This window comes from Urocampus carinirostris, chromosome 1 (genome assembly GCF_059441175.1).
Source record: "Urocampus carinirostris isolate Australia breed hairy pipefish chromosome 1, RoL_Ucar_1.0, whole genome shotgun sequence".
Lineage (NCBI taxonomy): Eukaryota > Metazoa > Chordata > Actinopteri > Syngnathiformes > Syngnathidae > Urocampus > Urocampus carinirostris.
Window position 1 is genome coordinate 41,348,459 of NC_142349.1, and position 235,302 is coordinate 41,583,760.

General features: G+C 39.5%; 10 protein-coding genes and 2 pseudogenes across 24 annotated transcripts; 8 read left to right on the forward strand and 4 right to left on the reverse strand.

The window, feature by feature from the left end:
- Positions 1 to 1,682: 1,682 nt before the first annotated feature.
- On the reverse strand, positions 1,683 to 8,076 carry bri3 (brain protein I3). Its single transcript, XM_088339246.1, has 3 exons — positions 7,564 to 8,076; positions 4,858 to 4,960; positions 1,683 to 3,276 (listed from the first exon to the last, which is right to left on the reverse strand). Exons 1-3 carry the CDS (start codon positions 7,733 to 7,735, stop codon positions 3,144 to 3,146), a joined length of 408 nt encoding a protein of 135 aa, XP_088195372.1. The 5' UTR covers positions 7,736 to 8,076; the 3' UTR covers positions 1,683 to 3,143.
- A 6,549-nt stretch (positions 8,077 to 14,625) lies between these two features.
- On the forward strand, positions 14,626 to 39,540 carry tecpr1b (tectonin beta-propeller repeat containing 1b). 5 transcript variants are annotated; one of them, XM_088339266.1, is made up of 25 exons: positions 14,626 to 14,729; positions 17,265 to 17,497; positions 19,399 to 19,581; positions 19,689 to 19,811; positions 19,876 to 19,998; positions 20,484 to 20,658; positions 20,772 to 20,872; positions 20,943 to 21,044; positions 22,281 to 22,408; positions 22,768 to 23,375; positions 24,879 to 24,985; positions 25,068 to 25,223; positions 25,366 to 25,515; positions 25,658 to 25,815; positions 25,952 to 26,079; positions 28,664 to 28,757; positions 28,835 to 28,931; positions 30,410 to 30,489; positions 32,788 to 32,844; positions 32,934 to 33,108; positions 33,356 to 33,491; positions 34,343 to 34,435; positions 34,525 to 34,631; positions 34,736 to 34,855; positions 38,393 to 39,540. In XM_088339266.1, the coding sequence occupies exons 2-25, from the start codon at positions 17,273 to 17,275 to the stop codon at positions 38,540 to 38,542; spliced, it is 3,576 nt and encodes a 1,191-aa protein (XP_088195392.1). In that variant the 5' UTR covers positions 14,626 to 14,729; positions 17,265 to 17,272; the 3' UTR covers positions 38,543 to 39,540. The 5 variants fall into 5 exon arrangements, with proteins under 5 accessions (XP_088195392.1, XP_088195384.1, XP_088195399.1 ...); XM_088339258.1 differs by lacking the exon at positions 14,626 to 14,729 and adding an exon at positions 15,117 to 15,308; XM_088339273.1 differs by lacking the exon at positions 14,626 to 14,729 and adding an exon at positions 15,117 to 15,308 and having other exon boundaries at positions 22,798 to 23,375.
- Positions 29,417 to 29,506, reverse strand: LOC148374666 (U2 spliceosomal RNA; annotated as a pseudogene).
- Positions 39,541 to 42,234: 2,694 nt separating the features above from the next.
- lmtk2 (lemur tail kinase 2) lies at positions 42,235 to 80,547 on the reverse strand. Its single transcript, XM_088339297.1, has 14 exons — positions 80,051 to 80,547; positions 69,345 to 69,466; positions 69,004 to 69,157; positions 68,845 to 68,921; positions 68,647 to 68,765; positions 68,111 to 68,198; positions 60,151 to 60,281; positions 57,926 to 58,010; positions 57,137 to 57,258; positions 54,153 to 54,302; positions 50,836 to 53,704; positions 49,299 to 49,431; positions 49,016 to 49,240; positions 42,235 to 47,462 (listed from the first exon to the last, which is right to left on the reverse strand). The coding sequence occupies exons 1-14, from the start codon at positions 80,148 to 80,150 to the stop codon at positions 47,434 to 47,436; spliced, it is 4,404 nt and encodes a 1,467-aa protein (XP_088195423.1). The 5' UTR covers positions 80,151 to 80,547; the 3' UTR covers positions 42,235 to 47,433.
- Positions 80,548 to 80,663: 116 nt separating this feature from the next.
- LOC148374668 (parvalbumin beta-like) lies at positions 80,664 to 90,679 on the forward strand. Of its 6 annotated transcripts, XM_088339329.1 has the most exons (10): positions 80,664 to 81,051; positions 83,007 to 83,074; positions 83,926 to 84,028; positions 84,423 to 84,470; positions 85,198 to 85,329; positions 85,555 to 85,650; positions 88,048 to 88,112; positions 88,647 to 88,779; positions 89,487 to 89,596; positions 90,410 to 90,679. In XM_088339329.1, the coding sequence occupies exons 6-10, from the start codon at positions 85,613 to 85,615 to the stop codon at positions 90,433 to 90,435; spliced, it is 372 nt and encodes a 123-aa protein (XP_088195455.1). In that variant the 5' UTR covers positions 80,664 to 81,051; positions 83,007 to 83,074; positions 83,926 to 84,028; positions 84,423 to 84,470; positions 85,198 to 85,329; positions 85,555 to 85,612; the 3' UTR covers positions 90,436 to 90,679. The 6 variants fall into 6 exon arrangements, with proteins under 6 accessions (XP_088195455.1, XP_088195442.1, XP_088195433.1 ...); XM_088339316.1 differs by lacking the exon at positions 84,423 to 84,470; XM_088339307.1 differs by lacking the exons at positions 83,007 to 83,074; positions 84,423 to 84,470.
- A 792-nt stretch (positions 90,680 to 91,471) lies between these two features.
- LOC148374669 (parvalbumin beta-like) lies at positions 91,472 to 94,635 on the forward strand. Its single transcript, XM_088355277.1, has 5 exons — positions 91,472 to 91,650; positions 92,165 to 92,234; positions 92,332 to 92,464; positions 94,066 to 94,175; positions 94,257 to 94,635. The coding sequence occupies exons 2-5, from the start codon at positions 92,174 to 92,176 to the stop codon at positions 94,280 to 94,282; spliced, it is 330 nt and encodes a 109-aa protein (XP_088211403.1). The 5' UTR covers positions 91,472 to 91,650; positions 92,165 to 92,173; the 3' UTR covers positions 94,283 to 94,635.
- Positions 94,636 to 100,641: 6,006 nt separating this feature from the next.
- Positions 100,642 to 102,589, forward strand: pvalb8 (parvalbumin 8). 2 transcript variants are annotated; one of them, XM_088355279.1, is made up of 5 exons: positions 100,642 to 100,825; positions 101,004 to 101,073; positions 101,872 to 102,004; positions 102,113 to 102,222; positions 102,467 to 102,589. In XM_088355279.1, the coding sequence occupies exons 2-5, from the start codon at positions 101,013 to 101,015 to the stop codon at positions 102,490 to 102,492; spliced, it is 330 nt and encodes a 109-aa protein (XP_088211405.1). In that variant the 5' UTR covers positions 100,642 to 100,825; positions 101,004 to 101,012; the 3' UTR covers positions 102,493 to 102,589. The 2 variants fall into 2 exon arrangements, with proteins under 2 accessions (XP_088211405.1, XP_088211404.1); XM_088355278.1 differs by having other exon boundaries at positions 100,755 to 100,825; positions 100,986 to 101,073.
- A 5,406-nt stretch (positions 102,590 to 107,995) lies between these two features.
- Positions 107,996 to 117,775, forward strand: aimp2 (aminoacyl tRNA synthetase complex interacting multifunctional protein 2). 2 transcript variants are annotated; one of them, XM_088339382.1, is made up of 4 exons: positions 107,996 to 108,082; positions 112,619 to 112,837; positions 114,219 to 114,453; positions 115,741 to 117,775. In XM_088339382.1, exons 1-4 carry the CDS (start codon positions 108,041 to 108,043, stop codon positions 116,127 to 116,129), a joined length of 885 nt encoding a protein of 294 aa, XP_088195508.1. In that variant the 5' UTR covers positions 107,996 to 108,040; the 3' UTR covers positions 116,130 to 117,775. The 2 variants fall into 2 exon arrangements, with proteins under 2 accessions (XP_088195508.1, XP_088195499.1); XM_088339373.1 differs by lacking the exon at positions 107,996 to 108,082 and adding an exon at positions 110,114 to 110,384.
- Positions 117,776 to 119,528: 1,753 nt separating this feature from the next.
- On the reverse strand, positions 119,529 to 129,691 carry zbedx (zinc finger BED-type containing X). Of its 2 annotated transcripts, none has more exons than XM_088339361.1 (2): positions 129,586 to 129,691; positions 119,529 to 122,782 (listed from the first exon to the last, which is right to left on the reverse strand). In XM_088339361.1, exon 2 carries the CDS (start codon positions 122,657 to 122,659, stop codon positions 121,076 to 121,078), a length of 1,584 nt encoding a protein of 527 aa, XP_088195487.1. In that variant the 5' UTR covers positions 122,660 to 122,782; positions 129,586 to 129,691; the 3' UTR covers positions 119,529 to 121,075. The 2 variants fall into 2 exon arrangements, with proteins under 2 accessions (XP_088195487.1, XP_088195480.1); XM_088339354.1 differs by lacking the exon at positions 129,586 to 129,691 and adding an exon at positions 124,605 to 124,965.
- Positions 129,692 to 129,829: 138 nt separating this feature from the next.
- cacng4b (calcium voltage-gated channel auxiliary subunit gamma 4b) lies at positions 129,830 to 164,653 on the forward strand. 3 transcript variants are annotated; one of them, XM_088339403.1, is made up of 5 exons: positions 129,830 to 130,207; positions 130,833 to 131,009; positions 156,867 to 156,950; positions 157,741 to 157,881; positions 160,051 to 164,653. In XM_088339403.1, exons 1-5 carry the CDS (start codon positions 130,183 to 130,185, stop codon positions 160,569 to 160,571), a joined length of 948 nt encoding a protein of 315 aa, XP_088195529.1. In that variant the 5' UTR covers positions 129,830 to 130,182; the 3' UTR covers positions 160,572 to 164,653. The 3 variants fall into 3 exon arrangements, with proteins under 3 accessions (XP_088195529.1, XP_088195517.1, XP_088195522.1); XM_088339391.1 differs by lacking the exon at positions 129,830 to 130,207 and having other exon boundaries at positions 130,577 to 131,009; XM_088339396.1 differs by lacking the exon at positions 129,830 to 130,207 and having other exon boundaries at positions 130,577 to 131,009; positions 157,741 to 157,875; positions 160,045 to 164,653.
- Positions 164,654 to 176,025: 11,372 nt separating this feature from the next.
- Positions 176,026 to 188,587, forward strand: cacng1b (calcium voltage-gated channel auxiliary subunit gamma 1b). Its single transcript, XM_088355281.1, has 4 exons — positions 176,026 to 176,352; positions 182,723 to 182,797; positions 185,357 to 185,494; positions 187,402 to 188,587. Exons 1-4 carry the CDS (start codon positions 176,112 to 176,114, stop codon positions 187,632 to 187,634), a joined length of 687 nt encoding a protein of 228 aa, XP_088211407.1. The 5' UTR covers positions 176,026 to 176,111; the 3' UTR covers positions 187,635 to 188,587.
- Positions 188,588 to 222,363: 33,776 nt separating this feature from the next.
- Positions 222,364 to 222,524, forward strand: LOC148374675 (U2 spliceosomal RNA; annotated as a pseudogene).
- Positions 222,525 to 235,302: the final 12,778 nt, after the last annotated feature.

The window sequence follows — 235,302 nt, forward strand, 5'->3', positions numbered from 1 at the left end:
TTTAGATGATCTTGTTCAGGACCGGCCTGAGCCTTCATGGGGCCCTAAGTAAAATTAGATTTGGGACCCCAATTAATTGTTAGTAGGCATACCAACTAGAATTCATTGGATGTTCTACTCCAAGGGTGGGTAACTATTTGGAGTCAGGGGCCGCATGTGACATGTTGTACTTAAAATAGATTAGTTTTATCATATTGGTTTTGAAACGACCTCAACTAGAGCAAAATAGTACATTGGGCCCGTTTTAAGCATTTCATTTGTTTTTTAGTTTTCAAGTATTACTGTAGTTTTGTTTTTTTTTTTTATATTTCTGAAGTCGGATTTTTATTGAAGTTCTGTTCTTTTTTTTGTTGTGTTTTTTAAATGTATTTTACTTTTCCCTAAATCAAGACTTGTATTGGGTAAATAGATTTTTTTAAATAGATTTGCACTTTGATGTATTTCAAACCAATTATATTTTTCAGCAAAAAAAACTACCGGCTTCTTTTAATATTCATGTCATGGGGATTTTTATCCAAAATAAAAGAATAAATTGCCTGTTGAAAATTGATTATTACTGACTGAACCATGGGAGAAAACATTGCTTAATTTATGTAATATATTTGTTAGGTTATCAGTTGGTTTTATTAAATTCATTAGACTATATGACTCATTGTAAGGCGGCACGGTGGATGGATGGTTAGCGCGCAGTCCCACATTGCAGAGGTTCAGGGTACAAGTCCAGGTACCACAGCCTCCCCCATGTAGTTTGCATGTTCTTCCTGTGCCTGTATGAGTTTCCTACGGGCACTCCGGTTTCCTCTCACATTCAAAAACCATGCTTGTCAGGTAAATTGTCTGGTCCAAATTGTCCCTAGGTGTGAATGATCAAATGAGTTGTCTGTCCCTGTGTGCCCTGCGACTGGCTGGCAATCAGTTCAGGGTGTCCCCTACCCGAAGATAGCTGGAATGGGCTCCAACACCCCAGCAACCCTACTGAGGATAAGCGGTGCAAATGATGGATTACTTAAAACATTTTTAACATTTGATCCATCCAGCCCGCAGCTTGTGGTCCGGAATTTTTTTTTTTTTAAATTTGGACCCCTTTCCGTCTGACTTTGACCCAATTTAAATAAGCACTATCAAATAAACAGGCTTTTTTTAAAATACTAAATGGTTGAGAAATTTGCATTCGTTCAACATAATGAGCTTCACCTAGAGGGATCCAACATAATTGTCTTCCATCTTTTTACTACAGGTACCCAAAAGACTTGCGAAAGGCTGAGCTAAAGTCTGAGAATAAAAATGTTTAGGGTTGGTTACCAAGTCTCATTCGTCTGTACTCTACTGTGTGTTTAATACTTGTTTTCGGTTGAATTAAAAAAAAACACGTTTTCGGTTGCTTTATACGACACAACGACATCTAGTAGTCATAAAATAGACAATGTACCTACAATTAAAAAAATAAAAGGCATACCTGACGTCTTCACAATTTACCACAAAGTATTCCTCCATAAAGTGCACCAACTTATAACATGCTCATCTATTGAGTCTATATTTACAGATTTGATTCCTTGTCGTTTACAAGAAGGTTTTGTTAAGGTATGTAGATACGTTAATGTGGGTGTTCGCCTGTGTGATTTAAGTGAAAACACTGTGCATGAGGAATAACAGCATTTTAGAAACAAAAATTGAGACAAAAGGCATGTTTGGCTGATTTTATTTTTTAGGAAAATGCACAATATGTTTGAAAAATATCAGCGACACAATTTTCGCTAACAGTTTGTTTCATACGGAAATCGTATGCTTCTAACATAATATGACCAGATGCTAATAGCTTGGAAAAAAAGGGAATTTTCTCAGAAATGCATAATGTGTGCCGTTTTTGTATACCTAGCAAAAAACAGTTCGGCTATATTAGCTTTTATGGAAAAAAACAGACGGAAATAAAGTAAATGTATTCCATTAACAATCGGTCCACAAACTGATACCATGTAATATAATAATCTAGTATAGCAGGATACAAAAAAGTAGTATGATCAAAGACGAGTCGTGTATGCATTAATTTTTTTTGTAAAATTATAAGCGGTGTTTGCCAAGACTTCTGTTTTCTCTAAAATGACACCTTTACCAGTCGGAAGACACGGTTTTGATTGTCCTGCTGAAACGAGAGGGGCCACAGAGACGAATCCAGCTTTATGATCTTTCAATTCTTCCTGTTCTCTCAACACGAAAACGCACCCATTTTTCAAACAAGGAAGGAGGTGAAGCTACCTGAGGTTAGCGTTCCTGGCCCTAAAGTAAACGCAGGAGGGAAAAAGGAAACCTAACAACAACGAAAAGCGAGCAGAATTATCAACTGTGCAAATATGGCCCCAAAATAATACATAAAGATACATTAAAGAAAAAAACCCCGCTCCCTATTCTTTTTAAGTCTTTCTTGTTTGTCCTTTCAAAAACCATGACTCCTGTGTGTGAACAAAAACTAAAAGTGTTGCCTTTTGTTTATGATTTATTAAGAAAATACTATATTTAAACTGAGATCATCTGGATTTACATTTTAGCGTGTTTTATGTCAGTCACAGCAGTGTGGGAAAAGAACTAAAAGAAAGGCATAAAAATAAAATATTTTCTTTTTCATAATATACTGCAATACCTACAAAAAGTTTGGGATTTGGGGTTGAAATTTCAGGTAAGACCTTAAATGCAAATGCATACATACTGGGGTGTACCGGTGTGACACTAGTCACAACGAGAAAGGCAAAATAATGTGGAAGCAAAGGGGCTGCATTTACACCATCGGGTAGACAAGAGCTATGTGCAAGTTTGGTTCTTTTAGAGTGCCTCATTGTCAGTCCAAGGAAGCACAGATTACACTTTAATTTGTGTTCCAACATATATCCCATTGGGCCCAATTCCTGTAAAAAGAAAATGAGTAAAATGATTGCTTACAGCCCGAGTCCTCGGCAATTACTTATTTTGTGTGAAGAAAATGTACCAGAACACATTTCCACTTCCTTTAGATCAACTACAGGATGCAGAAAGTAGAATGAATTTCACTTGGTAAAGTTACATTGCATTTTAAGTAGCCCTTGAAAATTCAACCAAGAATTACCCCAAACTTTTTGCACAGCTTCTCTCCGTCTTCAACGCTTTTGTTTCCTTTATCCAAAGGTGGCACCACAATTGGGGCATCGCCTCTGTCGCAAAGCAAAGCAGAAGAGAATTCCCAGTGGGAAAAAAAAGATTGCGCACAGGATCCCCAAGCAGGTAAAGTCGTCCTCGAGAACGCCAACTCTAAAGGTGGGGAGGAAAGAGAAATTACTCACTAAAAGAGCTGGGCTCACAGTTAGTATTCCGGTTTTTATTTTGTATTCTTTTTTTATTTAAACAACTATTTATAATCTTTAGTGATTAGTTCATTCCTAGTTTACTTTTTGCTGTTGTTTGGTGACCTTGAGTGTCATAAAAAGTGCTTTTTAGTTCAAACGAGCAAACTGCTTGATAATTATTATAATTGAGGAAAGGGCTGGAAATCCATCTTAGACTGTAATTGTGTTGACGATTAACATTGGACTCTGAATTTAAGACAAAAATTGATGAATTAGGAATTGTTGCAAATACATTTTAATTATACAGGGTTTGTCCGGGTGCTTGAAATTCTTGTAAATATTTAAATTTTGGTTGAAGTGTTTGTAAATTATTGAAATTGTTGCCATGTTTCTGGGTAGTCTGACGTTTCAGGGAGCTATTTTAGTTTTTATGTACCTTTATCAGAATTGCTACCAAGCCTAATTTTATTTCCTTTTGTTGTGTAAGGAATTGGCACCACGAACCCCTGTTAGCGGGTCAAATTTGACCTGCGGTCTAACTCAGTCCTGACCTCCAAAGAAAAGAGAATCACTCAATAGAGTTAATACAACATCCTAACATACATTATATGCATCCATAACCATGTATTCCCATTATAAATAGATTTCATGGTCAATGAATAATATTCTTTGTTTCTTTTAGCATTATAAAAACTCATGCAATTCCTGAGCTTTTACAGCTAATGAATATCGGCTCTATATAAAAGTTATCAGCCTTCTCTTAATCCTAATATGCCCCGAAAAACCCATAATCCTTAGTTAATACAATTTCTTCCAACTAGTGGGGACGCCATAGACTTGTACTGTATTTTCGGCACTATAAAGTGTACCCCCCCAAAAAAACTGTCTTTTGTCACATATTTTTTCAATATTTAAAGCGCATGAAATTGAGACTACAGTAATTAATACCATGTTTATTTGTGTATAACTGATGGGCTTTTTATACACAATAAGTGTTGCAGATCAAATTCACAAAATAAATTGTTTGACAACAGGAATAGGACCCGGGTCGCGGCTGTGAGGTCACCGACACTTTACCACTAGACCACCGGAGGTACAGATTATAATGTACAAAAAAAAATGTACTATGCAAATCAATGTGTCTAGCACCGCGAGTAGAATTAGTGTGATAAAATATGCTCGACTGCCTTTTCGTATGTTATGTGAACCACTGATGGTCTAGTAGGAAATAGACAGCACCTTCACCACCACGAGACACATTGGAATCCCATCGCATACAGTCTATTGCAATTTGGGTCACCTCTGATTAGAAATTGATCAATCGTCGTTCAGATATGGATATGGTAGTATACCATAAATCCTCGTGTTGTAATGCAGACACCTATAAATACTGTTTGCATTTCCAGATATATCCAATGTATTTTGCGGTACATAAAGCACATTTTCAAATTTCTGGACAATTTGGGATTTTTAGGGGTGCCTTATAGTCAGGAAAATATTGTAATTTCATTTTGTATGTGAAACAATATGATTTGCGTGTTTGTACCTGCAGGCCGGGCAGCCTCCTACCACCACAACGGAAGGCTGGATGACAGTGTAGGTTCCAGCATAGGGCTGATGGGAGACGGCACCTGCCAACTGTCCTGGGGCTGTTTGAAAGAAATTTGCACATGATTTCTCAATTAACTTCTTTTAGGTGATAAAAAAACAAAATCAGAAAGTAAACCACAGCAGTTTATCAAGGTCCACATGTGAAAATGCTCTTTTGTCGTTCTTAATGCAACGTATGCAATTGTAGCATATAAAATATCCCTACAAATGTAGGAACAATAACAAATAAAAAATATGTGAACTTGAATATAAATTAGTGACTTTCAAACTGAGTAGACATTGGTCCTGAGATTTGTTTATGTGAACTTTGATACAATGATGGTATTTAAGAGAACTGTTAAACAGCACACGGGGTGGGAGGTGGTTAACAATTGAGCGGCTCTTTATCACCATACATTCTATAATAAATACTATTGCACAGCATTAAATTCTTTGTTTTGACCTTGTTGGATGGCTTTTATAGATGAACACGGCAATTGGAATGTAGGTAAGTGCCATGTGGTGTTGCTGAGATTCATGTGTTACTTGACCCAACAGGACTACACTGGATGCCTTGGGAAATTTCATTGTTATTCTCAATTATTAGTTATAAATATAGTAAAATCCAAAATATTGTAATATGATTGACCAAAATAAATAACCTGTATCACCTCCAGATCCACGGTGAGCACAAACAATGAACATGTTACACTGTCGATTTAGGCGACATGATCATTTAAGCTTTAAAATAGAAACAATTTTGAATTAGTATCTTAATATTAGTGTGCCTCCAGATTTTTTCGACTAAAAAAGTGGGCCTCGGCTCGAAAAAGGTTAAGAAACACTGAACTACAGAAACACAAAAGGCGCATGGACGAGTCAGAAAAATTGCGACTGACTCTCATCTCCTCCATGTACACTTTGTGTAACTGCGCGGCCGTGAACGAGACGCACAATGCGGGGGTACGTCGACTAGTAATGGGAGTTCCGGTTCTTTTCGGAGAACCGGCTTTTTCGGCTGCGCTCCCTCAAAAGAGCCACCCTTACGCCTCCCGAACGGCTCTTCGGATTTTTTTTAATCATATACAGTGGGACCTCGGTTTTCGAACTTCTCTCAGTTCGAACAAATCGGAGTCCGACCAAAAATTTCGAGAAATTCTTGCTTCGCTGTTCGGTCAAACAATCGGAGTTCGAACGCCGGTAATGCGTGAGTGGGTACGCTAGGGTGCGATGCTGAGCGGTGTACGGGTGTAGATCGCTCTTTTCGTGACCAACTGTTTATTTTAATAAAGGTGTACGAAGTGGTTTAGCCCCTAATAATGTCTCCGAAGAAAGTCAGTGCAAGCAGCAAACTTGCTACAGGTGAAAAAAGAAAAGTAGTGCATACAACTATTGCATTTAAGAGGGAAATAATAGCAAAATATGAAGGAGGTGTGCGAGTGTCTGATCTCGCTAGGGAATACAGCATGGCTAAATCTACGATCAGTACGATAGTACGATGACTTTATTGACACTGTCATGAGTCACTTTAGAAAAGTGCTAAAAACAAGGCAGAAGCAAGTGTCATTAGATCGGTATTTTAAGAGAAAAGAACATCCTTCCAAACAATAATTTTCCTTCCTCCTCCATCCCTCTCCCCACCGTCTACCTGCGCCTTCTGCTGACCACCACAAAGGTAAGAAATTCTATTCATAATTCTTTTCTTTATCCTTGTTTTTATTTTTACACGTTCATGTTAGCGTAATCTTTCGCACGTACGATTAGCCTGGGTTAGCTTTGTTTACGTTGAACATTCAAGGTAAACATTCATGTTGGAACAAAGCCCAACTTTCAGGGTGTTGGAACGGGGCTCCTTTCCAATGAACCGCTCACCACTTGTTGTAGAGACCCGGGTGCTAAATGACTTGTAAACGACCTGATTTTTTTATTTTTACATGTTCATGTTAGCGTAATTTTTCGTACGGAAGATTACGATAACGCGAACGTACTATTAGCCTGGGTTAGCTTTATGTTAACGTTAAACATTCAAGGTAAACATTCAGTGTGTTGGAACAGATTAAAACGATTTACAATATTTTTACTTTGGAAAAATGATTTCGGTGATCAAACAAATCTGTTTTCGAACAGGGTTCTGGAACCGATTATAGTCGAGAACCAGGGTTCCACTGTACAACAAATAATAATGAAACATGCACCAAACAAATTATTATCCAACTAGCGTATAACGTCTTAATATACGGCAAACCTTAACCTAAAGTAAACTAAGCAAACAAGACAGATGATGGCACTCATATCCGGTAACAAGTGCTTTTAAAAAAAGAGAAAAGGGAAAGAGGGAGAGTGGGAAAGATGAAATAGCCTAAGGGGGCAGCGAGAAAAAGAGAGGGAGGGAAAGACACTAAGAGAAAGAAACAAAGTGAAAGAGAAAGATAATAAGAAAATGAGAGAGGAAGAGAGCGAGAAAGATACCGAGAGAAAATGAGAAAGTGAGATAGACTGAGAAAAAAAGAGGTTGAAGGTGCAAGGGGCTGAAAAAAGAGATAGAGCGAAAGAGGAAGGGAGAGAAATAGAAGGATAACGAGGGTGATTAGATCGTTCACTTCCAAGAGCCGGCTCTTAGAGCCATTTGACTCGCGAACGATCATAAATAAGGTCTACCCACCATGGCCGCCGTGCGGATAGTGGTAGGGCGGCGGGGCTACAACGGGGATGGCCCCGTAGCCGTGCTGTGGCTGCTGCTGTTGAGGAAGAGGTCCATATTCGTAAGCCCCGGGTACAGTGTTGTAGGCAGGAGGGTTGTCCTGAACAAGGCGTTTGCTGTTTGTGTCCGCCATCGTCGGCCAAAGTTGATCCCTTGGCCACGTAACTTTATGCGTAGGACACCGAAGTGCGTCCGGCCTGTTTGCCTCCCTGCTTCCCCCAAATGAACACCGATTCACCAAAAAACACGCTGCGTCAAAAACGAAAGTTGGTCGCTCTCCATGCGGCAACTTTGTTCCTCGCGACGCAACAAACGGCAGTTACAACATCGACACAGCAATGGTCAGAGTTAACTCAGTTCCATTGTCGCTCCTCCAGCGCCAAGATCAACAATCAAGTGTCACCAAAATGGATTTGAACTCTGCTCAACTCAGCCTACTTCGACTTCCCCTCTTTTGATTGTCACAAGAGATGAATCATGTGACGCCCGTGCAGGCGCCGAGCTTCTTAAAGAGATAGTACAATCATTTCAAAATAACATTTTAAAAAAATCTCACTGTCTATCCAAAATGTTTACAAATTGACATACCTGTCAACCTGTACGTTTATTATGTATTTTAAGACGTGTACGACGTACAAGAAAATCTGTGAAAACGCAAATTTGTCAATTATGGGTACCATCCGGTATACACCGACTATCACGAAACGGCAAATCAAGTCAAGCCAGTTCGCCGCGGTAGCCTCTATATCGGTATCGTTTTTTTGTTTTTTGTTTTTTTTTTCCGTTGCAAACGAAGCTAGGGGTTTGATGCTACTGTGCGCATGCGTCTGCCGCCTGGGGATTTCCCATCATGCATCAATCTGTGCTAGTTGTGTAGTGAAAGGAAGTCCGTCTCTTTATAGAGAACCGGCCTTTTCGGCTCAACTCATTAAAGAGAGACGGCTCTCAAACGGCTCACTTGCTTTGATGCATTATATTACGAATCATTATTGTTGTATAAAGAAGTTAAGAAAAAATGAAGTTTAAAAGGAGAAAAAGAAAAAAGACAGGTTTGTGGTTATCCCTTTAATCAGTATATTACCAACAATGATTTAATGCAGAAAATGAATCCAATTGAATAAGAAAATGTATTATTCTATTTATTTATATTTGCATGTATTTTTTCCTTCTACAGTGAATGTCCAAGCTACTTCATTTTTTAACTCTTTTTTATAATAAACCTCATTCATGTCGAGCAACTCAGTATCTCACAACAAAATGTTAATTAACCATATATATGATATAACGAAACACATGTATAATATAAACTAAAGGTAAAAAAGCACATTTTTTCTTCCAGTTTTTACTCGGCTTTCTCACAGAAGCAGAAAAAGAAGCCAACCAGATTTTTTTTAAAGGAATACAAAATAAGGAAGAAGAATTTACTAAAAAGGAAGGTGTGAATGAAAAGAAAAGTAGGGGGAAACAAAGTAAAAAAGGAACATGTACAAAAAGAAAAAAGGAAAGAAAAAAAATCAAAAATATTCAAGAGAAAAAAGTGAAAACAAAAAAAATGTGATTTTCTTTTTTTCATTTTTATTTTCCCTTTTTTCTTGAATTACACTTTTTGTCTTATTTCTTTTTTATTTTTCTATTTTTTCGTTTTAGTCCTTTTTTGTCAAGCAGGACGGAAGGAAAACTGAGATCACTTGCACTCGTTTCTTGTTTTTTATTGGAAGGAAGGAATGACAAGGCGTGATTCTTCGATCCGTTGTTTGACAGGCGGAATCGTCGTGTTGTTGGTCGGGGCTGGAGAAGAAGGGCGTCGTCGTGTTCGAAAATGTGATCAGGAATCAGACTGGCAGCGCAGGTCGTAGGCAAATTCGGAAACGGGTCGGCAACGGAGATCAAGTAGAAAAACAGGAGGCAGGCAAAGAGTCGGCGGTACAGGCTTTCTGAGCAGATGGCAACCGGTAGCATAGTACTATCAGACAGATTGTTTTCGGAAGCTGAGGATTTAAATGGACAGGGTGCGCCAATCAGCTGTCCTGGCTGTTGGCGCCAAATCCTGAACACAGGTGTTCCAGATCCGGGTGATTGTGACATTTTTTGTATTTGTTCTTTCTTTTTTTCCTTATTTCTGTTCTTTTCAAAAGTAATACACTGTGTTTTGGTCACTCTGAGTCTTTGTATTTTGTCTTCTTCCAATGTGCTTTGGGCACTCGTTTTCGGTGGCACGACAGAATACAGCGACATCTAGTAGGAAAATAACACACAAAAGTTTCATTTGAGATCTGCATGCAGGCAGGGAAACTTTAATAGTAAGTCGAGGGTCTCAAACTATCACCCTGGGGACCACAATTGCCCCCCTGGTCACAAGTTTGAGACCCCTGACTTGAATGAACAAATGAAACATCTGTTAATGGAAAAAACATGTTTTTGACTATGTTCTAACTTCCAGCTTTTTTTATTTTAGTAAAAAAAATTGACAATATCTATGTATTATTTGTGATTGCAACATCCTTTGCTGTCTGGTCATCCTGAAAGGGGATGCGGTCCCTTCTCAAGGTTTCTTCATTTTCCTCATGTTGAGGTTTTTTGAGTTTTTCCTTGCCCTCGTGTTGGTTCCAGATCAGGAGATGATGTAATAATAGTCTGAAAAATAGTCTGTGTAATAACCTGTGCAGCCCTTTGAGACTCTTTGTGATTAAGGGCTATACAAATAAAAATGACTTGACTTGACTAAGGTGGAGTGGTGGCAAAATGAAGCCCCATAAAGCAGTGAAGCCCTGCAGGGATATGTTTCACACACACGTAGGGGCTTTGTGACGTCAGTCAGTCAATCGGATTAGCTTTCTTCTCAGCTGTTTTATTAAGTTTTTTCTTGGGCATACTTCCACCAGTCTCTTGACTTTGTCCTGAGTTGACCTGTTTTGTTGACATTCCTATATGCTGTTCACTGTTTTTCAATAATCTTTTTCAATAAAGCTATTCTCTTGTTATACTGTTACCTTCTCATCTCATCTCATTTACTGCACTGCTTATCCTAAGTTGGGTCGCGGGGGTGCTGGAGCCCATCCCAGCAATCATCGGGCAGTGGGCAGGGGACACCCTGAACTGGTTGCCAGACAATCGCAGGGCACACAGGGACAGACAACTCGCTCATTCACACCTAGGGACAATTTGACCGGCCAATTCACCTGAAATGCATGTCTTTGGAATGTGGGAGGAAACCGGAGTGCCCGGAGGAAACCCACGCAAGCACGGGGAGAACATACAAACTCCACACAGGTAGTCCGGTAGCTGGATTTGAACCCACTCAGGAGGTTCCCAAGACCATAGAACTGTGCCGCACACGCGCTAACCACTGCAACAAAAACAATCTGAAGAGGCTTTTGGGAGCCGAAAGTGCTGGCTCTTTTTAGTGAACCTGTCAAAAGAGCCGCTTCTTGAAAAAGACACGGAATAACCATCACTATTTGCTATTCTGAGTAAGAGGAGCCATTTGGTGAAGGCATTTAAACTGCAAAATTCTGTAAAGACGTAGCACAACACACATCTCCGGGCACACTCAAGTGACAGGCAAAATATGAAAGACGAGTGAAATGAATCATAACAATCCTTCTTTTAACACATTTGTTTTTTTCGGGTCCAACCGGCACCTTATTGCCCTTCATTGTACTTGACTCATAGCATTTGCCCTCTTTTGTGTCGATTTTAGCGCTAGAGAAAATAATAGTGGTGGTGGCCCAAACTAACATCCAGTTTGGGAGGGCGGAATTCCCTGAGATAGTAAAACTTAACTCATCTATTGCACTGAATGTTTCCAAATAGCTGACGAGAAAAATAATACTTGAGTAAGTTTAGAGTTTGGTGCAAGTCAAAGCCGTAAGGGTCCCCTTTTCCAGTCCAGGAGTTTACTACCCAAATGCAGCCCACTTATATAAAGATTCTGCTCTAGATGAATGATGAACATATTTAACTTTGACCATGGGCGTAATCATCCCGTTTTTGCCACCCCTATACTTAAGCCAAGAACCCCCAAAATTATAGCAGGATAGGCATACAGTAATGAAGAATGCTAGCTAAAATATTTTAAAAAGTTAAACAAAACAAAAATGTGAACACTGCAGCAGTGTAAATACAATACTCCACCGCCTTGTAATGGTTCAGTCCATTTCATTCATAGCACCCCTCTCACTCCTCTTTCGCTTGGCTAGTGTAAATGGCGCCATAGCGGCGGAGTCTCTGGTGTATTGCCGTGAGAGTATCTTATAAGACTAAGAGTGCCATAATTGAAGTTGAAAAGAGGAACATTTAGTTCATAAAAACAGTATTAAAAGAAGCATCCAACTGATAAAAAATGGCCTTTAAAAATAAAAGCATTTGGCAAAATATTTTAATAAAAATGTTATCATAATGATGGACCCAAGCACCGCTGCTACCCTATTGAGGATAAGCGGTGCAGATAATGGGTTTCTTCCGACATTTCAAAAACATGCATGTCAACTTAATTGGCCGGTCCAAAACTGTCCCTCGGTGTGAATGAGCGAGCGAGTTGTCTGTCTCTGTGTGCCCTGCGACTGGCTGGCAACCAGTTCAGGGTGTCCCCTGTCCACTGCCCGAAGATAGCTGGGATGGGCTTCAGCACCCCCGCGACCCTACTGAGGCTCAGCGGTGCAGATAATGGATGGTTGGCTGGATGGGTGCAAGGATGCTATCATAACTGAATTATATAACTTTAAGTGAAATGAAAAAAATGTTTTTAACCAGCAAGACACTCTGGGTGTTCAGCACCCCCAAAACTCTCCACCTAAAATCGCCCCTGATTTTAAACTTTACATGATGAGGGCAAGGACAAATTCAAAAACCTCAGTCAGAGGAGAATGAGAAAACTTTTTGAAGGGGACAAACATACAGTGTAATGTTTTTATCCGATGTTTTTGTGGAAAACCCGATTTCACTTAGACCCCAAATCTTTGGACCCCGAGTTAATTGAGTTCGAGACCCCTGGTTTACATAAGAATTTCCTTTTCGGTGTACAAGAGCATGAAGGCCTCCAAAAGATCCAGAGACAGTGAGCTACTTAGCCCAGTTTTTGCACATTTCAAAACAGAGAAGCTCTGCTCACATGCATCTCGAGTACAGGAAAGGTTCAACAGGAACTTATATGACAGCCTAACAACGTGCTAGGCATCTGTGAGGACCTTATATTGTGAGAGGACCTGCTTTTTTTCTTCTTTTTTATTTCCTTTATCATCTATTGCAGGGGTCAGCAAACATTTTGGTGTGGAGTGCCACTTTTTTACATTTTCTTGTAAACCAGTGTGCCAGTGTATTTTTTTCAGTGTGTTTTATATCCAACAGAGCTGTAATTTCACACCAGTCCAAATATCCAACATGGATATTCATTGAAATCGTATAACTTCCTAATTTATCTTCCACTATTCTTGTGAATCAATCGACTAAAAATAGAATGTGAAAAACAAGTGGAATGGCCTGTAGCCATCCATGACTTCAACTTTTTACCACAAGAATTAACCAGAATCAACCATTCTTCATCAACAATGAACTACAATAAAAAAACGTGAATATGGACAGCTACCATACAAATCATCAATGATATCTTGTTGCAAAAAATGTCAAAACTTGAAATAAAAGCAACAAAGCAGAAGGCACGTGCGCACACACACACACACACGTGTGCACACACGCATACGCGCACGCTTCTTAAAAATATTCACCATCAGTAAATGGTTTTCCGTGCTTTGCCATGCAGTGAGCAATGTGATAGCTTGCCTTAGTGGTGACGTTTGGAGCTTTGACAAATGTTTTCAGGGTCTGTGTTTGTTTGCCGTACCTGAACACGGCGCGTTTTAATGTCTCCGCCTTGTTCATGTTTCGTCTCGTGATGACGCTTAACACTTGACGTGCGGGGGTACAATGCTCTCGAGGCATAATGAATAAACAGCACGGTCATTTTTTTGCACAAAGCCCCATTTGTCTGTCCTTGCTGGCTGGAAAGAACAAGATGTTTTCGGTAGAAGAGCTGTCATGATTCGTTCATTTATTGCGCGCGTGTGTTTCGTTTGCTGGGTTAAAACATGGAGCTCTCCTTTGAGAGGCGCCGCTCAAACACACATCACACAAGAAGCAGAGCTACCGTAAACACGGCGCACAACGGAAAATGTCTAAATTTCAGGTAAAAATGCGCATTTAAAAAAAAAAATCATCATTACTTTGCCGTGCGCTCACGTGCCACTGCTTAACCCCTCGTGTGCCACTGCTGGCACGCGTGTCATAGATTACCGACTCCTGCCGACCCCTTTATTTTTTTATCCCCAAGCTTTTTTTCCTTTTTTTAAGTATTTTCATTCTTATTTTCTCCTTTTTTCCCCTTCCATTAAACTATTTTTTTCTTTCTTTATTATCGTTCCTTTTTTTCTCTTTGTTCCTTTATTTTATATTTTTCTTCTGTGGTTTCATTTTACATTGTTGTCTTTTTTCTTGTGAGATGAGTGAAATCAATGATAATAAAACTTCTTTGAACATGTTTTCTTTCTTTTCCTGGCTTTTTCGGGTCCAACTAGCACCTTTCTGCCACTTCATCGTACGTGACTCATGTTGTCCGAGCTGTTTTGTGTTCATTTTAATGCTTCAGGAAAGAGTGATGGTGGCCAAACCAACTCAAATTCGGGAAGGGGTAATTCCCCTGATGGTAAAACTCACCTCATCTGTTGCGCTGAATATGGACAAATAGCTGACTGGCGAGTTAATGCACAAGGGTTAGATAGTGCAAGTGACGGATACATATTCACATAAACTTTTTTTCTCATTTAGCCAGCCCAACATTGAACTTGTCATGAGCCAGCCTTTTGAGGAATTAAGGAGGGTCCACAGCGTTACTTTATTGCTTTTATTTCAAACTAAAATCAAACCTATCAATTTAGTTCCTGAATCAGTCACGTGGTACACTCACATCACGGGGATTCAAACGTCATCAAAACACACCTCAACCCGCTGTCCATGAACCACTCATCTGAAATCCTCGGCACATGCTTCACGGATTCAAACCGAGGAGTGCTTGGGTTGAATTTGTGGGTGCTTGTGCACCCCCCAAAACGGGCTGGTTACGCCCATTTTTACAGGTAGGGATTCCCCTCCGCCCAGCTTTTGATAACATTTTTCTTTTAATTGTTTTACTTTGCAAATTAATGTCTGTATTATTATTTAATTGGCTAATAGCCTTTACTTTTTAATAATGTTCACATGAGGTTAAGTTGCTCTTAGATAAAAAACATGTTACTGTTTTTAATAATAATGGAAACATAAGAGAAGTCATGCTGTTATATGAAGAGAAGAACGAACCCTTAATCTTAAATAATTAAGAACACCTATTCGCATAAATTATTAAAACACTGAACGTCTATCAAGGTGCATTTTATATCACGCGCTTCCGGGTTCGACCAATGGAAAAAACAACAAACCGCACCCCCTTTCGGGTGTTTTGACCAATCAGAGCGTAGACTTCTCCATTTCCTGAGTTGTAAGCCGCATACCGCTATCCTCCAATTCAAAACATCTTTGTGGGAAAATGTTGTCGTGACTCACCTGGGACTCCGAATGAGTCGCTTAATGGATTTCCAGAGCCACATGCTGACTTAGTGAGTGCCGTGGCTTTAAACGGAAGTGGGGGAAACGTCAAGGGGCTAAAAGCTAGTGGATATGTAAGTATCTCATGGAGTACTTTGCGGGAAACCGGTGCACAGTTCTATTGGTAATGTGGCTCCATCTTGGGCAATGTTTCACAGGGATGCCATGACACCTTGTTACATATTGGCTTGACTACTTCGTGTCAAATACCAACATTTGAGTATTCTTCCTATCTACAACTACCCCTACACAGCAATTCGATATATTTCACCGGGAAATTATATTATATATGCTTTAAATAGAAACTCAAACAAATTCAACTGCAGCAAACATATATTTTAAATATCCCATTGGACCCAGGTATTTGCGTAGAGGATTAGTACCATTCTATTGGATAAGGTTCCGGTCTGTTTTTTCAAAGTAAAATGTAACAAGCGGGTGTTTTAAAATAAAACCAATGAGCAGGTCTGTGTAAGGAATTCCAAAATCCTTCAAAAGGTTGTTATTTTTCCTGACATTGCGCAATCTAGCGGTTGAAAACCCTTAATTATGTAAAAGAAAATGGGAAAAAATGGTTTGGATACTAAGCAAAAATACATAAACTATCATATAAAAATAAATTTCAGTACAGTCATTTTCATCATGTAGGAAAGTTTAGTTCTTTGACAAGATGAGGCTCATCTAGAGGGTGCTGACATGTGTGTCAGTCATATTGGTTATATGGAAACCATACAAAAACCACCAAAAACTCGTCTTTTCCCCCTTTTTTAAATGGCTTTTACTCTTTCACCCAGAATTTTTTTCTTATATTTTGTTATTTTTCCCTCCGCTTTTCTTTTTCCCTTTCTCAGTTTCTCTTTTCCCCTTTTTACGTTTCCTGCTTTTTTCTTTCTTTTTTTTTGCTCCTTTTCCTGTATTTCTTTTCTATTTTTTTCCCCCTGTCTTTGCAAAAATAGTTAGAAAATAGTGCGTTTTGGTCATTTTGAGTCTCCAGAATTTTTGATCTTACTCGATTTTTCTTGCACTACACAATACAGTGGAATCTAGTCGTCAAGTATTACACACTGTCCCTTTAACACTGTTTACTATAATGGTGTGTGGTCTCCTTGACACAATCTTGTTCTCATATTTCTTTTACGCTTTTTTAAAATACTCTACATGAGGTTGTGTTATGTTTGGCCATGATATTTTGTGAACTGCTCACAGCAAGGTACAAACATTCTTTTCTCTTCCAGACATGTCAACCTCAGCTCCACTTATTAATGACTGCAATTCCCCCCATTAAGCAATAATTAACTTAAGAAACACAACTGGCACCTATTTACTCACAGTAAGACAGACTATGTAGAATAAAAGAAATTTATGATTTGTTTAGAGTTTATTTTATTTAGCAAATAAACACAAGCAATTATTTCAGCAACCTTTTAAGGTCTTGACCCGCTTGCAGAAAATTTTGTGGTGCTTGTGGTTTTCTACAACGTGTGCGTTACAATTGGCCATTGGACCGAGTCGGTGCACGTATAGGTGTCGCTCATTGGTGCTGGTAAGAGCTGGTAAAAGGGGGATTTTTTTTTTAGGCCTGTAATGACATGAGACCCTATGTTTCTTCATATGGTATTTATATCACTGGGAAAGGTAGAGTTCAGTGCTCCCACTGCCCTGACCTGGGTTCAAATTCTGTGAAAACCAAAATCGCATACTTTAATTTTTTCTTTTAGGTGATGTAAGTGCGTCACAATGCTCTGTGGTATTGTTCAGGGGGCCATATCCAACCCACGTGTCGTCGTTTGAGGGACACGGATTCAAAACTTCTTTTTGGGAGCCCATGCGCAACCGGATGCATATAAGTGTAGCTTGTCGAATCTGGCTATCAAAATAAAAGCACCTCAGTATCGCGACACATTCATACGAAGTTGGCGCCTTACTAAGAAAAGTAAAACCTTTACTGTCATCTGTTTGCTCATCATAAATGATGAAATGATTAACATAACCACTGTCATAATTGATGTTTATCCCTCTGTTTCGTTTAGAGAGCGCCATGTCACTCACCCTGCTGTGGGCGGTGGATGTGTACGGGAGAGTGTACAGCGTCTCCACCGCCGGCCAGCAATGGGTACGCGCCGATGACACACTCCTGGAGCTCAAGCGGGTTAGCGCCGGGATCGGCCGCTGCTGGGGCATCGGATGTGACCACCACGTGTACCTTAACATAATTCCTCATGAGGCACCCATTCGCTACAAAGAGGAGACCTATGAAAACCAGGTTGGGATAAGCTGACTGACTGACTGATGTTGAAGGTTTCTCTTTATTCATCTCCAAGATGTGAAAGTAACCTTAGAGCAAGAGCTGTCGTTGTCTTTTGTGTGCAATGTGTTTTCCCCACATAAAGTCTTTTTTTTTTTTTTTTTCATATATAAGGTGCACCAGACTATAAGACACATACAATTAAAAAACTACATTAAGGGCCAGGGTGGCATAGAGATATATAAAAGTGCCTTTTTTGTGTATTGATCGATGAATTGGAATACATCAATGTTCACAATTCCATAAAATTGGATGCACCACGAATCATTTGTGAATTGCGGTGGATGCTACCTATTACACCACTAGGGAAACAGACTACACATAAAAAGGCATTTGGTTTTACCTCATCATCACACTATTTTTAGTCACTGTAGCAAATTGTTGATGTTATTATTGGGCCAGGGTTCTGCCAAAATGTCTTAGTCAAGTCATGTTTAATCGTTAAGCCCTTAATCAAAAAGTGTCTCAAAGGGCTGCAAGATGGAAGGAAGCAAGAGAGAACTAAAGAAAGACGGGACAGGATGAAGAGAGAAAAAGGACAGGACTAAAAGTGATTGGCATTTGGCCTGTATTTGAAACAGTTTTTCTCTTACTTATAAGATGTCTTATTTTGGGCTGAAAGCAGCAATTTTATTTTCTATATAATCAAGTAAAACCAGCAACGCTAAAACTCAGAATTATTGTAAACAAAACTTTTCTTGATGATATGAAATGAAGGTTTTGTAACTGTCTAGCAACCAGTTTATGGTGCCCCAGCCCACTGCCCAAAGACAGCTGGGATAGGCTCCAGTATCCCCGTGAACCTACAGAGGATAATCCTGTCAGATAATGAATGAATGGATACATGGGTAAAACGAGGGTTGTCATGCATACATACACGCACTACATGTTTACCGTAGTCGACAAACACCATGCTTGAAGGCTACCACAGAAAAACATGCCAGGCTTAAAAGCTATGTCAGAAAACAGGGTTTTGAAGCAGTGAAAGAGTTAAATATGACTAAGTAAAAACAAACTGTAAGTACTCACTCTTTTAAAGACACAAATTGCTATGCGTGCACACTGGGCATTGGTAGGAGGTCTCAAGTGGTAGGAAGGAATTTCATAACACCGGGCCACGAGAATATTGTCAGACATTAAACCGCTCCATGATACTATTGTATCGCCGATTCGTTAAGTCTTTATGAAGCACACAAAATTATGAAGTTAATTAAGAAAAATTAATTGTGGGAAGTAATTCAGTCGTGCTGAACTAATTGAAGAATTAGGCATTGTGGGAGGTAATTCAGTTGTCCTGAAAGACATGAATTAACTCATTTAGATATAAATAATAAAGATATAAATAAAATATTTTAATTCATGTTCATATTGTTCAGTTTACTCATTTAACAGTCTTAAACCATGCAATGCTTACGGAAGTTTGAGCTGAGAAAAAGTGAAACCAAATGTTACATTGATTATTATTCACTTTCTATTTTCTCATCTTTCTTAACATATCTGGTACCATTACAAAAAATAATTTGATGATAAGATGAGGCCTTTTCATGTGTCGTCTCTTTCCCAAGTGGGTAATTGGATAGGATCGAGGGCTCTCCTCATTGCGGTTCGGGTTAGATTCCTGTAGCATCTTCTGTTATGCAATTGTCAACAACCATCCATGTCCCTGGTGCTTAGTGTATGGTGCTCTTACCATTGCTATAAATTCCCGTTCCCACGATTGTTATGCGATTGTGGTCATAAATAAATTATCGACTTATTAATAATTGCACAAATACGTTAGTGCCCCTGATTATAAAGTACCTGTGGCCACTATACTTTGTATCAATTAAAAAAACAAATCTCACGATGTCTGATTCCAGAGGTGGAATCCTGTCGACGGCTTCACTGACACACTTCTGCCGACAGACAGATGGCCATGGAGTGATGTTACCGGAATGAATCCTCAACCACTCCACAGCTTTCAGTTGCCATCCCGCAGCTGGGAGTGGGAGGGTGACTGGTGCGTGGACCACAGCTGTGGGAGCGAGCCTAACCAGACTGGGGTGAGAACACACGTTTCTCTTTCCATTATGACTCTTTTGGTTATCCAATTGATGAAAAACAAACCAATGAGTAAGTGGGCAAGTAATTATGTTTTAATTACTGATAGGGTTGGGAATATGCGGTGGACTTCCCAGCCAACTTCTCCCCTGACAAAAAATGGAACTCATGCGTACGTCGCAGGCGCTGGATTCGCTACAGAAGATATACTGCACAAGGCACCTGGGCAAAGGTTTACACTCTATTTCACCCTCCCCAGTCGCATACTACAATTTGACAGTAAATACTGCCTGCAGATTCCCTTGGATCATCCCAGGAAGCCCCCTCTTCCTATTTGTGACATTAGCTGTGGCGGATGGGAGATGAGTGATGACTCTGGGAGGTATCCTTACCTTTGGGCTGTGTCCCAACAAGGACAGGTCAGAAAGTTTACAAAATTCTCTGATTTGTCAGCAATTAACACGCTTAATCTTTCTTATTTTGTTTTAATTGAGGTTATTTTGCAAAAAGGGAATTGATTCAGCTGGAAAAATACTGTTTTTTTAATCAATTAGAATTATTGTATGACATTGTACAATCCATCGAAATTTTAATTAATGTTCATAAATGTACAGTTTACTCTTTTAACAGTCTTAAACCTTATTTGTTCAATATTGTTCAACATAAAGTAAATACAATGCGTCAAAGTTATGGTATTATAAAATAAATATTCTTTTTTTAGTTCTATAATAAACATTTCGGCTACCTATAAATTGTTTACTCCTTCAGACAGGGACCTAAGTGTACAAATGCATTCAGTTAGCGTTTACGTCATTCAGTCACAAGGGGGCAGCATGGCTTCAAATAAGGGACTTAAGTAGTAGGGTTGTTGGTGTCATGTTCTGAAAGTAATGTTTTATTTCAGGTTTGGTTTCGGGAGGGCATCCACCCTCGGGTCCCGGAGGGCATCAACTGGGAAGAGATTGAGGTTCCTAAGGAAGTGGCCCAGTTATCATTGGGCCCAAGAGATCTGCTCTGGGCAGTTCTGTGGGATGGGAACCTGCTGGTCCGCACAGGCCTCAGTCTGGACAGTCCCACCGGTTGATAGCCTCTTATGCTATATAGTTCTTGTTGAACGTATTGATTAAGACGTTTATGTCCATCTTGTGGATTTCCATGGTCAGTAGAATATTTAATTTTGGTCCTCAACCAGGTACGTCGTGGCTAGAGGTGGAGTCACCTGCAAAGGAGGTGGAAACCCTCCATGTATCTGTGGGGGTTAGTGTGGTGTGGGTGATCACGAAAGACTACAAGGTGAGTCGCATAAATGTTGTAAGTGCAATGTGATAAAGCCACTTAATGGTGGATGCAAATACATTTGCAGGTGTGGTTTAGACGCGGAGTCAATTCCCATAATCCGTGTGGCTCGGGATGGATTAGCATTGTCGGCGAGATGATGATGCTTGACGTGGGGCTTAATGACCAGGTAACGCTTATAATACATCCTCAGTGCTGTTGAATCGGCATTCACTGGATTCAAGGGCACACATGTCAAATTGTTTAATATTCCCCAAAGAGAATTATGAACATTTGGAAATACAGATACATTTTTATTTTAGTACTATTTTTAGGTTGGCTGCTCACATATGAATGATATAAATATCTAACATTTTTTTGGAGAGGCTTGGTAATCTCAGGTTATTGACAATCACATTTGAAATAAAGTAACTTGTTTGTATTAATGTAATTTTATGTGAAGTCAACTACTCCAAACCAGAAGTGTAGAAGTAGGTATCCCTGAATTGGTATGAAAAATACTTGATAAAAAAAAAGACTGCTCCACACTATCCAATGAAACTGGCTTAAACATTTCCTTGTATTCTTTGCCAGTTAGAAGTAGATTGGCTTGTTACCAAGAGGGCCTTACCCCGAGGACTTAGCTACTGTTGAAAAGCCATATCAAGCTCTGCCTCCTTCAGTCTAATGACACCCTACCTCAGAAACATATGCACGCACACCACCACCAAACACCCGCACAAGTCTGGTGTTTCTAGGGCTGTCCTGTAACATGAGCACAGGCAGCCTCTCAACTCCAGAAGCTCCATTCCAGCCTTGTATATTTATCTATCATCCGGACTATATTCCCACCGGTCAGACATATGTGACGATCTCCAATTAGTAACTCGCCAGCAAATCCCATATTTCTGGCATGAGTTTAACTCTGAAGCTTGTGTGAGCCCCTTGCCTGTATATTATAGTTCGTCCTTATAAAGTTGCAGATGCTTCTTGTATCTGTCTTGTTTTTCTCATGTACTTAAAGTATTTCATTTTGTTGTCTTAAGACACAAGCAAATAGGTTTTGCGTTTCCGGGACAATAGAAGATTAGATTCTGCTGCTTCGTTGTTGGTAGTGCATTACTCAATTCTACTGCCAGAGGGCGTAAGAGACCCCACGAAAGCAGAGCACAGGAAAGCAGATGTGCATCAATTTTGTTGGTATTTATTGGGGATGCTTTGACACGATACCTAGCCAACGACACTCGCGGAGGTCTGAAGTACCACTGTTGTAAATTTTCACAAAATTCGGTTCAGATGTTTCTAAACTAATAAGTCACATATGAACATGCACCAAACTGGGATTCATAAAGTAGTTTAGCTATTTTAAAATAAATATAATAGATAGATTTAGACTTTGAAGTTTTGAAAACTCCTTTGGTATTAGGTCTGGGCTGTCGGGGAGGACCGTGGCTTGTATTACCGAATTGGCGTTACTTCGTTTGAACCAAGTGGGAACGGCTGGATCCCTGTGTCAGCTGAATGGGGCAAAAGTAAAGAAAGTGTCCCAGCCAGGTCGGTATAGATATTTGACAGTGTATCTGAAAAATTAAATAATGTATGTTTTTTGTAAACTCTCTCTCGCAATGTAACCATTCCATTCCATTCCATTTTTTAGGGGCTAAGACTTCTGTGTTGCAAAGAGTAGCTTTTTTCACTGGCGAATAGGATGATAAGTTTGGGCTCCGCTTTGAGCAAAATGTGGTTTTCAAGTGGGGTTTTTTTTTTGTGTTTAAAAAAACAAAAAGATCTACTTCACAATTGGCACCGATTATAGATCCATCTTAACAGATTATTATTTTTATTTTTTTCAATTTAAAAAAATCCTTATATGTGTATGTTGTTTTATTGTGGTTGCTCTCTCTAACTTTTAGGTGGGATATGAATGTATTTTGTCATCAAAGGAATGGGTGCGAGTTAAGTAGCAAGCTGGCCGAAATCTCCCAATGCTCTGTGGTGAGCTACACTGACTCTGATTCAGAGTTAGGCCCAGTGGAGCCATCAAACAGCACAATTGACCCCCCGGTCCTGGAGACGTCAGCCCCTTCCGTAGTCTCCTTAGGTGCAGCCGCTGTCGTCCCTTCAAAGACTCAAGATGCTCCCACGGCTTGTAAAACACTCATCCCTGCAAGTGACAGCTTCATCAACAGTTTAGTTTCAGACCGCGATAAAACCTCTACAAATCAACAGTCCAGCGTACTTCTTGAGGAGGAGGAGCAGTTATCTGCAGCACAGATCCTCACGAGCCCGTATGCCTCAGGACCAGGTGCACCTTGGAGCAACGTCGACCTGGAAGGCATGGAGGCAGGTCGAAATGTTGAAGCTGAAGGGTCTCATTTGGACAATGACAGTGCCACTTATGGTCTTGGTCTGGATGATGCACATGCGGTTGGGCAGGAAGACGGTCCTGTGTGGGCCTGGATCTCAGGTGGTGGCTGTAAAGTAGACACCACTTCTCAAGTCAGCTGGCTCAGTGCTACAGGTAATAGGACATCTTTGTTGGAACTGTCAATGTATACGTTTTTCTCTCATAAGTTTATTATTGACAATATAGTATGTATCGGCTATTCTTGTTCTAATTTCATGGCAGAGACCACTGCAAGCAGAAGTGAACTCAAACAACAATGTTATGTTGTCAGGCCACATCAGCCTGAAAATCAGCATTTTATGTTTTGTGAAATATTAGTTGAGAATCATTATCCGCCTGCTTTGATCCATCTGTGCGAGCGGGCATTTTGAGAGTTTTTTGTTCAGGCTTCAGCTAATAATAACCTGCTTCAGAAATCGAGTATCACACTCAAAACTGCTGCTCCCTAAGAATGATTGAAAAAGTTTTCTGGAGTAGTGATAACCTATAAGACACGATATTGGTTGCAAATCTTTCGCCCGGCATACGAGAGAAAACACCGTGCACCCTCGTAACCTAAAACTAGGCACCAGTTATGCAACTCCTGTGGTGCGTGGCAATGCTCTAATGCTATTTTATTATCATCTTTATCTGTATTTTTATTGTCAATTACTATTTGAATGTGTTTTAGTGATAAGAAAGAAGTGTTTTATAAGTTTAACTTCCAAAGTCTGGGAACAGATTAATTGGTTTTCAGTTATTATAGTAACAGGAACATTTGCTCAATATACGATCAACTTTACATATGAGCATGATCTGGGAACAAATTGATCTTGTATGTTGAGGTATCTCCGTAAAGGTATATATATATATATATATATATATATACAGCCACAGCCTTATCCTCCGAGTGGGAGGTGGCTAGAGTCATTTCTGACTCTTTTTGGGAGATTGATTCATAGGAGAGGATTCCCAGCCCCCTTGCTCAACCCAACTGAGGTGTTGGGAGTTATTAGGTGACCAAACCCCCCAATTCCAACCCCTAATGCTGAACGCCAAGCAGGGAGGCAACGGGTACCAATGTTTAAGTCTTAGGTATGACTCGACCGAGGCTTGAACCACAACCTCCCAGTCTCGGAGCGGGCGCCATACCCCCAAGGCCACCGATTACCGTAAAGGTAATCCAATTATATAGTACTTCCTTTTTGATCCATTTGTTCTAATTGATTATGGTTATTGTTAAGGAAAGTACGAGAGATAGTTATGAATTAGCTCAACTTTGTCTGTTTAATGATTTGAGTTGTGTCCAAATATCTAGAATATTGTCATGTATAAGCCACACATTGGAGAAACAAGTCTGGGGATTTTTTTTTGGTCAGATGGCATTTGTATACCTTATTATAGTTCTGATTAGTAATCTTAATCAAAATTAACAACTAAACAGGGTAAAACATTTTTTCTTTAAAAAAAATGCCCTGCCATAACCAGTGCATGCAAGTTTATACCGTAACATAAACACAACTAAAAAAAGTATGTGTATGAACCATTTTATCACAATCTCGCACACTCCATCTGCCCACTTTGCAGCTGTTTCTGTAGCTTGTGCTCATATACTGTACTTCCGTTTGTGTTGGTTAGGCCCAATGGTCAGCTCTTTGTCACTGACCCCAGTTCAGTCTTCAGCCTGGAGCGAGCAGCAGCAACATAAAGAGGAGATCAGACAGAAACCTCTTGAAAGAAGCAATGTATGACATGTATTAGTATTTTTTTTTCTGCATCTGCATGCATGCACACCTTTATGTGACTATGCGTGTTTGCCTTCGATAGTCCATCTGGGTACGAAAAGGCCCGCTACGTTGGTGGAGAGACTGGAAGCCGCAGCGCTGGGCCGACGTTTCTGTGGCTCTTGAACAGTCCACCAAGCCAGACGGGAAGACGGACAGCATCTTTTTTGTGTACTACATGCAATATGATGAGAAAAAGGTAGTTGGTTTTATTTAAAGAAAAATCAATCATAGTTAGTGCATCACCTGCCACAAAAGTGACTTTTAACAATGAGTTATTGGGTCCAAATTTTATTCCTACACTTGAGTTCACACGAAGGCCCCTTTGCGCAATCTTGCAGTACCTTCAAGTCTTTATCAAGGAAATAACAGCACTGGTTCCGTTGGTGCGGGACTGCCCTTATGCTTTTGCTGTTTATACGGGGCAGAGGACCAGACTGAGGAGTCCCTTGGTCCTGGCAGCCCAAACGGAAAATGACATGAATGACTGGGTGAGTGTTTAAAGTACAAACTTAACCTTGCTTTGTGGGAGCAACGGATTGCCACAAGCAACATGGTGGCTATGGAATATCACTCACTTAATTCAATTCAACACAGTTCCTTGTAAATCCATGTCTTCTCTCTCTTTTCCAGCTGAGCTTGTTGTCAGACGTTTGCTGCGAGTGCCGTGCAATCGCAGCATTGCCGTCCAAACAGGCACTGTGGTCCACGACGTCTAAAGGGGACATTTTTGTACACGAGCCATCCGTTTCACTGGAGGCGGGTGCACACACGTTGTCGTGCGACCTCATGTGAGACTGATACCGTCACAGTCTTTTTATTCTGCTTTGGTTGATCCTAACTAACTACTTACAAGTTTCTCTTTTTTTTTCTTCTTGTTGCGCCTAGTGAACTAACTGTCTCTGCTTCCATTGTGCGGCATTGCAGGTTTTGGCGGCAGGTCCCCGGCCACCTGCGCTTCGTAGAGGCTAGTAGTCTTGGGCTGGTGTGGGGCATCGGGTGGGATGGCACGGCCTGGGTGTACAGCGGTTATGCCGGGGTGCAGGCCAACTTGGGTAAAAATGCAAGCCAATTTGTTCAGACCATATATTTTGGATATCAAATAGAATATTTGTCACACCACTAGACCATTGGTTATATAGATGCCATATGGAAAGGCATTTCAGTTTCTCATTGTCACACTATTTTCACGGTACCAGAGACAAATGTTAGAGGATTGAGAAGACAAAGTCTCACTGAAACATGTAAATAAATGCATAAAAACCACTACAAGTGAAACAACTCTTTGGTGTCTCTAAATATGAATCCAACTTTGAAGGACATTAGGTAAATATATTGTAAATTTTACGTTTACGTAGTTTGTTTCCCACACTTTAAAAGAAGAGTCTTTGATGAGCCACCAGGTTCTAATTTATAATATGTTTAAATATATTTAAATACGAAGTTGATTAAAATAACTTTTAAATTTTATCACAGATGCCATAGTGTAATCACTTGAATGCTTTTTTTGTCGTCTAACTTGCTTATGGTTAATTTGTTGACTGGTAAATATGTGTGTGTTTTTTTTTCCCCTATCCATTAATTTGTGCCAAGCAGAGAAGGGAGGGGGTTTTTATGAGTGATTGCAAACGTCGTGTTGTGTACGTATCTGTCAGTCAAGTCTATATTATAGTTATTATATATTTATATAATATATAATATATTATATTCTATTAGTTATACGAAGCAACTTTAAAACCAAGCAACACGGAAGCTGTAAAAAACAAACGATACAACAATATGTAAAGTACAAAATATATACTTTTCATTGCAACAACAAATGCAGTGTAAAATACAAGAATAAACATTTAGCTTTTTATACTCATAAAAAATATAAAGTAAAATGTAGGATCACAGACAACAAATATATATAAATTAAAATATTTGCAGAACTACAATAAATCAATTGTAAAATGCAAAAACAATTTTAGCCTTTTACACCGGACAAATGTAAAGTCAAAAAACAAAACAGAATCCCTGGAAAAAAATTGCAAAACAATAAATACCTCAAAATATTAATTTTGCAGTGCTATAACCTTTAAAATATAAAAGAAAATTATTTTCAGTACAATTTTATTCAATCTAGGTACAGAACTTCTAAAAATATATATATAAATTGTAAAAAAACAAAAAGAAAATACCAGCAGTGTTTACTGAAGATTAGCATTTAGAAAGTGTCTCAGCTTTGAGGGACATATTTGGCTTCTTTTGCCACTGATAGACAATGCATTGTATTTAAGAGCCATTAATAACATTAAAATTATTCCAAATTTGCCTCCTTCTCTTGCGGGGACTTTTTTTTTTTTTTTTTTTAATGTAAAGTACTTTATTTTTTCCTAGACCCCCTGAGACCAGGGGTCTCCAACTCCATTTATTTTTGGGGCCTAGGGTTCTGTTGGAACTGCGCCGAATCACATTTTCCATGAGAAAAGCTCTGATTGAAAACATTCCACTGCTCTCAAATATTCTTTTATAAAATTTGCTACTCAAATTGAGGTCTAAAAACATCAATAATTCATATGAAAAGATAAATGAATCCTTAACTTGCAAGGGCTGTACTTGCATTAAAATTACTATGTGTATTACTTGACCACTAGATGTCGCTGTATTGTGTCGTGCAAGGAAGAATACAAACAAAGGAGACCAAAATGTAGAATTTTACCTTCCATTTTCTTAGCCTTTTTGACTTTTTTTTGGGTACCTGGAGCAGCACGATGGCAGACATTTAGCGCATGCTATCTAAAGTAAAGGAATATTTCTCAACCAACAAGTATATTTATGAAGTGCACCTTTATGTCATAGTTGTTCTAGTTTTGATTATTTTTTTAATTTAAAAAAAAAAAAGATTTTCTTTTTTTAATTTCTAATTTTTCTACCACTAGGAGGCGTTTAATAATACCATTGTCCCTTAAAGTTTCATGTTAGGCGAGGGCCTCAAACCATCAGACTCTGGCATTGCTGGCGTGTGGGATAAAAACAAGCTCCAACATGGCAAGTTTGAGACCCTTGCTCTAGTCTGTTCACCCACCGGGGTCTCATACTGGTTTACGTTGTCATTAAATTATTTGAATTATTGCTGGACGTATTAAGCAAGGATCGTCGCTTACAATGCTTAGTTTAAGCTGAGAAAAGGTGAAACAAAATTTCTTATCAATAATAAAGGGTGCACGCTATACACAAGTGTGAGTTGTACACAATTAAACACTGTAACTGTAGATAAAAAAAGTTTGGGCTCCTTCAGCTTTTAAGTTTCCCGTCCGAGTAATTTAATGTACAAATGGAATTAACCTTTTTTTATGTCGTTGTTGTCATGTGAAAAAAAAACCCTCAATCTCCAAAATGGAGCAATAGTTTTCTAAATCAGTCAGGAATAAATGTAGCAGCTGTCAGTATTGGACGCAATTTGTTTTTGTACGAATTATTTTTCTATATGTCCATTATTTGTGTTTTTACCCCCGAAACATTATGCCTGTTAATTCTAAAAAATCTGCCCTTGAGTGAAACGTTCAAACTAGATATGGCATTAACTACCAACAATTGCGAAAATGACATGCATTGACTATTGATCATTTAAAATGTTTTTCCTTGTTTTGGTGGTAGGCGAGGCCTGTGACACGGTGCGTCAGACCGACGTCAGGAGTGTACACGTGTACGAGAATCAAAGATGGAACCCAATGACTGGCTACACGGACAAGTAGGATCACCATGAACGCAACAAGGAAGTGACATTTTAAACGTAATGGCTTTTTTTTTTTTTTACATTTGTGGCAGAGGGCTCCCCACTGACCGCCCTATGTGGAGTGACGAGAGCGGACTGAGGGAATGTACTAAAGGCAACACGCAGCCACCTTCACCTCAGTGGGCGTGGGTAAGTAAGAGAAGAAAATTCCATATAGTGTAGTACGTTTACCCCCCTCACCATTAACAGACACTCAAACTACTGTATTTTCCTCACTATAAGGCCAACTGGATTATAAGGCACACCCCACAATAATAGTCTTTGGTCGCATGTTTTTCATATATAAGCCGCACTGACCTGTAAGGCGCATGGAATATAAACTACCGCATTTATTCATGGGAAAATTTTGGGCATTTTATACACTTACGGTATATATGAGTGCAACAACTGATCAAAATCGGAGAACATTGCACGCAACGGAAATCAAACCCAGGTCACAGCAGGGGTTTTGGGGTTTTTAAGGGTTATTGATCTATCTTCGTTATTCATTATCCATTATCCGTTATCGGTCAGTTCATTATATGCTACAAAGCCTAGGAGCCGGGACACTTACTCTCAGCCAAAAGGCTAAGCTAAGGTCCTAGCCCTAAAGCCTTGTTGCGATCATTGCGAATGCACCGTTCCCGGAGGTACTGCAATACCGGGCCGATGCGTGGAGTGGACAGAGCAAGCTCTTATTCCATCTCCGGAATGCAAAAATCAAAAGGCCAAGCTAAGTTGCGGTCTAATCATTACAGCGTTTATTTCCTTGACACAGCAGTGAGAGTTCTAAAATTTACCCACCAGCGATATGGATGACCTATGAAAATGCATTCGATTTTATCTCATTATTACACTATTTTTACTCACGGTGCCAGAGACCTAATGTTAGAGTTGGGAGGGAACAGAAAGTGTGAAAGATTTGAATGAGTGCAAAAAAAAAAATCACGGTTGAAACATTTTATCGGTGCATCTGTTAATGAATCGAACCTTGCGGTTTTTTTTTTATAAATTTTACGACTACTTCTGTTTCTGCAGAAGCAGTCGTTTCAGCCACTGTGGGCAAAATTAGAGTAATAATGAGATAAAATCTGATGCATTTTCCTATGTGTAACAATGGTGATCTAGTGGTTAGGTTTCGGTTAGAGGTAAGATCTTAGCCCTGAAAATCAAGTCGGGCCTAAAATGTCTCATTATGTTCGGGCTCAGGCCAGGGTTTTTCTCCCGCTGACTTTACAAAAAGAAAATTATCCTCATTGTTCTTGGTTTCTTTTTCTTTGTGGAGGATCGGCACGATGAACCTTGCGCAGATGAGCGTGCGGCTGAGCCCCGTCGGACCCATAGTCTGAAAGATACAGTAGTTCATGGGTTTGCCCGTTGCCATTGAGCTTCACTGTCTACTTTAGCATGAACACTTTATTTTGTTGAAATAATCCAAGTTTATCTTTGTGGTACTGCTATATTTTTCACACATTTAGAGACCATTTATTGAGCCAGTTGAATTCCACCTAGCAACACTCATTTTTTTAAAGGGCTTAGTGGCTTGTGATTATGAACTTGTCTTTTCTGCTGCTTTGAACTTCTTGATGACCCGGCAACCTTTTGAGAGCTGCAACACTGTGTTCCAGGTTTCTGAGTGGGCTGTGGACCATAGTGTTCCTGGTGGGACGGACAAGGAAGGGTGGCAGTATGCTGCAGACTTTCCAGTGTATGTAAAAAAAAAAAGTGTTCCATCAAACCTAGGATGATGCTCCCATTAGTTATTAATTTAGCTGGATTGCTTACAGCTAAATCACGTATTAATTAATAAATATTGGCGGTAAAAACTTTATTTATTAAAGAGAATATAGTATTGATTTTGAATAATAAGCATAATTTAAACATGTGTTGCTCACAGGTATTTATTGGCAATGACAGAGGGAGCTCCCTTGATTTTCCACCATTTTGCTGCTCTGGGTACCCCCCGAAAAAACAAAAAAAAACTTGTGAAACGCTGGGCAAAAAATGAGAAAAGATTGTGCAGTTTGTTCACCCAGAGTCTTATTAGTTTGCATTCCTATGAAATGATAATAATGCCAGAGCCTGTTTCCCGTATAAATATACCACTTAACATTTGTCTCCATCCCATAGTTACTTAAGAGTGTTAAGGCTCATTTTGACAATTGTTATTTTTGTCATAAATTATAGTTTCAAGGTGTAAGCAAGGTTCTTTTGTAATGATGTCACAACATTTTGCAAACGAGTATCCTGCCGTAATTACCTTCAATGTAGACGGCACAGGGCAAGAGACAGAAGGGAGTGCTTCTGTTATGTGCATAGCTCCCCCCATCCCTACCGCTCACCCAATCAAAATTGCTCTGGGTGCTCTGCTGGCAGTTTGGGATGTTCAGTTTTTTAATGCGGATTTTCATCATGACGTGTCTCAACAGTGAACAAGGATTATTTAATGGGCTTCCATATAAAGGATTTCTTAATCTTTTTTTTTTTTAGTCTGACACCTCGAATCCTAAACTGCAGTTAGAAATGCACCCGAATTTGGAATGACATGGAGAAAATTTGTTTGGTATCCATTTTGTCTGAGCCATATCTTCTCATGAAAAGAGCCATAAATGGCTCGCAAGCCATTAGTTTCAGACCTCTTCACTAGAGTGTAGTGACTACACAATACAGCGACATCTTGTGGTCAAATATTACAGTGTGCCTTTAAGAAAAGTAATCTGATGAAGACATTCAGCCTCTATATCGACCTAATGGAGCTGAAAGGCAGAAGCGTGTGAGTCAGCATTCACTGTGTAATGTAAATTGGCACTATTTACATGGTTGGATTGGACACCCCAGAAACTTTTTAAAACCAAAGAATGTATAAAAAGGAGCTGTTTGATCGTGATATCAGTTTTTTTTTTGTTTTTTTTAAAGACCAATAATGGACTATTATCATCTGGTACTCGTTCCATGATAGATAGATAGATAGATAGATACTTTATTCATCCCCGGAGGGAAATTCACATTTCCAGCAGCATCCCTGAGCTGAGAACAATACAATAATAAAGCAAAAATAATACAATATACAAATACCCCGTGTGACGTGCAAATGCCCACTGTAGCGTGTTATATAGAATATCTAAATAGTGCTACACAGTATACATATTGCAATAAAATTCGGTAATATGCAATGTAGGTGGTGTGGTTTAATGTGGGCTTTTACGCTGCCGGGTAGAGTTAAAGAGCCTCATGGCATGGGGAAGAAAAGATCTCTTCAGTCTGTCCGTAGTACAAGACAGTGACAGCAGTCTGTTGCTGAAACTGCTCTTCTGTCTGGAGATAATGCTGTGTAGTGGATGCGATGGATTTTCCATGATTGACCTCAGCTTTTCCAGTGCCCGTCTCTCAGCTACTGTTGTTAGGCTGTCCAGCTCTTTGCCCACAACAGAGCTCGCATGAGTATATATTTTTAAAAAACTGTCATTTTCTTAATGTTTTTACTTTACTTTAAACATTGTTCCTTAAATCAATTCATTTTCCGATCTACTTATTCTCACTAGAGGTGCTGGAGTGTTGAAGCCCATCTCAGTTTACATTAGGCAGTAGGCAGGGGACTGACTGGCAGCCAATCACAGGGCACACCTAGAGCTGCAGCCAATCACACATGTATCCATACCTTGGGAAAATTTGGAGTCACCAATAAACCCGTACTGCATGCTGTTGGAATGTGGGAGGAAACTAGACGAACTGCGGAGAACATAAACTCCATACAGGGAGGCTGGGTGCTGAAATTGAACCTGTGACATCTGAACTGTTCTGTTCCTCAAATATTAAATTGAATAATTAGCCATTCCTTATTACTCAAACTTGTTTATCTTGATTGTGAAATGGCCACTACCAGGAAACTGAACTGATACTCTTATCAGACCCAATCAGTTGTGAAATCAATCATAAAAGCTGTTATTAGCCCTGATACCAGGTGTCGCTACAAGTCACTGGAAATAACATGTTTTGTTTTTTGTAGAACGTTCCATGGCCATAAAACATTGAAAGATTTTGTCAGGCGAAGACGTTGGACAAGGTAACTCTCCAGCTTCCCACCTGCACACCAATACACATCGGTACTTTTTCAAATGACATATTGTGATGATTTGAGTGTTGTGTGCCTAGGAAGTGCAAGATCTCACTGATAGGTCCGTGGACGCCGGTTCCTCCCATCCTCCTGAGTGACATCTCCCTGATGCCGTGCTTGGCCCAGAGCAGTATGGAGGAGGTCCCCCTCTGGGCCCTGAGCGATAAGGGTGATGTGCTGTGCCGGCTTGGGGTCACGCCACAAAACCCGGCGGTAAGGCGAGTCCAGTTTACTTCTCATGGGTTTCTGTGCTTCTCTCGGAGTTAGGAGAGAAAGACCTGCCTAAATTTTTTTTGAGTAGCTAATTTAGGTTTATATTTCTCTACAGGTTAATTTTAGCTCATAAAGTCACTTAATGTGCTGTGGTTACTAGGCACCAAGATGGAATCATAACAAAATCCATTACTGCTTTGCTATTTTCCCTCTTTTGAATCAATTGAAGCCTTCTGCCTTTTTCCAGGGAAACTCATGGCTTCATGTGGGCACAGACCAGCCTTTCAAGTCCATCTCTATTGGCGGAGCCAATCAGGTGTGGGCCATCGCCAAGAACGGAGCAGTCTTCTACAGAGGCTCTGTGTCCCCACAAAGCCCTGCAGGTAAGACCCAACAATGAGTCATGTTGATTCCAACCAGTTTGAAGAAATATGTAATTGCAACAACACTCACTGTATATTGAAACATTGGAAGGAAAATAAGAATCGAATTTTCGATGCTTCGGAGTATTACCGTATACACTAGCATATAAGCCTACAATGTATACAAGCGGACCCCATAAAACTGCTTTAAAGTAGCCACATATTAAAAGTAATACCCCAAATATTAATGAAACGTTTACTTAAAAAAATGATTGTTATTTTAAAGTGTAATTGATAAATACTAATATACTGGTAATGAAGATAAAGATATAACTATTTTAAACCACGTATTGTACCTTAAAGCCTTTAAACCCGGCAAACCCTTGAAAGCCACACCTCCTGCAAGGTTTGAGTTTTTTTGCTTAATTTCTGGAGATTCCAAATACCAGGATTGTTAGAAATCACCTTCACAGCATGTTCATGAGCTGCCAATTTTTATCAACTCAGTTGAAAAAACTTACAAAAATATAGAAGAGAATTGGGTATACCCACCCCTGTCATAAGCAGTTTTTTCAGTGGCAGACACTCGTACATCATTTTCGTATTTCACAATCATTTCCTTTTTGGACTCTGTTGTTGTTTTCCACTCTTCCTTATCACTTTCTTTAAATCCATTATTATGAGCAAAAAAAGCAAAAAAACACTAAACTGCAATAAAATGTGGTCTTAAACACAAAACAAGCATATAAGCCTACCCCCTAATTTTATTCATTATTTTTACACGTTTTAATGTTGTATGGTACTTCAAATGAATACCATCTAAACCGGCAAAGGGAAAAAGTAGGGCTAATTTTTCGCAAATACCCCCACAGGAGAGTGTTGGTACCATATCCCCTCTCCCACACGACAGACGTTGAGACAATTGTCCGTCGGTCGAACATCCGTATTTGCAGTGGACGAAAACGGTGAGAGCAAGCCCACCCGTGTTTGAATTTCAAGGCTAGTCGAAAATGTAAATGCTATAAACAAATCCCTCTCCCTGGTGGCTGTTCAGGTAACCTGTGGTACCGGCAAGGCCTGACCCCGAGCTACCCTCAAGGCTCCGCTTGGGAACTTATCTCCAACAATGTCACTAAAGTCTCGGTGGGACCTTTGGACCAGGCCAGTACCGCCTCACCAGGCTGATAGTTTTGACTTCATGCCATGTAGAGTACATACACAGCACCTCCTGAGCAGAATGTTTTAATGGTTTTGTATGGATTTAGGTGTGGATAGTAGCAGAAGCAATGGCGGGCTTCCCCGCCGAGGCTCCAGGGGCCGTTTGTCACAGGCTGGGAGTGGGACCCATGCAGCCTAAAGGTCAAATGTGGGACTATGGCATTGGGGTGAGTCATTGCATCAGTTAACTTTATGAAAACGGTTCGGCTCGCCTTGTGTATGCGTTACACAATTTAGTAGTAGCTTAACTCCTAAAGTTAACGAGTCAAGATTAGCATCCGAGCTCCACTTTAATCCAAAACAGAGTAAAATTGAATCATACAATGAAAATATAGTGAGTCTGACACCACTCCACAAACCTTCGACATAATTTGAAAAGCACTTACCGTAAATGCCATAATACAGGCCGTACTTTTTCCACATTTTAAACACAATCAGATGTGGCTTATTCATTAAGATAATAAAATAAAATTGTGAGACGGATGGTCGCATTTGTGTCTGGCAATTTGAGACGGGCACAAGTCCGGCGGCGTGCCATATCCAGGCAGCGCCTAACAGCTGGCTTTAAACAGGTGTGGACCAGGGAATCCGACTGTAATGAAACCAAACCATCATGAGGGCCCACGGCGAGTGACGATGCGATGCAATTTCTGCCCAATGCTCTGAATCTCAAAGTGAAGAAATTCAATGAAGCGCGAGTGAACGTCAGGAGTAACTATGTACAGAAAAGCAACACATTGTGCTGCAATTAAGAAGCTCGTTTGCTGGCTGTGTCCGCAGCTGTCAAACTTAATCAACTAGTGCAATATTAAATAAATTGGCATTAATATATATGCAGGCAGGAGTGTGACAAAAACATTCTCAAAAGAAAACTCCAAGTACTCTACCAACTCAAACTTAGAAGCTTGTACAATCACAGCAGCCTTAACACATGTCGGATCATGGGACTAGTCTTAAGCTCTGCCGACCCTTGCGCACATGACTATGTGATAGAGAAGAGACCAAGTATTGCTATATGTCCACACTAGTTACTAAGGAGGGGTACAGCATAATTTTCGGGCTGATAGTTATCTGACTGATGACCTCCTAATATAACACAGTTTTCAGTCCAATAAGGAAAATTAGACCTCTACTGCCACACTGAAATATTCCTAGCAGTCAACGCTACTTGTCGTATGTAGTAGTAGCAATACTGGATCTCTCTCTATCACTTTATTATTTGTGCAAGGGAGAGGAGGTGTCATGTCGCATGGCTCAGTTGGTTTGGTGCCAATTTATTTCCCGGTAATATTGACTGTTGCGCTAATTAAGATTGAAAGCTGTGGACACGATCCGCAAATGAATGTTCTAATCGTGGCACAATGTGTTACTTTTCTGTACCAGACATTTCCCAGCTGATTTTTGTAAAATCTAATAAATGAATGTGGAAGAGTTTTTTTTTTACTGCTGCAGTTTAAAATCTGGTGTAATTTGTATGAAAACAAAGTTTCTCCTTTGAATTTGCGCATGCGGCTTTTTCTCTGTAGTTAGTAATATACAGTAGCAATTTAAATGAAATACATAAAGAATATCGATCAACATAAGGATATCTTTGGAATTTCAAAAAGAAAGCCACCTTTTCCCAATACAGTATAGCTATTTTTACGAACACCCTTAAACACGAGAATTTTGGTCTACCAGTTTTGTTTTTTTTAATTTTGTTTTTTTTTTGGGTACAAAAATCTTGCATGCTGTCAGAAAAATCCTGTTCACAAGCAGTACCAAAACCTACCACTATAAATGGCTTGAGACCACTCCTAACTGCTTACCTCCAGCATCAGCTCATCCAATTTTAAGTGTAAACATTTACATATCATCAACAGCCTCTCGATCTCAAACCTGTCGCCCTCGACCAATTGCTTCCCTTATTAATGATTGCAAATTCTTCTGGTTAAGTGATAATAAAACAATTGTTAGCGCATGTGCGGCACAGTCCTGAGGTTTTGAGATCGAACCTTCCTGTGTGGAGTTTGCATGTTCTCCCGTGCACATTCCAAAAACAATACACGTCAGGTTAATTGCCCGGTCCGAATTTTTCATCGGTGTGTACGGGCGAGTGAGTTGTCTGTCTCTGTGTGCCCTGCGACTGGCTGGCAACCAGTTCAAGGTGTCCCCTGCCCACTGCCCGAAGACAGCTTGGATGGGCTCCAGCACCCCCCGAGACCCTACTGAGGATAAGTGGTGCAGATAATGGATAGATGGATGGAAAACTTACAAACACAACGGGGCACCTATTTAATCACGTAAAGACTATGAAGAATATCGCTACAATGTAGGAAATGCACTAAGCCAGGGGTCGGGAACCTATGGCTCGCGAGCCATATATGGCTCTTTCTATGAGTACCTGTAGCTCGGAGACAAATTTGATTGCATGCAAATTTTCTCCATCTCGTCCAAAACGTAAGATATTAATCCTGTTCAGATACACACAAAGGCAAACCAAGACTGACATTGAAGCAGTGCTTGGCAGAATATATAGGGCACGTTTTTCACTACAATTTACAGTCAAGGTGTCACACGAAAAAAAAAAGAAAAGAAAAAAAACTCGTTCTGGCTGTACACCGCTAAAGAATCCTTTATATAAAAGTTCACTATATAATCTGTGTTCAGTGTTCAGATACCTTATGACGAATCCACAGAACACACTGTAAATACGCCAAAACACTGGAAGAGAACTTAAAGTTTTGTGATTGGGTGAGTGGGAGGGATGGGTGGAGCTATGCAAAAAGTGCAAGCACTCCCTCCCATCTCTCGCCCTACGCCGTCTGCGCCACAGATAAGCACATCAGACTCCCTGTTTGCAGAATGTTGTGACATTTTTACAAAATAACTGCTTACATCTGGTTTTGAAACCAATATGTATGAAAAAAAAGGGTCAAAATGAGTTTAACCGATCTTGAGTAATTGCAAGAAAGACAAGTTTAAAGTGGTATGTTTGTTGATTTTGGGACACGGGCTCTGGCATTATTCTCTTTTCATAATTTTTATCAAATCATCAAAAATAAATGTGCTGAAGACTAAGCTTTTGTCTGAGGCGTGGGTTTAGCAATTTAGTAAATTTTTCTCATAATATATGGTGTGGCTCTTTCCCAAAATAAAATGAATATATTTTGCTTTTATGGCTCTTTGAGTCAAAAAGGTTCCCGACCCCTGCACTAAGCAATCATGATTAGAGCCAAAATGAGATCAATCTTAAAAATGAATTCCCTAGTGAAAATTGCTATATGGCATTCACAATGTGAGATAATCCAAAAACGGATAAATTACAGGGGGAAACGTTGACAGGTTTGCCAAATCCGTGACACTTCCTTGCAACCCCACCCCCCTTAACCCGCAGCACGCGCACTTATCGTTATGCCACTTATAATCATCTGGCATTTTATTTTTTGAAGCATCTTATTACTAATTTTTTTGTTTAATTACTATTTGAAAGTGTTATTGATGATCAGGAAGATGTGTTCATACTTAATTAGGGTTCACTTTTCTGCTTTTGGGAGGATGGGAGCAGGACAATTAGTTGTATTGCATATTGTTCACATCAGGAAATTAGCTTGTTACAAAAGTAATTTGAGCTACAAGCACAATCCTGGAACAAATTAAGCTTGTACTTTTGTTTAGATTAGCCCTGCTTGCTAACTGCTTTATTAACCGATTTTCTACTCTAGGGAGGATGGGAGCACATCAGTGTCCGGGCCAACTCTGTGGAGGCTCCCCGTACGCAATACCTGCTTCCAACTGGAGCGCTATCGTCCTCGCCGCAGAGCCCGCTCCCCCTGCGGAGCAACAGTGCTGCTGCAGGTGTGGAAACGCGCTAACTTACCTTGCTCTCATTACACCCCATTCTATCGTTTGTGCCTGGATCCACCTTGGGAACGTTAGCGCCGCAATCAATGATGCACAATTTTCGAAATTATAACTATCGTTCTCCGCAGACTGTGTTGGGAGTTACTCACTGGCCAATAGTGAGTCTGTCTTTTTGTAGCGATGGGTGTATTTCACAAATCATCTTGGAACATGAGCAATACATTAAGTATACTGTGATGCATTGTGCTGGTGTGATCACCAGCTTATGGCCTGTGGCATGCTGTAATACATGTTTGAATAAGACAGCAGTAGTACTTTGTGTTACAGTGTTTTGCCGCATTACCATAATGATGATGAAATTGGCGGACAATTTACTACCAGGTTCTTTTCAAGGATAATGCTAGTAAGACTAAGGAGTATTGAATAATCAAGTATCATAAAAGCTGCCTGTTAAAAAATGTTTTTCTATGACTAGGAAAGGGTTTTTCATTTCTAATAATGCATTATTACGGATTCTAACGAGGGGGTGGTGAAGTGAGTGATTCCAAATACGGCTTCAGTGGTATTGTTTAAACAATTCCATTGCAAAAAAGGGAAGCATGAGAAATACTGTGCATGTTTGTATCATTATTCTAATGGCTTGACTGAAATTGCAAACTATCCAATTAACATTGGTCATTTGGAGGGCTACAAGTACCATACCATTCCACATACATTTGACTGTTTATTGGTCCACGTCTTGTCGTTTGTTATTTATATTTTTTCTGTTTTATACGTGTTAGTCTGATGTGTTGTTTGAGGCCTGTATGCAACACCTTTTGGTGTTTTCTTTCCCCCCAAAAATGTAATATTAAGAAACTGCACATACAGAGAAATATGAGATATCTTCCGGGATTCTGCAATAACAATTATTTCTGATACAAAAACTATAAGGGGGTCTGATGAGTGCATTGTAAACTTGGTTTATGAGGATGTAGTATTGAATGAAATAAAAGGACTGTGAACAAAATGGCTGTTGTCTAGTTTACCATGAAATGAATTTCTGTGCTAACTGTAAAAATACTGGTTTGGACTAGACACCTCTAAACAATTTAAACTGGACTTTGTAGAAAGATTTCTACAAGATTTGTAGTGTTACATAGATTTTCTCTATGTAAAATGTACTCATGTTTTTTGTATTAAATTTTATTTCAGTTATGCAAACTTTGGTTTCCCACTATTAGAGGGGAAAAGGAAGCATTGTGTTGTGGCAGCAATGATGGGTTTTCACTACTAAGATTAAGATCCAATGTGGAAATTGTACCTTAACCTATGGATTACGGAAAGTATTTTCTGGACTATAAGGCACACCAGGTTATAAACAGAGGGTTCTCACACCGTTTTCAGGGCCAAATTGAAGCCCTGGTCAAAGAAAAATCCTCCAATGTCTCCAGTGCCTTTTAAAAGAAGAAATTCAGTGTTAATAATTTGCAAATCCACACAAATATATTTGATCTCTCCCCATATTAGGTGTTGAGTAAAAATTATATGTAACTTACATTTTCAGTTGCAGTAAGTTCTTCCCTTTACAATTTACCACCGAGAAACATTTTTTTTTTTTACATAGCCAATATCAGATGTGCATAAATGATATGTAATCCTTGCCGAAATACACATTTCATAGTGCCCTGTTTAGGTGTAGCCTGCGCCCGTCCTCCACGGCGCGACGCGTCATAGGTCAATACAAAAAATGTCAGCTGCCATTAATCACAAGGGAAAAAGGAATGCGATGGCAAAAACAGGACACCAAAGAACAATGTCGACGTCTTTATTCGAGTTGTTGAAAAACATGGCCAATATTTCAAGCATTAACATGCACTTTGGCTAAAGTTCAAGCACCTCAAGCACAATATTGAAGTTCAAAGATTTCAAACACCTGTACAAACCTTGGAAATAGTTTCATACATAAAGCGTACATGACTGCAAGGTGTTTCTGAGTATGTCAATAAAAGTCTCGAGGTCATTTCTATCATAAGTAATAGGTTTTTAAATAAATGCAAACCAAATGCTTACTCAGGCCGCAAAAGAAGTGTTGATTTTGTATGTGTGTATGTGGTGAGTTGGTTCGGGTGTAAAACTGCATTCACCCAACTGTTAAAATAACACAGTCAATGCCAAACATGAAGATTTCCCCCCATTGTTTGTGAATAAACGTGTTTGGAAAATATTCCTTGTCATCCAAGATTATAATATGTAGGGTAGGTTACTGATCAGGTTAAAAATATGGCATCATACTAAAAAACAAACACGCATGAAAGTGGGTCCGGACCTAAAAGGTGAGAAAGGTGTGGCAGAAATACTGCATTTGTGTATATGGCGCTCTAACTTCTGGTTAAAAATCAGTATTAAAATGTTGGCTTTTTCTCAGCTCAAACTATGCTTTGAATGTGACAATACATGCAGCCGTGATTCAAATCATTTATTGACAACTACGAACACAATACTAACCTAAAACTTACAGTATTTTTTTATGTCCTTCAAAGTATGATTCATTATCAGATACACCAAAGATTGCTTCCTACGTCACGCTTTTTTCTGGACGACTTTGTTTTCTCTTAACATTCGTCTCTGTACTGTGATTAAAAAGTGTGATAAAATCGAATGCGTGTAACACACCAATACAGTTCTCCTGCCCATGCAAACTACACTGATTTTAATTCGAAGGCACCACCTTAAATGCTTGATTCACTCTGGGAAGTCTCACGATACCCCTGTCCCAACTCAAAACATTTTCTCCTCTGATCTATACGATTTACTTAGGCCTTTTTATTATTTGAATTAACCTCAAAACTGTGAATTTCTTTAAAAGATGAGAGATTTTCATGCCTGAACAAAGTTAAAATATTGTAGTTGACATTCTTATACTGATCCAGTCCATCTCAGAACAGAAAGTTTCAAGCCTCAGAGCCAAACTTAAGTTCGACATACATTCTAATGCTGCAATCCAGGGAAGGGAGGAGTCAGATTTTTCCCCACTTGTATGGTACCCGAACAGACTTTAAAGCGTTACAAGCAAATGCAAACAGCAAAGATGGCTGATCGCAAAAAAAGTTGTTCTTTATTTTGCTCATTGAAAGACTTTTTGACCTCCGGCAAACGTGCCCTCTCGCAATTGAGGAAAAACGGCGGCTGAGGTCAATAGCGCCCACTGTAATTGTGTAAATCATCTTTACCAGGGCAGCACGGTGGCGCAGTGGTTAGCGCGTGTGCGGCAGTTCTGAGGTCATGAGGTCGAACCTCCTGTGCCGAGTTTGGATGTTCTCCCTGTGCTTGCGTAGGTTACCCCCGGTTAATTGAGCGGTCGAAAATTGTCTCTGGGTGTTATTGAGTGAGTTGTCTGTCTCTGTGTGCCCTGCGACTGGCTGGCATCCAGTTCAAGGTGTCCCCTGCCCGAAGACAGCCGGGATGGGCTCTAGCACCCTTGCGACCCTACTGAGGATAAGAGGTGCAGATAATGGATACCGTTCATGTATGTTTGTCCATGGGCATCAGATTCAAGCCACTCTATGGAGTGGGTACATCTAACTAGGACCTCTCTCCCCGAGGGTCATTTGAATATTTTCCTGGACGGGGGTTGGAGAACTCCCCCTTTTTGGAATGCAGCATAACCCTCACATGTACAATATAGGTAAGAGAGGGACAAAAAGAACTTGAGGGAGTCAAATGAGCATGCCAAAGAGCCACATTATTTGCATTTATTTTTTATAATAAACAAGTGTAATTACAAACATCTCATTCAATGACATGAATGGCTTGATCAATGTGAAGTAAAAATATCACCACTTTTCAAATGGACACATTAAATAGCGAAATTCCATCATAATCATCATCATCATGATTGGCTTTAATCGGACAGCAGCTATGATATGTTCACGTACAACCTCGTCCCCAAAATCTATAGACACTTTTTGACAAATCGGTAGTTTTACATGTCAGTTACATTTTGTCAAATGTGCAATAAGGAGCAAACGCCGCCGACGGCACTCGTCCAGTCAAAGTCCTTGAATAAACCTCCAAGTTTGGACAAAGAGGCGCACGATTGGGCTTTCTACAAAAAGGAAAGGAGTGATGTCGTCTAGACTAAATAAGAGTGCGCTTTTCAAAGTTTTAATTCACATGCATACTCTTAAAATGATCTCTCAGATAGGGCTGCAACAACGAATCGATAAAATGGATATTAAAAGCCTTGGCAACGCATCACTCAGCACGTTAATTGATTGCAAATAAGAGTTTTGGAATTTTGTTGAGATGTTGTAGTTGGGCTGTTGAGGGGTTATGCTTGTAGTGGCACTTTGGTCCTGAAGAGGGCGCTTCCAGATCATAGTTTGATGCACGAGGTTCTCTTTTTACCCGAAAGAGTTGCCTCCCTTTACACGTTATAGAAAATTTATCTTCCCATAGTTGCAGGTGAATAACATACATTAGTATGTATTTTATATTTTTGTTAAAGTTAGAGTGGGTAATATTTGACCACTAAGTATATGGTATTGTGGAACCTAAAATTAGTGCACAAGGTAGAATACAAACTATGGAAATTCAAAGTGACCCAAAAACAATATTTTCCCTCACTTTTTTACCTAGCTTTAGCAAAGAAAGAAACACGTAAAGAGGAGAAAAAACAAAATATAAAAAAAAGGAAATAAATAAAAATCCAAAAGAATCAAAAGTACAAGAAAATAAAGCAGAAAACAGAAAGTGTGGAAAAAGGTGAAACGAAGTAAAACAAAAAGTAAAGAGAAACACAGAAAAACCTATTATTTAAAATGAGCAAAAATTATCCTACAGTGTACCTTTTTTCACTATGTTTACATGTATATGTTTGTATACAAGTTTTGAGGGTAGCCTTGGCAGCAAGATGACAGCCAATCATGTCAGCTCCCTTAAGGTGAAGACCATCTTTTGTCAGATAAATGCAAATTTTTCAACCACCAAGGATTTTCAAAATGCTTGTTTGTCTGTCTCTGTGTGCCCTGCGACTGGCTGGGAACCAGTTCAGGGTGTCCCCTGCCCACTGCCCGAAGATAGCTGGGATGGGCTCAAGCTCCCCAGTGACCCTACTGAGGATAAGCGGTGCAGATAATGGATGGATGTCCCTATAAGTCTAAAACCTTAATATTTAAACAGAGGGGGAAATTGAAAATGAGTCGGTAAATCGAATATTGAAATAATCGTTAGTTGCAGCTCTACTCTCACAATGGCAACAAGAGGCAGACACACACACACACTCACTTAAGACAGACTGATATACACAGATACGCTTATGTTTGAGGTTCTTTGGGTATAAAAATAAACGACGCACAATTTCAAATTGCAAAAGGAGAAAAAAACAAAATCAAGCAAAAGCCGTCAATGGAAATCATCACAACACGAATTCAATGATATCTAAAGAAAACGAAGGCAGGAAAAAGACTAGAGTTGCGTGGATTTCTCAACATCAATTTCTACCTTACCCAGTCACACAAAGTAGTGTAGTCATTGCACATTGTTCTTTTCTACATTTTTCCTTTTGTTTTTTTAAAAACAGATCAAACATCTCTATCGGTTCATTTTAAAAATATTTTTTCTTGCGCGGTGAACCCGAGTGAGCAGCCTTTTTTCCCCCCACGAGTCTTGAGGGACAAATATAAAACTAGTGTTTGTCACCAAACGACTCAAGCCAACTCCCGTTTGTCACAATTCATTATTGTTTCTGTCATCAACTGCAAAAATATCGAGGAAAGAAAAGTGGGAGGTGGATACTGAAGGCGTGATGTGAGTGCTTGGCCTCAGAAGCCAGGTACAGTGCCTAGCCAAAGTATTGGCATTAGTATTGATATGCGGCCATTTTCAAGTTTGTTGACAAAGATTTGTGCACATTCATATGATTTGTTCCGTAACTGCAGTTTATTTTGTGATTTCTGAGTTTCTACTTTTGAAATCTAAATATGTTTTTGCAGGGCAGCACAGCGGCGTAGTGGTTAGCGCGTGTGCGGCACAGTTCTGAGGTCATAAGATCGAACCTTCCTGTGTGGAGTTTGCATGTTCTCCCCGTACTTGCGTGGGTTTCCTCCGGGCACTCCGGTTTTCTCCCACATTCCAAAAACATTTGAGTTCAGGTTAATTGAGCGGTCGAAATTGTCTCTAGGTGTGATTGAATGAGTGAGTTGTCTGTCTCCGTGTGCCCCGCGACTGGCTGGCAACCAGTTCAGGGTGTTCCCTGCCCACTGCCCGAAGATAGCTGGGTTGGGCTCCAGCACCCCCGCGACCCTACTGGGGATAAGCGGTGCAGATAATGGATGGATGGATGTTTTTACTGTTTTTTGTTTCCATGCACTCTAGCATGGTACGCAGCCCATATTTTCCCCCAAAATATTTGCTTCAAGAAGTGCGAAACATAAATACCCCCCAAAAAAATGTAAAAGGAGGTTGTACAAAGTATTAACTCAAAGCGGGCCAATATTTTTGTTAGCACAATATAAAACCTTGGATGAATTTGGTTCCTTTTCACGATGGTGTCTCACATGTTGTTGAATCTTGGGAAATATTTGAGTTTATTTATAAGTTTGAAACCTGAAATATGGCAATATATCCAAGGGGGCCAATACTTTTGCAAGGTACTGTAAGCACTCATTTTGTGGTACAGGCACACCATCGACCCTCAGCGTACGGGTACCTTCTAAAACCTCATTTAGATTATGCCAGTACACAACCTTAATCCAGTCGTCCGCAACCTTTTCTGTACCACGGACCAGTTTTATGTCAGACTTTGATAATAATAGTATAAGTAACAATGACAATAAGCCTAAATCAAATGTGTCATCACTAGACCACAAGGGATTTAGATTCGATAGGAAAAGGCTTTAGATCAGGGGTCTCCAACCTTTTTAAAGCTTAGAGCTATGTTTTGTAACTCATTAGTACAAAGGGGACGCAATTCGATATGCATTTCTAAAAGAGAAAGAAAAATGCATTTATACGTGAATAAATACAGAATAAGCAGAAAATAATGAGTTTTTTTTCTCTGTGCGGCCCGGTACCAAACCCCCAACGATCGGGTATTGGTTGGTCCGAGGCCAGGGGTTGCCAACCACTGCTTTAATGTGCTGCACTTGTAACGTAAGGCCTATGCTTCATACTAGTGGACCAAACCTTATTAGCAGCACCAATTGCCCACAAGTACCTTCACCTCATTAGTGGCAAATACTTCTAGTGTCAAAACCTCTCCAGCCATTTAGCTCAACAATTGCCAGTAAGAATGGATTTTTGGCCATCAATGGCAGTGTGAACATATTATTGCACTGGTCGCATGCCAATAGTAATTTGCCTGGAGTTCATCGTGTGCGTCAAAGTCTACTTCGTTGCATAAGGCAAGAGCAGGAGAAAAAATATCACTCGTGCACTCAAGTTTAAGTTGTGAAATAATGTCTCAGCGTACTAATAAATGAAATTGAAGCAATCATTCAAGGACATACTCTAGATTCGTCAACTTGAGCAGGTTTGCCCCACGAGTATTTAGTACAAGCACTTTGTCCTCACTCACAAGGCATTACAGAAAACAAGCAGAATCACGTGCTCACAAGTTTTTTTGCAGGGTTCGTGCACCCTTTCCCATGGTCAAATTCTGACACTTATCAAGGACATCCAAAGCAAAGTTTCCAAGTTCTCCACATTAGTATTTAAATAAATAATCCGATGTGATTCAGTTATTTTGAAGCGCCGCAAATACAACTGCGACTTACATATGCGATCTTAAATCTTGCGTGTGCAAGACATTTGATCTCAGATAAATCATGAATATATTTTTTGGGGGACAAATTTCTCCACAAGTAGGTGTTGGGTAAAATGATGGTAAAATATAGCTTACATTTTCAGTTGCAGGAAGTTCTTCCATTTATAACACAGGGAAATGTTACATTATTTTGTTTTTGCATGGCACAAAATGTCCATAATTAGAACGTAATCCTTGCACTAATACTGATTTCATGGTGCCCTTTTTGGATGTAGCCTGCACCCCTTGGGTGCGGGCCAAAGGGGGCTAGGAAACTTCATAAGACAATGCCACACAAACTAATACCAGTTGTCCTAAATCACTAGGGAAGAAATGTATTGGCAAAGCCAAGATACTGGAAAGCAGTCATTTTTTAGCCTTGTTGAGAAACATAGCAACAATTTCACAATTTTCCAAGCACTTTACACACAATTTCAAGCACTTGTCAATCTGTGAAAACACAATAAAATTCCAGCATTTTTAAGAACTTCAAGCACCCATACGAACCCTGTTTCTAGAACTTTGCTATGCAGAACTGCTTCAGTGGAATGACTGTTCTACTGGCAGCATTTTTCATGACTGTCTGTGTGTATCTTCCTTTTAATAGGGCTCATGGTTCCTCTAACAAGGGACCTAAATTCATCAAGTGCTGTGAATCGTCTCAAATCAGGACTAACTATATTTGCATGTGGACGTGAAAGGGTCTTAAAGGCTGATTGGCAACAACACACTAAGTTTGAGGTACAAGAGGACAATGTGATACTACTAGTAAGACACTAGTTATTTCATAGTATAAAGGCTACAGAAGAGTTCTTCTCCAAAGATATTGTGAACAAAACAATTAAAAAAAAAAAATTAAATAACCAGGTCCAGAGAGATCTGGAGTAAATATTCCTATTTGGACGTAGTGACCAAATCCTTCAGATTGGTTTAAAAAGCAGGAAGCAGCCAACAACTTGACACTAGAATGGATAATCACATCTGTTGAGAGCTTGGGAATCAAAGTAAACCTTCAGGTAGGTTCCTGCCTTGACCACCGCCATCGAGACCTGATCTCCCAAATGTGCAACGGTTTGATTATTTGATGACACTGCTGGCAGTGAAGTGATCTGAAAACTAGTCTTTTTCTCCATCCTCGCTGCTACCTAAAAACAAACACCAAAAATACAATATGTCAATGAAACAGGCATGGATATGGGTCGTTGGTTAAAAAAGTGAGAATGGTGTTGAGGATTAGTGTTCTGCACTGCACGACCCAACAAAATATTGAGGTCTTTCAACTCGCACTGTGTTTCAGTGGTTAGCAGGAGGCACCACACACACAAACACCTTGGGGGTAGTATTGTGCGAAACCAAGATATGGGATATAGTCAGGATGTTTATTATCTTGGCTGAATTTAACCCCATGTTGGTTGCATGAAAGCAGATTAAATCAAGTGAGGCTCAGTTATTGTGGTGATTTATTTACTACAGCTAACTTACTCCTGACAAAACTAATAAACAGGCTACGATCATTCCCAGAGATACATCTTTCACATCTCCTGTCTAAAGTGTGAAATATATATTTGGTTTATATAAATTTCTATGAACTTTCTTAATATGTTGCATTATTTTATTCATCCTGCATTAAATTTGTACATTTAGGCTACATTGTCATTAGACTGTTGACTGTGTAATTGCAACAGTTCTATGAATAGCCATTCACGTAATACATTTATTGCAATTAAGAATGCTGAGGTTGAGCTTGTGATAATTAGATACCGTAACTATGGTGCGTGTGCCTCAGCGCTCGCTGTCGGATGTATGAATTCATATTATTGCACTATACCAAAATCTTCTAGTCTAGTCAAATGACCTTCAAAGGTTTGATTCATCCGTATATGGTTTGATATTGTAAAAAGTGATCAAATGACTTGCAAAGATGGTATCAATTCCAATTTTGACAAGGGCGTTGTATAGGGTCCAATTCACATTCATCTGTCCCCTTGTAAAATAGAAGTTTGTTATTTATTAACGATCAATCAAAAAAAAACAAAAAAAAAAACTGAATTGGCAAACGTAAAACAAAATGCACAGGTCAGACTAGTTCAAGAAGCGCTTAGAACATTTAGCCTGGATTTCTTTATTCCATGTTCTTGATAGATCACACTGGGGAACTCTCTCAGGTTGATAATGAATTGTCACGTAGATCCAAGAAATAAAAAATACAAACTCATCAAATAAATCAAAAAGAGTGTGTTAGCGTTTTCTATGTAGGGATTCCATGAACTGTTATCATTGACCTTAGCGATTACCATCCTTCTAGTTAGTTTATGATGTCATCTATGTATCATGATGTATGGGCTGCAGTTGAACATTTTCCAACCTGAATGGCTAAAAACGCAAAAACTACGTTTGATTCTTCCACAGGCAGGGATCATCGTTTTTAATGCAACAGTTGTTCAGCTCGACAGGCAACTACTCTCGTCAACATGAACTATAATGAAATTAATTCAAACACATAACGCCCAATTCACTCTCTGTGAATACTCACAAACCCCCCACTCTAAAAATGTTCTTCTTGGAGCTACACAATTCACCTTGTTCACCCCTTTTGACTTCAGAACAGTAAATTTCTCCAGAAAGTAATTTTCATGCCTGATGAAGGAATGCAAAAGAGACGATGCATACTCTGGTTTGCTAAAACCTCCAAACTGACCTTGTTCAATGTCCGAGTCAGTGAGGTGCGTCAAAGAAAAGCTGGCAATGCTGGCTGGTGAGATGGAAAAGCGGGAGTAGTTGGAGGAACTTCCCCAGCTTGGTGGCACCGCAACAGCCGGGGACGAGATGCGGGACGCTGTCGTGCCCTTTAAAGCATTTTTGTGTGTTTTGGCAGGGAAGGCGGGGGCCAAGGGAAAGTCGTCATCCCACTCAAAACCACCTCCTGGCGATGCGAAATGGACAATAAGAGTGTGAAGAGACACACACGAGAAATTATTTACCTTCGTCGTCTGTGGAGCTTTCGGAATTGGTGAAGCGGTTCATGTAGCTAGAATTTGGTGTCGGGCTGTTCAATGGTGGGGTGTGCATATTGGAGCTTGAGGAGTGGTCACCCAACTCTTTGGTGGGAGTTTCCTGAATCACAACAAACGTTCAAATTAAGAGTTCAAGCACCCCAACCAGCCCTGTAAATAGTGTGTAAACTTTTGACTGCCTAATTTTTCCTCTATAGAGACTAAAACCTAAGTACCGAAAACCCTACAGCCTCACGCACACCTGGCGCCAACCGCGTGCGACGTCACTGGCAATAGTTATCTTTATCTTTTGGCCTCAGATGTGCGGGGGCACTTTTTGGAGGTGAAAAATGGTGTGTATCAATCTGTTTAATAATTTCGGCGCTCAGTCACCAAATTCCTCAAGCATGCGGGGGACAGAGGAAAATGGCCAGCAGCCTTTTTCAACAACGCATGAAAACACTATATTTGAACTTTTCCACCCAAAAATCAAGTCCAATGTCTGGTCGAAGGAGTTTCTCTTAATCCACGAGGAACGTCGATCGTCGAATGGGATTTGGTCTGTTACCATGTGAACCACGAATGAAGAACATTGGCGCTATCACCCACAATTATAGGGATCAAATTTTACGTGACGCAGCATTCTTTTAAGTTTACTTTTGCTGCAGTAGTGTGCTCATCTGTTAAAATCGATATGACTCTGTGCTAGTTGCAATTTCGAATGATCACATGATCCGAAAATGTGATCGTTTCAGTTGTGCACGGGCACGGCGCTCTTGGCATTCTGCAGCCAAACGCTACACATATTTCCCTATGCAGTTAGCACCAAGTGTGCACTGAACTTAATAGAACATATGAAAGGTTGGTCGTAACATTTCTCAGAATTCACTGTGTGAATATAACTTTTTATATTCCTAAATATAAAAACAATCTTACACACACACACACACACACACACACACACACACACACACACACACACACACACACACACACACACACACACACACACACACACACACACACACACACACACACACACGAAGTAACGTTTCAATAATCAGTCTAATTGCATCTTTTGTACGTTTATCAGTCTTGTACCCTTTTATTTTGAAGTCGCATTTCCGGTGTATTTTTCTGTTTCCTGTGTGAAAGAAGTTAACTAGACACACGAGGGCGGGCAGTGGTGCCGGGGCACTCGCCCGAGGTGGTTGCCCCGATGGGCCACCGGACAGTGCTATTACATTTATTTACCTTAATGCTTGTTTTTATTTGAGTAATTCTGCCAACATATAGTTTATATAAGTTTTAACTTTATCAACATCTGACATTTTTGGGCAGGGCTATGAGTGGGCCATTGATTGTAAATGCATTTTGCCATTTACAATTAAATCCAGCAAAGTAGGGTGGGGAATATAGTTGAAGTTTGCAATATAGGGGTTAATTTAGAGTGAATGAAGGCTCAGGATGTTAAACCTCTACTTTCCTTGTATGTAAGCTGGCAGGTGATGAGCTAAAAGGTTACCTGATCAAAGAGGTAAACTGTGACATCGTCAAAGAAGGACACAGCTCTCCTGGTGGTGGTGGCTGAAGGGGCTAGATCCACAGACTTGAGGGGCGCATGTTTCAACAAGCTCCTCAGATTCTTTGCATTGCTGTCGTCTGAGATGATGAGTGGCACAGGATGCGGTCCTTCATCCTCGCTGTCCGAGGAGCTGTGCAGCTGGTAGGTGTTAATATCCTCGTCAGAGTCGTCGCTGTTCTCGTTCTCCTCATCGGCGTCCATACCATCCTCCAGCCCATCTCTCTGGCCAAGGTACCGCCCCTCTACGTCAGGCTCTTTTATCTTATGGGCTTCTCCGGTGTAGATCCTGGTTAGCTTAGCATGAAGGGCGTCCTTATTTGATGAAAGTGGAAAAGTTGAAGACGTCTGATCTGACTCAGGAGACTGGGGTCGCTTGTTAACAAAATCTCCGCTGTGATTCAGCCAGCTTAAAGGTTCTGGTGCTTTATCATTGGCAGCCAAATCCATTGCTGTGGATGGTCCTGCTCCTCCTTTGACATCCCCCTGCGCTACCAGTGCAACAGGACCTACTTCCTGTGGTATTGAATACTCCATAAGACTTCCCGTTAGACTTTCCTGTACTTGGACCTGAGCTTCAGTGGAGTCCTGCAGCAACTTTACTTCAGCAGAACCTTTTTTGTTTTCTTCAGATTTCTTTTCCGGCTCAGATTCATTGTCAGAGAAATAGGCAGAGTCTCTATAATTAACGGTCATAACTGGTTCCTCGACAGAAACAAATCCGTTGTAGTCGACGGGATGAGCATCTGGCGAACTTTCAACTTCAGAGATGATAATTTCTGGAGGAATCAGATTGGATTGAGCTTCAGTCTCTATAATATTGTTTTTTTGCTGCACTTCAATCTCGTCATTTTTGACAGGAGAGAGGTCTTCCGCATTGGGCTGAGTGTTCCACTCAGGAGATTCCAGATTTTCAGTCTCGTACCCACTGTCAGCTATCTTACATGGAGGCTGGAGCTTGTACTCCTCTCCCAGCCTGTGAATGTCCAGAGAGTCTAAAGAGACTGGCGTCTCAGCGGATTGATCTACTGTCGGAAGGGTGGTGGATATGCTTTCTTCTAGCAAGCTGTCCTGGCTAATCTGGTCCAATGAAGGACCAGAGAGCAAAAGTGATGATTTCCTGAAAGCTTCTCCATTGGTATCTGTAAATAATTCTTCGTTGTCAGACGGATTTGAATAAATTTCTAAATCCGCATCCTCATTAAATTCACTCACCAGATCAGCGCTTGTCAAATCGTCCACATGTCTACAGTCTGAAACAGAGGCTTGGACATGCCTTTTTTCTGATGTCTGGCTTTCTATGAGTGGATAAGCACTATTGCTTGAGGTTTCAACGTTGACGTCAAGACTGGAAAGCTCAGCATCAGTGCATGACGCTTCTGTTGAGGCATCGTTTGAGAGCAAAGAAGTCTGATTGTCAGACTGACTAGTGAGAATGTCAATCACCTCTGAGGTAGAATGAAAATCCGAGTCTATGCCTCTATCAAACACTTGGAGCGGAGAGAGCTCCTTGGCGGAAGAACGGTTACTTGCTAGCAGTTGCTTGCTTATATCATCTTCTGAGAAAATGGTAATGGAAGGCACCAGTGTTTGATTTTGTACTCTAAATGGATTATGTTCCCCAACATTGGAGCTCGGCGAATTATTTATTGGAGATGTGCTATTCCATGCAGTTTTCAAATATGTATTTGTTGTGTTTAAGCTGCCATTGGGGTCCAGGTTGTCCCAAGAAGTCATTTTGAAAGTGTCCTCTGGTTCATGGACAACGCCTGGTAAAAGAAAATTCTGCTGAGAATTTGAAAATCGCACATCTTCTTTTATCAAGTGATGTTCCTTAAGAAATATAAAATTCTGTGCCAGTTTTTCAGTGTTCAGAAGCTTCTCTTTATCGGCACTGGCTTCCTCTAGAGTTTGATGAGCTGCTTCTGAACATCGGCCTAAAAAAGAATCCCGGGAATTCATGTATTGTTCATCCAAAGTGGTATCAACACAAAATGGGTTTCTATTTTGTTCTGATAGCTCCACAAAATTGTGTCTCCAAGAGACTGACTCCTCTGGTTTAGACTCCCCCTCTGTGAATATATTCGTGTGGTATGGACTATCGTTTTCAAGAGATGACCAGATATGACTATCTGGTAAATAAGAGTCCTTGGAGTCAATACTATGGTGAAAAAAGTCAGCTTCTGTACTGGATTCATCCAAGCGAACTTCTTGAAGGCCAACAAATTCCTGCTGGCTCGAATTGAAACTTTTCCTTTTGACGCCGTTTTGTCCAGTTGGACTTTCTTCTGCTTGATCCTCAATTTGAATGTAATAGCCTCCCCCATCAGCTGACTTGTTTGAATCCAACACTGGTAGAATCCCAGGTATTCCAGTTGGAGTGCTCCCATCACTACCGACTGTCGGGAAATGAGCCTGAATGTCTTCAGTGGAAACGGGAAAGAACATGCTGTGGTAGTTTACAGTCGCGTCCATGCCTGGGTGAGGATGGGTGCCGTCATAGTGATCATGCATGGCAGCTTCCCAAACGTATTCAAAACTTAGACCTTTACTTGTTTCAGTGACTGTCAGCAACTCATCAACATCCTGCTGTAGGGAATCGTCAGTAAAATGCTCAAGGATAGGGAATGAGGAGTTATTAACAGTGGTTTGTCGCATAGAAATGCTGGGCTTGAGGGCGTCCCAGCGCTGCTCAAAGTCTTCTTCAATGTTCCTTTGACCTTGCATACGCAGGTAGATGAGCAAACGGTGAACCTCCTCAGCTGTGGCACGCCTGTCAGGAGAGAGCCAGCAAAACTGCAGGACCTCATACCTACAGGTAAAATTAAAGACAAAACATACAATTAACCAGTGTTTGTGACGAGTTACGTTCAAGAAAGTACCAGTGACAGTCAAGATCCTTGAAGTAGAAACCTTTGTAATAAAAGTAGTCTATACTGTATGTTTTTTTTTACCAATAGCGACTGTTTAGCGGCTTAACAGTCAAACTTTAGCCAATCAGAACGCAGAACATAACACATGATAAAAATCTGCGAAGTAGCAACAGTATACAGCAAAGGATTTATGTAAATAGTCTTTAGAAGAAAGCAAGAGTTAAATAATGACGGGAAATATCACAAAAGCAAAGCTATCCTTAAATTCCTTATCTGAGTTACATTGCATTTTAGTTTAACTGGATTCGAAATTACAAACTTTACCCAAATTGTATTACCTATTTTTTGTCAGGATATAATATTGAGTGGTTAAAAAATAAATCTCACCATCTGTCAGAATAAGGAAGATCAAGTTGTGGCTTGGAGAGTTTGACTTGTTGGTCTTTGATCACATGATTAAGAACCTCCCGGTCAGACAGATGCGGATAGGGTTGACCCGCATTTGCAAAAAGTTCCCATAAAGTGACACCCAATGACCTAAAAATAATAACATTTGAAAATGATTTGTACAGTAGTGGGGTAAATAACAGTCATGATTTAAAAAAAGTAATTAGCATTTGCCGTTTTCTGGTGGTGAAAAAAATGAGGTAATCATTTTAAACTAGATCAACAAATACGTGCTGTCAAGCTTCTTCCAGCTAAGGGCCCGGTCACACAGCCTTTTGCGTCTGTATCGCGGGTAAAATTTTGCGATTTTTTTTTTGCCCGTGGTTGCCCGCGGTAGAAAATGCGCAAAATTGGCCAACCCGCTGTTCATCCGTGGTATGCCCGCAAAACAGACGCCAGCAACTGTTCCGCTTCCTCATCGCGTCAGTTCCGTGGATCACGGGTATAAAAGCTGCCGAGCCGGGCTGTAGCCGCTCAAGACACAGTCCCGTGAAGATAAAGATTTCAAGCTATGGCACTGAAGAAGAAGCCAATATGTTATTATTGTAATAGTTTTTCATTTTTATTTTATTATCTTGTTATGAAATGAAAAGAAATGTCAAGAAATAAAAATGGATTAAGACGAGGTCACTACGGTGACGGGGATCCATGTTCACCCCTTGACGTCTCGAGCACAACTGACGTGTGCTTGGCAAATCGCGCTGAATATACGCGGAGAAAGGCGTTTGACCGTCACACGCGTAACGCACGCTAATTCACGTGATAACGCCGCGATACAGGCGCAGAACAAACGTGCTATGACTGTGCTCCATCCGCGATTACCCGCTAAAATTCCGTGTCCTACCCGCGTGTAACCACGTCCTGGCCGCGGCCGTAGCACGTCGTTCCGCGTCATATCCGCGTGTGTACCACGTGTGCCGCCCGCGGTTACCCGTGGTCTAAAGTTTTGAACAGCGCAAAACTTTTTCGTGCGGCCAACCGCGTGTGAATTTCTTGCCGCGTGTAAAGCACGGCTGTATCTCGTCTGTATCGCGATCTCAAAGCGTCCAACAGCGTCTGCTTCACGGGCAGAAATTACTGGTCGTGATTCAGCCGCGATACAGACGCAAACGGCTGTGTGACCGGGCCCTAAGGCCTTTCGAAAAAGAGAAGCCCTTTCTCACACGTGAGCATTTTGAGATTGTGATTCATGCCTTCATCACATCTCGGCTGGACTACTCCAATGCATTGTATTATGGAATCAGTCATCTTCCATTTCACACCTACAGCAGGTCCAAAATGCTGCTGCACGACTTAACTGACACATGTAAGTAAGGAGGAGAACAATACACCTGTTCTGTCTTAACTGGCTGCATATGCGTTTCAGGATTGATTTTGAAATTATTTTATTCATTTTGAAATGTTTAAATGGCCTGGGCCATCATTAACTCAGTGAGGTGCTTCACTGTCATGCTCAGTGCATCGGGTCAGCCGATCAGCTGCTCCTGGAGGGACCGAGGTTTAATAGTAAGTTTGGAGAGGGTAGAGCCTTTTCTGTTGCTGCTCCCAAACTGTGGAACAGTTTATCCTTGCACATCTGAGAAGCTCCCTCACTGTCCATCTTTAAAACTAGTCTTAAAACCCATTTTGCTTCCTTGGCTTTTGACCCAGCATGAGACTTTGTTCCTGTTTTATTAATTTAATATTTTTATACTTTTAAAATACTTTTTATGTGTTTTCATTATTTTATGGTAATTTTAAGTGTTTTTGCAACTGTGCTTAATTTGTATACAGCACTTTAGCAGTGGCTGTTTAAAAAGGGCTTTATAAATAAAGTTGAGTTCTGTAAAATTAACCTAAAATCCCAATCTAAGATGTACCCGGAGGAAATTAGTTGCTGTTGTTGAACCGTTTAAAGAATCTGGAGCGTTTTGGTCTATATTAAAGGGAACACTCTGAATTTTTGTCCCCAACTGAAATAATCACTGCAAGTATTAGTAAAATTGAGTGATCTTAATCGGACCACACAGAAACATAAGATTTTATACTCTCCTCATTTTTTTTAAATGCCAATGCATCCAAGATGAGTGTAGCATGGGCATTTTGGCTGGAAAACAGCTGGAACAAACGCATGAAGCCTTACCTGGTCCAAGGTTAAAGTTCATCACAATCTGAAAAACTAAACCTTAACATTTTACACCTTTTTCTAAGGGTAAGTCCAGGCGTTTCCAAAAGTGGCAATTTGAAGACTCTAAAAGGTCTAGAGCAGGGGTGGCGAACAAGTATGACACAAAAAGCCAACATTTTTAACTGTGAGAGTCAAAGAGCCACACCACGCACTGACCGGCATTAGACGTAACCTACGCAGATGATTGGCAGTCAGTTATGTGTCCGGAGCAGCATAAAAACAACAAATCTGCCAAATTAATTTCAAAATATTATTTATTATTTGTTATTAACTCTGATGGACTCAAGTGTTTTAAGAGGGGAAAAATACTAAACATGAAACAAGGCAAAGAGCCACAGTATATAGAAAATATGATGAGGTAAAGAGTCGCATTCATATTGACCAAGAGCCGCGTGTTCGCCACCCGTTGGTCTAGAGACCAGTGACACCCTACACACGTTATTGCTTCTCAACAATCTGAAAACCAGCCAGCGGGGCTGTCGGAACACAACTGTAAAGGATGTCAATAGTATTAAGCCTTGGATGCATAAGTGGTACCAGAAATAACCTCATGGGTTGTTATTCTTCAAAATCTTTAAATCTAAGACAAGATGTAATATTGGGTGATATCGGGTATTCCTAATTAAACATGTTTATCACAAAATGTCATTAGTATAACAGAAATAAGAGTTAACAGGTCCAGATATTTAACTTACTTATCAGATTAACCAATTTGATTGCACCACTGTCATTTCAATAGATAATATTCTATACGCACCAAACATTGCTCGACTTTGTATGCTCCAAAGTAATCACGCCTCCATGGCGCTCGGCCACCAATTCAGGAGCCAACCAGCGGAGGGGTGCAAATACATCGTCCTCTGTGATGATATAATCTTCCTACGATGACAAAAAACAACAACAAAAGATCAGAGTACGATATAACAAACTCTGATGACAATGGGGGGCAGAACAAGCTTGCCTAATATAAATGTATTAGTTTGAGCCTAATACGGTGATTTATGCTGACGCAGCCGGGTAAAAGCGCTCACTTTGATTTAAAAAGCTCTCCCAAAATAGCACCAGTTGGCGACATTATCTTATTGAGTATTACATTCAAAGGGAAAGATCAGCAGAATTTATGAAACACTCGAGACAGGGGGGCTTTAGCACTCAGTTAGCGCAGGTTGTCACGTAGTCAAAGAATTATACAATTAATCGCTAATCAAAATATTGTGTCTCTGCCTTGTTTATCTTCTCTTAAGCAGCTATTCAACAGGTTATTTTGTTTTTTTTGCTGTCGTCCATATAAGACAACTTGTCAGAATTGCAAGTTTGACCTGACATTTTGATTGGCTGTTAATCAGGAAATATTATTGTTGAGTGCTGTTTGTAAAGTGGTATGCATTTCTTGCTTGCAACATAATGACACTCAAAGGCTTGTGTTACAGCTGCTGTATTATTTAACACAAGGTCACAGAATACCCAAAGGCCTACATTTACACAAGGCAACACCTAGAACTTTTAAGTTGTGCCAAATTAATAGAAACGTGACATTCCTCCTTACTTTATAAGTGTAGGGCCCAATTCCATAATCTCCAACTTTCACAGTAAGATCTGCCGTCAGGTAGCAGTTCCTCAGAGCCAAATCACTGCAAAAAAAAAAAAAAAAAAAAAAAAAAAAATTAGACCCAACAATATTTCTAAAAACATGACAATCTAGAGAGCGTGGAAAAACACAAATGGGATATAATTGCTTTATCATTATAAACACACCTTTTTTAAAGTAATTTGTCAAGATGAAACAAAAAACGATTTTAGCAATTACTAACTTGACTGTCAAAGCACCTTTTTAGTTTAGTTTGCACATTTTCTTTTATTCTCACAAAGATAAAGCAGGACCACAAATGGTTTTAAGGTTCAGATAGCTTCGGCTATTCTTCGCCCTGCAACAAGACATGCAGAGTTTCTATTCCTGACTCACACATACAGTAGCAGGATATTATTTCTTGAAGGAAATACAGCCTGTACAAACTGTTTGTGTTGTTGCCAGGTGATGGCACACAGCACTTAGTGGCTCTAAGTGTTAATGAAATTAACATGTGTTGTATAGCCAATTCCCAAACACTGACGTCAGTCCTTTAGTGGTTCATGATTTTGTGCGTGCAAAACAAAAATAACGCAATCGTCCAATGACAAACCTGTGCCGACTCAAGCATTTTTAAGCTCCTGTCAAAACTTGTGAAACCACTGGACGATAAAAGGTTATTTATTTAAACTATATTCTCCATGCTCATCTCCTGTTGGCTGTGGGCCCTGACTGGGAAACGCAGCAGGAAACAGGCATAACAAGTTAACCCTACAAGGCAAGCTTGACATATGGATCACTCGCATGCATCACTTATCACTTTTAAGTGAAATTTAACATGAAAGAGAATATCAAATAATATATACGATATCCAATTAAACTTAAAAACAACTTGAATACGAGTCGCGCAGCTTTGTTAAGTCTTATTAACGACACAAGGCCATGCGGCGAATGTAAACTATATCAAGATTGCCGAACCAAGTGTCTCACTTGTAGGGTTCCTTCAAGAAATATCTTGACGTTGTAACATGGGTTTAAAAGACATCTTCCAAAATGGGGCTATTCTCTTACACACAAAGAGCAGAATCATCATGTGCTGTGCGGAGCAGACAGCTGACACTGTGGCAATGCATTGGAGCAGTGTAATCGGAACCCTTGGAGCTTATTCGGAGCATTCAAATAGAGCCGATGAGCTGGATGTCGTGTTAGCCTGAGCCGTACGTTGCAGGCAACCCAAACCCTAACCCACTGCTTAAGAGCAGCTAGGCATCCAATGTTCGCTGTGATCAAACAACGACATGATATGCTGCCTCTGCGCAGACCTTTTTTTGGAATACATTGCTAATCCTCAAAACAGATCGACATGCAGCATTATAACAGCTTATTATCAAACAACTGTTCCTCCACAAACACAAATTAGTTACTAAATGGCAAATGTATATTGTAAAGCACAAGAACATAGTGAGGCAAAATTGCTATTGTGTGATGTATAATTTCAAATATTTTATAAAAACTACACTTCCTTAATAAAGCCTACGAGAGATTTCATCATTTTAAAACGGACTTTAAAAAGAACACCATTGTCCTAATAATAAATGCATTTTGTTTATTGACATTTATTGGATTTTTTATTTTGGTAGGAAATAAATGGCTTTGAAAAAATGTTGCACAAAAATGGACACACCAAGATTGTGGCTTGTAGGTAAGATACGGTGTAGAACTTTTGTTACATTAGTCTAATGTCCATTAACTAAGTAGTTTCGAGTTTATCAAAATCTTGAAAGGTCACCCAACATGAGGGTTGAAAATATCAAATATTTTTAGAATTAAAATGGTCCTACAATAAAAAAATGTCTCTTGCTTTTACATTCCCTCTGATTACCTCCCTATTTTTAAACTGGTCTTGACAGTGGGCAGGTGGGCAAAAGGGAGGTATAAAATTAGTTAAGGTTTTTTTCCTCCTTTTTGGCCTAAATCATATTAAATAAAATACAGGCAGTATTAATTTTATGTAATCAAAAGATTTCAGGGAAATATAGAAATACAACTTTAGTAAAGCATCACTAGAGGCTATGTTAAAATGTCAGCCTCCCTCTGTGTCAATGCTAAAAATGAAGGGCATCAAATTGCATTGAAATGAATGGCTTCTGCCAAAAGCAAAAAAAAAGTCAGGTTACTATGCCACTGCAGTTTTGGAGTGCTACCTGTGCAGGAAGTTATATTTGTGAAGGTGAGTGAGACCAGCGGCGATTTCGCAGGCCATCCTCTGCAGCTGCAATATCTCAGCGTTTCTGAACGTCCAGTCTTGGTGAGACAGATAGCCACGCAAATCCCCCTGCACAGACACAACATGCAAAATCTTGTTTAAATAAAAGCCAACATTGTTTTGCCTAAACAATTTCTACTTAAAGCTGATTGCTTATTAAATGTCGTAAATCGGGTTTTACAGCTTTCCCCCCAATATTTAAAAGTGATCACGAAGTACCAATATTGTGTATTGGTGCAAATACAAGCTTCTTTTAGGAAGTCAATAATTTTAACAGTGACTGATATCAGTTTCATATTCCCTCTGAGAGCGGTTTTGCAAATTAATACTAAGATCAAATAAGAATAATAAGCTACAAAGATAAACATTCCAGTCGTAATGTCATAAAATTTTAAGCAAAGATATTGTGTTGTGACAAATAGGTATTTATTTAACTTATGAGTTGGAAGGGAGAGATTTACCAGTAAGTATTAATAAACTTGTATCTGGTTTCTTATTTATGACTGTCACAAGTTTTGGATAAAGGCCATAAAAATCATGGTATTTTGAATCACCTATTTTAGTATTTTCTGAAAAATACTGAAGGGTCAAAATATTCAAAGCATCTGTGATATGACTTTATCTGTTTACACAAAACAATTTTTTTTTAACTTACTTAAGTTACAAAAGGTCATAAGGATGGGTTTACTAGCGTTTCCCCTTCGAATGAGCCGTAAGCAACGGGTCATTTAAAGCATGTAAATATTTGGAATGCAAAACTTCAGGACGACCTACTTGTAGATACGTTTAAATCATATTACAAAAATAAACGTTGTAAATGGTGTACATGCCATGTCATTTTGAAATTCATTTAAATAGTTGGGTATCAAAATAATTATTATTTATGTGACTGTCAGTGTGTCATTTTCAAAGCACGTATAAAATCTTTCACCAAACAAAGTAATTTAAAAGATTTTGAAATTGTACGATTAAAACATAACTAAACTGTGAATCCCAATTTTTTAACGATTTCTACGAAAATGTTGTCTTAAATTTGTGAATGAAAATAACTACATTGTAACAAATTTTAAAGTTGCATTGGGTAATGTAAAAAAAAAAGGAAGACGATGCTGTACTTAAAGTTTTAAATAGACAGTAATACAATTTTGGAAAATGTATTTTACAATACTCGGTTAATTCACAAGACTTTCGGTAAACAAAACATTTGCTTGAACATTTTTTTTTAAAAATGCTGAATGAACAGGGTAAAGAAAATGCTGCTATTAAAATATATTTTAATATACTGACGCTAGGGGCGGCAGTAGCTCAGGAGGTCGAGCGCTCGTCTTGGGATCAAGATCAAGGGATCCCAGTTCGAATCCCGGCTTGTCCGTGTTACATGTCGAAGTGTCCTTGGGTAAGACACTGAACCCCTAGTACCCCCAATAAGCAGGTTAGCGTCTTACATGGCTGCAATACAAGGCCGCTATTGGGAAATGTGGAGCACATTGTAAAGCGCTTTGGGAAGTCATTGACTTGAAAAGCGCTATATAAATGCAGATCATTTCATTTTCATTTCTTTTTATATATTTGTAACTTTCATAGGTTATGTTCAGTTAAATTCAATGGAAAAAAGGTAGGACCTGCTAAATGCAAAAATTGCCACATGAGGGCAGTATTTATCCCATTCCTACATGGCGATTTTATCCCGTTAACTCTAGTGAAACAATTTTAGTGGGGATCTAAATGTTGTAAGAGCTCAGGTTTAAAAAATAATAAACCAGACTTCAGACAATAAATACTTATGAGATAAAAGGTCCGTCTTATGTTGTATTTGACATATTAGCGCAGCTACATTGCAGTGTTTTCCAAGTTTATCTGAAGCACTCCGTGTGAGATTGAAAGATTACTCTGGTCTTTGTGGTTGGACTGGTTCCTGGGAGACTAAATGTGCAATGACAGCTTCCGAACCAAGGCGGTTTGGGAATGTCAGTGACACCTGTGATGATCATTCAGAGAAGAAGCAGGGTGTATATAATCAACATCTTTTTTTCTCAAGTAATACATAAAATTGCATTGCAAAAAAGTACTCCAATTTCAAAAGTACGACTGTGCAGTGAAGGAGATTATTACGCAGAAGAAAACTCCTTAAGGAATGAGTTAAGAACACACCAATGTTCATTCGGCAGTCACGAGGTTACTCAAGTTGCAAATGTCACTCTTCATCCCACTAATGAGAGCGCACTCTGCATTGGGGCAGGCATGTACACTGCTACGTGGGGCTTCCCTCTCCATTTTCCTCATAACGCATGCAGGAAGCATCGGAGAATGAGAAATCAGTGAAGGTAGTGTAGCATCAGACATTCAAATATGTATGTAAACATGTCCCGTAGCAAACTTAAAGGCAATAATTACTCAGGTTCTCAGATATCCCATGCTTGCCTTTTCCAACATGTGTGTAAATCCCATATAAATATACAGTGGAACCTCGGTTTTCGAACGCCTCACTGTTCGAACAAATCGGAGTCCGACCAAAAATTTAGAGAAATTCTTGCTTCGCTGTTCGGTCAAAAAAATCGAAGTTCGAAAGCTGGTAATGCGTGAGTGCCTACGCTAGGGTGCGATGCTGAGCGGCGTACGGGTGTGGATTGCTCTTTTCGTGACCAACTGTTATCGCGTGCGGACGTGCTTCGTTTTGCTTTGGCTTTTAATATAGGTGTATGAAGTGTTTTAGCCCCTGATTATGCCTCTGAAGAAAGACAGTGCAAGCAGCAAAGTTGCTACAGGTGAAAAAAGAAAAGTAGTGCGTACAACTATTGCATTTAAGAAAGAAATAAGAGCAAAATATGAAGGAGGTATGCGAGTGTCCGATCTTGCTAGGGAATACCCCACTGTCCACCTGCGCCTTCTGCTGACCACCACAAAGGTAGGAAATCCTATTCATAATTATTTTCTTTATACTTCTTTTTTTATTTTTACACGTTTATGTTAGCGTAATCTTTCGTACGGAAGATTACGATAACGCGAACGTACGATTAGCCTGGGTTAGCTTTGTTTACGTTGAACATTCAAGGTAAACATTCAGGGTGTTGGAACGGCTGGGAAAAATGATTTCGGTGATCAAACAAATCGGTTTTCGAACAGGGTTCTGGAACCGATTATGGTCGAGAACCGAGGTTCCACTGTACCTTATATTCTGCACTATAAGGTGCACCGATAAAAAAGTTTTTGTGAATTGTTTTTTTACATAAAAGGCACACCCGACTATAAGGTGCATGGAATCAGAACTACAGTGAGGGCTAGAGTTACACAAAAAATAAAAAAGTTATCAATAAGATATCAATGATCCAAATTGCATAACATTAGATGCAAAGGGAATCAAACCCTGATCGCGGAAAGGAGCACACCGGAACGACTAGGGATACAGACGACACATGAAAAGGCATTCGTTTTATCTCATCATCACAGTATTTGTAGTCAAGGTACCCAATTGTTGATGTAATTATTGGGCCGGGCCGCAAGAATTTTGTCAAGACATTGGACTGGTCCGAGGAAAAGAAATGGTTGCGGCCCACTGCAACATAGTATTTTATTGATGCCTCGCACATTCTTCACAAAGCACAGAGGATTCTGAGCTGAATGATAAAGGTATTGTGGGAAGTAGCGCGTTTTTTTCTGAACTGAATGAAAAGAAAAGCATTTTATGAAATAATTTACGGGTTCCTACAGCTTAAGTCAAGTTTAATCAAGACCTTTGTAGACTTTTTAATGCCCTTGAAATCTAATTCAAGAGAAGTCGACAAAAAAAAACCCACAAATGAAAAAAACAAAAAAAAAAAAAACAAAAAAAAAACAAACAAAAAAAAAAAAAAAATATATATATATATATATATATATATATAAATATATATATATATATATATAAATATATATATATATACTGGACTGTCTCAGAAAATTAGAATATTGTGATAAAGTTCTTTATTTTCTGTAATGCAATTAAAAAAACAAAAATGTCATACATTCTGGATTCATTACACATCAACTGAACTATTTCAAGCCTTTTATTATTTGAATATTGCTGATTTTGGCTTACAGCTGAAAAAAACTCAAAAATCCTATCTCAAAATATTAGAATACTTCCTCAGACCAAGTAAAAAAATAATTTTATAACAGCAAAACTAAATCAAACATTTGAAAATGTCCATTGATGCACTCAGTACTTGGTTGGGAATCCTTTTGCACGGATTACTGCATCAATCCGGCGTGGCATGGAGGCAATCAGCCTGTGGCATTGCTGAGGTGTTATTGATGCCCAGGATGCTTCGATAGCGGCCTTCAGCTCATTTGCATTTGTAGGTCTGGTGTCTTTCATCTTCTTCTTAACTATACCCCACAAATTCTCGATGGGGTTCAGGTCAGGGGAATTAGCAGGCCAATCAAGGACAGTGATGCCATGGTCAGCGCACCAGTTACTGGTGGTTTTGGCACTGTGGGCAGGTGCCAGATCATGCTGGAAAATGAAATCCTCATCTCCATAGAGCTTTTCAGCAGATGGAAGCATGTAGTGCTCTAAAATCTCTTGGTACACAGTTGCATTTACTCTGGACTTGATGAAACACGGTGGACCAACACCAGCAGCTGACATGGCTCCCCAAACCATTGCTGACTGTGGGAACTTCACACTGGATTTCAAGCAACTTGGATTTTGCTCCTCTCCAGCCTTTCTCCAGACTCTGGCGCCTTGACTTCCAAATGAAATTCAAAACTTGCTTTCGTCTAAAAAGAGGACTTTGGACACTCTGCAACTGTCCAGTGCTTCTTCTCCATAGCCCAAGTCAGACGCTTCTTCCGTTGTCTTGAGTTCAGAAGTGGCTTGACCATGGGAATACGGCTATTGTTGCCCATTTCCCGGACACGTCTGTGAACTGTGGCTTTTGATACCTGGACTCCAGCTTCAGCCCACTGTCTTTGAAGCTCCCCCAAATTCTGGAAGCGGCTCTTCTTCACAATTTTGTTAAGGCTGCGGTCATCTCTCTTGGTTGTGCAGCGTTTCCGGCCACATTTTTCCCTTCCAACAGACTTTTTGTGGATATGCTTTGAAACTGCACTCTGTGAACAGCCTGCTCTTTGAGAAATTTCTTTTTGTGTCTTACCCTCCTGATGGAGGGTATCAATGATGGTCCTCTGGACAGCAGTCAGATCAGCAGTCTTCCCCATACTTGTGATTTAGTTTACTGAACCAAGCTGAGTGTTTTTAAGGCTCAGGAAACCTCGCAAGGTGTTTCGAGTTAATTAGATGATTCAGGTGATTAGTTGAATAGCCTACTTGTATACTTTTTCATGATATTCTAATATTTTGAGATAGGATTTTTGAGTTTTCTTAAGCTGTAAGCCAAATTCAGCAATATTAAATTAATAAAAGGCTTGAAATAGTTCAGTTGATGTGTAATGAATCCAGAATGTATGACATTTTTGTTTTTTTAATTGCATTACAGAAAATAAAGAACTTTATCACAATATTCTAATTTTCTGAGACAGTCCAGTATATCGGGCCCTGTAAACAATACCTGGCACAGCTTTTAGCCATGACAAAAAACATTCTTGGACAGCCGCTTCTCATTAAATTAACTCTTTCCCATGGCCCAAAGTGTCTCTGTCCGAAGGTGAATGTGTATTGTGGGTGGACCGAAATTAAGAAATGTGTGTGCTCTGAAAGACCCGACAAAAATCACATTACAGTTTTGATTGTTTTGTTATTGTGGTCACACAATGTTGCCACGAAAGTAAAAGGGGAATTACTCAAAGAGAATTGATAAATATTACAAAAAAATTTTGTTCAAAAAAATATAAATTCTACTAATGTGTTCACATTTTTAAGACTCTCAAAATTGGATTTAAGACATTTCAATGTCAATTATGGCCTTATTTTTAGAATAATGAATTCAAAGTCTTTGGAAGGATCTGCAGGAACCCTGCAATTTGGTCGTCCTTAAAGACATAAATGAATGCATAGCCACACGTATACAAAAGTTTGTCACAATGTTCAGATTGAGCTGAGAAAAAGTGAAAAAATGTTCTACCCATTTATTCATTTTCCGTTTTCTTATATCGCTTGCATATCTGGTACCATGGCTAAAAACAGTGTGATAATGAGATAACATCTGATGCCTTTTGTTATATCGTCTGTATACCTAGTGGTATATTGGATAGGATCCGACGGTTCCCCCACAGTGATTCGTGTTCAATTACTCTTGCATCCAATGTTATGCAATTGTGAACCACAGTCCATGTCACTTGCCACCATTGATAGGCATTTGTGGTAGTTTAAGTTTATCAAGATATCAATAATTGCAACAAAATGGTAACACATTTCCAATTTTGTCCGCACATAGGGTGCATCGGATTGTAAGGCGCACATTTGGATTTCTACCAAATTTGAGGGTTTTCTAGCATTTTGCAGTGTTTTGCCTATTGACTTTGTTCTTCCAACAAGAAAATTGTGTCATTCTTTCTGAGAACAGATGTAATTGCAGCATATATGCATTGATATACATACGTCACCTTGTTTAATTAATTAAGTTGCCCAATTTTGCAGCAATTAATGTTAGCGTCACAAGGAAAGCAACCCCCTCTCTCCCCCAAAATATTTTTCTTTCTTAGCGATTAACAAGACCTAATTTTTGCATTTGGTGAATTCATAAAAAACACAAGAATTAATCTTAAAGATTCAGGTTAGTTCCTAAAATATCAGGGGAATGTGTTAATGTACCCTATGCAGTCCTTTGAGATATTTTGTGATTAATGGATATACAAATAAATGCGACTTGACTTGACAAAGACACTGTGTAACATTTGACCACTAGATGTTGCTGCATTATATAGTAAAACAGAAATGAGTGCTGCAAAGCACAAGGTAAATTGAAAACTATGGAGACTAAGTTTCCAAACCGCACGCACCATTTCTTTTGTCAAATTTGATCCCAATCTGAACAACTACACAGGTTTCTAAGGGAAGGTTTAGGCGTTTCCAAAAACGGCTATTTGGAGACGACCAATTTACAACACTATTACCTTTACAAATGTCTAACTTTGGGCCACATTTTTAGACGTTGTGAAAACATTGTAAATACAGTATTTGAATTCTCTTTCCAGAAGTCAATCAATGATTGTGCACACTTGCGTGTAATAATGGTGCATACAAATGAATAACAGATTGCGCATGATATTTTGGGCTCTGATTTGAATACATTCCAGGAAACTTGCATAAAATTATGTATCAATTTTCATAGGCTAACCAATGCTTCGATTAGCATTCGCTTTGGTTAGTACTGGCTGAAGATACATGGAACTAAGGAGGCGATCTCCCTTATTAAAAAAAAAAACCCACAAGCCCTTATAGGCGGGCTGTGTTGTATGAAAAAAGGCCTGCTCTTGGCTAAGAGTGGTGTCAATCGAAAGCTCAGAGGCAGCCAGATATACCGAAAGTTATCTGACGAGTCTGTTTATGCTTTAAGGCGGATTTGTTTTTTTAATAATCTATCTGCATTATCTTCAGTTTGGAGTAAATATTTTGCATGGTTAGATTCACCAAGATCTTGTGGCTGTGAGGAGCCCATGGTTGCATACTCTTATTGAATTTGATGGCTACAAGACAATGTCTGTGATGAGTTAAGTCGGCTTTAAAGCTTTCAGGTATTTTGTTTCAGAATGATTATGTTGTTTCTGTGACGAGTTTATTTTAACATGGTCATAATATCTTGAATAAGAAGACTTTAAGCTTTCCAATTGGGTTCAGTTACTGGTGACATTGTTCAGACATGTATTTGTTTATCGGAGTCCGGCGGTCCATTTAAATGGTGTTGCTTTAAAAGGAAATCATTAAAAATGGTAAAGAAGAGGAAAATATATTAACTCACCATTTCACAGTACTCAAAAACAACCAGGAAGGGAATTGCTTCGACACACTGTCCAAGGCACTGGAGGATGTTTGGGTGTTGCAATACTCTGAAAAATTATAGGAAAAAGGGGACAGACAGAAAAAATATTTTATCTGTAGCTTAATATTTTGTGTATCTATGTGTTCATTGATTAAATATCTACAGTATGTGAACTAGACATTGAGAGAAATGCTGTATATATATAAAAAAAAAATTGGACTATAGCCATAATTAGGTTGTCTGTCTATATATGTTGCTCCACTATTTGTATTTGAATAATGGAATGCCTAATTATTTTGTTCACAGAGCTAGTCCATCATTTCCTTTGAAAAAGTCCCCATCTTTCATTGAACTGTTACTTGTTGCAAGAATATTGGTCACAAAACTCGTGCCACAAATTTTAAGCATCTCAATAACTATAAATCCTGCAAGTTGGATGACCTGTACCTCAAAACAGCAAAAAAAATGGAAATGATAAAATAGGTAATTGAAGAAAACAATTAAAATACACAAACCTATAAGGGTCCCCCTGCTGCAGGAAATCGTTCTGCTCCTTGGCATTTGCATTGGCCTTCAGTTCCTTCACTATTACTCTGGTGCACCCAGGATCTGTGTAAATTTCACTCAGGATCACCTGTTTTAAGCCAGTTGACAAACCCCATAAGAATAACAATATTTTTAGATTTGCATTACAATAAAGATGCAAATCTTACCTGACCAAACCATCCATTGCCAATCTCCTGAATGTAACTAAGATTATGCCGCGCAACCTGGAGGCTTAAGGATCCCTCTGATATTGCAATGAAGAATGACAAAAGATTTGTCATTGCGGACTTAATAAAATGAACAACATGTTAACAAACTTCTCCTACCTGCAATACGTGCTGGTGGCTGAAGATGCAAAGGTCCAGGCAAGGCAACAGGGGAGACAGAAAGGGTATAAACCTCAGCTGGTGACTGCATAGATGGCGTGTCCTCAGCTGGCGGTGTGAAGTCAATATCATCGTCAAAGTGGTCTTCAAATTCCTGCATTAACAAACATCCACTGTAAACCATCCAGAATTACAGCCATAAAGAGGACTACATAAATAACGCATAATTTCAAAAAGACATTAAACTGTCAGGTATGAGCAATGTTTGACTGCAATCTAATTCCAAGTTATGCAGTGACATTTTTGGGTCATTCACACAACTGGCCAACTAGGTGTCTCACCTTGAAGTTGATTTCCCTTTCCTTGCAGCAGGTCACACAGTTCACTAACAGAAACACCAGGACTACCAGCGCTATCAGTGAAGAGTAAATGGGCACATTCAAAAGATCTGCTGTGCCACTTTCTGCAATGGACAAAAAGCAAATATGAGCAAAGCCTTCACAACTTCCACTCGCTCTTCTGTTTTAATGCAATAAACTGACTAAACATGTTTTCCTCAACACACTTGGATTCCAAGCAAAATTTAATGTGGAATGTGAAGTATAATAAAAGGAAAGTATAGAATGTTAAAAATGAAACAGGAAATGATTTAGAATAATCGCATATAAAATTCCGACATGTTAGAGAAAAAAACCTCAACATCGACCATTTCAACAGTACGTGCTGTGGAACATGTATGCTGAGGAAGCTGATTGGTCATCAGAGAAAAGGATGTTGGCTATACAAAAATTTTCGTTTTTGCGCACCCTTCCTCCGAGTGTGAGTGTCCTTTTTTAATTCATTCAAAGCCTGGCCGATAAAACGCTAACACTAATAATTTGTGATATAATTTTTTGCCACGATAAATAATAAAACCTTCAATAGAAGTTGATTATTTGAACATTTGTTACCACTTGACCACGGGAGAAAATGGGGGTGGGGGGCTAATACGATGAAAACACAAGTTCTAGACCAACATTCAGGAGATGAAGAAAGTGACAAGGACCAGCCAATCATTTCGCAGTAATAGCGGGATGGCGGCTTACAGAGTGAAAGAGAAACTGGACTACAAGACTGTCAAAAAAGCGATAGAAAGAGTCAAAGGATAACACCCAGCATACCCACTAAAAACGCACTGAATGAGTTAAAGACAGTTGTTTGGAGGTATTTTGCTACTTGCGAATTTGATGAACAAAAACTGCAGCGACATGCACTGAAAACTTTTCCGACAACATGTGCCAACCAAGACGAAAAACACGACAAAAGTATTCTACCATTTAAAACAGTATTGCCTGCTAAAATACGCTAAAGGAAAAACAATTCCGTCCCAAACGAGTGCTTGCGGACTTTTAACAAGCACCGGGCCAGTGACTAGCTAGCAAGGATCTACCAACGTATACCTTCAACCAGCTCCCCTCTGAGAAGGTATTCACTAGTTTAATGTTCCTCGTATTTATGAAATGCCGTGTAATAGTTCGTCACCATGCATCCTTGTGCTGACATTAAAGAATGGGTGAAGCGGCATCGGACTTTGTCAACTTTCACTCAGGAGGCATAAATTACACTTAAAATGTGAAAGGAAAAAAGGTCACAATTATCGCGAAAATTATCGATATCAACATACAAGAAATATTGTACTGTGACAAAAAAATTTGTCATATCGCTCAGGCATAATTCCTTCATTTGCTTATTTTACATGGAAACCAAAGTAGTGACTTTATTGATTGTGCATTGTCATTGTTAATTGGATGTTGTCTTTATATGGTGGCAGTTTTGTGGTTTACCAATTAAATTTATTGTGCCACAGTAGAATTACAAATTCAGAAGCAGATTCTTATTTTCTATACATTTTTTTTTGAATGTATAACCAACCACTAAATAGAGAGCATGAGCAAAGTGTTGGAATCTGACAACAAATGCAGTAGCTCCCTTGCATGAAAGTTACTCTAAAATAGCATTGCTGAACAAAACACCAATTGAATAGAGAACCTTGATTATGGCACACTCTGGTACCATGATGGACTGGAAGTTTACAATCGGGCATTACAACTTAAAACTTAAGCCTTGATAGTTAAGAGTTTGACACCTCGTTGTTTATGTTCAACTATTTAATCTGATCATGGTTAATATTTGGCTTACGTCTCCAAGATATTTTTTCCATTTAGATTTATCTTTATAAAAATACTTTCAGGAAAATTCAATTAAATAATAGAATACAAAATGAAATAAATTTGAACAAGTGTCGATATTTCACTTGTTAGTCCAAAAATCTAAAACCTATTTTTGTATCGCTGTCCTTTTCCAAAGGCATGCCGTGTCCTGTCAGCATGTCTATCTTGGCTGACCGTTTAAATATCACTGGACATGTTTTCTCTTTCTCACTCTTGATGTGATGAGTCTATAGCACAAATAATATTGCCTCAATCATTGTTGCGTCATATGTTCTTTTTGTCACTGTGTAGGATTTAGTTTTTACAGCAGTGTCAAATCAGTTCCAAAGGAGCAGAAGCACTGCGATTTTGAGCTCCTGCAATGAACAACTGTGTTTGTACTTTTGTCAATGTTGTACAAGTGTTATTAGACCAACATTGTAAGGACTATAAAAAGTAAAACTTGTTTCTCATCCTATAGTGTATGTTTGAAGGATATCTACTGAATCCCGAGTATTTGTGGAATTAAATAAATTTGTTGTCTTAAGTAAAGTTCCAACCATATAAAACATTTTTAAAATACTAATTGTTACAAACAACCAAAATAAAGCATGGGTTTAATAGTTTTGAGTTCAATATCCAAACACAGCCTTTTACTGTAAGCAGCTTAGGATCCACAACCCTACCAAAAGCATTTAACATTTCATTTCCATGTAATTGGATCACGAGATTGGATCAATCTTTAGGAGAAACAGAAATGGCGGTTTTGCAAAATCAGGAAAACTACACAATTGTCCTTATATGCTGATGAACTTTTGCTATATATTTCAAAAACCTTGCTTCCTTAAATTTTGAAGATATTAGATCGTTTCAAAGCAATATCTATATATAGAGTAAACTTGCATGAAAGTGAATAACTCCCCATTAACTTTGCTGCAGAGGGTGCTTCTCCTGCCATGTAGATAGTCTTTAAGAAAAAGTCTAAACTGATACCTTGGCATAGCTGTTCCAAGGTCCCCCGCAGAAGTGATTATGTCTGAACCTTCAACCATTACTAGAACAATACAAATCTGCCATTACTAGACTCAACAAATTTCATCTGTCCTTAGCAGGCAGAGCTAATCTTATAAAGATGATGGAACTACCCTGGCTCCATTATTTAAACTTGTCCATTTTCAGACAAAAGTTGTTTTTATCAAATTAAAAGTTAATTATTGCATTTTTGTGGTGTAATAAACAAACACAAGTTCTAGACCAACATTCAGGAGACGAACAAAGTGACAAGGACCAGCCAATCATTTCACGGGAATAGCGGGATGGCGGCTTACAGAGAGAAAGCGAAACTGGACTACAAGACTGTCAAAAAAGCGATAGAAAGAGTCAAAGGATAACACCCAGCATACCCACTAAAAGCGCACTGAATGAGTTAAAGACAGGAAAGGCCACTATATTCAGTTGTTTGGAGGTATTTTGCTACTTGCGAATTTGATAAACAAAAACTGCATTATTTGATGTACTATAATAGCCATATGTAATGTATTTTTATTGTGAATGAAACCCTGGTTGCACTGAATCCCGCGGTGTAAACAAATCAGGTTTTTTTTCATTTAACATCGGACTTCCCTGCCTATACTGTTTGCAAAGTAAGACGCACTTTAAACTTATTGTTTTTTTGGCTTTGGGATCCAACTACAGAGGAATACCTATACTTTGTGATGTGTTACTGAATAGGTGTTTGACAAATCTAGATTGTTTTTATTATTACCATTATTACTAAAAATAGTAATAATAACTCCTGAATAAAAAGTCAGAATAACCCCAAAATCACTGTGCTGACATATTTATTACACAGAAGGTTACCCTAGAAGTCACAAGTCTATATCTCAAACAGGGTCAATTTAAGCAGGGGAGTCAGATTTTGGCAGGTAACATCCCTGCCAAAACCACCCCCCCCCCCTCCCCTGCTAACTCCGGAATAAAAAGTCCTATTGTGTGTGTGTTTCAAGTTTTGATAGTTTCTGAAATAAGACTTTATTGATGAATGGTATGGTAGCTGTCCATATTGTAGTTCATTGATGATAAAGAATGGTTGAAGTCATGGATGTCTACAGGCCTTTCCGCATGTTGCTTACATTCATTTTTTTTATTTGTTGATGATCAAGAATAGTGGAAGATAAAATTGGTCAGTTATACGATTTCAATGTATATATCCATGTTGTATATTTGGACTGGTGTAAAATTACAGCTCTGTTGGATAAAAAAAAAAAATATTGTGCGAGTCATTAATCTTGGTGTGGCACACTGATTTACAAGGAAATTTAAAAGTGGCAGTCCACAACAAAAAGGTTGATGACCCCTGCTCTATATGTTCTTATCTCAATAGAAAACACCAAACAATCACAAGCTTCATGATGAGAAAGAGACATGTACGCCACAGCAAGCAGCTGTCATCACTGAGATCCTCATCGACCTGCTCACATTCGTGCATTGCTATGCATAGTTTTCAATGAAGGAAGTGTGAGTGAGTTAGTGAGCAAAGGTGATAGTGGTTACTTTTTGCATGTTCATGTTGAAAATCATCTTCCTGGAGTTTTCTTGTTCCAAAATCTTATGTCCCTTAAAATAATAAAAATGCCTTTTATTTGCATTTTAAAAAACGCTATCTTATACATTTGCAGGTGTATACCATTGATTTGTATATATTTTTGTTTGACAAACACTCGGGATGTTAATGTTGATACATGTCACTGGGTTTTTAGATTTTCAATGATTTGTTGTTCCAAAATGTCATGTCCCTTAAACAACATGTCCTTTTTTTTGCACTTTATTTAAAAAAAAAAGTAACATTTGCAGGTGTATAGCATACAATTGTATGTATTTCTTCTGTTATTTGACAAACACTGGCTTTTTTATTGTTTAATAATTTAGAATATTCTGTTGTGTGCACCATTTTCTTATTTGTCTATAAAATTTAAATATTAGAATTAGGAAGAAGAAATTAATAATGTGTTTTTTTTTTTAACGGATTTGTTGATTAATCTAAAAAAATAAATAACCATTGTATAATTGATTATCATAAAAATCATTAGTTGTAGGCATAAACGGTGTATTTGGAAAAGTCAGCCAATCTACATGTGTCCCTTATTGCTATGCAACTACCGGAGGAATGGAACTGCGCGTGTATGACGCGTTTGAAATGCCACTGTCCTTTTGTGAAAAGCCAGAGAGTAACTTATCTGCTCCTTCTTGCTTTTTTCGTTGTAAAATTGCATTTCTTCTTATAATTTTGCCCATGTTGTTTTCACAATAAATGGAAGAAAAACTAAACACATACTTGGCTGTGGTCTGTATATAGTTTAACAAAGTTTAACATCGACCTAGTCTGAGATCCTGATCACTATAAAGCAGCTTTTGTTTCCTTAAATGCAACCAGTTGTGCTGTCTGCAGCTGAAAAGCACCCTCACAACATGGTGCTCCAGTCATCATGTGTCACTGTAGGGATTTTATTAGGCCGTTAATGAATTTCTTCCATTTGAGGTCTGTGGTGTTAGCAACCTTAAGTGCTGAAAATATTCTTTAGCAACCATGGCCAGATCTGTGCTTTCCAAAATTCTGTCTTTTAATAATTAGGCAATTCCTTTGACTTCATGACTGTCATTTGCTCTGGTATGCAATGTGAGCTATATGATCTTATTTGGACAGGTGTGTGTCTTTCCTTACCAAGCCCTTTCAGTTTAATTAGATAAAGCTGAACTCCAATAAAAGATATCAAGGAGGAACGGAAAAAAATGGACGGGATGTGAAATAAATAAGTAGCTGCAAAGAGTCGGAATACTTATGACCATTGTTCTTTTTTTAATAAATTTGCACATGTCAATGTTTTTTTTCCATCAAGATTGAGTAAGAGCGTACAAAAGTGAGAAATAAGGTTGTTGTTTTTTTTTTTATCACGGCAAGTTGCTGCAATGACATAGTAAGTGAAACACGACAAGGGATCTGAACACTTTGCCCACTTTAACTTCTCTCAACCTGTTCTGTTTAAAGCATTGAATGCAACCCGGAGACTGACAATGTCACACAAAATCTAATTGTTTCATTTGACAGGTCAGGTTGTGTACAATGTTAAAGATAGACAAATATTCTATAAAAAATGTATTGATAGACCAGGTATCATGAAGGGAAGACAAGGCCAATGTTCAACCTGACTAGCAGACTAGAAGTGTCACTGTCACCTGATTGAAACATGAGATAAGACATTGAACTATCATCCTTGTATAAAAGAGAACAATAGAAAACAAGGCACCTTAACGCCTTGATATGTTGTCTAGGTAAGTCAATGTGGGTGATGTTTTCATATTTCAGCATTTATGATGCTGAAAAATGTATTTAGCGAATTATCACCTAGGACAATAGCAACAACAGCTATATCAACAAATCATTTTAGATGAATCTAGAATAGTTTTGTGCATTGTAACACCTGTTTTACGAAACAATTTTAAGACTGGGCAAAATACATTTTGGAATGTATTTTTTAGAAATATTCAGTACAGCATATAATAAAAATTGTCCAATGTTAGCAATAAATCAGTAAAGTTACCGTGTGGGTGACTAAGGTTTTATAAAATGCTTCAAAGGCGGTGCTGCCGCGAGCGGCAGCCTTTCCGGCAGCTCCAGGTTATCGTGATTTAATGTTTTTATTGACTGCGTCTATCTTCGGTGTTTTTCGTCCAGTTTAACAACTACACTTTGGATTACTAGCTATCCTATCGCTATGGGTTTTAACGCACAAAGATGCGTTTATTCGAGGAAATAACTCCTTGCCCTGAAGAATTCTCGTTTTATGAAAACATGGCGCACGTCTAGCATCCCGGACGCTAACGTGGAGCCACCCGGACCGGAGCTATCCGGCTTCAGCGCTGTTAGGCAGAGACAAGAAAGCCTGCGGGAAGCGGAGAGGAGGTGGACTCACTAACACGAGGTGGTGTATCCCTGGGCACAAAGATTTCCATCTGCCGCAAGGACGTCGAACTTTTGGACTAGCGTGTGACGTCACTCCGCTGTGACTAAACTACAACGAATCACCCCGAGGGCATCCTGTTAATCTGTTAATAAACAACAAAGGAGACTGCTGGAAGAGGGAATTTGCCTACGGGGATGAATAAAGTATCTATCCATCTATCTAGTGAAATGTATAGATAAGCATAAATTATTTAATGAGAGTCAATATGGTTTTAGGGCCAACAGATCAACAACAATGTCAGTTATTGATGCGGTAGAAGAAATTACCAATAGCATAGAAAAGAACCGATAAGCAGCTGGGATGTTTATTCATTTTTAAAAAAGCATTTGATCCTATTAATCATAAGTAACTTAAAAAAAACTGGAACGATATGGCAAGGGGGGAGTGGCCTTAGGGTGGACTGAAATTTGACTGGGAGGCAACATTATGTAAAAATGGAAGTGTTGACTTCTGGATACTTGGACATTTGTTGTGGAGTAGCACAGGGTTCTGCCCTGGGTCCAAAACTTTTCAATTTATATGTTAACGATATATTGAATGTAATTATTAAAATTAGTCATATTTGCAGATGACACTGACATGTTCTAGTCCAACGATAATGATATTGATTTAGTAACAACTATCGATAGTGAATTAATTACCCAAAGAACATGTATATGAATAAGTTATCTTTAAATTCAAATAAAACTAAAGTGATATTCTTCAGTAATCACACGGCAAATCTAGACCTGGCAGTGAAAATGGATGGCATTGCCATTAACATTGTATCCGAAATTAAATTTTTGGAGTTACAATAGACAGTAAATTAAATTGGAAAACCCACATCAGACACATACAAAGTAAGGTATCAAAAAGTATTTCAATTATTAATAAAGCCAAATTCTTTTTAAATTATAATGCGCTGTATTATATTGTTCTTTAAGTTTTTCCATACATAACATACTGTGCAGAGGTTTGGGGCAATAATTACAAAAGTTCACTCAATCCCCTTTTTGTACTCAAAAAACAAGCTATAAGAATTATACACCAGGCAGGACATGTGGTTTTTTTTCGATTTGTTTTTTTGTTTGTCGTTTTTTTGTTTTGTTTTGTCATGTTCGAAATAAAAGTTTCATTCATTCATTCAATGTCATAAAATACATCTAAAATTCATATCAACATTTTAAATGCACAGTCCTATGACTGAGCAATCACTCCTGGTAATAATTGACCAAAGATTATAAACTTGGAATGTGTGTCGCGGTAACACATTGGCAGCTTCATTATGAAATATTCACTGCTGCATTTAGTTACGTATTATGTATGTAAAAAGACAAAGCATAATATCAATCGATGTATTTTATTAGGTTAAAAAAATTAGAAGGAAACACTGTGGTTTGGTCATACACATAAGTGAGTTGTGTATGTAAACAAGGGATTGAATGTCATGAGAAATGTATGGCTGTGACTTTTTTGTACATGAAGTGAGCTATGCTACTGTAGTCTAAAGCAGTGTTTCTCAACCTTTTTTGAGCCGAGGCACACTTTTTTTCGTCAAATAAAAAACCTTGAGGTACACTGTCGAAAATGTTAAGATATCAAATCAATTTTTTTTCATTTAAAACCTTAAATAATCATGTCGCCTGAATTGACAGTCTATCATTTTTATCATTGTTTGTGGTCACAGTGGATCTGGAGGTAATACAGGATATTTATTTTTGTTAATAATTTTACAGTAATTTAGGATTTCACTATACCAATCACTTTTACAAGTTTTACTACATATTTTCTTCTATCTGCCAATACAATGACATTATTTTGCTACATTAACTTTTCTGTTTGTTTGTTTTTTTAAATAAGAAATTATCAATCGAAATGAGTAAAATTAAAAGCAATACGTTTATACTGATTAATTATATTATTTCTATTGAAGTACAGTCTTGAACAGCTTCATCAAACAAAATAAGTTATTAATAATATTTTTCTGTCTACCTCATAATTAATATATAAAAAGGGAAAAAGAATAGCAAACTGCTGCCGGGTAGATGAATGCTAAAAGGTTTTTGGCTGACCACTGGAATAAAGGAAAATATACTGAACAATGGCATACTTTTTTTATGGAAAGATAATATTGGGAAATTTCCCGCGGCACACTAGACAAGGTCTCCCGGCGCACTAGTGTGCCCTGGCGCACTGGTTGAAAAACACTGGTCTAAAGTACTGGATGTGACAATGAAAAAGAAAAGAAACAGGATACAATATTGGATAAAAACCTTGTTTCACAAAATTGTGAAAAAACTGCCTAAATGTTACAAGGCATGACACTATGTCACTGGTTACACGCGTACAACCAGGCAGGACAGGATTTGGTTGCATCCAGTATTGGATACGCCAAGTGTATTTTACGGTTGTAGAGTTGATATAAATAATATTGATTTATATGTCATGACGCATTTATCATACTGTATTCTGTTAGTCAATTGTTCAAGAGAATCTGTGGCTCCAATGCATGCATATTTATTTCCAAAACTAAAGATACAAAAGTTGTGAAGATTGTAATCCAAACATGTTTGAGCTTATAGGTATCTCACGGCTCACGAACCCCTTAATCGTCAAAGTTGTTGGGGCGCCACTTCCTGTGGTGTGTCATGGTCAACTAGAGCCTGGCGGTGCCCATTCCTTTTCAGGCTGTTTTTTGGTGAGGAGTTTGTTCCCCCACATAAAACTGGTTACCAATAGCAAGAGATACCTCCTGATCAGACTCGGATATATGGTTGGTTGGATCCCTAAACCACTGGGGTTTTAGGGGCACGATTTCCAGTGGTGTGTCTTGGGCAAGTACAGCCAGGTGGTGCCCATCCCTTCCAGGCCAAACATGACAATTGATTAGTTGGAAATAACAAGTGTTCATTGCATGGGTGAGCACTTATTATTCTCAAGGCCATAGAACATATGGCTTGCAAACCAGGCATTTTACTTTGGGATTAAATTCTCTCTTTAGGTGCAACACCTTATTTGTATCACTAGTGGCAGGAGCACTGTAGCACTTATCTACCTTTAAGGCTGGTAAAAAGAAATGTCATTCAATTGGTTTCCCGTGTCTCTTTGCATCAGAATACAGATGTGAGTGTGACGTGTGCCTTTTATTATTTTCTTGATATGTTTGCAAGTTTATGGTGTACGGTAGTTATGAAAAAATATCCAATGACTGATGATGCGCATAAGAAATTTTAAGACAAATAGAAGTTGAAGATTCACATCTATAAAACGGATGACTAAAAATGGAGGACTAATAATAACCACTCAAGTCCCAAAGTTAGAACTGTGACCACGTCTCATAGCTGAAGGTATATTCATCCATATCCTTCTCATTTGCATTATTTTGTTACACTTCGTTATGAAAGAACTACTATCACACCTTGTTTTGAAACCATTACCCACAACAAAAATGAGAGTCAAAAATGACCAATAACAATCTTGAGTAACTGTGGGAGGGGGACAAATTATAAGAGGGATAATTGATTATATGGGACGCCGGTTCTCACGTTATTATTTCATATATTTTCAAAATGCAACACAAATCTCACACGCGCAGTCAGATAAAAGGCACGAAGGATACTTTTTTTGTTTGGAGATCAAGTTTGGCAGCTCTATTAAATTTTGTTTTGAGATAGCGTGCCTCTCACTGAAAAACTAAATATTTGACTTTCATGGCTCTTTCAGTCAAAGGTTCGCAACCCTTGTCATATAACCTAGACTGGATTTGACGTGCCCCAAAGCCTGAAATATTACTGAACAGTCCAGATAACAGGAAATAGCAGTGACTTCTACCTTTTTCCAATTCCCCAAAGGCCTTACCTCTTCTGTGGTCGTACTCAAGAGGAGCTCCTTCAGCCGGCCAGCATGCCCATAGCAGGAAGGCGTTGAGCAGCATAACATAACAGTGGCAGCCCTTCATTCTTCCAGCTTAGTTTCGATACAAACCGCTAGATGGTCGGAAAAGGTCCTTGACATAAATTGAGACCCAGATATAACAAAATGTCCCGTTTCAGTCATTGGTTAACAAAAGGACGTTGTTGTAGGTGGCACACGCAAGCATTCTGTCGCTCTTTAGCCACTTTGCCTCGGCTAGCATGTCAATGGTAACAGTCTTAGCTAACGAAGACAAGCGCGGCTATAAAATCCCCTTTGTCTGTGTCCTTTCGGACAAAATGTGCAAACAGGCTCGTCGTTTTATCATATTTAATGAATACGGCTTGGCGTTATTCGAGTGAACGCTGAGCGGTAGGCTTAAATCAAACCTGACTATCATGAAACTCATCCCTTCGGAGCGCCATATTTCTTTTTGACGTCACACATCACGAAATGGGCGAATACCGTTGCGTGATTGACGCGTCGTAACAGCCAATCATAGTCAAGTCAAGTCATGTTTATTTGTATGTCCTTCATCACAAGGAGTCTCAAAGGGCTGCACAGACCACAGATTATTGCAAACAGACTATTATGACATGTTAAAAAAAGCCGTCCCGTAACTTTGAAATTCGCTAACGCATCGGCCCGGTATTGCAGTACCTCCGGGAACGGTGCATTCGCAATGATCGCAGTAAGGCTTTGAGGCTGGGACCTTAGCTTGGCCTTTTGGCTGAGAGAAAGAGTCCCGGCTCCTAGGTTTTGCAGCGTATTATGAACTGACCGATAACGGATAATGGATAATGAATAAAGAAGACAGTACAATAACCCTTAACCCCCCCCCCCCCCACACACCCTCCCTGATCTAAAACTTAAATGAGGGCAAGGAAAAACTCAAAAACTTCAACGTGAGGAAAATGAAGAAACCTTGAGAAGGGACTGCACATGAGGTAATCCCCCTTCTAGGATGACAGTTGACCTATATGTGAAAAAAAATGCCCCCAAAAGTTGACTCAGTATTTTGGTTTTGCATTCCATTCCCCCAGGCCAGAACAATATTGAATATCAACAATATAATTTACAGGCAGTCCAGTAGGTTACCCTACATGTGAAAACTCCCTCCCCAAAAGATGAATTCACATTTTATGTTTTGCTGAATCAGCAGCTTTCCCTGAAAGATATTCTACTTTCTCAGGCCAGAACAAATTTGGTCAGGATTACAGTATTTTCCAAACAATCAGGTTTGTCACTCTAGAGGTAAATGACTTTGCAAAAAGTGAAATGCCACCCAAAAATGGTTTGCATCTAAACACTGGCTATGCATTAATGGTGCAGAGCCATTTTTGTTTGTCATAGAATCATAATATATTTGATGAAGGCTGAGGCAATTGAATAAGAGCCTCACCAGAAGTGGAAAATTTAAATGCAGGCACTAAAAATGTACTTTGGTACAAGTAAAAATAATATATATAAAATAATATATATGAGGGCAGCATGGCGGCGCAGTGGTTAGCGCTTGTGTGGCACAGTTCATGTCATGGGAACCTGTCGTGGGTTCAAATCCAGCTCCAGACTTCCTGTGCGGAGTTTGTATGTTCTCCCCGTGCTTGCGTGGGTTTCCTCCGGGCACTCCGGTTTCCTCCCACGTTCCAAAAACATGCATTTCAGGTGAATTGGTCGGTCCAAATTGTCCATAGGTGTGAATGAGCGAATGAGTTGTCTGTCCGTGTGTGCCCTGCGATTGGCTGGCAACCAGTTCAGGGTGTCCCCTGCCCACTGCCCGGAGATGGCTGGGATGGGCTCCAGCCCCCCGCGACCCTAATGAGGATAAGCGGTACGGCTAATGAGATGAGATGAGATAATATATATGAAAATAATTACTAATTAATTTCCTGTGCTCTAGTTAAGAAAATACATAAAAAATGATGTTCATTGTTCTCCGTGTTAAAAAAAGGGATATAAACAACTGTAACATTAGATGTATAAGCATTTCACACGTGTCTTTTGTGGAAACATATTATTGAGCCTGACATAATAATAAATAATAAATTAGATGTTCTTCAATGCAGCCTACAGCAGGGTCAAAGTCAGACGGATGGAAGGGCCAAATAAAAAAATAAGCTACAAGATGAGGGCTTAACACATCGAATGTTTAAATTTTTTTAAATGACACATATAGTCTGGTGAACCTGAAGAAACCTACTGTAAGGCTCACAAATATATTCCAGATTGATCAGATAAATAAACATTTTTTTGAGTCAGTCATTTTACATTTTCAACAGTCACCAAAGACAAATTGCCTTCATATAAAAATCCCCCTTACATAACGATTGAATGAAAGGAGACAGTATTATTCAGTATACATCAATATCCTATATTAAAGCAAATGTTGGTTAAAATCAATTTAAGAAAAAAATAATAGCGATTCTCTCTTATTCACTAAACTACAAAATAATATGCAAGGAGAAGTAACACACTGTGAAAACAAATGTACAAAGATTCCTGGTTGTCATGATGACTGATTTGGATCACCTGTGCCCGCTCGTTTGGCGCCAGCCGCTGCGGGCTACCTGATTGGTTCCCTGTCCTTTTTAAGCCTAGTCTTTTCACTCGGCTGTTGTCAGTCCATCAGCGAACCTCTGCTTCTACAAGGCAAGCATATCGACGCTGACTCCCGTCGGTCCCGCTTTTTGCACCCGTTTTCCACCCGTCCGTTCCTGATCTCCCCGTTTGTCTGAATGTTTGATTAAATGTATAACCCTGCCCTATTTTACAAGCTGGCTTCTGGATTTTGGGCATTTACAATGGCACCCCAAACTCAAAATACATTTATTAGACACAGATCATTAGTTAGTAGTATAGTTATGCTATGAGATCATCAGGACTGGTCCAAATTATTCTCCAGGGCACTGTTCATTGGAACAGGTGGAGAGGAAGACAGAAAAAGAACTCGACCGACAACGTTCAGGAATGGTAAGGTGCCAACTTGGCCATGACCTTAACTTAGGCCAGTGACCGTCAGCGGTGGGGAAAGCTGACCCGAGTTGCGTTCTCAGTGGTGCCCCAACAACCTATGCAGTTAATAGAATAGAATAGGCCTTTATTGTCATTGTCACAACATGGGATATATTATAACAACGAAATTGGACGACTCCAGTTCCACATTTTACAGTGAGGATAATGAAACAAAGAGATAAAGGAACAAAGAACATGTTTTAACTGTCTTTGTTGTCTTTGTTGTAAATAGGCTCTGCTTCCTCCGGAGGGGGGGGTGATGAGGGGGGTGAGGGACAAACAGAAATGGTGGATCGAACTGGATGTTTGATCTTACAGTGCACACAGTCCAGTAATAGATCCGTGAACTGTGAAATTTCCCCACATTGTAATACATTTTCCGTAGTGTTCCTCTCAATCAAGATGATTTAGTGACCAAATTATGAAATACACAATTAAATAAAAAAATGAACTTTAAATGACTCACTTCAATGTTTTTCTTATTAAGCACGGCAACATAAACCACCATCACCCTTGTGCGATTGAAACTAGGAAAACACACTTGAAGTTTCTTGAGGCTTCATAAGTGCAACAATATGCTGATTCTTTATTTCAAATATATCATCAACAGAAATGTGAACAACTGTACTGTCAATTATTTATCCCTGCTTTAATCATTGTTATAACTAATCATGTGCTCTGATTAACTGATGAAGGAGGTAGAGCAGGATGATGAGGAGGATCAGGAGGAGTAAGATACCTGCTGTGGTGATTTTGGGAAACACTACATTGGTTTGATGACAGATGCGTCTGTTGCTCTTTACTCAAAGCATCACGGACAAGCAACCGAGTGTTGGTGGCTTTGAGGCATAAGGATCCAAACGGATATACAGAGTGACAAATCAAAAGCAAAAGAAGCTTTGCCACAGTACGGTAAGTGCCTTGTTTATTTTTTTTAATTTATAACAGTGTGGCATAATGAACATGCAGCACACCAGAATTATGAGCAATTAAATGGCCAAGTGTGATCAATAAAATGGAATTTGTTCAATGGTCATACATACCTAAGGCCACAGTAGTTTTACAGAAGAAAAACCACAACATTACAATAAAACGGATTTTTGCAGTGAGTAATAAAGAAATGTAAATTCTATTAAGTAAAATTGATCAGACAAATAATTCATTGATGCTTTAAATAAATATGACAAACACTGTATTTGATAGAATATTTTTAAGTAATATAATGGATCAAATTGGCTCCACTTAATCTTGCGTGCACGTGCGTGACTTCCTCGGTCAACAAAAAACGAGATCATGGCTTTGGCAGGGATGCTGAGAGATGAGGTCGTGCATGCTGCAGTGCAAGAGTGTCAAGGTGAGTCAAGCCATGGGATACAAAAACTCACACACTTTTCAGGATTGTAGCATTCATACATTTAATTTAAAAGATGAACAGACACAAATGTAAACTAAACTGTATTTATACATATATACTGTACATAAAAACTTTGGGTTCATGATGATGTATGTATTGTAATATTGCATTCTACATCTGGTTGAGTACACCTATTTTGATCATTTATCATTATTATTATTATTTTGATAATGATTATTTATCACCGGGTATCACGGTTGTATTACAGCTTGGTTGCTGTGATAAAAATCTGTGTGTCGGAGGTCAAAAGTGATGCTTCAGGCAAACTATCTAACTTTGGCAATTTAGCTGGAGGCAATCTTAGACATTTAAACATCTTGCTAGCCCTACATTGTTTTTACTCTAAATTGTGAAAATGTTTGTAATTATAGATTAGGAGCACAATAGGAGTACTGTTCAATTGATTTATAATTTAATTAAACTAAGGTATTTTCTTAATGTTTTAATTTCTATATTGCTCCCTAACCTAATCATAGTGTCTTGATCTGTGAAGTACTTTTAATATCTACATTTTTTTTTTTAAATGTGCAAAGTCATTTGTTGTGTTTCCTTGGTATCAATACACAACTTTTATGGTATTGGACAATATAAACTTATTGTTGGCAGGATAGAGGAATGTAGTCATTTCCTTCTCTAGTCAAATCATCTTTATTTCTTTTTTAACCAGCTCCGGGGACTTTTAACCACAAAACATTCTTCTCTCAAGTGGGATTTGCCAAATTATCTGAAGCAATTTGGAAAAGGTGTTCACAGTCCTGGACCAAGATAGGAGTGGATTCATTGAAGAAGAGGAACCAAAGTATGTGTGTGCATGTTTCACGTGTAGGTGCGAGTGGCTTAAAGGTTTAAAACAGCTTGGAGGGAGCCTCATTTAAAGGCTACAGACAGAAGTCATTTATAGATTGCTATAACTACTAATTAATGTGCAAGCGCTGACTTAAGGCATTAACCTCAACCTACATCAGAAAATTACAAATGGCAACAATACCAATTAAATCAATACATCATTTGGTTTTTCCTTCAGACTATTCCTTCAGAATTTCTCTCCAGAAGCAAGGGAGCTGACATTGGCTGAAACTAAGATGTTGATTGCAGCAGGTCACAGAGATGGCGATCGAAGGTATGTGATGATAAAACTTTGACAAAACAGTTGAAAAATGTTTTATTTTTGTCCAGAATTCCACAGTTTCCATGAACTGTTTTCCAAATGTGATTAAAATCGGCCATTACTTACCGCCTATAAATTTCTATACAACACTAGTCAGTGCAAATCCATGAGAGTTTTCAAATGCGGAATGCATGTCCTGATTTTTTAACTGTAGTGAAACACTACCATAAACAATAAGACATTCAATTCACAATTATATAACAATCTAATCCCCGTACCGGTCATCAGTATATGAACGTTATAAATCAATGTGGAGCGGGTGCTAGAGGGAACTATCCACTATCTAGTGCTGAAATACAAAACACAGTAAATGTCGTTTTTGTTGCTATGGTTTATTTGCACAAACATATAGGTTGAGGACTGTTCCTTAGTGCTCTTTTTTCTTTCCAAATTTTGTGATCTCCTGAAATAAATACGACTTCCTTCACGGACCACGACTGTATTTTCCCTGTGATCAATAAAAGTCCCAAAGTTTCAGTTTTTTTTAATTTAGGCAAAGAGCAGAATGCCCAGATACTCTTGAACCTTATGCCTACACCTGGTGCTCTCCTGTGGACTCTACGACAATCAATAAATATATGATTTAAAACAATTGCATTCTTCTTTAATTACTTCAGAATAGACATTAAATAAAAGACCTAAAAACAAATCAGCCTACAGACTTTATTTATCCCTGGAAAGTAATGTTGTGGTTTTTTTTTTCCCCCAACTCATTTGTTATGTTTGGGGGTGGATGATGGACCCAAGTGGGGGAGGCAGGGGTGCTCAAACAATGGATTGCAGTGAATAACAAAACTAGGACCAAAGTAACAACTAAAGGAAGATGCACAAAGCAAATGGCATGTCCAAACAAAAATCAAACCTGACAAAGTCCAAATCTGAAATATTGACTCCAACTAGAAATGTAAAACGCAGGGAACAGAGTAACAGACATAACCAGAAACAAAAAAATGGTGTGGAGGTGGGAATGATACTGAGGATGACACAAGATCTCAAAAAGACCCGACAATGTTTGCTGGTCAAAAATTTTCCATTAAAGAGTTCAGGCCTATTGGGCACAAGGGTCTGATAATTGGACACACCTTTGCCCACTTCAAACACTGGTTGGGGCCCTCTGGTGGCAGGAGGTTTGTCATACACCATTACCATATTTACTGTTTGTTTGATTCATTAGAAGTATAGAAATAAAAAGTGTAATCTGAAATTGTTTTCAGATGTAACATGAGGTTTGTTTTGGGAAGATGGACCATTGCACATCGAGCCCCACCAACACACCCCTTTGCTAAATGCATGACAATTCAGTTTCCGACAAACAATGTTGTATGTTCAGTAAAAGTAAATATTACCTATTAAAAAGACAGGCGACTTTTACATGTATATGAACATCACTGAATAACACAAAGTTGACTTGGGCCTTTCGCCCATTCACTCGTTCCGTAGCCCGATATAAAAGTGTCAATAAGCATGCATCTGTAATATGAAGATGGAAGTCATTATCACCGCGATCAACACATCCTGAGGGCTGTCATTTCCAACACAGAGAGGCATGCTGATTGGTTACAAGCAGGAAGGCACTGCGCACGCACATTTCTTTGATTGCACGTTGCGCTTATGATGCATGAATAATATCTTATACTTTGGCTAAAATCATTAATGTTTGCACTTTGTCCGAAGAAGTCAGCAGGCGTTGCTGACCTTCCTCGGGCCATCCGCGTTTGCTTATGCTAGTGCGCCCATGCAAGCATCCCTCACTTAATGCCCTAAAATAGACTGGACTAGTAGACACATTTTTTCAAGGACCATCATATCTTGGCACCTGATACCCACTTAGACCACAAAGTCCTGTAATTGGTGTTGCTGGAAGATATATAAGGAAGATGCAATGCACTGTTCAAAATACGACTTGGGTATTCTCACTCGCCTTGACGCAGCCAAAGGTGAGTACACACTGTCACAAAAATCTCCCAAAACAGAGACCCTAGTTACAGGCACTTTATCTTTCCTGCATGGAATGGATTTGGGAGGTGAATACCAACTAGCTCGGATCACACAACTTCAGGGGACATGTGGATGATGCAAATGGATAGTTTTATCCACTGAATTGCTTTGCACTATTTTGTCTTTTGGGCACTGGCGAGATGGAGCCTTTTGGAAAAGTCTACTTGATAATCATGTCATGCTCACTATTTGTTGCATTTACACTGAAAATTGCAATTTATTTTTGGGTAATTTGAGTTTTATGAGTCAACAAGAAAATACAGCAATCTGTTCACTTCAATCACCTATTACGTTTTTTAAAAATGGGATTTTGACATTTCATGATTGTTTTCTCTATTTCTTGTATATAAGAAAAATGGCCTTTGCTGGTGTTCTCAACGAAGGAGAAGTGAAAGCAGCTCTGGATGGCTGTGCAGGTAATCTCTTTTTGTCTATTAAGATTTTGTGTGGGAGGCTATCCTACAAATGTGTTGCTCTTGTTAGTATTTCAAAGATGAATGTTTATTGCTGCATCTTTTCTAATTGGAATCAGATGCTGTTTCATAATGTGATTCCCCATCCGGACAAGATTGGACATGGCACTCCAGGATAAATATGTAATAAAGACTTAAAAGAGAAACGCTAAAATTAATGTCTAAATAAATTGGCAGTCTGTCTGTCTTTCTCTCTGTCCGTCCCTCATCGGTCTGTCTGTTCATTTGTCCGTCTAACTGTCCGTCCCACCCTCAGACAAATGTAGCCAAAAAACAAAACCCACTTAATGAACAAATCACTTAAAAAATGGGTATGGCCGGTTGAAGCCAAAGGCTTGTAATAGCTTAACTTTCTTTAACCGGTGCATTACTCTTTCTAAATAGTTTTCTTTTCTTTCATGAATTTATCTCATCATTTCACATATTTGTTATATTAACCAGCTTGGATTGTTTTTCACTTCACTGCTTACTTTTCAGCTGCCGACTCATTCGACTTTAAGGCTTTTTTTAAGGCGTGCGGTCTGGCCGACAAGTCTGAGGATGAAGTCAAGAGAGCCTTTAAGATCATCGATCAGGACAACAGCGGCTTTATTGAGGAAGATGAGCTAAAGTAAGATTTCCAAAAGCAAGCAAAGCATACACAAATATGGCATTAAATCTTAAGGCTGGTTAACAAGAAAAAATGTACTATACCCATTTTCTAAGCTTTCCAGGAACTAGGTGAGTAATGATCATAGCACACATAGGGAACACATAGTAAATGTAAGGGTGCTCTTGCTTTGTATTCTGACTATTATGACGTGACATAGGTCCCTGAACTTGTAGTTATTTTAGTCTTGATGTATTTTTTAGTAATTGTAACTACATTAAATATTAAGCCCTTGAATAGAGAATATTACATCACACTAACCATTGGTTTTGTTTGAATTTTTTACATAATTCATAACTGACAGTTAGTAATAAAAGAGCTCATAAAGACAGTTACAAAAGTATCTAAGATTCCATTAGTCCAGAAAGACTACTATAAGGGTTGCCTTCATCCAATCAGAGATGGCAAAACGTTTTTGATTAAAGCACCACCTATGTGAATACATATGATATTTTCTCCATTCATATCGTGGTTTATGGATCCCTTAACCGCAAGGGTCATCTGGGCAAACCTTTCAGTGGTGCGTCTTAGGCAAGCACAGCCTGGCAGCATCAACCAACACCCCATCTCCAGACTGTCCCATTCATATACTTTACTTTAAAACCTTTACAGAACATGAGTTAATCTATTCCAGGAAACACAACCTGCATTATTTTTGTGGATTGTAGGCTGTTTCTGCAAAACTTCTCTGCATCCGCCAGAGTGCTCACCGACAAGGAGACAAAAGCATTCCTTGCCGCAGGTGACACAGATGATGATGGCAAAATCGGAATTGAGGGTAATGTCACTTAAAATTTTGAAAAACACTTTAACAAAAATGAATTTGGTGTGAAACCCTGATTTTGAATGAAATACCAAGGTGAAACAATATTTATAAAACTATATATATATATATATATATATATATATATATATATATATATATATATATATATATATATATATATATATATAGTGTCTGAAACAACGCCTGGGGCGTGCATCTATTACATCGGGCGTACAACTTACAAAAACGTCTCTGCCTGGGTGGCCGACAACAAGTTGTTGGGAATCAAGCCAAAACCTCAGCCCCAAAAGAAATATTCAAAAGAAGCTGACAAAATTTATGACGCCACAAAACGTAAACATACATTAAGAGCATCGTGGGAAGAGAAGTTGACATGGCTTGTATCAGACGACGCAACTCAAACATTGCATGAATGAAGATTAGTAAATACTTATACATACTGATGGCAGATGGAAAACAGCGATGTCATATACATGCAATGAATGTTCTAAGTAGATTTATAATAAACTCAATATTATTCTGTTATATATTCTGATTATGTCTGTCCCTGTGTGCCCGGCGATTGGCTGGCAACCAGTTCTGGGTGTCCCCTGCCCACTGCCCGATGATTGCTGGGATGGGCTCCAGCACCCCCGCGACCCTACTGAGGATAAGCGGTGCAGCTAATGAGATGAGATATTCTGATTGTCAATCCTTAATACTTTGAAACAATGGGGTTTTTTTTTGCGATTAGTCGTCTTTTTGTGTTTATATATATAGTTTACCTTGGTATTGTCCTTAATGTCCGCTTGCGTTTGTCTCCAGAGTTTACCGCACTCGTCAAGACATAAATCCTGCCAACTGGCCATACTGACGAGGATCCTTTTGATTTCCTGGATATCTATGCAGGATAATCATCAACCTGAGGAACATTTTTATGGCTTAATTATGAGTCGCCCTTGGACAATTTTTCAACATTGGAGCACATCTTTGCACTGCTGCGGAAGATTGCTTTGAAACAAGTTGGACACCAGCTGCACTTTTTCGGCAGAGAGAAAACAAATTAGGAATAAATACTCGTAGTATAAAAATCTGTCTTGTGGCGTGTTTATGTGTGGACCGGTAGACAGTCAACACATGCAGACAGAGATGATGTCACCGGAATGGGCTCGGGAATTTGGCAAGGGGAGAACTCTGGCTGCACCTGCCAGACTTAATGAATTCAGGAGGTTACAGAGTAAGTGACCTTGCCAACACTTGTTTTTTGTTAATTGTGTTGTGTCAGCTAGATTTGGTTTGGCCACTTTAGAGATTTTCATTGGGGCTACTCAGTCATTTAAGCACTTCATTTAAAAAAAGAAAGTATTTTTAGGTCTTGCTGTGAGCTCTGCCGTTGAACATCGCCCACAAATAATCTTGGATTACATAGCCCCTGTCAAATTCAGGCTCTCTCAGGGCCTTGTTAGCGTAAGAAATAACAGCTGGTAAATGAGACTCCCAACATTGTAGAAGAGTGAAAAGTAAAAGAAAAATCAATGCCGTCAGCCCCAAAACTGTTGCGATAGATGGTCAATGGGTTTCTGTTCGTCTGTAACTTTGCATTTTCCCTCTCAACTGCAAATTGATCATCATTTACAAATTACCACTGGATTGTGTCTTACAAAATTGAAGCCCCACAGTTTGAACAAGGCTCTATAAAGCCAGAACCACCCTCCATGTTCAGGCATCAAACTATTCTTAGCATTGAATGGGTGGAGTTGGGGGGGGGGTTGATCTCAGACGTCTTCAAACGCACCTTTTAAGCGTCTTCATTTGTGAAACTTTAAAAATAGAGTGTTCCCTGGCTACGGGGCAAAACGTAACCACCCCCCTTCCTCCTCAACCCAAGCGTTCTTGCCCCACTCCCAACCCGTTTCAGCGGTGTCAATTATCTGATGGCTCGGATTGCGATGGGGGGTAGCCCTATAAAAGGTCAGCGGTGACCCGTGGGTAAATCACTGCAGTCGACTACACGACTCCTCTCCAGCATCATCTGTACCATCCTAAAAAAAGACCCCCATAAAGAGGTGAGTTCGAATCAAGATATTATATGTTGTAGGACGAAACAAAGAATGTATAAACTTTTTTTTTGAAAATCCTGTTACATTTGGGATAAAAATTGGGTGTCAATCGCTTAAAACAATTCACTATTGGATCAGTCAGTGATGGTGTTGATCCATGTATGACCTCTAATTTAAGGTGTGAACGAAAATCAATTTGGAAATAGGATCAAAATTTGGATACATTCATTTTAATTTGGGTTTGTAAGAAGTCCAGTTTCTTCTGAGTGGGAAAAATCACAGTAGGCCAGATCAATTGACAGACGCCCGCACCTTCAACTGCATTCAACTAATTCCCCAAAAGGTTGTCTATCCAACCATACTGTTCTGGTCGTCTTTCACTATATGATGGTGTCACTCTTGATCAAAGTATTATTTAGTTTTACACAAGCTGTTAAATTATATGATATTCACTACTGATGAGTCACTGTGGCTTGTCTGAATTTCATGTCCCTAATGATACATTTTGATCTGAAAACAGCATATCACAATGGCCTTGCACGGTATACTGAATGATGCTGAGGTCGTTGCAGCCCTGGACGGATGCAAAGGTGACAACAAAAACTCATCTTTACACAAACGCGGATACAACTTTTTGTGTTAAAAGGCTCACGTGCTAATAATAACAAAGTATATCTTGAAATTAAGATGCCGGATCATTCGACCACAAGAAGTTCTTCAAAGCCTGTGGCCTGGCCGGCAAGTCCTTGGAGGACTTGAAGGCAGCTTTCGCCATCATTGACCAGGACAAGAGTGGTTTCATTGAAGAGGATGAGCTCAAGTAAGACAAATAGCGCAATTTAAGGTGTGCATTTCAACGCAGTCAATGAAGAAATGTTTAATATTCATGACATTTTAATGAAAGTTTCAGCTATTCAGTCAGCGCACAGATGTTTGACAATGATTCAGTGTATTTTAAATAACCCAGTGAGATAAGGTTGCTTATTAAAAAGTTGGGGGTTTGGCTGTTATGACACCATGGATGTTACTCAATTTAATTGGCTAGACAACACAATTCAATTTTAATGCTAATTTACAGGCATTATAAAGCCATTATTTAAATAACATACAATTAATTTATTTTGAAATAATGCATATTTCCAAAGAATATACACCCTTTAAAATTGTTGTGTTTGAAATTGGGCAGAACAATACATTTTGGTTAACTGACCCAATATTGCATCGTTTTGTGTTTGGTCTGTATAGTATAAAAAAACGTTAAAAAAAAAAAAAGGCAATTCAGGTCAAGTTTAATAGTATACCCCTACGCACAAAATGTCTCCAAGGACTGCACAGGTTACAACTACACCATCCCCTGATCTTAAACCATCCCCGGGCCAAGGAAAAACTCAAAATCTCAACATGAGGAAAATAAAAAACTTAAGAAGGCGGCTGACCAGGATGACCAACGTGTAATAGATTTTGCATTGGGTTACGATACACAAAACATAGTGAACATCGATAAGAAAAACATAGGTAATATGTAAAAATGTGTCCAGAAATTGCATGTCAGCAAAGACGCCTAGAGCCTGTATTATTCTCTCCAAAAAGTCCATGACAGCGACAACACTTCGACCTATAAAATTGTCCAAAGATTTGGGACTGCAACGACGCAGCTTCCTTTCTCTGCCGGCTGGTCGATGCAGAGGTTGACATGCTTCAGGTCCAGGCGCTGCTCCGCTGACTCATCCTTTCAATGAAGATGACATGAAACTAATCATTAATACACCCCATAAATTGTTAACATAGTGAATTACTATTTTAGCTGTAAATGCTCCCATAACTTCAGTATTGTAGTGGTACAATATGTTTGTTAATTGCATTTGAGGGCTGAGAGATTAAAAAAAAAAATCTTTGTTCTTTGTTTTTGTTCTTTGTTTTTGTGTACGTGTTTGTCTTGCTGTCGGTCACCCTTCTCGAGGCATATGACCAGGGTAGATATTTAGATGGATAGAAATTTCTAAGAAACTGAAGATCTCTTACAACGATGTGTACCACCCCCTTCAGAGAACATCATAAACGTGATTTAACCAGAGTAGAAAGAGAAGTGGCAAGAGTACATTAGAGTCTTCAGTTTGAGAAATAAACACTTTACAGGTCCTCAAATAGCAACTTGATCAAACAAAAACACCAGTGTCAACATCTAGAGTGAAAAGGCAACTTGGAGGTGCTGGCTTTCGAGAGAGTGGCAAAGCGAAAGACTGGCCAACAAAAGGAAGAGTTTAATATGGGCAAAAGAACACAGACATTGGACAACCTATTTGATAAATAAAAGTGTGACTTTCTCTCGAAAAAAAATAATATTGTCTGGGTGACCCCAACCTTTGAATGGTTGTGTACTGTACAGTCTGCTGTGATGAGTGACAATGCGCGCTTCTGCAGGCTGTTCCTGCAGAACTTCAAGCAAGGTGCACGTACACTGAACGACGCTGAGACCAAGGCCTTCCTCAAGGCTGGTGACACCGACGGTGACGGCAAAATTGGCGTTGATGGTATGAAATGCATTCTGCGCATGCTCTCACACATCAATGTTGACTTACTTTTCGTGAAACACCCCCCCCCTGTTCCCACAGAGTTCACCACCCTGGTTAAGGCGTAAAGTGTCACGTGACCAACTGCACCTGCTCTCATGGAGCAATAACACCCACTTCCCCTCTTTTCATCTGAATACAAATCATTTTTATACATTTGCTCAAGAGACGTTTCCTCCTATGCAACACACACTGTCCAACAAAATGATGATTGTGATTGTCGTTTGGTCTTGCTCATGTCTTAAATATGAATTTTGCTTTTTGTAAAATCCATGCACTTTCCAGGAACAAAGGCTAGGAAAGAAGGAATATTCCTTTGCTACACTCGCTCGGTCTTATCGGAGGTAGATCATGTGTCTTGTCAAAAATGTGACAATCTGACTGAAGAAGCACCGAATAAACTTGAGGACAGGAAAACTGATTTACTTGACCTTTCCATCACGCCACGTGAAGAACAAATTCAAATTTCTTTACAATTGCCTATCAGGTGGCGGTATACATATCCATCTGACAATGCCCTCCACTTTGAGGCATCTTGCCCTCCAGGCAGTTTTTATTCTTTTTGTAAAACTAGAGTATTCCACCTCCAGTGAAATTTCAGCCAAAAATCCATAGCCCGGGGGTCAGCAACAGGCGACTCTGAAGCTGCATGTGGCTTTTTGCCACTTCCTCATGGCTCCCCGGCCCTTTTTCAAAAATGTTTAATAATATAGTTTCTGTAGAGGGAACAACATGACACAAACATTTTTGAAATTTTCCAATTAATATAGATATATAAAGTATATACAATATATACAGTATATACTTACAAGGCTTATATAAAGCTTTCAATTTTTTTGCGGTTCCAAACATTTTTTTTCTGGGTCAAATGTGGCTTTTTCAACATTTTGGTTTGCTGTCCAGTGCTAAGTACATTTATTGAGGAATATTCAATAATAAATAAAGAAATAAATTGAGTAATCAATACACTCTGGAAAAACAAAAACAAATTGCGTAACAATGGACCAAATGAGCTAATGTGTTGTGCTGTTCCAAAAAAATGTACCCATTTTTTTTAGGTTTTTGAAAACAATACTATTTAGATTGAAAAAAATTACCGTCTTCTTGGTGGTTTGTTTAAACCAAAATGTTCCTGATAAGAGGGGTGGGGGTGTTAGTATGCACAACATGGCCCAATTTGGGTGTTTGTTTTAAACAAATAATCCCATATTTTGGGTTTGGGACAAAATGGCTCAATTATCTGTTTACATTTCAAACCAAATGACCTGTTTTGCGCTTGGGGGATTGGTTTGTTTTTTTGCATTAAATTGCCCATTTTCTCTTGATGGATTACCCCAAATGGTGGAGGGGTCCTTTCCCTAATTACTATTATTTTTTACACAACTGTTTCTACAGTATAACCTTTTTAATATAAGATAAATTTTATGAAACAATTCACTACAAATATTGGCACTATAATTAAAAAAAAAAAAACGATATCACTATGTAATTACTAGTATACAATTTTTCATTGATATGAGATACAAGGCTATGAAGAATTTTCAGATTTTTTTTTGTATGATTACATTAATTCTATTAATAATGACTAAATCTGCTTTTAAAGTCTTAACATTAATAGTTAAAATTCTGTCTGGTTTGAGAGTATGAACAGAACACGTGCCACGGATGTGGCCTAATATACAAGATGCTGGGACAACTGTAAATAAATAAATGATTGTTGGTAACAAAATAGCATGTAAAGGTATCTCCTTGGCACATGACATCATGCAGCCCCCGCAACGCAATGGGTCGAGTCCAACTGTCGATCCGGTGTCCCTCTGCCAACCTTCTCCATTGATTGAGTTTCTCCCTCAACTTCAACAGGAATAAATTAATGCTGTCAATTATAGAAACTTGCCAAGAAAGCTTTGACAGAAGGAAAACTTGGATGGATGAAAGTAACAAGTTTAATGCAGTAATATATTGTGTTCCCTCGTAAAATGAAGTTAAAATAAATTCAAGAGTAAACGTCTCATTTTAGCTTGGGGAGCACATGGTAGAAAAAAACAACAAATTCATGGGGCCCTTACTCTTAATTTAGCTGGAGGGTCCGGGGTCTTTTCAGAGGCTTACAATTGAATTATGTAAGATTTGATTTCAAAATAATTATTGTAAATATTTTCCCCCCAATCTTTTTTTCTTTTACTAAGGGCCCGGTCTCACAGCCGTTTGCGTCTGTATCGCGGGTAAAATTTTGCGTTTTTATTTTTTTTGCCCGTGGTTTCCCGCGATGGAAGATGCGCAAAATTGGCCAACCCGCTGTTCATCGGTGGTATGCCCGCAAAACAGACGCCGGCGACTGTTCCGCTTCCTCATCGCGTCATTTCCGCGTCATTTTCTCGTGTGGACCACGGGTATAAAAGCTCCCGAGCCGGTGTTGTAGAATACAATCGCACTTTATTGTTTAAATAAACGCGTTATATAGACTAGGATCTCCCAATTGTTATAATTAGCTCGCTTTATTGTTTTAATAAGCGTTTTATATAGAATACGATCGCTTTTGTTGGAAGCGCAGCAGAATGCGCGTTCACGCGAGGGGGGAGGGTTTTATATACGGTGTGCATTACCGTTCGATTACGTTCACAACAAAAACAAAGACAGAATGGTTTAAGTTGCATTACATTCCCAACAAATGCAAGACGAAGTGGATTTGGTTATATGTTCGCAATTACATTCCCTAAAAGTGAGATAAAAGTGAGATAAAACGAGGTAAAAGTGGTTGTAGTAGCGAAGGGATGCAAATCTCGGCAGGGATGCATTTCTGGGCATAACACCGGGCTGTAGAAATCATAACCGCTCAAGACACAGTCCCGTAGAAGCCAATATGTTATTATTGTAATAGTTTTTCATTTTTATTTTATTATCTTGTTATGAAATGAAAACAAATGTCAAGAAATAAAAATGGATTAAGACGAGGTCACTACGGTGACGGAGATCCATGTCCACCCCTTGACGTCTCAAACACAACTGACGTGTGGTCGGCAAATCGCGTTGTATATACGCGGAGAAAGGCGTTTGACCGTCACACGCGTAACACGCTAATTTCACGTAATAACACCGCGATACAGGCGCAGAACATGCTATTACCATGCTCCACCCACGATTACCCGCTGAAATTTCCCGTCATACCCATGTGTAACCACGCCCTGGCCGCGGCCAGGCCACGTCGTTCCGCGTCATTTCCGCGTCATTACCTCGTGTGCCGCCCGCGGTTAACACGTGCTCAAAGTTTTGAGCCGCTCAAAACTTTTTCGCGCGTGTGAACTTCCGACCGCGAGTAAAGCACTGCTGTATCTCGTCTATATGGCGGTCTCAAAGCGTCCAACAACGCCCAACAGCATCTGCTTCACGGCCAGATATTTATGGCCGTGATTCAGCCTCGATACGCCCGTGAAAGGCTGTTTACCCGTGCTCTAAAGTATTGAGCAGCGGAAAACTTTTTCGCGCTGCCAACCGCGCGTGACTTTCCGACCGCGTGTTGAGCACTGCTGTATCTTGTCTGTATGGCGATCTCAAAGCGTCCAATAGCGTCCGCCTCACAGGAAGAAATTTCTGGCCGTGAATCAGCCGCAAACGGCTGTGTGACCGGGCCCTTAGATTGAATCTTTATCAACTGTGAAAAATAAATTAAAAAATATTGAAAATGACAATTTAATTTATTTCTGGAAAGTGACAAAATAGTATACTAATTATTTTTTTACATGATTGATTTAATGTTATAAAACTCTTTTAGAATTTTTTTTAAAGTAAATGTTTTGCTGAATATGGGAAATTTGCTTGATTTTATATTTACAGTATTACAGAAAGGAGCTAAGGCCTCTCTAATCGCAACTTTTAGACTTAAGTAAAATAACAACAGAATGGGATTCCTCAAAGTTCTCTGGTTGTTTAATTTTTAATTATAGTCAGCAAATACAGCTACAGTAGGAGTGGCACCTGACTTGGACAATATCTAGTGCATACTTTTAAAGTGAAAGGTCATTGTGGATAATTTTTCTATTGTGCTTCTCTTAGCATTCTCTCACGCGCCACATAAGATGATTCTGACACACGTGTTCTAGATAATCAACATGGAGCGCCAAATGCAGGCAGAAAGTATGAAATAAATAAATAAATATATATATATATATATATATATATATATATATATATATGGGCAGCACGGGGGCGCAGTGGTTAGCGCTTGTGCGGCACAGTTCATGTCATGGGAACCTGTCGTGGGTTCAAATCCAGCTCCAGACTTCCTGTGCGGAGTTTGTACGTTCTCCCCGTGCTTGCGTGGGTTTCCTCCGGGCACTCCGGTTTCCTCCCGCATTCCAAAAACATGCATTTTTAGGTGAATTGGCCGGTCCAAATTGTCCCTAGGTGTGAATGAGCGAATGAGTTGTCTGTCCCTGTGTCCCCTGCGATTGGCTGGCAACCAGTTCAGGGTGTCCCCTGCCCACTGCCTGGAGATGGCTGGGATGGGCTCCAGCCCCCCCGCGACCCTAATGAGGATAAGCGGTACGGCTGATGAGATGAGATGAGATATATATATATATATATATATATATATATATATATATATATATATATATATATATATATATATATATATAATAATAATAATAATAATAATTTCCTTGTATTGTCATTCTGTGTAACAATGTACACAGAACGAAATGTCGATTGCACCTGACCCGTTGAAGCGAGCCGATGCAGCCGCAGCCAACAGAGGGCGCCGCCGACCACTTTTTAAGTCTTAGGAATGACTCGGCCGGGGCGCGAACCACCGACCTCCCAGTCTCAAAGCGGGCGCCTTACCATCTAGGCTACTGACGGGTGTTTTGCCATAAGGAGGCCATAAATCAGTGGCCTCCAATCTTTCTCAAGGTGAGAGCTACTTTTGTTTCAAATTAGCGCAAGGGGTACCCAATTTGTCGAGCATTTCTAAAATAACAACTTTTCATGTTATTACTATGTTTTTACTTTGTTATTAGCAGGTTTACTATTGGAAGTAGGGTAATATAGACTGTCAACCACTAGAAAAATCATTTTACAAGATAATAACAATTAGATAGCTCCGGTGAGCTATTTTCAGAACAGGTCCACGGGCACCACAGCTGTCCTTAGGGGGCATCCAGGTTGGAGATCCCTGCTCTAGATAATACATACTGTCCCTTTAAAAATGAACATCTTAATAACTTGACAACTTGATGTAACTAATAATAATAAAGACTGAATGTAGAGTTCAGTAAAGTTACCCAGTTAAAGCTAATTGCCAACAGTTAAAACCCTTTTGTCTCCTTCCTGAAGAGCAGAGAGTGGTGTCATGTGAAGTTAAGCTGGGGGGAGTCGGAAATGGAGGTGGGAAGGAGCAGGAGCAATGAGGAAACATTGCTCTTTTTTGCCCTTTGCTCATTCATCAAGAATGAACATTGTCCGGGAAAATAATAAAAAACGAATATTCATAGTGATTACTAATTTGCCTCAATGACAATATGAGTTGACTACTACTACTCTGTTCTAAAGACAGCAAAAAGTTGATGGGAGATTGCAAATTACTAAGAAGAATTCAAACAGACAAAGCGTGGATGCATGCATTTATTCATATACATACATACATTCATACATATACATCTCTCTCTCTCTCTTTCTCTCTCTCTCTCTCTACCCCCCCCCTCTCTCTCTCTCTCTCTCTCTCTCTCTCTCTCTCTCTATATATATATATATATATATATATATATATATATATATATCATACCTGTCAACCTCCACGTCTCGTTGCCCGTACAAACTGTCGTATTTTCCCGGACAAAATCCGAAATGATCGTACACCTTTTTATTTTATTTTTTTCGGAATGATGCGTGATGGGAAATCCCCTGGCGGCAGACGCATGCGATTGACAAATTTGCGTTTTTCAGTACAAATTTCCTTGTACGTCGTACTCGTCTTAAAATGCATAAAAAACGTTTGCAAAACCGTACTAGTTGACAGGTATGGTATGATATATATATATATATATATATATATATATATATATTTATATATATATATATAAAACCCTAGAAATATTTGGTTTGATTACCTAAATATTTATTTGTGCGCATTAATTAGCATAAATTGGACATTTTTATGTAATCTGGTGCTGAGGCTGCTGCCAGTAAACAGATAGGTCCAATAACTGATAGGTGGGGGTAAGTTTATTTAGGTCCAGCAGAAAGGACAGCAAAAAAGAAGTGTGCTCCTCATGTTCTGTACTTGCCACTGAAACATTAAAGGAGAGTGCATTTGTGGCTGACAATCAGGTGGGAGTGGGAGATGCTTTTGAAGGTGAATTTGCTCTTGGCATGTTCACGGGTCCCATCATTTTGGCTGGTGGGTATTTATAAATAGTAAAGGTTAATTAGGTAGCTGGGAAACTGGATCGGGGCGGCCAGTAAGAATTCGATCTGCGGACAGGTAACTCAAGTTAAGCCTATTGTCAGAGCAGCCGGACCTATATAAGCCACCTTGACGGAAGGCAGTCACCACACAGTCCAACCTTCTCTGTCTGCTGCATCACCAACTGTCCCACCAGCATCATCCCCTGGTAAGTTAGGCATTATAGAAGTACAAGTATGCTTTTATGACATGTGATAGTTTGCATAAAATTTTGTAGATCGAGTCAAGAGGGAAATATGCTAAGTTTTATGACTGTATACATTTTTGCCTCCCAGTGAAATATGACAACCATTCAATAATGACTCAAGGCTTGCATGCACCTGCAGGTTTCGAACATGTCTCTGTCATCTATCCTTTCTGCTGATGCTATCGCCACGGCAATAAAGGAATGCCAAGGTATCAGCTAACACTTCATCATTGCTGTCTTTTGCAATTGTGTGAATCCATGTTGCTGAGTGTTTGTTTAGTTTTGTCACCTGATCAAAACACACTGACTAACAGCTAGAGCTAACTTTGTGACACAATTTGAAAAATACAATTTAGCATGATAATGTATATTACAATCAGTGTAGCACCTCTTGGTGTTAAAGCAATTTAGCCATCACAAAAAGCATATAAAACTTGATGCCCATTCGTAGTCTGCCTGAAAACACAATTCCCCATGAAAGAGTGTAAATACACTCTGGATTCAGGTCATATATGTATGCCAACGAATGTGGCATCAGGTTAAAACAAAAAAAGTAACACAACTAAATGAGACCGAGGGACTGTTGGATAATCACGAAGGTTCATTGATCCTTGGAAGATTATGAAGTGATGAAACAAACACATAGATTTGAAGGAAAGAAAAGCCAAAAAAGAAAATCAGAGCAGATTTACAGGAAAGGGAAAAAAGTGCCATTGCTGTCAAACTTTGATTCATATACAACAAGATAGAAACCAAGCCATTTTGTAATTGAATCAAAAAAAACTTTTGGAAGATAATGACACACAAAATAATACAAATAATGCTCTGCAACTCATTCAACATTGTTCATCGACACCAAGGTCAAAGTAATATTCTGAACCCGAACGTGAGAATCTGCACTCAGGCAGATAATACAAATATTAACCAAATATTGAACACAATCATTAACACTATCATCCTAACCTAATAGGAAATATTGCAAACATTGTTTTACTTCCTGGCCACAGCACCTGAGTCCTTCTGTCCCAAGAAGTTCTTCCAAGTGTGCGGCCTCACCAAGAAGAGTCCCCAGGATGTAAAGAAGGTGTTTAGCATCCTGGACAACGATGGCAGCGGCTACATTGAGGAAGAGGAGCTTAAGTGAGTCTGACATAAACCGGATGGCGATAAAATCCAATGGATTGCAGACATCACGCACTTCTGGATCAGATTCACATTTAATCCCTGAGCATCGTTTTCCTTTTGAAGGTTTTTCCTTCAGAGATTTTGTCCCGCTGCCCGGGCTTTGACAGATACAGAGACAAAGGCCTTCCTGAACGCTGCTGATGACGACAGCGATGGCCGTATTGGAGTCGAAGGTACGATCAAAACATAGTTCGGGGCTCGGGCATACAAACGGAAATGGTATTTACTGAAAATGAATGCTGTAAAAGTCAATGCTCCTATTTCGAATTGACATGTTTTGTTGACAAAAAACAATCAAACCAAAGACACTACATTGACCAAAATTTTGTAATACATATTTTTTACTTGTCTCTTGTTGAAAGAATGCGAATGAATTGCATTGAATCATTTCATTATCCTTCTTCTGCTTCTCTACAGAGTTCCAAGCTATAGTCCTGTCCTGAAAATATTGACCCATTTGTCAGCATCCCCCTCATTGTACACACTGTCAGAAACTCCCTTATTCAACCATCTGGTCCACATTATCATCACACATTTTCTTCTTTTTGTTGTAACAATTTACTGCCCAATGAATTGTAAAACTCATCAGACAAACCCGTCAAAATAAAAATGATAAAACCCACGCATCTTGGCTTTATTTATGTTATTTCCAGTAATTTTCTTTCTTAGTGTATATTGTGTAACATTTGACCACTGGATGGCACTGGATGGTCGAATGCAAACAAATACCAGTGCCAAATGAGCACGGCGTAGCAGCAAGATGACAGACAAATATGGCGGCAACTGCTTGGCATGAATTCCCCTATATAAAAGACATACAAAATTCTTGACCTATGAATATTTATAAAATATAACATTGGTGCGATAGTCTATTTATGTTTGCCTATAATTCATATCAATGTTTTACTGAATGAAGGTTTTTTGAACCAGTAAGAGGCACTAAATATTACACACTGTCCCTTTAAACAAGACACTGAATACAGTATTATTTGGAAGTATGTGGCTCATTAACTGTGAACCGAGGAGGTCACCTTGATGACCACTGTCCTCACTTGGGCGAGATCAAATGTCACCAGACCTCAGCATTGTGAAATAAACCTGACTCAACTTGCTGCGCAAAAAACAACACCAATGCAAAAAGATAAATTAAGGTTGTATGTCAAGAGCAGAAATCAGAATTTTTTGGCACAGTTGCAAAAGGAGGAAACAATAATGGGAAAACAGGAATAATGCGGAAGGGGGAAAATAGCACTTGATATTACCTATGTTAAACATATGTTAATAAAAATAACATGCACTGAATAGTATTGGTGTAAACCTGCAGTGCTTCATCATCTTGAGCCAATGAGGTTCTCAAATGGATCAACACTATCATTGACTGATCCAAGATTGGTCCTAATGCCATAACAGCTATTATGGCAAATCCTTGGTTATTATCACTTGACTTAGGTACAAAACATATTTTTTTTCTTAACAGGCGCACCCATACCTACGAACAATTGAAGACACCAATCAACCTGACGTTCATGTTTTTGTAATGTGGAAAGAAACCGGAGTGCCTGTGGAAAACCCATGCTTGCATGGGAAGAACATGCAAACTCCACCCAGAGAGGCTGGTATCTGTAATCGAACCCCGGATCTCTGACATGTGGGGCAAACGTGCTAAACAGTCATCGACCAGTGCAAAATTTAACGATTACGTTTTTTTCTCCTTTGAGGATTTTCTACATAAGGCACCTATAGAGCAAAGGTGACCTGACTGAAAGGATACCAAACACAATTATTTTCAACCACAATTGACCTCAATGCCTGCAGTCCATCCGTCCATTCATTATCTGCACCGCTTATCCTCAGTAGGGTCGTGGGGGTACTGAAGCCCATCCCAGCTATCTTTGGGCAGTGGGCAGGGGACACCCTGAACTGGTTGCCAGCCAGTTGCAGGGTACACAGGGACAGACAATTCGCTGGCTCGTTCACTCCTAGGGACAATTTGGACCGGCCAATTAACATGACATGCATGTTTTTGGAATGTGGGAGGAAACCGGTGTGCCTGGAGGAAACCCACGCAAGCACGGGGAGAACATGCAAACCCCACACAGGAGGTTCGATCTCAGACCTCAGAACTGTGCCACACACGCGCTAACCACTGCTCCGCCGTGCTGCCTGCCTGCAGTCTAATGTGTAAAATTACAGAAGCTGTGTCCTCTTTTATATTTTGTTGGGATTTTGATTTTATGTTTTTTTCACAATACAATAATTGTAACATGACTGGTGAGCAAATGGAGAGACAAATCTTCTTATTTAATAAATTTAAGACTAAGGTTAATTCAGTTTTTAGTGGAATGCCAAAGGGTCCCTGTATTTATTTTACTCCATTGCTTTTCTCAATTTGTTCATATTATCTTCTCTTATATTCAAGCAAGCACAGGTCTAAACTTGTGTAGAGGATTTAGAAATCAATTCAAGAAAAGCAAAAATTGACAAACTGCGCTGTGACGTTAATCTGGTCTTTCATGTTGCAAAAGGTCATGGGTGGAAGAACATCTATGTTGCTATATGGAGATCCAAATATATAATTTAAATGATGCAGGTTAGGCAAGCTGAGTGGAACCCAGGATGGAAATCTGAGCTAATGGACCAACACTGAACAATAGTCATGTGACAAGTACCAACAGTAAAGCTGACCTGTGACAGGAATCAGATGGTCCAAGCCAGGGAAGAGCAGACCTTTGCTTCACAAGATCAAATGTGAAAATAGTCAGGGTCACGTTGACATTTTTCATCTTGCTATTTATTAAACATTTTATAACCAACCCATAAAAATATTACACGGGTCAGTCAAAAAACAAATAATATTGTGAGAAGGAAACTATGTGCCATAAGAGTAGGCCGAACAGCATTGCAGAACTATAAACCTGGCAACTTTCAAAATCATACACTTATTTGTTTGATTATTTACTATAAAAGTTTTTTTTTCAGGACTCATACATCAAGACTAATATTGCCAAACTATACATAACTTAATATTAAAAATAAATAGTTAAATAGACACCTACGATTGGATAATATTTAAAAAATATTTTTTTGCTAGGTACTCTAATTGCATTTTCGTTTTGTACTTGCTGTCACCACCACCAGAAGTATTCCACATGCGTAAGACTGAGCAATTGTGAAAATGCTGGATGAGGGTGATGACCTGATAATCTTCTTGGGTTATCAATTATGGATGTCCTTACCACATTGTCTTCACAAAGACAAAAGTCATATCAAGAAAGGTGTGTCAGGCTCATATTACCCATTAAAGCTGTTTGAAAGATTAATGTGAGTCTACAAGTGCTAACAAACAAAGGAAAGAAGGAAGGAAGCAAGGGGTTCACACAATTTGTTCTTTGACATTAAAATGACCAAATTCAGAATGTGTTACCATTTGAAGGATGTCTGCTTCCATGCTGTACGAAGGATGTCTGCTTCCATGCTGTACCGTGACTGTTTGTGTCTCAGTGGTGCAACGATAAGAGCCAATTATTAGTCTGCAATATCTGTCTCAAAAAAGTATTTCCTTCCTTCTTTTAAGATGACAAACAGATGACACTCAACTGTATGTGCCACTGGAGACAACTGGACATTTAAGTTGTAGAAATCTGGAGGCTTGCCTTACTGAGATTCAAAGATGGATGTCACTTAATTTTTTACGCCTTAACCCACGTGCTGCACTATGGAAACACTGAACTATCATACAAATGTTGATTTATATAATTATTTAAAGGTCCAGGAGTCAATTTCTTTTACATAGCAGAATCCATACCTTGTAGTCCCCACCTTGTGTGTCTGGCATCTTGCTGCTACGCAGTTCTCATTTGGCACTGGTTCATGTCCGTATGTGACAACACAGTGCCATCTAGAGGTCAAATATTACACAATCTACCTTTAAGATGACCGAAACACCATTATGCATTTTCCTCTCATCTGCAAATTTCACCCCAGAGCCCTTCACAGTATAGTGAATCCTTTGCAGGCTTATCGTTTCTTGTCATCCAATCCGTCCTGAAAGATTGAAGAAACCATATGAGTTCGGCTGATTGGCTTTAGGGGCCTCGCACAAGAGGGGCATTTATAATGCACAAGGCCACAGCCCAACAGCCCAGACACCCGCTACTATGACTCCTTAACATCAATTCACAGTGTATGACTCAATTCTTCATGAATAAATAGTATGTGTGTGTACAGGCAGACAAGGCCAATTTATTTTGTTTATTATGTTTTTATCTGTGTTTTGAATTAATTGGCACAATTATGTGAAAACAAGACAAGATTAATTTTGCAGTGCAGGTGAACTCATTAGTCTGTCTACTTTGCTGTGGGTACTGTATGTCACATGTGACAATGCGCACACAAGGACTATACATTTATGCTCAATTCAAGTAGCACTTTTCTGCTTTCCAGTCTTTTGAGACATTTGTGTAATTAAGTGCTATATTGATAAATGTGACTTGACTTTTACCAGACAACCTTTTAAATTTGCAACATTATCATTCATATAAGGGCAGCACGGCGGCGCAGTGGTTAGCGCTTGTGCGGCACAGTTCATGTCATGGGAACCTGTCGTGGGTTCAAATCCAGCTCCAGACTTCCTGTGCGGAGTTTGTATGTTCTCCCCGTGCTTGCGTGGGTTTCCTCCGGGCACTCCGGTTTCCTCCCACGTTCCAAAAACATGCATTTCAGGTGAATTGGCCGGTCCAAATTGTCCCTAGGTGTGAATGAGCGAGTGAGTTGTCTGTCCCCGTGTGCCCTGCGATTGGCTGGCAACCAGTTCAGGGTGTCCCCTGCCCACTGCCCGGAGATGGCTGGTATGGGCTCCAGCCCCCCCCCGCGACCCTAATGAGGATAAGCGGTACGGCTGATGAGATGAGATGAGATCATTCATATACATTATCGAATAGTTTTGCTCATTTCATTTGCTTTCAAAATTAGCAAAATTATCTCCGAAAACAGGTTAAAACTACTGTTAAAAAATTTTGATTTTAAAGCAGTGTTTCTAGTAAGTTGGGAATCGGGAACCAAAGGTCGATAAATTTGAGACGTGGATATTTTTTTCTAAATTTGGGTTGCAGTTTGTCACTAGGGCAGAACGGTAGGTCCTCAAATAGAACTAAATTGTCTTTATTGTCATTGAATTCAACATTGTGAAGGCCTTGGGGAAGAAGCTGTCTCTGAGCCTGTTTCTCCTTGATTTTAGGGACCTGTATCACATACCGGAGGGCAACAAGTCAAAGAGTTGGTGGCCGGGCTGAGAAGTGTTTTTTACAATATTGATGGCTTTACTACGGGATCGCAGGCTGGCAATGTCCTCTAGTTTGGGTGGAAGGGCTGCAGATGTTTTTTTTGCTGTGTTGATTACTCTATGTAGGTTTTTATTGTTTTCTCCACAATTTTCAGGGCTTTTTTTGCATCCACAATTGTACATACTTGCCCAATTGCGCTAAATATCAAGTGAAAAATGTTGACAATATCTGTTGAAGAGGGATTAACAATTCATAACAAGACAAGCCATGAAAGTAAACGAGTGGCTGCAGTGTGACCTGTTTTATTTGTCAATGACCGTTCACCTTTTAAGAACATTACCCAAAAAACACAACAAACCAAGTATGTGTCGCCTTTACCCACGCCGCCTTGTGTGTTCCACTGTGTGAACTAACTAGAAAAACCCATATCCCTTGTACCTGCATCATTTAAAGCCGCTTCTCCTCACTGTCAGGTTTCAGCAGTGCTCGAGTTTCTAGTGCGAGCATTGGGGGCCCGTGGGTGGCTGTAGCTGAGGTGTAAATCGGTGACGGGGGCCACCACAAGGGTTCATGTCAGTGAAGACAGTGGGGCCAAGTGGAGGCCTCTTGAATTGTTTTCAGGTGCAGGATTGGGTTGCTGTGTCTGATTAGGTCAAAAGACCGCTCGTGATTGAAATATTAGCCTCAGAGAGACTTGCTCTCCAATTGTATGGATGCCTTGTTGATCGACAAGACATCACTCACTATCCAGGTTGAGGAAATTGAGAACTGGCTGGACTATGATTGAAAGCATCTGACTTAAATTTACATGCCTAAGATTTGTTCCTTGGAACTGTAGCAATAACTGATTGTCTTAATAGGGTAACATGTCACTCATTCATTAGGGAAAGACATTTTCTAGTCTGTCAGTCTGACTGTCTGTCTAATCTATGATTTTCTTCCGCTACATTCCATGCTTGGTTGTTTATAAAAATAAAAGCTGGCGCAATGAGAAGTTCCTTAAAAGGTTTATTGACAGAATGTTATCGGCCCGAATGAAACACATACAATGGCCTAATGCAGTTAAAAAATGCAAAGAGGAAAATAGCTTACAATCATTCTTATACCAACACGACAGGTCATAAGCTCAAAGGAGTCCTAAAAATTCAGGAAAACAAAACTTAAGGTAACGCAATCGTGGACAACAACCCTTTGTCTGAAACAGTTCTAGAAAGCCTGATATGATACAGTTGCCACTTCTAAATAGGGGTGGGGAAATTATTCAAAATGTTGATATTATTGATACTACCCAATCTTGGATCGGATCAATACCATTGTCCTGTTATCAATACTTCGCTTCTCCACCAGTTTCCTCAAAGCAACGCTTCTCTGTGCAAGTAGTTCAGCCCTTCTCTCTTCCCCAGTGCCCTCTGCAACTTTCTGTGTTTTTGCCCAAGTGATTAAGGCACACTTTATGCCCCTCTTCTTACCTGGCCACTGGCTAGCCAGCTGCATCTTGCCTGACAGCCAGAAGATACGGTGACAATGTGTGTGAGAGCAGCAAGGTCAATCAGATCCACCCGTGCCAGAAGAGAAAGATGACAGAGGCAAACAGGAAGCGCCCCATGGCGTGGACTTTTTTCCAACAACTGAAAATAAAATGGCAGGTGTAATTTGTACGGTAAAGCTGTCCGCCACTATGACAACACCACAAATTTACATGTCTACCTGCATGTTTTTGCCGTACAAAGTAAGTTTATTATGCATTTTAAGACGTGTACGATGTACGAGAAAATCTGTACGGAAAAACGCAAATTTGTCAATTAAAGGTACCATCCGGTATACACCGAAGATCACAAAACGGCAAATCAATCAAGTCAAATAAGTTCTCCGCGGTAGCCTCTTTCTTGGTATAGTTTTTTTTGTTGCAAACGAAGCGAGCGGTTTGATGCTCCTGTGCGCATGCGTCTGCCGCCTGGGGATTTCCCATCATGCATCATTCCGATCAGGGGTTGATTGAGTAAATTTGAAATACATGTGGTCTTAAAAAACATTGGATTTCATGTGGTAGTTGAATAGTGAAAGGAAGTCCGTCTCTTTTTAGAGAATCTGCTTTTTCGGCTCAACTCATTAAAGAGAGCTGGCTCTCAAACGGCTTACTTGCTTTGATGCATTATATTACGATTTATTATGTTCTATAAAGAAGTTAAAAAAAAGGATGTATAAAAGGAGAAAATGAAAAAAGACAGGTTTGTGGTTATCTCTTTTATCAGTATATTACCAACAATAATTTAATGCAGAAAATGAATTAAAAATTTGAATAGGAAAATGTATTATTCTACTTGATTATATTTGCATGGATTTTTTCCATCTACAGTGAACGTTCAAGCTACTTAATTTTTGATTTTTTTTATAATAAACCTCATTCATGTCGAGCAACTCAGTATCTCACAACAAAATGTTAAGTAACAACATATATGATATAACGAAACACATGTACAATATACCATGTTAAACTACATATACAAACACGTTTGGAAAAAATATGGTGTAAGATTATTTTGTATTTTGTAAGGGAAAATACGACAGTTTGTAAGGGCATGGAGCCCTGGAACTTGACAGGTATGCATTTGTGATATAAATATTTTTGTATAAAGTTGAATTTTGCATTTTAGTTGTTTAAAAATGAAACATTGTAATGTGCATCGTCAAAAAACAAATAAAATAAACAACAGCGTATAAATATTCAAATCGTTGAGCTTCAAAATAAAATATTTCTGTTAGACTGAAATGATGTCACGTAGCGATCTCTTCCGGTTTGTGGGCTTTCGCCTGCTGCGCTGTCTGTCATCCTCGCGTTGAATCTTTTGATCATCTCCGTCCCGAATCGCCAATTTTCTGCAAATTGGTCCCTTTTTGAGTAGCTGAGCGAAATACTTGTGCCCTCCAGTATGTACCAGGTAAAGCCGATGTGTGGGGGTGACAGCAAGGTTGATTTGCCCACTTGCATGTACAAGCTAGCAAATATCCATGCACAACCGGCGAACAGCTGCAACCACGACTACACGCTGCAGGTAAAAGACAATTCACTAAAGAGACTATTTTCGGCTGCACTCTGCTTTCATATACTTACTTTATACGGCAGTAATAAATAAACCGTGCCTGACTTCACTGAGCTAGTTAGCCCAGTTATGACAGATAGTTTTTAGTCTGATGATGCAACCTCACAATTGCTTCTTCAGGCTCTGAGGGTGTCATGAAACTTCTTGAAGCGGAGAGCTTCTTTTTGTTGCTGATTGGTGCGAAGTGCTACTATTTCGATATGTGGGTGGATGGATACCTTAACCACTAGGTTCGTAGGGCCACCAATTTCTGTCGTATGTCTTGGACAAGTAAAGCCTCCCTCTCAAGTCAAGTCATGTTTATTTGGATAGCCCTTAATCTCAAAGAGTCTCAAAGGACTGCACAGACCACAGATTATTGCAAACTCCAGACTATTATAACACCATCCCCTGACCTAAAACCTACATGAGGGCAAGGAAAAATTCCAAAACCTCAACATGAGGAAAATGAAGATTCCTTGAAGGGACTGCACATGAGGTAATCCTCCTTCCAGGATGACCAGGCTGCAATGGATGTTGCAATGATAAATAATACACATATATTGTCAACATAAAATATAGGTTTTTTCAATGCTATAGAATAGAAGTGTGTTTTAAGCTTAGATATAAACATTTTCACTGAGGTTGTTGATCAAACCTCAGGGGGAAGAGCATTCCAAAGCACCGGGGCCCGAATAGACCTATCAAACCTGCGGATTTCTTAGCTTTTGGAATTACTCTCCAGGCTAACTATCTTAAACATCAGTTTATGTATTAACATGTTGTAATTCTAAGAACTTAGGTGAACCACTAAAAAACATCATGTCAGTTAATCAAATGTACTAGAAAATCATAATAATCCATCTCTGGTAAGCTATTTTCAGTGGGCTACTTGGGTGCCCGTGGGGACCACATTGGAGACCCCTACTCTAAAATGCAATTCTGATATAGGTATTCTTGTGTTGTTTCAATACGCGGATATTTCGTCAAAAGGTGTTCCATCCTTTTTTATGGGTCCAAAAGTGCTTTACTACAGTCCTCCGTACGTATAAGATTTTCATTGTGTGTTCAGCGACCGGCTTCATATCTCATTCAACAATTGATGAATTGAAATCTCTTATATCTTGTACTGACCATAACATCCTTAAAGCAGCTTTTAATACAAATAATTAATACCGTACTTTGGATGATAAAAACAAATGCAAACCGTTAATCTCGTTTTATATATCAATATTACAGCATTTTGCAGAGGTTGGTAACCTTTTTGACTCAAAGAGGCATTAAACCAATTTTTGGCGGGGAGAGCAACACCATATAATTCAAGACAAATTTCAACATAACCACCAACCCTGCTCTTTTGACAAAAGTTAATTCTTCAGCACATTTGATTTCACCGTTTGAGGTTTGATGATTTGATAACATCAATGAAATAGTAATAATGCCAGAGCAACAAATATACCACTTAAGATGAGTCTCTCGCCCGCAGTTCCTTAAGATGGTTTAGGCTCATTTTGACCTTCATTTTAGTTGTGAATGAAAAAGTGTGAGCAGAGTTCTTCTGTAAAAATGTCACAGAATACTGCAGACGATAAGCATACGTATGAAGCTAGGATAGTGCACTACGTGTGATGGGGTCAACCCACGCCATCACCCAATGAAATTGCTCTGGGCTCTTGGCTGGTGATTGCAGGTGTTTAAAGTTTTTAATGTGGGTTTTCATCAAAAAGTGTCTCAACAGTGAACATGGCTTGTTTAATTAGCTTCCATATAAAGGATTCCTTAGAGACTGGACCGAACTGACATATGTGTCGCTTTGCATTACATTACCATAGCTTTTGTTTGATCTCCAATCCAGATGTACTCATGAAAATAGCCATATCTGGCTCGCGAGCCATACGTTCCCAAACCCTGGGGTAGTGTAAAGCCTTGCATCGACTTAGAGCGAAAAAGCCATATATTTTTCTTAGGTTCGTCAGCTTCCAATGTTTGAGGTCTTGATGGGTTGTTAAAGCTGTGAATTTTTTGGGTTTGAACATGCTTTTTTGTGTTTATGCTTGCTTTGGCTTTCCCAGAGTGCTCTCTTTCTCCCAGTTCTAAGAGACATTTGTACCCTTTAGTTATTTAACCAATAATTGGTCTCTTACAAATCAAGGGTGTATCACGCTAACCCCAAAGTTTGATTGCGAAAAATGATTCTCTGTGTGCAGAATGGTGAAGTGGATCCAGCCATCAGAGCCCTGGAAATCCGTCAGGACGAAATCATGCGCAAACTGTATGAACTGAAGGCGGCGGTGGAGGGCCTGTCCAAGACTGTGACAACTCCTGACGCTGACATCGACCAGACGGTTAGCAGCAGCCTCTCCTCACAAAGCATCAGCTCCAATGCCTTCCGAGGTGCCGCAGACCTGGACACGCTACTGGGAAAGGTAAGACACAGCTTGGGACCAGTGTGAAAGATTTTGTGTACACTCACCAACTGCTTCCAACATCTTTGTAATTTACCTAGTCTTTTTTTGGTTGGCTGTATTAATTAATGAATTAAGTATAATATTTACCAAACTATAAGGCACACCTAAAAAACCCAAATTCGCAAGAAATTTAAAGGTGCGCCCTATAATACGGTGCACCTTACATACCGCAAAATACGGTGGAAATTATTTGAAATGCGTACAGTATTTAAACTTGTGCGTACGACACCATGGTTTTATGGTGTATTTCAAGTTGAGTCATGTTTGTATTTGTATAGCCCTTAATCACAAAGAGTCTCAAAGGGCTGCATAGACCACAGATTATTGCAAACCACAGACTATTATGACACGAGACTATTATGACACCATCACCTGATCCAAAACCCACATGAGGGCAAATAGTACACAGATACACCGATATTTGCACAACGATTGATCAATCGAATACGATTGCCGACCGAAAACGCAAAACACTGTATGCATTGGGAATTGAACCTGGGTTGTGGTGGTCAGGGGACCAGTACATCAGCACTAGACCACCAGTGATACAAATGACATACGAAGAAGCATCCGGTTTTATCTCATTATCCTACCATTTTCTCTCAAGGTGCCAGGAACGAATATTTAAGAACGGAGAAAACAAAGTCTTGAGAGATGTAAATATACACAGTCCGATTCATCATCAGATACACTACAGAGTTGTTCCCCTTGTCGTGCTTTTTTTTTTTTTTGCATTTGTTTAGATTTATCAGGAATTTAGCTTTCTCTAACATGCATTTCTGGTCCTGTCAGTAAAAATATTGTGATGAATTGGATGAATTCCAATACCTTTTCGTATGTAATCTGTATCACTAGCTGTCCAGTGGTCATGCTTCTGTTGTGTACAATGTTTTGCGGTTATGGTCAGTGGCATTTTCGACAGATCAAATATTGCACGAATATAAAAGGTGTATAAAATACGCAACGCTTCATGTCAGTTATACAACAATTAAAACGGTAGCTCCCTTATAGTACAGTGTGTCTTAATATGTAAAATGTATTACAAAATATTATTTTTGGGGGGTGCACCTTAAAATTCTGTGCTCCTTATGGTGCAGAAAATACAGTATTTCTTTTCATATTCATTATTTGGATTTTATACATGGTGTATTGTTAAAAGCACGAAGCATTTAAGATGACAATGTAATGCACATACGGTATATATTACTACAAAATGTGTTGTTTAATTTAGTTCAGTGTGTTTAAATATACAGTATCTTAAGTATGAGGGTAACTTATGATGGTGTAGGTCTGGATAAATGTGTGTTAACATCTCTGCCTTATAAATGGCCTTCCAAAGGACCTGGGTGCTCTCCGTGACATCGTCATCAACGCCAACCCGGCGCAACCTCCCCTCACTCTTCTGGTTCTTCACAATCTGCTGTGCCAGCGCTATCGCGTGCTCTCCACTGTCCACGTTCACTCTTCGATCAGCAGCGTGCCATCTTGGTTCCTTTCTTGCCTCGGTCCGCGCCATCCCGACAGCTATGCGCGACATCTCTTCCAGCTAGGTTTCACCCTAATATGGAAAGACGGTAAGGCATTTTTTCTTTTGATTTGGTAAAGCCTCAGCTTGATGCTCCAAACTGTTTTTTTGTCCACAATGCCATTGATGAAATCACCTTGTGCTTGTCTTAGACTTTTGTTCACTTATTTTCAGTGCTGAATTAATAGTAAAAGATGACAAACTATCCATCCAACCATTATCTGCAGCGCTTATCCTCAGTAGGGTTGCGGGGGTGCTGGAGCCCATACCAGCCATCTTCGGGCAGGGGACACTCTGAATCGGTTGCCAGCCAGTCGCAGGGCACACATAGACAGGCAACTCACTCGCTCATTCACACCTAGGGACAATTTAGACCGGCCAATTAATCTTATATGCATGTTTTTGGAATGTGGGAGGAAAACGGAGTGCCCGGAGGAAACCCACGCAAGCACGGGGAGAACATGCAAACTCCATACAGGGGGTTCGATCTCATGACCTCAGAACTGTGTTGTACACGCGCTAACCACTGCGCCCCTGTGCTGCCAGATGACAAACTAGTAAGGAGCAAAGTTGGCGAGATATTGAGAGTTTAAAAGAGTTTTTTTTCAGCAATAGTACAGAAATCCTTCGTTTTTTGCAGTAAATTAGGGAATTTCGGCTCCTACGCGTAGTCCTGTCGATCCACCAGCACAGCTACTGTATATGGATTAAACTGCATCGTTATCAGACCTCGTCAAATGTTATCACGCTTCTAAGGAGCCTGCAAAGGATTGCACTTGGCTGTGTCTGAGAAGGAACACACTGAACACAAACCAGATTTGGGCTCTCGAGGACCAGGACCTCCCCGCCCCATATGTAGCACTTATATAATGGAGCCAAATCGCAGCGGCACCTCTAAACGTCTCAAAATGGAAGTGGCAAGATCTTAAGCCAAATCCCAACCCAAATTGAGGCCTGAAATGTCAATCATTACCTTCAGCTCGGGCCAGGCTTCTTTCTAGCTGTCTTTTTGTTATCCACCCTTCATTGTTCTTTTTCTTTCTGCCTCTCTCGCTTGATGTGTATGTGTGATTTGTCATAAATCACCCCTCCTCCTCCTGAGTTTTCACCTATAAAATATGAGCTTTTGGGTTTGCTTCGTTCTTGGTAAATGGTAGGGCGGGGTTAAGCCTCAACATCCATGGGCCTGGGTCTAGCTGGATTTTTTTAGATCTGATCTTATCTCCAAAATGGAATCAAGCTGAGGATTGTGTCATGGCTTGTTTTATTTGGACTTTTTGAAAAGAAAGTATTTGTTTCAAAGTGTCCAACAGCCACATGCCTTTTGGCTCCACAGTTCCCAAACTACAGATGAAGTTCAGCGTAAAGAACATGTGCCCCGTCGAAGGTGAGGCTAATGTGGCCCGCTTCCTCTTCAAGCTGCTCGCGCCGTACCCGTCCGAGGCCGCTGCCGCCACCCTAGTGGACAGCTGGGTGGACACGGCCTTCTTCCAGCTGGCGGAAGGCAGCGGCAAGGAGCGAGCAAACGTCCTGCGCTCCCTCAACTCGGCACTGGGCCGCGGGGCCTGGCTGGCTGGGCGTGACCTCTCCCTCGCCGATGTGGCGTGCTACTGCTGCTTACTGCTTGCCGGTCCCGCTTCCCCTGTGCCCCCCAATGTTCAGCGTTGGCTGGATTCATGCAATAACCTAGGCATATTTGGTTCCGCTAAGCTCCTGTTGCAGTGACCTACAAAGGAGAAAAAAGTGCAAGGAAAAAATAGCCACCCTTGTCAGCAACGACTTCTCCTGTTTACCTCTTTCAAAAAGACGTTGGTCTCTTTCCGCCATGCTGCTTTTGTATAACACATTCTATAATAAGGGAGGAAGCACGAGAGGACTTTGAAGACAAGGATGTGTGAACACCTTTGACCTACTTTGTGCCTATTAAATAAACGCCACTAGGGGAAAAATGTGTGGTCATGTGGTACTACTAGTCAAGTATGGCGACAGACCAATTTTCAGGGCTTATTTTTGTCAAGTCATGTTCATTTGTATAGCCCTTAATCACAAAAAGTCTCAAAAGACTGCACAGATCAGATTATTGCAAGCCACAGACCATTATTTCACCATTCCTTGATCTAAAACGTACATGAGGGCAAGGAAAAATTTAAAAATCTCAACATGAGGAAAATGAAGATACCTTGAAGGGACTGCACATGTGGTAATTCCCCTTCCAGGATGACCAGGCTGCAATGGATGTTGCAATAACAAATAATACACATATATTGTCAACATAAAATATAGGTTATTCATATGCTATAGCAGTGTTTTTCAACCCTTTTTGAACCGAGGTACACTTTTACTTAACAAAAATAAAGCACATGATTCTTTCATTTTTTACGGTGCAATCTGAAACCGCTTTGTTAAACAAATTATTAAAGGTATTACTCTACCTCATAAGCGGATACTTAGTATAAAAATGATATAAAAATCTACTGCCACCTACTGATATGGATGACTATTACAGTTCCTTGTCTGAAGATAGCAAAAATACTGAATAATGGCCTGATTTTTTTGGAAGGATAAAATTGGGCAAATTCCAGCAGCATACTAGACAAGGTCTCATGGCACACTAGTGTGCCCCGGCACAGTGGTTGAAAGACACTGCTATAGAATAGAAGTGTGTTTTAAGCTTAGATTTAAACATTTTCACTAAGGTTGTAGATCGAATCTCCGGGGGAAGAGCATTCCCTTTGAAGCATGTCAGTCTCCGAAATCTGACCATAAAGTGGTCTTGAAATTGGCTGAACTTAAGGAACTTTGTAATTCTAACTAAACAGTAAGAATGAGTCTGGATGTTCCCTGCACTTTTTGTTTGAATTTGGACAAAGCAAATCTAAGCTTATGTACAGTTCCAAATTTTGCCCTTATCCCTTGTATTACAAAACTAGTCCTTCAAATATTAGCAACCAACTAATTTATGTAGCAACATTTTTTTCTCAATGTTAAAGCAAGCCCCAAAATAGCTTACAAGGGTATAATTGTATCACGTTTTTTTGCTACTTTTTAAGTTGTGCATTGTTATGCATCCTTGGATGCCCCGAAGCGTACAGCAGGTTTTGAGGACCTCTGGCCCGCAGGCCAGATACAGCTATGAGTACAAATAAAATGGAACAAAAAAGAGCTTCACGGTTAGTGCTGTCCCTCCCTAAAAAAAATGACGTAATGTTGTACAAGTAGCCTCGACCTCAGAGCCCCATGTGCCCCAATTGGGGGGAAAAAAAAACTAAGAAAAATATTTTAACAGTCTTATTATACACTTCTCCTGTGTACAAAATACAAAACATCCAGTGCTGAAGCAGAAAAAATAAAATTAAAAAAATCACAATGCATATAGCCGGCAGCGGCGCACACCAAGAACTATATTTAACTGTTTTCCAAATGCAATTACTTAATGTGTAGGTATGTGAGGAGCCTTAATTAGCTCACGTGAAGCCGGCTCAATACTGACTGCTTATAGCCAATGTTCCCTCTAATTTTCCACGGGTCTGAGCAAGTGTGGCAACTAAGTCATTATCAAACATGTTCAAAACTTGACATCACGTTACATTTTGCTGAGTTTCCGGCAATGCAAAAAAAAAATTCACTTTTGAATGAATTGAATAATGTATTATTGCCATGGTTGTACGGCCTACAAACGTCATTTGTTTTTACAACAATTCTTTCACAAGATTTCCATGTCTTATTTTTTTCCTGGTATCTTTTGCCGCATAAATACTAACATTTTTTGGGGGGCTTATTTAGTCGGTTGCACGATACACAACTGTATTTAATCACATTTTTTAGTGGAAGTACAATGTTGGCAACAAGATTGACTTGGTAAAATTGAAAATAATTTGAATGCAACACAAACTTTTCTTCTTTTTCCCTGTTTTTTTCTATAATTTTTTAAATTCCTTTAAAAAAATCTCATTGTGTTTATTTTTTCTTGATTGATTGATTTTTTTCTTAGCTGTTACTTTTTTCTTTTTGTTCTCTATTTTTCCCCCTTTGTTTCTTTCTTTTCTTTTTTCTCAGCTTTTCACTACTTTTTCATTTTGGTATTTTTTTATTTCTTCTATTCCCCCTTCCTTTAAGTCATTTTGTGCATAATTTTACATAATATGTGGTCATATAGGGATGAAAGAAGCAAAAACAACCCGAAGAGCCGAAAGAGACGGTTCCTTTTAGTGAGCCGAGCCGAAGAAGCCGGTTCACAAAAAACTACTGACTTTATTCAACTTCGTTCTACTTCGACCTTGACTTCAAAACACCGCATTTAGAACACAACGTCAGGGGAACCCGTGTATTTTTACCTTCATGCACTGTAACTTTGACTTAATTCGCTTCTGAATTAGCAATTTCGAGCCCTGATTTTTGTGAGCTGGCTAGATTTTCTTGTGCACGGAGAAGTATTCAGAATAAACAACATTTTAAGTTAACATGCACGTGTGTCCAGGGTTGGGTAGGGTTACTTTAACTTGATTACTTTCAATTACTTTTGGATTACTCCAATACCAAATGTGCTAATAAAAGACAAAATAAACTACTGCCCGAAGATGGCTGGGATGGGCTCCAGCCCCCCCGCGACCCTAATGAGGATAAGCGGTACAGCTAATGAGATGAGATGAATAAAATTATGACTCACATGTGGTAAGCTTTCCCTCCTGGCTTTGATCCCCGGCAAAACTAACATAAAATGCGACAAACAAAATGAAAATAAATCCAAACGGCTTGCCAACATCACTTTTGCCGTTCCATATATCCCAAGCCTGCACAAAATTTAGTAATTTTATTCATATTTAGTGTCTTTTGTCTTGTATTAGCATATTTGGTATTGGCGTAATCCAAAAGTAATTGAAAGTAATCAAGTTAAAGTAACCCTACCCAACCCTGCGTGTGTCATTCAGTGTCGATTACAATCGAGTTTCTAGGCAACGAGCCGAATGCTCACTTTGATGGGCGTTGAACACAAAAGGCAGGTGGTAACAGGAACTTCAGTTGTCTTCTCTCAAAGAATTCAAAATGGTTCTTGGAGTCAATGTTAAAGCAACATCTTTGGCCTTAAATACAAACCTCCAGTAAGTAAAAAAAAAAAGACAAAGGTCTTGTATTGTGCAATATTTTATAAAACACAGAACATTTAACAGCTGAAAATAACAAAAGCAGTATTGACTCATCTCAGGGTTTTTTTTTTATCATAAGGCTGATTGTCATTTGAGTATTTTACACGTGAAGAGTATATTAAAAAAGACATCAGGCTTTACATTGTATTCCTCCAAATAATATGGGTTTCTTGGTTATGTAGTATAGACAAGTTAGATAACTATCAGTTGACATGATTGAGCATCATGTATTTTGCTTTCACTTGGTGTAGGGAATCTTGTGTTTTACTGCAATTTCCTTTTCATAACTGTTCAGTTTCAATAGTTTTAACCACAATTTCACACACCACACAAATGTTCCTTAAGGATAACTAATTATAAAACCATTTTGACATACTGCATGTTGATCAAATCAGATTTACATTCTCGGGGTTTGTATTTTCTTAATCACAGACAAATATCAGTGCAACACTTACCCAGGAATCAACTATTGATCCTGTTTTAAAATCAACTCCCAAGAGACTATGCTTAACCTAAAAAGGACCCAATCCTCGCAATTTAAGCAGTGCAATAATTCATCATGAAAGCAAGCTTATGTCTTTGTGTTGCAACAGTATCCCACATTTTTTAGAAGTCTAGGAATGCAACAGGACACAGCTGTGATTTACGACACTTGCTGTGACATAAAGGTAAGTGTAAAATTAGTGCGTGGAAAGGAATTTTGGGGGCTTTAAATTTTAAAATATTAAGGGCACATTGGACCCAACGACGAACTGTTGTCAACTTTGCACGGACGGAAACTTCAGTGGTATAGTCACAAGACCACCAGGACTGACCAAGATAATTCTCCATAAGGGGGCAAAGATAGAGGAAGACTGAAAAAGAACTGGGCCCAAAACATTAAGGAATGGACTGGTTCCAATTTTGCCATGACCCAAGAACAGGTCAGGGACTGTCAAGAGTTGAGAAGGCTGTCCAGAGTTGCTTCCTCATTGGTGCCTGGATGACTCACGGGGTAATGCGATTCTGCGGCAACTACAACTTAATGTTTCTATTTGCGACAATATCAGATGGAATTGCAAAGGAAACAAGAATGATTTTCCAGGAAAATGTACAATTTGTGTTTTTCAGGACACCTTGGCATTTTTTCTTGATTTCCAGATGTTTTCCTTAACCAGAAAATTGGTCAATCTTTTTTCCCAGGTATTTCAGCACAGGGGTGAGAATCGTGATCCATGATCAACAAATTGACTTTAGTTACCAGGCCTTAAAAACAAGTTTTTTGGGGGTAAATTTGAATGAATGCTTTACTGTATTCTTCAAAGACAGATGGAAAACCATTTTCACATTCTAGTTAATATTCAAAACACAAATGCAATAAAAATAAACTATCAATTGATGAATTTAAAATTTGAAAAATGTGAAATGATTGAAGGCCTCTCACCCAACTACAATGAAGAGAGAACAAACAGACCCTATAAAAAGAAGCGCGGTGTATTGTGAACTTGCGAGAAAGGTTCATTCTTCCCACGGACAAAGCAAATGTGTTTAGCTGTTGAACACAGAGCAGATGTTGGCGTTGTATCTCAGTAGCTGAATGCGTTCAAAGTAGTCGTCACTCAGGAAGTTTCTTTGCGAGGTGGCCAAGTTTCCTTTCTGGCTGAAGAGCCTCTGAATGGGCAGGGTGGATGGCAAGGTGGTATTGTACTTGAGGAACAACTGCTTGATCCTTGGGAATTCTTGCAAACACTCCAGGCTCTTTCCAGTTCCTTCTATATACTTGCGAATCTCCTCAGTGACCCCACGCTCCTGGATGTGAGATGTAAGCTTGGGCGAGCTGTAACTGAAAAAATCGTCTTCGGATTTGATGGTCGTGTCTTGGGTCGCGTTGACCTCGGTCACATCACAGTGATCCACCTGGGAGGCCTCGGTGGCCAGCAAAGAACACATTTCCTCCCGCTCTGAGGCCGCCAGCCACCACAGGCGAAACTGAGGCGTGGTAGCTGTGGCTAACTTGGCCTCGTCGCTGGTAAACAAACAGCGGAAGCGCACTTCGATGGCGCTCACCATGGCAACAATGACGTCGCTGAAGTACTTGCTGGAATCCTTGTGTTCCTTCAGCTTGTTCTTTAGGCTCAGGACAGTAGGGATGACCAGGCCCAGGTAGCATTTCTGCTCTGCTTGGAAAAGGTCCAGCGCAAAGGCAAGAGGGTGAAACACTGTGATGTAATCTTTGAGAAAGTCCATCTCCTCAGGCTGCAGCCGGGTCACGTCCAGGCGGGCCGAGAGCTCAGTCAGTTCCCGTTCCGTGAGAGAGACAATTTTCTGCAAGGCGCAGTACTCCACGTTCCAGCGAATGATGGTGGGGACGAAGAGCGGCATCTTCCTGATATCCTCAGCTACTTCCATGCCAACCAGAATGTGGTGGCATTTGGTCCAAATGGCATAGACCTTAGACATTGTGCTGTAATAAAGCTGGCACATGGGTCCTTGTGACACAGCCCGCCAAAAGTCCTCCGAGATTATCTGTTCCAAGGTGTACGACGCGCAGCGTTGGATGGTGGGCAAGAACAGAAGCATGTCCTGCTCCGGCTCGCCCTCTAGCACGGCGCAGACATTTTCAAAAACCCCAGAGTCGTCGTTGCAATCTGTTGGGTCTAGCGAAAATTCTTTAAACATGTTGACGAAGGGGCTGGCGTTGTCTGTGACGGTGGTCTGAACTTTGCTTTCGATGCCGTATGACACGTGGATGTCATGAATCCTGGCGGCCACTGAATCGTACGTGAGCCGGCCCTGGATCCTGGTGAAGCCGAGAGCCGCAGACTTGCGCTCCAGTGAGCTGCAATCAATCCAGTGGCACGTCATGCCAAAGAAGCTGCTGTTGGCGATGGTCCACAGGTCGGCTGTGGTGCACACATACTGAATGCCAGCCAACTTGGCTATCAATTCTTCGCGCATCTTCGAGAAACTGAGGTCCACTTTGGAAAATAAAGTGACCCTGTCCATGGGATGGAGACCCCCAGTCAGGCCTACAATCAGTTTCTTGAAGCCGGGTTGCTCCAGCACATTAAACGGCAGACAGTCCTCTACGATGTAGTTGAAAATTAGGCTGTCAATCTTCTCTTGGGTCATGCATTTGGAGAGGATGTCCTCTTTAATCTTTTTGAGCTGACGGTGGCCACTTTCCTCACCATTGTACTCCTTCTTCCTCCCTCGCTTTTGGTCAGGCTTGGCATCGCAACCCACATGTGCTCTCTGAAAGACAGATTTTCAGATGTGGGATATGTGGCATTATAGCAGAAAACAATCAAGAAAATTAGTGAGTGTCACTGAGTATTTGGGCAGTCAGTATAAAGACACAGACAGAACTGGCCGCTTAATAACTGAATTACAATCCCAAAAATCTAGTCATCATAAATACTGTCGAGTAATTCCATTTCAACTCACTGGGTGGATGAAACAAAGGTAATTTCAATTTTGATAAAAGAAGACTTCCCTTCACCACCAATTCACATTTTATGAATCAACACAGTTAAATTGTCTTTATTGTCATTGATATCAACGTTGTGAAACATTGCATGTAACAAGATTAGACATGGTAATCATGTTACAAATATTTAAAAGAGATAGTATGCTATCAGAATGAAAAGTGAAAAATATTAACAACGTAATGCTTAGACTGGCCTAAGTTATAATAAATAGTGTAATAACACAGGAGCAAGCAAAAATCTCAAAACAAGTCACAGTGTACCGTATATATTTTTCACAGTTTTGAGCAATTAAATTTAGTAGCCCCAAATAACAAAACGAGTCGCAAGATTTAACTTTAACTGGATTACTTTCAATTACTTTTGGATTACTCCAATACCAAATATGCTAATAAAAGACAAAAGAAACTAAATATGAATAAAATTACTATGAAATGATCTGCATTTATATAGCGCTTTTCAAGTCAATGACTTCCCAAAGCGCTTTACATTGTGCTTCACATTTCCCAATAGCGGCCGTGATCTGTGCAGCCATGTAAGGCTATGGATCCTGCTTATTGGGGGTTCAGTGTCTTACCCAAGGACACTTCGACATGTAACACGGACAAGCCGGGATTCGAACTGGGATCCCTTAATCCTAAAACGATCGCTCTAACCTCCTGAGCTACTGCCGCCCAAATTTTGCTAAATTTTGTGCAGGCTTGGGGAGTAACAGAATAAATGGAACAGCAAAAATGATGTTGGCAAGCTGTTTGGATTTATTTTCACTTTGTTTCTGTCGCATTTTATGTAAGTTTTGCCGGAGATTAAAGCCAGGAGAGAAAGCTTACCACGTGTTGGGAGTCATAATTTTATTCATATTTAGTTTCTTTTGTCTTTTATTAGCATATTTGGTATTGGAGTAGTCCAAAAGTAATTGAATGTAAACAAGTTAAAGTAACCCTACCCAACCCTGATTATTGTTTGCAATATTTACATTAAAAGGGGCAAAGAAAAACAAGATATTAAAATACATTTACTTTTAAAATCATCGGGAAAAAAATAATTTTATGAAGTATGATTGAATGAAAATACGTTTTAAAGCATACTCATAAGTCCAATATTTTTTTAATGACAACATGACGTTAATGAATACAAATACTTGACTATCTCAGATTGTTTCTGACGAAAAGAGAACCAGGGCAGATTGAGAGCCAACTAGCTACAAATTCAACGAGATCGTGAAAGGAAAAGCCCAATTGCCAAAATAAAACAAAGTTATGTAGCTAGCACTGCTGATGGTGCAACAGAGAATATTACTTTTTGCATGGAAGTACGCAAATCCCGTTGAATAACAACATTTTGCATGAACATATCGGACTGTCAAGAAAAAAAATATAAAATAAAATGTCAAAATTAATACATGTCTGAAGTGTATGTTTGCTCGCTAATGTGACGCCAATGGAGAAGGCTTCGTTGATCTTGTCCGTCCACTCAGATCACGAAGAGTTAGTGAGCATGCAACAACAATGGCGTCCTAATGAAATTATTTTAATCATCAACGACTGAAAACAATGGTTTCAAAAAATCACGACGGAATCGCGACTTACATCCAAATGCTTCTTCAGATTTGATGTGGATGTCTTGGACGTGGACAGCAGGTTTACCTTCGGTAGGCATAGATTACATTGCACGATGATATTTTTCCCTTGTTCTGCCTTGTACGTGAAATGGTGGCGATAACGCCACGAATGTATGGCGGATTTGATCTCCCCACAGCCTTCACTACTAACGATGGGCACCAGGTCCATTTGGGGAGCCTCGAGTGAACCCAAATACTACTTAAAATACGCTATTTAAGTCGTAATCCGATTTAGTAATCGTGATTACACGTAAAAGTAACGACTGTCGGAGAAGAAATACTCATAAAGGTACAAAAAAGGGGTGGGTTCGTTGCAACGGAAGCAGATAGGCGTGGAGGACGGGATTACGTCCAATGGCTGCTGAGTGTGGTGTTGCGCATGCAGCGCGCCGTTGTGAACCTTCAAATGCGCATGCGCACTGATTTGGTCTCTGCTGACAACATTGCGCTAGCGCCATCCTTAGGAAAGGCTAATACATCGCAACCTCAACCTTAACGTTTTATGCTATCCAAAATGGAGGCACAAGAGTGTCACGATTCAATTAATACAATTAATATTCAATTAAAAAAAGGCCTAGAACGAACATCCATTTTGTAAAAACTGTAGAAATCCTCCAGCTTAATATAATAATTGAATTGCACAGAATAAGTTTTAGTTTCATCAAATTATAATTCGATTTGATTGCAATGGTTCTATTTAAAAATACATTTTTGAACAAGTGTGTTTTTGTTTCAAAACGTCCCTTTCCAATGACATTATTGTGAAAAGTGGCCTGTTATAAAAAATAAAATAAAGTAAAACTTCAACTATGATCAAAATGTTTAGTAAAAATATTTTGCTGACGTTTTATTTTTTAAATAAATTATTATTATTAGTTACATTTTTAGAACACCCGTCAAAAAGGTTCAAAAAACGAATTGTGTTGTTGAAAACAAGCCCAATGCTAAGTTCTCTTTATGATGTGTTTTTAAAAACACTTTCAATTTAGGCCATTACTTTTAAACTTATATTTTCTCTTTATGCATTAAAATAATATCCAAAATTTATGTCACAATGTGCAAAATAATCCAAATATCGGGGTTTTTAAAACATTTCATCATAATTGGATCTTACATACAGTTTTCAAATGTTAGAACAACCTAACGGTACTTTTTATAATAATTTAATTCGATGTAATTGTCATGGATGTATTTTAAAATACTGTTTACTAACAAACTACGTTTTAAATTCAAAACGTCCCTTTTAAATCTCTTTGTGATGCAAAGTCTGCTGTACTAGAATGTAAGAATGATTTTTAATTGAATTGTGATAACGTTTTGAATAAAATATTTCACTAAAGGTATTCCATTCAAAATGTAGTTTTGATTAACTGAATGTTCGTTTCATGAATTCTATTTTGGCACTCTCGGGCTTCCATAATTTAAAATGTTTTTTTTTGTTCTTCGTGCACTCATTTCGAACAAAACTGTTTTTGTTTGTTTGTTTGTTTGTTTTCCTTAAGCCTAATTGTATTTGATAGCATATGCTATTTTGCTCTATGTTTGACTCTCCGTTTGATTTCAATATTGTGACAGTATTTTAACTCACTTGCCTTACATTCAATATCAACATAATGTTGTGTATTTGTATAACCTAATTCTATTACGTACACAGCGCAACAATAGTTGTCTTAAAGAGATAGTGTGCTAATAAAATCGAGCTGTTTTTTGTGTGTGAGGAAATAATAATTGTACAAAAGCCAAAAAGTATGAAAATAAACACTATAGTCATGATGGTAGGAGAAAATGATAATTACCCCACACGAATCAGATAGTACTGGTTTCCATGGTTACCAGTAGCAGGATAAGCCTACTGATCTCATTCAGATACAGCATCCTTATCATCTGGTCGCCGTTGTTTTTCAGTGTAAAGCGTTATCCCACGCTTTAGATATAAGCTGCACCTGGTCATTGATAGCCAGTGGCATGTGACATTACTAAAACTTACCCTAACCCTAATCATTGGGGATAAAGTATTAGTTTCAGGAGCGAGCAGCAGCAAATCAACTGCAGGAGAGAGAGTGGGAAAGGTGAGATGGCACAACATTCATTTGGACAGGTAACTTAAAATTAGTTTTATCTGGTTATATCAGTATCAGAAATATTTTATTAACACTCCACTTATTGAAACATGAATATTTTGTTTGTACATGATTCAATTGTTTGTTTGTTTGTAAATGATTCAAATTGAATCTTTTCTTCCGGCGCCGTCACGAATGGCAGCCACTCCAGCAGCTCCCGTGTTATTTTCGATTGTTCTCGATTGTTCTCAGCTCAGGGATGCTGCTGGAAATGTGAATTTCCCTTCGGGGATGAACAAAGTATCTATCTATCTATCTATCTATCTATCTAAAGTATTTTGTTGATTGTTTTGAGTATCACATCGTACAATATGTATTGCATCACTTGTGGCTTTCTTATGTTTGTTAAAAAAAAACAACTTTGTGGCGATGGCGTTACGTTCTTTGCTTTCGTACAGATTAAAGGCTCAAAACCTCTTTAAAAATATAGTATTTAAACACAAAAATAGACATATGTTAACTTAATGATGTATATAACAACTGTATGGGTGTTTCCACAAATGTTCCATTTTTGATAGATGGAAGTCAACATATACAGGCTTTGGCGACATCCAATGGACATATTTGAAACTGTAGTTCATTGTTTGAATAAAATGATCTGCATTTATATAGCGCTTTCAAGTCAATGAAGACTTCCCAAAGCGCTTTACAATGTGCTTCACATTTACCCATTCACACACACCCACACACCAATAGCGGCCGTGCAGCCATGCAAGGCGCTACCCTGCTTATTGGGGGCATTAGGGGTTCAGTGTCTTACCCAAGAACACTTCGACATGTAACACGGAGGAGCCGGGATTCGAACCTGCGATCTCTTGATCCCAAGACAAGCGCTCTACCTCTGTTCTTTTTTTTTCTCTTATGCTTCTCTTAGCATCGTATTGAGCCTGTGGGCCGTAGCCTGACGCACCCTGCTCAAAATGGAGGAAGGTAGGCAATCAAAATGAACTTTTGTAATTAATCGCCAGCTCGGTTTAGAAATACCTCCCCCAAGCATCATGCTCCTTATCAATGGACAATTCCGAAGGGACCTTTTGGTGATTTGGGTATTCACAGTGATTTCTTGCAGCAGCTGCTACAAGGCTTGCCATAAGGACAAGAAACGCATAATCATTTCTGCTTAAAACCATTTGACACCATTTGATAACCGTGTACTTTAATTTGAAAACAATGTGTTAATATGATGGTCTCAAAGGTCTGAAACATTAAACGTATGCTTTATTGCATTTTTGGTTGGTAGAGGGCTAAAAATGAACAGCAGAATTTCCTATCATGGTATAGGACGAACAATGGAGTTTTATGTGTCAGCATGAAATATTCGTTTTTTTCAGGGTAAGTTTTATACTGTTGTTTGAAGACACAGAAACAGACGCAAGTGCTGTTTAAATTAAATGGAATTTCACATGTTTTAAAGGGATATCATGTATTATTGAGCACCTCCTTGTGGTAAAAAACACCGTAATTTATTAAAAAGAACAATATTGATTTGAAAAATAAGCAAAATAAATGAACTATTATATAAATTAGCATTTTTTTTAATTCTCGTAGGTTTTAAAATTTGTATTTATTTTACATAACACGAGGATCACCTACAGGGAACTGACATGATTGTCCGTCATCTTGCTGTTACGGGAGCCCCCGAAAACCGAAATCCTGGCAAAAAAATGAGGAGCCACTTTATGTGTTTTGGTCCTTATGAGTCTTCGTAGTTTGTATTCTTCCTTGTACTTTGTTGCAATAATTATTGGTTGCTCGGCACAATACAGTGACATCTAGTGTTCCAATATTACAGTGTTCTTTTCCACAATCACATTCTAACCTTGTGATATTTTAGTTAAATGATGATGCAGAATAAAACCTTTGCTGCGGAGCTTTAATCTTTAATCTGGTTTGAACCAAAAGGGTGCAGCAACACGTTAAACAGGCAGTGCTCATAGCGAAATATTAATACTTTTGCATGGAACAATTAATACTAGAGCTGTACAGATGTGATGAGTAACGAGTTATCTTCATGAACCCCCGTTGTGGCCAAAGGGGGCAGCATCTCCATATATTCGATGATGTAATGACTGAATGTTTTTCCATGCTAAACAGGTGTCATTTATCCTCATTTAAGGAGCTTTACGGAATTTAGAACTTTGTTACTCTCTGCCGCCATCTCCTGGCTTGCGTCATCATTGCAGCCTTAGCCAGCTCGTTCATGATGCGTTTAGAAATACGTACATTTCTTAGGCACACCTGCATAAACTCATCTTTTTTTATCTTCCTTGGCGTTTGAGTCCGCATTTGGTCTGTACTAGAAGCAGGTCTTTTCTTACTTTCACCATTTTCCTGCTATAGACAAAAAGAAATGAGAAGAAAAACCTGCAGGTAAGAACATGACTTCACCCTCCAGCATTACTCCCGACACCTATTCTCTGCTGCCATCTCCTGGCTTGTATCATCATCGCCGCCTTAGCCAGCTTGTTCATGACGTATGTGCAAGTACGTACATTTGTTAGACACGCTTGAATAAACTCTTCTTTTCTATCTTTCTTGGGGTTCGGGTCAGCGTTTGGACTGCATTTGATGCAGGTCTTTTCTCACGTTCACCATTTTCATGCTCAATAATAAACAGGAATTTAAAAAAAAAACCCTGCGGGGACGAGCATCACATCCCTCTTCAGCATTACCCCCAGCCCCCATTCGTCCAAACCCTGATCAGCTCTGCTAAAAGTAAGATAAAGATAGGCACATTGGAAAATAAAACATAAGTGAATTCGGATGGGCATTCATTGTTAACACATACTTGATAGAGAATTTTTTTAACTTTCATCTTTTTAAGGATACCTTAAACGATGCACCGCCCCGTCAACATTTTTTGGCGGATAGGGTCAGGATCTGGTACACTATCTTCCTCCTTAAGGTGCCAACCGGGTCTGGAACTGGAGACACCTGTTCCCAATCTCCACAGACCTGACAGTGATTACCCCGACCCTTTTGTAATGATTGTTTGACACGGGGCCGGGTAATGGCTATTTTCATGCCACGTTTATCCTGCCTTTTGTTATGATGTAAGTTTTTTTTTGTTTATGTTTTTGACATGTTTCTGGGTGTTTTAAGACCTTGGTTTTTTTTGTTGTTGTTCCTGGCTCTGTAATAAATACTATCCTTTTTTGAGTATACCTGCCGCTGTTCCGACTTCCCTGCGTTTGGGTCCACGCCTGCATGGATAACTCTTACAAACACAAAGCGGCACCTATATACTCAAAGCAAGACACATTGTAGAATACCACGACAATATTAGCACTCGACCAGAACGTTGTCGAGTGCCACAAGTGACCGAGAGGATCCAGATTCAAGGCAAATGGGCAAGGCGAGTTTGGTCTGACAGCAACAAAAAATTCCACGGCGCACACAACTTTCGATGATCCAAAAATATAAAAGATGGGAAAAACATATAAGTTTAAAGGTATGAATAATACACACTGTCTCTTTGAAGTCTCTAATCGCAAGACTCCAGAGTCCCAAGTGAGCAACTGTTTTATGTAGTTTTTCCTGTAAACCCCAGTAATCCAAGACGGTATAAATTGACGGAGAACATTTATTTTAAAATACAGTATTTCAAACTGATTCTAACCAAGTTTTCTAGCAATATTTCCCCAAACGAGACAAACAATTTGTAACTACCGGTACCTGTACCACCTTCGACAATCACAGATTGCTTCCCCTGGTTGCTCCCTTCCATTGGTTCATTTTTGATGAGGGTGGGGTCTCATTTGAAAGATATTGATATGCGCAACACTGGAGTCGTCATGTGGGTACTGTTAGATAAATGAGGTATAGGGGAGGAAAGGAGGCAGTTTTTACGTAGGGCTGCTTTGAGGAAGTCTGACGCTTCAGAGGCAAAGAAGTTAGCCGGCGTCGGCCTCAACAAGTAGGCGCACGGGGCTCGCGCATCAACGCGCTCCGGTGCGCGCACAACGTCCAGACCGTTTCGTGTACCGTATACAAAACCGTACTGTGTTTTTAACGTCTAGCATGAGGAAGCATGTCTTGGTTTGAGCGCGGAGTTCAGACGCTCTTGGCCACTGCAGGGGCTTTTGCCGCTTTCAGCCTGATGACCATCGCCATTGGAACGGACTACTGGCTCTACTCGCGTGCGTACATCTGTAACGGAACCAACGCCACCGCCGATGAGTCTCAGCCGCCGCCCAGGAGCAGAAAAGGGGACCTAACGCATTCGGGGCTATGGAGGATTTGCTGTATCGAAGGTGAGTCTGAAGCACGCTGATACTTTTTTCCCCATGGTGGGCATGTTCCACGTTGCGCTTTACGCACGCAACACGGTTTTGTTGCGCTTTTGGGGTGCTGTAGCACAAGTGGAATAAGTGGTCGTCTCGCTTCGAACCTTCTGGGTTCGATTGTTAACTTCAAGAAAATTTAAAGTGTCTTTGAGCACACATTAGGAGTGGAAAAGCATCAAGAGTGTGGCGCACGATTTCCTCTGGTACTTTAGATTTTTGGGAGATCTTTTATTCAGAGCTTCAGTGGTTTGTCAGGGGTGGACCGCATAACACTGCTTTTGCTCATTTGTCACAGTTAAAAAAATATATGAAGAACTGACACGGGTGCACATAACTAATGATTAGAGCTTTGAACAAGAAATAACAACAATTGTATGGGTCCCCAAACCTTCCTGTGTGGAGTTTGCATGTTTTCCCCATGCTTGCATGGGTTTCCTCCGGGCACTCCCGCTTCCTCCCACATGTCAGTTTAATTGGCCGATCCAAATTGTCCCTAGGTGTAAATGAGCGAGTGAGTTGTCTCTCTCTGTGTGCCCTGCGACTGGCTGGCAACCAGTTCAGGGTGTCCCCAGCCCACTGCCCGTAGATAGCTGGGATGGGCTCCAGCACCCCGCGACCCTACTGAGGATAAGCGGTGCAGATAATGGATGGATGGAATAGTTCCCAGATTACCGAACAACAATATTGATTTTAAGTGGCCTGGACCTTACCCACGGGGTTTCTGTATAATAAAGAAAGTGCGTGCTGAAATGAGGCTGTTGAACCCACTCTTGTTGTCTCCAATCGCTGATCTGATTTTATGTACAATAATCAATAAAGAACATTATCCACAGACAAATCAAATATCCAAACAAAGTGGCCATAAACAAAATATCAAAAATCCCTTTGTAGAATTTGACAAGTGTTAATATATTACTGGTATTGAATAAAATAACCAAAAGTTCACACTCATCCACTATTACGCTTTTAACTCTCAACTCTATAGTAACACATGTGAATAAAAGGACATACTCTGTATCAAAGTACAAATGATAATCATGTGTCGTTCAAAGACACACATTAATGATGTGAAACAGAACTGGCTACTTAGTAAACTATTTTTATTAAATCCCTCCAATACTCAGAAAACAATTCTTATTGTCAAGGATAAAAGTAAACAATTTGCATTCGACTGTTTAACACACCACATATTAAACGGACACTATTCCAACCGTTAACCGCCAGCCGGTGTGAATTGATTTTCTATCATGTGGACCCTGAGCTAAAATGTGTTTGACATCTTTGTTATAGAGCTTTCTCCTCATACAGTCTCAAGTATAACAGTACTTTTGTCTGAGATACTCAGTTATTTGAGCTATTAGAACAATAACCCTTAAAAACCCCAAACCCCCATTTGAGCTATTTCCACCCATGTTGTGTTTTTGCTTTAATTGACTCAGATGCCACTCAGACAGACTACAAAGTGCCAAACTGTCACAGCAATTTATCTGTTATTTTTACACTCACCCAGCAAAAGCTTCCTATCACTACTTGTAGGTCATGGTTTGTTCTCTTGTAAAAAAATGACTCATAACACAGAATAGTTTGTCATATAACAATAAACGGTATTTAAATTGGTTTGTTATATACAGTTGTATGCCAAATGTTTCCCACCACTCATTTTGGCATTCTTGGTGTTTTATAAATGAGAAAATACAAGACATTAATTTCTATGGTAAGAATTTTAGAAAGGACAATATACAAAATTAATGAACTGCACCTCTTTTTATGTGCCTACTGTAAAATTCTTAATATTATTTAAAGGGACAGTGTGTGATATTTGGTGCCTCCAAGTGGGACAAAATCCTTTCATCCAGTAAAAATAAAAACATTTATTTGAATACTGGGCAAAAATACATGAACTATCATACCAATGTTAATTTTTATAAAAAAGCACAGGTCAAGAAATTTGAATCCCTTCTTGGATCGGCGTCATGTTTTTCCGGCATCCTGCTGCCACGCTGTGCCTTGTTTCACTGGCCCTCACTCCTACCAGACAACACAGTGCCATTTAGTGGGCAAATATTACACAATTCGACCTTTGAGGTATACAGTAAGAAATTCTGTGACATCCATTGACTGATCATAGACTACAACCATTTTAAAGTACACACATTATATATACAAGACTGACTTTACAAGCCACCAAGTATTATAAATTATTATTTGGAATGAGCGCGTAAGCAGCTCAATAGGCAAGAGATGGTGTGAGTGGCAAGTAAAGAATGATCTTGATTTAAAAAAAAGGGGTGAGCGCATACCTGTCAACCCCGAGTGACTAAAAATCATACAGGACAAGCTAAATATTTTTGAGTTTTCCCTACAGAAATATTGTAAAACAGCAATGCGAGTGCTGAAAAGATCCTTCACTTTTCCCATCAGTGCTCACAGGCATGTGCATCATTTAAGTTCCGTTATATATGTCAAATACTCTTAGCAGGACTGCAAGACACTGGTATTTGTGATTTTGATGACTTGATTATGCCTTTGTACGCGTTGCTCCATTTCTAAAGATACTTTGTTATTCTAAATGTAGAACAACATGTCTGTTTTTAGCTATTGACTGCAATAGTAGATCTAGGAATCACGGAGACAAAGCAAAACACTCGTGACATTTCGGAAGCAATGGCTAAAGGAAATGACGTTGGTCCATCCATCTTCTGGAAGCCTTATCCTCACTAGGATCACAGGGTTGCTTAAGCCCATCCCAGCCCTCTTTGGGCAGTGGGCAGGAGAAATCCCAAACTAATTGCCCCACTCTCACAAGACACACGGAGACAAAAAAATCGCATGCTCATTCACACTTAGGGAAATTCTGGACCTGACAATCACACCTGGCATGCATGTTTCCCGGATGTAGAAGGAAACCTAAACAGCTAGTAGGAGAAACTGATAAGAGCTATCACAAGCAAAGCAAATGAACGCCTGAATTGGTGAAAGCGGTGCTCTTGGTGTCGTGTGTGACATGACTTGCAACATCTGTTGTAGTTTGAAGAAGGTGCTGAAACACATCATAACTGTGGGTTTATCCATCAATAATGAAAAAAAAAGAAAAAAAGGATATTGATGTATAGGAGTGTGTTTCTTGTTGCAACATTATTACATTTACCAGTGGATTAACTTGTAGATAGCGTAAATCTGTCTACACTTTTCCTTCAAAGGGAGACTGTATAATATTAGAACATTAGATGTTGCTGTATTGTGTAGTAAAACTGATAACGACTGCTTCAACGCACAAGAAATATTTTGAACTACAGAGCATCAAAATGACCAAACTGCGCCGTTTTTATTTTTATTTTTTCATTTTTTTGCCCAGCCTTTTTCAAGGTTTTTGTTTTTGGCGGACAATCATATCATTTCCCTCAAGGTGAGGCTCATTTTATGTAAAATAAATACAAATTTCTTAACCCACGAGTATTTAGGGAAAAAAAAATGCCACTTATATGATATTTCTTGTATGTTTGCTTTTTATTCAAATCAATATTGTGTCATGGATCAGACAGACGAGGACCACAATTATGTTGCATGAAGAAAGTTTATTTAGGAATGGGGAAACAGAAGAGAGGGTCTCGGAGTGAAGACAAAATCTTGAAGTGGAGATTTGGGACTACCTTTAAGGATGGAACGAAGAGGAAACCCAGCAGCAAGGTTGGTGTGGCAGGTCTTGGAATAGGTAAAACGCGAGTCTGTAAGACCAGGGCAGAAGAGAAGGCAAAAGTGTCAAACAGGTCCAGGTTCAGAGAGAGAGAAGAACAGACAAACAGGTTCCGGGTGTAGGCTTTTCAAAAGATCTGACAAAGGTAAGCTGTAAGACAGGCCTTTTAATTCAGAGCTTGATTGGTAAGGAATTCAGAACAGCTTTTGGTAAAGGAGAACAGACAGGTGGAACAGATCAGGGTGCAGTGACAGAGCAGGGAGGTGATAGGTGCTGGTCTCTGGTAGAGAGAGCTCATAAAATATTGTTTTATTCACAAATGAAGGTTATTTTTTTAGCACTAAGAAGAGGTAAAAAATCCTCATAAAAAATATATTTGTTTACAGCACTTTAGCTGTATCTGCGTCTTGTATTACCTATCGTTTTATTCTATTGATGTTCACTATGATGTGTGTACTGTTTCCCAATGCAAAAAATATTGCACTTTGGTCATCCTGGAAGGGGAGATTACCACTTGTGAGGACCCTTCTAAAGGATTTTTATTTTCCTCGTGCTGAGGTTTTGAGTTTTTCCTTGCCCGCATGTTGGTTTAAGATCAGGGGATGGTGTAATTGTAACCTGTGCAGTCCTTTGAGACATTTTGTAATAAAGGGCTATACAAATAATTTTGACTTGACTTGAAGTCAAAATATAAAACCACATATTGCATTAACTCTCCTTGACACATAAGACTGCATGGTACTAGCAATGAGATTAAACAGCAATAAGGAAGACTGCCCTTCGTTGTTAATACACAATGTACATTCAAAGAGAGAAGGAAATTCACTGTATCATTGAACACGAGTCTAGCATTCATTTTTCTTTCAAATGGATGTACAGGGACACACATTAAAAATGCATTTCCGTAATGGTAGACTGCTTAGCAATACATCTTATTTGAAATTATTGAAATGAAACAACGTCATTGCATTTAGGTATATACCAACATCTGGATTTTGCAGAGTTAACAGCAGGTAAGTGTTCATGGTGACCCAAAGCCCCAAGTGCCCCTCGTCCCCATTTCACCCTTTCGATAACTAGCCATCAGTGCACTCTTCCTCCCTCAGTGAACCATGAATAATTATCATAGGATACAATCCACTTGAGTACTTTACAGGTTAAACTTGAACGGAAATTCAGGGCTCATTCTCAATTCAATCCAAAATTTAGCTCTGTCCTGGCTTACATGGCAAATGTAGTGCTGAGAAAACCTAAATAAGAAAAAAAGTTAAAACATGAATCTTAAGGAATCATAGTGCTTCCTGCTGTGATTGTTACCAAGCTGTTAAACAGCCTTGTGTAAAAGTTGGTGTGAGCAATTGCAGCCAAAACATTCACAATAACAAAAGAATAGGAGGGGGTTGGGGGAAAAGACTAAAGTGGCGTGTCCATTGACTGAGAGAAAAGTGCTCAGTGCTCGTCGACGTTCATTCACGTCTTCTGTGATGCTGTTGCTTGGCAACATCCCCGGAATCGCTATGGAAACATCCCCGTGGATTTAAAAATAGATGACTCTGAGAAATGCCATATCCGGACATAAAGTAAGAAAATAAACATTCAAATGTGATATGTTGTTTATAATTCACAAGTTCACTCATACTTGTGTCTTTGGGTGGTTGAGTTGGATGAGAAATAAGAAGCGTGGTGAGGTTGCCGTCTCTTTTTTAAGCACAGACAGACGCTCATTCATTAACACGCGTCTCTTGTTTCACTCTATCCTTTATCCTGGCCCGTCACTGATTTAAAAATTTTTTTTTATCCCCATTAAAGAGGTCGATTGGATGGATTCACTCCCGTCATTATCATGACATTTTTTGACACAATGCCACATTTCAGGCTTCAAACGTATAGATAAAAAAAATAATTTCCAGGATGAACGACATGTGAGACACAATCGTGAAAAGAAACAAAATTCATTTAAAATTTTATATTGTGCCAACTCATAAATAAAGTAAACAAAAATGCAAAGATATTGAGTAAATACTTTGAATAACCTCCTTTTGCTACGATCAAAGCCAAAGTCTTTTGGTGTATGTCGCTTTAAGTTTTGCACATCTTCAAACTGAAATATTTGCCCATTTTTCTTACAGGACAGCTCAAGTCCCTTAAGGTTTGATGGTAATCATTTGGCCACAGAATTTTCCATAGGATTGAAGTCTGGAGTTTGGCTAGGTTATTCTAACACTTTTGTATTGTTATATTTTAACCATTCCATTGTAGAATTAGTTTTATGTTTAGGGTCGTTGTCCTGTTGGAAAGTCAACCTGCGTCCCATTCTCAGATCTCCAACAATTTTCTGCCAGTATTTGGCCCCATCCATCCTCCCGTCTACTCCAACGATCTTTCCAGTCCTTGCCCGAAGAAAAGCAAACCCAGAGCATGATGCTGCCACCACCATGTTCCACAGTGGGGTTGGTGTTTAAAGGGTGATGTGCATTGTTACTCTTACGCCAAACGTAATTCAAAAAGTTCCATTTGGGTGTTTTTTGATTAGAGCACCTTGTTCCACATTTTATTTCCACATTCAATTTGGCTTCTTGCAAAAGCCAAACAAGCCTTTTTTATGGTATTCTTTCAGAGAGGGCTTTCTTCTTGCTACTCTTCCATTAAGGGCAGATGAATGCAGAGTACGACTAATAGTTGTCTTATGCACAGATTGTACCACCTCAGCTATGTATGCCTGCAGGTGACTAAATTTGATCATTTATAATTAGCTTTCTCCTTGTTTGGGTCGGAGGTTTAAAGGGGCCGCCAGGTCTTGGTAGGTTTGTAGTGGTTTTATATTTTCTTCACGCTCTATTACTGGCACGTAATGACACACAGGTGCACTCTGCTTGTCAGTAATTCAGGTCGACATTGGATCATCCAGAAGTAATCGGAGAACTTATGGAGTCAGTTGGTGAGCAGAGAGAACACAGGGCTAATATTTTTCCCAACGTCTACGTTTTGCATTTTTTTTTTTGTAAATATAATATAAAACGTGTAAATAATTTGGTTCCACTCTCATTTGTTGTTGATTCTTGGAAATATTTTATTTCTTAGCTTCAAGTTTAGAGCCTGAAATGTCGCACTTAAGACAAATAATTATTTCTGGGGCAATACTTTCACTAGGCACTGTCGATACACATTAAACCAAATTCATTAACTCTTGGTTTGTATGTTGAATCAGAGAAGTACTGTAATACTAAACAAGTAGAACATGCTTTTTTTTGCTCATAAAAAATGGGTTTAAATCTCTTTCTCTCTTTCTCTCTCTCTCTCTCTGTATGTATATATATATATATATATATATATATATATATACACAGGACTGTCTCAGAAAATTAGAATATTGTGATAAAGTTCTTTATTTTCTGTAATGCAATTAAAAAAACAAAAATGTCATACATTCTGGATTCATTACACATCAACTGAACTATTTCAAGCCTTTCATTATTTTAATATTGCTGAATTTGGCTTACAGCTTAAGAAAACTCAAAAATCCTATCTCAAAATATTAGAATATCATGAAAAAGTATACAAGTAGGCTATTCAACTAATCACCTGAATCATCTAATTAACTCGAAACACCTTGCGAGGGTTTCCCGAACCTTAAAAACACTCAGCTTGGTTCAGTAAACTAAATCACAAGTATGGGGAAGACTGCTGATCTTACTGCTGTCCAGAGGACCATCATTGATACCCTCCATCAGGAGGGTAAGACACAAAAAGAAATTTCTCAAAGAGCAGGCTGTTCACAGAGTGCAGTTTCAAAGCATATCCACAAAAAGTCTGTTGGAAGGGAAAAATGTGGCCGGAAACGCTGCACAACCAAGAAAGATGACCGCAGCCTTAACAAAATTGTGAATAATAATAATAATAATAATAATAATTTCCTTTGTATTGTCATTCTTTGTAACAATGTACACAGAACGAAATGTCGATACACCTGACCCGTTGTAGCGAGTCGGTGCAGCCGCAGCCAGAGGGCGCCGCCATTATACCAATTAGGTATGCCATTATACCAATTAGGTATGTCTCGGTCGAGGCAGAGCCGCTTCCAGAATTTGGGGGAGCTTCAAAGACAGTGGGCTGAAGCTGGAGTCCAGGTATCAAAAGCCACAGTTCACAGACGTGTCCGGGATATGGGCTACAATAGCCGTATTCCCATGGTCAAGCCACTTCTGAACTCAAGACAACGGAAGAAGCGTCTGACTTGGGCTATGGAGAAGAAGCACTGGACAGTTGCAGAGTGGTCCAAAGTCCTCTTTTCAGACGAAAGCAAGTTTTGCATTTCATTTGGAAGTCAAGGCGCCAGAGTCTGGAGAAAGGCTGGAGAGGAGCAAAATCCAAGTTGCTTGAAATCCAGTGTGAAGTTCCCACAGTCAGCAATGGTTTGGGGAGCCATGTCAGCTTCTGGTGTTGGTCCACTGTGTTTCATCAAGTCCAGAGTAAATGCAACTGTGTACCAAGAGATTTTAGAGCACTACATGCTTCCATCTGCTGAAAAGCTCTATGGAGATGAGGATTTCATTTTCCAGCATGATCTGGCACCTGCCCACAGTGCCAAAACCACCAGTAACTGGTGCACTGACCATGGCATCACTGTCCTTGATTGGCCTGCTAATTCCCCTGACCTGAACCCCATCGAGAATTTGTGGGGTATAGTTAAGAAGAAGATGAAAGACACCAGACCTGCAAATGCAAAGTAGCTGAAAGCCGCTATCGAAGCATCCTGGGCATCAATAACACCTCAGCAATGCCACAGGCTGATTGCCTCCATGCCACGCCAGATTGATGCAGTAATCCGTGCAAAAGGATTCCCAACCAAGTACTGAGTGCATCAATGGACATTTTCAAATGTTTGATTTAGTTTTGCTGTTATAAAATTATTTTTTTACTTGGTCTGAGGAAGTATTCTAATATTTTGAGATAGGATTTTCGAGTTTTTTTCAGCTGTAAGCCAAAATCAGCAATATTCAAATAATAAAAGGCTTGAAATAGTTCAGTTGATGTGTAATGAATCCAGAATGTATGACATTTTTGTTTTTTTAATTGCATTACAGAAAATAAAGAACTTTATCACAATATTCTAATTTTCTGAGACAGTCCTGTATATATATATCTCATCTCATCAGCTACACCGCTTATCCTCAGTAGGGTCGCGGGGGTGCTGGAGCCCATCCCAGCAATCATCGGGCAGTTGGCAGGGGACACCCTGAATTGGTTGCCAGCCAATCGCAGGGCACACGGGGACAGACAACTCACTCGCTCATTCACACCTAAGGACAATTTGGACCGGCCAATCTACCTGAAATGCATGTTTTTAGAATGTGGGAGGAAACCGGAGTGCCCGGAGGAAACCCACGCAAGCACGGGGAGAACATACAAACTCCGCACAGGAAATCTGGAGCTGGATTTGAACCCACGCAGGAGGTTCCCAAGACATGAACTGTGCCGCACATGCGCTAACCACCGCGCTGCCGTGCTGCCCCCGCGACCCTAATGAGGATAAGCGGTACGGCTGATGAGATGAGATGATGAGATGAGATATATATAGAAATTTTTATTTTTTTTGCATAGTGTAATCCCACCTAGTAGTCGCCGCTTGCCGTTTGGCTGGTGTCCTGCTGCGCTCTGTGGCCGCGGGTTTTGTTTGGATTAGAAAATACAGATCCATCAAGTGGTCAAATATTACACACTGGGGTTTTAAAGAAGAAGCTATGAGAAATTACATACATTTCTGCTTAAAATGACAAGAAGTAAATGAAAAAAAGTTGATGAAGAATGACACTTGAGATTAAAAGTTTCGTGACAAGGTTTTATTTGACACTGAAAACCAATGCTGGCCCGTTAATGCATCGGTCTCTTTTCCATTCAATACTATGCATCAAAGCTTGAAGGTGGTGGATCTGTGGTGATGGTGACTAATGAGTAAGGAGAAGGCAAGCAAGTAACATGCTTAATATGTCTAAATAAGCAAACATGCACTCATGTGAGCACATGCATACACATCTTTACGGTCAACATTATTAACACACATATTATTGATAATGCTGCCAGTCTGTGTGCATTTGTGTTTGTCTCCCCTGCAGGGGAGAACACCATTGTACACAGTATATTTCTTATGCAAATGTGATCTTTTTTTTCCCACATTATTTTTTCCGGACATGTTGCAACATGTCACATAGTTAGCAAATCACTCCAAAAAAAGGATGATGGACTGATACCCTTAAACAGTGGTTCTTAACTGGTCAGACTTGAAGACCCACCATTTCACCCTAATGACAAGCTTCCACCCAAGTTAAAAAAAATCCCCTTCTTAAATGAAATAGTTGTGCAGTTTAAAGCTAAGATGATATGATATATTCGCCTGAAAAAACACACACCTTTTAGTGCCGTAAATACTCACATATAAGCCTAAACGCACATAAGACGACTCCCTTAATGTCACGGTTGCCATGGCGCCCAGTTGGTCCCAGCCGGGTGACGCAGGATTCTGTCGCGGTTGCCACGGCACACAATTGGCCCCGCCCATGGACACTGGCTGAGACGCATTGACTGATTGCTCCTTGGCAGTACTTAAACGCGCCCCTTTGAGCCGTTAGTTGTCTGAGCGTCTGTCATACTTCTGTGATACTTCTGTGATGCTTCTGCAAGACTCCTGTTAAACTCTGTATGAAATACCTAGTTCTGTGAATTTGCCTGCGTTTGATCCTGTTTTATTTTCGGCCTGATGTGTTTGATTTTGAACATTCTTTTGTTTGGATTTCTATCCACTTCAGCGACCATCGATCCCCGGATCGAGTGTGCGCGTCCTCCTCCTCTCCCCAATAAATTATGAGTATGTTACGCTATTGGGTTCTTTTTCCTGTTTCCTGCCCTGGCCCGTGACATTTAAACTGCTTTAAAATAGTCGTATACTAAAATAAGCATTTTGTCTTTAATTTCTCGAATTCTTCCTCCATTTTCTTCTTATCGTTATTAAGTCTCTCATAATCTATCTCTATTACTTTCGACTTCCAGCTTCTTCTTGATTTCTTTAAGGATTTCTCAATTTTGTCCTCCATCTTTCTGAACATATTATTTATTCCTTTGTCAAGTCTTTCCATTTTTGGAATATTCCATTCCCGAGTCTTTCCAGGACTGATTTGTTCCAGTTAATGTCGTCAGCTTTCCTTTCTTTAGACATTTAAATACAGATGATGAATTTGGCCATGAAAAAGGTGTACAAACCCTTAACAAACCACGTCCCTAACAACCTCGCCCAAGTAGAATATATTTGTTGTGAACACAAATAAAGATGAGAATAATGTGCGAAATAATGAAAACATCGGTCTCTTTAAGTAGAATTTTATTGGTATCGGTAGGAAAGAACTGTAAACTTCTGCCAAACCAACCAGTAATGCAGATGTTGTTGCTGATTCTTGGAACAACAAAATGCATGATGAATGGATTAGACTATTTTATAGTCATTCTCTTTGGACATATGGAGTGCTCGTATCGGTCTCACCTTTCCAGCTGCTGACTTCCTGTGACATTTAGCGAACAGTGACACTAAAGATAAGCTTGTTTGCTCTATGAAGTGCAGTGGGTTACTTAAAAGCGTCTCACTGCTTATTAATTCATGCTAAGGCCAAATAGGTCCCCACTTTCTTTTCAGAACATGGCAGTCAGGTCGACCCTCATGCTTGCGACCGCGAGTAAATAAATGAGGATTAAGGGATTGAATTATCAATCAATTAGCAGTTTACGATAAACATCCCACGCCGTGTCAGGTTGCGAGAAAGGCGCATGTGTTTGTACTGAGAAAAGCGGTGGTAAGTACACATTTGCAAGGTTTGTGGAAGCGTAGGCAGTGCTGTCCACACCATCGTGTCATTCACGCATAAGTAGAAAGTCAAGTGTGGGCGCTAGTTAGTAAGCGGACTCCTCAGAGTCACATTTTCTTCCCTTAGTGTTTAATTAGTGTACACTATTTGCATACAGTGAGCTGAATGCATTTAATACCACAAAATACAGATACGGCCCTCTATAACAGCAGTTCTCGACTAGTCTGACTTGATGACCTACCATTCAACCCTAATGACAATCTGCGATCCAAATCAAGAAAATAATTCCATTTTCCAATATAAATCCAATTAAATAATTGCAGCTTTTAAAGTAGAGATAGCAGAATATTTTTTTTTTTTTAAATACAATGGCCATCAAAATCCAAATTACTTCAACTACTGTATATACTCACACATACCCCCCTAAAACGAGCCACATGCTAAGAAAGGTTTGGACCCAAAATGTTAAAAAAAACATGTACATGAACAACGATAATCACCTAATTGTGTCAGTAATAAAAATCAAAATACCAGTATAAAAGCTAGAAATATATAAATTTGAAACCATTTACTGTACCTTCAAGCAGTGCTTCAATGTCAGACACTTGTACAATATCTTTGTATTTAGCAATTATTTCCTTTTTAGATTTGATTTTTATGGTCACTATTTTCCCCTTTTCCTTCTTCTTTTTGCTAACTTTCTTGTGACCCATTATAGTGGGAACAAACAGGAAATAAAACAAACAAAATCACAATAAAATGAGATGTGTTCCCTCTCAAATACAATTGGGATGGTGCCGATTGTCATTGTTGCCCTGGCGCCCAATTGGCCGCGCCCGTGTGTGTCACGGTTGCCGTGGTGCCCAATTGGCCCCGCCCGTGTGGTGCAAGCTGCGGCTCGTTGAGAGATTGACTTTCTATTTATATAAAGCTAAGCGCTCTCGTGCTTCAGTTTCAGCCCGTCAAACGAACTTCTGCCCCACAAGACGTGGGTTCTGACTTGGTCCTGTTTTCCTGTGATATCTCAAGTCCGGTATTGTTCACGTTTATTGTTGTCCTGTTTAATTTCAGGTTCCAGTTTAGTTTCCGTCTGTTTTTGTCCTGTTTATTATTTTCTCCAGTTTTTGTTCCCGTCTAGTTTCTCCTGTTAATTTTCGATATCCTGATCAGTTATCTATCCTGTCTGTCACTTCCTGTCCGGTATCGACCACATCTCTCCGATTACAACTCGGCAATTGGAATCTGTCTCGTCGGTCTCTGACTTCCGGTCTTTCCACGCCAGAACGGCTACCTAACGTGCATTTCCCGTAAGTTAAAGGCTTGTGTGAGAACGTCACGTGATTGGGCCCTGTATCTGTTCTGGTTCTGACACCGACTGACTGTTGCAGGAAGATGTCCAGCTGCGAATCACCAGCTACTGTGTAATTGACACATGTTTTGTTTTCTTCTTCTTAGCATTATTCTGCCAGCGCAAAGGCCTACGACCGATTGAAAACAGGTCCGGGACCCACTTTTGTGTTCTGACCCACCAGTTGAGAAAAATATGAATGCAAAAATTGATATTGATATTAGATATGAAAGAAAAAACGATATAATGGGCTGGGTGCGAGTACCGGTATGAAGTATTGGTATCGGTTAAGATACCACCTTTTTAAAGATATCGCTACTCATTCTAGTTCCCGGTACCCAGTGACGTGCAGGTAAGTACGTGTCTGGTGAAGGTTCAGATTTAAAAACAAATGAACCTCCATCTTATTCATCAATTGAGTGACAGAACAAGAAAACAAGATATAAACATTAGCATATATTTTTTTTTCATTATCTTACCCCAAGTTATAAATTAAGTATTTGCACTGCTCCTTTTGAATAAAAATATCAATAGATAGGTAAATCCATGCAACGAGAATGACCTGCATGGATGGCTTGACTTGCAATTATCTTGCTAATACTATCAGTAATTAGCTAATTAACTAATTAACAAGTTTCGGAGCTAAAGTGTTTGCTAAATAGGGTTTAGAGGTACTGGGCGGGCCGATTATTGGCCCTGATAATTGGGAATTTGACGGATATCGATATTGGCGTTTTTATTTATTTGCCTAGCTGATTATTTAGGCTCCGATACAGCCGAGCCTTTCACTCCCTGTCTCCCTCTCTCCTGCCTTCTGTCTCACACCCTACCCACCCCACACCTTCTGATCGGAAGAGCGACCAAGGCTGGGGCCACTAAGGCGGAAAGAATAACGTTAAAGCGAAGTAAACAGTGGCAGCTCTGCTAACTCCCGAGTCTAGGCATGCGTGTGAATCAGGAAGACTGATAATATTGAGATTTTAAAAGGTACTTGGTAGAAAAGCTTTTGTTTAATTAAGAGATAGCGTAAAAAGTGTAGTTAAGTTAATTGTAGTGTAGGGAAGCCCGTTCAGGTTGAGACTGAATTATTAGCTCTTATCATAACATTAATTGGTCAATTAAGCGTGAGTGAAAGAGGGCATAAAAAGCATGCTAAAGTGAAAGGCTGAATGATTAGCTATTACCATATCGTTAGTACGTCAATTTGGCTCTAAAACAGGAGTGACGACACTTCAATTTGTGATCTCCGTTAAAATTTCGATGCACATTTTGTTTTAAATCAATTCAAGTCATGTTGATTGAATTGACCTTTTTAATTTTTATTGTAAAAAAAAATCAGGGAGCTATTTAAAGTTCGCATGTACCTTTATACGAGTTTTTGCCCAGCCCATTTTGTCAGGAGACCAGAACAGACCAGGAAACCCCAGAGCATTCGTTTCAGTTATTTATTTAGGGAAGCGATCAGGGCTTGCGGGAGACGAGATGGCTGTCAGCCGTCAACAGCGGGAAAGAAGGCTTTGGATCGGGTGGCCAATCGGAGGGCGGAAGTCAAGCAGGTCGAGTTTACCGGGGCTGGAGAGAAGATCAAATGAATATGGGCTCCAAATATCTGTTATCAGACACCTCTTACTACTAATAATTGGTATCGGTATCATCACTCAAAAACCCATATTGGTTGATCCTTAATCAGAATCTTTGAACTCATGATCGCCATGTGCATCTGAAGACCAGTAATACGTTACATACTAAATGTGTTATTAATATAATATAATGTGAAAATTCAGTGATTTTGAAAATGAGAATCCAGAAAGTTAAATGTCAAATACATTTACCAATGAATTAATATAACCAGTTTATATATTTTTAATTGTTTATTTTACATAATGACAGTTGAGGCACTGCCTCATACCCTTCCCCCCGACTGCACGTCATTGCCGACCACTATAAGCTGCTTGCTAGCCAATTAACAATCACAAACACTAAAATAGAGGGACGATGAATGCCATTAATCAAATACAATATTCAGGAAACCAATTATGTTGGATTTTAAAGGTATATCTGTCAAAAAAAAATATATATATATATATTTTGAAGAGTGAAGGAAGTATTCTCTACCAAGGGTATCAGTATCTGCTATAAGTATCATAAATACTTAATAATTAAGTCTTAATATCAGTTTGAAAAGATGAATATTTATAATAAAATTGTTATGTCACAGTTGCCCATTGCCCTCACTTGGGCCTTCCCGTTTGGCGCCAGCTGCGGCTCGTTGCCTGATTGGCCTCCCTCCTGTTTAAACTTGGTGCTCTTCTTGTCAGTCCGTTAACGAACCTCTGCACTTGCAAGGCGTGTATTTTGACTCTGTCCGGTATCCTGCTCATGTATCCAGTATCTAGTATCGATCCCGCCAGTCTCGCTCTGTCCGGTATCTTGCTCCAATCTCCAGTATCTAGTATCGATCCCGCCAGTCTCGCTCTGTCCGGTATCTTGCTCCAATCTCCAGTATCTGGTATCGATCCCGTCAGTCTCGTCCTGTCCGGTATTTTGCTCCAGTCTCCAGTTTCTGGTATCGATCTCGCCTGTCTCGTCCTGTCCGGTGTCGTGCTACAGTCTCCAGTATCCGGTATCAATCCCGTCGGTCTCGTCCTGTCCGGTATCTTGCTCCAGTGTTCAGTATCCGTTATCGATCCCGTTTGTCCCGTCCTGTCCGGTATCTTGCTCGAGTACCGATCCCGTCTGTTTCGTCCTGTCCGGTATCTACTCTTGTGTCCTGTATCGATCCCATCTGTCCTGTCCGGTTTCGATCTTGTCTGCCTCTGACTTTTCTGTCTCACTTCTTCCGCCCAGCGATCGCCGCATCACTGGCGTTTGTGTTCACGCGCATGACTGCCCCATTCCCGTAAAATAAAGCTTGTGTGAAAACGTTACGCGTCTGGGTCCTCCGTCTGTTTGCGTTCTGACATATTCTTTATTGATTAATATTCTTATTTTATCGTAGCATTATTTTGCAATCTTAATTATTTTAAGCCAGGGGTCTCAAACTCGTAGCCAGAAGGCCAATTGCTGCCTTCGGGATGATAGTTTGAGAGCCCCACCTTAATATGAAAGTTCAAGAGACTATGTGCACATTTTGACTACCAGATGTCACTGTATTTTGTCGTGCAACAGAAAACAAGTGCTGAAAACCACAAATAAAAATACCAACCAATTTTCCTTCAAAATGTTTTGCCCTGTCTTTTGAGGATTTTGCTTTTTCAGTTCCCTGTAGCAGAGAGATGGCAGACAATTATGTCATTTTCTTCAAGGTGAGGCTCAAATAAATAGTAATAACAACCCATTTTTATCCATTTAAAGTAAATCAATAGCGTTACTATTTTTTTGATAAATGACATTTTTAACCACAAGGAGGCACTAAATAATACATAATATCCCTTTAAGTGCAGCCATATTCGATCATGGATTTATTACTAATTGAATTATAAAATTGAATTGATATTGATCATTAATGTTTCTTTATAGGTTTTTTGTGTTGAGAATAAAAACTCTACACCAATAAAAAGTATTTGAAAATCGTGGAACATTTTTGTCAGAACCTTTTTGTGGAAAACTGTACTTGGCCCAACCTCACCTGGAACCTAGCTCAAGTGGCCCCCAAGAAAATTGAGTTTAAGAACCTTGTTCTAATTCTTTCAATTAGATTGGAATTACAACGAAGAATCAGACTCTTAGTTGAACAAGAAAATACTGATCACTTATGTTTTGGGCACATTTCTTCTCATGACATGGAACATATGGATTAATAGACACTAATAGATTTCTATTGTTCTCCTGCCTTTAGAGTAATAAATGACAGCATTATGTCCCGGAAATTACATCTGCTTTGGATTCATGAGCCTGATGACGGTGCTTAATCTGCTTACAGCTTTATAAACTCTCCTCATTCCACAAGCTGTAAAACCAAGCCACAGCATCCCTTGCCAGTCCTCACACCAGCCTCACAGCAGCTTGTTTTCTGCTCTCGTTTGCTGTAAACGTGTTAGATGGGGCCCGAGGCGTCAGTGCAACAATATCACCCAGCGAAAGCTAAGATTGCCAGGCGCACACACGCGATTTACACAAGGGAATGTGATGGGAAGACAAGCAAGTGAGAGCACATGTTTATTATTGACGCCAACAATCGTGTCCCCCAGTGTGGAGATAAAGTCGATTTCTGTGTAGGTTTTCCACTTGACTTGTGAACTTGCATGTACCAATTTATCCACCCAGTTTCAAGTCTATCCAGCGCTAAGGTCCAACTCACAGATGCAGTAAACCACAAAACCACTAGGACCTGTGGTGGAGTGAATGAACATGTAAATAAGATCCAAGTTCATACAAATTTCCACCCTGTATTCATTAAGTTTCTCTCTGCTAATAGAACCAGCAGTCAGTACGAACCTGTAAAGGAAACACAATCAAACAAAATGTTTTAACAACTCATCTGTTGGTCAAAAGATCTGACATTTGCACCCGGAATTTAGCATGGGCACATAAGAGATTTTGACAAAACGTCTCAATGCCACATTATTAAAACTTCCTTCACATGCAAGTGTACTGTAGGAGAAGATAAACGAGTTACTTGAAACAATTACCTTCAAAGAAACCACTTTGCCGCTCATTAGTCAACACTTTAAAGGAGGACATGCACAGTTGAATTGAATTGAGTTGCCTTTGTTGTCATCAATATCAATGTAGTAAACATGGTAGGCAACGAGATTAGACAGGGCACTCCAGGGTAAACATGTAATAAATGCTCTAAAGAGAGAAAAAAGATAAAACTATCAGGATAAAAGGCAACAAAAATATTAGTGGTTAGAGACTGGTCTAATTTATAACAATAGTGCAATGTCTTTGAATAGAGTAGAAGAGTGCATCGTATCGTAACAATGGTGCAATGGTAAGAGGTGCAATGACATTTAGCAGCAACAAAACACAAGATAAGTTGCAAGTTATGTTTTTACTGTTTTGTGCGCTCGCTTAGGGTGCTGATGGCCCTGGTGAAGAAGCTGTCTTTTAGCCTGTTTGTCCTTGTTTTAAGGTACCTGTATCCCCTGCTAGAGGGCAACAGATCAAAGAGGTGGTGGCTGGGGTGGAAAGAGTTTTTACAATGTTAATGGTTTTGCTACAATTTCGCAAGCTAGCTATGTCCTCCAGATGTTTCATAGAGCATCTGATGATCTTCTGGGATTTGTTAAAAACTCTCTGAATGTTCTTCTGCCTGATTCCGTGCTCCCAGAATGACTCATGCCAGAAAGTGGTTTATATAGTATAGCCCTTAATCACAAAGAGTCTCAAAGGTCTGCACAGACCACAGATTATTGCAAACCACAGACTATTATGACACCATCCCAAATAATACACAGATATTGTCAACATAAAATATAGGTTATTCATATGCTATAGAATAGGAGTCTGTTTTAAGCTTGGATTTAAACATTTACACCGAGGTTGCAGATCGAATCTCAGGGGAAGGAGCATTCCACAGCACCGGGGCCCGAATGGAGAACGCTCTCGAACCTGCGGATCTCTTCTTGGCTCTTGGGATCACTAGTCGACAAGCATTTTCAGAGCAAAGGGCTCCGTACTGGAACATAGGGGGAAATTAAATCAGAAAGATATAAGGGAGCAAGTTCATGCATGATTTTATATACTACCAACAGAACCTTAAAATCTCCAACAAAACCTTAAAATCACATCTTAAGTATTCGCTTTTAACTAGTGTGCCGGTGCACACTAGTGTGCCGTGAGACTTAGTCTAGTTTGCAAAAAAGCTTGCCATTGTTCAGTATCTTTGCTTTCTTCCAGTGATCACCTTGAGTAACTGTAACATTCATCTATATCAGTAGGTGGCAGCAGATTACTAATCCTTTTTTATTTTTACATACTAACTATCTGCTCATGAGGTAGTACAGGGAAATGTATTCAATAACCTTTTTGTATAGTGCTTCTTAACATTGTTTAAAATGAATTTTCTTTCGACAATTTTCCATACCATTTTTTTGATGAAAAAATATCACATAGACAAAGATAAGACCTTCTGGAGTAAATTTCTGTGGTCGGACGAAACAAAAATCATGCTTTTTGGCCACGATGCCCAGCAATATGTTTGGAGGAGAAAAGGTGAGGCGTTTAACCCCAAGTTCTCCATGCCTACCATCGAGCACGGTGGTGGTAGTTTTCATTCTGTGGGGTTGTTTGGCTGCCAATGGAACTGGTGCTTTACAGAGAGTAAATGGGATAATGAAAAAGGAGAATTACCCTCAAATTCTTTAAGAAAACCTAAAGTAATAAGCCAGAAGATTGGGTCTTGGGCACAGTTGGGTGTTCCAACAGAACAATGACCCCAAACACACATCAAAAGTGTTAACCGAATGGCTAAATCAGGCTAAAAATAAGGTTTTAGAATGACCTTCGCAAAGTCCTGACTTAAACCCCTTAGAGAACTTGTGGACAATGCTGAAGAAACAAGTCCATGTCAGAAATCCATCAAATTTACCTGAACTGCACCAATTCTGCCGAGAGGAGTGGTCAAAGATTTAGCCAGAAGCTTGCCAGAAGCTTGTGGATGGCTACCAAAAGTGCTTAGTTGAGTTGAAAATGGCCAAGGGACATGTTACCAAATATTAGCACTGCTGTATGTATATTCATAAAAGAACCAAACCTCATGAATGTTTTTTGTGACAAAGAGAAATCCGTTCCAATCTCTCTTTAAGAGAAAAATCAGAGTTGTAGAAAAAACTGGGATCTCAAAAGAGCCATGACCTTATGTTCTTCACAAGAGTATGTAAACTTTTGACCACAACGGTATATAGGAATCTTCACATTTTTCAATCCATGACATTTGGCCTGCTTGTGACCGCTTTGCACATCGCTGAATATTTTGGGTTCTATAACTCTACGAATTTGGAATAAAACATAGATTATATTTAAATTAGGTTTGAGTTTATCTATCTTAATCTATCTAAACTACTTTATAAATCATGATTTGTGTAAGTGTGTGCGGGTTTGAATGTGGCCTATTGGCTCCCAAATGGCTAAACCGATATTTGTAAAAAATTTTATTGTTGTACTTTCTGCCTCTGCCAGTATATTTAGCTCGGTTTCATGTCAAGGCACCCCCAATGATTAAAAATACAATTTATAAACATCTGCTTTAGTGTGGTCTACTTTTGTAGGGTCTTAGGTACTGTAGTTCCCAACCACTGACCACGCCAAGCAGCCAAATCTAATCTTCTATCAGCCTGCCATTGCCAAGCCATTTTGTTTGTTTGGCATTAAACACAAATTATTTCAATGATAGCTTGAACTTATCGGTTGATTTGTACTGCTTTGCATTCAACACTATCATGAATGGACTCCATTGACACCAATTTTATGCATATTTTACCCTTCCACCTTGGAAAATGAAGGCGGCTGACATTCTCAGCTTGGACTCAGCTGCATTTTCACAATAGCACACAAATACACAAAATCCTACTCGACAAGTGCTAGTCAAGCAAAATACGAATAGAAAGAAAACTCCCCCTTTGCAAAGACTGCATCATATTTGACTTGAAAAAAAAAGGCCATGTATATTTATCCGTACTCCACTGATTCTCTGAAAAGATAGTTCACCATAAGGACAAATGTTTCTGTCACCAGCGTTCTGTTGCTATTGGCAACACAGCTGCTTCTAACACATACTGGATGTTCACGTAGAGGACGAATTTGTCATATCAACGCTTCGCGTACAATAATCAGAAATAAAAATAAAATATGTTTGATGCATTCTTCTGGACACTTATAGGAGCTTTATAAATACTAACAATCCATTGCCATGCAACAGAAAGTAGAGGAAAAAAATCTTTAATACAACATTTCCATTTGGCTGGCTTATCCATCCATCCATCCATCCATTATCTGCACCGCTTATCCTCAGTGGGATTGCGGGGGTGCTGGAGCCCATCCCAGCTATCTTCGGGCGGTGGGCAGGGGACACCCTGAACTGGTTGCCAGCCAGTCGCAGGGCACACAGGGACAGACAACTCACCTGCACCTCACCTCAACTCACACCTAAGGACAATTTTGACCAGCCATTTAACCTACCTAACATGCATGTTTATGGAATGTGTGAGGAAACCGGAGTGCCCGGATGAAACCCACGCAAGCACGGGGAGAACATGCAAATTCCAAACAGGAGGTTCGATCTCATGACCTCAGGACTGTGCCACACACTGCGTCGCCGTGCCGCCTTGGCTGGTTTATATATGACTTTAATTACAATCTCTGTAATATTTAACCACAGTATGTCGCTGTTTTGTGTAATGCAATGAAAAACAAGTGCTACAAAGCACAAGAAAGATCACCAACTTTGGAGAGTCAAAGAGAGCATTAAGCACTAATTTTCTTTTTTTGCACAGCTTTTTACAAGGGTTTTGGTGTGTACCTTTAAAAGCAAGATGGAGGGCAGTCATGTCAGCTCCCTCCAATCATGTTATGTAAAATAAGTCCGAATTTCTCGACCTACGAGTATTTATTAAAATACACGTTTATACGATAGCTCATGTACTTCTATTTACTGTTCAACTCAATATTGCTTTTTTGATAAAGGAAGTTGTTTTTTATTTTACTAGGAGCAAATACTGTGAATAATACACAATGTCCCTTTATCATCTGTCTTTTTTTTTTTACTTGTTCAATGTTTACCACCAGCTTATTAAGTGAATGAGTGATTATTAAGAACTTTTCCGACAAATTCCAGAAAAATTATGCTTCTAACTTCTTTTTGGGAACCATTCGGGAAAGCATTTTACTTTTTCTGCAACTATGATCAGCACATGTAGATGAGGGAGGTGGGGGAAATACCCACTTGCCCGCTACAACGAATAAATAAAGGACAATTTCAACTGCATCAGAGACTTATACAAATGTACACCATTTATGTAGTAGAGTAACAAGAGTCTATTAGTATCTATCATAAATGCCCAGGAGGACAAATTTCCATTTGTTGCTTGTCAGAATCTATTGGCCTCAATTGTCACTACATAAGAGCCCAATACAAATATTGACCTCTAAAGAGGGGAACCCACTTTATGAGGTAATACTTTAATGTTGGCTTATTTAAATACTGTATTATGGTCTGGTTTCTCTCCATGTTTCTAACTCCCTCTTTCATGCAAGTGTCAGTTTCGATTTAGCAGATACCTTTTCTCACATCTTATCTCAAAATAGACCTCAGGCCTGTTTTCCATCTGTGGCTAGACACAGAAACTTGTGCTCCATTTCTGGTATGACACTAATTAATTTGGATGTCCCCCATTAAGCAGCAGACCTATTTATTTGTCCCTGAAATATTTTACCAGTGACATTGTTGCTAAGCACTACACCTTGCCTGGCATGGATGCACTTTGTGTTTGATATAAAAATCCAAGCAGATCTTTCATACATGTAAATGCTACATGGGACAGCAAATAAATGACTTACTATGTTGGCACAATAAATTAGAGCTGGCTTTATTTTTATCTATTTGACGTGTGCAAACTCGTTTTGCTTAGGCTGCATCTGTGCCTGTTTTCATGCAATTTAAAACAATAGATACTGTCTTCAATACACCAAGAGGTCAATTATCAGTGTTAATATGAAGTCATTGTTTTTCTAGGCATCCTTCCATGCATTTAGTTATGCATTTACATAATATTCGTTTCTTATTACATGGTTTCGCATTATCCATTCATCATTTTTAAAGTCATGTTACTAACAAAATACAAAAATTGCAGTTCCCCTACCCCCTTTACACCCGTAGAGAGCCATTTACTGATCCATAGACTGTGGCCGTACATGGACTTTGGGGTCTCATTAGCCGGGGTTGATGTTGATGTTTTGTTAGCGCTTGTGCACCACACCCAGCAATGAAAATATGTGAAGATTGGTCCCTCAGTTGTTCTAATGAAACCAGGTTAAAGGTGTTAATGCATGGGCATTGACCTAATTGTTGAAAGAATGACTTTGAAAGCACATTGCATGTCAGTGCATGTGTGTGCAAGCACGATGGTTATTTGTCATACGTAGCTGCTCCCTCACTGCTGGAATGGAATATTAACGGAAGAGAATGGGTCTTAAAATATAAATAAAATGCTGATCTAACGATTTTTATTACTGATTCTGGTACCAGCTTATTTCAATATCTCAGCAATGGCCAATATTGATGCTGGCAGCCCTCTTGTGGATATAGTAATCCCTTACTTTATGACTGTTTACTTATCACGATTCCGCTACTCTGCGGATTTTCATTATGCATTGTGTTCTGCATTCTGACAATGATGTTTTAAGTTGTAAAACAGCTTGACGAACCTATATCATGTTAAGTCAAGTCATGTTTATTTGTATAGCCCTTAATAACAAGAACTCTCAAAGGGTCTTACAGACTACAGACTATTAGTACACCCCCTGATCTAAAACCTACTCAGGGCAAAGAAAAACGTAAAAACCCCAGCATGTAAGCACAAATCTTTTTCATTTTCAAGTTTCTCAAACAAAAAACTCTGGAGCCACAAAAGAACCAAAAAAAGCAGACAAAGCTGATTTCAATTGCCTACACAGTTAGACTTCTCGACCTGCTAAACTTGCTCTGTAGCAACATGCAGGTCTTAGCAGGTCTTAATTTCCCTAATGGCTGCCTGCCGCTTTTTCACAAATATCTGATAATGGAAAAATATATGGTTTCTGTAGGACAAAACAGGACTCATTCTTTATTTTACATTGAACATAGACAGATGCAGTATGTTTCCTTTCTTATAAGGCTTTTAATTTTTTGCGGCTCCAGACATATTTTTATTTGGTTATCGATCAGAAGGTAACTGTATTTTTTCATAATGTCCACATGATGGCTTCAAAGTATCAAGTAAAATGGATCATAATCAAAACATTTATGCAATAAAACGCCACGATAATTTTAAAATTGTTATATGACAGAACATTTTTACAAAGTTTTTTGCAACGTTTTTTTTCTGAAAAAAATGGGTTTTAAATGGGTTTTGACATTTTTGGAATGCAACCCCCGTTTAAAATGAGAGATTACTGTATTTAACTAGAAATTGCATGAACAATACATTTCCAAATAAAATACTATACTAAGGACAATAGAAGGTTGAGTTTTAAAGGTATAAACCTGTTGAAAAAAATGATTTTTTTTGCATCCAAATGGACTTTTATATGCTAGTTTTCTCTGTAACCGGTATTGATAAATATTAGATAAATGATGATTGATATGGGCCTGAAAAAATGTGATATTGAACATCCATATTCATGACTTGAAAATTTTAAGTTTTCTTTCTTTTTTACTCAAATGATTATCATTTGTTGAATGCTTGGCAACACTTGCTTGCTGTTTCCAAATACTTTTAAAGTTTATTTGCAAATGCTATCAATAATTTTTTTAGAGCAGGTAGAAATCGGAATAAGTTATCTAAGTTAACCATAACACACCTTTAATCAAGTGCTGAGGGTATTTGCATGTACACGGGATCATGTAGATTCATTCCAGCACCTACATTAACCCTACTAACCTCTTCCTCTTCTTATTTGTGTGTTTTCCCTCACACTCTTGCTGATTCAACGTTTATTCCTTTGCAAAATTGCAACTCATATTTATGTTCCTTTACCTGAAACACAGCAACACGTCATTGTGAACTAGGAAAAAAAAAACACTGCTTGTATTCGACAGAGGGGCTGTGACCTTAAATCCGCTTTTTAAAGTCAATTAATCTTTTGACATGTTTTTATTGCGGGCATGTCAAACGGAAACGGCTCATTTAATGATTTATTCTGGCCCGCCATGAATTTCTAAAATGTAAAAAAACAAAAAAAACAAAAAAAAAACAGTCTCTATATCTTTTCTATCAAAACCATTGATTCTTTTTTAAAGTAAGGGCCAGTAAAGGATTTACTCTCAGCTTTAGCAGGTCCAGCCTAGTAGTTTGATTTCAAGTAGTCTCATATGCTTTGCCCATGCAATGCTAAAACGTTTATTTTGTATTTCCTTTTTATTCATTTCAAACCAATATGCCAATACAATACAGGCAAAATGATATATTTTTTTATAGATCACCTTTGACTTTGTATAACGTGTTGAGTTGGTTCAATTGTAAAACTGCATTCACTCAAATTTTTACATGAACCAGTTCAGGCATTCAATGTCAAACATGAAACACTTTATTTTCCCATTGTTTGTACATAAATGTGTTATGCTTAGAAAAGATCCCTTGTCATCTATGATTACAATATGTAGGGTAGGCTACTAAAGTAGGCGGAATAATAAAGCACAATCTTAAACAACTACGGTAAGCTGAAATTTGACATGTGGTGAGGGGTCTTGGGGTGGCGAAAATCTCGAATTTGCTTTTATTGATCCAGCCTGCCTGAGAACAGAAAGTCTGGATCCAGCGCCAAGCTGAGTTTGAAGTCTCTGTTTCGTTGGTTCTGAAGAAATGTGTTCATTAATTTGTCTCACTGTTAAATTATATATCAGCATACAGCACAGCTCCTCAATTATTTTCTGTCATGCTCCCCTAAAACATCCGTCTCCTCATCCAGGTTAATTATTTTTTTCATGGGGTCACTTGAGGGGTCTGCCCCACTTGGTATTTACACTTCATACGGAATGCTGATACTGGTGTAGGCGTTAAACCTAAACAAAACACTGACAATGAGAGAACCACTTATCCCTAGTGTAGTCGAGGTGCCATTACACCTGATTCTTTGAAAAGTTATTGAAAATAACTTCTGAGGTCGATTGCGCCCATGCCTAAGCCCCCCTTGACAGAGCCTCACGCCACCCTAGGGGGCCCCAGGGAGAACCACTGGCCTTATATTCGTATCGCTCAACTAAAGTGCCTGAGTTATTTTTTCTCTTCCAGGGATAAATCAAGGCAGCTGTTACAGAATCAACCATTTTCCCGACGATAACGACTACGACACGGACAGCTCGGAATACTTGTTGCGTAAGTTCGCCTGGCATCCGCTGACCCATGACAGAAATGTGTATTAGTGCTAAGATTATGTTTTAATTGACATTTATGAAGGCCCATGCAAAAAGTTAAGGTAGCGTTTCACAGTGGTGAATTGCAAATTGAAGGAACTTCCTGCAACTGAAAATGTAGGCTACATATTGCTCATTTTAGTCCTAGATGGGGAGAGATTTCTCTCAAAATAAATATATTCACGAATTACTTGAGATGTAAAAGTCATATGTCTTAATAAATGCACATGCAAGATTAAAAAACGCACATGTAAACTGCAGATATATTTGTTGCTCTGCAAATTATAGGATTCACACCGAATATTTTTCTTGTAATAGTACTGGAGAAATCAAAAAATGGCTATAAAGGTCATCAGCAAGTGCTTGAATATGGCCATGAAAAAGGTGTACAAACCATGAAACTGGCAAATTTTATCAATTAATTGTTTATCTGTGATGAAAATCATGAGCAACTCACAAGTTTCAAAAGCATTAGGTACACAAAGTAAAAGCTGCTTGATAAATGAATTAATCCATTCCGTGAACAATGGATGATGTTGTGATTCAATTCTCCAATTGTTTTACATGCGAGAACTCATAAATGCCAAGTAATAATGGTTAAGATATGAGATGCCTCAAAGAGCCTTCTTATTAGACAGTCAATAATTCAAATATCCTCCCAAAATGACATCCATCAAAATTTTGTGCAAAATGTATTTGGCTTGAATTGCAGGAGGCTGAATGGTTGAGTGAGTCATTTCTTTGTATGACAGGTATTGTGCGAGCCTCAAGTGTATTCCCCATCCTCAGCACGGTGCTGCTAATGCTGGGCGGCTTCTGCGTTGGAGCGGGCCGAGTCTACAGCAAGACCAACAACATTCTCCTCAGCGCGGGGATTCTCTTTGTGGCTGCAGGTGAGAAGTTCACACGACAGGAGCATGCCTGCATTCGCCGATCTAAAAGAATGCCGTATGTGGATTTGGTTAAAACAGTGTAGAGCTAAGATCGTGCCAAAAAAAAATCCAGTCCCAACCTGAACCAATCTGCGAGTATTGTAGCCTGAACCAGCCTAACCCCGACAAATTAAATTGATTTGAGGGGCCAAGCCCGAATAAAACCAGAATATTCATATTTCACTTTTTTCATATGTGAGGTGGAGAAGGGCTTCTATCTTGCTAAATTAAAAAAAAAATTCAGACCTCATTGTACTCAACTTAATTTTCTTTGAGGAAGATCCGTGCGATGGATTCCGCCCCCCATTTGTAGAATGCATCTCGCGCGCTTCGGCCAAAAATGAAACAAACTAAGAACAAAGACGGAAGTGCACCAAGCGTGGATTTTTTTTTTTTTTAAGTCAGCGAGAGAAAAGCCCAGCCCGGACCAGAACTAATGATTGACATTTTAGGCGCGACCTGAATCTCGGGTTAGGATCAGGTCGGGTTTGGGCTCAGGCTTAAGATCTTACTCCTAAAACAATACCAGTTGGTCTATGTTGATGAATAATGCTGGGATAAAAATACATTTTCCATTCTTACTCCAATGGATAGTGCATTCACAAAACTTTGAACAGCTTATATCAATTCAAATGTTTTATTTTTTACTTTTCTTGTACTTTACAAAGGACTTAACTTGTTCCACCTATAGACAATTTAGTATATTTATTACTTATTTCGTTTACCAGTCTATACATCGCTCTAACAATGATATATTATAATCATGTCCCTGAAGATTGACAAACACTGATTTTTAAAAATAAATATTTGTATATTAATTGGATGAAAGTGAACCAAATCGAATTAATCCATTTAAATCAGTGCAAATTGAAATCTTATCAATTAAAATCAGGAAGTTAGTCTGGATTCCCAAACTCAAGTCTTATTGTTGACCGTGTGGGCGCATTACTCAAAACAGTAATTAGTTACAGTTACTCGCTACTTCATTCAAAATGTAACTCAGTTCGTTTTTCTCCAGGCATGGTGTCTTGCAAACATAATTTTACAAATAGAAAGACCAAAATTTGAAACACTTTTTTTCTGTAAACTCTGTTTTTGTGTTTGACCCATCGATTGATTAGTTTGTTGTTCCTGAACAAGCCACGCCCCCATCCTCACGCGTTCCCTACTGTTCACAACAGTTGACACAGAACCAAATATGCGCATACAAGCTGACTCCCTGATTTGACTAATTTATTGAATAGTTGTAAGTTTGTCTGAGATACAAGTATATACAGTTGGGAGAATATCTGCATGAGGAGAAATTCAATGGTCTTGTACTCTGTTCTCTGGACAGTGCCACCATAACTGTGTTCACTTTTACTTTGTAGGTAGCTAAAAACATGCCAACCCTTCCAATCACGTTGCTAATGGATCGAGCGTTGTATGTAACTATATGTTTGATGCCAAATTATTCAACAATTGAAAAACATTTCAATTAGTCACCTGCATTTAATGAGTAACACAGTAATGTTCCATGCAGTAACAAAAGAGGAGTTATTAAATTTTATTGATAACGCGTTACAAGTCTCGTTACTGAGAAGTTATTTCAGGAAAGCCTTTCTCTGTAACGAGTTAGTCTCAACACTGTCGATGACACAAATACTCAATAAATACTCAATAAACACCTTGTGGGATAGTTTTATATTAAGTTTTTAAAGTACCAGGAAAAATTGCGAGGCATGCAATGTTAAAAGCAAAAATTGTTGATTTTTGTTACTTCAACCGTTCTTCCATTAGACAAACCTTAATGCTAATGATGAGTTGTGGAGTAAACGTATTTGATCCTTGTGTTCTATCACTAAAACCACATTCAAATTGTAATTAAACATAAAAAATGCAGTAATAAAATGAATGGGTGATATAAGCGAGTTCATAATGCGTGTGTACGCTGCGAAGGAAGGTGGAGGAAGAGTCAACCTATACATTTCCGCTGTCTTTGAAATGTCTTTTTGATAATTTCACATTGTGTACGCCGTACGACACTTTTTATATAAAAACAAAATATATAAAAGACCTCAACATGCCCATTTTGACTCTAATCCGGATTGTCTCAGTTACTGGTATCTAACATTATGCTTCAACCATCAGGCCTGAGCAATATCATCGGCATCATTGTTTACATTTCGAGCAACGCCGGAGACCCGAACGACAAACGGGACGACGACAAGAAGTACACGTATTCCTACGGCTGGTCCTTCTATTTCGGGGCCCTGTCCTTTATTGTGGCCGAAACGGTGGCCGTCCTGGCCATCAACATCTATATCGAGAAGAACAAAGAAGTGCGTTGGAGGGCGCGGCGTGAATTCATACGCTCGCTGTCGTCCTCGTCACCGTACTCTCGCATCCCCAGCTTCCGCTACCGCCGGCGGACGTCTCAGGCCAGTTCGCACTCCACCGAGGCGTCTCGGGAGAACTCGCCCTCGGCGGGTCTGAAGGGGCCCGGCGGGGTGTCCCCCGGCGAGCTGTCCATGTACGCTCTGACGCGGGACAGCGTGACAGACAACGCATACAGCCCCGAGCACGAGGGAGCCGCAGACTTCCTGCAGGTTCATAACTGCTTTCCAAATGATTTAACGGACGGCGTCAACCGAAGGACCACGCCCGTGTGAGACGCTCGGCGGGGGACAGCGGTGAAATGAGGACAAGCGGCGAAATGCCTGCTAGAGTTTGCAGTTCTCAAAGCATTTCCTCAGCAAGGGGACATAGACTCTCACTTGGATTCAAAAAAGGTTGAAGAGGCTTCAAACTGTATTTATGTAAATTGTAATGATGAAAAAAAAAGAAACAAAAGTACAGTGGTACCTCATCCATCCATTCATTATCTGCACCGCTTATCCTCAGTAGGGTCGCGGAGGTGCTGGAGCCCATCCCAGCTATATTTGGACAGTGGGTAGGGAACACCCTGAACTGGTTCCCAGCCAGTCGCAGGGCACATAGAGACAGACAACTCACTTGCTCATTCTTACCTAGAGACAATTTGGACCGGCCAATTAACCTGACATGCATGTTTTTGGAAAGTGGGAGGAAACCAGAGTGCCCGGAGGAAACCCACGCAAGCACGGGGAGAACATGAGGACTACACATAGGAAGGAATCCCATGACCTCAGAACTGTGCCGCACACGTGCTAACCACTGCCCTCCAGTGCTGCCTTAAGTGGTACCTCTTCTTACGAATTTAATTTGTTCAAGGATCCTGCTCGTAGGTAGAGTATCGAGGGAATTTTCCCGATGCAAAATAATTAAATACTGATCTGTCCATTCCCGTCAGGAAGCATACGAGTGATCCAGAAATATATAACTATAAAACACATTTTCCTGAACACTAAAACCACATTCAAATTGTAATTAAACATAAAAAATGCAGTAATAAAATAAATGGGTGATATAGGCCTTGTGTTTGTAAGGTTTATTATCACTTAATAAGGAGAATTTTCAATCATTAATAAGTCAATTAGAGTCATGTTTTTTTTGTACAGGTCTTAATCACAAGGAGTCCCAAAGGGCTGCAGAGACCAGACTATTGCAAACTACAGACTATTAATACACCACCCCCTGATCTAAAACCTACATGAGGTCAAGGAAAAGCTCAAAAACCTCAGCATTAGGAAAATGAAGAAATAAGGGAAGGAATTGGCTGAGGTTGACATGTATGCCATGATGATATGTAAAAACTTACCGTACACTTAAATTTGAAGTTATTCGTTCATTCATTCATTATCTGCACCGCTTATCCTCAGTAGCATCGCGGGGGTGCTGGAGCCCATCCCAGCTATCATCGGGCAGTGGGCAAGGGACACCCTGAACTGGTTGCCAGCTAGTCACAGGGCAATTTGAAGTTACTTTAACTTTAAACATACACACCAAAAAAGTTACATGACTTTTTTTGTTTTCAATATTTTACTTGTAATAGTTTGCACGCGCAAACTGGATGAGCTGATGCTGGCAGATGGCAGTCACAAGCGGTGAGCTGTCTCAAACAGTCTCCAGTGGTAGGATTTTCTGTTAATAAAAAAGACAAAAACTCTTGTCCCAAAAGTGTTCAGAGGTGCTCGTATATAGAGGTACCACTGTATTAATTCAACTTCTGTACTTAATAGTCAAAACATACAGACTGAACTATCCTCATTTAAGAAAGTGAATGTATCTTGAATACTTGCACAAATGAAAATGTTCTTCTTTCTGTTAGTGCCAGAATTTTTTTGCTGACTAGCGCTGATTTGAACTTTATTGATAAACACAGTTCTAAGCCATACTAGTGAAAATTCCGGAGTACAAGCTGCTACTTTTTTGCTACATTTGAAACACTGCGGTTTTAAAAAAGGTTCTTATTTTTTTCATGGCGGCACTGTGGAAAACATCGAGATGCTCTTTTAGAGGAGAAGTTAGTCAATATTGTTCATATGATACATAACAGGAGCATAATGGGAGGTTTAACAGTACTTTATTGACTATTTACAACATATTCATGACTTTTACATCCTAAAATCAAATCCTCAATTTATACACCTGAATTGTACAGCAGCTTAAGTTATCCATCCAATAACTACACTTCTCTTTAAGTATCATCGGCATTAATGTCGCTGAAGTTTCTATTGAACCTCGGGATGCAATTTGGTCCGATACCGCTGACTCCACCAATGACAACACAGAAAGACGATTTGCGCTTCTGTAACTTATATCTAATGTTATTCTCAGTATGGTGGCCCTAAGACTGCTGTCTTGAAATATAGGCTTCACATTCAACACGACGCAGCCCTCGTTCGTGTTTTTTCTTCAGCGCAGTAGTAAATATGTGATTGTCTTTGTAATCGTCATCTTGAATGGTGTCAAAGCCAAAGTCAGATTGTTGCCTGCTGGGCTTAAAAAGAAAGGAATGGACATGTGTTAGTTCATTTAAGTCTGTAACTTTAAATCCAATGCAGCTCGTACAAAAGTCAGAATTGAGTTTTGTTCTAATATTTGAACTTGCGGCGTTTTATGAAGTGTTCTCTGTGGTCACACATTTACTGTCGTTGGAACAGGTCACACACTATGCTTCTGTCCTTTGACCATTGAACTGGCTTACTTTGTCCCAGTTAAACAATTCTACCCACCAGTAGAAAAACTAACCTCTCTTGAACAACAACAGCATCTTTTTTATGTTGTTTTTTACACTGCTTGTGACACTTTTGCCAAACGCACTATTGAACATTACTGATAAACTACTGTTGTGCTTCTACAACCAGGTAATTAATGTCAGGACCAGAACAGAGACAGGACCCACTTGCGTTACGTTTCTCTCAGTTTTATTGGAATAAAGGAAAGGGTTGCACCCACGATCCGGTGATCGCTCGGCACGGGACAAAAAAAGGACAAAAAAGGTCGAAAGCCGGGACGGGAGAGTAGACGTGATCAGGATAAAAAACGGGTGGAAGCTGGGGGATAGCCTGGGGCAAAAAACAGGTTGGAGTCAGGGTTGAAAAAAAGCTTGCCTCGTGTAAACTGAGGTTCGCAGACGGACTAAGAACAGGTGACAGAAAGGAGTGTGTTTGAAAAGGACAGGGAGCCAATCAGAGTCTGAGGCAGTTAGCGCCAAAGGTGCATCACATCTGTAATCATGACAATTAAGGACTCTATCCACTATTAGTGTAGACCAGTGTCTGTTGTGAAACAACAATTACTACTACATAGTACTTCTACTCCTTACTTACCTACCGTCAGACATAAAATCTGCAAAAGTAGTCCTACTAGTGTGCAGAAATTGCGTTTGGTAATAAAAAGACACAATTGTTTTACCAATGCTAAACTGTTCAACTAGTGATTGTACATAGTAACTTATTCCATTAAATATGGGAGAAGATTACCCAAGGGCTTTCCAGGAAGTTTTTTTTAAGTGCACTTATAAAGGGTTAATACATTTTCATTATTCTTGTGCATTTAAGGGCATTTTTGCAAAGTACCTTCCTTAAATATTCTTATAATTATTTTTTTGATAAATTCCTGGTATTCTGTTGAATTTAAGGAGAAAACACCCTCAGCCATTTATACAATGAAATACATATAAAATGGACGCATCTGTATCACTCTATAGAGCCTGTTGTGAAATTATCTAAAATCAATTCACATGTTTTTTAAAAATATATACAATAATGTGAGGATATGAATTATATATATTGTGTTTTTAAGATTTATGTATGTGTGTAAAAAATGTTTCAAAAAAAGGCATTGATTTCATAATGTGATAAAAAACATACATTTTGTGTCCGATGGAGATTTAAATTGACTTATTTCATGATCTTTTGTCAGAAAGAGCCATGTGTAGCCTAGATGGTAGGGCGCCCGCTCCGAGACTGGGAGGTCGCTGGTTCAAGCCTCGGCCGAGTCATATCTAAGACTTACAACATTGGTACTTATTGCTCCCTGCTTGGCACTCAGCATTAAGGGTTGGAATTGAGGGGGTTTGGTCACCTAATGACTAAAATGGCTGCGCCCTGTTTGGCTGCGGCTGCATCGGCTCGCTACAGTTTAACTGTACGGGTCAGGTGTATCGACATTTCGTTCTGTGTGCATTGTTACAAAGAATGACAATAAAAGTAAATTCTATTCTTCTTCTTCTATATCCTTATCAATACACAATGTGGGATGAATGTACAGTTATGGATTAGAATTTTAATGACATTTCCACAATAAATGTAAATATGGTGGGAAAATATTCTAAAACTGTCAAGCCAGCGTTTTTTTCCCCCGGAATAAATATATGGATGGATAGATAGATAGATAGATAGGTGGATAGATAGGTGGATAGACAGATAGATAGGTGGATGGACAGATAAAAAGATATATAGATGTATAAATATACTGGACTGTCTCAGAAAATTAGAATATTGTGATAAAGTTCTTTATTTTCTGTAATGCAATTAAAAGAACAAAAATGTCATACATTCTGGATTCATTACACATCAACTGAACTATTTCAAGCCTTTTATTATTTTAATATTGCTGAATTTGGCTTACAGCTTAAGAAAACTCAAAAATCCTATCTCAAAATATTAGAATATCATGAAAAAGTATACAAGTAGGCGATTCAACTAATCACCTGAATCATCTAATTAACTCGAAACACCTTGCGAGGGTTTCCTGAGCCTTAAAAACACTCAGCTTGGTTCAGTAAACTAAATCACAAGTATGGGGAAGACTGCTGATCTGACTGCTGTCCAGAGGACCATCATTGATACCCTCCATCAGGAGGGTAAGACACAAAAAGAAATTTCTCAAAGAGCAGGCTGTTCACAGAGTGCAGTTTCAAAGCATATCCACAAAAAGTCTGTCGGAAGGGAAAAATGTGGCCGGAAACGCTGCACAACCAAGAGAGATGACCGCAGCCTTAACAAAATTGTGAAGAAGAGCCGCTTCCAGAATTTGAGGGAGCTTCAAAGACAGTGGGCTGAAGCTGGAGTCCAGGTAGCAAAAGCCACAGTTCACAGACGTGTCCGGGAAATGGGCTACAATAGCCGTATTCCCATGGTCAAGCCACTTCTGAACTCAAGACAACGGAAGAAGCGTCTGACTTGGGCTATGGAGAAGAAGCACTGGACAGTTGCAGAGTGGTCCAAAGTCCTCTTTTCAGACGAAAGCAAGTTTTGCATTTCATTTGGAAGTCAAGGCGCCAGAGTCTGGAGAAAGGCTGGAGAAGAGCAAAATCCAAGTTGCTTGAAATCCAGTGTGAAGTTCCCACAGTCAGCAATGGTTTGGGGAGCCATGTCAGCTGCTGGTGTTGGTCCACTGTGTTTCATCAAGTCCAGAGTAAATGCAACTGTGTACCAAGAGATTTTAGAGCACTACATGCTTCCATCTGCTGAAAAGCTCTATGGAGATGAGTATTTCATTTTCCAGCATGATCTGGCACCTGCCCACAGTGCCAAAACCACCAGTAACTGGTGCACTGACCATGGCATCACTGTCCTTGATTGGCCTGCTAATTCCCCTGACCTGAACCCCATCGAGAATTTGTGGGGTATAGTTAAGAAGAAGATGAAAGACACCAGACCTGCAAATGCAAATGAGCTGAAGGCCGCTATCGAAGCATCCTGGGCATCAAAAACACCTCAGCAATGCCACAGGCTGATTGCCTCCATGCCACGCCGGATTGATGCAGTAATCCGTGCAAAAGGATTCCCAACCAAGTACTGAGTGCATCAATGGACATTTTCAAATGTTTGATTTAGTTTTGCTGTTATAAAATTATTTTTTTTACTTGGTCTGAGGAAGTATTCTAATATTTTGAGATAGGATTTTTGAGTTTTTTTCAGCTGTAAGCCAAAATCAGCAATATTAAAATAATAAAAGGCTTGAAATAGTTCAGTTGATGTGTAATGAATCCAGAATGTATAACATTTTTGTTTTTTTAATTGCATTACAGAAAATAAAGAACTTTATCACAATATTCTAATTTTCTGAGACAGTCCAGTATATATATATATAGATATGTAGATATATAGACATATATATATATATATATATATATATATATATATATATATATATATATATAGATAGGAAGATTTAGATTCAGATAGATTAGATTTCAATTGATACATTGAAAGGAATATTTCAAATGAGCAAACATCTGACTGTGGATGAAATGTTTATTTTAAGCCATCATGTCTAGCAATGCACAACAGACGCGAGTAGGAACAAACTGGTGAAAGTTCAGTTATTAGGCTTACCCAATCTGGGCCGTTTCTGTACTTGCTTGCGTATTTATTAAATGCGGCCTCATTAGCCGGCAGTACTCGGCACTCCAAAGGAGATTGATGGACCGAAACAGGTCAAACGGACGAGGATGCCACCAAAACAAACAAGCGACATGCCTTCTGTTGCTAGTATCCATCTAATGGGAGCAACCCAGGGGTCATTGCTTATCTCATTTAACCGTAGAAATGCGGTCTGTCATGAGTAAATGTATCGTATCTGAAGGCTAGGCAATTTATTCCGCCATGGGTAAATTACCCACCAATTAAAAGTGTTTTTCAGCCCCATTAAAAAGAAATCACATGGTGGCTGGCTGACAGCATTAATTGAAGTTAATCATTGTGTCAATCATGAATGCTGGTTAGCATCACCCGTATTGGGACGCAAACCATTTTCGGGAAGCGTTTCCCTATATGGCTGGGTCACTGGAGAATGAGATTGGATAACCCAAAGAGTAAGACTGAGTCCAGATGTATACTGAAATCTTGGAATGGGGTTCTGAACGGCCTAAATGCCGTGGGGGAGCGGTTGTTGGGTTGGGTCGGGTTTTTTTCCGGCATTTTAACCTCTCGTGTGACCTATCTGATGCAAAAGATTTTGTTCCTGGCCAAACTTGGTTTAGGAGAGTATCTTTCTGAGAAAGCTGCAGAGTCAGACAAGAATGCCAAGTGAGCTGTTTTGGGGGAGTTTTCACATCTGGAGTAACCTACAAGCGTCACTCTAGAAAAGTGGATTGTCTTTTCGGAAAGAAAATGCTGAGTCAGCAAAACCAAAAGTGTAGAGTGGACTTTTTGGGGCATTTTTTCCACATATATGTCAAACCTTCTAACTGTCCGCAAGGCCCTGTGTTGGCATTGAATGTGTTCTGGTCTTGAAGAGTGGAATGCCTTTCTAGAAAAACTGCTGAGTCTGCAATACAAAGAAAGTTAAGTCTGTTTTTTGGGCATTATCACCTCTAGAGGGCCTACCTGATTGCTTGTGATCCAGGCTAAACCTGTTCTGGCCTGGAAGAGTAAAATGTCTTTCTGGGAAAGCTGCTTAGTCAACAAAACTAAAATTGCCAAGTCAGCTCTTTTGGGCATTTTAACATAAAGGGAAACCTACCTGACCACAAGGGTCTTACGGGCACCATTTTCTGTGGTGTGTCTTTGGCAAGTACAGACTGTTGGCGCCCAGCCCTCTCCAGGCCAACAAATGTTTCCACGTGGTCTCGATTACCGCACAATACAAATAAAACAAGAGCACATAATGTAAGCAAATATCAATTTACCGTATTTTCCGCACTATAAGGCGCACCTAAAAGCCTTTATTTTTTTCAAAAGCTGACCATGCGCCTTATAATACAGTGCGCCTTATATATGGATCAATATTAAGTCGCAAAGTCTTGCAACTAAAGCAAGCAGCCGCCGACTAGATTTTCCCCCGAAGGCGAAGTAGTCCGCGGTGTATGTTGGGATTTATATAGCGGCGTTTCGTTTCCTAACCAATGTGTCAATCATCGTTTGAATCAGTCACTATTGGCTAAAGTTATTCGGAGGTAAAGGGGGCGGACCTTTTTATCATTTACAGGCTCGCATAGGCTAAAGGGGCGAAACAAAGCCTGCAATTGGCCGAAAAAGATGAATGTGAATCACACGTTGGGTTGCACTACGGCATAGAGAAAACATTTTTTACTATTCTGTATTTGTAAATATTTTACTCTTCTGGATTTACTACACTCACGGTTGTAAGAAGACCATGGTTACGTATTATTATTGAACGTGATGGCTGCAAGAGAACTTAGGTGAGCTATGCGGCTTTATATTTTCCCGGTATCTTGTTTTAGAACGATCTTGATGTTTCTGTGATGAGTCTATTTTTAAACTAAATTCAATTCAAACTGTTTATTGTCATAAGCACAGTAAAGAACCCCGTTTCCCTGCACAATAAAATTCTTACTTTGCTGTCCACACAAGCTGCCAGCAAAAAATAAAATGGAAACTAAGAAATGGTTGGCATTTCTTGAATCCCAAGACTTTAACCTTCCGAATGATATTTGGAACGATGCATTTGAGTGATTGGCGACATCGTGCAGACACTGTTTCCGTACATGTCTGAGACACGTATTTGCTTCTTTGCAAGCTTTCGGAATGTTAAGGGGGTAATAAGTTTGACTGAACTATCTGACAGTTTTGTCGACGTTCCCATTGTAGCGCCTTATAATCCGGTGCGCCTTATGTATGGAAAATATAGGACCAAAAACTATTTTTGGGGGGTGCGCCCTATAACCCGGTGGGCCTTATAGTGCGGAAAATACGGTACCTCCTTGCCTCTCGTTTCCTGAAAAACTGAACTATTGACGTCTACTTTTGCCGGCTTTTGACAATCCGTCGGAAATGAGCTATGCAGACGTAGCAATATCCAGACTTGTCAACACTTTTTCCCGGTTGATTCCTTTTCACAAATTCTGAGACTTCATGGAATTTGCTAAAATATCTTGAATTTTCCAGGACCCCACCTCCTTGTTGTCTCTGAACTGTGCGTTTTACACAAAGAGAATTCTGGGATAACACATGGGCACTATTAAGCGATAGCCAGATTGTTTATGTTTGGAAATTCTGGGGATGGCTAATAGCAGAGCGGACTGAATTGTATTTTTGGCTTTGTATCTCAAAACGTCTTTGTAACTAGAAACAATATTTTCCCATTCAGGTACTTTGTAACCTGAGTCTTTCAAATTAAGAGACATTAGAGGTACCACTGTATAGATATTTCTGCAAGAAAATCGTGCACAGGTTAAAAGAAGTTGTCATGGGAGAGACAACCAACCGTCTGTGTGTGTGAGCAAAACAGGTGTCTGATCAGTTAGTTTGTTTTTAAACAGTGTAACATTTCATCTGTTATTGTTTTTTTATACAAGATTCACGTACTTGGGCGGTGAGTTGCATACTATACTGTGAGAAAAGATTTGTTTTTGCGTGGAAAGGAGGTGGGGTTTGTTACGGCTCTAGTTTTGTGTAGTTATACCTTGCCGGGTCTAGAATGACCCCAATACCACAGTTGTAACTAGTTTTTGCTGCTGATACCTTCAAAATGTTCAAAATGGCGAAATGGTGAAATGTAGTTTTTATGTGCTTGGATATGTGTTATGGAGAATGTAGTAAAGCCTTGTGAACCAAAATCAACTTCATGATAGTTATTACATTTTATAATTTCAATTTCTACCCCCCCAAAAAATTAGCATTTCACCAAATAATTGTTGTAACCCTTTGGCCGCCTTGCCCTAGGCTTTCCTCTGAGAATTTTAGCTGAACCTATTTCTGACATGGGGACTGTAAATAAAAAAAGGAAATTTGACTCTGAGGGCTGCCGCTTCCAGGACATGTGGAATTTGGAGTATTTTTGTCACCAAAATCTGAAACAACCGTGTTTTCTTAATCCGCCCAGAGACCGTGTCTGTTTTCACATATACTATTAAGAGGCACTTGTCAGACAAAACATGCGAATTACCAAAAGCTAACTGGAAACGAACGCTCTGAAAAGGTGAAGCAACTCGAAGCCGTGTTAATGTCACAGCAGTGCTTTTTCACAAGACACTGCGAGTCAAATGAAATTCTGCAAAGGTGAGCTACGAGGTTGTGATGCTGATCGCTAAGCACTGCAAACCTTTCATAGAAGATGAAATCATTATAAACTGTCAAAGAATGCCAGGCTGAAAAGTCGGCCCCAACACATTTTCAGCTTACCAAATCCCCCCACTTTCTGAAAAGTTTGTAAACCTGTGTCCTAAATCACTTTCTGAAGTGATTTTTTTTAAACAGACATACATTCTGGTTGCCCAGAACCCTAAAAGTTTTAAGCCTAAAATACCCTCAAGTCATATTTAAATTCCTTGCCCCTTTTCTTGGGTGGACAGGAGCCAAAAAACAGAACCAAAAAAATAAGATTTACACACTTATTGTCGATCCCAAACAAAAACATTAGCAGCACCCTTGCTTTGCTTGTGAGTGATAAAAACATAAATGACTTTTGCACTTGCTTACGAGAGATTCGTCACCATGGTGGCCCTGTTGCGTAGAAACGGGCAGACTTTGTTTTCCTGCCACACTCAGGATGAAAGAGTCCAAAGGGTCATAAGGCCAAAAGCACTGGTGGATCATCATAGCGGTTATGGGCTGATATGTGCTCAAAATGAAAGGGTTGATGGGGTGGGGTGGGGGGTCAAAAGACAGTATTATTACACACTTAAAGGCCCAGTGTCCCTGCGAGCAAACGCGACTGGGCCGCAAATGCATGGAGGCGGAACGCGATAATGAAACAAGCCCCTCTCTGCCGCCTGCTTCCTCCTCCTTAAAAGCCATCTGATTTATCTCTGACGATCAATTTCTTGCTTGGCTTGGCTAGGGATGGTGTGTACAGAAAGCACTTTCACAGCACGGGTCCTTCTTAAATAGCGTGACGTGTCCGAATCGAACCGGCACAGTTGCGATGCACAACAACTGGCTGGCGGATTTGGTGTTACACCTGCAGAGTGCAAATGGACGGAAGCTGACTTGGTCTCACAGCTGGGAACATTTTGCACTTCTGTGGACATAATATTCCCGATACAGTAATCCTTCAATATTGGTGGGGGTTGCCTCCCTTAAAAGTCCAAATATAGACAAAATCCACAAAGTGGAAACATTTATTTATGTATCTGATATGCACGCCTGTGTCAAGTTTAAATCCAATAGACATTCCACAAAATAAGGAGAGAAGACATCTGTGGATTTTACTTGCAAGGAGTACAGGGGTGGATGCCCTCAGATGAGGCGTTTAGAGACTTTATGATGAAAAGTCACACGGTAAACTTGAACCAAAACCAACTCTTTACCCAGAAGCTCTGGCAAAGCACCTAGAGCAATTTGTTTGGGCGAACAGAATGAATGGGTAGAAGGATACACAGGACAGTTTGCCCGCACACCTTTTTCTTGTCCAGCACTGTCTGCACTGAAGGTAAATGCTTCGGTATCCTTGTTAGCTGTACTTTGTGACAAAAGAACTTTGCTCGCACCTTGTTTTGAAACCATTATTTAGGAAAAAAAATGAGTCTCAACACTCTTAAGTAACTCTGGGAGGAAGGCATCTTTTAAGTGGTTATCATATGAATATGGGACACAGGCTCTGACATTATTACTATTTCATATATTTTATCAAATCATCAAACTTCACACAGTGAAATAAAATGCGCTGAAGAATTAGCTTTTGTCTGGAGAGCAGGTTTGATGGTTTTGTTTCAAAATATAAGGTGTGCCACCCCAGTCTCCCCAAAACAATTAACATTTTTACTATTATGGCTCTTTGAGTCAAAAGGGTTCCTGACCCCTGCTCTAACATATTGTATTTTTAGCTTTAAATGATCGATTTTGCAGCTTATTGATATGGCTAATAATTGATCAGTCCAGAAGGAAAACAGTATAGACACACAAATAAATAACAAACTACGTTTTATTTACATGATGAAGAAAATTGGATCAATTGCAAGAATAAAGCACATAGTTTACACAATCACTGTAAGATTATGTAACCGGTCAGCAGGGCTGATCAATAAAATTGGTTTTAGGATAATCAAATCATTTCAATGATCAGGATTTATTTCACAGCGTGTCACCATGGAATATTTGCTCAAAACACCCAAAACAGTTGTTGTGTTATCTTTTCCTGCATATCTCTGATAAAAAAGGAAGCCCCACAGGGATGGGTGTGTGAGAGGAGGCATATGACCTCACAGGAAGATGAAGAAAGCCAGGTTCCTATCCCTTTTGGCAGTTATTCTCATTCAGATGACACGGACGGAGAGAACCACGGGCCTTCCAAGCTTCATGGCTCTGGGGTGGCCAGGTCCAAAGCCTTTGGACCTCAGTCAGCCATCTTAGCCCTGGCCCGTGTTATCCCCTCCGACCCCCAAAGAGGAGAGCTTCTGGCAGTTGGAGAGCGGATAGAAGAGAGGAAGAAAGCTGTTTGCGCTTCTCCTTTGAAATTGAAGATGTCACGGTCACTGGAGACGGGTCCTGTTACCGGTGAGTTTCTGTTGATGCTTTCTGAAATAAATTTCTCCAATTGGTTTATTGCAAGTATTTAAATTATAATTACTTTTGATAAAAGGCAAACATAACACATATTCAAATCATTATTATTTTACAAATACACACTTTCATTATTATAGATCTGGAGAGTCTGGTCACTTCCTGCAAATGGATGTGTTGAAGGTGTTGGCAGAGTTAGTGGATAGAAAAAGGGTTGGTGGCAGTGTAGTTCCCCTTGACTACAAATATAAAGCTCACATTTTCTGCCCGAGTTTTTCTTTGACATTGTAGTATGTGCTCCTTTTCGTAACTGCTCCGGTATTCTCCATCTTAAATTGTCACATGATCCGAAAACTTGTGACATTAACAACTTGCAGTAGGGCTGAATATGGCTTCAGGTGTGCAGGGACACAGCGCCATTTGTGTTGTGCAGATAAAGGCTTCAGTCTAAAATTCCCTATGCGGTTGTTGCCAGGTGTGCAGCAGGCTTAAACCTGCGGGTTAAAATCCGGTGAAGCTTGAAGAAAGACATTATTGAGTTTTGTCCTTAAATTTAAGCTTGCTGCGTTTAGTCAGGGATTGTAATAGTATAAGTTTTTCAGTTATATCCGTTTCATTATTTAGTCATTACAGAATTATTTCGATCTTCACATTACTCTTTTAATTTAGTTTTTGATTAGTTTTGTATATAAATAAAGCATTTACTTCCAGTTGTGTATTTGAGTGAAGTATTTACTACTGGTTGTGTTTATTTGATGTCTCGTCCGGTTGTTGTGCATTCCTCGAACATTTTAAGTGATTTGGTTTGTGGCTGACTTTTGCCAGACCACTCACAAATTACAATGAGCCAGCTTATCTGCCCAAAGCTGAAAATAAGGTTATTTGGTAAACTTCCACTACATTCAGAGACTCTTCTTTCAAACCACGCCCCCCATCTCTGATATAATACTGCCCCACCTGTTCTCTAATGCTTTTTTGGTGACTACACAAGCCCAGAATGTATTTTGTTTTTTGTTGTGCTTTATTTTGTTGCAGTAAAATTCTCAACTGAACTTTTCTCCCCATTTTTTGTTTTATTTGTCATCAACTCAAACACGGACTTGTAAATTGGACACACACAGAGGCAGAAAAAATGAATGTAAATGATTTTTATTGCACTTCACTTGTTTAACTGTTAAATGTATAACGTATTTCTGTGAATTAAATGTTTAGTGTAATAATCAGTAGCTCATAATTCATATTGTAATGAAGCAAGTTCTGACTTTCTTCAAGTACATAATGAGATAATGAGGTGAGTGTGAACCCTGTTAGTCACGTACTTTGAGTTGAAAAAAGGCCCTTCTGAAAGCAAAGCGCGTTGCTCGAAAAATAAAAAACAGGTCCATTTGCTCAAAGCTTTTATATGAATGAAAAGAATGATTGTGTCAGTGAAATTAGCTATTTCTTTCACAGAGCTTTTTACCCTTTGAGTTTTAAAATTACATTTTGGGATGGCTTCATTGGTTCGATGAGAAGCAGGTCCATCACAACTCCATTAGCTTTAATTTCAAAACCCTTTTTTTCATGCAAAGCAAATCAGAATCTAAAAACAGATTAGTGGGGACTCTCTGTTTTCCCCTTTTGTTTACTCTTTCTCTTTTTTCTCTTGTTTGCTCTTTTCTCGTTCCCTTTCTTCATTTGTTTTTTTCTCTTTCTCTTTCTCTTTTCTTTTCCTCTTCCTCTCTTTCTCTCTCTCTCTCTCTCTCTCTCCCTCTTTCTTTTTCCTTTCTCTTTAATCTTCTAGTCCGGCACCTGTAAGATCATTTTTTTAATCTACCTAGTGGCCCCTGAGCTCAAATGAGCTTGACACCCCTGCTTTGTTACTTCTGATGTATACTTAATTTTCCAGATGTTGAAAGGGGTACAAATAGAAATTTGTTCGGGCTTAGATAAAAGTTGTAAACTAATTATCTGTTTTATTTTAATGATTTCATTTTTATTATTATCATGTAAAAAATCTTGGTATTTGGAAAAAAAGAGAAAAGATTGTTAATCAATTTCTCACACTACAAAAAATACTCACCGCATTGGAAGAAAATGTTCCTCAATGTGACGATTTATTTTCTTAAATGTATTCCATTGTTACCTTTAGTCTTCAGTAAAACAAGTAAATCAATATTTAAACAAGCAAAAATAATTTACATGTCGGTAGCTCAGGAGATTGAGCGCTCATCTTGGGATCATGGCTGCTCGGCAGCTATTGGGAAACGTGAAGCACATTGTAAAGCGCTTTGGGAAGTCTTCATTGACTTGAAAAGGGCTATATAAATGCAGATCATTTCATTTCATGAAAGCTAATTATTTTTATTTTTTTCAAAGCAAATACTATTTTTAAAATAAGGATCAACTATATGAGCCAATTTGTCACATTTTAAAAACTACAGAGTCTTTCTTTCTTTCTTTCTTTTTAATTTAATTCTTTCATTTTTTCATTCTTTCAATTTCAAATGAATGAAAATAACGTAAGGATGGGTTAAATTATGTGTCTTTGTTTTGTGGTGTACAGAAATATTAAACTATTCTGTCAGAAACTAACTGTAGAGTATCTTTCTACAAGTGTGGAACAGTGTCAATGTACAACAACAAATACTACTACGAGTAGAGCGCTAGTAGTAGTATTTGAAATACATACACACTTACTATATACTTACTACATTCACATACAACCAGCAAAAGTGCAGAAATCGTGTATAGTAGGGAAAATGCAAAAGCATTTTTCTTATTGAAGAATAAAATCAGTTAAAACCTGAAACTGGAATAGTTCCCAATATTGACATACTACCCATAAAGTCCTAAGTACATTTTTTGCAGTGCACTTTGTATCGTTTTGTGCTGTTTCTTATAAACAATCCTTTTTGTGTCTTTTGTGGCGTTAAATGTGGACTACCTCCTGACATGGGAGCACCATTTGAAATAGAAAATCCTGATTGGCTGAGTAAGTAGACCAGCTCATCTGTCAACTAATAAAGGAAATATGCCCCTCGGGCTTCCCTGACACGCAAATGAGTTTTGAATCAGCTAAGAATATGAATAATATGTTCCACACAAATGACGATGTTTTGAGGCACTGCACAATAAAATGCAGGAACAGAAAACAAGTTGACTTGAGAATACTTGCAAATTAAATCAAATATTCATCATTTAAAGTCCAGTTTCCACTCACCAAAAAGAAGGTAGTGAGAGAGAGCAAAAGAGTAGAGAGGTAGAAAGTAGGGCGCTGTTCTCAGGTCCCTTCCATATTTTTCCCCGAAGCAGCAGGAACAAGGCAGAGGGCAAGAAAGACAAGAAAGTGTTGCAAACCAGGAACAGAGGAACTCAAGGCTTCCGTTGCGCAAAATGTTTGAGGAGCAGGCCACCAAGGTGAAGATCACGTCGGTGGTGATCGTGGTGGGCATGGTAGCTTTGCTGGCCGCTGTGGTGACGGACCACTGGGCCGTCCTCAGCCCTCGTGTGGAGAAGCTCAACGCTACGTGCGAGGCTGCCCATTTTGGCCTCTGGAGGCTATGCAAGAAAAATATCTTCATGGTGGAGGAGGACCCACAGGGCAAAGGCTGCGGACCCATTAGCTTACCTGGAGGTAGGATTAGCAGTGTATTCTAGTTGGGTGGGTCAATTTCTCAGTCTGCAAAAAGAGCATGTAATTTAAGGACTGGGTGTGGTCTGTCGGGAAATGGTGTGTATGGTGTGTTTATAAGGTTAAGTAAAGGAAACTAGTGAAATTGTACACACTCCTTAAACCTTTTACTAGCAAAAGTAAGTCACATTTTATCCCTGGTAACTTTAACAGAATTCTGACTTTAAATACACAAAGTCATTTGAGATCAAGTGACACGTGCGAAAGCATTCATGCAACATAAAATAAAGGTGGGTTCTCATTGGTTGAGGAAGCGAATCCAGAAATGTTTACACAAGCTATTCAAGCAACCACAAGGTCAAAGCAGAGGAACTGTACAAAATTAAAGCAGACCTTCAAACTAGCGCATCTTTTGGATGTCTTTGTGCCAAAAATAGCTGGAGAGGTGCTCACATGGAACCACATGTTCTCCAGCATAATTGTTAGACATCGGAAAAACCTCTCCTACTTTTGGGGATAATTAAAAAAAATGTTGACATTCTTCCAGTTGAATTCCCTCAAATTCTGAGAGCTACTAGATGTGCACTGTGTTTCACATATATTCCACCACTTATCGCCTGTTAAGTAGTATTTATTTTTCTGGTCATACAAGCACTATTCGGCACATTTCAGTTCCAGAACATTTCATTAAGTTGACAGATTAAAATAATTTTGGAAAAAATAAAAAACCTGGAGAGGCAAAAAACAATTCAAGCAAATGTCAAAAAGTCCATGGACGACCTCAGATGTTCTTGATGTTTACTCTGTTTTGTCTACTGGTGTCCGTGCAACATCTATTGCAGTCTGGTTATCATGGAAGGGGGATTACCTCATAGGCTGTCCTTTCTCAACGTTTCCTACTTTTCCCAATGCCTTCATCCTTGCCCCCATGTAGGTTTAAAGTCATAAGATGATGTAAATACCATAACTGTGGCCGGAGCAGCCCTTTGAGACTCTCGGTGATTAAGGGATATACAAAAAAATGTGATTTGCTTTGACTTGTCAGGCTTTAAATACACTTTCACGCCCAGCAGTCCAAAACACCTCACCATATATATATATATATATATATATATATATATATATATATATATATATATATATATATATATGCTTATTGACATTATTTGGCTGCCAGGAGTGCCTGCTCTCAAAGTTTAGTGTTATTAAAAGTTACAGCCATTGCCTGTTTGATGTAACATGTGTTTTACCAATTTCCATTTTGATACTCCAATGACAATATGTGAGCCAAGGGCAGGTAAATGTCACGCTTCCGAAACCCTCCAGCAAATTCAATCTGACTGACTCTGATAACCTCACATCAGTCCAAATGTTATCTAAATTTCAATGAAGATTACATTTGGGGTAACTTTGGTGGGTGGGTGTGGGGTTCCCTTAACCACATTGGTTCATAGGGCCACCAACTATTTTGGTGTGTCTTGGGCAGGTACAGTCTGGTGGTCTCCATCCCTGTTCAACCAACAAATGTTTACTTTGGGAACCAAAAATCAAATCTAATCAGATTTTAAATAATGTACTAAGTTGCCCTTGGAATAAAGCTGGAATTTGCAAATATGTATTTTCTTGGCTCTGCTTACGCGCCTGGTCACTTTGGTGTTGAGATTTCTTTCAATGACACTTAATCCGGCTGGCTCATGCTGCAGCACATCAGGACCAACCTTAATAAAGTGTGCCTTAGTGCTTCATCTTAACAATTAAAAGCACACCTGGGAGACCCGTGTTGAGTTCAGTGGTGGGGATTTGGAGGTGCAGAGGACTGACGAGGATGTGAGGTCCACAAGCAATGATTTATGGAATGAGATTGAGAAAATAAATTGAAGGATATTCAAATGTCCGAAGGGAGCTTTTAGAAGGCCTTGTCTGTTCACTTTAAACATCTCTGCATCCTTCTATTTGATGATACAGTATTTGAAGGAAAATTCAATGTCAAAGCATCTGCATGCCCAAGCAGTACGTCATACTCTTTCCTTCGTGTAGAGGAAATAGCTGGGAGTGAGAAAGTGTTTGGGGAAATGGCAAGCAGCTTGTAAATTGACAGAAAAAACGTTCCCATTGAGTGAATATGACAGTGAGTCAAGTCCCGTTCTGTTAAAACTGCTGCTACGGCAGCATCCCGTCATCGAGCAGCTTTTAGTGTCAAGTTGCTATCGACTCGAAACTAATGCAACACAGACATATCTTGTTGAAATTGTTTTCATATTAAAAAAGAAAATACAGAAATGCGCTGAACCCTCACTTTTGTGAATTATGTTTTGTTTTGACTCGGTTAGTGCCCGAAGCTAAGGCAGCACCATTCACCCAGAACTTAAGGGTTGAATCCAGTTCACCATGCTTGACAAAGTAGCATTTGGGATAAAGACAGTATTCTTGTTTGCCCGCGTCCCTGTGTCCTAGACACATCATTTTTGCTGGGGACGCATTGGGTCAAATCAACGTGCGTCCCCGGGACGAAACTTTTTTGACACCAAATGTTCATTATTACCCGATTACTTTTTTTTTTAACAAAAATTACCGCACTCCAAACTTTTCGTTAGGCAGATCCGCCATTGTTGTTTTGGTCTCGCGCCGATCTCGGCAAACAAGATCTCGTTGCTTCGAGATAACGTCATTGTTTTGGTGGTTGTCGAGTGGAAGAGAAGTATGCCTCCGTAAAAACAGTTGGTATTAGGTGCAAATCAACAAAAAATTGGTAATTTCTTCAGTGTCGGCAATAAGTCGAAACATAACACAGAAAGTGGTAAAAACGGCAATAATTCCGGCACGAAAAAACGGCGGAGAAATTCTTCAGAAGACCGCGAAGGCAAGGAAAACACGTGTTTTGAAGCGAACGATTCGGCGAAAGAAAATAAACAAAAGAATACTAGCAAGAAAAGGACTTTTCTGCCAAAATAGACTCAATTATACTCCTGGTTACGCTATGAGGAGGATGATAATGGATTGGACTTTGAGAAGGCATTCCAACTATGGCGGGATAGCAAACCACGAAGATTATATGAACTGAAAAATTTGAAGTGATAACTGCTTTGTATTACCAATTAACTGTGATGATTAAAACGCATGAATATATAAATATTTCAGCAATATTATTTTGTATAGTGTACAATATTGTGAACTGAAAAATCTGAAGTGATAACTGCTTTGTATTACCAATTAACTGTGAAGATTAAAACTGAATGAAAATATAGATTAATATAATTATTTCAGCAATTATATTTTGTGTAATGTACAATATTGTTGTGAACTGAAACATTTTGAAGTGATAACTGATTTGAATTACTAATAAACTGTGATGATTAAAACTGAATGAATATATAGATTTATATTATATATATTATTTGTCACCGATTTACAATTTCAACCGCGATAACACTAAATTTTGGGGACCCATAGATCTGTGTTGGGACCCATAGATTTTTGAGCATGCGAGTCCCTGGGACCCATCACTTTTCAGAGGTAAAATGAACACTGTAATGAGAAGTTTCCTTTTTAAGGAAAAAAATGACTTTGTTTCAAAGTGATGTTCTTATAGGGAAGGTGTGTAGGGGTAAAAAACTTAATTCATGAAAAAGGCATATAATAAGTAAAAATACACAAACTATCCTATAAACATGAGTTTTTAGATACTCATAGGTCGAGAAATTTGTATTTATTTGACATCACATTTCACCCAGAGGAAAACTGACATGATTGTCCGCCAACTTGCTGCCAAAAACCTTGAGAGGGGAGGAACCTTTAGCAGCAAGATGGGGAAAATCCTGTCAGCTCCCTTCAGGTGAGCCTCATGTTTTCTAAAATAATAGATTTCTCGGTCCACGAGTATCTTTTATGGGAAAATGCACGTTTTTTTGAGACAAACAGGCTCAGAGACAGCTTCTTCCCCAGGGCAATCACCATTCTAAACATTTGCACAGACATAAAGGAGCAAGTCAATGTAAAATTTTATATGATACCAACAGAACCTTAGAATTCCATCTTAAACTGACAGGAAGCCAGTGTAGGTCACCTAAAATCAGGGTAATGTGATCAAATGTTCTTGTTCAAGGCAAATGAATCACAGCATAAAAAATCCCTTTGAATGGCAAGCCTGGAAATATTACACATTTACCGTTGTAATCACTCCCATGCCACTAAAAGGTATTTATCAGTTGGGGGCTAAAGTCCTTCCGTTAATTCCATCTTCGCTTGCTTCTGCGATCTAACGAGCGTGTCGGCATGGTGATAACGTACTGCTGCAATCTTTCAACCATTCTCGCAATATTGGCAAGTTTCCCTCCTGAGGAGTCAATACTGTGGTCATAATGGAGTTCTTCCCAAAAGCTTTGTTATCACAAGTAACCCAGAAATAAATAACACGCTCCCTTTCACTGGCCCTATGAGGACAAACCTGAAACATGATTGGTTCAAGTGTGAGTCCCGTTGCGCATATAACTGACGTTACATTCGTGCCGGCACTGCTGATGACTGCTTGTGAAGGCGCTGAGGTTGAGACGCTTGGTAGACGCTCAGCTGCACTCCTGTGTTTTCTTTATGGAGATAACGTTAATTGCATAATCACATTGGCTGGTTTTGTTTATTTCGCTGAATCCTGGTCAGCGTTCCATAGTTCTTTCTCTAGCACTGAGCCTACCTGGTGGGCTGTTTGAAGACTAGAACAGTGTTTTTCAACCAGTGTGCTGGGGCACAACTAACTGTGGTGTGTCTTGGGAAAGGACAGCTTGGCGGCACCAATCCCTCTTCAGATCGGTTTTTGGGGTTGGTCTTTACTGAAAGAACGTAGTAAAAGACATTTTTGTTCCACTGTTCCTGATTTAAAAATATAGTAATACTTGAAAAATTATTTAAAAATATAGCACAAAGAGACCAGTGGCTGGATTTGAACCTGTTACCTCAGAACTGTAGGGCTGACGTGTTACCCACTCAGCCGCTGTTCTGCCCACTGTACTCGGGATTACACACTGTATTTTGTCAATATAATTTTAACAAAAGCACACATCCAACTCATTATTGGTGGCTTTTAGATAGTATAGTCGTTAAAAAAAAATCCCATTATCCAAACCAGAACTGCAGTTTCTGTTTCTTGAACTTCTTGAAAACACATAATGATTTTTTCACATTTTTCAAAAGGATCATATCTATTGGAGTCAAGGAGTCTCAAAGAGCTGCAAAGACCACAGCCTATTGCAAACTACAGACTATTATTACACCATTCCCTGATCTAAAACCTAGATAAGGGCAAGTCAATACTCAAAAACCTCAACATGAGGAAAATGAAGAAACCTTGAGAAGGGAGGCACATGAGGTAATCCCCCTACCAAGATGACCAGGTTGCAATGGATATAACATTAACAAATGATACATAGATATTGTCAACATGAAATATAGGTCATTCATAAGCTATGGAATATAAATGTATATAAGCCTAGATTTAAATAGTTACGCTGAGGTTGCAGATCGAATCTCATAGGACAGACCATTCCACAGCACCCAGGCCCAAATGGAGAACTCTCTTGAACTTGCGGATCTCTTCTTGGCTCTTGGGACCACTAGTAGACCAACATTTTAAGAGCGAATCCTCCGGACAGGAACATAGGGGAACCACTTGCGTTGTTTATCAAAATAAACCCTTTAAATGCTGAGGTATGAATGGGAAAAATGCTTGCAAGTATTGTGGCAACAGAGAAATAGTTGCTTACAGTCTCATACAGCATATTTCAATTGTACACATACTTATGCGCACACACAAAAACAAATACGCACGTACACACAACCACTGTACTCTATGCCTTAAAATGTGGATGAATTGGACAGGCCAGCAGCCTGTTGCTAGGTAACGTCTTTAGCGATTCTTTCTCATCCAGGGTAACAAACGGCTCTTCTGTTGCTTGGTGTAAACCTACACGGACATACGCACATCATATTGACCATTTGTGAATGTAAAGCGAGGACCCGCACTTTGTAGCTTTATTCAAAGGTTCAAATAGTCAAACGTGGCAATGCTTGACTTTTCTATTTATCCTCTCAGCTTGGGTGTCCTGAGTGACAGCGAACATAAAATGGATGGGAGGGATGTGACTTGCATTTGTATTTTTGTTTTTTCTTGTTTTGTTTATTTATTGGAGATGCAAATTGTGACGAAAATGTTTGTCAATGATGAACTTGAATTGGGCTTTTTGACCAAAATACTACAAATTGGTATACACTCTAGCAACTGAAAAACGGTAAAATAATTGCGACAAAACAGTTGAAATAATCTAAACGTAATTCTCCATTTGAGGTCACCTGTTATTTATCTTTCCTGTGTTCTCTGCTGCAGCCAAGAACTGTTCCTACTTCAAATACTTCACATCAGGAGAAGAAGCAGAAGTTTTTGAAGTCAAGACCCAGAAGGGTAAAGGTTGCACCGCCTATCGTGCTTGTGTACATTGTATATATATATATGGTGTAAGCAAACCCAAGCCTGCCCTTTCGGCTCATGATGAAAAACAATAAAATATGATAGCGAGAATCCCTGTAGTAATATTGTTCTCGCCTCTGGCTAGACTTTATTCCCACTTTAATTTACTGCAAGAAGAAGATTAACAAGGCCACAACATTTGGCACACCTGTGTTTTTCAAATTTGAGCAAATACAAAATGTCTTTGGAGTAATGTATTATACACAGATTATGTGACAGGGGTCGCAGACCTGTTTCACACTATGAGCCATGAAAGCAAAACATTTTGAATTTTTTTTGAGGGGAAGAGAGAGCCAAACCATATGTTATTAGACAAAATTCAACTAAACCACCAAAACTGCTCTCCAGACAAAAGCTCATTCTTCAGTAAATGCCATATCAATGGGTAACGTTCGATGATTTGATAAATGTAATGAAATAAAGATAATGCCAGAGCCTGTGTACCCTATCATATCTACTATAGCACTAAAAAGTTGTCGCCCTCCTGCAAAGACTTAAGGTCATCGCGGCTCATTTTGACTGTGATTTTGTCCGTGAATATTATTTTAAAAACAAGTTGAGAGCAGACTTTTTTGTAAAAATGTCATAAAATACTTCAAATGAGAAGTATACAGATGTATTTGCCTTCTGTGCGCAGGGTGCTGGGTGATAAAGAGATAGATAGATAGATAGATAGAGAGAGAGAGAGAGAGAGAGAGAGAGAGAGAGAGAGAGAGAGAGAGAGAGAGAGAGAGAGAGAGAGCATTATATCTACAGAGATCTGCCCACCCCTACTGCTCACCCGAAAAATTGCTCTCACTGCTTGGCTGCCGTTCTTATGCGTTCAAGGTTTGTTCTGTGGCTTTTATCGTAAAGTGTCTCAACAATGAGCATACATCGTTTAATGTACGTATGTTTGGGGCGGCAGTAGCTCAGGAGGTAGAGCGATCGTCTTAGGATTAAGGGATCCCAGTTCGAATCCCGGCTTGTCCGTGTTACATGTCGAAGTGTCTTTGGGTAAGACATTGAACCCCCAATTACCCCCAATAAGCAGGTTAGCGCCTTACATGGCTGCACAGATCACGGCCGCTATTGGGAAATGTGAAGCACAATGTAAAGCGCTTTGGGAAGTCATTGACTTGAAAAGCGCTATAGAAATGCAGATCATTTCAATGCAGATCATGTACATAAATATATATAAACTGGATCGAACCCTTTCTCTTCTAGTGCTGCTTTGGGTTCGAATATGTCATAAATTGGTACATAAAGGAAACGTTTTTGGAGGGACATATTCTATCTCGGGGCCACATCTTGAAAATTACCTAGAAATTGATAAGTAACTATTCAAGTGCTTTGAAGACAAAATATAAAAAGGACATGGAGTGTCTCAACAGTTAGTTTGCAAGCTCTCAAGATTGTACAAGCCAAGAATGTGAAAGGTTCACCATTTTCACCATCCACAAGTTAGTGTACACGTTTTCTTGAATTTCTTTTATTATGTTTGTTGTTTATTATAATTTCTCGTGAGTCGGCTTTAATATGAGTATCTACGATATTTTGTAACTAAAGTGGAACCTCGGTTCTCGACCATAATCCGTTACAGAACCCTGTTCGAAAACCGATTTGTTCCATCACGGAAATCATTTTTCCCATTAAAAATAATGTAAATCGTTTTAATCCGTTCCAACACCCCGAATACTTACCATGAATGTTTAACGTATACATATAAAGTTAACCCAGGCTTATCGTACGTTCGCGTTATCGTAATCTTATGAATAGGATTTCTTTGTGGTGGTCAGCAGAAGGCGCTCGCACACCTCCTTTATATTTGGCTATTATTTCTTTCTTAAATGCTATAGTTGTACGCACTACTTTTCTTTTTTCACCTGTAGCAACTTTGCTGCCTGCACTGACTTTCTTCGGAGGCATAATAAGGGGCTAAAACCCCCGTACGCCGCTCAGCATCGCACCCTAGCGTACGCACCCATGCATTACTGGCGTTCGAACTCCGATATTTTGACCGAACAGCGAAGCAAGAATTTCTCAAAATTTTTGGTCGGACTCCGATTTGTTCGAACTGAGAGGCGTTCGAAAACCGAGGTTCCACTGTAGATAGTTACTTTCAGAGTAATGTGCTACTTTTGGGTGTCAGTAGTCTGGTACGTAACAGGAAACAGATACAATAAAGTAACTATTAACTAGAACTGATTACTTTTTCCATAATGTGCCTAACGTTGGTTATTACTGATATTTCATTTAAATAATGTAGCGTAAAACCCATCGATCTATTCTAGTCTTCAAAGTATAATTTCCACGCATAATAAGAATCTACATTGTGTGTGTGCATGTCTATGATTTTTTACATGACCAGGTTTTCTTTGCAAACGTGTCATGCAAAATTAAACAGCGCAGCCACACAGATGCTACGCTTGTTTTCAGCTTCTAGCTAATTAAGTGCGGCGTCAGTCAATAACGCAAGTGACCACAGGGCTTTTCACGACGTTTTATTGTCAGAGTACAACATCTCTGCAGCGGCCATCACCGTTTTCAGTCTGTTCTTCATGATCCTGGGGACCTTGTGCGTCATCTTCTCCTTCGGGAAGGGACGCGATTATCTTCTCAGGCCTGCAGGGATGTTCTTCGCCTTTGCAGGTACACCTCGTCTCGAATTTGTTTTTAATGTTTATCTGCAGTGGGATGATTAACTTGTACTAATTTGATTTGATTTCCCAGTAATCCCTCGTTATTGCAGGGGTTACATTCCAACAATAACCCGTTATAGTGGAAGTCCGCCAAGTAGAAACCTTTATTTTATGACAATAACTACAGTTTAACACTTTATTATATACTGACACCAAGTAACAAACCCTTTATACGGGCTAAAGCATTTGTTTTACAAATAAAAGTACTGAATAGACATTTTTTTATTTTATTTGACCAATAACTTCAGTGTCATCAAATAATAACAACCAGGGTGACTGTTTTGCCATACAGAATAGAGAATAAAATGCTCAATGGGAATCCCATAAGCACTGAAACCATGAAAAATAAACCGGGTTGTAGTATTTGGTTTCTCTGTTTCAAAATCAGTCTGTTCAGACACACGTCGGCATTGATGGGCAGCGGCGTGTGACAATATTGATACAAGATACTAAATCTGTCATGATGACTGATTAATTTCACCTGTGCCCGCTCGTTTGGGGCCAGCCGCTGCTGCCTTCCTTATTGGTTCCGTGTCCTATTTAAGCTCAGTCCTTTCACTCGCCTGTTATCAGTCCGTCAGCGAACCTCTGATTCTACAAGGCAAGCATTTTGACTCTGACTCCCCTCGGCCCCGTTTTCCACCCGTCCATTCCTGATTTCCCCGTTAGTCTCCGGCTACGACCTGTTTTTTGACCGTGACCACGTTTTGATCTCCCGTCCCGGCTTACGACTCATTTTATGACCCAGACCACGTTTTGCTCTCCTGTCAAGGCTTTCTACCTGTTTTTCCGTATACGACACTATGATCTCCCACTGCGGAAGATCCACTTCCGCATTCGGAACACGTTCCAGCGAGTACCGGATCGCGGGTGCTCCCTTTCCTCTTTATTTCAATAAACTTGTGGTTAACGTTACGCATCTGGATCCTAATTCCGTTCTGGTCGTGACAAAATCAGGAAAAACTGTTTTGTTCTCGTACAATGAGTACATCAGTGACATCAGTACTACTTGAAATTCCACTCCCAATCTCCCAAAATACCTCAACTTATTTACTAAATACCTATGAATCCTAGTATTATATATTGTAGTTAAAATCACATTATATGTTCCTCCATTTTCTAGTTCCTGGCTACCACCAGATGACACCCAACCCTATTTTTATTTTAATTATTGCAAATTAAACTATCATAAAATAGGCAGGTATTTGTACCAATACAGTATGGTAGTTACCCATATAACCAGTACCTTGCCCATTTCTGCAAATAACAAATGTAAAAGTAATTTCCACTTTACTTGAAAATTTTCTTTGCCACATTTTAGAACTAGTTATTATCAGCAAAACTAGGAAATAGTAACCAGCGTGTTTTGGCAAAATTAGGAGTACGCAGTTTTTATCTGGTGGAAAACGCGGGGAGTAAAACTCATTGGAAAAAGAAATACTTGCATACCTGTCAATCTTAGCCAATTGCTCCCCTTATTAATGATTGTAATTCCCCTTATTAAGCAATATTAAACCTTACAAACACAACACAGCACCCACTTACTCACAGAAAGACAGACTATGTAGAATGAAAACAATATTATTACTTTATTTACCAAGTAAATGTTAACATTTACTAGTAATCTTGCCAATTTTAGGACTCTTCTGAAATGTTATCATCTGCTACCAGTGACTGAGACAATCCGGATTACAGCCGGAATACCCAAGACAAGATCAGTCTAACAAAAAAATCCCTGTAGAATATTTGTTGTACACAATTTAAAATGATCAGAAACTGTATAAATTATGGGAACAATGTATAAGTTGACAGATATATACTCGAGTGCCGACAGCTGAAAACTGGACTCGCCTGCAGGCTTGTGCATCATCATCTCGGTGGAAGTGATGCGTCAGTCGGTCCAGAGGATGATCAAAAGTGACGAGACTATCTGGATCGAGTACTACTTCTCGTGGTCCTTCACCTGCGCCTGCGCTTCCTTCACCCTCCTCATTCTCAGTGGCGTCGCCCTCCTCCTCATCTCTATGCCGCACATGCCCAGGAACCCTTGGGAGACCTGCATGGACGCTGAGCCTGACACCTTAGATTAGCTACATACTTGCTCATAAAACTATTGAAAGAGTTTTGATAACAATTGAATTATTAATAGCTCTATTTTAAGTAGTTCTGTGGACTACAGAGGGAAAATGATTATTTGGGTGAAAAGCGATTTCATCTCGACCATTACTATGTCGCCAAGCCACGTCTATAAGAGGTATTACAAAAAAGCTTTTGTTTTCAATCAGGCACAGAATGTGTAGTGCTCCTTCCCACCATTATGCAAATGTGTTGCAAAATATTACACATGGCGGGGGACCTGAGATTTTTTTGTCGGTTGACCCATCTGGCTTGTTTGCTGTAGAGACGTCAATAAAGTAACACAGCACTTACAAACTGGCAAATCCAATTAACACAACATGTGAGGCAAGCTCCAAAACAGACAGCCTTTGTTGTGAACAAAGTTTTTCTGACCCCTTTATTTATGGCTGTTTATGATGGAAGAATGTCTAGAGGGGAAAAAATGTTGTGGTGCCAAAGAATTGGATATACAGCCGTATCAATTGAAATGAGTGTTTGAAGCAAATGACACAATGCAATGCAAGCAATGCAGATGCGGAACTCTGTGGGTCATTACCCAAACACTCGCGTCATGGAGAAAAGCTCTGTTGAATCATACCTGTCAACCTCTACGGCTCCATGCCCTTACAAACGGTCGGATTTTCTTTTACAAAATACAAAAAAATTTTACACCATTTTTATTTATGTAGTTTAACATGTTATATTGTACATGTGTTTCGTTAAATAATTCTGTACATATTCTCAATAATAAAAATATATATATTTTTTTTAAATATCAAGAACAATTGTAATCAGCGTAACTAAAATATCAATTAATAACACTTTAAATTTAAAATTGTAAATACTGTTATGATATTTTTGGAGGAAAAAATTAGTTGGCATTTCTATTTTGTAAACCAAACTACAATATCAACCATTGATGTGTAGTGGCTAATTTCGACTCTCCTGCAAAATCCTCCCCCCTCGCGTGAACATGCATTCTGCTGCGCTTTCGACAATAGCTTTATTGTTTTAATAAGCTTATTATATAGAATACTATTGCTATTGTCGGAAGTGCAGCAGAATGCGCGTTCACGCGAGGGGAGGAGGATTTTGCAGGGGAGTCGAAATTAGGCACTACAGCGGCAGACGCATGCAGTAGCATCAAACGCTCACTTCATTTGCAACGGGAAAAAAAACGATTTCCGCGGCGAACTCGTTTGACTTGATAGATTTGCAGATTCGTGATAGTCGGTGTATACCGGATGGTACCCATCATTGACAAATTTGCGTTTTTTCCGTACAGATTTTCTTGTACGTCGTACACGTCTTAAAATGCATAACAAACGTACTTTGTAGGGAAAAAACGTATCGGTTGACAGGTATGTTGAAGTGAAAAAGAAGAATGGTGAAATCTCCAGAGACTTCACTCCCTAGTGAACGCAGCCCTCTAGGAGATGTATGCAAGCAGATGCTTCAATCTTCCAAGCGACCTTTACTTTTGGAGTGATAGATGCAAGCCCGTCTCGTATTTACTTGATGTCACATTTCATCATTTCGGGGATTCATGCGTGTCGTGGAGCTCCTGCCTGCTCCAATTGATACGAGGACAAATTAACTTAAGGATTCCACAAAACAGCAACAAGCGTGTTGAAAATCCAGCGCATGGAACCGTATACACAGTTGTAATTATCTGAGTGCTATTTGCAGCATTGAGCATCAGTGCTGGTCTTTCTAGCTAGCGAAAGGTCATTTGGTAAAATTGCTTTGGTGCATGATTGGCTTGTGGAGGAAACACTAGCCACACTAATTTATCAAGTAAAAAAAAAGATAATTTCACCGCTCTCATGCCAATGTTCTATTTTGCTCCAATATAAGTGAGTTGTTATGTTTTCATCATGCTTTTACCAATTTATAAGTGGTGGACTTTTGATAATTATAAGATAGGATATCTGCTGCAATTTGTTTTCCAATTTAATTTTTTTGTTTATGATTGGTTTTACACAAAGCATGTGAATGGTAATTATAATAGCTATTTCTTTTTTCCCGTCGACTGGATTATTTTGTATTTGCGTGCAAGCCAGCCAAAATACAGAAGATAGAATATCATAGCTTTCTTTCAGGATTGCAGGTTGGAAGAAATCAATCTGAGATAAGAAAAAATGTGCTCCGTTATGGCTGAGAGACACAGGATTTATTGTAGTCCATTATCATGTGATGAAAGGGTAAAGTGGGTAAACTGATGATGTGATTTGATTATTTTTAGTACAGTACAGTTGTCTTCAGATTTGTGCCACATAGGACATATTGTTAGCATATAGCGGGAACACTGGCACAAATACATTTCCCCTAACCTTTTCCAAACGCCCTGAACTGCACACAAGGTTCACGGACAGACATTCCCTTCAGCTACAGGAAGTGACTCTATAATAAAGTTTTGAATCCCCAGAGTATTCATTTGTAATCAAAAGATGACTTTTGTGCCTTTGTAGGTCATCATGATTCATGCCAGAGATTTATTTCGTTGCTTGTCCAAATGAAATTTCGCTTATTAATCAACCAGTCGATTTGAGAACTTTATTTTGAAAAGTGTCAACAGGAAACTTCGACCGGTTACACGACACGCCTCCGGTAACTGATGATCTCATCTGCATATAGAAGGGCAGGCAAGAATGCCCGTTCCCTCTTTCTTCCAGGACAGCGGAGTGCTGAGTGCTTTTTGTTATTTCCCTTTGCTCCTGATACACTGGTCACTCAGCTTCTTGCCTCGCCTGGGTTTGCATTTGTAGAACGTAACGGACGCACCTCAAAATAATTAAAGAGTTGACACAAACATAACTGAGAGCAAAATGGTCCAGTGGAAGAAACTTCGACCTACAGTACAATGAAAAAGATGGCCTGAAAAGGATTTCAGGGTTATTTTGTAGCCTACTACATTAAACCTTTGTAAAATGTAAAATTTTCATTTGATATGAAGTCAGCATCAGCACGGCGGCACAGTGGTTAGCACGTGTGCTTCACAGTTCTGAGGTCATGAATCGAACCTTCCTGTGTGGAGTTTGCATGTTCTCCCCGTGTTTGCCTCACATTCCAAAAATATGCATGTCAGGTTAAATGGCCAGTCCAAGTTGTCCCTTGGTGTGAATGAGCGAGTGAGTTGTCTGTCTCTGTGTGCCCTGCGATTGGCTGGCAATCAGTTCAGGGCGTCCCCTGCCCACTGCCCCAGGATAGCTGGGATGAGCTCCAGCACCCCGCGGCCCTACTGAGGATAAGCGGTGCAGATAATGGATGGATGGATGTAGTCAACATCACATGCTAGTTTAAAGTAAACTTTCCATGTCTTTATTTAAATATTTTTCTCTATATTCTCTTTGTTCTTTACATTTGAATTAGGGCTCTCAATAGCCGCCCTCAAACTAAATTCATGCCCCTTTTTCCATGTATATTATATGAATAATGCACAACTTTAGCTATGACATTGGTTACAAATTGTCCCTTTCCTAACATGTTTCCAGTCCTATTGTTTTTGTTCTTGTCATTCTGTATCTGCTGCGAGCTTTCAATCTGTTTTTCCATCTGCTTTTTTTTTCATCTCCCATTTTGTTTGCCAGGCAGGCACTCGGCTTTCTAATGGCTTGGATCGGCAGTGCCAGATGTGCAATGAGGCAATCCAACCGAGCGTGTCACACCTACTTCACATGTATGAGAGATGCACTCCGGCCTTGAGGATAAGATAACAAGAGTGTCAAAATTGCTAAATATGTAAGGGTAGTGGAAAAAAAACGAGAAGGTCGGTCTGTATTTGTTTTCTACTGAGAATCACGAGGGTCCTTCTTACTAAAGGCATTTCCGACTGTCGAGCCGTGTCTGAAGAGCAAGTCCGATTTCTGAGGCTCATGCGGGACCGGATACAAACAGCATAAAAAAGGATTGAGTTCTTACATGGAAGTCACATTTCAACAGTAAAGAATTTTGTTTGTCAATTTACTGTAACAGCTGCTTCTGGCTCCAAAAAGAGTTAGGTAAAAGATAACTTAGTTTAGGTCTCAAAGGATACTTCATATTCCGCAACTGCTATTGTTGTTTTGCGTCAACAAAGCCATTAATTCGTTCATTCATTATCTGCACCGCTTATCCAGAGTAGGGTCGCAGGGGTGCTGAAGCCCATCCCAGCTATCCTCGGGCAGTGGGCAGTGGGCAGGGGACGCCCTGAACTGGTTGCCAGCCAGTGACAGGGCACACAGAGACAGACAACTCACTCGCTCATTCACACCTTCGGACAATTTGGACCGGCCAATTAACCTGACATGCATGTTTTTGGAATGTGGGAGTGCCCGGAGGAAACCCACACAAGCACAGGGAGAACATACAAACTCCACACAGGATCTCATGACCTCAGAACTGTGCCGCACACACGCTAACGAATGCATCGCTGTGCTGCCCTGAACAAAGGAAAGATGACTTTTTTTTCTGCTTAAAACAACAATTTGTCAGCGGTTTCTTTGTATATAACTGTACTACTTCTGAAACTGTATCCAAAGAACTGCCCCAAACCTTTTTAATTTGGTCAAAATATCCTTGAAGGTTTGTGTGATTTTGATTTTATTTTAAGCGAGCCCTGAAATCTTTTTTTTTTTGAAAACATTTCTTTAAAACGTTCATTATGTACATGAAAATGCAGGAAATGGAAAAGTAAAATCAAGAAATGAGAAAAACTCAACATTTTGGTTAGTATTTTTTAAATTACTTTGAAAATATAGGTAATTTGCTTTGGTCATTGATTCAGTTTTCCAAACAAATGCATACCATGTATTTTGTTTTCAACAATTCCCCAAGCAAATCAGAAATAAATGGCGTTTTAATTATAGATCCACCTCAAATTGGTTGAGTTGTTTATAGCAACCCACAAAACTGAAGCAGTAATTCAGTGTATTTATTTATTTTTTGGAACATTGGTAGAAACACAAAGTAAGAATATTATGTATATAATTTGATCGTTGCATCAGTACAGTGGAATTAAGACATGCTTTAGTATTTTCAGGGGGGAAAATGACAAGTTTCGTTAATTTGAAAAGGGACAACTATGCTCTATGAACTCATGTCACATACTATAACATTTTAGCCAAGGCTAATTCTCAATGTCTTTCCTCAGAAGGGCTTCTACAGAAAAAGACATACATACCGTAAAATACACAATATTATAAAACAGCAGTTAAGAGTGAAAATAACATGTAAAAAAAATGGGCCGGTAATACAATTTTAAAACTCAATGATACATTAATGTGTTAACAATTACAGATATAAGTCCCATCAGAGTATAAGTCGCACCCCTGACCAAACTATGAAAAATATTGTGGCTTGTACTCCAAAAAATATGGTAATTATTTTCAAATGGCATCAAAAGCCCACAAACGTACAATGGTTGACTCATATTGCTGCCGGGGGCAACAAAGCAAGTGCAAAAGTTCAATGCTTGCGTTGTAAATTACTATTCCAAATGTGTTTTCACAATCAACGAGCGACAGGAGGCGGAGGAAAAGGTCAGGAAATTAGAGCAGAAAAACACAGACACACTAACGCAAAGGAAACAATTGAAAAGAACGATAGATGCAGGGCTTTATTCTGCTCCCCTCTTGTGGAAAATCGATTTTATTTTCTCCATTATGATTTGATATGTAATGGGAAAGTACACAAGACAGAAAACAGGACTGCGGGTCCCGGCGCACCAGCATACACGACAAAACATTTTCTGCTTCATCATGTCCACTCATACTCCAGAAACGAGTTCCTTTTATCTTAAATGTTGAATTCAAAGTTGAATCCATCTAGCGACCGTTGGTGATACTGGGATTTTTGGTATTGATCCGATTCGTGTAAACATAGTGGAGTATCGATACTGATGTGATACCGATAAATTTCATGAGCAGTGAATATTTACACCATCCTCACCTTTAGTGATTTTACATTTATGATTTTAAAAATATCACAGAAGTTTTAGACACTGTTTTGTGTTTTAATTAAATAACACCAGACAATTAAAACTTTAAGAGTATAAAAAAGAATTCTGTTACAACTGTTTCAGAACAAAAGTCAAGAGTCAACCCAAAATAAAAAGGAACAAGATCACAAATATAAGTCAACATTAAAATGATACCATCTATTGCACAATGTTTTGAAAATGAAGTCAATACAGTACAATGTAATGAAAGAAAACTGTATTACAAATAAAATACTTCTTCTAAAACAACAGAACAAAAGTCAAGAAAGTCAAACCAAAACAACAGCTATGTAACAAAAATACAAGTAATGTCAACAAGACAACAGTATTATACTGTACGATAAGGCGCACCCACAAACCCCAATTTAGCCAGAGATTTGAAAGGGCGCTCCTATAGAGCTGGAAATACCATAAATAGAGCCAAAAATTTGTAACAACAAAATGCTTTCACATACAATAGCCATTTATGAATGAATCAATTCATTTTAATTACAAGATTCCCAATATTTGTGTTTTATGAAGAATTATTTTTTTGTCTAGTGTTTTAATTTCATGCGAGTTGTAGTTTGATGCACCTTATATAAGAAAAAAATCTCTCACAAGAAGGTATTTTGAAGGTACATCTTATAATCAGGTGCGCCTTATAGGCCAGAAAATACCTTTCATTGTACAATATTTTGAAAAGTCAAGTCAGGTAACGTTTATTTGTATAGCCCTTAATCATAAGATGTCTCAGAGAACTGCACAGGATTACAATTACACCGTCTCCTGATCTTAAACCAACATGCGGGCAAGGAAAACCTCAAAACCTCAGCAAGAGGAAAACAAGTTACCTTGAAAAGGGGCCTCACAAGTAGTAATCCCCCTCTCAGGTTAACCGGGGTGCAATAGATTTAGCATTGGATAACGGTACACAAAACATAGTGAACATCAATAAAAGAAAAACATAGGTAATACTGTATGTTGAAATTTTTTCAAAAAGTCCCTAACAGCAACGACACATCTTCCCATCCCTGCCGGCTGGTCGATATAGGCATTGACATGCCTCAGGTCTAGACGTCCTTTTCTCTCATATTACGACCAGCCAGGTAGTCGGAAAAAGACAGGAAAAGAAAAGTATTAGGCGGGCAAGATATTGAATAGAAGTTGGACCTAAGTCTAAATTTAAAAACTTCCACTGAGGTTGCAGATCCCATCTCCAAAGGCAGATATGCACAAACCTTTTTGTCTCAGTCCAAAGTCTCGCTGACGCATTTTGAACTAGCTGCAAAGATTTGATTTTATACATCAGGAGACCATAAAGCAGTACATTACAGCAATCAAGCAAATAAAGTGTAACCACAACTGGATCAAATTTGAAAATGATTAGATTTGTATAATTAATGTCACAACCCACTAACAACACAAGTATTGTGATTGTAAAATAGTAATGGTATCCGTCTATGTTGGCCTTCCTGCAGCAGAGCTAGTTCTCTCTTGATTCAAGGCCATGAGACATAATCTCAAGCATATTTGTTCTTTCATCGAGTAAAAAGAACGAGAGACACTTGTATAAGGAAACGGCACTAAATAGTAGCACATCTGATCAGCAGTTTTTACTGTCACCATCTGTTTTTCAGGGAGTTTCTGCCTTTATTGTCTTTGGGCAACATGAACTTCACCCAAACAAATAGCGCTGTACACTTTACATTTCATTCATGTGGATGGCAATATCACATTCAACAATCCGATCCAGCTACCCTCTCAGTGAAGATAATGTAGATATTTGGATTGGTCCGCCCACCCTTGCAAGTAACTCAATCTAAGTGAATCTGAGTCAATGAGCGAAATGAACAGACGTCTGTGTTTATTTCTTTTTAAAATTTCTTTACTTGAAAGTGTGAATTGAATTGGCTTGGATGACCAAATAGAAAAGTAAAGCTGATGCTGATTGCACCATTTGAATGACACCTTATTGCTTGCTGGCATTATGCAGGCAAGCTCTGACTCATCAATGGACAACTTGTGGGTGGGAACAAATATACTAGATAGATAGATAGATAGATAGATAGATAGATAGATAGATAGATACTTTATTCATCCCCGAAGGGAAATTCACTTTTCCAGCAGCATCCCTAAGCTGAGAACAATCGAAAATAACTGAGAACAATCGAAAATAACACGGGAGCTGCTGGAGTACTGTAAGTAAAGGCAAAGTTTTTGCAATATTCATTTGAAAATATCCTCTCTAAACAAGATTTAGTTTTTGGGAAAGATATTTATTCAGCGGTAGCCATGGTGACGATCCACTAGCGAGAACCGTCATTTGCGAAAGAGAGAGCGCTCGGTGAAAAGGTCACGCCGGCTTGGCGACTTTTGATGTGTGTTTTTGCACCCGAAATCCACTTGCATGTTTTTTCCTCTGCATTTCCAGGATTTAGTTGCGGGCGTGATGCCAAGTCATATGATTCAAAACTTTTCAAACTCTTTGTAAGGTGATGGCAGCTCAACATGCACTGTTGGGGTTATTTATCATCTTTTTAAAATCGTAAGTAGACTGTAGTAGCTGGAGGCTGTTTGCAGAGGATTTAGCATTGGCACTAGGGAATCAGGGGACCAAGATAAGATGTCGCTTAGAATATGCAACATGTGCCGACCACTGATACATTTTTAGGTATCGTGTGCAAATTCTCATCTATATTTGATTTCGCGCAAAGACAATTTTTTATCGAAACCACACGAGAACAAATAACAACAAACTAACTTGTAATCTTGAATTGCTTCATTCCTGATCTTATTAAGGTATGTTACTCTCTTTTTGCGTGACAATAAAATCCTTTATAATAACTTTGTTTTTGAATAAAACACAAAATAAGAAAGACAAGCGATGCCAACTTTTTGCTCATGAATATATATAATATATAATATATATATTAAGACAATTTAATTCCAATTCTAATCTCAACATTTTAGTAAATGAATAGTACATGTATTTACAAATATCCCATCATTACTATTTACCTTAAACATGGGTTGGACCATATCAACTTGTTTTGTTTAGAGATTATTGTCTTTTTGTTATGTAAATCGCCTATATCATTTCTAGTTTAGTTGTTATTATTTTTCAAAATGGAGAGTTTAAGATCATAGCAACCAAACAACTTTTTTACTATGGATAGAGGGTATTAATATCAACTTGCTTATTTTAGGGTATCATAACTTGTAATGGCCATTTATCCAATCAGTAACCAGAAATTGTGACAACTACTAAAAGATTAAATGTTTTAGTCTATTCAAAATATTTGACATACATATATTTTGAATAAATGTCTTAATATTATTCATTTATGCTGTGGGAAAAATATGTCAAGAACTCACTCAGGATGGTGTAAAAGCACAATACGGAAGAACTAATGAGCATAATGCAATTGTAGTCTTTTAGAGGGCCTGGTTTGGTACATGGAAAAGGCAACAGCAAGGCAACAGTATCCAGAGCAGCAGACGCAAAAAAACATTACCCAAAAAAGGCCAGGCGAAAAGTTTGGAGATCCGGCTAGTTAAAAAGAGTGGTCAACAGCCCGATAGTTTGACAGGCGGTACTTGTAATTCGGGAGATCAGGAAGGGGCTGGGTAAACAGTTACATGGCGCTGTGACATGGGTCCTTGGAGGGTCATGAGGAAGACAATAAACTAGCAAGGAAAGAGGAAGAGTTGTGATAGGAGTAAAAACTGTGGGACATTCAAGACAGGTGACAACAGTTGTGAGGAGAAAAATAGGATTTGCAAATAGGATAATGGCAAGCAGAGAGAAGGGAGAGAGACAGAGAGAATAAACAAAGAAACAACACACAGAGTGCAGGATCATGACCGAAAATGTAAAGTAATAATTGTGTCGGTATGGCAGCTAGGTTAGCGCGAAGCCCCACAGTGCAGAGGTCGAAGGGTTAATTCCAGCTACCGCCTGACCCCATGCAGAGTCTGCATGTTCCTGCGTGGGTTTTCTGCGGGCACTGTGGTTTTTTCCCATATTTCAAAAATATGGATGGCAGGTAAATTGTCAGGTCCCAAGGTGTGAATGCATGTGTTTTCTGTCTCTATGTGCCCTGCGACTGGCTGGTGTTGATAATGGATGGATGGATGGATAAGTGTCAGCATATGGTATCCGTAATCAATAAATAGTCAAGATTTGTGATAAATGTGGTAACAAAGATCCTTAATTTTTAGTAAAATTTTCCCATCAAGTCAAGTCACAGCGGGGATTCAGGTGAAAAACAAAGAGACAGAGTCCAAATAATGTCAGACCCCTAATCAAATTTAGACAAATTGGAGTAGGTGTGACACGCTCGGTTGGATTGGAACATTATATCGCTCTTTTAGGTGTCATATTTGACCCTGATCTAACATTTGAGATGCATGTAAAGAAAATTACTAGAACCGCTTTCTTCCATCTTCGTAACATTGCCAAAATCCGTTCAATACTGTCTCAGTCTGATGCGGAAACTATAATTCATGCATTTGTTACCTCCCGTCTCGATTACTGTAATGCACTACTCTCCGGTCTCCCGAAGTCCAGAATCAAGTCTCTTCAGCTAGTACAAAATGCCGCAGCGAGGCTTTTAACTAGGACAAAAAAGTACGATCACATAACACCGATTTTGGCTAACTTGCACTGGCTCCCAGTTAGCCAAAGATGTGACTTCAAGGTTCTCTTAGTATTGTACAAAATCGTACATGGACTCGCTCCCTCTTATCTTTCAGATCTGATCTGCCCCTATGTCCCGGTCCGATGCCTACGATCTGAAAGTGCCGGTCTTCTGGTGATCCCGAGAGCAAAGAAGTGTTCTGCTGGTTCGAGAGCGTTCTCCATCCGGGCACCGGTGCTGTGGAATGCTCTTCCCCCTGAGATCCGATCTGCAACCTCAGTGGAAATGTTTAAATCTAAACTTAAAACTCACTTCTACTCCATTGCATATGAATAATAACCTACTCTTCTTGTCGGCTGAAAAATAGTCTGTGTAACATAGTGTACTAATCTGTGAAGCCCTTAGAGACTTATTGTGATTAAGGGCTATACAAATAAAAATGACTTGACTTGACTTGACTCTTCCAATGTTCTCATTTAACTTCATTTGTCCTGCATGTCGCAGTCGTGAGAAGCATCATCTTTCTCCTACGGTATTTATGCCTTGATGTATTTTAATTCAGGGATTGCAACTTAACTATACATTACATAGAAGAAGTCTTGATACAAACATCATGATGAAGGTGATAGGGGTTGACTAAAATAGAGTGGAGGCCATAAATAAACAGAAGCAAGCGAAATGAATCTCTGAGATGTTACTGAGGCTTGTCGAGATTTGAAAACCCTTTGGAAAAAGCAAAATTATGCTTCAAATTTTATTTAACGCCCTTATGACCCGACGGGTACCCTGTATACATCAAAGACATGGTTATCCTGACAATGGCGAGAACACTCCATTAAAAAACACTCAAGCACTCCAAACAAAATGTCTAATGTGTTTTAAGGACTCACCTTCTGGCACAATATGGAAAAAAGAGAATGGACACTCAAATGGGATATGTGCAGAAATCTATTTTTCTTATGATGACGTGCAAGGTGCATTCTTTGGCTGTGATTATTTTCAGAAATTGAACTCAGCGGTAATGAAATGCAAAGCTTTAGCAGGTGAAGCTTCTCTGCCTGCAAACACAACAAAAGTGCATGCACACGCCATCACCGGCATCATCACCACCTCCCACCTGCCGACACTCTGCATGACAACTCGGCACATGCAAATGTAATTTCAGAGGCAATTTGCATTGCAAAGCGGAAAGTCTGCAACATGTCGTTACATTTAGAAAATGTCCCAAAACTAATGCAGGCCGTTTGCGGTATGCGAAAGTGTATCCCTTGGTGGAAGTGCATATTCATCCAAAATAAAGAAATGAAGGGCTAATTGGGGTGCACATTAGATGCTCTCAATAAGATTGGGTCATATTTACAAAGATTTGGGAGCATTTTGCCCGAATGAAGACTTGCAAGCACTTGCGTTGCTCAATCAGTTTTCAATATTCGCTGTGCACAGTCGTTGATGTGCTTTTAAACATTTAGAAAGGAGAACGGCTCAAGCTTTCATCAGAAAAACTGACGATTACTGAATCTGTTATGTAACTCAAGAGGTAAAGTTGCAGAAAGAGCGCCCACCAAAAAGGGGCATTTTTGTATGTGATAGGATGACAGAGACCCCTCACTTTTTAATGCTACGGTCATTGTCTGCTATCAGCTTTGCAGATTTTGAATTGAATTGTCTCTATTGTCATCGATATCAACATAGCCTGTTTTATGTTCAGAGCACACAGCGGATGCTATTATAGGGGCAGGTTATGGAAGGATTTGTGTGTTGATTGGGCGTGACTCTCTGTGTATGTAACTGTGATAGGCTGGTGTTTACTGTCAGTAAAACAATGGGGCGGGCACACAAGTCAATCTCTCATCCCCAACACCCCCCGGTCAGACCTGGTGCGACAGCTTGCTGATGTTATCACAAGCCAGAAACGGAGACAGGACCCAGTAGCGTTCGTTTTGCTCAGTTTTATTGAGAAAGAGAGCAGTGCTCGCTTCCACGATCCGATGATCGTCGGTCACGGGTAACTGATGACAGGAACGCGGAAGTGGCATGAGGTAGTCGTAGGCAGCGGGAAAACAGGTCGATGGCCGGGACGGAGGAGCAAGGCAGAAACGGGTCCAGAAACAGGTCGGCAACAGGTATCAGGCAGGAGAAAACAGGGAAGGAGAATGTCGGATAGTACAGAGCTTGCCTAGAAAAAAGCATAGGTTCGCAGACGATCTGACCCTGGTAACAGGGAGCCGGGGGATTTAAAAAGTGGCAGGGAGCCAATAAGCGACCAGGGCTGTTGGCGCCAAAGGAACAGGCACAGGTGCCTCGCATCAGTAATCATGACAGATGTATAAAGCAGCCCTTGCCTCTGCTAAAACAGCCTATTTCTCTAAGGTAATTTCTGCACAAAATAAATATGCCCAAAATCTTCTTCGATACTTTAGCATTGCTAACAGATTATCCCATGTGGTTCTACCTACTCAGCTCATGACTTTATGGTCTTATTTGATATGAAAATTCTTTGCATCAGGGAGATTTGTAAAGACCATGTAAATATGTCACATGTCGAGGATCTGGAAGTCATAGAGTGGCTGTCCGGTGATTTCTTTTTCCCATTTTGGTGATTTGCCACTTGATAATCTTACATAGCAAGTAAGTACGGTCAAACTGACTACTGGCCTGTTTAACCCACTTACGGGCTCACTGATTAAAGATTTTTTCGGGGTCCTTGGACTTTCAGTTTTAAATATTATCAATATATCGCTGTCTTCAGGGAATCCCTCCAGGGAGTCCCTTCTCAAAGTCTTCATTTTCCTCATGCTGAGGTTTTGAGTTTTTCCTTTTAGATCAGGTGATGGTGTACCAATAGTCTGTAGTCTGTGATAGACTGTGCCCTGTGCAGCCCTTTGAGACTTAAGATTAAGAGATATACAAATAAACCTGACTTGACTTGACGTCTGAAACTGCTACATTCGTGACGGTTGTATTTTAATCATCATGAGGACCTGGCGCATCTTAAGTATCCCCAATGCTAGCCCTCTAATTTTTTTTTTTTTTTTTTTTATAATGACAATAAAGACCATCCATTCAACTTTGATTCTTGTTTTTTGTTTTTAATTTGTAGATTAATGGTCATTTTGTTACAGTCGTATACTCTCAGTTGGTAAGGACGTCATGTCAAGGTAAGTTTGACCCTTTAGAGGCTTTTATGAAGGTGTGACGCAATTTTGCCAAATTTTCACTTTTCGCAGAGGTTTCTGGTCCCTGTTAAACCTGGGATTACTGTAGTGTAATTTTATTATGCATTTGCGATGAAAATTCAAGAGTATACAGACCTTACAGTAAAATAAAGTATTAACTTGCCTCAATAAGTCTTATTATCTTGTGAACTACTTACACCATTTGCCCAAGGGGACAATCTTCAATACCATGTGGGTGTGATGCCGGAGTATGTCTGATGTTCCCTTTTTACAATTGCTTCACCTTGAAGCATTAGTTATACCTCCTCCTAATCTGTGATTGAACTGTTTGCAATAAAGAAGGGGAGCTGTTGAGGTTTTGGTCAGATGAGGATCTTGAACTGATTACATCGCCTCATGAGCTGAAATTGATGTATCTTGTCTCTCATTGTAAACCACCGAACCTCAAGGCTCTGTACTTGGCCTCCTTCTTTTTAGTATTTATATGATCCCGCTTGGTGACATTATCCGCAAGTATAATATTAGTTTCCATTGCTATGCAGATGACACTCAACTGTATGTGCCACTGGAAAAAACTGGACATTTAAGTTGTAGAAATCTGGAGGCTTGCCTTACTGAGATTCAAGGATGGATGTCACTTAATTTTTTACGCTTTAACCCAGAAAAAACTGAAAGGTTGATTATTGGTCCAGCTCACTGTCGTCAGTTGTTTTCAAACACTACCCTGAACCTAGACAAATGAAATATTACCCATAGTGACTCGGTCAAAAATTTAGGTGTTATATTTGATCCTAATCTGTCGTTTCAGTTACACGTGAAAAATATTACTAGAATAGCATTCTACCACCTCCGTAATCTTGCGAAGATTCGTTCGATGCTGTCCCAATCAGATGCAGAGGTTTTAATTCATGCGTTTATTACTTCTCGGCTTGATTACTGTAATGTATTGCTTTCTGGTCTCCCGTTGTCTAGCATTAAAAGTTTGCAGCTGTTTCAGAATGCGGCAGCTAGACTTTTGACTCTGACCAAAAAGTTTGAGCATATTACTCCTGTATTGGCCAACTTGCACTGGCTCCCAGTCCACTTAAGATGTGACTTTAAGGTTCTTTTATTAACATATAAATGTTTGCATGGGCTTGCATCCTCTTATCTCTCCGATTTGATTTCCCCCTATGTTCTTATCTCTCTGATTTGATTTCCCCCTATGTTCCTGCACGGAGTCTACGCTCGGAAAATGCCGGTCTACTTGTGACTCAGAGAGCCAAGAAGTCCGCAGGCTCGAGAGCGTTCTCCATCCGGGCCCCGGTGTTATGGAACGCCCTGCCTCCAGAGATAAGATTTGCAACCTCAACGGAAGTTTTTAAATCGAGGCTTAAGACACACTTCTATTCCAAAGCTTATGATTGATGCCCACCTCATATTCTGTATTGTCCTGTCTTTTTCCGACTGCCTGCCTGGCTTAGACAAAGGAGAAGGACGATTTGAGATGAATCAGCGGACCAGCGTCTGACCTGAAGCATGTCAACCCCTGCATTTACAAGTTGGCAGAGATGGGAAGCTGCGTCGTGGCCGTCATAGACTTTCTGGACTAGTTTACAGGCTTGGGGCGTCGTTGGTGTCATGCTTTTTCCAGACATCTTCAACATCTTACCTAATGTTTACTATTCTGTGTACAGTAATGCTAATTGTAATTCACCCTGGTCAATCCTGGAAGGGGGATTACCACGTGTGAGGTCCTTTCTCAAGGTTTCTCTTTTTTCCTCACACTGAGGTTTTTGAGTTGTTCCTTGCCCGCATGATGGTTTAAGATCAGGTTATTGTGTAATTTTGTAATTGTAATCTTGTGCAGTCCTTTTTTGTGATTAAGGGCTATATAAATAAATGTGACTTGACTTGACATGACATTGTGTGTTTTATTCAGAGAAATAAGGTGATAGACCTTACAATATTCTTATTAATTCTGTCTAATTGCACAATTAAGTCATTTTGGGGGGTTTCTTTCTGGGAGACTGTAGCAGAAAAGTGAAATCAGCCATCTTCATTCAATCTATTTGGAAAACATGCACTGGTGTGGGCAGCACGCAACGTAGTGGTTAGCGCGTGTGTGGCACAGTTCTGAGGTCATGAGGTTGAACCTTCCTGTGTGGAGTTTGCATGTTTTCCCCGTGCTTGCGTTGGTTTCCTTCGGGCACTCCGGTTTCCTCCCACATTCCAAGTAGGTTGTCTGTCTCTATGTGCCCTGTGACTGGCTGGCAACCAGTTCAGGGTGTCCCCTGCCCACTGCCCAAAGATAGCTGGGATGGGCTCCAGCACCCCTGCAACCCTACTGAGGATAAGCGGTGCAGGTAATGGATGGATAGGATGGCACTGGTGTGCTTTTAGTTTTCAATGTTTCTGTACATTTTCTTCAAGGGCCAATAGGTATTTTTTGACCACCGCTGTATGGTGAAGTGCATCTAAAAACAAGTGCTAGACACATAACACTGAGACTACAACTAACCAGACCATGTGATAAGTTTATTGTTTAGTAGACACTCAAAATAAGGAGTAAAGAACTCAATTAATATACAGTAGATTTTTTAACCACTGTCCCTTAAAGACTAGTCTGAGTACTTTTCTCTCCCTCTGCAATGCCCCCTAATTGTTGCACCCTAATTAAGTTGATTTTGCCAGACGAAACAAAAGGGTGTGTTACACTTTAAAGGTCAGAATTAGAAAAGAGCGACCACCCCGTTGACAAGCAATTTCAGCATTTGAACTTTCTGCAAAACTCTCTAAACCTACGGGGCTTAGAGTGTTTGCAGTCTCCTTCTCTTCTAGATGTACCCTTCTTCAAATTGTGGAAGCGGCACGCAGGTTGAACTTATTGCACTCACTGATTTCTTAATTAACCTTTTACTCATATTCTGCTTTTTGCTAATACACTATTTCTGATCAAAGCTGTTTTAATCATGTTATATTGGAGGGAGTAAGTTAAACCAGAGTTTAAATCAAAGGTAGACTTTAGAAAAGGATGTAATCAAATGAAATATTCAAACATGCAATACCCAAACAACCAAAATCTGTATCAACTTTGATATTAAACGGCATCTCCCTTGGAGCGTTAAAAATTGGTCGTTTATCTGCTAGATTCCCTCAAACATTTCTCAGTGTGACGACAAAATTATTATTTCTTTACATACGATAAAATTTACATACATCTGGGTATTTTTCCATCAAGGATTTATTTGTTGCTTTAATCATTCTAATCATATACTGTATCTGATCCAATAGGGCACAGCGACTCTTGGCTCTTCCATTAAATGTTTTTTTTTTGTGTACTTACAATGTTTGTCTTTAGTTTACATCCACGCATACATGGTCATAAAGCCACATCGATACAACGTCCCCTACAAATTGGAAAAGACCACCTGCAGAATGCTATCGGGTCCAAGAAGTGACAAAGGTGGCGGCGGGGGAGGAAGCAAATGCGGATTCATAGGTCTGGCCTACTGCTGCGGCCAGGTTTCCACGCACACAAACAGCCTATGCTGAGCCAACCCCAGAACATTTACCCGTAAAACGGATGACCTGGAGCTACAACTTGTGGGAAACCAGTATATTTGTGACGGTTGTATTTAAATTATCGCAGACACCTCACTCAATCCCCGATGCAAGTGTGCAGCTAACCGGCCACTCTCTTTATGACTTCTAGCACTGAAAGATGCCCTTTACTTTCATTGTATAACGAAAATGAACACTATGCATTCATATTTACAGCTTAAAACATCACAGATGTAATTTTTCCACCAATCTGTAGCGTGAACCTAAACAGATGCAAAACTAAGTTTCCCAATATGTGAGATTAGGTTTGAATTTGTTTAGACCTTAACTGGGACAAACGGCTCTGTATTAAAAAAACACTAATTTAGTGTACCAAGGTGCTGCTTGTTTTGAAGTGATGAAGACCGACTGCTGTCTCTATAGTGACTTTATAGTTAGAGGGGGTTCGAAAATTAAGGAAGCAAAGAGAAGAAAACGGCAACTAAAGTGTATCTTGTCTACTTTGACACTGTGTTGCAAACTACGCTCACACACACACTAATAATAATAATAATAATAATAATTTCCTTTGTATTGTCATTCTTTGTAACAATGTACACAGAACGAAATGTCGATACACCTGACCCGTTGTAGCGAGCCGATGCAAATACAAATAAATCAAAGACTAAATCCCCTCAGTGTTCCCCAAATTGACACCCTCAGATATATGTTACTGAGCAGTTGTTATTTCATCTGCAAGTGCAAATGCAAACTGAGACTCAAGATGGTACAAACACACACACACACACACACACACACACACACACGCAACACAAACACAAATGGAAACACAAAAACACATTCAAGCATGCACACTCACACAACACCCATATAAGAAATAACTTTCCAGCGGAGATACGTTGAAACGTGATCATCCATTATGCAAGAGCTAATCTTTGACGGTCCGTACGTGGCGAGGCGCGAGACGAAGAAACGGGAAATGACCCGCGTCCCAACACATTGGAGGCGGCTCATCTGTTCAACTCAACTTTCTGCTTCTTTGAGCAGAGGTAGATTGCATCGCCATGGTAACAGCACGGTTGACAACGCGTCAAACGCCACTTTTCAGAAGGACAAGGATTCAGAAATCAAATGCGATGTTTTTATTTTCCATTTATTTTGTATATTTTGGGCTGCAGAGGTCATTTGCAAATAAATCTTTCTGAGTGTTCTCAGAAACCTTGTATTATTTTCTTGAAATTTGAAAACTTCAACGTTTAAAATTTATGTGTGTGTGTGAGACATTTGAGAATTTATGTGAAGGATTAAAAAAAATCATAGAAGATCTGAAATGGTTATTGGCCAATTTATTGACAAAATCCCCCCATCCACCTGTTGCATCTATAATTTTGAACGACAAAAGAGACTGGTTAGCGCATCCATCTCAGGTTCACTTCCAGCAACCGGCCTCAGTGTGCAAAGTTTCCATGTACACCCTTTTCACTACATAAGCCCCCAAAACCATCCCTCCCATCCCCAAACGTCCCCAAAACATGGCAGGTTGATGGGCAGGTTCAAATTGTCCCCAGGTATGGGCAAGCGTGTGAATAATTGTCTGTCTCTGTGTTCAACTGGTTGGAAACCAGTCCTAGGTGTCCCCTGTCCACTTCCCAAAGACAGTAAGGATGGTTTTTAGCCCCTGTAACCTGTGGATAAGGAGCTGAAAAATGAAAAGAATGAAAAAAGGCTAGTGTCTGAGTGAGAAAAAGCAGTCTACAGAGACAGAGAAGAGAGTGAGATGGAGACAGACAGAAGGAGAGACAGAAACAGAAAGAGAGAACGAGAAAGTAGAGACACAGAGAGAATGTGGGAAAAAATACAAAGAGAGGTGAATAGAAAGACAGAGTAAAGAACGACAAGCGACAGAGAGGGAAAAGACAAACATAGACAGAGCTGGAAAGTGTCAGGAGGACCAGAACAGAGCAGGAGACCCCAGAGCGTACGGTACAAGTCTTTTATTTGGGGAAGCGTACAGGGTTAGCGGGAGACGCGCTGACCGTCGAACGTCAGCAGCAACGCCGTGAAGAGAACTTCGGAACACGTAGCCAATCGTAGCGTGGGACGGAAGCAGGTCGAGTTTACCGGGACTGGAGAGAAGATCGTAGTGTGGGACGGAAGCAGGTCGAGTTTACCGGGACTGGAGAGAAGATCGTAGCGTGGGGCGGAAGCAGGTCGGATCGGAGGCAGGCAGGCAGAATCAGGTAAACAAGAAGGCACAGGTAATCGGGAGAGTCATACGGGGTACAGAAGTAATCCTCCGACGAAGAGGTCTCCGCGTAGCGTGCTTAAAAAGGGAACATAAACCAGATGCGCCAGATGATTACCCCAGGTGGCTCCACTTGGGTAATCATGACAGGAAAGAGAATAGAGAGAAAAGCTAAAGAGAGAAAAAGAAATACGGGCAGTGACAATACAACAAAAACAGGATTCCACTTTCTGGATGGTCTAATCCTTACCTTAACCCTAACCCGGGATGAAAGAAATGATGAACAATCAGGGGAGACTCAATGACGAGGAGGAAACGAGGTAGAGAGAAAAACAATCTGGCAAAGGTCCTAGTGCCCTTATGTACGGCCAGAAACCCTTTGTTGCATCATATTTTTAGGACAAAAAGCAATATTACACTCAAAGTGACAACATGTAGAACACAACATTCCAGATGACACATCATGTCCCCCGTTTCGACCGATGTCCTCAATAAGACTCCTAATATTTACCTGCTGCAATAGGGAAGGCCCTGAGAAAGGATGTAATTTCTGCACGGTAACAGGGCGGCTGTGAGGAAGTGACGGACGCTAAAGGCCAGCTAATGATGTTGAGAAGTGAGGAAGGCAGGTCTCTTAGCAACAGCTTCTCCTCGTCATCACCAGAAGGAACTCACACTGTTTGTTTGCGTCTGAATGTGGGTACTTGTGTTCTCCTGTGTGTGCAAGACAGCAGATCAGAACGTGAGGGCCCACCGATCGCAGGTATCATCGGTGACGTTGATCAGAGGGCCAGAAACCGTAAAAACAGCTTTTGATTGTCTTCTCTGGATGCAAAATGATATGTCGCCTCGTGGTGACTAAGGCGCCAGGACAACATTTTTCTTTTCACAGCATTTTCATTTGCTTTCTGCGTGGGAGAAAGATGATCCCAGGTATCAATTAAATCTCGTGAAGCGATAATATGCGATCAGCCTAATTGGGTTTTGCACAACGCATGCTCAAACAGCTGCGCAGTAATTGCCACGGAGAATTACATGGTGTTTTTTATTCGCCAAGCATTCATTTTCATTGGAAAATCCACCGATAATTATTATTTTCATGAATAAATGATTAGTACATTTTAAGGAGTGGAGAGCATGTCGCTTGTTTTGAAATTTGCTTTCAAACAAATGGCATGCCCTCCCACCACCACTGTATGACCAAATAACTTAATAGAACACATTTGTAAACATAGAAACTAACATATTACATATTAAGTTAATATTAGTTGTAGTAAGCCTACATAGCACATGATATGTTTTAGATTGTTGTAAACTTTATCTGTATCACACTAACACACACACACACATAATAAGTATCAATATTCACATTCATGGATCCCTTAACCACCATTTCTTGTGTTGTTTCTTGGGCAAGTACAGCTTGGTGGCGCCCATCCCTCTACAAGCCAGGGTAAGAGCTTGCTCCCCTACATGAAACAGATTATCTGTTGCAGCAGAACCTTCCGAATCCAATTTAGATATAGCACTTTCATTATTTGGTCACTGTTGTTTTTGTTTTTTTTTCCATGTAAAGCGTTGTACCGCTCTTCAGAGATTACCTCAGCATTGATGGCAGAAACAAAGACCTCTGGTCCACATGTGACAATATTGATAACAGGTTTTTGAATCACTGGGGTTATGCTCTTTCGTTCTGAAATGTTGAGTATCACATCATACAGTATCAGCACGCCCCCACAGTGCAGAGGTTCAGGGTTGAAGTCCAGCTACTGAAGCCTCCCAGTGTGGAGTTTGCATGTTCTCCCTTTGCCTTCGTGGGTTTCCTCCAGGCACTGCGGTTTCCCCCAAAATTCCAAAAATATGCATGTCAGGTTAATTGGCCGTCCAAAATTGTCGCTAGGTGTGAATGAGCAAGTGAGATGACTGTCTCTGTGTACCCTGCAACTAGCTGGTAACCAGGTCAGGGTGGCCCCTCCCGACTGCCTGAAGATAGCTGCGATGGGCTCCAGCACCCCTGTGATCCTCCTGAGAATAAGCGGTGCAGATAATGCAAGAATAGACATCATACAGTATTTGTGGCTTTCATATCTGTGTTAAAAACAACGTCGGATAACCTTACATCATTTGTCAATAAAGTGCTTTCCATTTTGTTGATTGTTGTATCTTTGTTAAAAATGTTTTTATATTTAAATGAATAAATTAGCAAACTAATAAAAAAATACATTCATACATACATACATACATACATACATACATACATACATACATACATACATACATACATACATACATACATACATACATACATACATACATACATACATACATACATACATACATACATACATACATACATACATACATACATACATACATACATACATACATACATACATACATACATACATACATACATACATACATACATACATACATACATACATACATACATACATACATAAAATGATTCCTTGCCTAAAAGGCTCATATCTTCCTACTGAGTGACGTTATCCTTGGTGCTTGCATAACTGTGTAATACTACCCTCTAGTGATCATATTGCAGACAACACAATAAATTGGGGGAGTTGATCATGATTTAACAATTGTTTCTAGCAGCTTTTTAAACTGCTGTATTTATAACTGTAAAATCTATTTTCCATTTAATTAAATGCAATACTGTTTTGACAATAGACAAGTCAATTCAAGTCATGTTAATTCGTATAGCCCTTAATCACAAGGAGTTTCAAAGGGCTGCACAGACCACAGATTACTGCAAACTATAGCGCTTGTGCGTCACAGTTCATGTCTCGGGAACCTGTCGTGGGTTCAAATCCAGCTCCAGACTTCCTGTGCGGAGTTTGCATGTTCTCCCCGTGCTTCCGTGGGTTTCCTCCGGGCACTCCGGTTTCCTCCCACATTCCAAAAACATGCATTTCAGGTGAATTGGCCGCTCCAAATTGTCCCTAGGTGTGACTGAGCGAGTGAGTTGTCTGTCCCCGTGTGCCTTGCGATTGGCTGGCAACCAGTTGAGGGTGTCCCCTGCCCACTGCCCGGAGATGGCTGGGATGGGCTCCATACCACCTATAGAAAATTGTCAAGAGAGGTTTTTAAACCCCCTTTGATGAGAATGTGAAGAACACTGTTGGTGTCTTATTCAAGTTCAAATATTTTTATAATCATAAATCTAATAATATCATGTTAGATATACTGGATACGAGTTACTATGAGGGTAATGATTTAAAAAACGTTCAGCATAAATTTTACATTTCTAACAGAATGGCGCCCTCGTGTGTGCAAATACCCTAAATGTCATATGTACGGAAATAGGCGCGCGGTACCTGACTGTTTAATACGTTTGCCTAACAGTTCAGAGGTCAATTCCCGCAAACGGCCTTCTAGCTTAGTTTGCAAGTTCTCCCTTGCCTGAATATTTTTCTCCAGGTACTTAGGTCTCTCAATACAGTAATATTGACTTAGGTGGTGTTGAATTGTGACTCCCGGTCAAAAGCCATCAGTCCAGTGGGCAGCGTATTAACATCTACAGAGCAATTAATGGAGTATGAGGAATCAAAAGCACCATACTGAAGACGTACCTAACTCACATGCATAGACCCCACTTTAATAATTGGAGTGCAAGGTTTAGTACACTGAAAGTACAGCATGTACTGCACTTGTATTTGTAAGAGAATTCAGAGAACATCCCCTTTTCTGGAAGAATGAACTCCAAAAATAAAAGAAGAAATTAAAGCTCACGGAGGGTCTTGGATTTGCATTCATGTGGCCTCCGACTGGAGAGTTCTGTTGGCTGCACAAGTAAGCAAGCAAGCGTTTTTTCCCGGGCGAAATGCGACTTGAACTCAGTCCGAAGAACAAATTGGACCAACATTTGATGAGTAGTGGGAGAATTGAATAGTTCATTGACCTAATCAAACATAAACAGCAATCATTACATAAAATGTGACACTGATAGAACAGATTGGTCGAATATTGAAGAAATGAAACTGTCATCAGAAGCTTGTTTTGTAATTATCTTTTTAATTCATGAAAAATAAAAATAGAAGGGGAAAAAATAGAACAAAAAATTACAAAATTTTGGACTTACTAAAATGTTAAGACAACCGCTTATCTGTGGTCGGTCACGGGGGCAGCAGCCTCAGTCAAGTCAAGTCAAGCCAATAAATTATCTTTAGATTTAAATAAAACCAAAGTAATATTCTTTGGTAATCGCAAGGCAAATCAACATTTAGAAGTAAAAATGGATGGTGCTGCAATAGACATTGTATCAGAAATTAAGTTTTTAGGGTTCATAATAGACAATAAATTAAGTTGGAAAACAGACATCAGACACATACAAACTAAGGTAACTAAAAGCATTTCAATAATCAATGCATTGTATTGATTATATTGTTCTCTAGTTCTGCCATACTTAACATATTTTGCAGAAATCTGGGGCAATAATTACAAAAGTTCACAAAAGTTATCCGTCAAAAACGTACAATAAGAACCATACACAGGGTAGGATATCGGGATCATACTAATATTTTATGCATGCAGTCCAAATTATTAAAATTGGATGATTTTAAAAAATTTTTCACTTCACAACTGTTATTTAAGGTAAACAAAAACATGGTGCCAGAAAACATCCAAAAATTATTCATTCGGAAAGAGGGAAATTATAACTTGAGGGGCTCTGGTAAATTAAAAATCCCAAAGGTGAGAACAACCAAGAAAAGTATGTGTGTGTCTGTGTGTGGAGTCAAACTTTAGAATAATTTACAAGATGAGATCAAACAATTTCCAACTATTCATGTGTTCAAATTTAAATACAAAAAAAACATTAGTGGCGAAATACAGGGATGAAGAAAATGGGATATGAATGAGATTGGAAATACTGCGTTTACAACTATGGTTAACTTGTTGTTATTTTTGCTATTATTATATCATAAAAAGAAAGTAAGCATACAAGAAAGAAAGCAAGAAAGAAAGAAAACAAGAAAGCAAGCAAGCAAGCAAGCAAGAAAGAAAGAAAGAAAGAAAGAAAGAAAGAAAGAAAGAAAGAAAGAAGGAAAGAAGGAAAGAGAAAGAAAGAAAGAAAGAAACAAACAAACAAAGAAATAAAGAAACGAAAAAAGAAACAGAAAGAAATGAAGAAAGAAAGGCACCCAAGGGACAGCCTTTGTAATGGAAAAGTGCATACATTTTAAAAGTGATGACGCACATAAGATGGTTTTTATTTTAACCCATTTAGAAGATGCATTTTGCAAGTGTTAATATTGTATTAAGGTCGTTTATACATACTATACAAATGTAGATTGATTTATACTTTCTTTTACCAGTCCTAAGGTGGCATGTAAAAGAACATTTTGCATGTCAGTAATTGGTTCCTACAAATGAGATTTGAAAGGTATCTATAATCGATTACCACCAAGATTGATGGAAAACATTAAATGGTATTGAGATTCATAATTCTGAGGTCATACAGAAGATACATCAAGAGTTTTAAAAACGTAGTACTTTTAAAGAGACATTGTGTATTATTTGACCACTTGACACCACTGTATGGTGTAGTGCAACCGAAAACCAACTTTAAAAATCACAAAGTAAAATACAAACTACAAAAACTCAAATTGACCAAAATGCACCATTTAACTTCTCAGTTGCCCAGGACCTTTGAGGTATTTGTGTACCTGTAGCAGCAAGATGGCAGACAAAGATGCTAGCCTCCTTTAGTGAGATTCATGGTATGTCAAATAAATGATTTATATTATATGATGATTCATGTATTTTTGCTTATCGTTCAAATTCTTATTTTTATTTTTCAATTACTGTAGTTTTTTTAGCACTAGTTAGCACTAAATCACACACATTGTAGCTTACTTGTTTGGTATGTGCCTTGCCAAGATCATATTTTATTTCTATCACTATTTATTGTTTTATGCGTGCACTGGAGGAAAGAGCTCTAAATCTAGTGGAAGCTAGAGCTCTTGTTGGTGAGAAGAATGAGGTGTTGAGAAAGGATAGTGGGATTTTGGACGAGTTCTAAGGGATGAGCAGGGCACCTGTATGATGCGGCAGGGGTAAACCAGTGAAAGCTGTCGGGCCCTGCAGTAGAGTGTGTTGGGTCACCCTGACCCGAGTGACATGGCCGCTTTCTTGTGTCCCGTTTCATCTGGAGGGACGAAAGCATGACCGAGGTGCTTAACTTGTTTGGGTGTTTGGGCATTTGGGTTGGTCATGGTCCCCAAAAGATTTTGTGTGTGTTTTTTGCTCCTTTACCCCTTTTTTTTGTTTCTGTTTTTGTTTTTGTATGTGTTTGTCTTGCTGTCAGTCACCCCTCTCGAGGGATATGACCAGGGTAGATAGATGGATAGAACTATTTATTGTGTTTTGATTGTATTTTAACCATTGTGTTTCGGGTTGCCGGGTAGGGATAAAGGAGACGCTTTTATTGTTTTATTGTCTCATTGTACACAGAATGTTTTTACACAACACTATGAGTGACAATTTGTCGCCTCAAACGTGCTATACAAATAAATTTGATTTGATTTGAAGCTGGGTAAATTTCAGGACCATGGTCAGCGCTTCCTTTTTTTCTTTTACAGAATACAGTTGTTTAGAATAAGAATAATACCAATGAACATAACTTGGTGCGCTTGTTTTGGAGCATGGAACCTTGCGAAAAAAAAAAATTATGTAACCTTTTGTTTGTTTTGACAATTATATTTTGAACACGTCCTGGGTCGTGAGTGGGGACATAGAAAATCTCCAAATTTATTTATTCTTTTTGTTTGTTTGTTTGCCATATCCACTCGGTTATAATCACGTCAAAGACTTTTAAATCACCGAGGTCATAAAGCCTTATCTGCACTGCTTAAAAGAAAATGGAAACGCGGAGGTTCCCGTTTTGAATTCCAAAGCAAGACATAGCTGACTGTTGCATATGTTGACCAAATCACAAACAAATGCTTAAAACAGCAAAAAGTTAAATATAAAAACGTGTTAGAGCGGTACTTTATACCATCTTACGTTTTTGATGCTATTTTGAAGCACTTTAAAAAGAATTTCTTTTGTTGTGAAACTTCAGACTACAAACTTCCGGAACCCCCTCCTTACTTTTTCTACTTGACTGCGTTGCTTCTTACTTTCGAGCTGTTCTGCTGCGCATAAGCTGTGCGGATCCAACAGGGCAGCGGAGTTCTTCAAACGCGGTATTTGCGAGTCACCTTTGGCTTCAGCAACAATAAACTACTTTTCTGGAAGTGCTATTTGACTCCTTGAGACTTCCCTCTCAAGTGATTTCAAGCAAGAGGATATAAAAAGGGATCCCTGTAAAGTGGCATTTGCGAACTTTTCAGCATCTCTGGAAGCGGAGGAGGAAGAACAAACGGCTGAATGGTTTCAACGCAAAGCTTCACTTAAAGCTGCACGCGTGAGACACAAGTGCTTGTAAACGAGACAAGAGATCATCTGGGGCCAAGACTATGTTGATGAAGGAGTACCGCATCTGCATGCCCCTCACAATTGAGGAGGTAAGGCACTTTTGTTTGAAACTGGCCACAGTTTGTTGTTGCTTATGTAAAGAACTTGTGCTTCTCTAATCACCTTTCCCCACGAAACTAGAAAAGCATTCTATCCCATGAAATAACAGGGTGATTTTTTTAAAAGAAAAACAACACATCTATATTTTGTTTTTGTATTGTAAGAAAAGCAAACAGAACGTATCAAATTGACACTGTCTATAGTGTACCGTTAGATGTCGCTGTATTGTGTACGGCAATGGAAAAACACAAGAAGAATGGAAACTATAGGGACTCCCAACAACCCAGTTTAACATTTGTTTTTAAATGAATATGACATCATTCCAGACAAAATTGACCTGAAACGGTCAAACACAGGGTGCAGATGCTTGTAATCATATCAAGTGCTTGAATTTTAGTGTTGTGTTTGCAAAGATTAAAAAGTGCTTACATTGTGGGTGAATTGATTGTAAATTATGTACATTCTTGCCATGTTTCTCAACAAGTCTGCTTGAATGATAATGAAACCGCTCTCTGGTGGCTTTGCTTTGCTATTGCATTTCTTCTTTCCTCTTGATTATCTGCATCTGGCATTAGTTTGTAGGGCATTTTCTCATGAAGCGTCATCATAATTATGGACATTTATTACTGGGCATGCATAAATGTAAGATTGCGTTTAGCAGTGGCAAATTGGAATGGGAAGAACTTGCTGCAACTGAAAATGTAACCTACATATTACTGTCAATTTTACCCCAACACTTTTATTGGGAAACATTTGTCTCAAAAACAAATATATTGGCAAATTACTCAAGATCTAAGAATCAAATGTCTTAATAAATGCACATCTCATAAGCAAATTGCAGATATATTTGTGACTCTGCAAAATACATAATTTACAAAGGAGTTTTTCTTTTAATGGTACTGGTAGAATTGGAAAATTAGCTTTGAAAGTCCTGGATGAGTGCCATGAAAAAAAAACAACAACAATAACAAAGTCAAGAAGTCCCAAAGAAACAAAAACTGCTATTGAAATACAAAAGAGAAAAAAAAACGAATTAAATAAACAAATAAAGTTTAAAAAACAAAGTAATTATTACATGTTTCCTGAAAATAAGGGGATATTTTTAAGTATAAAGTATTATATATATATATATATATATATATATATATATATATATATATATATATATATAAAATCACTTGGACATTGGTTGAATCTTTCAACATGATAAACATTCCCAAAGCGACAAACTCGCCGACAAAGTTCAGAAAAATGTGAATTATTTTGCTATATATAGAATAAGATTCATTGCATTTCCGTCATTCTTGTCTTGTAGTATACGTTCAAATGTTATATGATCTCTAGATGAAGGTGGTAGGAAAAGTGGGGATGACAGGAGTGAGCCAGAGCTGACTATCTGGTCAGTGGTTTCAATATCAATCTTCTATTCATTTATTTACTCAGCCTTTCACAAGGATTTTGTTTTTGGGGGTATCGTTAGCAGCAAGATGGAGGACCATCACGTCAGCTCCTTCTTGGTGACATTTTGTGTGAAGTAAATATACATTTTCCTAAGAGTATTTAAAAAAAAATGCTCTATTGTATCATGGTTTATGTACTTTTTGCTTAATATTTAAATAAACATTGATCGTTTTTTAATGGATTCAGTTTTTTTAACACTAGGAGGCGTTAAATAATACACAATGTCCCTTTGATGATTCATTTATTGTGCTGCTTCATCTGGTGTTGACTGCAGGCCACCAGGGGGCAGTGACAGTGTTATCAATACAGACGCTCCCCACCTTACGAACAAGATACGTTCCAGACGATCGTTCGTAAGTGGAATTCGTTCAGAAGTTGCTTCAGTGCCATATTTTGTACTCGGAAAAAGGTGCGCACAATACAAAATCTAACTTACAGCAATGTCCGGATATTTTCCCACATCCCGAAAAAAATGTACTTATCTACTGTTTATCGTCAGTCCAATGGTTGTAAGAAGAGGAGCGTCTGTATACAATATGTGCAAATCCAAAGTCAGCTGTTTGCAATAGTAACAATGTATGGAAACAATTCAGAAATCTGATCATGAAAATCATCTATCCATCTATTTATCTACTCTGGTCATATCCCTCGAGAGAGGCGACCGACAGAAAGACAAACACATACACAAAAAATAGAAAAGGAAAAATGAAGAAAACACAAAAAAAACCCACAAAAAATTTGACCATGGCCAACCCAACACACACAAGAGTTAAGCACTTCGGCACGCAGTTTGGTCATGGTTTCATCCCTCCAGATGAAACGGGACACAAGAAAGCATGAAGATCATAAAAAAATGTTGTGTTAGCTCTAAAGCTAGCATGGGCATTTACAAGGCAAAACTATGATGTGGTTCTCAGGTAAAGGCGGTGTCAATCACTTCAAATGTAATATACTTGCTGACGCCATCTTCTAGCTTAACTCATCATTGCAGCCTCTCTCAAGGTTTCTGTATGCCACAAAAATGTACATGTCCTTCTTAGACACGCTTGAATAAACTTCTTTTTTTCCATCTTTTTGAGGGTTTGGTTGACTGTATGTGAAACAGTCCTTTCTTACTCTCGTCATTTTCAAATGAAAACAACCGGCGCATGCCTGAAATCACTCTTCATCACTCTGCAATTCCGATAAAAGATGAAAATGGGGATTGTGGCCAACACCATCAGTGTTGAAATCTATTTGTTTTAATGAAAGCTTGAAGTGCCTCTCATCTATTAGGCTGACCGTTTTGATTTATTCACTGCCTCCTGCTTACATGAATTTTCCTCATCTGAATTACAATTGGAAATCTCCGATAATATGATGCTTTTGAAATACGTTGTACTTTTCATCATAAGTTAATTGTTTTGATTTTTCTTGTGAATCCTCAGTTTGAATTCACTCACCCTCTTTTTGAGCCGAGACAAACTGTTTTTTCCATCAAAAGATCTCAAGGCACAACTTTTGTCGTAAATGTTTAGAAATTAACTTACCATTTTCCTGTTTGTTTTTTTAAGCTTAAATAATCATGTTTCCTTAATTGACAGGATAAATATTTTCTTATCATTTGTGGTCACTGTGGCTGTGGAGGTAATACAGGTTATTTATTATGATTAGTTAGTAACAATTTATGGAAACGATATTACTGTAATTGATTGATTTTACTATATTTTTAACTGTAGTTGTTTTTTCAGTTTATATATATATATATATATATATATATATATATATATATATATAAAACAAACATAATACTTAAAAGGGGGGAAACATATCTGCCAGTAAAACAATTTGTCATGATTACCGATGTGAATAACCTGTGCCCGCTCCTTTGGTGCCAACTGTCTCGGACTCTGATTGGCTTCCTGTCCCTATTCATACCCACTATCTGTCCCCTTTGGTCAGCCCGTCAACAAACTTCTGCCCCGCAAGACGTGGGTTTCGACCCGGTCCTGTTCCAGTTGGTATTTCCTGTCCAATATTGTTCCCGTTTATTTTGTCCTGTTTATTTTCGGTTTCCAGTTATGGTTCCTTCTATTTTTGTCCTGTGTATTATTTTTTCCAGTTTTCGTTCCCGTCTAGTTTCTCCTGTTTATTTTAGATATCCTGATTCATTATCTTTCCTGTCTGTCCTGTCCTGTCCGGTATCGACCCCATCTGTCCGATATCAACTCGGGCAATTGGAATCGATCTCGTTGGTCTCTGGCTTCCTGTCTTTCCATGCTAGAACGCTGCCTAACATGCATGACTTCCCATAATGATGCACATGATGAATTCCACCGCTACCAGAAAGTGAACGCCGTTTCTTCTGTGACTGTTTTAAGAAGGGCCTTACGGTTCTAATGGTTTATGGTGTGAAGTAACCTTCCACTTTAATGGAATTATTCCATCCATAAATAAGGCTGTTGCCATGGCGGCTCGTGGCTGTCGGTCTGAAATCGCTTCGTCGCTATGTCATTTGCGAGGCGGTTTACTTTTGTTTGATCGCCTTTACATTGGCTTGGGTTTGAAATTGAACTCATCCATATGGTGGGGCCGCTCTCTGAAGTGTATTGATCCTAATCTTGCTTGATGGAGATGTTTTCAAAGCCTTAAGTGGTTTCTTCGAGTTGGACGTTTGTATTTAATGGCAAACAACCAAAGTATGAAATACGGAAGTTCTCAGACCAGCTCGAGGTGATCAGATGAAAATGGCCTGAAAGTCTTTATAGGTGGTTTCTTGTTCTAACCCATGGATGTCAAGCTGATTGACTCTGAAGGCCGGATACAGACTTTCTGTTCAGAGGTGGGCTAGATCAGTATGAGAATGTCAACTCCAATTTTTTAGCTTTGTTTTTCAGTATTATGCTTTATCATTCAGCCCACATTAGTAACCTGCCCTACATATTGTAAACACAAATGGTTAGGGATGCTTTTGAACACACCCCATTTATTCACAAGCAATAGGGATAAATATTTTCATGTTTGGCATTGAATGTGTTAACTAGTTATCGTAACAGTTGAGTGAGTGCAGTTTTACACCTGAAACCCCTCGCCATGCTATACAAAATCCACACTGCTTTCTAGTGGCCAGAGAGAGCATGGTTTACATTTATTCAAAAAATAACATCTTTTGATAGAAATGACCCAGAGACTTCCTTCTTTTTTTGACATACTCGTACATTTTTGGAAGGTCGCATTAAATCATCAAAACGGGTTGGATTTGGCCCGTGGGCCATGTGTTTGACATGCCTGTTCTAACCCGTTGGTAGCGCATAGAAGAGTGAGTCATGGAACGAATCAAAATAATGTGTCTTTAACTCCTTAATACGGTAAAATTCACCTAAAATCTTAATCCAAGATTTACACAAATTAAATTGAACGCTGTTGTTGAACCGTTTGTGTCAGAACCAGAACAGACGGAGAACCCAGACGCGCATAGCTTTCACACAAGCTTTATTTTACGGGAATGGGGCAGTCATGCGCGGGAACACAAACGCCAGAGGCAGATGAGATGGAAGCGGACAGGAAAGATGGGATTGATACCGGATACTGGATACAACAGCAAGATACCGGACAGGGAAGGACAGACGGAATCGATACCGAATACCGGATATACGAGCAAGATACCGGAAAGGACGGGCTAGACGGGATCAATACCAGATACAGGATCAAGATACCGAACAGGACGAGACAGACTGGGTCGATAACGGATACTTGAGACTGGAGCAAGATACCAGACAGGACAAAACAGGCGGGATCGATACCGGATACTGGATACATGAGCAGGATACCGGACAGAGTCAAAATACAAGTCCTGCAAGCGCAGATTTGTTGACGGAGTTACAAGGAGTGAATGAGAGCACTGAGTTTAAATAGGAGGGAAGCCAATCAGGCAACGAGCAGCAGCTGGCGCCAAACAGGCCCAAGTGAGGGCAATGGGCAACTGTGACAGTTTGAAGAATCTGGACTTTTAAAAGGTAACGCTCTGAAGTCTTCTCACCAACTGAAATAAACACTGCAGGTACTACTAACATTGATTAATCTAAATTGGGAAACAGAAAAAGAAGGTTTTAATTATCGCCTGAATTATTTTTGCTATCACTTGCCGGCTGGTGAGTGTAGCGTGGGCATCTTAGCTGGAAAACAGCTGGGACACTGGCTTTTAAAGCCTTACCTGGTTGTCATGTCCTGCACGGTTGTCATGGCGCCCAGCTGGCCCCGCCCCTCGACACCGGCTGAGACGCATTGGACTGATTGCTTTTGGAGTACTTAAATGCTCCTTTTGGGAATGCCCGTTGCCAGATCGTTGCTTTACCCCGTTGAAGACCAGTTCATGCCTGTTTGATCAGAGTAGTGCCTAGTTTGTAATTTTGATTGCCTTTGAACCTGTTTTGTTTTGTTTTTGGTCCGTTTGTGTGTTGGACAACTTTTCTTTCCTAATTAAAGTGACAGATCGTCTACGCATATGAGTTCCGACTTCCTGCTTCCCGATCCGTTTCCTGACACCTGGTACCAAATTTGATCACAATCCGAAAAACAGTATTTTACACATTTTTATATCTTGAATCCCAAGAGTTTAAGCTCTCCAATGATATTTGGCATAATGTATGGTGACATTGTACAGATTATCAAAAGTCCGGTGGCCCACCGGCAGGCCGTTAAACGAACCCCGCAAATCTCCATAATTGAACCTGCTGTGTTTTTCCAGCAGTCAATCGAATTCCATGTCTGGCAAGTGACTCTTATGAATGATGCAAAGTCCAAAATGTGAACATTGTTTTTCACAATACTGACATCACCTGACGCTGCTTTAAAGTCTTTGTGGTATGTCCTATACTCGTTTCATGTTTTATAATAGGTTATTTATAGATAGTAATATAATTCTCAGTTTTTTTTTCATTTTCAGACTCAAAGGCATTGACGTTCCCAACAAAGTTCCATCAATCATTTCATCACAATGAAAATTTAAAAAAATCATTTGGTTTATGAAAAAGTCGATACTTATCTATTCAAAGGTTCAATTAGATTCATCACATTTTAATTCATTCCTACTTTTCTTGTAATTTGACAATACCTCAATTTTCTTTCTGTGATAATAATATATATAGTGTTTCCGTAGTGCAGGCATCACGGGAGCGCAGTGGTTAGCACGTGTGCGGCACAGTCCTGAGGTCATGAGATCGAACCTTCCTGTGTGGAGTTTGCATGTTCTCCAAGTGCTTGCGTAGGTTTCCTCCCACATTTAAAAAAAATGCATGTCAATTGGCCGTTCCAAATTGTCCTTAGGTGTGAATGAGCAAGTGAGTTGTCTGTCCCTTTGTGCCCTGCGACTGGCTGGCAAACAGTTCTGGGTGTCCCCTGCCCACTGCCCAAAGATAGCTGAGATGGGCTCCAGCACCACCACGACTTACTGAGGATAAGTGGTGCAGATAATGGATGGATGGATTTCCGTAGCGCAGTGGTTACCACATTTTCTAAACACGTGAGACCGGGTTTGAGACCGGGTAGAAACATATGTTGGGCCTGGACAAAAATGGTTACAGAAATAAGAACTAAATTCTAATGGAAATGAAGTGAAGGTAAATCGTCAAGTAAGAAGTTATTCTTTTTAACAGCAATTTTCAAGAAATAATTTGCATAACAATGATGATAAAAAAACCTCACACTTCATTGGAAAAGGACAAATTAAAACAATCAATTCAAAGGAGTATGAATAGATGTCGGATTTTATAAGGAAATCATATTTGTTTTTTTCCCAACCCGACGATGAAGATTGAAATAGATCGTCCAAACATGCAATTTCTGTGTGATTTTGCACTTGTGGTAAACTACTTTAGCAAAAATATATAAGCCGCCATCTATTAAGGTAGTCATTTTGTCACTCACTGTTGAAGAAAAACGACATCGGTGGCACTCAGCAAAAACACATCCTGATTGGTTGTTACCTGAGCAACTGTGATGTCAATTTGAGTCAACAGATGAGAGGGAGAAAATCAGTTTGATTTTGCCTCTTTGATATTTTACCCCAATGCAGTATTCAAATTATTAATGTTAAGAAAATCTTTTTAGTTATCCCTAGTGTTCTAGAGTATAACATTTGGCACACCCCAAGCTGGTGTGATAACTGTTAAAAATAGCTGTTCTAGAAATGTCAGCATGTGTTTACGGTGCATTTGCACTTTGACAGCATTTTTGCAATCCGGAGATGGAATAGGAGCTTGCTCTGTCCACTCCACGCATCGGCCCGGTATTGCAGTACCTCCGGGAACGGTGCATTCGCAATGATCGCAGCAAGGCTTTAAGGCTAGGACCTTAGCTTGGCCATTTGGCTGAGAGTAAGAGTCCCGGCTCCTAGGCTTTGTAGCGTATTATGAACTGACCGATAACGGATAATGGATAATGAATAACGAAGATAGATCAATAACCCTTAACCCCCCACACCCCACCCCCCACCCTTACCCCCTAGAAAATGTGTAAAAACTGGGACTGTTTGTCAGGAATTGTAACCTTGGTGACTGGCTTCCTCACTAACAATTGTCTGAATGTATACAAGCAGTTGAATGCTCAGCTGTCACTATCAGTCCTGGAGCAGACCTTCCCTTTAATACGCTTTTTAAATTAAAGCACTGCAGGACAATCACCAGAATGTCAACAGGCGCAAACAAATTGGGGTCATTAGAACGCACAATTGCCGATTTCAAGCCCTCTTTACTCTGCTATAGGTTTTCGGCGTTAAGATCCGATGTGGTCGTAAGGAGTGTTGAGGTCGTGACGATTAAGGTTGAGTCATGTACGTTTGTGCAGACGCAAGCGACACAAGTGTTTTGTTTTTTGCGGGAAAGCAAATTTGAATGACTCAAAAAAACCCATCTGGAATTCTTAAGGGTCAGGTCTGTTTGATTGAAAAAAGGGTAATGGGTAAGATACTCAACAGTTGATAATAAAAGTTGGCAAACTCACACCCAGGGACGAATCTCAACATCAAACTCTTGACACAAGGAGTGTCATCTTTAGCTCTGGGGCCACATTGTAGGAAAAAACCTTCGCACGTGGGCTTGTATATATATTAATAGCATAAAAAGCGGTTCTTAACAGGGGGGCTGGGGCTTTGCAGAGGATACGGGGGTATAGTATTTGATTATAAACTGATTGTTGAGTGTTTTTTTCCCACCTTTTTTTCGTTAACTAAGATTTAATCTCTTCAAGTGTTTCTTAATGCATTTGTTAAAAAAAAGCCGAATAACAATTGAATTTATTTCCATTAAGGTTTATTTAACTCTGAAACATACGGACTGAAAAGTGACAAAGATAGCACAAGTACACAATTTTTTAGAAATCTTTACCTGAATGCTGGCAAAACCTCCCCGAGTGGAGTTTGCATGTTCTCCGCGTGCTTGCGTGGGTTTCCTCTGGGCACTCCGCAAAAACATGCATGTCTGGTTAATTGGCCGGTCCAAATTGTCTTTACGTGTGAAAGAGCGAATGAGTTGTCTGTGTCTTTGTGCCCTGCGACTGGTTGGCAACCAGTTCAGGGTGTCCTATGCCCACTGCCTGAAAATAAATGGGATGGGCTCAAGCACCCTAGCAACCCTACTGAGGCTAAGCGTTGCAGATAATGGATGGATGGATATTATGCACACAAAATGAATAAAGTTCATATTGATATAGGCAATCTAAAGGGAATCTCCTATATTTAGAGATGTAGTTTTTTTTTTCTGGGAGATTTCTATTTTAAAAGTGCTATTGGTGTCTGCATTTGCTTTTGGTAAGTTGAGTATTTTTATCAGTTGTGGTATGAAAACTGTCTAGCTTTGAGTATAACTATACCGCTTCTTATTGTTGAAAAGAAAAGATTCACTTTACAGTGTTGTAGAACATCAGATGAGTTCATCCCGGCCTATCATGATCCGTTTTGTCTTTATTTATCCTGTGTGTGTGTCTGTTTGTATGGAGATGGTCCATGTCCGGGCTGCGACCCAAACATTTGCAAAGCCGCCTCACGCCGCGATTTTGCTCAGTGAACTAATGAAGATTCTGCTCCTTTATTGTTCCCCATCGGAGGTCTCACCAAACGCAACCCAGTTTGCTCAAACACACATACCGGGCACACACGCCAGGTGGTTATCCTGTTGGTATGCCAGGTGTCATAGGATCAGAAGTTGCGAGACGACACGTGCGTGTCAATAGGGTGCTGGATGACTTGCGAATCAGCGGGCTGCGCTTATGTTTTCACATTTGAGCAGTTTTGAAAGGAGTGCAGCTTCCACTCTAATTAAACAGGCGCTCATCAAAGAGCCTGTGGAGATGCTTCAGAGCTTTGATTTGATTTCCACCACTGGCGTGATTGTCTCTCTTGTGAAAAGATGAGTAAATGAGCTGTGAGTTAAGAGCAAAGCTGGACTCTTGCAAATCAGAGGAATAAAAAAATGCGGTTTTAGTATATAAATCAGTCATAACTGGCTCATCAACATCACCACACCATCAATTTAGGAACATCTGGCAGTTACAAACAGAACACACACAATCTTTGGTTACAGTGAGGTTAGGGTGAATTAATTGAAATAAACCCCTCACTACTTCACGCTTCGGTTATTGCTGGTTCACTGCCTTGCAAATGTTTGACTGAATTGAATTGTCTTTGATATCAACGTATTGTGCATTGGGTTCTGAGCAGATAGAACACAGCAATGCTATCACGGGGCAGGTTAGGGAGGGCTTTGTGTGTTGGGTGGGCGTGACTGTGTACTCAACTGTGATAGACTGGTGTATGCTGTCTCTCAAACAGCCCTGCGACGCACAGGTCAATGTGTCCACCCAAAACAAACTGGAAAGCATGGCAACAGCTAGCTTTTAGCAGCTCCTTACATTGAAAAGAAAATCATCAATTAAATTGGACTCTGAAGAAATTCAGAAGAGTGCAAAGAAATAGTGATCACCAGCCGATGCTTTGTGATTGTTATCGGGTCCGCTAAGCAACTGAGGCGGCGTCGGTAGAGAAGGCAAGAAGAGAGCCTCCAGGTCCGGCCTTCTGCTACGGCTAAGCTACTTAACAACGCTCACTAACCACCCGTGCCACACCTGTATTTTACCACCATAAAAACCATTACCCATGAAACTGATGACCTGGGGCTACAACTCCGGGGAAGCCCCTGCTATATAGTGAATATTGCAGAGATCTGGCTCAACTTAAAGTTACCCAATGATAACGTGCAGCTAGCCAGCCGCTCCCTAAATGGCTTTCTTGTACTGAAAAGAGAAGCCCCCCAATTTTGTGTTACTTTTTTATAATGACAATAAAGACCATTCATTCAACTGCAATTCTCTATTCTGTGTTTTTATTTGTAGATATCTAGTTGTTATTTTGCTACAGTTGTTTTCTGTCAGTTGATAAGGACGTCATCTCAAGGTAAGTTTGGCCATTTGGGTTTTTATGAAGGTGCATTGCTCTTTCGCAGACTTTCACTTTTTGTGCGGGCTTCTGTCCCCCATTAACCACATTAACAAAGGGTTCAACAACACGGATCGTCAGTAAGAGATAAAACGTCCCTCCAGCAAAGCGTTCTGGTGGCAGCTTCATGTTTTGAGGCTGTTTTTAATCAACGCCATCTGAAGCCTTAATAAGTGTGAAATTATCAAGTTGGAAAAATAACTGTCAGTGTTGGTGCAAAACCTTCGGGCCTGTGCTTCAAAGCAAAAACACATCAAGAAAAGCCTGTTACAACCGCACACTTTTAATTGAACTCACTCGAAAACTTATTAATGGCAAAGGGTGTGTGCTGACACCGATGGTTGGGACCCTCTGGCGCGTTTTGTTCTAATCTTTCTGGGGATTTATTAAAAACAATGCAATTAAGAATCTGACTTATTCAAATGAGGAGATATGAAAGGTTAACAGTTGGAATAAACTCATCCAGAAAGAAGAAACTAAAAGAAACTCGTAGGAGATTCTTGGAGATTGGAGTTCCTGATCCGAAAGTGTTCTGCCGATGTCTCAAAGAGCCACCATGTATGCAGCGTCGGCTTGGACCTGGAAGGAAAGCTCTTTTGGTTGTCATGATTTGTCAATTGCCCTTAGCTGCGCTCACTCTTTCAGCCCCAGCTGTCACTCGTTCCCTAATTAGTCATCCTCCTATTTAAGCACGTCATTCTCGTTCACTCCTGGTCAGTCTGTCAGCGAACCTCCGCCAATGCAAGGCAAGCATTTTGGACTCTGTTCTGTTCCCGACCTGTTCCTGTATCCTGCTCTATTTCGTCCCTTGTTTCCTGTATCGATGCCCTTTCCCTGGCTTCCCGATCGCCCCCGGCTACCCGACTTGTTCCGATCTCTGACCACGCTCCGTTTCCCGTCCTGAATGCCCAACCTGTTTCGATCTAGACCACGCTCGGTCTCCCGTCCCGACTGTCCGACTTGTTCCGATCTCCGACCTCGCTCCCGCTCCCGTCCCAGCTATCCGACTTGTTCCGGTTTCCGACCATGCTCCGTTCTTCCGTCCCAGCTACCCGACTTGATCCGACCACGCTCCGTCTCCCGTCCCGGCTGCCCGACTTGCTTCCGATCCCTGACCACGCTTCGTTCGGGAGGTCTTCCCGCTCCTCCAGCCCAGCGAGCACCAGATCGAGGTCTTTTTCCTCTTGCCCTTACTACCCTGATCCCTCCATAAAGCATTGAATGAAACATTACGCATTTGGGTCCACTGCTTGTACCAGTCGTGATAATTGGCCTGCAGCCTGGCAACAATGTGTAAACATTCGGATATTTCAGAAACGGATGGAAAAAAGGGAAGAAAGTATGGATGGAAAGAAAGGTTAACCACCCAAACGGCCCAGCACAAACACCAAGAAAGTCAGATTTAACTTCAAGAGAAAATACACGAATCATCAAAGGGGACTAAATAGAGAGATTCCACTCTTTGAAATACCTGATGCTGCAGATATTTAATGACCTCTCCTTCTCTGCCAATTCCAAAGCTGTGGTAGGAAAACCCTAGCAGAGTGGCTCCATGATGTCTTGAAATTCCTTTTACAGCACCACTGTGGAAAGCATACTGGCATACGGCATCATGGTGTGGTATGCAGGGTGCACGGCAACAGACAGGAGAACACTACAGAGAGTCAACAAAGCCCAAAAAATCGTTTGCTGTGTTTTGTCCAGTCTGGAAGACATTACTGACTCTCTAAATCAGGAAAACCGACAAAATTATAAAAGACTTTTCTCACCTCGTCCACCATCTCCATGATTCTCTGGCAAACGATACAGGTTTCTTTGTACAAAGACTAAAAAGCTCAAAGACAGTTTCATCCCCATAGCCACCATCACCCTAAACAAGCGCACAAGACTTCCATTAATTAAGAAAATTCTACTTGTACTTCCTATCTTTATGTTAACATTAATATGTTGGTCATATGGGCTCAATTTTTAAGCGCTACATTCTGTTGTGGTATCCCATTGGCTGTTGGCCATTAGCAATCAAGATGATTTTCAACATTACAAAATTCAAACTGCATCCATTTTTCTTGGCCTTTGATAAAAAATCATGTTTTTCTTCCTGGCGTTGACTCAGTCTGGCTGCGCAATCAGCACTGCTTTCATTTTTCCTCTTATGTTGAGTCAGCTTTTTCGTTTTGTAATAATTCATTTGGTGGCATATCGCCCGGGTGACCGTTGTTCCTTTTCACGCAAACAATAAATCGCCAACCATCCAATTTGTCTCCCAGCCACAGAAGTGTTGTTTTTAAATGATGTTTTTGTGTCATCTGATGCTCCCTTTTTGATGGGCAACCACGTTTCCTTGCAGAGAAACTGTCACAAAACAGTGTTGTTAAATATGCAGTGTGGAGATGTGCAAACAGCCTGTGGTGTTATAACAGTGTTACTGACACAAGTGCTATTACTTCACACTGATATTTTGCATTGCAGATCAACCTCTTGCTTCAGTTATCGCTTGGTTTTGTCTCTATTGTCATTGAAATCAACGTATTGTGCATTGTGTTCTGTTAGACAGCACATACATTTTAGAGAGGGCGCTGTGCGGTGGATGGGTGTAACTGTGATAGGGTGGTGTATGCCGTCAGTCAAACAGTGGGCGGGCGCTGCCTCCGTAAACAAACACGGAAGTATAGCGACCGCTAGCTTTTAGCGTCTCGTTACACTGGACATAAATTCATCAATTAAATCGGACTTTGAGGAAAGTCAGAAGAGCGCAACGAATGAGTGATCAGCAGAGGGTGCTCCGTGGATTATCATCGGGTTGGTGAAGACAGCAAGGCTACTTCGCGGATTTTCACGTTTGGCGGGTAGTTCTGGTCTCCATTATCCGCGAAAACCGAGGGATCTCTGTATTTGCCAACATTTGTCTAAACAGACATTTAATATCATAACTGTACTGAATATTGGGGTTAATTACTTACATGAATAAGTAGTTGTTTAATGAATTTAAAGAGACAAGTCTAATACTTCTACTGATGTCATTCCACCTTCATTCGGACCACCACATTAGTCAGAGGATATGAGGGGAAGTGACGAAATCCTCATCTTTTTGAAAGTGGCTTCACATCAGTTTAAGTTCTTGTACCGTTTTAGCAGTTCATGATAATTTAATTGACACACACACCAGTTTTTTTGTACAAATGTATTTTATACTGCTGTCAACATTACTAGTGTGTCACATATTATAAATATGATCCCGACCTGTAACTGGCCCCTGGGCCGGACTTTGGAGATGCCTGGCCTAGAGGTTTAAATTGCTTCCCTCACGCTTACTGTATTCGTGCCCATGCAGCTGCAGAGACGACACTGCATTCATCTTTTACACCGAAATGCGCTTGGCTGTGAGGCCTGACACACTGTCAATAAATCCCACGCGGGTGAATCATGAATAAATCATTCCTGCTGTGATTTCTGAGATGTCAGCATTCCCTTTAAATTAGCCATCTGTTGCCAAACAAAAAAAGAACTAATACCCTTTAAAAGTTTTTCCTTGACATTATCTAGCAATTTGCGAGATCTTGAAATGTATATAAGGTCTTATCTTGTTCATCTGTTTTTCTTTTTCTGTTTGCACAGCGTGAAAGCAAGGAATAAGGATTAGATTCATTTGGGGGTTGTGCAAAAGCATGTACCGTAAATTCCGGACTTTAAGCCGCTACTTTTTTCCCAAATGTTCAGCCCTGCGGCTTATTCAGTGAAGCGGACAATTTATGTAATTTTTCTAACGGCCACCAGCGGCATTCCGATTATGAGGAAGACGACCTTGATGGCGACAGTTATGAGGAGAAAGACGAGGACGGTTTACCGTGAATTTCGCAATTGCGGTATGGCTTTTTTTAACAGCTACGCTTCGTGCGTTGCAAGCGTGTTAGGAGTAGCGTGGTGGTACCTTTCACAGGTACGGTTTGGGATGAAAGTTATATTATTATTATTAAAGCTTTGAAAACTCTCTCGGTGTACCGTCTTTCTTTGTAAATATGTGTAACCAAATATGTATTTGCAACTGTATATTTTTGTAATGTATTTATTTTAGAGACTTATTGTGATATGTTTTCTACGAGCGAATAAAAAAAAAAGGGGCGGAGCAAACGCGGGCTGACGGGAAGTGGGGTGAAGCTGAGTTAAATCTCTTTGTTGTTGCAGCGGACAATAGTGGATATATATTTTTCCCACCCTTAACTTTGGAAATATAATTTTTTTTTCGTTGGATTACTTTCAACCGGTATGATTGAGACCGGTATCATTTTCCGTTCATGTTGCCGATTGTGGTGGATGGATTGTGTACTATATTTGCAGTTACAATCGCGCCATCTAAAGTCAGGTTTGGGATAAACTTGTTACATGTTTAAATGTTGGCGCATGCGGCTTATATACAGGTGCGGCTTGTGTAAGGGCAAAACCAATAATGTCCGTCAAATGTGGTGCGTGCGGCTTATAATCAGATGCGCTCTAAAGTCCGGATTTTACGGTAATGATCCACATAATAAAATAAATAGATGAAAATGTGTAGACTAACATGTGCAAGTAGTTTACCTTTTTTATTTCTCTGCTTGTGCAATTTTGTGAGTTCGCAAACGGACACTTAGTCGAGACACTCCATATCCATTTTGTATCTTGGCTTCAAATCCCTCGAACATCTCTATTTATGGGTACTGTACGAGACATTTTCATGGCATGGTGTATTGCACAAGCAATTTTACAAATAAAAAGGATAAAGTTATTTTATCATAAAACACATTTACTACAAATCAGGGGTTGATACCATTTTTAACCCAAAGAGCTATAATAGCAAAACATTTTTATTGTTTTTCTTTTTTAAGGAAGTCCTACCATATATAAGGAAAAAAATCTGCAAAACTGCCAGGCCAAGCTCTCCACACAAAAGCTCATTTTATTTAACTGCGTGACATCAGATGACTTGATAACATTTAGAAATATTAATAATGCCTGTGTCCCATATCAACAAATGTACCATCTGCGCTCACTCGTTCAGCCCCAGCTGCCGCTCGTTCCCTAATTAGTTCTCCTATTTACGTCACGTCATTCTCGTTCACTCCCCGATCCAAGCTCTGTTCTTCTGTCCCGGCGGCCCGACTTTTTCCGGTCTCCGACCACGCTTCGTTAGCGAGGGCTTTTCTGCTTCTCCTGCCCAGCGAGTACCAGATTGCTATCTTTTTTCTCTCGCCCTGACTTCCCCGAACCCTAATAAAGCATTGTGTGAAACATTGCGCATTTGGGTCTCTTCTTGTACCGGTAGTGACAGCAGTTGGGTGTTCCAACAGGACAATGACCCCAAACACACATCAAAAGTGGTAATGAAATGGCTAGATCAGGGTAGAATTAATGTTTTAGAATAACCTTACCAAAGTCTTGACTTAAACCCCATTGAGAACTTGTGGACAATGCTGGAGAAACAAGTCCATGCCAGAAAGCCATCAAATTTAAATGAGCTGCATCAATTCTGTCCTGAGGAGTGGTCAGAGATTCAACCAGAAGCTTGTGGATGGCTACCAAAATCGCCGAATTGAAGTGAAAATGGCCAATGGACATGTTACCAAATATTAGCACTGCTGTATGTATATTTTTTACCCAGCAGATTTGATCATCACTTTTTCTTTTAACCCATATTAATTAAAGTATATGTTCCAATCACTCTATCAAAGTTGTAGAAATAACTGGAAACTCGAGAGCCACGACATTATGTTTTTCACAAGTGTATGTAAACTTTTGACCAAAACTGTATATAGAGAGGGAAAGAGCAAGAGAGAGTGTGAAGGAAAGAGATAAAGAGGGAACTAGGGAGAAAGAGAAGGAAATATATAGAGATGGAAAGAGGGAGAGAGAGTGAGAAGGAAATATATAGAGAGGGAATGAGGGAGAGAGAGTGAGAAGGAAAGATAGAGAGTCAAAGCGGGAGAGAGTGAGAATGAAATATATAGAGAGGAGAAGAGGGAGAGAGAGAAATGGAAAGATATACTGTAGAGGAGGAACGAGAGAGTGAGAAGATATAGAGAGGGAAAAAGTGAGAGAGGGTGAGAAGGAAATATATCGAGAGGGAAAGAGTGAGAGAGGGCGAGAAGGAAATATATCGAGGGGGAAAGAGTGAGAGAGAGTGAGAAGGAAAGATATAGAGAGTAAAAGAAGGAGAGGGAGAATGAAATATACAGTATAGAGATGGAAAGAGGGGCAGAGCGTGAGGAGGAAAGATAAAGAGAATGAAAGAAGGAGAGGGAGAATGAAATATATAGAGATGGAAAGAGAGACAATGAGAAAAATAAAGCTTTTCTGAGGCAGCTGGCTCCTGATTTATGGGGAGCCGGCTCTTGTTGTTCACCTCAAAGAACCGTTTTTGTTTGCAAACGACTCATTACCAGTGTCTTGAGAGAAAGCTAGCACAGGAGACACAGGTGGCTAGGCATGGCACAGGAAGTCCATCAACACCAGAAACCTTTCCTAATCCCTGGTTCCGTCAAGCCACACTCGGTGTCAACACGCTGGCGAGATGCTGCCAGACTTCTAGGACAGATGGTGAAGACGTCGGGGGCGGGAGCAGCTGGCATTGTCACAGCGTCCACTGATCACAATGTATCAGGATGCATTTTTCCCCGCTGATAAGTGAGCACACTCATAAACGGGTTCCAAAATGACACTCATCACTACTCATACCCTTTGGATGTGTCATCGGAGGTTTCATTTTGTGCCAGAGCATCCGCAGGTGCTCTAATCAGCTTTCCCTTCTACGTAAATACAAATCAAGGAAGGTGTAAATGTTTTTTTTTCCTTCAACAGGATGATTGCTCAGTATAGACTGCCATTATGTGTTGACGTAGCCAAACTGCAGAGCAGAGCAATTTATGTCCATTCATACCAGGAGATTGACAGAAAAAACATTGTGGATTGTAGATAGTAACTCCCTAATAAGAACATGTGCAAACACCAAGATAGCGACTTTATTTTAGTGATCAAAGTCAACAAATGTATATATATATATATATATATATATATATATATATATATATATATATATATATATATATATATATATATATATATATATTTCGATCTGCGCTACACATACATTTTGTGTGCCACTTTGTGGAGCTTTTTATGCCTCGTATACATCGCCGGTCCAAATAAAGTAAGTAACAAGTAAAATACTTTTCTATGCCAGCAAGTTAATTTTGATAAAAAGGTGGCTTGGAATGTTCATATTTACAGTAGCTTAGTTAACACATAAGTTAAACTTAAGAAGAATTGACTTTCTTTGGCTCAAACTCATCGTTTGTTTTGGTGGAATCAAATATACTCATTATTAACAATAGAATCATGTATTATTATTAAATATATACCATATCAATTCTAAATTACTAATTGTGTTATTATTGTTGGTACGATAATAATAATGAAAATAATGTTATTAAGTATTATTATTCTTAACATTATCATGAAAGATCAACTAGCTAGCACCAGTAGTAGCAAACATACAGTCTGTGGTAGGCATTGGTAGCAAACGCTCATCGTACTTACACTTGCTACAGCATTTAAATTCAAGTAAATGTAAACCAGATTGCCACAAAAACTTACCAGGTATAAAATGGAGACTGCAAACGCGGACATGGCTAATGATAACCTCGGTCCAGTCAGTTATTTTAATGGCTTGCAGTGACAGGCTTTTGAAAGCGCCTGTTTCCTCTGGGAATTGCAAACAATTGTGTACCTTAAAATGGCCATTTGTACAGCTGTACAGTGTACACCCAACCGCTGGGCATGTTGGTTTGGAAATTGCGACTCCAAAAACGCAACTCAACTCACAAATCTTCTTGCTCCATTCACTCTCGTACTGCAAACCTTGCTGTTTTGGGTCAAAAATGCACACACATCCTGTGCTGATCCAATGTAAGGTCGGCTGGAAAGGAGTCTGTTGATGTGTATTCAATCTCATAGCGAGGGCTCTCGACTCACCCCGTACATTTACTGTACTTTCCTCTTCTTTTTCTCTTTGTTCTTTTAACAATAAAGATGTGTTTTCTTGCCTACAAAATGCTCTCTTAGCTTACAAAGAAAAGCGCTATACTAAAAAAAGAAAAACACAAATCCTAATCTAAACTCAAGAATAAGATAAATACAATTATGTATGAAGTTAGCCATTTTGGTCAGAGTTGGAGATGTAGGATAAAGTTGGAAAGTATTTCCCAAGTTAAGTCTTTATCTCATGTGTTTGTGAGAAAATCCTATATATAAATACAATGGTTAAACATATTCCATGGCAGTTCATTTTGTTTATTTGAAGAAAAGGTACAATAAATAAACATGCGTTATTATTAAAAAAAAATTCACTAATATTATCACGGTAAAAGAATTACTGTTGTATGTTTTTAAATGAAATCGTTATTAAATAGTACATTGAAAATAATATTTGAAATAAGCTAAAACATTTACTTGGAAATGTGTTTATTTTACTTATTTTTCTCAATTCCTTTCATTTTAATTTTTGCAGTGATGTTTATTTATTTATTATTATTCTTTTTTTAAATATTCATTCATTAAAATGAGCCAACTATTTTAGTTTTTTTTTCCAGGGTTGGTTTGATTGAGTCAGTAAAATATATTGTTTTGTCTCTTCCTTTTATTGCCAAAAATATAACTTGTTTTCTACTAAACCCCTGAATACCAAATCTAAATACAATTTGAGTACATTTGACTAAAAGGTACAAAAATTGGAACAGATTTGGGACCCCGAGACACACAATTAAGTATATTAAGACCATATCCTAAAATATACAGGAAATGAGTCATGAGGTACTTGGGGCCATTTTTAGACATTTTCAGTGGATATTTTGTTGCCGCCTTGTTGTAAATAATCCATTGTATTCTTTAACCTTGGGTTTGACCACCTCCAAGGTTTAGACAACCTCTCGGAACATCTGTATGATGGAGTGTGAGGCTTCAACTTTTTTTTTTCTATTTTTTTTTTTTTTGGCTTCCATGCCGAAATTTCTATGGTGCGGGTGGTGTTGTCATATTGAAATGTGTCACTGCATATGTAGTCATGATTGAATTAGTTCCTCAATAAAACCATTTATTATTTTGGTCAATTATATCCCTTTCACCTATTTAGTTGTAATTAGTAAGCTTCATAATTATTCATATATTTGAGTGTAAATATTTACTTTTTGCTATGTTCCAGTCCAGAGCCTTTGCTCTGAAAATGCTGGTGTTCTAGCGATCCGAAGAGCCACAGCGCCCAATTGGCCCCGCCCATGGACACCGGCTGAGACGCATTGACTGATTGCTCCTTGGCAGTACATAAACGCGCTCCTTTTAGCCGTTAGTTGTCTGAGCGTCTGTGATACTTCTGAGACTTCTGCAAGATTCCTGTTAAACTCTGGGTTAAATGCCTAGTTCTGTGAATCTGCCCGTGTTTGATCCTGTTTTATTTTTGGCCTGATATGTTTGATTTTTACCACTCTTTTGTTTGGATTTCAATACACTTCTGCGACCATCGATCCTCGGATCGAGTGTGCGCGCGCATTCCTCCTCTCCCTAATAAATTGTGAGTATGTTACGCTATT

Excerpts from the sequence above, each read along its gene's own strand:
- bri3 (XM_088339246.1), bottom strand. The coding sequence starts at position 7,735 with ATGGCGGACACAAACAGCAAACGCCTTGTTCAGGACAACCCTCCTGCC. Across the intron at positions 4,961-7,563 it reads CTATCCGCACGGCGGCCATG|CCCCAGGACAGTTGGCAGGT; the intron begins GTGGGTAGACCT and ends TCTTTCAAACAG. Across the intron at positions 3,277-4,857 it reads GGAGGCTGCCCGGCCTGCAG|AGTTGGCGTTCTCGAGGACG; the intron begins GTACAAACACGC and ends CCCCACCTTTAG.
- tecpr1b (XM_088339266.1), top strand. The coding sequence starts at position 17,273 with ATGTCACTCACCCTGCTGTGGGCGGTGGATGTGTACGGGAGAGTGTAC. Across the intron at positions 24,986-25,067 it reads AACCTCTTGAAAGAAGCAAT|TCCATCTGGGTACGAAAAGG; the intron begins GTATGACATGTA and ends TGCCTTCGATAG. Across the intron at positions 25,516-25,657 it reads AAAATGACATGAATGACTGG|CTGAGCTTGTTGTCAGACGT; the intron begins GTGAGTGTTTAA and ends TCTCTTTTCCAG.
- lmtk2 (XM_088339297.1), bottom strand. The coding sequence starts at position 80,150 with ATGAAGGGCTGCCACTGTTATGTTATGCTGCTCAACGCCTTCCTGCTA. Across the intron at positions 68,922-69,003 it reads GCCACCAGCACGTATTGCAG|AGGGATCCTTAAGCCTCCAG; the intron begins GTAGGAGAAGTT and ends TTGCAATATCAG. Across the intron at positions 49,241-49,298 it reads AAGCTCCACAGACGACGAAG|GAGGTGGTTTTGAGTGGGAT; the intron begins GTAAATAATTTC and ends TCGCATCGCCAG.
- LOC148374668 (XM_088339329.1), top strand. The coding sequence starts at position 85,613 with ATGTTGATTGCAGCAGGTCACAGAGATGGCGATCGAAG. Across the intron at positions 85,651-88,047 it reads CACAGAGATGGCGATCGAAG|AAAAATGGCCTTTGCTGGTG; the intron begins GTATGTGATGAT and ends CTTGTATATAAG. Across the intron at positions 88,113-88,646 it reads AGCTCTGGATGGCTGTGCAG|CTGCCGACTCATTCGACTTT; the intron begins GTAATCTCTTTT and ends CTTACTTTTCAG.
- LOC148374669 (XM_088355277.1), top strand. The coding sequence starts at position 92,174 with ATGGCCTTGCACGGTATACTGAATGATGCTGAGGTCGTTGCAGCCCTG. Across the intron at positions 92,235-92,331 it reads AGCCCTGGACGGATGCAAAG|ATGCCGGATCATTCGACCAC; the intron begins GTGACAACAAAA and ends CTTGAAATTAAG. Across the intron at positions 92,465-94,065 it reads ATTGAAGAGGATGAGCTCAA|GCTGTTCCTGCAGAACTTCA; the intron begins GTAAGACAAATA and ends GCGCTTCTGCAG.
- pvalb8 (XM_088355278.1), top strand. The coding sequence starts at position 100,992 with ATGCACCTGCAGGTTTCGAACATGTCTCTGTCATCTATCCTTTCTGCT. Across the intron at positions 101,074-101,871 it reads GGCAATAAAGGAATGCCAAG|CACCTGAGTCCTTCTGTCCC; the intron begins GTATCAGCTAAC and ends TCCTGGCCACAG. Across the intron at positions 102,223-102,466 it reads TGGCCGTATTGGAGTCGAAG|AGTTCCAAGCTATAGTCCTG; the intron begins GTACGATCAAAA and ends GCTTCTCTACAG.
- aimp2 (XM_088339373.1), top strand. The coding sequence starts at position 110,262 with ATGTACCAGGTAAAGCCGATGTGTGGGGGTGACAGCAAGGTTGATTTG. Across the intron at positions 112,838-114,218 it reads TGGACACGCTACTGGGAAAG|GACCTGGGTGCTCTCCGTGA; the intron begins GTAAGACACAGC and ends GGCCTTCCAAAG. Across the intron at positions 114,454-115,740 it reads CACCCTAATATGGAAAGACG|TTCCCAAACTACAGATGAAG; the intron begins GTAAGGCATTTT and ends TTGGCTCCACAG.
- zbedx (XM_088339354.1), bottom strand. The coding sequence starts at position 124,805 with ATGGACCTGGTGCCCATCGTTAGTAGTGAAGGCTGTGGGGAGATCAAA. Across the intron at positions 122,783-124,604 it reads ATCTGAAGAAGCATTTGGAT|AGAGCACATGTGGGTTGCGA; the intron begins GTAAGTCGCGAT and ends TCTGTCTTTCAG.
- cacng4b (XM_088339391.1), top strand. The coding sequence starts at position 130,787 with ATGTCTTGGTTTGAGCGCGGAGTTCAGACGCTCTTGGCCACTGCAGGG. Across the intron at positions 131,010-156,866 it reads GAGGATTTGCTGTATCGAAG|GGATAAATCAAGGCAGCTGT; the intron begins GTGAGTCTGAAG and ends TTTCTCTTCCAG. Across the intron at positions 157,882-160,050 it reads GATTCTCTTTGTGGCTGCAG|GCCTGAGCAATATCATCGGC; the intron begins GTGAGAAGTTCA and ends TTCAACCATCAG.
- cacng1b (XM_088355281.1), top strand. The coding sequence starts at position 176,112 with ATGTTTGAGGAGCAGGCCACCAAGGTGAAGATCACGTCGGTGGTGATC. Across the intron at positions 182,798-185,356 it reads TGAAGTCAAGACCCAGAAGG|AGTACAACATCTCTGCAGCG; the intron begins GTAAAGGTTGCA and ends TTTTATTGTCAG. Across the intron at positions 185,495-187,401 it reads GATGTTCTTCGCCTTTGCAG|GCTTGTGCATCATCATCTCG; the intron begins GTACACCTCGTC and ends ACTCGCCTGCAG.